The sequence below is a fragment of the Chroicocephalus ridibundus genome, chromosome 1 (assembly GCF_963924245.1).
Source record: "Chroicocephalus ridibundus chromosome 1, bChrRid1.1, whole genome shotgun sequence".
Classification (NCBI taxonomy): Eukaryota; Metazoa; Chordata; class Aves; order Charadriiformes; family Laridae; genus Chroicocephalus; species Chroicocephalus ridibundus.
The window spans coordinates 217,802,574-218,023,306 of NC_086284.1; the positions used below are offsets into that span (position 1 = coordinate 217,802,574).

Below are 220,733 nucleotides of genomic sequence, written 5' to 3' on the forward strand. Positions count from 1 at the left end.
GCGCGCACACACACACGCTCCGATTTGGCTGCATCAGGCTTTGGTGCTCAGTACAATTTTTCAATACCTCATCATTGGCCTGGGGTGGGGAAAAGTCTCCTGCTTCTGCCAGACTGGGAGCAGTCATGGCTGTCACAGGTTCTACCCAGGGAACCTTCTCCTATGGCATTCCTGTACCAGGCACCTCTTCTTGTATTACTGATACAGCAGCTGCTGAGGGCTGTTGAGAAATGTGCCCGGGCTGAATATGAAGCCTGGTTTATGCGCAATGGATGCAGAAGGCAACAGTGTCCCTAGCTCCCCTGTGGGTGGTGTTGGGTATGGATCTCCTAAGCTGAAAAAAAGGTCTGCAGGTGTTGTGGGACTTGTGATGGACACCATGCACCTTCTACCAAGGAAGACAGAACTGACAACATCTTCATTTTCTGGAGCAACAGGGTATTTTTTTAGATTGAAATACCCGCCTAAACCAGAAAGTTGTTGGGACCGAAAAAACCCCAGCATCTAATGAACACCAAGTGCTCCAGGTTCTCCCTGCCCAGCTTCCTTGTGAAGAGAGAAAAAAACCAAAACCAGCCTCATGGAAGAAAACTGCTGCATTCATCAAAGACCAGGTATCAGCAAGGAAGCTGAGGATGGGCTTGTTTGCCCAAAAAGTTCCCACCCCAGTAGCTGGTACTTCCAGCACATTATTAGAGGTACATTTAGCACAAACACCAATGCCCACCCTGCTTTTGTTCCATGTTTAATGGAGATGGGGACAAAGAGGCATCACAAGCTGCAGCAGCACAGAGAACTCAAGAGGGAAGAGATAAATCTCTCCGTGTTGAGGGTGCAAAGCACTTGTCCGAACACAGATGCGTTGCACCATCCACACACCCAAAGGAGCTCACCCGCCACCTTCCATGGGACACGAGCACTCCTGGACCCTGAGACAATGAGCTGTGCTCAGCAGTCAGCACAGTAAGTTTGTTTTAATGTCACGTTTTTACGCCTGTTTTGTCAGCCTGCGGTGAAGTCTTCCCAGCAGCAGATTTAGACCCACCACCGTCTGGCAGAAGCCCGGCCACAAGCCCGCGAAGGAGCAGCCACGTCGAAATGAAGATAAAGCACTTGGAGGTTTTGATAGACGACAGCCAGAGCTGCCTTTGGTCTGAGCCGCTCATACAATATACAAACGAAGACACAAATCAATGCAAAGTGTTTGAACTCCAGAAAGAAAGAAAAAATAACTCATCCATCACACTCAGACATATGTCCATTTGAGTCCAAACACTGGCAGCACTTTTTATCAATGGCAGCAGACAGATTAATACAAACTGGGACGTACATGTAACAGGACATGAGGTCCCTCTTCCTTCCCAAAGAGGCAAATACTTCCCAGCTGCCTTCAGCATCATCACCGGGACACACAAATTCTCCCAATGCACCTTAAAAGAAAGGATTTAGCCCCACTTTAAGGAAGGGACACTGAGGGGGTAAGCGTTACCCCATGGCTGAGCTTTGAGGAGGAAGATTAGTCAGGGTTAGACTCTTGAAGCAAACAGCTGAGCATTCCATTAAAAAAAATAAATATGGAAATGACACTACAGAAAAGATAAAACAGCAAAAGGTGAGACCAAAGTCTGCTTTGGTCTGTAGAATTTGTCTCTGTCTCTGCAACCTCTGCAGAGACACAATCTCTGCTACACGGGGTCTTGTCCCAGCATGTTCCCTGGGATCCAGTTCTGACAAAACTGGTCACACTGGAGCAGGAAATGGGACATTTCTGGGGCCATGATCGGTCAGGCACCCTCAGCTTCCAAAAATTCCCTTATGGATGGGGAAGGAGAGTGGGTACCAAGCCTGCCCGCAGAAAATCGTATACCCTCGCTTTCTTTCTAGCTCTGATGGAGTATGGAAGAGACTCCCAGGGACCTTCAGTCCATCTCTCTGTGTCGCTGCTTTACTAAGGAGGTGGACTGCGCTGAAGTGCATGCATGACTATTAAGGTGACAGTCTTAGGTCTGTTAAGCTCTGTTTATCATTGATTATTTTTCGAGTTGTGCTGTCCAGTAATTAGCATCATTTGGCGGTTTTTTTTGAGCGTACAAATTAAGCATTAGCTGGATTTGAGAGAGGTTGGTTGTTCAGTTTTACCTGATGCTGGGGAGTTCTGCAGTCCTGGAGGAGGCAGCTGTCTTCTCCCCAGCCTGGCTGTCTGAAACCCGAGGGCAGTTTACAGCCTGCTGGTTCGTCCAGGCTTAGCCATCCTCCTCTTGCTGCAAATTCATAAATAATCCAGCCTAAGAAACAACCGTTGCACCAGTTTATTAAGCTTATTAAGACCATAGCTACCAGACAGCTCTCAGAATTTCGAAGAGCCTAAGTACAAGGAATAAATTTATAAAAAATTCATTTAAGCAGGACATACTTCACCCTGCAAAACGTCTCCCTATGCATTGATGTGCGAGTCATCTAGTGAGACTTTCCCACCTTGCAGAAGGCATTTGACCTCTCAAAGAGGACTTGTTTCAGGCTGTCTGCAGACCTTGGTGGGTACTTTTTAATCGCTCATACTTTGTCACGGTTTCAACCTGTCATTGCCCAGAATAATGCAGAAGGGCACATTCGGATTTGGGTGATGCTGGAGAGACAGGAACCTGGACCAGCCTCCAGCTCCTAGTTCAGCTGCTCTGAATCTTAGCCAGAAACACTGATGCAGATCCACTGAAATCAGGAAGAAACAGGGTCCCAGGCATCCCTGAGACTCACCAGGGTCACACAAGGAGACCGGGAGAAGCTTAGACTTAAACTCAGATTTAAAACCACAAACTCATTTCTCATCCTGCATCACTTTCAGGTCATTCCCCAAGTTCATGAGGCACAGAGGGGCTGGAGCAGGAGCCTTCCAAATGCCTGTGAGAACTGGAGAAAGGAGAAAACTTGAAGTTAGCCCTATGGGCACTCCTGTGTTCCCTACAAGGACCAGGAGACACATTATGGGGAGCGCTGTCTCCTTGCTGCCACCATCTGCGGCTTGGACACGTCAGAGAATTTCAAGGCCTTGCTCTGTTTGCAGAAGACAGCACATATCGCAGCCAGGACCAGGTTATTTCAAGCCCTCCCTGCTCTTCTCCTCTGCTGTTGCGTAGGGAACCCATCATTAATCCGCCTTCAACTCCAAGCGACTGCAGGGTCCTGGACCTGTAGCAATCAAGCCACATCAAAGACAATATCAGTCGTTCCTTTCAGCAGGATGGCAGGTGTCAGGGAGAGCATCTGCAAACAGAAATAGGAGGATGGGCTGCCTCTCACTCACTCATCTGTCTATCCATCCAGGGTGCTCCGAGACCATCGATTAATACTTAGCACTTGTACAGCAGGTTACGGGTTCAAAGTGCTGCGCAAACATTAACTACTTAACGCCCTTGCCAGGCTGTGAGGAAGAGTGGTCATTTCCATGGTGCAGGTTGGTAACGGAGGCTGGGGGAATTCAAGGCACTGGTGGAGAGGAGGAGACAAGCCGGCTGGGGATCAAGGTGACACCTTGTGAGTCTTTTCCTGCTGATGTCTGTCCGTGCCCACAGAGCAGTTGTGTTCATTTCCCTTCCATTGCAAGCAGAAGGGATGAATCACGTCCTTCTCCTAAAAAGGGACAAGGACAGAAATGGAGTCTCCATCAGGGGCTGCAGCTTTTCTTCTGGACTTTTTCTCCAAGACTAGAGAGATCCATGTCCCGATGGGAGGCTGTCCGTGCTAAAATAAGTTCACCCACTTTCCCTTTACTTCTGATTGGTGGCAAGACATGAGGTGTTAGCGCAGGTTTTTTTAACTGAAGCTGATGTGAAAACAGAAGGTTTGGAAGATGGACTCATCAAGGACACTGGTAGGACTGTAAACTCTTGGACACAGGGAGCATCTTGTGTGCCAGACCATGTGGTGCTAACCACAAAAGCGTGACCAGAGATGCTTCGATGATCACAAATAATTCCCCTTTAATGGGCAAAAATCAGAGTTTGGGCGGTGGCCAAACATCTGTCAGGAAGGGGTGAGGTGGAGTTCATCCTGCCCCGGGAGGGAAAGAATGTGGTATCCCTTCTGGACCTGTCTGGAAGCACACAGGGTCTTCATCCAACATGTCCAAAGCCTTTTCTGTGACAGCTCCTGAAACCTCTCCCTCAGCAGCTTCCCAGGCCAAGGGGTCTCCATGACCAGCCTGGGCTGACAGTTCTTCTTCCTCCACAGAAAACGCACCCATGCCCCAAGTACTACAAATTAATGCCCAACAGCTCCGGGTGCAAAGAAAAGACTATTTTGTTGTTTTGCTGGACTGTTGGAAATTGCAGGAAGCATTGAAATATGTTAAATGGTGCTCTGAGTCCATGTCACTCTCACACAGACCTGCACCCAGAGCAGCATCTCTCCCCACCATGCCCAAGCTCATCTGCTAATATTCCCTTTCCACCGACACAGAGACAATTAGGAAGGAGATGAAAACCAGTGCACTCCAGCAGGCTCTGCTACCTCAGAGCTCTCCCTGAGCACCCCATACGGCCCACCCCACCTCAAAATCCGAGTCCTAATCTCCTCATCACAACCCCAGCCTTCCTTTGCTCTGCACCTTCATTACAGAAGACCCCAATGTCATGTTTTTATTTTTATCTTTACATCTTAAATCCTTTTCACCCCTCCAGAATACTCAGAAAATGGCTGGAATAAATGTTTGCCTTTTTAATAAGAGCACACATGAGGATTCACCACTGGGGAGAGCCCAGCAGCTGTGAACAGATGTGTCCTTAAGTCAATCCAAACCCTATTGTCATTCACCACCGCGACCCACGGCCGCCCTGACAGGAGCCGACGTACAAAGCTACATCTATTATAGCAAACTAGACAAGGTCAGGGCACAGGATCAAACTCCAGCACACAATTACGCATACTTCTAAGCTACTGGTGAACTATCTGTCACAGTCCCAGACCACGATGAGCAGCCTCCCAGACACTGGCCAGACCTTCGAGGTCTACATGGGACAAAGGTCCTTTCCCAGAACATAGACTGGGTTTGGTCCCTCTGTTTTGGAGAACAAGAAAATGTAAGCATGGGGACACAACTACGCCATGCTGTGTCTCTGGGCCAGTGAATGACCTCTGTCCCATGTTACTTAACAACAATGACACAGCCAAACAGCCCTGGCATCTTCTGCAACTTCTCCTTGGAAAATGCCACCTTGCTGTAGTGTTTGCCTTGCACCAGGGCATCACCAAGGGTGGAAGTTTTCCAACTGCATCTGTAACAAACAGAGAGGGGGGAGAGAGGGTTGAAGGAGAAATGCTGCCTTCTGTATGGAAAGCAGACACCCAGGCTGTTTACCGTGGGCTCTAGCAGCTGACAAGAGCTTGAGGGCCACCCTACTGCTCTGACCGGAGATCAGATGGTGGCTGTACAGCTCCCAGCTGAGGGCAAAGCCTTGCTCACCCACAAGACACTTTTGGAAGAGCTATAACAAATCCCCCTCACCTGCCCCGTGCATGCCAAACCAACACCTTGCCATCTTCAGTGCCTGATATGTTTTTACATACCATTTACAGTCTCTTTGCAAGTGCTGGGAAGAAAGAGGAGGTCCCTTCATGGACTGGAGTAGCAGAGGACATTGCTGCTGTGATGGCTCACATGGGATGTGGACACACCGGGGATGGAGAAAGGGAAAAGCACAGTGGGAAGAGCTCAGTGTGACACCATGTCTGTGGCTGGACCATCCTGCTGGACCGAAGGCACTGGGTGATCCAACGCACGGCCTCGTACCTGCTGCTGACAGCCACCTGCGTTACATCTTTGTCAACTGCTGAACTCAGAAATCCCCTGGGAGCTGCATTTGCCTGCGGGAGATGCACAACGCACAAAGGCATGAGCCGGAGCAATGGGGAGAGGAGGGATGGAGAGGAAGCAAGGGGCCCCATGTGCATGTTGCCCACAGCTGTGGGGTGGAGGAGACTGTGAACCAGGAGGGCTGTGTCCATAAGAAGGTGTGAGAGTGGTCTGGGGAGGGGGAGCTGGCACGTGGAAAGGAAAGCAGCAAACAGGCACGCAGGGGATTTTGGTGCAATGCTCTCCAGGGAAGCAGGGTGACAGGACCATGGGATATCCCTGGGGAAGAGAATTGTCTGGCAGCCCTCACAGTGGGGTGGATGGGGCAGATGTGATGACAAAGCACGCGTGTGGGGTGGCTGGGGGCATATCCTGGCTTTCGTATCTCCTCCTGCCATCCGAGCTGGCCAGACTGGGGAAAAAAGCCTGCTGAGAGATTTCCAATGTGCTGCCTGTCACCATGGAAACCCCTTCCCCAGCATCCCAGCTAGCCGGGGATGCTCACAGTTATGGGGTGGCCACAGAGCCCCAGGAGAGGACCAGTCCCTGGGAAGGGCATGGGGCAGGAGCAGCAGAGAAGGGATGGCCCTGGCCCTCGGGGCTCTGCAAACGGGACAGGATCAGGCTACGCACTCCTCAGCCATGGGGAATTGCGAGCCGATCCCTGTGTTAGCCCTGGCAGTAAGCGGGAAGGCTGGGTAGCCTCTGAGGAGCCTGCAAGGGCATCCCAGGAGACAGGAGGTGGAAGGTTGTCAGCCGGGGGTGCTGCCAGCTGATAAAAGGTGAGAAGAAGGTGAGTCATTCACTCTGGAGTTACCCATCGTGGAGTCTCTACTCCTGGAGACACACAACCGGGAGACCTGGTGGCTCAGGTCAGCCAGAGCAGGGGTGAAGGCAAGGCGAGCAGTGCAGTTAAAATATCCAGACAAAATATCCCACTTAGCATTGCATCATGCATCTCTGTATCAGCTGTCCTCATGCATCTGCCTAGCATGGTGCCCTTCTGAGGACAGCTGGTCTCTTCTGCCCACCCCATGCTCGAGCCGCCTGGGTACAGAAAAAAACCCCAAACCCCAAAGTTTGTTCAGAGGGAGCAGTACAAATTCCCATCGTCTGTCTTCCAGGAAGGTGGTGAAGGCAGGACGGAGCTGGCATCCAGATCCCTTGTTCACAGTCTCCCTCTCTTCCACCACCTCAAACAGCTGATAAAAGTCTTTGCAAGACCGGGTCTGCAGGGACAGGAGTCTTGGGGCCACGCTGTTGTCTCCTGGAGGTGCTGGACAAATGCTCGGAGGTGGTAAAACCCGCCTTAAACCACGCACGTGGTTTTCGGTTGCCATTCAGTGGGCCTCAAGGGAAACTGAGCCCACACTTGAGTAGGATTCACATTTTGTAGGTGTTCATCAGTCGTTTCAACATGTTTCAGTTTTTCTGTTTGTTTTGTTCCGCACAGTATTTATTGTGTGTTTGCTGCTGCGTTTCACCAAACTGCAAGAAATATGTAAACAGCAAATGATCAAAGCAATATATCTTTTATATCTAAAAGCAGGCGAGCCAGATGGAGTTAATTAATGAAGATGTTTAGCAAGACTAGAGTTTAGCTCCTATGCAAACAGGTTGTTCCCAGAAGCATCGATCTAATCCAATAAACAATTTGTGGGGGTGTAAGAAATGCTGATTTGTTCCTTCCTTTCCATTACAAAGAGCTGAGCAAAACTTTTGTTGTTGCTATTTAATCCTGGTGAGAGGTTTTGAATTAATGGAACCAAAATGTAATTCTGTGCCTGCACTGGAAACATTCTCGTCTGCCTGTCTTGATCCTGTTGCTTAAGGCAAAAGAGAAGTCGAGTATCCAAAAGCAAATTCAATGCTCCACCTCTTTTCTGAGACTGCCAACAAGGGAGCTAAGTACGGTCAATAGTAATGACGTGGACATCACTGCATACCAGACTGCATCCAGCCAAGAATCCTGATCTCTACCAGATGATAATTCAGGATGCTATGTCAGATTTTATTTTTATTCCACAAGATATTACCAGACATAAACCGTTATAATGCCCCAAGTGACACCCTGCTCAATCACTCTGCGCTGTGATCCACCCTATAACTCAGATTTACAGGCCAGCTTTATGCCACAGATTATTGATCAATTATCTGGCTGGGGTTGTAGCAGTCTGTGATGCCAACCCCTTCCTGGCCATCAAGGAAAGAGGAGCCAGCAGCCTCCTCCGGGACAGCACGGAGGTATGCGGAGCCATACACGGGCGTATGCAATTCCCAGGGGCCGCAATGATGGGGTCCCATCACCATCAGCATCTACTGGCAGAAAGACAAATGAGGTGCCTGAGCTGTCTGGGGAGGAAGGAGCAAAGCAGAGCAAGGAGATGGCTCCGTTTGCGTTTCAATCAATCTGCTGCGTAATGGGACACGGGAAAAACAGCGATTCAAGTCTTATGAAATGGGTCAAACTTGCCGTTTCTGCATTTGAAACAAAAAGAGGGGGAGAATGTCTCCCAGCTTCCTCCAGCTGGGGCAGGTCGCTGTTCCCAGGAGTCTCTGCCAGGCTGTGCCTGTCCCAGCAGCTGAGGATTAGAGGTGGTTGTCATGGGGAAGCTGTGGATTCGGTCCCCGGGATGCTCGCAGAAGTGACTAGAGCTCCAATGGTCACACATGGCAGCGGAAGAGGGCATCGGGACCTCACACCTCCCATTGGTGAGGAGCCCCAGCCCAGCTCTCGTGGCAATACAACCCTTCAGTTTGCACGGCTTTTACCTCCCCTTCTTTCCCCTGTCACACTGAACACAAAGGCTTTTGAAGTCTGCCTGTTGCATGGGGTGGAGAGATGGGATTTGGTTTTAGCCAAGCTTGGCTGAACAAATGCAGCTAGCAGCGCACACAGAAGAGCTCAGAAAGCTCCATCAAGTCAGCATCTTCTCCTGACCTCAGGAGCTACAGAGGCTCCCTTCATCTCAGTGGACCAGTGAGGTAAAGAGCTGGTTGCAGTCCTCACCAATCCCTTCCAGGCCGTGGTCAGAGGAGCTTCTTTGGAGATGGCAATACAAGGCTGCAACTGCAAAATACACACAAGCTCACAAAATTCTCCACTTCCTCCACTTTTTCTGTCAAAAAATGTGAGATGAAGATAAGAGACGCCACAGTCTAGCTACTGACCACTCCTGCTCCATCACCCTGCAGTCAGAAACTTTCCTGCTTCACGACCCATTGAACCTGGCCCTTGTGCAGCTGCTTACATGTGGCAGAGGATTCAGAGGACTTTTTATCCAGGAGAAAGGATCTTATTTGGTGTTTCTCCTTGCAATGGTTGTTATAAACCTGTTTGTTTTGAGGGAAGATTGCTCAGTAACCCCAAGGGTCCATCATCTGTCAGCTACTCTGGTCACACCAGGCTTTTGAACCACAGAATCACAGAATCACAGAACAATAGGGGTTGGAAGGGCCCTCTGGAGATCATCCTGTGCAACCCCCTGCCAGAGCAGGGTCACCCACAGCAGGTGGAACAGGAACGCGTCCAGGCAGGGTTGGAATGTCTCCAGAGACGGAGACTCCACCACCTCTCTGGGCAGCCTGTGCCAGGGCTCTGCTGCCCTCAAAGGAAAGAAGTTTTTCCTCATGTTGGGATGGAATTTCCCGTGTTCCAGCTTGTGCCCATTGCCTCTTGTCCTGTCACCAGGCCCCATGAGAAGAGTCTGGCCCCATCCTCTGGACACCCACCCTTTAGCTATTGATGAGCGTTGATGAGATCCCCTCTCAGTCTGCTCTTCTCCAGGCTGAACAGCCCCAGGGCTCTCAGCCTTTCCTCATCAGAGACGTGCTCCATCCCCTGATCATCTTCATAGCCCTCTGCTAGACTGTCTCTCTCTCTTTTGAGAGATGGTGGAGACAGAGACAAATCCAGGAAGAGAAAACATCGGGATAACTTTATTTTATGGTTGTACCACCCTCTCTTATCACCTACACGTGGGAGCCCTTGAGTCAATGCTGCTTCTTCCTCCAACTCCCCCTCCATCCCATCAAAAACACACTCTGAAGGAGTGTGAATACTCCTCTTCCAACCAGTGAGTCATTTATTTCCGCATCTCCCCAGACTCTGAGCTCAGAAAAAAATACCCAAAAAAACAGGTAAGGATGCACAGAAACAGATTTCAAACTCTCTCCGCATAAAAATAAAGAAATACGCCTTTTCCTTCAGCAAGGACCTGGTTTGTTTTTCCCTCATGGGATGGAGAAGGGCAAACAAGAAGGAGGAAGAGTTTAAGGAGAGATGGGTACACACGCATGTGCCCGTGCATGTGCGTTCCCTTGCTGAACAGCGACCGTAACTCCAGGAACAAACCAGCCGTCCCCAACTTTCAGATAACGTGAAGCTTCAGACCCAAAATGGCATGAGCTTTGCCCGTGTTATCCTCACGCTTACCATGCCTAGGAAAGGTCAAAACTGTTTTAAAACCCGCTTCTAGCCTGTCCGTGCCTCAGAGCAGACATCTCCTCAGCTTCCTCAAGCTGCAGCAAGCTTTCAAACCAAATGGATCAATAACAGCTTTTAAAAATTATCATCAAGAAATGAAAGGCTTGGCATTGCACATCCACTTAGGTAGCGGTAACTACAGCAAATTAACATGAAACTGAAGTCAGTCCCAAATGAAGGCAACTCTCTGAGACGCTGGAGCCAGAAATGGCCTTTATGATGTAAATTTATATTAAGTACCAGCAATCTTTTGTGTTTCCTTCTTTAGCATTTTACTTTCAGTTGGCTTCTTTCCGAGTCTATTTTAACGGGAGATTTCCTAGACGTGGGGACAAAGCCGCTGTCAGTCACATTTCTATTTACGCTTGCTGAGGATGCTGATGGTCATCTGAAACTACAGACTAGGTCTATTTAACGGAGGCGAGTGAGCTCAGGATTTGGGCTGGAAATCTCTCTGCTTTGACTCCCAAGGCTAGGGATCTGTTGGGATTTTGTGGCACAACCTAGATGGGGTCTGACGGGCTTTTTGGTTCCCAAACAGCCATTTCTTATGGCCTTGATAAAATGACACGCCCAACAGAAATGGGACATGGGGTTGGAGGAAGCACAAGGACTCCAGCCCCAGTTTCCCAGCCTTGCTCCATCCTGTTGTCACCCCCATGATAAGCCTTGTGTCCCCACACCTCTGGCAACTCCCTGAAAGGTAAGGTGGAGGAAACCACTGAAGACAGCCATCAATGAAAGACAGGTCTAAACACAGTTACAGGATAAGAAGGACATGGACCTCTTTGACCAGGTCCAGAGGAGGGCCACGAAGATGATCTGAGGGTTGGAGCATCTCTCCTATGAGGACAGGCCGAGAGATTTGGGGCTGTTCAGCCTGGAGAAGAGAAGGCTCCAGGGGAGACCTTAGAGCAGCCTTCCAGTACCTGAAGGGCACCTACAAGAAAGCTGGAGAGGGACTTTTTACAAGGGCATGTAATGATAGGACGAGGGGTAATGGCTTCAAACTGGAAGAGGGGAGATTTAGATGAGATATTGGGAAGAAATTTTTCACTCTGAGGGTGGTGAGCCCCTGGCCCTGGTTGCCCAGGGAAGCTGTGGCTGCCCCATCCCTAGAGGGGTTCAAGGCCAGGTTGGACGGGGCTTGGAGCAACCTGGGCTGGTGGGAGGTGTCCCTGCCCAGGGCAGGGGGGTTGAAACTAGATGGTCCTTAAAGTCCCTTCCAACTCTAACCAGCCTGTGATTCTATGATTAGCCAGACATCACACCAGACTTTAATTGTCCCTGGACCAAGACGCCCACAGAAGCAGTCACAGAGGTAACTCCTGACTCAGTACAGGGAGTGCAGGTGCTTTGTTTTCCAGCCCACGGCCACCAGCCCTGCCCCAAACCCCAGTGAAGTTTTCCAGCAGCAAAATGCTATCGGCAAGATCTTTGCCCTTTGCCAAACCTCTTCTCCTCCACCGCCCAGCTCTGCCCTGTCTGTTACAGCAAAACTCAAACACGCAAAAGGGTGAAGACCAGCCCCACTGAGTACTGCAAGAGCTGCAGACCTGTTACCAAATACACCCTTTACGTCAGAACAATAAAGAGCTTGGGTTTAATTTCATTACCAGGAGGAAGAACATCATGCTGTCCATGCAGAGGGCTATGGATTGGGATGCCTGGCTTGTGTTCTCGTTTCATGTGTTGCCACTGTGGAAGCACAAATAGCAAGATGCCCCTTAATTGCATCAGGAATCAGTCTGATCCCCATCCACAAAGGTAATGAGGCATCAAACTCCCACTGATTTCAGCGGCACAGAGGTACCCAGAGCATTTCTGAGTATCTGGGCCTGGCTGGGTCAGGATCTGTGCTCCTGTAAGAAGGGGATGACTGTGCTGACCGTGGGCTTTAGGGTCTGGGGGGCTTAGCTGCAGGCTGGAAAATGATCTGTGCTTTGACAACCCTCAGCCAAGAGAAGAGAGGCTGATCAGGAATGTGTGGGGGTTTTTTTTAAAAAAAAAAGTTATAAAAAATTAAAAAGTTATAAAATTACCTTCTGGGACCGGCAGTACTGCACTGAGAGTGGGTCTACCGCTCAACCTCCACCATCTGCGAACAGGGCGATGATCCCATTCTTTCAGGAATGGTCCAGCACAGGACAACTTACTTTGACGACTGCTGAGGTTCCTTCTGGCCCTTCTAGGACTGTGTTACTGCTTCTTCAGAAATAGCTTTTGCCGTCATGTGGGATTCACCTAACCTCAGCTCCCTGCATGAGAGAAGATTGTCCAGGATCCCTCTGAGATCAATGGGAAGAGGGAGCACATTCAGAGGCAGTTCATATAAATCCAATAGGTGGGTTGAAGCATCCTCGGGATAAAACACCCTCTTTCATCAAGGAGTGAAAGAAAGAAAGAGAAAAACTTCCTTGGACTAGAAGGTTGTAGATACGGGACTATTAGATACCCAGCATTTCCAAGATGAGCCCCCATCTTGGATAAGGACCTTGGATAAGGGATCACACCAGAAGGATTGCAGGTCTCCTCCAGCCTGACCAGTGGAGAAACAAAGGGAAAGGTTCTGTGGGTAGAACCACCTCCCCTTCCCTTCAGCGGAGGGAGAGCCGCAGGGGCTGCATGCACCCGTGCTACCTCCTACCTTCATGGTGCTGCAGAGCCCTCATCCCTGGTCCTGCACACTCTTCCTTTCACATAGCAAAAGCATGGCAAGGTGCAAAACCATCACGGTTTATAGTGTTTTTTGAAATTATGGAGGGAAAAAAAAAGGGACACAGGTCTAGGACGTGACCTTCTGCTCCTCCTGCCCACATCCTTCGTCCCACACAGGCACCGTTCTCTGCACACATTCTCTGCAGCGGCAAACCCAGCTTTTGCAAATGCCTCTAAAAGTGTCAGAAAACTTTGTACAAACGTCCTGGGCAACCGGGACAGAGGGCTGGGAGAGCCCTCGGACAGGGCGGCTGAGACCAGCAGAGCCTGTAATTGCGTACTTGGCTAATGAGCCTCCATCGCCCGAGTGTGTCAGAGTTGTCCCTTAGCAATGGCCCTAAAGGCAGAGCACAAAAATGGTATTTCCCCAGAAGGCTGGGAACAAAGAACTCTTTGCCCTCAAGAACTGCTCCTCTGATGCTTCCTGTGGTACCACCCGAGGACATTTTGGCGCTTCTTGCAGAATCACAAACAGGGATGGGGGACATTTTAGCACCCCAGGGGGAGCATCAGAGAGCTGGGCTGTGAGGTCCCCACGTCACCACATTCCTACTGCTTTCCCCAGGATGGGAACATTAAAAAAGAATTTTGATTTTGCTCCTTTTCCCTCCGCTGAGTCCCTCAGCAAAGAGAAGGGCATGAAATGCAAGCAGGTGCGAGAGAATTTCGCAAGCAATATTTCATGCCATCCCGAGTCCGTTCGTTCCTACTGAGTATTCCCAGCCTGAATATTGAGTAACCCGAGCTTCAAAACACACGTGGAGGTGATGGATTGCTGCTGAATGCAGGCTGAAGTTTTAAGCCAACAATTACTTTTCTCTAAAGACTTTTTCCCCACCAGAAACTGGGGAACAAAACACCTTTGAATTGTTTTTATGAACAATGCTGTCTTCTGCACGGTAACTGGAATCTTTAAAGGATGCTGGGTTATGAATAGCTCTCATTACTGGGGGAAAAAATGGCCAGTGCCACGTTGCTATTTTTTTTGTACATGCACCTACTGTATGTGCAGGGGATTAATCGCCACTTTTAAGGAGGATCAGAGCTGAAATTATTAACCTCTGAACAGAAACTTGATTTAAAATGAAGGAGCCCACTTAGAGCCTGCCTCGGAGCCCAGAGCCCCCTCCTTCCCCCTCCTCTCCTGCGGCGGGGAGGAACGAGCCCCCTCAGGGACAGGTGAGATGGACCTCGGCAAAATTAATGTCTCTGTAATCCCGTAAATCAAGTGGTGAGTAACTTCTGTCGGGGGGAAGGGATCGCTTAAGAACCAGAGGCAGAGGCAAGGGGTGAAATCCAGGAGAAGAGCACGGAGGGGCTGAAGGTACCTCCAGGGGCAGAGTATCCGTTTGGTGTTTCTGCTGTTTGTGTTCAAATTGTCAGATGTCAATTGTTGTTGCACATAACCCTCAAAAAAAAAAAAAAAAAGGGCAACCCCCCCCCCTTCCCCCGCAATTACAATAAACACATTTAATAAATGTTGGCTCTGCTTGATGGACATGAACTTCCCACAAGCAACTTTTGGGTCTCTCTGGGGGACCCCCTTGCTTGCCCTCAGCACCTTGCAGTCTTCAGTAGGTGCATTGCACTATTACAGGCTGACATCCAAGGAAACTGTAGGAGGTTTAAGAAGGCCAAGTGCCGGGTCCTGCATTTCGGCCACAACAACCCCAAGCAACGCTACAGGCTTGGGGAACAGTGGCTGGAAAGCTGCCCAGCAGAAAAGGACCTGGGGCTGCTGGTGGATGGCCAGCTTAACATGAGCCAGCAGTGTGCCCAGGTGGCCAAGAAGGCCAACAGCATTCTGGCTTGTATCAGGAATAGCGTGGCCAGCAGGAGCAGGGAAGTGATGGTGCCTCTGTACTGGGCACTGGTGAGGCCTCACCTCGAGTGCTGTGTTCAGTTCTGGGCCCCTCTGTACAGGAGGGACATTGAGGTGCTGGAGCGTGTCCAGAGGAGAGCGACCAGGCTGGTGAGGGCTCTGGAGACCAGGGCATATGAGGAGAGGCTGAGGGAGCTGGGCATGTTTAGCTTGGAGAAGAGGAGGCTGAGGGGAGACCTCATTGCCCTCTACAACTCCCTGAAAGGAGGGTGCAGAGAGGTGGGTGTTGGCCTCTTCTCCCAGGGGAATAATGACAGGACCAGAGGAAATGGGCTGAAGCTGCGGCAGGGGAGGTTTAGATTAGATATTAGGAAGAATTACTTTACTGACAGGGTGGTCAGGCACTGGAACAGCCTGCCCAGGGAGGTGGCTGAGTCACCATCCCTAGAGGTGTTTAAGAAACGTCTAGTTGTGGCACTTCAGGGCATGCTCTAGTGGCAGAGATTGTAGGTTGTTTGGTTGGACTCAATGATCTCAAAGGTCCTTTCCAACCATGAAGATTCTATGACTCTATGATTCTATGAAACCAAGCGAGTAGCCCATGGTCCCACAGTGCATCAGGGACAGCAATGACAACAGATAATTTTGTATTTTGGCATTTTTAAATCAAGTTGGGGACAGTGGCTATCCAGGCGCTGCTGTTTCACACCTGCTGAGCTCAGGGGCAGAGCTGCTGAGCTGCTTAACTTCAGTTTTCCAACAAACCACGGGTCTCCCAGGGAGGAGACAGTGACCACAGACGTTTTGCCTCCAGGGCAGATCAAACACAATTCCTTAGTTCAGCTTGTCTAAAGAAAAACTCAAAAAAAAATGGACGAGAGTAACAAACACACACACAGAGACCATTCTTGGTGGGTAGATTAAAAATTTCATGCCCACACATTCTCTCCTCCAATGCCCATAGAGCATTTTCCAGTCTAACACAGCTATTTCCACCAGGCTGTGGAAACAGAATCATAGAATGGTTTGGGTTGGAAGGGACCTTAAAGACCATCTAGTTCCATAGAATCATAGAATGTGTTGGGTTGGAAGGGACTTCCAAAGGTCATCTAGTCCAACCCCCCTGAAGCAAGCAGGGACATCTTCAACTAGATCAGGTTGCTCAGAGCCTCATCAAGCCTGGCCTTGAATGTCTCCAGGGATGGGCCCTCGAAAACCTCTCTGGGCAACCTGGGCCAGTGTTTCCTGTTCCCGCCCCCCTGCCCTGGGCAGGGACACCTCCCACCAGCCCAGGTTGCTCCAAGCCCCGTCCAACCTGGCCTTGAACCCCTCCAGGGATGGGACAGCCACAGCTTCCCTAGGTAACCTGGCCCAGGGGCTCACCACCCTCACAGCAAACAATTTCTTCCCAATATCTCATCTAAATCTCCCCTCTCCCAGTTTGAATAGAGGCATTAAAAAGCTGAACGATATACCCAGCAATACTCAAAATAGAAATCACATGCCCCGATGCCTCAGTGACCCCCATGGAGAGCTTGTCATCCTTCACATGGACCAAAATGGTTCCACTGGCCGGTTCAATTCACGTTCTCCAGGGGAAGCAAGGCGAGTGAGACCACCTTCAGTATTCCTTGCCTTGAGACGCACCATCGGAGCTCGTACACAGGGTCCCCTCAAACCTGTAGGACCCTCAAACCTAGCTGGGCGGCATAAGGAAGAAGACATGAAAGAGCACTAGCTCCAAAAGGCTGACCCCAGGCAGCAGGAGGTGCAATACAGCAGAAAGCACTGCTTCTCTGGGGAACCCTGAGTCACCGAGGTTTGATACACACGGGTTTATTATGCTATTTGGTTTCTTGGTAACAGCAGACCAAGCTGCAGCGGCAGCAATCAGCTTCGTTCTAAACCCCTTAAAGTGCCACGACGTCAGATTAAAAAGCTTCCATTTAAAGGAAAAAAAAAAACAAACAACAAGGCGAGACTTGATAGTGATTCATAATGACGCTGTTTTCCAGGCTCCCTAATGGGTGCACTCTCCATTCAAGGAAAACGCACGGTGCATTGAGTGAATGATTTTGCTGGACGCCGTGCCACAACGGCAGCGCGCTCGGGTCGATGGGCAGATCCCAGAACACGCTCCGCTTACCGTAACATTAGCGGCAGCCGCACATTACCCATTCCTGAGAGCCTGAAGTGGATTCACAACCATCTCTTGTTTTACCGGAGGCTATTTAATATTCTCGTGCTGCTGACACCCTGCCTCTCCCCCGCAGCTTTCCCCCAGACCTGCAAGAACAAATAACGCGGGCGCACGTTCGCTGTTCCTCCAAAACAGAAAACTGGGACCAAAGAACAGGAGCCGGGATATCTCCTTCCTATTTGGTGTTGAAGGGTACCGCCGACCACGCCAGTGTGTCACCATCACCTGCTCCGGCCCCAGCTCACGTCCCACACTCAGCATTTCTCCAGCACTTCTCATCAGTCCTAATAACAGCGACAGGATCAGCTTCGAAGGTGTAAAGCTGGGGTTGTTTAGCCTGGAGAAGAGGAGGCTGAGGGGAGACCTTATCACCCTCTACAACTACCTGAAAGGAGGTTGTAGAGAGATGGGGGCTGACCTCTTCTCCCTGGTGACAAGTGATAGGACGAGGGGAAACGGGTTCAAGTTACGTCAGGGGAGGTTTAGATTAGATATTAGGAGACATTTTTTCACTGAAAGGGTTATTAAACATTGGAATAGGCTGCCCAGGGAGGTGGTGGATTCACCATCTCTGGAGGTGTTTAAAAAAAGGGTAGATGGGGCACTGAGGGACATGGTTTAGAAGTGGCTCTTGTCAGGGTAGGCTAAAGGTTGGACTCGATGATCTTAAAGGTCCCTTCCAACCTCAACAATTCTAAAACGGGCTCTGTTCCTTTTGCCTTTTCTGTGCTCCCGCAGCTGTATCTGGATCCTGTTCACAAACGTCTCTCTGCAAAGCCCATTTTTTTTTTCGGGCCAAAGCAGCGATTTCCATTTGGCCGCCTGATTCCAGGAGCGGGAACCTTAAACAAAACCAAAGAGATCACGAGACCTTTCCCTGCCCATAAGCGCTCGTTATCCGTCACACCACACTCACCTCTGCAAATACCTCCTTTATACCATCAGGCTCCGTTATTTAAAAGTACTTATGGTGGAATACAAATTTCTCGTTTGCTTGTTGCTCGAAGAGTCAGATTAGAAGGCATTCGAGCTGACTATGACTTTTCAAAACAGCCCAAGTGTTAACAACATTAAAACTGAGAGGGGAAAAAAAATATCCTCACTATCTGACATAAGAAAGAGGGGAGAGATCCATTATAATCTCATGGGCAGTCTGGCAAAAATGGTTCCTGACCGTTAATGGGACCTCAGTACCTCATCATGCCCTCCCCTCCCCCGCTATATTTCATCCGTTAAACCCTTTGCAGAACTAAATCCCGATACCACAATCAAATAAACCTCTGGGCACCTTCGCAAGGCGAAGATGACCTGGTTTAAGGAACGTGAGAATTTCTTGATATCAGGTGTTACGGAATAGTGGACCCCAGCATTTGCCAAGTCTCTTCCAGCCCTGCTATTTCTATATAAGCAACAGATGAACGTGAAGAACTTCCTTAGCTTGCAGTTTACTTGGGAATTTGATCCGCTTCTTGCGGCTCCAATGCCACCTCCCAGATGAGCCCTTGCAGCTTGATCTGTGCAGTCAACCCTCACCTTGGGACAACGGGGACAGCTGCTCTGCCCCCGTCCACCCGCCGGACCTGCAAAAGGAAGGAGGGCCGGTTTTCCTGCGTAGGGTGGTCAGAAAATAACTGGTTTCATATGACAGCCCAACAGAAAAAACTCACCTCCTGTTGCTGACTTACTGGTAGAAATGCCTCCAAGGGATGTCCAGTATCTAAGAGAAGGAGCAGTGGAACAACCCTCATCTCCCAAGAGCATCAATGCTATGGAGACACTTGGGAATGGTTAGTCAAAAGGGTGCCCCCAGCAGTCTTCACGGTACGTAAGATCTTTGTCATAAATACCACCCCACCGCCGGGCTATCTGCTGCCTTAGGTCCTCTCCTGACCAGGGCACAAGAGCTTTTGGATGTCATTGGAAGGTGGCTTGCAAGTCTCCAGGCACAGACCTTTCGGGGTTATTTTCCCCCCGAACCATCCCGTTCTTCGCAATGTGTCCGATGCTCCTTCCCACACCGGAGGGAGAAGGGTTAACGTGGGGGGGTGTTGCTGCAGCACTGCAATTCAAGGTGCTCCCTCCAGCACAATGGCTGAGTGTTCTCTTCCCAGCAGTAACTGGCTTGAGAGAGAATCAAACTAATTACCTTAGTAATTACCAAACTAATTACCTCTCTAATTACCAAGCATCTTTGTTCACAGGGAGCTGACATTCTTGCAGAGGAGCCCTGGCTCAGCGCCCCACGCTCTCTGGGAACCTGCCTGGCTCTTTCACAATGACTTGAAGACCCAGGTCCTCTTCACACCACAGTTCTCCTCACACCAGGTTCAGGATGTCTCCCGCTTCCTCAGGGAAGGGTAGGTGTTGATCAAGCTCCTTGGCTGGTGAATGCATATTTGCATTGCAGTGACCGTTTTGCTGCCGGGCAGGCTATGGAAGGGCACGGTACCTTTGCTGCGCGTAGGTTTCTCTGGTGGGAATACCCTCAGCACGGCGCTGTGGGATGACCATTACACTGATGGTCAAACCAGAGACGCACTTGCCTCCAGGCCCTACTCGATACTGCTCCCCCCGATGAGAACAGCAGCTGAGGGCAAAGAGGAAGGTGACTTGAGATGACAGACGTTCCTCTCCAACACAGAGCTGAAACCAGCAGGGTGTTCACCCAGCAAAACCCAACAGGAACATCACTGGCAACTTAGTTCCCCTCCCCAAGCTTACCCCTTCTTCGTTTTCCAGATCTCTACTTGAATCTTGCCTTGGTCTCTCAAAAGCCGGGCTCTGGTAGTCACTTGCTGCTCTCCTGAGCTTCAGGTGACAGTGGGCGCTTAGCCCTGCAAACAGCCCCCAGCTCTTTAAGGAAGAATCACCGTTCTTAAAGCATGAACACAAATGGTTTCATTAATGCTGGCCATGACCTGTGGATGATTTTGTAGGAAGAGATGTTAGAGTCTGAACACAGAAAGGACTCTTGTGGCTGTAGCGTGGATGCCCACCTTGTGCACGACCTCTCTTGCTCTCTCCTCCACGGTTCCCTCTCTCGTGTCTTCAGCCGAAGACACAGTGTCAGCAGTTTGTGTTGACACAAACCTTTGCTAATTCTGAACAGACCAGCTTACACAATTCACTTCTGCAGCCATTTGCCTGCAGGTGAGAAGACACCAAAATCTAAATCCTTACCTGATTTTAAGTGGGCAGCACCCACCTCTTGATCAAATAGGATTTACTATGGGCAGGTGAGCTGCAACATGTTAACAACTGGCATGGGACAAATGCCTGATGATTTCTGGGTCACAGAATCATAGAATGGTTTGGGTTGGAAGGGACCTTAAAGATCATCCAGTTCCAACCCCCCTGCCCTGGGCAGGGACACCTCCCACCAGACCAGGTTGCTCCAAGCCCCGTCCAACCTGGCCTTGAACCCCTCCAGGGATGGGGCAGCCACAGCTTCTCTGGGCAACCTGGGCCAGGGGCTCACCACCCTCATAGTGAAGAATTTCTTCCTGTTATCCAATCTAAAACTCCCCTCTTTCAGTTTGAAACTGTTACCCCTCGTCCTATCATTACACTCCCTGATCAAGAGTCCCTCCCCATCCTTCCTGTAGGCCCCCTTCAGGTACTGGAAGGCCGCTCTAAGGTCTCCCCGGAGCCTCTTCTTCTCCTGGCTGAACCCCCCAGCTCTCTCAGCCTGTCCTCACAGCAGAGGGGCTCCAGCCCTTTGACCATCTTCGTGGCCTCCTCTGGACCGGCTCCAACAGGTCCATGTCCTTCTTGTGCTGAGGGCTCCAGAGCTGGATGCAGGACTCCAGGTGGGGTCTCAGGAGAGCAGAGTAGAGGGGGAGAATCACCTCCCTTGCCGTGCTGGCCACGCTTCTTTTGATGCAGCCCAGGATGCAGTTGGCTTTCTGGGCTGCGAGCGCACATTGCCAGCTCATGTCGAGCTTCTTGTCCACCAGCACCCCTGCGAACGAGATTTGGCACACTGGGAAAACGACTTACACCCTCCAGTTTCCTCTGTCCCCGCTATTTGGGAAGCAAGGCTGCCTCGCTCTGCCTCGGCGGTACCTACTGTGATGAACGGCTGGTTTTGGTTAGGGATCTCTAGGTGCTCATAGAATGGAAAGATGCACATAAAGAAAACACTAGAAATAATCAGTTTGCCTTGTCCAAATCTGATCAGCATTCACAGCTGGAGGGAAGAACTTGCAACAGTTTGCAGAGAAGAATATTGTCTACAATTTCTGTTGCTTCGGAAAGGAAAACCAAAAGGATAGAAAAGGGAAAGGCTCCCCTTCCTATTGCTTCTTCAGCTTGAGAGGTGACATGTAACTCCCTCAGACGGAGTCTACCTGAAACTGCATTCGCCTCTTCAGATTCTCTCAAAAAAGGCACAGGATCCAAAAGGGAACAAAGCAGTGGACATCTGAGCTGTAAAATTTATCCCAACCCGTAGCCACCTCCATATTAAAGCTACTTCCAAATATCTGCTTAAAACAGTAATGCGGGGATATCCTAACAGGTGAAAAAAACCCCACCAACTCTGCAAGGTTATGTGATCTGTCTCAGACGCACGCGACTCCTGAAAAAGGAAGTCTAGTATTTGAAAGAGTCTAACGCTGCTAAATTACATGAGAGTAGGATAGCAGTGATCATTTTGACACCATTGAAAGACTTGTGATTTGTTCCTCAGACACTGAGCAAAGAACAATGAAAAGCTTTGATTTAGCTGTTACAATACTGCTTTCCATTTAAAACCCTAGGTAAAATTGCCCTTTGGTTAGAGCTGATCAGAGCTTGAGAACGATCAACAAGAACATCTGACATTATTCTCTACTGTGGGCAGAGAGTGTCATGCTAACAGCTGGACTCGATGATCTCAAAGGTCTTTTCCAACCTAAATGATTCTATGATTCTATGCCTTCATCTGTCATCCCTGGAGAATATCAGCTCTATCATCCCTTCTGAGATCGGGATCCATTGAGCCGAATTCAAATTCTCAGTTTGGCAGCGAGCAATCTTAGAGAGATCTGGTTATTTCTGAGAAGGAGGGAGACCTCCCCACAGGTCTTCCACTCTAAAAAAAAAAAAAAAGTGCGAAACGTCAAAGATTTTAAATTTTGAAACGGAGCTACAAGGTAAGTCTTGGCTGGAAGAACATTGTCCAGAACAGACTAGACCCGTCATTTCTCCTCCTTTCCCCGAGGAACATGAACAGTAACCTGCAGACACACACTCCTCATGCTGCTTCAGATCCTGTGAACCTTGCTTTTTTTAATTTGTTTTTTTTAAACATCATTATTCCCATTTCAGGACAAAAGACAGCAAATGTCTCTATTTTAGGCAGACCTACTGCTTTCTTGTGCAGAAATGTCCAACATTGCCTCTCAACTCTGTTTTTGAAAGAACAGTGTTGTGCTTGACGTCTATACCAGCAAGCGGGGAGAAAGGAGGAAGATGAGATATTAGGAAGAAATTCTTTCCTGTCAGGGTGGTGAGGCACTGAGAGAGGTGGCCCGGAGAAGCTGTGGCTGCCCCATCCCTGGAGGGGTTCAAGGCCAGGTTGGACGGGGCTTGGAGCAACCTGGGCTGGTGGGAGGTGTCCCTGCCCAGGGCAGGGGGGTTGGAACTGGATGATCTTTAAGGTCCCTTCCAACCCAAACCATTCTATGATTCTATGACTAGGATGCAGGTACGCAGAGGGAGGGGTGGCAAAGGCAGCAGAGCAAACTGAAGCGCACTCCAGAAACATTCAGAACTGCTGCTCTAATTCGAAGGCAAAAGTTGTCCACAATGTGGACAGTTTTGAAGTCTACAACCTGTTGGCCGCAATCAGCATCCGCCAAGCTCAAGCAACACATGCTAGCGATGCCACTACTGGGTGATACAGAAGATGTTTAAAGAACACAACATCTCAAATGAAGCCCGAAACACAGTTGGAACAAAGCAAGCAAGACTGACTCCCATTGCTCAAGGCTGTCAGGACGGGAAACCAATAAACATTTGGCAATAACAGAGACCTTCCTTCCCGACATAGCTCTTCTCCTGGTTTTACAGAATCATCTGGCCTTAAAAACGTCTGCTTTTCCTCTATGCTGCATTTTGCTGCCAATTCTAAGTCTGGCAAGGATGGATCTGCCAACTTCTTGGCTCTCTGTTACAAAAGAGAACATTATAAAGGAGAATTTGTGAGTTAGCTGATTTGTAAACACTACAGCAAGTCACCATGTAAACATGTTGCCTATGTCCCTATTATTTCTCTCAAGCAGTGTACCTGGCACCTGATGCTGAACTCCAGGATCTTCCCTCTCCGACTGATACTACAGTTGCTTCACATGTTAAAAAGCCCAGCTTCTTTTTGTAGCATTAAAAAAAAAATAAATCCTTAATTAAACAGCACTCACAAAGCATCTTGATAATTAGAATAGGAGAGTCACTGGTAATACTGTGAATATAAATGAGATCCGCAGGTGCACTCGCAGTTGTACAGTAGGATGCAGTTCAAACGTAGCCAATTAGAGAAAGCGAACAGGTAAATAAATAGCAGAAGGCTCAAGACACAATGCTCATTTGACACTGTTACTATCACTATTGTGCAAAAAACTGATTTCTAAGATTGTTTGGTAAGATGAATGCGGCAGCCGTTATCTGAAGAAAAAACAATTAAATGAACCTGGGTACTTGCATAAAGACGGTTTGCAGTTTTGGGCACTGCGCGCCCTTTCATTCACAAGCACTTTCCAAGAAAGGAAGCTCTGGTGGTGCATGAATCACAGCTCACGATCACGTGGGATCCTTTTAGGTTGCTGTGATGGAAAACAGTTATACGTAAGTACCGTTCCTGAAACCAAGGTTGGTTATGCATAAAAATCTACGCTTTAAAGCTTCAGCAATAACATCTGCTGGAAAAACATGATTGACACAGCAGAGGCAACACCATCCGCCTCTGAGAAGTGGAAAGACAGACGGAAACATCAATCTTGTGCATAAAATATATTTATTGTTGGTACAGAGCGAGGCATATTCGTCAGTACTTGATAGGAGTGAGGAGCACAACAGAATCATTTCACGTAAATAAAGGCCATGTTACGTCTTAAGTGTTGGATCATTAACATCATTCCAGCAGAAGGCCTGGAGGGAGACTTCATTAAGTTACATAATTCGTGATATAAATTAAAGCACAATTTACGTCATTATACATCGTAAGGAAAATGTCAATATGAGCAACGAATACAGGCTGTACAGTGAGGAGCAACGGCTGACTGGCTCACAAAGTACCGCCACGTCCCGGCACACCAAGTGTTACCTACCCGTGCCTTTGACAGTGAGTTGTTTTTGAGGAGATTCTACAATGAAATAGCAGCATTTGAAGGATATTTCCCCTTTCTGAGGTCAGTGAAAGGTTCTTTTCTTTTCCTTCCTTCAATCACCAATAAGTGGATTTTACTAAGACCGAACAGTATCTTCGGATGTACGATTTCTGATGTAATAAGATACAGGTCTTGGCTTTTCAAATGGTCACACTGATTGAGCCGTGATGGCTGCTGCTCTTGAAATGGCTCTTCCAGTTCTTCTCTTTATTGGTCTGCCCCATAAATGGGCTGTCATATCATTCTTGGGAAAAAAATGCTCTTCTGCTGAAATTAGAGTTGATGGTCTTGTGCTTGATTTGGACGATGCCTTTATCCTCCTCTCCCAAGCATGCTCTGCTAAGAAAGGGGTTGGGGGGGAAAGGAAAGGAGAGAGAGAAACACACATTTCAATACCTCAGAGTCAGTCCAGAGAAGTCTGGCAACAATCCCTTCCTAGGAATTGCGATTTTTTTCAATTAAAATATAGAAAAAGAAACACTGTCAACACGCACATCATCACAGAGACAGGTCACAGAGGCAGAATGAACCTATTTGAGGAGTCAACACGCCAGCCATTTGGAGGCCTGAGGAGTTGCAGTGATGATTCCTTTTCATCCATCCTAACGCTATCATGGCTCTAGTCGTGCTAAGGCTACAAAGGAAATTAAAACATCTGACCTTACAATAAGATAAACCCCATTCCCAGCAATTCCATACTCAAGGAAATATATCATATTCATAAAATATGATAAAATAGATCATAAAATATTCATAAAATATATCATAGTCATAAAACACTAAGTATCTCCCCTACCTATCTCCTTCCTGTCTTATGAGTTATAATCAAAATCTCGATAGCCTGGACACATTGCCCTGACCTCGCGCTTCATTAATCACCTCCTGGCACAGCCAGGCCACCAAGAGCTACAAGTATAGATCTGTCAAGTAGTCCAAGAGTTATTCCTCCTGCCACACCAGAGAGCTCTGCCATCAAGGTCTTGACCCTTCAGAGAGGTCCTGGCCTCTACCATGAAAATGCAGATTTGCAAGGACAGTATGTAGGGCTCTAAGAACTTCCTACTGCCGTGATCTAGAAATAAAGGGCCTGCAGAAACGGGCGTATGTATGGATACTACTTGTCTAGACCAGTAAGGGGGAGAAAAAAGTGGGATCTGATAGGACACTGACAGGGTAGACGGGTAAAAGCATGCTGGAGGCCATCTATGTTGACTGGAGGGCTACGATGTTGACTACGATGTTGACTGGAGGGCTACTACTTGTCTAGACCAGCAAGGGGAACAGAAAAGAGGGACCTGATAGGACACTGACAGGGTAGGCGGTAAAAGCATGCTGGAGGCCATCTATGTTGACTGGAGGGCTACGATGTTGACCAAGGCAATCTACTGTTCTCGCCTTCAAATTTCAGAAAATAAGGAAGACGGTAATTGTGAGTGTCCTTGTAAGAAATGGCAGGAAGGGGTTTGATAATTTTTAGGGCTTACGTCAGGAGCAAGCCCAAATGTAAACCCTGAAATCTTACAGGAGACCTACTAAGAGCTGATTCAAGTATTTGAGCAGCATCTGGCCAGGCAGGGCACACGTGAGTCTGGACTGCATTGTCAGAGTCACAGAACCTAGGGCTCGGGAAAATTAAAAATAAAGGGAATGAAAAACCTGCCATCACGTGTGTCTTTAACCAAATTCTCATGGTATTTCTAAAACTAAGCCAATGAACCATTCAAGTAGATCAAGCAGTGTTTCTGCAAGGATTAAAAGCTGCACCAAGGAGCAGGACAGCGTGCACGTGAGAAGATGGTAAATATCCTTGTGATCGCAAACATTCCCCGGAGCCCGTGGTAGAGAAGTACAGGCTGACAAAATAAAAGGAGTCGGGTTTATGCTCCGTAGGCGCTATTATGAACAAAAGTAAGGTAAACTTTTATCAGTTAACAAAATCTCCCATCTCACTTGGACAGCATCCCCACGGAGATTTCTGCAAAACCCACGAAGGCTACTTTAGCTGGAAAACTCTTTTTGCAGTGGTATTACAGAAACTTGCTCGAAGCCATCGCTGGGCTGAATATTAACTTTACATAAATTTAACACTGCCGAAGTTAACACAGGAAATTCCCGAAAGATCTGAGAAAAAAATTGTGTTACTTTTCTTTTATTTAGTGTCCTAAGGAAAGAAATTGCAGGTATTTGTTCATCACACGCCTATTTCTGCCCACAAAATTTCATCTCCAGACAAATGGGAGTGTTCTAGGGCTTGCTACGGTTTTGTCTACATTTGAGGGGGGGTTTATTGGTCTTTACTGACTCTTGGCATTTAACATCGCCTACAATTTTACTTCATGTGTTTAAAATATTTTCCTTCTGTTTTTTCGTGACACCAGTGTAGGCGTGAAGGGAACCTGGTGTGACTCTTCCATAACACGCTCCCTTCTATCAAGGGAGTGTTACATGGTGGCCATAAAAGACAATACCTTTTTATTGCATTTCAGTTCAGTGTTTCCGGCTACACTAATTTTACATATTTTCCTGTTAGCTTAGAAGATGGCGTCTAGTAACAATACTGGAGGATGAGGCTAAAATAATGGTTTCATTCTGACTAGGACGCGTGATTAAGGACCACTCTATTCCACAAATTAAAATAATGGTTACCACAAGGCTGAAGAGGCTGAAGGATAACGTTTTGGAGCCAGGCTGTCAGCCACCAGCAGCTGTTGGTGTTTTTCTTTGAAGCACTTTCAAATCTAACCTGCCTGCAGAGACTTGCATCCCCGTGGAATTCAACAGCCTAATAGGAAACTACTGCACAGACTTCATTAAACCATAGTCTGGTTTTGTTTCCATACAGGAATTAGGACTCCCTGTAGCCCGGGGGAAAGGGAAAAAAACCCTAAACACAAAAAATGAGAAAAAAAAGGGTATTTTAACAACTACCTTGTCCATATCAGTGGATGGTAGGCTAGGATAAGTGATAAAAATGCCACTGGATGGCCCGTATTAGTGCGTGTCTTCAGCAGTGGGAGCACAAATACGTGCCACACACAATCCTAACGTCTTCCCCTTAATTGCTCCATTAAGCAGGTTTTTTCCTCTCCGTTACTATTACAATAAAATGCAAACATTAATAATAGAGTTTAATTTCTCTCACTAGCTTCTCATGACTTTGGGAAAAAATTTAAAGTGAATCTACAGCAACGTGTCAAACTCCTCTGAATTAACAGCTCTCTGGGCCTTTCTAACAAGGGGAGAAAAGGACAGATAGAGACATGAGATTACAGACAGGCTGAGAATAAGGAGCACACAGAAGAGAGGGTGAGATAATTATAAGCAAGATAGGAAAGAAAGAGGAGTCAATAAATTCAATTTATGAAAAGCACAGAGTGTGCTCAGCCCGAGCACAAGTGCCCAGACTCACCGCCAGGAAATCGGATTAGTTAACTTATTTGGTTTTCAATATCTTGGTCTATTCCCTCCAGCAAATTTTCTTCTCTGTTTGTTTCTTGTAGTCAGTGTCAGTTAACTTTTTCATTTCTGAACCCACTATTTATCCCACTCCTCTGCCTTCCAACCGAGCAATACATAGCAGGTAATCTCGGAGTATTTTATAACGGCGTTCGGCGGTTATTTCAAAGTAACTGTTTGTCTGGACTTCTGGGCAATCAGCGAGTAAAAATAATTACAATTACAGCTGCAACACATGGAGGATGAGCTACAGAGGCCCGATGTTCATTATGAAAAACAATTGTTCCTGCTTGCAAATATTTCCATCATGAAAGGCTTCTCTGTCTCTGTTATCATAAGAGAGAAACCTCTCTGAATTCTCATCTCGAAGCATGTGTGAAAGAGAGTAAGAAGCATTTAGGAAACACTTTTAACTACTTGACAGGCTTGGTTGAAGATCTTCAACAAAAAAGGTGCTTAAAAGGGTTCAAAAACCTAATGCTCATATTTATGCAATTTCCTTATCCTGCACCTTCTGAACATGAATTAATTCATCCTCATCATAGTCTTCTGAAGAAATTCCTATCAGATGCAAACTTTAGTTATAGCTTAAACATGTATAAGTAATCTTCTAAATTTTCTAGTTACTTTTAAAAATAATACAGAATTATAAATACAGGAAATCAGTGTTCCAGAAGATGCAAGCCAGGGTGAAAACCTAGTCCACTACGTAACAACCTAAAATTATTTAATGACATTTTTAATAAGATATCTCAGAAACATTCACGGTCCAGTAACTTCAAACTGGAGTTTGGAATACAAAAATCACGTTAAGGGAAAACTTAGAAAAAATATAGCACCAATTATCGTTAGTCATAGCAGGAATGAACTAAAAAACCCTGCAATTCCATTGAAAGAAAAAAAATCCAGTTCAAAAGGTCATAGGGAACGGTACAGCTTAGGGAAGAGGGGGATGAGCAAAATTTGCAGGTTGGAGCCATAGCAGCTCCTGTGCCCACGGAAGGCACTGGACAAAGCTAGTGGCAATTCTCACGCTTGGGCGTCTGAACACGGCTCAACCATCTTTCCTAAATTAATAAAGCGTCTGTAGCTTTATGAAAGAAAACCTCAGGCTAGGAGATCAGGAAAAACTTTCATGAGCAGGGAGATCTGGTAGGTTGTAGAGTTTTTAAGGAAATGAAGGAACTCAGGAGCTCGGTGCATTAACAAGTGGGCAGGAGAAACACTAAAGGATATACTGACAGAGGTGACTCCTGCCATCCAGAGGGACCTGGACACGCTGAAGAGGTGGGTCTGTGCCAAGCTTATGAAGTTCAACCAGGCCAAGTGCAAGGTCCTGCCCCTGGGTCGGGGCAATGCCAAGCACAGATCCAGGCTGGGCGGAGAATGGCTGGAGAGCAGCCCTGAGGAGAAGGACTTGGGGGTGTTGGTTGATAAGAAGCTCAACACGAGCCAGCAACAAGCGCTGGCAGCCCAGAAACCCCCCGCAGCCTGGGCTGCATCCCCAGCAGCGTGGGCAGCAGGGCGAGGGGGGGATTCTGCCCCTCTGCTCCGCTCGGGGAGACCCCCCTGCAGTGCTGCCTCCAGCGCTGGGGCCTCGGCACAGGAGAGACACGGAGCTGTTGGAGCGGGGCCAGAGGAGGCCCCGGAGGTGCTGGGAGGGCTGGAGCCCCTCTGCTGTGGGGACAGGCTGAGAGAGCTGGGGGGGTTCAGCCTGGAGAAGAGAAGGCTCCAGGGAGACCTTCCAGCCCCTTCCAGGCCCTAAAGGGGCTCCAGGAAAGCTGGGGAGGGACTCTGGAGCAGGGAGGGGAGCAGTAGAATGAGGGGAAGGGTTTTAAACTGAAAGAGGGGAGATTTAGGTGAGATCTCAGGAAGAAATTCTTTCCTGTGAGTGTGGTGAAACACAGGTTGCCCAGAGAAGCTGTGGCTGCCCCATCCCTGGAGGGGTTCAAGGCCAGGTTGGACGGGGCTTGGAGCAACCTGGGCTGGTGGGAGGTGTCCCTGCCCAGGGCAGGGGGTGGCACTGGATGATCTTTAAGGTCCCTTCTAACTCCAACCATTCTGTGATTCTGTGATTTTGAAAAGGACAGGGTGACCTCCTTGACTTTTATATTTTGTCACATGGATCCTCTTTAAAGTTTTCACTGATGATAACCACATTTAATATCACCAAGTGATTTCAGAGCTGCCTGGACAGCCACACAAATTGTCCTGCACTGTTGAGAGAACAACCACGCTACGGCTGTTCGCTGAGTTTGTCTTCCAGCACTGCCAATCCAGCCAGGCTGCCTGCGCAAGAAGAAGCAGACTAACTGTATAAATAAAGAATTAACAATAATAGCACCGCATAAATGTATTAAGTGCTGCGGACTGAGGAACAGCTTTAGCACTGCCACGCAACCGTTGTCTCCTATGAAGAATGACACAGCACTAGACCATGAGCAGGATCCTCAGTAACACCAGAGCAAGACTGCACCAGTGCAACTGCAAAAAGGTCACGATGAATGATTATAGTCACAGTCTTACTACTTTTCTGGACTGGCAGAATTAACTCGGGTGAAAATTATTATCATTATCAAATACTAGACGTGGTGCTGGGTCACTGCTAACACATTAGAGCACACATTTCCAGATGTTCCAAATATTAACTCATATATTTCAGCAGAAATAAACATCAAAAGACTTATGTAAGCACTTTTAACATACGCTACATATATGGCCTGTAAGCACGTTTGCAACTGGTTTCTTTAAGAACGCAATCAAGGTCAACGTATGCATCTCTATATTTGAAAGATGTAAGCTGTTGAAAAAGAATCATATTTAGAAATTTTAGCTTAACTGAAAAATGTGTATATTACTATCGTTTTCCTTTACGCTGCACTAATAAAGCATTGAAGATTATAATCTATAGGAAAAAAACCATACCCGAGGAAAGTGGACGAGAAGAGGGCAAGACGAGGTAAAGGGCGGTATTAGACTCTCCGAGTACATAACATAAAAGGAATCAAGACTTCCAAGTGGTGAGCAATCTAGGTGGAGACATCCATTCATTTCTTACTGAAAGTGGAGATATTTACGCCAAATAGCACCATGTAGTTTAATCCCCTTGTTTTACTGCTAAAACTGCAGAGAGAAGGGAACATCTGCCAACAGCGACAGCTACTGCGCTAACCAAGAGCTTCCCAAGGGAAGAGACGGAAACCTTGGCATTTGAATACATTGAAAGCGGACCTCACAGAGCTTGTGAGAACATACCTACTGGGAACAGTACTGCTTTAGCATGTAAGGACTGACTGGACAACCCCATACCATAGTCTTCCTCTCTTCTTCATTCCATCGTTAATCCCATGGCAATATTTCTCCACCCACCTGTTTGGCATGATTGACACAGTGCAGGTACTGGCTAGCCAGGGCAGAGCAGCTGAGGGTCTCCTGAGCGTGCTGCCGATAACATTGTAGAATTTTATCCTGCAGATCAGCGCAGATTGGGTGAGACTCATACCGCCTGCGGAAAGAGAAAAGATCGTTTTGGTTTCCTTCTTGAAAAGACTTCAGGAAAGATTGCAACTCTTTTTAAAAAATTTTTTTTAAAGAAGTAAACTGGATAATGGAAATGAAGGAAAACACTTTGAAGTTATAAACAAAGGCTGTTGCTAGAGCTATTTGGGCTATAAAGTGGGTAACATCAGACACAAACATCAACGTGAGCTGCAGAAATCTGGCCATTAGGACTGCAGGTGTCTCCTGATCCAGTACCCAGGTTCCAGCTGGCAGAGAAAATTAACATCCAATTTCCTATGAGGACACGTCTTTAACTGAAGATCCCAGCAATGACGAAGCACGTCTGATCTCACCTACCTTAGAAAAACAGAGAACCACAGGAGAGCTTCATCGCTGTACAGTCCTACGAACACATTAATTTGCTGTTTATTAAATACTGCTCCTGCATAAAAGTGAAATCACCCATTGGGTTGACCTCAAAAATATAAAAATCCTGCTACCATCAGCAAATTTCACAACCTACTTCTGCTGATCTGATGATAGCCTCTATTTTTGGCGCATCCTCCTTCCCATCACCTCAATTCTAATCCTGACGCCAGATGTGCAAGTTATTTAGGAATTTTGTCTGTTTTCTTCACCGTATGAATTCATTACACTTGCCATCTTTTTGGCTGATGCAATACGCTTTTTGCCTTCAACGGAAGCCAAAAGAATGGAAGGTTCTTTAGTCTGTCCTGTACAATCCAACCTCTTTTGGACAAAAATCTTGACATTTGCATTAATTATAAAATGTTACCCATACTGATAATGCCACAGAATTAAAATGGGACGACTACGTTTTCCTGTTTCAAAAGTAAGGGGGTTGGCGACGTGTTCCAGAGACAAAATGTCCACTGAAATTTTAAGCTAATTGGACAATTACTTTATAAATACTTTTTAAGGTCCTCATTTCTATAAGAGACAACCAAATCACAGTTTCACCCCTTTCACACCAAAGATAAAAAACATTTCGATGGTAGAAAAAAAACACAGGAAAATTTAGAAAAACACTTACAGTTCATATGCCTTGAAAACAACCATTCGCTTTACGCCTGTGAACTTTCTACTTAACGCACCTTCCCCTTTACCCTACCAGGAAAGCCCGACAGTGGCCGCTCTAACGTCCATCCCAGCCCATGTTATTTTTAGTTCAATAAGGTTGTGAAAAAAATGAGACCCATCAGCCACAGTATCCTCAGACAAATATTCTGTTCCTTCTTATTTTGCTGATTGGCCAAGGCAGCTCTTTATTCTACTACAGTAAGGAAGTGAAACGCGAAGCACAATGCCCTTCCTTCAGGGAATTGACTTCTTGGCAATCACTCAAGATGTAGTACCAAAAAAAAAAAAAAAGGAATGTTAAGTCGCCTTGATTTTACAGTATGTACCTATATAAAACATCCCTCTTACTCTTTTCATTCATTACCGTCCACCTGTGAAAGGCCTAAACCAGAATTTAAATGCAGTCCCAGGTGCTTACACACTTTGTGATCTGAAAGTTCGAACTTCTGTAGGCTCTTACGGATGAGGATTTTCCCTTAATCCCCCCTCTGCTGATATCAGCAAGCACTTCAAAAACGTGTTAGGCATCAAAATGTACCACCATAAACTGCCGCACGCCAACTGATTATGGCAAGGTCTGTATCAGGATGGACTACGAGAGGGAGCACCACGGACGCTCTTTGTAGACACAAGACTCGCAGTGGTGATGACTGCAGTCCAACTAAACCAGAGCTCGTTTTAAATGCCCGAAACCCTGGTCTGGGTTGATAAACCAATACAATAGACCATGAGTTAACAACAAATACAGACAGTAAACCCAGCTGTGCCTTTATTCACAAGCGATTTTTAAGTAACTTCTTATATAAAGGTGAAGAGCAAAGGAAACGGGCTGCCGTTCACTTGCTACACAAATTCTCTAAATGTATTTAAAGCCATTTCAGCGGGGGTACTCTAACCCACATTAAGCAGCTTTTTTGAATGCTTTTTTCCCTGAGCCATGCCATTAGTGACCGTTCGAAGTCCATGTATTATCCCTTATTTGAATGCTTCAATGGACTCTTCACGTTGCCGACAGTATCGGAGTCCTATAAGACACGTCATCTCCTGCCCCACAGTGACTTGTTTTCATACGATGACTTTTCACCGGTGATTTTTTAAAGCGCTGCCTGTCCTTCCAGGCACTGCAGACCCAAAGCAGCTCAATGCGAACGGGGCCGCTTCCTTCAAGTCAACCAGGTCCATTTTCTTGGATTAATCTGTTGAGGGAGAGCACCGTCTCCGTATTGATCTGCTGTGCTTGTTACGCTCCCCTAATGCACTATTTGCACTTTTGGGAAAATGTTAAATGAGATTACTGTCTAACATGAGATGGCCATAAACCACGTCCTGCAGGATCTCCCGGTCAGGAAAGAAGCTTACAATGTCCATTATGGTAACCCCCACCGAAGGGCTTGCGATTGATTTCTGTTTGGTGGTGGCTGACAGGACTCTCAGACGGATGGTCAGAAACAGCCAACAGCAAGGAAATGCCACAAAAAGGAAACGAAATATCTCCCTAACAGAGAACTTCTCTAAAGTTCCTATAAATAAGGGTCATTTTACAGAAGCATTTAAGGGGCTGTGGGGCTTGACTGAAGGAAAAGCTTGTAAGGAAAGGTAAACAGTGCAAAAGCAGTAATTATGTGCAATCTGTAGTGAAAACACGGAGGTTTTAAACACCTGAATGGACAAAGCAACCTGGTCCGGTCCCAGAGCTGACTCTGCATCGGGCAGGAGGTCCCTTCCCTGAACTACCCCATCTCCTGGCGTTTAGCGCTGGTTTCTGTCAGTGTTGGGTTGATGGTTGGACTCGATGATCTGAAAGGTCCCTTCCAACCGAGGCAGTTCATGATTCTATGATTCCTGAGAGAGATATTTTGGGACACGTGGCAGGGAAAGTGTTCCGTCATTTTATTTGTTCATTTATTTATTTAAGCACTTGGGAATGTCACAACTCAACTGAAGGAAGAAAACACAGATCATAGCAGTGAACCAGGACTGCCAGGGAACCCCGACAGCTCTCCATCTCCACTCAGCGCAACTCAATAACTCCTTTACAGAATCAACACACATGAAATCTAAAATGCCTTTCTTCCCAAAAGTCAATATGAACCGCAGCCTGATCTGCACCGCGCGCCACATGGCACGCCTAGGAACGACGTGGTTTTATTAAGTTTACAATTACTTGATCTGCTTTCGCTTTCCCAGCTGCTCCTCAAGCACCTCACATGCCAGCAGAATATTCCTGTGCGCTGGAAGAAGCCTCCGAGGGAGCCGCGCACCCACCTTTTCCATCAAGCCGATGCACCGCAATCTCATAAAGGTAATAGGATGAAGACACAAAAGAAAATGAGAGAGAGAGTTTTGAAAAGAAATATTCTATGCTAAAGCACGAAGAGAAAATTTAATGAAGGCAACTTTGTAGTCATCTAGCCTCTCTCAAAGAGCATAGCTTATTGTACTCCTGGGGGCACCGAGAAAGGAGCCCCTTCACGGCATTCAAACAAAATGTCTACTAAAGAGGAAATTTGAAATCGCCACGGTAAGCTTTACAAGTTTTGTGATAAAACTGACATTCTGACTGAAGGAATCTGAATCGCTGATGAGTTTCCAACTGTGCAGGTATCTGGCATAATCCCACCAGATCAGGACTTCAGGCAATTGTCATAAAATATGGGGAAAAAAATAGCAACAAAAAATCAGCATGCGTTACAAAAAATAGTGCCATTAGACGGCCAGAAGTATCCAGGGCTCGATTTTATTCCTCATTAAAATGCTGACACCTATCAAAAGCATCTGGTTTTATTTGTGTAACCCTTGGCATCTAAGGCTACCTCTGTACTACTAAATAAACCAGACCAGAGACGATCCTCTGGGCCGAGGGAAAACAGCACAAATACAGCACAACCTGCATCTCTGGCGTGTAAAATCCTGCCTTCCCCTCCAAAGGAGCAGCTCAGCACGTCCACGTCCACGTCCACATCCACGTCCACACCCACATCCACATCCACACCCACACCCACATCCACATCCACGTCCACACCCACACCCACGTCCACATCCACATCCATGTCCACACCCACACCCACATCCACACCCACACCCACATCCACGTCCACACCCACATCCACACCCACATCCACACCCACACCCACGTCCACATCCATATCCACACACATCCACGTCCACACCCACATCCACGTCCACACCCACATCCACACCCACATCCACACCCACACCCACATCCACACCCACATCCACACCCACATCCACACCCACACCCACGTCCACACCCACACCCACGTCCACACCCACACCCACACCCACGTCCACACCCACGTCCACACCCACGTCCACACCCACGTCCACACCCACACCCACACCCACATCCACGTCCACATCCACATCCACACCCACACCCACGTCCACATCCACACCCACATCCACACCCACACCCACATCCACATCCACGTCCACACCAACACCCACACCCACGTCCACGTCCACACCAACACCCACACCCACATCCACACCCACACCCACATCCACGTCCACGTCCACACCCACATCCACACCCACACCCACATCCACATCCACACCCACATCCACACCCACACCCACACCCACATCCACATCCACGTCCACACCAACACCCACGTCCACGTCCACACCAACACCCACACCCACATCCACACCCACACCCACATCCACACCCACACCCACATCCACGTCCACGTCCACACCCACATCCACACCCACACCCACACCCACATCCACACCCACACCCACACCCACACCCACGTCCACGTCCACACCCACACCCACGTCCACACCCACACCCAAACTGGGGAGAGTCCCCACGCGTGCTGTTCCCACGGTCATGCCTGGCCTTAGTTCTAAAAGAAAACCCTGTAAAAGAACATGCTACTAATTAGCCCCCATGCTCCAGCACGGGAGAGCGCTGGAGACAACGTCCTGCCCTCTTTTAGTTACTCCAACCGGCGTCGGAGAGGAGTCGTGCCGGGACCAGACCCCAGCTGCTCTAGAGAGCGCCCAGATTTTTTTTTAAAAAAAAAAAAAAAAAAAAAAGGATGATTTTTTTTTTCTCAGCATGCTTATAATGCACACAAAGATAAGAAACAACAAATTGAAACAAGGAAACTAAGGCAATCCGTACTCTCATGATAATATATATATATACTCTCATGATAACATATATGTTTTATATATATTATATAGATTACAAGAAATAGTGCCATTAGATGGCCAGAAGTATCCAGGGCTCAATTTTATTCCTCATTAAAATGCTGACACCTATCAAAAGCATCCGTTCTTATTTGTGTAACCCTTATATATATAAAAATATATATTTTATATATATTATATATGTATTATTGTGAGAGTACATATATATACAGACACACACATATATATACTCTCATAATAACATATATATACACACACACACGTAAGTGGTAGTTTTCAAGTGCTTTATGAGCAACCAAGAGGATTTTTGGAGGGATTTGTGGGAAGTTAATCAATTCCCGTTGTCTACGTCCAGCAGAAATTCCTCCTGAGAAACAAACAGCGGAACTTGGCGCTTGTTTGAAAAGCGGACGAGTGAGGGACGGAGGGTGGTGTCAGGAGTGGTCCGGAGAGAGAGTAAAGAGGGAATTGGAAAGAGCAGGGAAGCAGAAATGGGACACGCGGGGCTTCAAAAGCGAAGACGTGTGACTTGCAGGGGGTAACGTTGATGGGGAAGGCAGTGGCAGGATGAAAGGAGATGATGTGAATCCGGGGTAGGAAAATATCCGCAGCATCGCTTTCAACAGACACCATCAGGGCAAGATTTCACTTCTCACGGCCAGGGGGCAAACAACAACAACAATAATAATAACAATAACAATAACAACAATAATAATAATAATAATAATAATAATAATAATGATGATGATGATGATGATGATGTCGCCATAACTGGTAGCCTGAGTTGTGATGGATTTAGCTGAGCAGAGGGACCAGAAAGGCCACGTTTGAGATATTTTGCATAAAGAGTCGGCAAGAGCGAAACGTAAGCCTAGCTGGGAAGACCTGGAGAGAAGGTCAGCTCAAAGAGGAAGCGTAAGCGACAAGTCTGAAACAGCAGCAAGACAGGGGTATTTTCCATCGTGACACAAAAAGGTGGTGGCGAGGGGGGTTCTTCTTTTTTTTTTAAGATTACCTCATCCAAAAAAGAGCCACTTCCAGCAGCATCTCTGCTGAGTGAATTTGCGGGACTTGTTTACGGTATAGAAAATACTTGCAAAACAGACAACGGGGGGAAAGAGACAAAAGGGCATATGCTAATGCAAGTCCTTACTGCTGCACCACTATTTTTAGTTTTTAAATTAATTTACTCTTTACATTAAATTATTTTGAAAAATTGTCTTCGCCCATGAAGTAGGTGATGACTCGAAAGCGCATTATGAAACGCGTAGAGCACAAACCAAATGGTTGTGTTCTTCTAAAAATCATTTGGAAGTAATAGCGCAGCTCTGATTTCTGAATATCTACAGCTGAGGTTATGAAGCGGTCCATAATCCAACTCTGCCCACACAGAGCCCTCAGAACTACCGTGTGGGAAGTGCTGCCAGCAAAAGATCAAGTACTGTAGAGTCGATTCTGGCTTTTATTTACACTTGAGTACATGGTGTGACTTTTCCAAAAGGTGTAAAAGAAAAGAATTTGCTTAACGAATGATGAAACGCTGGAAGAGAATCACAGTCATTTTCTGCTCTACAGTTGAGAATGACAAATGTGTGCAGTAATACTAAAGAAATGACTTATGCAGAAGTCGAAATACAACTTACTCCGTCTGCCGACACATGTATTTTTTGCGCCACTTTGATCAGCTCGAGTGTTATTATCACCCGGGTTATTTTCAGACTCTTTGGCCTAAAATCCCGGCACTGACAAAACCACAGGCAAATGTTTGTCATCCTCTCATTTATCTCTCACCCAACCTTCTTAAAAGCAAATAAAAATCTATTTCAAACATTCTGACCTTTGAAATTTAGGGACAGAGATGAGACGAGGAGGCAAGACACATTCCAGCACATTCACACACACACACCCCCCCCGCTTGAAGACAGACTTTAATTATGTCTAGAGAGTACTAAGTCAAGCTCAATATGTTGACAAAAACCTGGTTTAACAACGAAGACTGGCAGATAGTACCACTGACCTTTAGAGATGCTTTTTTTTTTTTAATCTAGTGAAGGTTTCCCACCTGCTAAAACACCTGGTACGTTGGTAGGCTGTCGGTTCCGCTTTTAGCATGAGCAAACTGGAAACCATTCCTTGTACCGCAACAACTTATTTATTGCACCCAGGGAGGGAAGAGGATCTCTAAGATTAACAGAGCGAATTTACGATCTCAAATCTGGCAAAGCACACATAAATACGAGCAGAACTTCAAGAAGTGAGTAATTCCACATTTGCATGTGCAAAGTTATGCACATTCTTAAACCCCTTGTTGGGCCGGGACTTACAACGGGAAGAAATCAGGATGAGGATCAGAAAAGATTTCCTGGTTGTGAATCCTAATTAGACTGATGAATTAGTTGCCAAGGTAAGTCTTCACACTCTTAGGATGTTACACTAGGACTAGATCTCTTCAGCCTAGAGAAAGACAATTGCAAGTGAACTTGAGATGGATCTGTGAAATCCTCAATGGCATACGGATGAGAGGCAGCCGGTGAGGTTTTCTAGCAGTAGATTTACGATGAAAAAATAATTGAAGCCTCTTGCAAACAACACATAATGAAAAGCTGGTACTGCTACAGGATACTGCCCCTCTACTCCGTTCAGCTCTGGTGAGACCCCACCTGGAGTGCTGCAACCAGCTCTGGGACCTCCAACATAAGAATGACATGGACCTGTTGGAGAGGTTCCCCATGAAGAATATCCAAGGGCTGGAGCCCCTCTACTGTGAGGACAGGCTGAGAGAGTTGGGGGGGTTCAGCCTGGAGAAGAGAAGTTCATGCTACCTACTGGTACCAAGCTGTGTGGTGTGGTCGATGCGCTGGAGGGAAGGGATGCCAACCAGAGGGACCTTGACATGCTTGAGAGGTGGGCCCGTGCAAACCTCATGAAGTACAACCAGGCCAAGCGCAAAGTCCCGGACCTGCGCCATGGCAATGCCAGGCACAAATCCAGGTTGGGTGGAGAATGGCTTGAGAGCAGCCCGGAGGAGAAGGACTTGGGGGTGTTGGTGGATGAGAAGCTCAACATGAGCCGGCAATGTTTGCTGGCAGCCCAGAAAGCCCCCCGGATCCTGTGCTGCATCAAAAGAAATATGTCCAGCAGGTCGAGAGAGGTGGTTCTACCCCTCTACTCCACTCTGGTGAGATCCCACCTGGAGTCCTGCGTCCAGCTCTGGAGTCCTCAGCACAAGAAAGACATGGACCTGTTGGAACAGGTCCAGTGGAGGGCCATGAAGATGATCCGAGGGCTGGAGCTGCCCTGAGGACAGACTGAGAGAGCTGGGGGTGTTCAGCCTGGAGAAGAGAAGGCTCCAGGGAGACCTTCCAGCCCCTTCCAGTCCCTAAAGGGTCTCCAGGAAAGCTGGAGAAGGACTCTTGATCAGGGAAGGGAGCAATAGGACCAGGGGGAACAGTTTTAAACTGAAAGAGGGTAGATTTAGATTAGACATCAAGAAGAAATTCTTGGCTGTGAGGGTGGTGAGACACTGGCCCAGGTTGCCCAGAGAGGTGGTTAATGCCCCATCCCTGGAAATGTTCAAGGTCAGGATGGACATGGCTCGGAGCAAACTCATCCTGTTAAAGATGTCCCTGCTCATGGCAGGGGGCTTGGACTAGATGGCCTTTAAAGGTCCCTTCCAACCCAAACTATTCTATGATTCTATGATGATTCTATATTGGGGTTATCATAAGGAGAACTGGGTTCAAAAGATAATCATACAGTAACATCAGAGAAGTCCATCGAGAGATTATATGCAAAAATACCATGTTTGGCTCAGGAAAGCCCCACTCCACTACTTGTTTGAAGGTAAAATGATATCACTGCATATTTCCTCTATTTTTACAGTGTTCCTTAAATACCCACTCATAGGTGTTGCCCAAGGTAGGGGTACCGCTGATCTGACCTATTGTGACTGCTGATTCTCCAAACAGCTTGATGAGCAAGTCTTCAAAGGAACAGAAGACTCCCATCAACCCTGACAGACAAAATCATCTTGAAAACTTTTATTTAAATTGATGTCCATTGACTTTTATTATTGCAAATCACTATTCATTTATAAAATTCCCCTCTCCGAAAAAAGGACAAAACACTCCTTAAAATACAAAGTACACCAACATATTATTATACAAATGTACCTTACACACAGCTGGTCCTTGCAGCTGCAAAGGGAACCACATGTTGGAATTACCCAAATTTAGGATGCACATATTTTTTTTTTTAGCTTAAGGAACAGTTTTTATTGAATACCAGGATACTAAAATAAACAACCACGTGGATGACAATGATACAAATCTTAGACTTCTAACAGGGGTATGCACGCCTCTACGGCATAGAAAAGATAGAGTAGTAACTATGGTCTGTAATCAGAAGAAATTCTGGAAGGAGCATTTCTACCTACATGGAATATATTGTAGCCATGTAATGCACCTATGTGAGATATATATATATAGATATAGATATATATATATACTAAAAAAAGAACTTATTGGTCTTGCACCGATCCAAACCGGTTCCTATCTTTGCAAATTAAGAGAGGAAGAACAATCATCTCGGACATGTGTAAGTCTGTCCAACCACTCATCAGAACAAACCCCAAACTAATCCCACCGCAAGAGTCAAATCTGCTCAGTCCGAATTGAGTAAAAACCCCTCACTTTCCTGCAGACGTGATCAGCACATCAACGCTTGCATTTCAAGCCTCATAATGTAAATTCAGATCGCAAATTATTTTTAGAGTTCGCATGTGGCATCACTTGAGCTCTGTCTCATTACTCCGCCCAGAAAATTATTTAATGAAGACTGGCACGATTCCCCTCGCTCAGCTGTTTCTGAGCAGCCAAATCAAAGATCACCGCGGCAAACGAGACCAGGAGGTGCCATTTCTTACCATTAGGACTTTTTGGGGGGCTTTTTGGCGCTATGGAGGGTTTCGGCGGTGGCAAGCAGCAAGGGAATTACCGCCCTCTTCAGATCTAACCAGAGCTCATGATAAGGTAGATCCAGTCTTTGGGAAATTTAATTGATGCTTTGGCAGACATTTCTCACAGAAGTGGCTGACACCGGTGGTTTGGCACGTTGCTGTTGCAGGACCGCTTGGGTATATTAACTACCATTACGTACTTTGTAAAACCAAAAATGGAATATTTCTAATTTTTAAAGGAAAAATTGATTTTGCAGCAGTTTGAAACCTGCTTCTATACGAAGGTGGCAAAAATACGTAATTTTATCTACTTCCATTGATATTTTATCCATTCTGATTCTATTCCTATCCCTACGTTAAATTTCCCGCAGTAAAGTTACATCACTGTCTATAAAGCACACACACACACACAAAAGAATATAGACAGACCAAAAAAAAAGGTGAAAAACCCAAATGAGCAGCATAAACCAAATACACGGCAGCGATACCATGTTGTAGATTTATTTCTGCCACTTATTTCCCAAGAGCTATGCAACTCACTTCAGGCTTTGTAAACTCAGGAGTAACGCGACCATCCCAAAATCGCGGTAATAAAATCTTCACAGCACCTTCCACTGCTCCACTAAAAAACAGCTTTCCTTTTATATAGGTGCCATATTATGTGTTCTAATAAGGAGACACGCTTCTCATCGCAAGCAAAGGTCAACTACTGCACTCAGTGTAAGCACCACAAGACACTAACTTATGGCACATTATTATCCAAATATTACTCTCTAGAGCAATATACGTTTAACTATTTTCTTCAGCCCTAAGAGGCCCGAAAACCTGCTACTGGTCAAAAAAATAAATAGATATTACGAGTAGAAGTAGCGCACAGAAAAAGCAATCAACAGTTAAACACTTCAAGCATCGCTGCTCCCGTGGGTGATGATTACTTGAGGGAACTGAAGGTTGCAATCTTAAGAGATAGTAGAATAAATGCCAATTTTTCATGTGGGCATGAAGTTATTTAACAAAAAAAGGCTTGGATTCACTCTGATAAGTTATAAAGGTTATACGCACTTCCCCAGGTCTTGCACCGGGGCTGTGGCGAGCCACCCTTCCCATAAAATATAATCAGCTGGGCTGCGACAACAATAACGTGTTAGCAAACACGCACAAAGAGTAATAATCACCCTGCGAACACACTGATAACAAGCGGGTACTGGACCTTGCTATAATATATCGTAGTTTTAATGCGCTTGTACAATGTGTTATAGAAATATTAAAACACAATGCCCTCAACATCCCTTTTAGCATCCTGGTAGGGAAAATGCACCCCTGCCCGTGAGCAAACCATGAACTGAGCTTAGAGAGATGAGTTGGTGAAGCACAACATTCATGTTTTTTCATTATCTTTTTTATTTTTAAATTATTTTTCACTTCGTAGCTTTTCACTGCCTACTTGGGGGATGTTTCCCTGAGACACGACAGTACCTGGAAAGCAGTTTAACACCCGAAGGTAGAGGGTATCGCAGGGAAACGTCGCTGCCAGCTCACAAAGACCTTGCAAAGGTCTCTCCTTACACACTCGCCGTGTGCTGGCAGCATTAATTAGACACTGCATTATTTAATGGAACTTCAGTCTGATCCACAGAAGTGGTTCTGATGCTTTGTCTTTCACAGACTTACCACGTATGATTTTTAAGTTGCTATGTTTTTTCGCCAAGGTCTTCAGACAGTTTGGTAGGAGAATGCTTTTTAGTTCAAGTACCTCAAAAGTTTCACCAACTTTAGATGAACCACTAAAATTCTTCCCAGTTAGGTCATGCCCCTCGATTTCAACTGGTTCTCACTCAAGTTTTACTGCTAATTGCTGCTAACTGAGGAATCCAACTTGCTCCTGCAGCGGCACATCTCGTCACAAAGGATGGTACGAGGGTAAGCGAAAGAAAATAATTCTTGCCATGTACAGATGAAAACCGGTAATCTTTGCCATTACGCTGGGCTTTTTGGTTTTGTTTTTCCGGGGTCTAAATATAACAGAGTCTGAAATAACCCTTACAGGAGGACAGTAATAATTTTGGGCAAAATACCTCAGTGATGGAAATTGTAACAGAAACAGCAATTTTTTCTAAAGACCTTTCGTCCTCTTCCTCCTCATATCACTTCGGCAAGTAGGTAAAGTCTAAATGACCTCTTTCATTTCCCGGCACAAACAAAAAAGGTCTCTTTGGGGCTACTGCCCGTATAAACCAGCAGGATTTTATCATGCACATCCCATTTCGTGGGAAAGGCGAGTCCACTTTAAAGCTAATGTGGGAGCGAGTGCAAGCACCCTACCAAAGGTACCGAGAGCTGAGAGAGACAATAATGAACATAATTATAGTTAGTTATTGTTTGGTCTACTTACGGCCCTGTTTTATAACGCTACTGCCAGCAGAGCTATTTTATGTGATGTCTTTTTCATGCAGCAACCTTTTCATAAATCAAAGCAAAAGCAATACCAGGCAGTTTCTCCTCCAGCCTGTTTGACAATAAAAGTTAACACTGAACCCTGGCTGTTATCAATCTTCATAAACGTGTCCATGATATAGCAAGCCTGTTCCATATTACACCGAGTCTGTTACTAATGCATGCAGAGGAGCAACCCAGTGGCTTAATGGATCTCCTAAATGGCTGGAAACTGGGACCCATGTTAAGTGGCAAGGAAAGTTTTAAAGACATAACTGCTTTCCTCATTTCTTCTAATATACGATAAAATGAGAAATGTATATTGTACTACAACAGGCATTTTCACACACAAAATAGAGACCCCAGGAAAACGCGTATCACAGAATCATAGAATTGCCTCGGTTGGAAGGGACCTTTCAGATCATCGAGTCCAACCCTCAACCTAACTCCGACAAAGACCATCACTGAACCGCATCACTAAGCGCTACATCTGCCCGTCTTTTAAATAGCTCCAGGGATGACGATTCCACCACTTCCCTGGGCAGCCTGTTCCAATGCTTGATAACCCCTTCGGTGTAAAAATTTTCCCTAATATCTCAACTAAACATCCCCTGGCGCAACTTGAGGCCGTTTCCTCTCGTCAGATCACTTGTTACATGTTCAAGAAACTACAGCGAGAAGTGCAAATTATCAGTATTTCAGTAGCTCCTTTTAGCAGGGATCTATTCATAGAATCATAGAATAGTTTGGGTTGGAAGGGACCTTAAAAGGTCACCTGGTCCAACATCCCAGGACATCTTCAACTAGATCAGGTTGCTCAGAGCCCCGTCCAACCTGACCTGGAATGTTCCCAGGGATGGGGCAGCCACAGCTTCTCTGGGCAACCCGGGCCAGGGGCTCACCACCCTCAGAGTGAAAAATTTCTTCCTTATATCTAGTCTGAATCTTCCCTCTTTTAGTTTAAAGACGTTACCCACTTCACCTATTGCAACAGGCCCTGCCAGAAAGTTTGTCCCCAAGCACTGAACTCAAAGTCTGACAGAATTAACAAACATTTCAGCCGTACGTACATCCCATTAAGGAGAAGAAGGAGTAGTGCCTGATCATCTGTATTAATTTGGATATTATCTGAAAACAATTAGTTTACAGTGCGTACCCAGAACAAGAGGCTGATGGGGGCATTTGACCTTCACACATCCATATTTCAAGGATCCAAAAAGAAACAACAAGTTTATCTGCCTAAACCTGAGGTTTACCAGGTCTTGAGGAACTTGAGGACTAATTCTGCCCTGTGCAGTGTCACATTATGCAACCGGAGAGGAGTTACAAGTCTCCCGGTTAAAAATAAAGAGAACTGGGGATAGAGCCTTTACATAGATTAGATTTATCCTTAATCAATCCTCTTGAAAAACCACCAAAACCTCTTTTGTAGACTGTCCAGAAGAATATCTGCAACTTCTCTACCTAAAGCAGCCAAAATATTTACTAGAGAAGAGCTGGTGAACTGGATTCATCTGACACTGAATTCATCTATAACTTGTTTTTAAAATCTACATTGACTGCTTTGAGCGCCTCTTTTTTATTGAGAGGGTTAGAACAATTTTTTGGCCAAAGTAGCGTGTCTGGTCAAGGCGAAGGGAGAAGAATAGATGTGATGGAAGAAAAGGGACTGCATTTCATCAGCCCATGCAAGAGCAAGATTTCACTAACAGCAAAGCGGTGTAGACAGAGAGGCAGTCTATTACGCACAGATCTATAAAGCCTGTCTCACAAAACCTTTCGATCCTGATCTTCTTTTGCTTCCAGTAATGCATACGGCACAGCGCAGCATTTGCTACGGAATATTATCCGTCTTAACACACCCTTGACAGGGGAGTCCATCTTTATAAAGTTTATAGCCACAGACATGGCACTGGAGTGGTCTCCTTAAAGATACACATATTACTTTTATCTGTTTTGTTCAGTTCCTTTCCCCAGGCTTAAATGTGCACTTTAAATGTTTCAGGACTGTACTTTGATTTTCTATTGCAGGCAGATGAATGGCAAGGCAGAGGACAGTGAGACAGTGCATCTTTATGATTTCTTTTTTTTAAACATTGACAAGTTTTCCAATTTCGGTTATAGATCCTCTATAGAGGCACACAGCACTTGAATTGACAAACCCCACGAACACTTAACCGCTCCCTAAGCAGTAACGGGGAAAAATTGCTCCTCCTGAACGTCTTTATGTCTTCTTATGTTCTTTTAGGGTTAGGAGGCGGTGTGCTTTTCATGCTTCTAAGTGTGCAGCATGGAACATAAATATCAGGTCACATCTACACAAGCCAAAATGTTTTAAAAGGCCAAAGTAAACCAAAAATATTCAGGAAATCCCCTCTTCAAAAGCAGCAGGAAAAGAGCTGTGATTTGCTTAAGAATGAAGCTCACGTTCAAGAAAATCTGAAAATGCATTTATCAGATACTGTAAAAGCCTTTAAAAAATCAGTTAGGACATTTCATGACCAATATATGCATCTTCTCCCATAAATGTCAGGATTCATTCTTTAAAAATGCAGTGATAACCACGGAAAGAATGAAAAAGCACGCTCAGAAAATAATTTAGCATTTTGCCTTGAGGAGTACTGAGACTAACGGGGCAAAATTTTAAGAAAACACAGGCAGAACATCAGGAAAAAAAAAAATCCTGTAAAGGAAAAGCATTAAATAACAGCATAGTATTTCAAGGGAAATCAATAAAACTTGAATTTTCTGCTTGGGTGATAGACTTGTTGGACCTGAGTACTTCCAACTAACACGGCCAACTCTTAGCTCCATGGCCAACGTGGCACAGTAACACGCTATTACATGTCTAAAGGCAACGGGCTCATTTCCTACCAGCCATTAGATGTAAAACACTGTCACAATTAGGATTTTGCAGTCTATGAATCACCGCTTCGGTCTCCTACAAGAAGACAGGCCTAATACTCTGTGTAAAGTGTGTGCGCAGTGACACCAGTCGCTCTGTGAGTAGCTGCAGAGCTGCCTTTGAGCAATTAATTGACTTACACAGTTGTGTTTAGAGACGCCCATTGGGAAAGCTTGCGGGAAATTTCAGGCTAAAAAGCAACAGAAATTTTTTTCAAGGCTTGTATCTTCTGGGAAATAATATCAAAATGGTCATATTCACAAAAGGCAACTACTGTCTAAAATTCAGCAATCAAAATGACAAATTTTCCCCGATCAAAGGGACAATAATTGATAAACGATGTAAGTTTGGGGATAGAAAGAAGCAGTAATGCTCATGAGAGCAGGATTCATGGCGCTCCCCTGTTCAAAGCCATATGAAAATGTACATTCTGGTGCCTTGGTCAGCTCCTAGAGAATGGAACTGCTTAAGAAACAAAGTTATATTTTAAAAAAATGAATTTGTCTTATGCTGGAAGTGCTACTGACAGGATCCACAAAGAAAGACAAAATGTCACTGCTTGCTTCTAGTTAAGATGGAAACCAAAAGTTTGGGGACCATTATGATCTCTTACCTGTAAATGAGGCCCAAACCCATCACGTCACTGAAAAAATATATACTGTATTAGGAAGAACGGCCAATAAAGTTTGTGTAAAAAATGGCAGTCATTAACCACTTAATTCTAGACTCAGATTCGGCACCGCTGTATTACCCCGCTGACCTCAGTCAAGTCCCCTAACCTTAAAGGGGTAACTGTATGCACTTATGTCACATCTATACAGGTCCTTTCGTTATTTTCATTACAGTAGCACGTAGATGAACTAATTAAAGCTAAATTTACACTAGGCAGGCAATTTGTTAGGCATTCTAATACACAAAATGCACAAATCCTAGGCAGAGCTATAAAGGCTTCTCCACGATCCAACATCCACGTAGCACACGTGTTGCCAACTGCCGGCTGCACGATTTTGCTCTATTCAACAAAAAAAATTAGACTTAATCAAGTGCAACCTGGCACAATTTTATTTATTTGTTTGAGCAGGGCAGAACGACAGCAAAGAAATGAACTTCCTCCTTTATCAAAAGAGAGGAGCGACACCCCGGACACGATAATCGCGTGCCACCTCCCGGGTACCACCCTCCCAGATGCCACCAACTGGAGCAGCCCCTTCTCCGGACGTTGCCAGCTGCGGCTCTGCGCTCCGCCTTGCCAGTATCTGTAAGGGGTTGAGACACAAACACGTGAGACCAGCATTAAATAAATGGAATCCGGTTCTGGTACCAGCAGCATTTCTGCTCTTCTGATGTTTTTGAGTGGAAGGATTTGATTTTAAAAATGTAAATGGAAGAGCAACAGGTTGCTGGGTGAGTGTTGGAAGATACGGAGATGCTTGTCCAGGCCTGATGGACACATTGTGCTGAAACCCTGACTGGTAACTAAGGTCCAAATCTGATCGAAATTCATCTCAATTTGGATTGCCCTAAGCAAACAGGAAGATAAAAAGCAAAACTGGAAGACAAACTGCAGTTAAAAGTGGTGTTCTGCTCCGAGAAGGAGCTTTTAAAGCATACCTGCTCTCTGCATGGCTAATGTCTTACCAACTTCCCATAATAGAAAGAATAAATAAAATATTTTTTACACCGTTTAGCCTTTCAGAGCTACAGAGTAAGGCAGGTCTAATATACCCACCAGATGCCATAATTTTCAAGTCCAGTAATAATTTTTACTACCAGCAATTAAAGAAAAAAGTTTTACTTTAGAACTAATCTCATGTGAACTAGGAGGCAACAAGACAGCCTAACTACTTTCTGAGAGATCTTAATACTATTTTTATAAACCTTATTTTCTGAGCATGACAGCGCTTTGCAACAAAGCATATGATTTAATATTATTTCCCAAAATGATTAATGTATATTTTGGCTTTACAGCGGTGATTCCGCCTAGATGGAGTCTAAGCAGAACGACTGCCGTTCATTTTTTCCCCCTGTTTTAGCCCAACACTACTGAAGGGGAGGAGAAAAAAAAAAAAAAAAAAAAAAAAGGAAGAACTGGTTAATTACAAGTAGCAGCAAATGAGCTGTAATGGAGGTGTTATGAATGTAAATCAGTGACGCCTGATGCAGCAGCAGCAGCAGCAGCATCTGTGCGTGCAGCTTCCAAAGTAATGAGATCGCGCTGATGTCCTGGCATCCCGCTTTGATCACTTCATCTTGTTCAGGAGCTCTGATGGGAAAACAAAGGTCGATGGCACTGACCTCCCTTCCCGCAGCTTGCGCACGCACAAATATTAGCGACCGATCAAGGATTGCTGGTTTTCCACCCCGTGATTCCGGAACGGATGGTTACATAGTTGGGGGCCTTAACTAAACAGACAGCGCAAGCTCCTGCAATATGAAGTGTCATGTTCTAACATGTAGAGGTAATTGGCAATTCATTCTTCACCCTGTAACCAGAAACAGGTGTACGCTCCTTAAAAAACCCATACCATCAACTCTGCAAAACGCGCTCCCTTCCAGAGAGGCTTGCCGCTGTGTGCTGCAAAGTGGGGGCTGTGAGATTTGTAGGCTTTGATCCTACAGATGGCTTGGACTCATAAAAAAACATCCTTAGAAAAGGTATTTGTAAATCTCAGCAATAGAAGATTACAAAATACAGAACAAATTAATATTAAAAAGAAGAGACTGCGGGTTTTAACCTTCCTTGGTTTAATACTGTAATTGGGAAATCATTTACTCGTGTTTATACAAAATCCCAACAAAGGATGCTTAACGTATTAAACCGAGAGGCTTTAGTCCTTGAAAGGGAGCAGGAAGCCAGATGCACCGCTGCAGAGCGTTACATGCCAGCTACGGCGTGCAGAGCCCGTCCTCGCTGGTCGCGAGCGGCTCCCGAAACCGCAGCCAGCAGCAAGAACTGCCCTTAATGAGTGCATCCATCAATTTTCAGGGGACGTGGTTGATTACCAGGACACAAAACTAGGGAACACGCCAATTTAACTGTTGGCCACTGACGCGTGAAGGAAGAGTTTCACTCACTGGCTTTCGTAAGGAAGTCTATAAAATTACTGAACATGTCTATATAAGCAACTACAGGAACCCTGTGGTGTGCTGGAACACGAGCACGTGCTTTCCCCTTCAACCCATCAACCAGCCTCACCTCAAGAGGAAAAGGACATTCATATAAAGAGGACGATGCCCACATGGTTATCCTACTACAACTATAACTATACCCTACTCTAACTGCCCTACCTTCCAGAAAATCTTTTGTTATTTCAAGTACTCACTCCTAGCAAATAAAAAAAATCCTAGTCATGACTTTGTGTTTCACTAAAATGAATTTTAAGATGGCTTTCTCCATTCCAGACTGTTAAAGTACCTGAGTACCCTGAGAGGTGCTTTAATGAATGTACCCACAATTTCTAGAAAGGAAACAAAAGGGCGAGAAGGATTATGGCAAACATGGAAAGAATTGGTTTGCCCCTCTTAATCTTTGTGCTATGTAAATTTTGAATAATGGATTTAAAAAGTTAATATAACTCTCAAAAAAATACATTCAACGCTTCAAACCTATCTCCTGACCAAATAAGCACATTTAAAGTTCACGCCGCAGCTCAAATATTTCAATCAGAGCACACATCCCCATGCAGACTCACGATTCTGGGCTTCACAGAAAAACACACAGCTCTTACGCCAGGATCCCCTGCTCCCACTTCCTTCAGAACGAATCTGCATCTAGCTAAAAAGGGCACAATTAATATTTCATCCAGCTCTGTTGAGTACTCTCATTCCTAATGGACCGTATTGATCAAAGGAAGAAAGTTAGATATCGCTCTTGCCGTAGGGAGAACTGAAGTTGTCATTTAGGAAGCGATCATCATTTCATAGGTAAATGTACTGAATGAAGGGTTTATAGAATGTTGATATTCTAAAGCTGTTCAAAGCTCTTCTACATTTTTATAGGTTGGAGAGCAACCGAAACAGGGGTACCTACTGACCACCACAGCCCCTGCCTCAAGCCAAGCTGCTGAAGCAATAGGCAACTCAACCTGAAAGGCAGAAATAGGTAATTCCCGCGTCCTCACGCCGATTCAAAGGCATGCATAAGGCGTGCCTGGCGTAAGGGGTTTCTCTCACCAGCCGAGGGAATGCCGTACCAAAGCAAAATCACCTATAAAGAGTCGTAGTAGAAAGTCAAACACGTTGCTTGAATGAGCTGTGCCACGGCAGCCCTCGGGTAAGTCTACCAGGACCAAGCACTGGCTGTAAGGAACGAGCAAAGAAAACAGATTCTGTTTTATTCCTTTTGCATTCAAAAAGGAACAGGATTTTGGACGGACGAGATAAATAACAGAGATGGAAAAGATTTGTAGTCTCTTTATCAATTTCTCTTCCTACCTGAAGCAGCTCTACGCGCTCTGAATCCAAACTGGTTTAAATCTAAGAGAGGTGACAGTATCACATCTGCTCTGCAAAACACCATTTACACTTTGCGCGTTAAGTGTAATGCCGTTAGATATCAACAGCACTGGGTAAATCAACAACAGAAGCGATTCCCACCCTCTGCACGGTGTCAGCACAACTGTGCAGCTACGCAGCGACGCAGCCTTGGGGAGCAAAAAGGGGATGGGCTGGAAAAGTAGAAAGAAAGAGAAATAAGACCATTTCATTACCTCTACTGCTAAGAAAAGCTCCATGGTTCAAGCTGAGTTGGTGGTATTTAACCCTGTGCGCTCCTTCTGGCACGATGAAGTAGATGTGGTCTACCTTGACTTCAGCAAGGCGTTCGACACGGTCTCTCGCAGCATCCTCATTGGGAAGCTTAGGAAGAGTGGGCTAGATGAATGGACAGTAAGGTGGATAGATAACTGGTTGAAAGACAGAGCTCAGAGGGTCGTGATTAGGGGCACAGAGTCTAGTTGGAGGTCAGTGAGGAGTGGTGTTCCCCAGGGGTCAGTACTGGGTCCAGTCCTCTTCAGTATATTCATCAATGACCTGGATGAAGGGACAGCAAGTTTGCTGATGACACAAAGCTGGGGGGGGTGGCTGACACTCTGGAAGGCTGTGCCACCATACAGAGAGACCTGGACAGGCTGGAGAGTTGGGCAAAGAGGAACCTTATGAAATTCAATAAGGGCAAGTATAGGGTGCTGCACCTGGGGAGGAATAACCCCATGCACCAGGACAGGTTGGGGGTGACCTGCTGGAGAGCAGCTCTGTGGAAAGAGACCTGGGAGTCCTGGGGGACAACAGGATGACCATGAGCCAGCCATGTGCCCTCGTGGCCAAGGCAGCCAATGGCATCCTGGGGGGGCATCAAGAAGAGTGTGGCCAGCAGGTGGAGGGAGGTCATCCTCCCACCTCTGCTCTGCCCTGGGGAGGCCACACCTGGAGTGCTGTGTCCAGTTCTGGGCTCCCTGGTTCCAGAAGGACAGGGAACTGCTGGAGAGGGTGCAGCAAAGAGCTACCAAGATGACAAGGGGACTGGAACACCTCTCTGATGAAGAAAGGCTGAGGGATTTGGGTCTCTTCAGTCTGCAAAAAAGACGGCTGAGGGGGGACCAGCTTATAAATCCTTAAAGGGTGGGTGTCAGGAGGATGGGGCCAGGCTCTTTTCAGTGGTGCCCAGAGACAGGACAAGAGGGAACGGGCACAAACTTGAGCATTGGAAGTTCCATCTCAACATGAGGAGGAACTTCTTTGCTGTGAGGGTGGCAGAGCCCTGGCACAGGCTGCCCAGAGAGGTGGTGGAGTCTCCGTCTCTGGAGACATTCCAACCCCGCCTGGACGCGTTCCTGTGCCACCTGCTCTGGGTGACCCTGCTCTGGCAGGGGGTTGGACTAGATGATCTCCAGAGGTCCCTTCCAACCCTATGATTCTATGACTTGCAAACATCCCGGTCCTACGCTCCTCAGCGGGATGTTGTGGATAACTCGGGACCAGCGTCTCAAGCCATAACACGTGAAAAAAGAATTCAAGAATGCTACCAGCAACAGGATCATCAGGGCAAACAATACGGATACAACTGTTTCATGACAAAGCACTACACATACATGCTATATTTGTAAGAGCAAAGATTAATTCAGGATGTTTCTATTTAGAGCCCACGGCCTTTGGCTGAGCAAAGGGAGCTCAACGAGAAGGCAGCAAGTCTGCAAGGCTCACCCCAAGGATTTCTGAATAGCCTCCTATTTTCTGTTATCGGAAAAATACCGTGTAGTAGTTCACAAATAATGCATAATCTGTACTTCTAACTTTAGTTTTTAAAAGCAACTAAGACTAATTAAGGTAGCAAAAGGAACTGCTAGAGAACTGAAAGTTTCTCACCAGTGGGCCTGCACCAAGCAGAGACAAAGCAGAAACTATTTGCCTGGGTATCTCCAACACGGATTTCGACGTTACAGTAGCATGTGAGTACAATGTGATAGTTACTGAAGATATTTGCATTAAGGAACTATCAATATTGCTAATTTACAGCATGTGCAGAAGAGCCCCCTTAAAAGCCACCATATGTGCCCAACATCGGAAGGGTAACGAGAACAGTGAAATAAACCCTCACCTCCCTGGTCTCCGTTTAATGCTGTCATTAAAAAGCTTAATTTCTCTCTATACTGCATTTGCTTTCAATGTCCGGAAAATTGGCATCGCTGCTTTGTGAGACAATTGTATTGGAAGATCGAAGTGTCGCTGTTACTCATTTAACGTGGCTTCGTTACAAACTTTCCCAGCTCCACTTCCCGGTTCAAAAGAATATTCGCTGGAACACAACTTAAAGGAAGAACTCTTCACGTTTCTATGTACCTACAGATAACCATCAAACACAACCGTGCTTTAAATTTTATTTTCCGTAAACATTAATAAACCAAGCCTCGTGATGCAGGAGTCACCGATTAAAGGAGGACATGATATCGATGGTTTGTCATTTATTCCCACTGACTCTATCCCAAATCAAACCCCCCGCTGAACATATTTTCAAGGCTGTAATAGCCCGTTGCCTGGCTATCGCCGAGCCCCCGCTTCCATCAGCGATCAGAGCAATGGAAACGATCGGGGATCCCGTGAAATGTATTGATTTGGTTTGTAAAACTGTTTTTAAAACCTCTCAAACGTGTGAAGATTGTAGCATGTGAAGCAGCCTGAGCAAATCCCAAACCTTTCTGTGTTTAATCAAACCAGCTCCTCCGGCTCCCGAGAGGCATTCCTCCTGCTGGCCAGGGTCAGGATCAAAAGTCTCACAGTAAGGGAATAAAGCCATCAAAATCTGCAATTCAGAATAAACACCCAAGCTTCCAGATGAGGCAAAGAATCCTCCGTGATTAAAACTGTTAGCGCTGGATAATTTCATCCACGAGTCTATCGACATACACACGCAGATGAACTCTGCGCAGTGACGCATCAGATCCAGAATTTGGCTTCGTTGCAGACACAGGAGTTGAGAGGTGACACCGAAGTGACACACTGAGATACCGGGGGAAACCTCACCCTTGCTTTGCTTGAAAAAAACCCCCAAAACCCCAAATGGCCCCGGATTTCCTCCCAGTCTCTCTGGCTGGGGACGACGTTTTTGCCACGAAACCAGCAGGAAGAAGCAACTCCAAGTTGTCCACGCGAGAGCGGGGGAGCAGGAGAGGAATGGCAAAATATTTTGGAAAAAGCACCACTGCACAGCTATAAAGTCTGTTATCTACCACAAGGAATCAAAACCCACAGAAGATACAGTAAAAACATTTATTTTAGGCGGAATCTGCCCTATCTCTATTCCTAAATTAATAATCAAGATGTTACTGGCTCTAGACACCACGGGGGAATAAAATGTCACCACCGCAGCTGCCAAATTTCCCGCTACCAGCCCTTCAAATTAAGGAAAAAACCCACACAATACAAATGTACAATTTGATTAGTTAAAGTTCAAATCTTTGCCCAAAGCCCGGCTCTTCCTGTAATATCGCATTCTTTTCTTCTTGTGTAAACTTCTCATTATAACAGAGACATCTTCATAATATAATAATTCTGGTTATAATGTAACTGCGGGTAACATAACTCCTACATTAGAAAAGGCAGCATGCTCGAGTAATGTTGTTTTAATGTAATTTGTGTACTGCAGGAACTGCCCGAACCTGGTCATTTAGGATTTGATCAATGCGAATTAGTGTCTTAAAGAGATGAACCATTTGATAATTCGGAATTTGATCAATGTGAATCAGGACCTCACGGAGATAAAACATTTATCATGAACATTTGGAATATCAGTCTAATCCGGGCAGCGCTGGAGAAGGTAATAAACAGGCATCAATAAGGACTGCAGACAAAGTACAGAAGACCTGCCAGTTCCCCGATACAAGTCCATGTGGGATATTTGGCTTTTTCCCTTTTAATGGGGCGAATTATCCCTACAGACAGACGAAGCCACAGCTGATGTAATTTCAGGGACTAAATGGAGGAAGGGAAAGGAAAATCCAGGAAATATTTAAGTAATTATCCACTTCTCTTTGCTCTTCAAAGAGATGTAGCTAAAAAAGGTAAAGAAGTGCAAGTTCTCTCAATAAAACTTAGTAACTAATTCTAGACGTGTTTAAAATAAAGAGAGACCATTTCGTAATAACACCACAATTAGATCTATTAATCTCGCACTTAGAATCTGAAATCGCACTGACACGCAGCACATCGGTTTATGCATTAACAAAATTTAGCAGTTCAACCTTATTTAATTCTTCTTTTACAGCCAATTAAACAAGCTCTTTAAACACCATTGCTTGAAACCCTGTCCTCAATCCTCACATGCAATTAAACTGAACATGAGAAGTGCCTGGTGACACCAAAAGAGCATCATCTTTAGCTTTCACTAAATCATTCATAATTTATCCATCAAGTTACATACAAAAAGGCAGCGATAAAATAACATCTGCTGAGTTTAAACCTTCAACAAAAAGACGCGGCATTTAAAAGGATTTTATATAAGGAAAACTTCTAAATTATAAAGTACTATTGATATTTCATGCACTTTATCAAATCTACCGCAATTTATGTGCATACTTCAGACACCTTTTTCTTTTCATAATGTTTTCCTATTGTTTCTTCAGGCAATGGACCAAAACTAATCAAAAAGCTCCAAATAATTTTTTGGGAACTTTGGCTTGAAGTGCAAAGAAAGCACAGTAATTTCAGTAGTGGCATTACAGAGGAGACTAGTCAAATAGGGGATTTCTCTTTATACCTTTAGTCTCTAGAAAATTAAGAAAAGACCAATCTCATCAAGTGTGAGGAATCTCTGATTCCTTCTCCAAATCCCTCTTCATTAAATACTCTTCGGCTTATGCAGAAAGACTGAAACATCCTTCAAAATGGTTTTCTTGAAATTCTTAGATATTGCCTGATGCTAAGGACCGGCCCCCACTGTACCTACCAGCTCCATTTGGGCAAAAAAGAACCCAAAAACACTTGATCATTTATATGTTAGGAGGAAAAACCCCAAACCCAAAGCCATTTCCCATTTCTGGCCACAACAACCACCTAGGGCCATCAACTGGGTCTTCAAACCACAAGAAAATCTTGTTTTGGAATAATGAAAGTCAGATCAGGCGATAATTACATTTTGAAACCTGAAAATACCCCCCTGTAACAGAAGGAGAGACACCCCCTCGACAGGAATCTCATTGCAGAATGGCTAACGACACACCAGGCTTCCCGTACGTAATGGGAAACCCTCCAAATTACGCGTACATCAGACCTTGAGTCAATGGTCACTTTGTCCCTCTTCTTTAAGGGACGGATGAATTCAGCCCTCAATACACTCTGCACCATTGACTGGTACAAAGACCTCACACATCCACTAGAGAATATTTAACAATTTGTGCTATTAAGAGATAAAATGATTCCTATCTTACAATTAAGAACTTTATTTATATCATTATCAGCTCGAAAAGGCCTTTTCTCTTCTTGCTCATCAAAAACCAAACCAAACCAAACAACCAAACAAAAGAAAATCCCTCCACAAACCTAAAAATCGTCACAGAATAATTCATTCCACGCAGCATTTCTTGGTTACTGCTGAGACTAAAAGGTTGTAAAAAGTTCTCTCTGTGTCCTTACTAAAATGATAAATGGAACCTTCTGGGTAATGGATGAAGCAGCAGAAAGGGAAGAGTCCAAGGCTAAGGGTCAGAGTCACTTTGATCCATCAATTACTATATCTTCATTTAACCATCCTCAGGACTAATCAAAATTATTTAATTTGACCTTCACTGTTAAGGGCAAAGTGAAGTTGCTAATTTAAATCCTTTCACATCCTGCAAGCACAGGATGAATACCATTGTAATGCAAAGTTGGAACTACCTTTTCAGTGCTCCATTAGAGAAAAAATGTTAAGGAACATATTTTTAGAATATTTCACACACCTTATCAAGTATAAATTAATTAGTACATTACTAACTGTGCACCCAATTTCTATGCAGCTTATGGTTCCTATACACTGGCTTCCAAATTCCTCCAAATTCTCTCATTTCAATAATCAGCACAGACTGATAGGATCTAGGATAGGGGGAAGGGGAACTATTGCGAATTTTAACGTGGGTAAGAACCCTGCCAGCTGCCAGGCTCAAAAACAACAGTAGAAAAGACTTACTTGAACCGAGCTGACACTTCATCGGCAGCTTTTTGGTATTGCTCCGTGGTAACTTTGTAGAACTGGGCACTCTGGAAAGTTAAAAAAAATAAATACAGATTTCATAGAATATCATTTATATACCTGCTGATATCAAGTAAACAATGCTAATTTGGACATTTTAACCATTTAAGTTGCTCCAAAACCCACCAAAACCTAACCCTCAAATCAGGTACGCTACAAAGTTTCAGTGATGACTTTTCTTTGGGTGTTTTTTTAAATAAGCGCGTCCTCTTGGTTCCGGAAGGTTCTGCAAAAGAGATGGCTCAGGGAGGAAACCGTAAAGAGACATGGGGTAAGAATCACACATTCAGCAGCTGCTGCTGCTGGAGCCTTTTGAAGCTTCTCCATTAGAACAAATACAAATAAAATCGAAATACCGAATCCTTACTTCTTCGCGTGCCCCTGTTTGTGTTACATGTACGTCCCCATCTAGTTTGCAGGTGACACTCGAGTCAAACTTCAAAGTTGCACAATAAATTAATTATGGCTTGACTTTCTCTTTTGCTCTTTGCCTCGATAATGCCTCTCACAGTGAGTTATTGTCATATTCCAAACTTCCAGGTCATTTCAATCGGTTGCTAATTTTAATTTTTCAAATCAGGCAGCTTCGGAACATATTTTCATCTCTCCTAAAGCCAGGAATGACTTTCGCTCAGTGCCACCAAATCATTAATTTCCAAAACGCAGGCAAGACAAGACTGAATCATCGAGCAATAGAACTTCCCTATACTTAAAAATGGCAAAGTTTCTCAGTGGGACGCAGGATATTCAAAGACAAATCACTATAATGTTGTGATGCTTCATGTCTAGATAATATATACTTGGTATTTTTAAGGAGGTTTTTATAGCCTTAGCACAGTTGGACTTAAGATGTAATAGCTAAGGCACCTGGCTTCACAGTTGGAGGAATAAAGAAAAGTTAAAGCAGTTCAAAAGTTCTCTAAAACCATTTTTCTCTGAATGGTGGGGCAAACCGGTCGCGGAGACGTAGAAAGGTTTTGTCGGCACTTGCAAGAACTCTTCCGTAGCTCTGCAGCTCTTGAGTCATCCAGCATCCTGGGGAGTCACGTTAACATGGCAACAAGGCTCTTACAATCACACACTGCGTCATTACATAAACCCCATTCCGAATCCTGATTTTAACAATCTACCTATTTATACCACGGTTTAAAGCTCGTCGTGCCACAACACTGATTTTGCATCTTAAAAACATTTAACATACATGGTTGGCACAATGCAGTCCATGGAAAGCATCATTCCGATTTTATTTTGGGTGAAGTAAGCATATAAGAACAATGTAGTAATATTTAAGACACTGATGTATGAAAAAGCAATGTGCCTAAAACATTGTTAGGGAGAAAAAACAAATTACAAACCCCTGTAACTGGAGAGATCACTCTTTTGTAAAACTCAAAGATGACATGGTCTCCTTGATCACTGGGTTAGTAAACATGTCTCGAGCAATATTTATCTGTGCCAAATTATGTTATGAGGAATTCAGGCAAGATAGCCCACTACGGCGAAAACACTTGATGGGAACTCCGAAAGAAGCAGCACGATCTACAAAAATACAAGGAAAAAACCAATTTTCCTTTCCATTTGAGGATCTCATCTTCTGAGGTTATTCCTTGTGAATGATAATCCTGTAATGTACAGAAATCACTGAAAAGAACACCAACTCCAGACGCGGGTAAAATTGTATTGCAAGTCTAATATTTTACCACAAATTATAACAAATTGTGTAACATCCACTGCAGTCAAAGGTCACGCACAGATCACAAAGAGCACGGTGGTCTACTGCGCTCCTGCTTCTGAGATTCAGACCTAATAATTCATTTGTACTGGAATCAAGGCTTCCACGCACGTGACTTGGGGTCATTTATTTTTTCATAAATCATTGTTGGCCGGTAAGAAAATGAAAATGAAATCCTCCTCACACCAGTGACCCCCTTGCATTTAGCAATCTCAGCTGCCCAGTGAGAGTCCCATCCAGGTTGCTGGGACGCAGATGAAATCAATGGGGATGCGATTAGACAGCAGACGGACTGCGGTGGGAGTGCGGACAGGTCACCATTTGAGATGATGAATAGCTCTCTATCATCCTACAGTCCCCTACGATGCTAACATTTACTATAATCTTATTTGGGCTGCGATTTATCTTTCTTTCGCCTGATCAATAAAGATGAACACAACAGTTGTAAGGATCGATTGCAATTTTTTATCATTTTCAAGCATGAAGGAGCATTTCTGACACAAAAACAATATTCTGAGTGTGCTTGTTCTACTTTTTAATTGCAGTTCAAGTGATCAACTGAGCTGCTATATATGCCAAGAAGTTTTAATCCCACAGTAGACTCAAGCTATCAAGAAATGATTTGTTATCTTAGATAAAGTGTGCCGTGCTTCTTGGATCGGATCTTCCTTTGAAATTCACTCAGGTTCTCTTTCAGAGATATATTCTCTATAATCCAGAGATGAAGTTTCGTGTTAGAAGTCCCCCCTAATCCCCAAGATAAGAATGCAGTGGTCATTTCTCTAAGCACAGGAAAAAATGGTGCTATAATATAGCACTGCTAACATAAATAATTTCCTCAAGTCTCCCGATAAAGTTACATATCTGTATTTACATTGTCTATATGATGTACATGTTCATGTGCTGTTCAACTCAAAGTGGAGCAAAAAAGCTATGGTCCAATTCTCAGTTAGCAGTGGTGGCAAACTGTCAGAGTAGCTCTGGATCAGGCCTGTGGACCTTCACGAGTTCCAGCAGATATTCCAAATACAGCTGTTTTCTCCCCAAAGTGTACACGGACAGGGAGGAGGGAGGAAAGGGAACAGAACTGCAACACCACTTACCATTCTGCATCAAGCATTGTGTGCGTGAACATACAAACCTCGGCTATTTTTATTACATTCCATATATATACTCTCTCTATATATTCCTAGGATTCTTTTAACTAAGCAAGCCACTAAAATAGTAGCAAATACAACAACCAAGTTCCCTTGTATCTCTGACTTGAGTCCCTCAGGCATTATAAAACAGTAGAGTTACACAGCATCTTCCCCTCTTTAAAGCTTTCTCTGTTGCTGTATAACAAAAGGATGGTTTTCTGTAGACCTTTACAGTCTCCTTTGTTGCCAGAAGCACGAAAGTGCAGGAAGCGTGTTACAAAAGACGCTAGGAACTTCCAAGAGGGAACAGACGCGTCAGGGTTATGGCATTTAATCATCATCCCAGATTATGTAGAAGGCGCTATTTCTGTATCTGTTACGGAGTCCTTGCACGGTGTGGGCATGATGCTTGGCTTCAGCATCAAAATAATGTGGTAAATTTGGTTCTTGATGACTAAACCTTAGCTTCTTCAAAGTCAAGTATCTAGTCTAAACCGATCACTGGGGTGTGCTCCAGAATCACAGAGGTTGCCGGCTAGGAGATCCCACCCGCCTCACAGAGCGTTCAGAATGACAGGAATTACTCTATCGCTGCCGACTCAATGGGGGCCTGAATAACTAACTCAAAATAGGTGATTAATTTTAAAGCCGCTACAGTTGGGGAAAATTAACTCACTTGTATAGGTTCCTCATTTGCCATCTGCTTGACTGAAGAAACACTGCCCACCTTTGCAATAAAAATTGATGTACCGGACCAGAGCAAATGCTCATCCAGCTCAGGACTTGGGCAAGTATTAACAGCCCACATGTAGGATGAAGAGCAGAAGAGGCTCTGGTGATGCTGGGTGATGCTCCAGCACATACAATGACTAAAATCTAGTCCTAAAGGTATGCCCCAAACTGCACCGTGACTGTCAGGAGGGACAAACCCAGCCATGCGAGATGTGAACAGCTGAACAACCGTAACCAGTAGGTAAGAGTCCTGTTTCCAACACATAAAATGCCAGAAGCAGCTACGGATTCCAAGACATTGTGCCTTCCCTACCTCTTACCGAGCACAAAAAATACCTGTGATCATTAGTCACCATGCTTTATCCATAGCCTTAACTATCATCTTCCACAGGAATTAGGGAACTTATTTCCATTTCTTCAATATTATGGCAATGGTAACCCAGAAAGGCCTATGAGTAACTAGTAATTTTTCAAAGTTTGAATGTTGTGAAATAAGTAACAGATGTCATACACACTGAGCTGCATATTGAGTAAGTAGAGTCGTATGGGGGAACCTCAACAATTACATGAGCAGGTATGGGGACACATAAGAGGTTCACATCAACTGAAGAAGCCCCCTGCCTTCTATGCCGACTTCGTTCAATTTGAGTTTAGCGCTTGGTTATTCTTTCAGCAGAGAAAGCTTAAAAAAGAAAAAAAATCACAATGAAGAGCAAGCTGAAGGAAGAGAAAAAAGAAATCCACCAAATGCTAGAAATGCCGTGATGTAAAATCACAACACCGAGTTTGCATCATTTGGAAATTATGATGTTTAAGATCCCCAATGTAGTACTCTTCTACCTGAATTAAAAAAGCATAGAATCATAGAATGGTTCGGGTTAGAAGGGACCTTAAAGATCACCCAGTTCCAACCCCACCGCCACGGCAGGGACACCTCCCACTAAGCCAGGTTGCTCCAAGCCCCATCCAACCTGGCCTTGAAACCCTCCAGGGATGGGGCAGCCACAGCTTCTCTGGGCAACCTGGGCCAGGGGCTCACCACCCTCACAGCCAAGAATTTCTTCCTAATATCTCACCTAAATTTTCCCTTTTTCACTTTAAAACCGTTCCCCTTGCCCTGTTGCTCCCCTCCCTGATCCGGAGTCCCTCCCCAGCTTTCCTGGAGACCCTTTAGGGACTGGAAGGGGCTGGAAGGTCTCCCTGGTGGAGCCTTCTCTTCTACAGGTTGAACCACCCCAATCCTCTCAGTCTGTCCTCATAGGACAGGGGCTCCAGCCCTCGGATCATCTTCATGGCCCTCCGCTGGACCCGTTCCAACAGGTCCATGTCTTTCTTGTGCTGAGGACTCCAGAGCTGTAGGAAGTACTCCAGGTGGGGTCTCACCAGAGTGGAGTAGAGGGGTAGAACCACCTCTCTCGACCTGCTGGACATACTTCTTTTGATGCAGCACAGGATCCGGGGGGCTTTCTGGGCTGCCAGCAAACATTGCCGGCTCATGTTGAGCTTCTCATCCACCAACACCCCCAAGTCCTTCTCCTCCGGGCTGCTCTCAAGCCATTCTCCACCCAACCTGGATTTGTGCCTGGGATTGCCATGGCGCAGGTCTGGGACTTTGCGCTTGGCCTGGTTGTACTTCATGAGGTTTGCGCGGGCCCACCTCTCAAGCATGTCCAGCTCCCTCTGGTTGGTATCCCTTCCCTCCAGCGCGTCGACCACACCACACAGCTTGGTACCAGTAGGTAGCATGAACTTTTGCTGGCCAAGCTCTCTTACAGGGGAGAGAGATTCCCAACCGCTATCAACCTCTCTGCTCTGTTCTCTGAGTCCAGACAACTTATTCTTCCATTACTCTACTGTATTTCCTACCCTGTATCTCCACACGAGGAGACTCTTCTGTCAACTGACTCCCGCCTTCTCACAGCCTCTTTAAGTTTCTTCCACATGTGACTTTGATCTAATTGACCTGAATAGGACCACGACATGTTAAGTTATTTAAGTGCTTATGGCTCAAAGATAACACATAGGATGCGACCAAAGCGAGTGACAAGTAGTATCTTCTATGCCTTTCACCTAGTACCCTTTTTTGAAAAGAAAGACTGGGATTTGTCGTTCTTGGGGAAGAAGTGCTTTTTTAAGAGCTACCGTCAAAAAAGGGAACAGAGAGAAGCGTAGGCTGGCATTGTGGAAGAGAAGCTAAAGAAAAGAGGACATGAATTTTAATTTTAAATCCATCCAATTTCCCCTGATACATACACAGAGCCATAGCAAGTATAAATAATACTATAATTCAGGTAGAGAAAAATGAGATCTAACCACGGACAAAAGTATTTTCATCCTGTTTGCCCCTGAAATAATCTTCCCCAAACAAAAGTAAGAGCAGAAGCTTCTTAAAGAACATTGTGGAGGAATAGGAAAAGAATTATTTTGCTAGACAGATCTGATCTCAAAGGCCTGTGTGAGAAAATAAATTCCTACAGAACCTCAGAAGGTCAGCTGTTTTGTCTGCATGTGGGACCTCAAAGTACAAGTGCATGTTTTAGTCTCTGCTGAAAATCTTCAGATTCTCAGCCAGATAAAGTTCTGAAAGATCTCGTGTCATCCAAGATGATAAAAGGTTATCTAAAGAACCAGGAGAACTTGAGAGCCCTGATTTAATTTCACTAAAGACACATCACCTATATGCACCGTTTTATTACAAATGTGCTGAAACTGTTTTTACTGCAGACATACCATGACTTCTTTTTGCCATTGAATTTTTTCTTTTAAGCCCCTTGGCTCTTAAAGCCCTGAACAGATTCAATATGAGAGTAACATTCATGCAACCTATTTAAGATTTATTTTTTTTTTAATTTAATAGTTATGTAGTTAACAGTTTATTTGACAAAGAAAAAGACGTGTGACTTCCATACAAAAGAGACAAATCTGGCCTTTGCTTCACGGTAGTGCTGTGAAAGACAAAAATGAGCACAGCTTGACTTCAGAGCAGCTCAGCACCTGCTCCACCCACCAAAGGAACGAAGAGCTTGGGCTGTTTGGCACCTTTGAGAATCAGGGGAGAATTTTTAATTTAAAGACTTCTTTTTCCTTGTCATCCTCCCCCACGGAAGGACTCAAAGCATCGGCAGGCAGAGATTATCATGTTCCCTGAATGGCAAATTTGAAAGTTTTCTTTGCCTCTTTTTAATCCATTTCTGCTGAAGTTCAGCTTTCTTTTATCCCTTAATTGAACTTCTGGCCATTTTATCTCAGTATCTTTTAGAAACCCATTTGTGGATAATACGAAGCATTTTGGTTTATTCATCCTGTTGACACGCAGCCTGAGATCTATACGGCCTTAAAAGAGAAGATGTCCAAAGCCAGAAGGAAGGAATGGCTCTTAAGCCTATAGAGTTGCTTCACAGACGTGAATCCAGCCTCAAGACTTCCACTGCCTGTTCAAGGCCAGGTTGTACGGGACTTTGAGCACCCAGGTCTAGTGGGAGGTGTCCCGTAGCAGGGGGGTGGAACTGGATGATCTTTAAGGTGCCTTCCAACTCTAACCATTCTGTGATTCTATGGTGCCGCAAAGTCGGGACAAAATGCCAGCCACGGCCACCGCTGTCCAAAGAGACCTACCACAGCACTTGTGCGAAGGAAACCCATGCAGGAGTGTGTTATGGGTACTGGAGGGGGACCACAACCTGTTGGAGTGAGTCCAGAGGAGGCCATGAAGATGATCATCAGAGGGCTGGAGCCCCTCTGCTGTGAGGACGCGCTGAGAAAGTTGAGGGGGTTCAGCCTGGAGAAGAGAAGGCTGCGGGGAGACCTTCCAGCCCCTTCCAGTCCCTAAAGGGGGCCTACAGGAAAGATGGGGAGGGACTCTGGCTCAGGGAGTGTAGCAATAAGATGAGGGGTAACAGTTTTAAACTGAAAGAGGGGAGATTTAGGTGAGATATTAGGAAGAAATTCTTTCCAGTGAGTGTGGTGAAACACAGGTTGCCCAGAGAAGCTGTGGCTGCCCCATCCCTGGAGGGATTCAAGGCCAGGTTGGACGGGGCTTTGAGCAGCCTGGGCTGGTGGGAGGTGTCCCTGCCCAGGGCAGGGGGCTCAGAACTAGATGATCTTTAAGGTCTCTTCCAACCCAAACCATTCTATGATTCTATGAAAGGTGTACGATCACTAGATCATGCCTCAGTGTTACGCCAACTATGAAGTAGACCATGTGGATTATAAAGAAAAAGGCCAGATTAACTCTTCGAAGAAATAGCGTTAAGCCAGCCAGCCGTGCCTCATCTGTGAAGCTGCCAGTGAAAGCAACAAGTGAGCAAAAAGAGGAGGAACTGGGGAAGGGCAAATAAAAAGAGAACAAGACTACCTACCATGGTATGCATACATTCCAGTTCCAAATTATATTAAATGACAGCTTTATACATCTATGACAATTTTTATGGCATCTTTATTTGAATTAAAAACCTCTATTTGTCTCTGAATTGATTTTAATAAGCTGTGGGAAAACCAAGCATATAACATCATGCAGATTCCGAAGTACTACTGCATCTTTATTCTACCTCAAATGCTATTAAAATGATATATGAATGAAGTAATTTCTCCTGAAATTTCATCAGATCAGGCTTTTGCTTGAATTTTTAGATAAGTTATTTTTTATAGAAGGTATGACTTCTCTCATTTGGTCCAGCTGCACTACTCAGCCATTTGTTGCATTTTTCGACTCCAGAGATGAAACGAAGGATGTCCAACTCCGCATTCAGGGAACGGACGTAATGCTTATGACTTCTGCTCTTGTTGGGGTTTTTACACGCTCTTATGAGCTCCTTTCTGAACGAGGGGACTGACTGCCTTTGGGATTGTTTTGCCTTTGTCAGAACGCACTGGATGGACCAGGAAGTTTTCTGTACCTGTCAGAGGGCTGAAAATAATAATAAGGCATGTAGCTTTTATGAAAATCTATTCAAATGAAGCATCTTTCCATAAAAGAATGGTTGCTGCCCAAAGCAAACCAGATTTTCAATTCTGAACTGCAGCACAAAAGCAACTTTCAGAGAAGCACCCAACAGATGCCTTGATGGGAGACTTCAACTGCGTAACGAGGATGTCCAGGACAACTCAGAAACAGTCAGACTGAACATGCACGGAGAGATCAGGGGACGTGCTTTCACAGCAGAGGAGAACTTCTTATGTGCAAGAAGTGGGAAAAGAAGCTGCAAGGCAGTGAAAGAGAAGACAAGCTGAAAGAGACGCCCCAGAATTTTAAGATAACGATCTGGGATCCTGGACTGAGCCTACAGAGGCCATCCGGATGGTAAGGAAGTTAAGGCTAAGACCGATTTTCAGGATTTTGGTGGAGTTTGCCTAAAGCTACGTATTTCCTGTGTTGGCTCAAATTCAAGTGCAGTTCCCTCTCTTCTGCCCTCTACTCCCAAGCCTTTATAAAACCTCATCTCCCCGTTATGTCCTGGCTCTGGCCCAGAGTGACCCTCTGACAGAAGAGATGCCTGAACCATAAGGGATTGAAGGGAGGGCCTTGGACCCCTGTGCCACCACGTTCCTGTTTCTGCAGAGGGATAAAAAAGCAAACAGGTATCCAAAACACTGCTGAAGATGCCAGAGAAAGAGACAGTCCTATGACCTACTCAAACAAAGGAAACACAGGAGAAAAACATGCTGCATCTTGGCAAAATGTTCTGCCAGAAGCCAATTCACTTCCCAACATCATTTGGTTTCATGACGTGCGTTTGTTGAAGAGTATACATTCAGTATGCAGTAAGTGGGGCGAAGCACTTAACTCAGTTATGAGCAGAAAATGGGGAAACCAGCTTTTTCTTTGACCTTTTCTTTTGAATTTCCAATCCTGTTTTTCAGGCAACACTAAGTAATACCTTTAACTGCAACTATTAACGTCTCTAAAGTTTCTCCCAAGATATGCTTCACTTCACTTTTCTGCCCTAGCAGAACATTGATCTCTAATTTGTTAACACTCAGAGCTGCCAAAGAAAATGAAAACCTTTGTGGAAAGGACAAATCTATTCAAAGTTCTTACAGCTATTCAGCCAAGCATCTAATCTGCATGTAATTGTAGTACCGTCTTTAATACAAATGTTCTCAATCTTAGAGATGCACGTGTAAATGCACAACTATATTTACGTCTCCCGCTGATGACAAGATGCCTTATCTAAATGATTTTCAAATTTCCTTCTGTGTCTTACCCCTTTCACTGTTACACATTATAAATTACCAACTCCCGAAGGTACCAACGGATATTATTTCTCCATGTCCTAAAGCAGACTTTCCCCCCCAAAATGGCACAGGAACTTGGCAAGTTGCCAGGTGTCCTTGAGGCACACAGGAATGGGTATTGCTGCTGCCAGGGGGGATGCCCAAGAACTGTAAATTGAGGAATCCTTTCTCTCCGTGGCATCAGAGAGATGGAATAACTCATAAAGGATTTAAAATCCCCATTGTTGGTTGCTTTAATAGAATCAATTTTTAAATACTGGTCCAACGGGTCACTTATAGAATCACAGAATAGTTTGGGTTGGGAGGGACGTTTAAAGACCATCTTATCCAACCCCCTGCCATGAGCAGGGGCATCTTCACCTAGATCAGGTTGCTCAGAGCCCCGTCCAACCTGACCTGGAATGTTCCCAGGGATGGGGCATCTCCCACCTCTCTGGGCAACCCGGGCCAGTGTCTCACCGCCCTCAGCGTAAAAAATTTCTTCCTTATATCTAGTCTGAACCTTCCCTCTTTTAGTTTAAAGCCATTACCCCTGGTCCTATCATATGCTTGTCCTGTCACCTCCTAATATGCGTAGCAAAAGCCACACCACAGGGAACTGCATCAGCTCACAAGCAAGCTAGGATCAGCATCTGTCTTGAATGACTGGGGGTTACGAGGACACCCCAATATTTTATTTCAATATATGATATTTCATTGAAATATATATCATATAGTCATATAGACATAGGCATAGACATATATCATATGTCTATGGTATAGACGTAATGTACACAGATGAACATTATGTCTATATCATTAAAAAAATACACATTTTTGATACGGCAGCACAAAGTCAGCTTAGCTTAAGTCTTCTGTTACATTCACGCATAGCTGCAGCTCGTCTGCTGCACGAATACCTCTTACAAAGCCTAGTGGTGTTAAGAGTCTCAAGGGAAGACAATTTGAGCTCACTCACAAAGCTGCTGTTGCAAACTTGTAAGAGAGACATCTCTGAGTTCAAGGCAGCTCTTCTATGGACTACAGCAGCCATAATTTTAAGATCATGTTGCTCATCCTCTGCAGTCAGAGGAATGATCTGGGAAAATCACTTTAAATGCCACCTGTTTCAAACTCATTTTGGTCAGCTGTCAGAGGCAGGCAGATATCCCATTAAAGTGGCCGAAAGAACAAGAGAAAATCGCTTCTGTGAATTATGGGTGAAAATTTGGCTGGATCGTCGGGCTCTACCTGGAGGCCAGCTACACGTAGAGCCCCGCAGGGGTCTATACCGCAGCCATCCCTGTTTAACATCTTTACCAGTGACCCAGAGATGGAGTGGATGCTCACCAAGTTTGCAGGTGACAAGAAACTGGGGGCACACACCCTACAAGGAGAAGCCAAGGGAACATGACTTGTTTAGTCCAGAGGAGAGGAAGATCTGGGGGGACCTAACAGCAGCTTTAAAAGCCCTAAGAGAAGGTTATCAACAAGAGGGAGACCAGCTGTTTATTGATGCGCAGTGGGAGGTGGGAGAACAAGAGATAATGGTTGAAAATCAAAACAATAGAGGTTCCAAATGGATAAAAGGAAAAATATTTCCCTCCAAGGATAACTAAGCAGGGGGACAGGGATCCGAAGATGTTGTGGCATCTCCAGCCTTGGAGGTCGTCAAAGATCCAGCAGGACAAAGCCCTCAACAACCTCACCCGTCTCGGTATTGATCCTGCTTTGAGCAGGAGGTTGGACCTCCCCAGGTCCCTTCCAGTCGGAATAATTCTACGAATATGTATACTTACCGTCAGTGATATATCTGATATCAGAATGAAAATCTCTTTTGGCTTGTAGATGTGCAATCTGCTCTGCAGCTGTATGTGAAATTCATCTTGTGGCAGAAGCCCAACATAAAGAATCACAGATTAGCTATATCTTCCTTCAAATAAATGGAAAGTAGCTGGGTTTAGCTTTGTTTATTAGATCTACCACTATCACTGCTCAGTGAGATTGGTTGCCTAAGGGCATAATGAGTGCGAGATTACCATTTTTTGAAAAGCAAAATGCTGTCACAAATAACACTTATGCGCCAACCCTCAAGAGATCAAGAATAAAGTTCTTGAAAGAAATTCCAAAATATTCCGTCTCTCTCAATCCAACAGCCCTGGCAACAGCGTCATCCCACAGGCTTGTTCCTGTCCCTATGTCACAGCGTCAAAAAGTTTTGTCTTTTTTCTTCTGAGCTGGTATAGGGTTGTGGTAACTTTCTCAGGTAACTGTCTCAGCACAGCCAACACCGATACGACGTTGAGACTCAAGAACAAGTTTGATCGATACCGCCAGAGCCCTCATACCGTGGAATTACAGGCTGCAGTAACCAAGTAGGAAAAGCTTATTATTTAGGACTTTAATATTTGCATTTGGTGAGACCATCAAACTTTTTCCACTGTTGGGGGAAAAGCTTTTGACGACGTCAGGATCAGCAAGTCAGTAAAGAAGAGGTGAATATGGAGAGACCATCTTTCACTGTGCCAAGTTCACGATCTGCGTCAAACCACCTACAAGATATCAAGGTAGAAAGTCTTTCGGTCGCAAAATATCAACTGCCTGACAGCTGATGCTGTACCACAAGAGCTAAGCAAAACTGTAAAGAACTACATATCAGTAACAGTTTTTGGCGATTATGAAGTGACTAAAGCACTTCAAGGACGGTCGGTTGCGGCTGTTTTGAACACCACATGTGCGCAGTGAGGAAATATCAGGACTGGTACAACAAGAATGCTAAGGATATAAAAAAATTCCTTGGTGAAAAACATTGTATGTATTTGTTTAGATGACTGGTTAAGTACCTGTATCCAAGAAAACTACATTTTACACTTAGTCTAGATTGAGAACTATGCTCATACTTAGTGAAGCAAGAAACGAAACGAGCTCCGAGCACGTTTAAATCAAACTAATGTGAGAATTTTTCAATGCTCTTACAACAGTGTATCCCCGCAGACCCATTCTGTTTGGAAACAGCCTTTCTGAAAGAAATGCGGCCAAAACTAAGGCAGGTGGCCTTCTCACTCAAAAACCTGCTAAATAAAAACTCCAGGACCTATGAAAAAGAAACCGATTAAGTGTCTCAGCATGCCACAGTGCAATCATTAGCACCAAATACATTGCTTCGGAAGCTAAAAACGTGGTTCTATTGCTCTCAAGTAATAAGGCAACATGTCACAAAATTCCTACAGCTGGACGATACGCTAAGCCAAATAATTCAAATGCAGACCTCTAGAAACATTCATCATTTATAACTACGTTTTCTGACCTCTAAAGATTATTCCCACTATTTACTGGGCTTCTTTTTCCTGCATTCTTCGCAGGTTCTGTTTATTCCTGCTATCCGTTTCAACTCTCCCTCCCGCAGCGCTCAGGGCGTCTTTCAAGCCAGAGCCATTATTCTGCCTTTCAACTTTCCTGCAGGTATTTAGTGTATGTTCTGTCCTACATATGTATATTCTCCCACTGGTGTCATTTATTTTTCCTTTCCATTCAAAGTTATCACTTGTGTTATTCACCTGTATTTCTCCAGACATCCTCAGCCTTTCGCAGACACCTGTTCGCAGACACCCCTTCCTCGTTAGTCTGAACAGATTTTTAGTTTATGGAGAATGCAGCCTGCGTTACACACGTAGTCCCCCCACACCACGTCCATTTATTTTGGCTAACATGGGGAACTCAACATTTGCCTGTGCAGGTCAGTGCGGTTGTTACGAAGCAAGTCTGTCAATCCCTCTACCCGTGCTGGCAATGGTCTACGGCATTTGTCGCTTAGGATGGGACTCATCACACCTAACCTCATCAGCTACCTAGAGACAGGTGCTTAAACTTACGCTTCCTCAATAATCAACAGCCACATAGATGGGATGGGTTGATCAACCTTCATCAGCGTCTGTCTCTCACCAGCAACTACTGAGTGAACCCGGATATCCAATGCAGACCAGATGTTTCCACTTCAAGCGAAGTCAGAGAAAAGGCAGCAGTGCCACAGAATCTCACCAAGGAGCATATGAAAAGTGACGGTAATTGAGACCAACTTTTCTCTGCGGCAAATATTCCGTTATACACTTGTACTGTGCCAATATAACAGGAAAATAATACGTAACAACTGAGGGAGAGTTACGCATAGTAGTTCTTTTCAAAACACCAGAAACCCAACCACAATCATTTATAATTCTTCTTCATTCCACACAGCAGGGGGTCTAGCTCGACAAATTACACGTCTATATTGATTAACACAGTTGCCTGAGAAATGTATGGAAGTATTTTCAAGTTTTGATTTCTGCAGTGTATTCTACGTAACACATTATATGTATATAAAAAACAGGAGAATTCAGAATACACTTGATATAGTCAATATTTTTTCTCCTCTTTTTCCCTCCACAGTACCAGAGCTACTCAACAAAAGCCTCTGATTTGGTCAGCTATCTTAAACCCACCATGGGAAACACATCCATTTTGCTATTACAAGATCTGGAAATACCTTGTAGGATCTACATCACTGTAAGCTTACTGAATACTAGAGCAGCTCTTTGCAATGCTGCATGTGTTACTGCAATTATTTATTCACTCTCCAGACGTAACAAGGGGTAAAGTAAATTCTCTGAATCGGAACGCTTCATTTTATAGTGCCAACTCATAGAACAATTTAGGAGGCACCTTCAGAGATCATCTTTTCCAACTGCATGACCCAAGTTGCTCAGGACCTTGTCCAGTTGAGTCCTGAACACCTCCAAGGATGATTCCTTGTTTGTATTAGATCTGCATCCTATGGACCATGCCACAAGGAACTGGATTTACTCTACCTGCACACCGAGGCTTTCTACTTACTCCACTTTCATATCATTTCTTAAAACCTGAACAAGAAGGGAAGTAAAACACTGCCGGTAAACTCAGAGCCACATGAAAATAGGTTCATGTGTCTGAAAACTTGCTTTAATTACTTCAACTAGTCAAATAAAAAGACATTATATGGCCCTCAAATATTGTCCATAAATCTTTTGTTCTGTTAACCACTGGTAAAAATCTCACTTCAAAAATATTCCACACGTTGTATGGCACAATCACACACAGTATTTTACACTTGATTTTCCAATATAGAAACACAGACCTTGTAAGGATTTTTCTTTTTTTTTTTTTTATGAAGTTCTTTCAATTTTACAGGTATCTGAAATCACCTCTTGTCAGTTCACGGCAACAATTCAAAGAAAAAAAAATCATTGAAGTTTTCTGAATCTGAAAGGGTCATTTTCAGAAAAACTTCTTCATATTTTCTAACAAAAGGAAGTCCAACCTCCACAGTTATCCAAGAATTCATCTTACCTATACACAGCAACATTTTGGTTTGCTCAGTTGAAAGCCTACTGAAATACTACTGCCTGCTCAGCAGCAAGAGATTCTCAAGTCATCAGCATTCTGCACGTTATTTTAAACATATAATTAAAGAAAGTTTCAAAAAATTAAGTGACAGGAGCAGCGGTAAATTCTTAAGAAGGAAGGAACATCATGAAAGCTGTTTGAAATGTGTAATGAATAGAGTATGGTCTGTATTCATTTCAAGGGGCGTGTTACGCTGGCAGTGCATTATTTGGTGGCATTAAGTAAAAAAAAAGTCTACCTCTTCGCTTGGTATTAAAGGGGACAAGACAGTGAACATATCACAGAATATCTCAAGTTGGAAGGGACCCATAATGATCCTCGAGTCCAACTCCCTGTTCCTCACAGAACTATCTAAAACTAAACCGTATGACTAAGAGCGTTGTCCAGATGCTCCTTGGTGCCATGGGATCCACCTGGGGAGCATGTTCCAGTGGCCGGTCACCCACTCAGTGAAGAACCTTTTCCTCATGCCCAACCTGAACTTCCCCCGATGCAGCTTCATTCCATCTCTTCGTGTCCTATTGCCGGTCACCAGAGATCAGCACCTTCCCCCTCTGCTGCCCGCCTTGAAGAAGGCTGTGATGAGGTCACCCTTCAGCAATGAGGTCACCCCTCAGCCGTCCCTTCTCCAAGTTGAACACACCAAGTGACCTCAGCCGCTCCTTGTAAGTTTTGCCCTCAAGGTCCTTCACCATTTTGCTCACCCTCCTCTGGACACACTCTAATAATTTGGTGTCCTTCATATATTGAGGTGCCCCAAACTGCACACAGAGCTAGAGGTGGGGCTACACCAGTGCAGTGTCACGTGGGACAATCACCTCCCTCGACTAGCTAGCAATGCTGGGCTTGATGAGCCCCAGGACACGGTTGGCCCTTTTGGCTGCCACCATCGACTCATATTCAACTTGCCATCAACCCAACCCCCAAGATCTCTCTGCAGGGTTGTTCTCCAGCCTCTCATGCCCCAATTTGTTCATATAACCAGGATTATCCCACCCGAGGTGGAGAATCCGACACTTGCTCTTGTTAAATTTCATATGGTTGGTGATTGCCCGGCTCTCAAGCCTATCCAGATCCCTCTGTAAGGTCTCTCTACCCTTGAGGGAGGCCACAGCTCCTCCTAGTTTAGTACCATCAGCAAACTTAATGTACATTCAACTCAGAAGTCCAGAACAGTTCAAGAGTTTTGCTTTTAAATACCCCAAAATTGAACAGCTTCAACTAAACTGAAAGAGGGGAGATTTAGATTGGATATCAGGAAGAAATTCTTTACTGTGAGGGTGGTGAGGCACTGGAAGAGGTTGCCCAGGGTAGCTGTCAATGCCCCATCCCTGGAGGTGTCCAAGACCAGGCTGGATGAGGCTTTGAGCAGCCTGGTCTACCCTGCCCAGGGCAGGGGGGTTGGAACTGGATGATCTTTAAGGTCCCTTCCAACCTGAACCATTCTGTGATTCGGTGAACTACAGGAAACTATATCAAGGTGTCTTGTGTACAGAGAGACCGAGCTCCTGAGTGCCCGGCACCCTCTGAAAAAGGGGCTTCTGGAGGCCTCATTTAAGACTGTGGCTCTTCTCTTATTCCAAACCAGCTTTTCTTTGCTCTTTATGCTTTACCGAACAATACACAGCTTGTAAAAAAGATCATTTTGGCATGTTGTGTTCACTTCCAACATTACCTGCTGAATACAAAGCTTGCGCAACCGAAACCCAGTGGGAGGTAGGGATAAGAAAAAAGCAAAAATCTCCGTATTAGTATTGTAATCACAAAAGCCCTGCATACATCCAGCACCTAACTCTACTGTAAATCCCACAAAGTCGGGTTTGCTGAAAAATAATGCAGGAGATAACATTCACTACAATCTAGAACAGTCTTTAATACATACTTTTGTAACTTGCATTATGCTGTTTCAATGCACTAAACAGCAAAACACATGCAACGCTATAACCACCTCACAGGAAAAATAACAATTTGCTATCTTAAAAATGAAATCTGCGCAAAAACGCTTTAAAAGCCTGTTAGACAACCTAAGCAAGAAATGAACAAGGAGTAACTTAAAATCATGCCTTCAAATTTCTAGCCGTTTTGCTGAATACAATGGTTAACACAAAAGATTGCATATTTTAATTCGCTTCCTTCTCTAGACAATAAATTGTGCAATATCTCCTTCCATAGATTTTATCTGAAAATTCACTCTCCATACGATATTTCGATGATTTCGTTGTTATTCCCTTGCTTGGAGAAACTGAGGCAACGAAAAAATGGTGATTTTTTTCCAAGGTATGTAACAGAAATAGGATCATCAAACAGACTTTCTGCCCAAACATCTACTTGTTACTCAAAGGCAAAATTGCCATTTATTCAAAAAATAGAGGCGTTTTCCATAACATGGGTCAAAATGCAAGTGTTTATACCTGGAGAAAGCGGTAATTATAGTTTATAGCACGTTAACAACTGCCAAGCACTACTATGCTTCTACTTTTGAAAAGTGTAGGCTAGTGAGGATTGACTACTGAAATCAGTGGCAAGCTTGGCACAAAAAGGCATTTGAGCTGGCACGCAGCAACAATTATCTGCAATGCTTTTAAAAAATACATATGGTATCAAACACCAAAAGATATTCTCCATTAATGTCGCAGTCTATTGGGAACAAGGAACATCTTCTTTGGGCTTTACGTCTGATAAATATATAGACAAATAAGGAATAAATTCTGCTGCAGGAAAAAACCTCTAACGGGATTACAGTGGTCCCCGATATGGAAAACACTGAAATGTTATTAAGGCAAGATATTTTAAAAAATTATAATTCTTCTCTGAGAATTAGACATATGTTTGAACTCCTCTGCTATGGTTCATTTGAATTTGCTTCCTAATTACCGCAGCTATGTTTTTGTGTTTTAGTGTGCGTAAATACATATTCCTACGTGATTATAGCCCGCAGTCACGCAAACGGTTAAACTCTCTGACATGGGGAAAAAATAAAGATTTCAAAAGTGGCAGGAGAGTATCTACTCATTTCAAACACATGATTATCTTTCCATATTTCAAAAGGAAAGGCCTTTTGAGGCATGGAAATATGCATGTGAATAGAAACATATTGAAAAGTCTCAGCTTTCAGGTATAATGCTTTTCAGTTAGAAAGGCATAAGATGGGGGAACTTTCAATTCTCTCTGACACGCTTAAAGAGAGCCGAGCACGGCGCCAGCCTGGCATTATCATCTCTGTCCCCTCTGCCAGCTACTGAGGGCTCACCATCACTTTTCCTACGCCGTCCAGATATCCCAATTAAAAACTAGGAGAGCAACAACGAGCCCCTCCGCAGCTGAACTGGACCCATCTACCTCATAACGAGCTGCTCATCAGACGCAGAACCCATAAACAGCCTGAAAAACAGTTCGAACAGAATACAAGAAGAGAAAAGAAACCTTCAACTTGGACAGACCAGTGTAAAATGACACATTATTTTTCCAGGAAGGATCTCAGAAATACAGAAACTCAACGCCATCTATTTCTCCCCTTTTAAAGGAATGGGGAGTCAGGGATTTTAAAGGAATCTGGGTAATGCCTGAGACAAATTGGTTTTGCTCTCTTCAAAGCAAAAACTTGGCTGAAAAGAAGTCGTCACTAGGCTTGGCACCAAGTCCATTATTCTGATTTTCTCCCCTTCAATTTTGCCCAGTTTTCTTCCTTCAGCCCTCCTGGTCATCTTGAATTTGAGTTCCTTCTGCCACCTTAAAAGCTAGTATTTTAGTTTCTATGGAGTTCCACAGAATACAGAAAAATACGGAATTTTGAATTTCTGTATTTAATTCTCCACACAGAAAAGATTTTACTTAACCTTTCACTCCTTCTGTGGCAAATCCTGGCCAAAGCTGAGAGCTGGGCAACAATTAATCTTATACAAAACCCAGTACATCTGTCTTACCTGCTCTGTTCGCAGTGGCTGCATCCTAAGATGCTTGCTCAGCTCTTAACAGTGGCCGGACTCTCCCTGACGTTAAGTACATCATCTCTAGGCACCATAGCTCCTGGGCAGGACTCGATATCTTGCACAATAAAACGAGATAAGGAAGACAATATGCCTATACCAGGAGCAGGACACAATACATAGCACTGATTTCCTCAAGTACATTGTGAACCGTGTCCTTCACATAAAGCACTCCCAAAAAACAGCATTCTCTGTGCTCACCCTATAGAAACAGAATCACAGATTGGTAGGGTTGGAAGGGACCTCTGCAGATCATCTAGTCCAACCCCCTGCCAGAGCAGGGTCACCCAGAGCAGGTGGCACAGGAACGCGTCCAGGCGGGTTTGGAACGTCTCCAGAGACGGAGACTCCCCCACCTCTCTGGGCAGCCTGTGCCAGGGCTCTGCCACCCTCACAGCAAAGAAGTTCCTCCTCATGTTGAGATGGAACTTCCCGTGTTCCAGTTTGTGCCCGTTGCCCCTTGTCATGTCACCGGGCACCAGCGAGAAAAGTCTGGGCCCATCCTCCTGACACCTGCCCTTTAGCTATTGATGAGATCCCCTCTCAGTCTGCTCTTCTCCAGGCTGAACAGCCCCAGGACTCTCAGCCTTTCCTCAGCACAGAGATGCTCCAGTCCCTTGATCATCTTCGTAGCCCTTTGCTGTCCCCTCTCCAGCAGTTCCCTGTCCTTCTTGAACTGGACACAGTGCTCCAGCTGTGGCCTCCCCAGGGCAGAGCAGAGAGGGAGGATGACCTCCCTCCACCTGCTGGCCACACTCTCTTTTTATTGCACCCCAGGAGACCATTGGCCTTCTTGGCTACGAGGGCACATTGCTGCCTCATGGGCAACTTGTTGTCCACCAGGACTCCCAGGTCCCTCTCTGCAGAGCTGCTCTCCAGCAGGTCAGCCCCCAACCTGTACTGCTGCATGGGGTTATTCCTGCCGAGGTGCAGGACCCTCCAGCTTGCCCTTGCTGAACTTCATGAGGTTCCTCTCCATCCAACTCTCCAGCTTGTCGAGGCTGACGAGGATTAAATCCGCTCTCCCTTTTCCCCATGTGCACAAATGGTGAACCATCAAAACCTCACGTGAAAAAGGCTGTCTCTGAATGGCACTTACTGTTCAGCGAAGCCAAATCAGCCTCCCAAAATCCATCAGGTCTTAGATGAAAACGGCCCGTCTCTGGCGCTGAGCTCCTCTGGGCTGAGCAGAGCCCTCCCTCCACCGACGGCCAAGTTATTAAGAAATTGTTTGTCGACTTAGATTGGATTGATCATTTATTTCCCAAATTCCTTTTCCCATCATTTACTCATTATACGCCTCCTCCTGATGTAAGAGGACATTTATTAGCTTCTGCATTTATTGTGCTGGCAAATAGAAACATTCTGCGGCATTTCCTGGGGATTCTCTCATTTATCTATCGGTTATGGGACTGAAGTATTTTTAGGGGCAGAAAAAATTAAAATATCACTCAGAGTGACAGCAGCGAAAATGCAACCGGTATGTTCTTGGGAAGGCTATTTCAGCCTTTAGGTTTAACAAGACTATTTACCAAAAAAAAGCATGGCAACATTTCACATAAACATTATTGCTTTATAATGGGAAAAATTACTAACTACTGCTTAGGCAGAAAAGGGACCGTTCTAAAGAGAAAGGGCGCTCTGAGAATGTTTTAATGCACATAATGTCGTTGATATTTGTTTAAATGGAAAGTATGCTCTAAATTAGGTACTTGGTTTTAAATGCACAAAGGACAGAGAACAGAAAACAAGTGAAAACAGGGACTGGTCTGTATTCCAGTTATTTACATCCAATGCTCAGCTTGCCCCAAAGTAAAATTACTGAGCAATTAAAAAAAAAAAAAAGCATGGCTATATTAAAAAGATAAATATGTTTAAGGGAAAATATTCCTGTCAGATTCCCAGGAAACTAAAGGATTATTCCTGTGGAATTATTCCAAATGTCATGTAAGCAGTAAAATATCTAGAAGGTATATGAAAAAAAAAAAATCAATATTTTACTTGTCAACTGGTTCAATCTAGAGTTGCGGAATTTTCTGAATTCGTTACCTCGATGAAGAAATCCAAGCAAACTATCTCTCTGAGTGTTGTTTTAATACACTGTTAGAATAGCATTTGTTCCCAAACTTCAACTTCTGCAAAGGAAAGAGGGTGGGAGGAGGGAACAGACCTGGGCGAAATGAAAGCTGCTTATTCATTAACTCCCCATATGTTAAAACATTTTGCCATATCCTATGAAACGCGATAAACACTGCCTTTTAACATTCAAATGACAAATTTCTTCGGTTTGTTCCATTTTGCCTATTAAAAAAAATAAAAAATAATACTCTCTCTCATGATACTTCTCTTCGCTCCTCGAGAAGGGGAAGGGGAAAAGCGCAGCTGAAACTAGAAACGCAAACAGATGCAGGCACAATCACCGGGGGTGACTTAGGCCACGCCGACATCTCTATGTTTCACCGTACGCTCATTTGTATTCAGAAAAGCGAGCGGTGCTGGATGAAGAACCTGCTTAGGCTCATTAGGAGCCGGCACGTGCTTTTGGGGGACAGCGGTCCCTCGGGAGAGAAGCGCTTGCTCCCACGTCCCTCGCCACGATTTCCAGTCCTTCCATCAGGCACGGCCAGCAACGGCAGAGGAAAGGCGTTATCCAGCTCTCCGGAAAACATCATTTCGGACACAGGAATAAAGAAGAGGGTGAGCAGAGCTGCCCAACACGCTGCTTTTCCACTGCATATCGCCCCATATATTCCCATTCCCACCACAGTTTATCCTCATCTGTATTTTTTATTCACGGGAAGATATCCTCCTCTATATTTTTGAGTCGTAGGAACAACACGTCGGTGTGTTCAGACTTCACAAGCGCCAAGATTCAAGTGACTTGAATCCCCAGTTATCACGGGACCATCAATAAATTCTTATTCTTAGAGGAGGAAGTCAGTAAACGCCGAGATCCAGAGCAGTGATAATTGTATAACGGAGGAAAAGTTAGGAAAAAAAACAATTGCAATTCAAGCAGCGAGGACTGAAAAGCTGCAAGAACGGAAATGGGTTTATGAAAGAAATCATCTTTACAAAGCCACGTCAGGTGGATAAACACAAACACCATATAAATAGCCAATTCCTGAAAAATATTCTTTGCCCGTTTCTTGGGTTAGTGTATCCCCTATTTACTATCAAAATCTCTGAGAGCTTGAATTTTAGATGTTTGGAGAATCCACATTTCCAACCAAAGTCCATCCCACCGCTCCCATCTCTGCATAACACGCACAGTGCAACCTCAAAAAAACACCTTCGCCCAGACCTGGGGAAATGTCAGTGCCAAAAATTCTATAGGAAACGACACCGGGGCATCCTATAGGCTAAGAAAGAGACTCCAGGAGGAGTTTAAAACAGCATTTTAGGCCAAAAAGCGGAATGAAATAGAGCAGGAAGAGTGGAGGGAAAATAGCAGAGTCGGTTCTGGCCACCGATGCAAGAAAAATGTAGTAAACCAGAAGTTACTCAGGAAAACAAAGTTGTAAGAACGATGATGGGTTAGAGAGATATACTAATGGAGGTAAAATAGAGGGGAAAAAAGCCCATAACTGTGTTACAAAAAGCACAGCGCACTTGAAAGGTCTTGAGAGATCACATAAATACCTCCCTGCTGCTCTAAGTTATTAGCTCGCATCCCGTATACCATTACCCCGAGGTCTTCTGCAAATTCTTACAAAATGAAAACCTGGAATTATCCATCTTTTGCCCCAAACCGAAACTACCAAAAAATCAAAAACCATCCCCAACCACGGTTTTGCGCGTATTGGCTAAGTAAAAAAAGGGTCTGCAAACAGCCTCTATGAAACTAGTGGTTACATGTTAAAAGTTATCAAGCATCTTACACCGCGCAGGGAAAAAGGCCTGGAATATTAGTGATCGCGCTTTTCTTTTTTGTCTCCGTTTCTATAAAGACACACATGCGGAATGGAAAAATAATCTATAAACAAAACATTTAGAGAAACATCAATACCTACTGTTCAGCGTGGAACAACTCCTTATTTTGTTATTAAGCAGCATTCCAGCATTGCTATTGATCGGATATGTGATAGTGAAAGATGAGACCGAAGCAGGTATTTTTAATGGGAAAATGTCTCGCAAGAAAATGCCCTGCATTTTTGGTGGGCTTAGGGAAAAAATATATGGGTGAGGTGGGTATTTAATAACTGGCATATTATCTATTTATTTTGAAACCAGTAAATAAAAGATAATGAGCAGAAAAAAAAAAATAAAAAAAAAAAGAAAATCAAGGCTTAAAAACAATTGCTCGGAATAATCATTGTGGCTCCGCAAGACACGGAGGTGGCGCATTAATGCAGCGCTGCAGTCGGAAGGCTACAGCTCCGTCTGTCTTTGTCAATCAGGCGGAGGTTTCAGATATTGTAATTGGTAGCAAGTTTCCTAATCTCAACCTGCCAGGCAAGAAACGTTCAACAAAAGCCCTATCCCCCAAAATATAATGAAATTTGAAGAGAGAAATTTTCTAATATCGGCGACGCGAAGCAAGATCACAGGTTGGGTTGACAGCTTTATTATGCTAAACTGACAAAAACATTAGGCTCTGGTCAGTACTAAAAAGGGTGGTTTTCACGAGCAATATGGGAACACAAAGCACTGGGAAACTCTGATGAACTCCTACTTTTATCTGGTCGATGCAGCAGATGAGCTCAGACACGGAAAAGTCTCCTGGCCCAAATAGAAAACGAGAAATTAATATATCTCGATTTTATACTCGGGTCTCCAGCGGCACCGATTTGGGGAAAACTGCAAGAAGCCCCTGTCGCTGCTGAGCATCCATTAAAAAAAAGAAGGCACCAATAACTTCCCAGTGGTAAGACAAATCATTAATAATTATGTGATCCGATATACAGTGGTATTCTTTAAATGGAACCCATAATATATTTTACTGCTTCTACCTGAAAAGTGTTTGGGAATAGGGTTATGTATTGATATGCGACTTTTATATACATATATATATTTGATATGGGGAGGGGGAGAGACAGAAATAGGTAGACAAACAGATAGAAACAAGAGAAAAACACTGAGAATATCTCATAAAAATGGAAGAGGGGTAAAAAGAACGGAACTGTTTTTTTCAAAGCACAAACTGCTGCTACACTGACTGGTTAAAAGCAAAAATTCTTGTTAAGTAATACAACATAGGTATATCCACTTAGAACGTAAAGAGAAGGAAGGTCTACGAACCGCCTTTCAGCAAGTCTTTTCTGAAAGATGGGAGTTTGGTCAGGTCAAAGAAAACACAGGCATTACTGGAAGCATCAGTTTAAATCTCACAGCAGAAGAAAGAAAAAGATCACGCATTTTTAGCTGTAGCGCGTTTACCAAATTCATCCCTCTGGACAGAGGGCTATGAAGCACCTCCATAGAGGCAAACTGGAGACACTCTGAAAGCTGGGGAAGTTGTAAGAGTTTCAGTGTTTCCTCTGCTGTGGGGACAGGCTGAGAGAGCTGGGGGGGTTCAGCCTGGAGAAGAGAAGGCGCCGGGGAGACCTTCCAGCCCCTTCCAGTCCCTAAAGGGGCTCCAGGAAGGATGAGGACAAACTTTTTAGCAGGGCCTGTTGCAATAGGACCAGGGGTAATGGTTTTAAACTAAAAGAGGGAAGATTCAGACTAGAAATAAGCAAGAAATTTTTTACGCTGAGGGTGGTGAGACACTGGCCCAGGTTGCCCAGAGAGGGGCTGGAGGCCCCATCCCTGGAGACATTCCAGGTCAGGTTGGACGGGGCTCTGAGCAACCTGATCTAGTTGAAGATGTCCCTGCCCACGGCAGGGGGGCTGGACTAGATGACCTTTAAAGGTCCCTTCCAACCCAACACATTCTATGATTCTATTCCTTTACGGAACGTGTTCTCAAAAAAGATGTTGGCACTGTACATTAAAGCTGCTTCCGAAAGGTTGCTTCACTCATCTCTGGTAAGAAAGATGCAAAATATAAAGCAAATATAGAACACGGTGATTATTCCTGTTGCTATACATTAGGCTCAGAACAGAAATCTGTTTGAGTGGTATTTTGTACTGCAGAGGACAATTTGGAAAAACCTACAATTTGGAAAAATTACTTGTGTCCAGGAAGGAAAGCACCCATTGCACTTAATCAACAAGTAAAACTTAGCAAGTCTGTCAGCTCCCTGCTAGACCTAATTCCATTTCTTGATGGGAAGAAGGACAAAAGGTTGGTGTGCTTTCCCTGTGTCTCGCCTTAAGTGCTCCGTACATGGTACCATCAGCCAAAATCATTTCCTACTTTGCTGGATCCAGCCTGAAGTCTTAAAGCGCTGTACCTGCATCGCTGCGATTTGATTTTGAAAGACACGAAAGAATGCCGTACAAATGCACAGAGAGTAAACATGTTTGCTCTAGCGAATACAAACTTCTGAACACAAGAGGTGAGAGCAGACTCATCCTCTGCTTATGAAATTCTTGCTGATGGAGTCATGCAAGATCGCGGAAAGTAAACAGACTGAGAACTTAAAACAAACAGAAACAAAAACGTTTAAACTGCTAAAACACGGTGTAGGGAATAAAAATGTTTGTAGCTATTACAGTGCTTTATAATAGTCCCCCTCTGTTATCTACATCTTGCAAACTACAGTTTACAAAAGACACAGTAAACAGATTCTGATTATTTAGTTGTTGAGATCTGAAAAGGTAAACAAGCCTCTGAAGCATCTGAACAAATGTGGAACTCGCATTGTTGGCATCTTAGCACTTATGTTCATTATAAACACCTACAAAAAGCCAATACTTGGCTGCGGAGCCGCACCGTATATCATCTCCTTTCCTGAGCACTGGGGCTATCACTGCAAAGCATGTTGGTCCGTTCTAAGCCTTGAACAGAAAAAAGGAAGAGATCATTAAATTATAATTTCCCCACACAATTGGTAGAAGCGTTTCCTACCAACAGGATTAGCAGGGACGCAAGATCCCAGAATAAAGCTGCTCAGCAGTGAGGATGGCAGTTTAGTGTCTAGTAAATTTGATTTCTCTGAAAATCCTGACACATCATAATAGCGAAATCCTATTTACTGTAGCAAGCAGGATGGATAATACTATTTAACACCTGGTATAGTATGTGCCATCAGCTCACAGCTTTGTGCTCTGGGTGCTCATCTTACCTTAAGGTTAATGCTCCTTGACAGCCTACATGGTAAGTAGAATCCCCAAATTAAGTGCCGAACCTACGATTTGCAAATCCTTCCTCAAAATTTAAGTCAGGAAAAAATGGATGCAGATAAGAGGATCACATTCCCAGAACTTACGTCTATATTCTCAGGCTCTGATCTGGCAGTAAGCCCTGTACGGTGCAGGAATCCCACTGCGCAAAGGCCACTGAAGTCAGCAAGGACAGGCACAGAAATTACGGAATGGGCAAGGAAGAACTCTCAGGGCAGTAACTTGTTGACTGCTAAATCTGTAGCATATCTAATGTAATGCCGAAACCTCCAAATGCTAACAGAATGATTTTATTACCTTACTCGTATGCATATTCACATGCGTACTACTCAATACTTACTGAAAGTATTTCTAGGAAGCTCAACAAGCATAAAAGCTTAGCTCAAGCAAGAAATGTCCTGATTAATATTGGGATACACATCTTGCTCATTCACAGTGATAAACTAAGTAGTTGTGTCATACAGCAGCATATTAATTTCCTTCTGCTCCTACGACTAGGGGCATGATTCTCGTAATGATGCGTAATAGCATTATAAAGCGGTGTAACATGAAAAGAGATGGATTTGCTGAAGAAAATTTGAACTGGGGAGAGACACATCATTCTGGAAGCGATAGAAGGACACGGAGACACACCTCGTCGTGAATGTCTGCACGACACCAAAACTACAGGCATAAGAGGAAGCAAAAATACTGAAAGGCAAAAGCAACGGGGTGAAGGAACGACGAGGCACCAGCTGCTCCGCAGACAAAATTAACGCAACTCTTGATGTTGACCGGAACCTACGTCTCACGGCAACATTAGAGATGCATAAGATGGTTACGAAGTCTAAGCCACCAGGGCTTGGAATTGACATTGAAACCAGTGACGCAACGGAAGGACGATGGATGTGGAGGAGCTGAACAGAACAATGACGAATAGGAGAGGACAGAAAAGTGTGAGCGTGTGTGGGGATACGCACGCGAGACTAAAGTAGAGGAAGAGGCAGTAGGATTGATCTCCCATGTAGGATGCTGCTCAATCTGCCCGAGATGGTAGTTTTCCTTTTTTCTTGCTCTGCTATTTTAAAAGAAAAATCAAATGGTTTCAAATACCACTAACGCCACCTTATTATAGTAAATAATTAAGACAGTGTAGGGTACACATATGTCAGTGATTTGAATACTGCTATCTCTGGGGTTTTCTGCTGTAGTCAAGAAGCACCATTAGCCTGTCAGCAGACAATGAAAAACGCCGACAAATTTTTCTCAAAGCTTAACGTGCGAACCCTTAAATAACAGCTTCGCATCCTAGTCAGATATACAGTATGAGAAGGTTATTCTTTAACTCCTTTGTTAAACTACCCCATTTGGCTTTGCTGCTGTGGAGCATGTAATAACTCACGGCTTATGTGCTATCTTTGACCTAGAAACACTGGCAGCTGTTAGGGGAATCGCTGGGTTTTTGGAAAGTATCAAAAGGTTTTTAGCACAGAAACCAAATTTATGAACAGATATTGCCCCGGAGAATAGAATTGTTTATGTTTTAGTATCACAGCTGTCACTGGTGCACAGTTATTTTGTCCTGTATTAATCCTCTGAAAAGGTTGAGCATCTTCACTCAGTCACTGAAATATTTTATAATTGACAGACTTCATCTGGCACTGAATATGTATAGTAATTTTCTCCATAAGGAGCACACTGTGCTGACACTAATCTGTTCTGTTGTCATCTCCCTTTATTATCAATGTCTGCATTGTTTTTTCAGCAGCACTGAAGAACACAAATATCAAGCTTCTAATTGAAAAAGCTAAGTAATCAAAAAGGCAATTAATCATACAGATGAGCTCTGACACTCAATGATGCAACAGACAGAAATACCACATACGCATAACTGAAGTATTTTTAAAGTGTGCTCATTTGATGTAAGAATGATCTGAGAATGTAATTAGCATTCTTTGTCACAGGTGACAGACTCACATTGCACATTTCTTCGTGCTGCCATTTCTTCGCTGAGCTCCACTCGCTCTGCTCCCACCTTACCTCCCGTTCCGATCTTTTCCCTGCGGAACGGCCCACACTCCGACACTGGGTACCTCTCACTGAAAGCGGGACCAGTTTAGGAACAAATAAGCAGCCTATCATTGCGCTCTGTAATTTCCAAAACATTAGGCCTTTGCAGACCTTCCTTTTTTCTTAAAGCTCTATTTCCATCCCAATGCTCAAAAATCCCCAATCCAGACTCTCACAAATGACCTTAATGACGGTTGCAGGCACCAGCCGCAGCGAAGCTGGGATTGCAGGAGACATGACCTCTCTGCTTTTGCAGGTTCTCATTCTATAATCTTCACATCTCGGAAGAAGTTCAAAGCCAGATTGGGAGCGCAAGAGTTCACCTCCTTTCAGAGCTCGAACAACTCTTTTTTTGTGCAGAAGAGATGTGCACGTGTACTTTGAAAACAACCCGGATGACAACTCGGCACAGCAGAGGTTCCTTAGCTTACAAATAAAGAAGTTGGAATGAAAAGACAAGCCTTAATACCACGAGAACCCCACTCTGAAGAGAGAGCAAACATCACGCCTGGCATAAGGCACTCAATTCAGAACCGCCTGCTGTAGCCCTGGAGACTTCCAAGTCCAAGAAGAGAAAGCAGGAGATGGCAGAGTTTGCCTGTTTCACATCCCTGGGGGGACAACACTTCACTAGCACTCAAATATAGTTATTTAAAGTTCGTTATCTCACTCGCACACAACAATGGCATATTCGCACGCGCGTTTACATGTGGTTCCACCCTGGAAGTCTTCACTTAACAGGAGCAAGCGAAGGCGCTCCATCAGCGACCTAATTTAACATTAAAAATAGCTAAGAATAAAATTTTATTTGTCGCACGGCATCTTCAAAAGGCAAAGCAAAACCTTTCAAACGAAGAATCCCGGTTTACCACACATCCTTTGCCATTAATTACTCCAGCACTACTTGCACCGTGACGACAGAACGGAAGGCTAAGTAGGAGCAGAGGTACAACCACCCCACAAGAAGCCAGGGTGGATGAGATACTGCAGACGCCTTTTCCTCTAACAGCAGCCAGTTATCTGAGAATAAGAAAGGTATTCTGTAGGGTGGTTTGTTTTTTTAAGGATCTTAATTTTTAACCGTTTAAATAATGCAGGTTTAGAATCATTAAAGTAATTTACCCTCATCCTTTCAAACTATTTTTCATCGCCAAGAACATGACTTCATTAATGTCATCTTCAAAAAGGTAGGACAAAACACGGAGACAGTATCTGATATGCCCTCTGTTTAAAATATTCATTAAGACCAATTATACACACTGATAATTCATGCAACATGTTCTTCTTCCTAATCCATAAAAACAAGGGGTTTTCTTCTATCCTGCTAAGCTGCATAAATGAATATGTATCTTGTTAATGTTGTTTTCAAAACTAACTGAAAGAAAAAAATCCCAATTAATCAACAATAAGCAGGCTCAGGAAGAAGGCAGAGCGGAAAAGGAGGCAACTGTGCTCACGCTGAAGTTTACAACCAACCTGGGATGTAGAAAATGATGACAGCAGTAATTATTTGAAAATTCGCATCCTATAAAATAATACCCTATAAAGAATAGGAATTTAACAGCAATATGTTAAAACATTGTAAGCACTTCACACAGCTCACCAAACTGTTCCGTACAGTTTAGTTTCAAGTCTACTGTGAAAAAAAGACACAGAACTGCTTTTGAAACGTGGCATAAACAACTTGCAATTAACATTAAACTCTTCATATACTGGTGGCTTTTAGAGCAACCACTAACTCCACCCAACGAAAGCAAGCGTGGACTGCAATGAAAGCAGAAATGCAGTATATATCTTCACGTTTCATGTGCAATTTTAAGATTACTTGGTGATATTCACTTACACTGGCTCTTCATCAATGCTGGTATAAAAGTAACCTCGTTAGTGTTATTTCTCTGTACGCAATTACTGCGACACGAAATCTCATTGCGAATGTGAGAACTTAGTAAAGAAAATAATATTCTCATCATTAAAGCCTCCGTGCTGTCAATATTAAGACAGAAAGCATTGCAGTTAATACCAAAAAAACCCCTCTGGCCACAGTTTTAATCTTTATCTCCTTCGAAAAGGCATCTTGTTTAAGGGTAAAACATAAGGAGAAAGTCAGCAGCAGAAACGAAGAGCGAACTCTTCGTTAAAAGGCAAAGGCGACTTACCCTTTCCTCCAGTCGAGCCAGCTGCTCTTTGTAGTAGGCATCATGCTTCTTCAGCTCCCTGTCCTTCTCTTCCAGCTGCTTGGCCTAAAAAAAGACACAGAGAGATAAAACTGGATCAAGAGCGAGCATCACTTGCAAAGCAAAACATTACTATAAATTGTACCAGCAAGGAATAGACAGCGATTGAGAACGGCAGTCTATTAGTTTTCCCCCAACAGTACATTAATAAGCTGATGATTGCGGCATTGAAAATGTAGAGATTGTCTATTGTACTGGGTTTTTTCCTTCCCTCCTCAACAGCTGTGCCGTCGTTTGTCCAAATGTATCTGGGAACGTCACGAAGATGGAACCCAGCACACCCTGCTGAGATGAATTTTTTTATTTATTTTTTTTTTTTTAAATCAACTTTGCAGATCACTTCTGAACTTGGGGAAACTTGCTTAAGCTACCGAACGAAATACGTGCAGAGCCTGAATATTTATTCGTTAACTGTTACTAAGTGGACATTTTGACATGAGAAAAGCTGAACCGGCACCACCCGTTTGCAGGCAGGGGTAAAAAGAATTCTTTCGAAGTAGCTGTTTTTTCTCTACCACCCCAGTTCAGGAATGCATTTAGCACGTGCTTAATTCCAAACACATGAATGTTTGGAAAGAACCAAACGCTTAACCTATTTCCAAAAGCGGATCTAAAAAGTACATCTAAAACTCTGCTCTCCTCTTTAATTAGTAATTATTCCTCTGGAAACTCCTAGATGGGTTGAAGTATCCAACTAAGTAAGCTGAAACCCTTCACTGTAGGATCACTCCCATGTCCAGTACCTTAAAATAATACAGAAGAATTTTGAACATCTATCTTTTGAATACTAATACAACTCGAGTAATTCATTTAGGAGATGCTGCTTCCACCGCTACTGAGCACGTTGACATTTTTTTGGCTTTTCATCTGTAGTACGTTCTAACATGTAGTATTAAGGGGACTCATTAAGAATTCTAAAATACATTAAAAAAGGCACACAAGCACACATAATGCATACAAAGCTACAAGTCCTCCAGAGGAAATACTTAGACAAGTGATTTTTAACAAGCTATGGAGGATTTAATGCCTAAATTATCAGCGCAGATTCATTCCAGGCTCATAACGTCTTATTAATAAAATAACTTTAGTGACTAATCATTAACTACCAGTGGTCATTACCACAACTGCCATTTCAACATCAGTCATTTACTTCTAACAAGTTATTTCCACCCAGGTAACTGATACTACAAAGCCAACTGCAAAAAGTTTCTATTTTAGCAGCATCCCATTAAAGGGTAAACTTTTGTACTCTCACTACTTAAGATGGTGCCTCCAGCTCAGGCTCAGAGAAGCGTCTCAGACAACTTCCACCATACGTCGCGCTATACTTGTTCTATACATACAGGATGCATTTCTCTTTGTCGAGATTTGCACTTTTTTTTGCAGACAGACAAAAAATAAAATGAAATAACAACTTTGGGTTTTTCGTTGTTCCTTACTGAACTACTTACCTTTTTTTCTATATCCTGAAGCATGTAAAAAAAAAATAATAAAAAAGTCAAAATTTATTATAGAAAGAATGCATGTCAGGCACATCTGTAATTTAAAACAATGGAGGAAACTACTTGAAGTAGTTCTTGGGGCAGTGTGGCTGGAGAGCTGCCTGGCAGAAAAGGACCTGGGGGTTCTAATTGACAAGGGGCTGAACACGAGCCAGCAGTGTGCCCAGGTGGCCAAGAGGGCCAATGCCATCCTGGCTTGTATTAGAAATAGTGTGACCAGCAGAAGGAGGGAGGTGACTGTCCCCCTGTACTCAGCACTGGTGAGGCCACACCTTGAGTATTGTGTCCAGTTTTGGGCACCTCAACACGAGAGAGATCTCGAGGTGCTGGAGCGAGTGCAGAGGGGGGCAACGAAGCTGGTGAAGGGCCTGGAGAATAAATCTTATGAGGAGCGACTGAAGGAGCTGGGACTGTTTAGCTTGAGGAAGAGGAGGCTGAGGGGAGACCTCATCACTCTCTGCAACTACTTGAAAGGACACTGTAGAGAGGTTGGTGCTGGTCTCTTCTCACAGGTAATTAGTGATAGGACAAGAGGGAATGGCTTCAAGCTGCAACAGGGGAGGTTTAGGCTGGACATTAGGAAAAAATTCTTCACAGAAAGAGTGGTCAGACACTGGAATAGGCTGCCCAGGGAGGTGGTGGAGTCACCATCCCTGGATGTGTTTAAGACTTGTTTAGATGTGGTGTTGGGGGATATGGTGTAGGGGAGAACTCTGTAGAGTGGGGTTGATGGTTGGACTCGATGATCCCAAGGGTCTTTTCCAACCGAAATGATTCTATGATTCTATGAAAGTTGTGCGGGTTTTTTAATGAAACTTCACCAAAAATATCCCTGCTGTACCAAAAGCACACAGCCAAATTTTAATTCTACTTGGACGAAGCAACACATGCCCTCTGCCAACCACCTCATCTTCAGTATGGTGCCGTGGAGCACGTTCTACAGCTCTGTCCACCCCCATTTAAATTACCCTTTATTCACTACAGAAAACTAATTACAGGTTTTTCCAAAGCTGATTACACTAAATATTCTAAAGCCTAAGTACCATGCTTTGTATTGATCGTGGGCTTGCTTTTTCTAGATAAGCCCTGTGTCACCACCCAAACCCAACCCTTGCTGTGGTTATAGAAACAGCTGAAAATTCTTTGCAGATTGTGCCTCCTCAAACCATCCTCTTCCAAATATCTGATACAACACTTTAATGCACTATCACAGATACCCATACACAAATATTTTACGTCTAACCACCTCATGATCCCTGAAATATTTGCAAACTCAAGAACATTCCTTTCGTGCAAGTGGCGTTAAATAGGCCAGCGACAAAGAAAATGTAAAATTAATGTTCTGTAATGCTCACGGGAACTCAGTTCAGTTTTAGTTCTTACAACTCAGTAGTGTTTTACACGATTCTATCGATGACCTGAAACCAAGCAGCAAATCTGACTTTGGAAAGCCAGTAAGATATAACAAAACCCATGCGAGAGCATCAGGACTTAATTCTCTCGCCCTGTTTCTGACAATTCACAAGGGCAGAAATTTTCAGGGTGTAAAAACACAACAGGTCAACAGCAGACTAAGGATGGAGGAGATGAAACCCAGCATCTCCTCCAGGTCGAGCAGATCACTTCCCATCAATTCTCTCCACCTCAGAGAAAAAACCATTAGCAGGAGATTACCTGATCCTTCCTCTCTTAGGGAAAAACGAGGAGTGAAAGGAGAGGCAATCTGCACAACTGCCACAAACCATTTTAGGAAGATGACAAATCCCCTGAGGTCCAACCCAAAAACCCCTTGCCAAACTTCTCATACAATAGAAACCCACCTTTTTGTTTAACACGGTGCACAGTTGAAAACTGCACCACGCCAGAGCTGTATTTCCAATTCATAGAAAAGCTTGCTGCTCTTCTGCACTGTTTTTGTATCTTTTATAAACACAAAATTATGTTTTATCCATATTACATGGCTATAGAATCATAGAATGGTTTGGGTTGGAAGGGACCTTAAAGATAATCCAGTTCCACCCCCTGCCCTGGGCAGGGACACCTCCCACCAGCCCAGGTTGCTCCAAGCCCCGTCCAACCTGGCCTTGAACCCCTCCAGGGATGGAACTTCTCTGGGCAACCTGGGCCAGGGGCTCACCACCCTCACAGTAAAGAACAGTGATCTGTGTGGCTATTACTATGGCCACAGATACAGCTACGTTACTATTTTCAACTCGATTTCTAATATTCTGCACATTACGGTGCTGAGGGATTTAAGACTCATCCATCATGAGAATTTATATCACATTGGCTCCATCCACATTAACCACAGTTTAATGGTCAAATACCGTTGTTGCTACTACTGCTTTTCACTTCAAAAATTGACCAGCACCTATTCACATCTAGTCTATATAAAATAAAAATAAATAACATGTGGACATCTGGCTTTTTTTAATTATTTTTTTTAATTAGAAGTCCTTAGAGGTCAATTAGAGCTGGCTTAGATGTGAGCTCTAAAACTGTTTGGAAACTTTCAATATATTTTAACTGGATCAAGATAAACTCTCAGAGACCAATGTCAAGGAAAACAACAACATTCCTAGAAAAATGCCCCCAAAAAACCTTAGTAGGACATCACAAGTTGCCCAGAATTTTTTCACGAAACAGAAATATAGATCATGGAAGACATAAAAGCTGAATAAAAAGAAGTAACTACAAGCTTGCAGATCACCCATTTTATCGTTCAGAATATCTCTATAACAGCAAAAATATTAAAATAAATAAATGACAACTTCAAAACTTCTAGAATGTGGATTTTTACTAAATCACCCCAAGATACTCTTGGTATTTAAATATGCTTCAGCTCTCACACTACGGACTACAGCGAAACTACATCTCATTATTTGGATCATTTAAGACACCGCAGCCGCATACGCCCAGGACCATCCTGTTACACGGGTCAGCAGAAAGAAAGCAAGAAGTGCTAAAATCAAGGATTAAATTGAATTAGTGTCACGCAACATTGATACTTCTACAAAAATTTGGGCCACAGATAGGTAAAAAACTATAATTTAGTCAGAAAATACTGCTTTCGAGACATACATTTACTAATCTGCAATTGTATCTCACACAGACACAATTAATCCTGAGACAGTTTTGCACTGACAAAACTTTCCAGATGTGCACGTCCCTCTGAGCTTCAACTCTTCTCATCTCTGCCACGCTTGCTGACCAAATACCATTCAAGAGAGAGAAACGGATTTGTTTAATGGCATCTGATCACTGAATTTATATAGATGAAAGACAATTTGAGCAGGGGAACGCAAACTACATTTCTTCCAAAGATATCCATCCGAATGCAATTTTTTTGCCCTGGAAAGTTGGTTAGTTTTTTGGATTGTTTTTTGGGTTTGGTTTCCTGCCCACCTAGATAATTAGCGATCAAACCAGATGGATTTTACTGCACTCAAGATACGGGGGCCAAGCAGTGAACTATAGTCACACTGCTTATTGCCTTGATCCTATCAATATTATCAATTATATCACCGATCAAATAGAAATATTAGATTATAAGAAGACTACATAATAAATTTACCCAAGGGTTTGGTTCCCCGTATTGTGAAAGTAAAGACTTGATAGGCCAGTAAGAAACTCAGGAAAAAAGTTTCTTCCATACAGCCACCACCCCTGGCATTTGTACAGCAACGCAGACACGGCAAAGTTAAAAAAGAAATAATATTCATTCATACAGGAGACAATATAAATATGCCAACAGAAGAGAATTCACTGCAGAAATAAAAACCTGTAAGGTAATATTATATTTATGGGGCCGCAGCAACATGATCCCAGTGAATATCAATTAGCCGTAACAAAATAATTAACAGTAGCCATGTATTCAATTAGCTGAATGCTGCACTTTAGTTGTAAATGAGATATTGGAACAGGTTCATTGCTTCTTCACAAAGTAACTCTAATAAACAAAGCATTTGCTAGGGCGTTATTTAGAAAACAGCTCCAGAAGGTCACCTTTGAGAGGCAGCCCGTCTTCCCAAGACTACCCAAAATTAAAATCTAAAAATAGATCGCTAATATTAAATATGGGTCCTTCGGAGCCGCGAGGAAGTTGGACCAAGATTTAAAGGCCAACCTGGGTTTCAGTTTCAAAACTAGCGCCTGGATTTAGCCCAGCGCTGGTGTGAGTTTCCATCACCGGAGAAAGGGATGTCTCCAAAAAACGCCCACGCACGGCCTCCTACACGGCTGCGGGGACACTTGCAGTGCAGTCCCATGATCAGGTCAAAGCCTTCTCATGCTGGATATAACAGACACACACTGATTTTGTCCTTTGTAAGGTAAACCAGAGCAAATAAGAAGCCAATTGAAAATACATGTTTCATAATTATCTTTAGAAAAATAAATAACGGAATACAGTTAGCTGGACACAGCAAGGTTCGAGGTGCGTGAAGTCTATAATTGCTATTCTTTAAGGACTTGCTGGGGATAAACCATTATCAGGTAGTTTAGGAGAATCTTAGAATGGTTTAGGTTGGAAGGGGCGTTAAAAATCATCTCGTTCCACGCCCTGCCCTGGGCAGGGACACCACCCACCAGCCCAGGTTGCCCCAAGCCCCGTCCAACCTGGCCTTGAACCCCTCCAGGGATGGGGCAGCCACAGCTTTTCTCTGGGCAACCTGGGCCAGGGGCTCACCACCCTCACAGCCAAGAATTTCTTCCTCAGATCTCATCTCAGTCTCCCCTCTTTCAGTGTAAAACCCTTCTCCCTTGTCCTATGGCTCCACTCCCCGATCAAAAGTCCCTCCCCACCTTTCCTGGAACCCCTTTAGGGACTGGAAGAGGTTCTTCCAGTCCCTAAGGAGCCTTCTCTTCTCCAGGCTGAACAGCCCCAGCTCTCTCAGTCTGTCCTCATAGGAGAGGTGCTCCAGCCCTCTGATCATCTTCATGGCCATCTTCTGGATTCACTCCAGAAGTTTGTAGACAGATACCAAAATCAGCTGTTGAAGCTCCCAGCAGTCCCGGGTTTACAGCTGCCTCTTGGTGCAGACTCTGAGCTCCAAATTCATTAACATCCACCCAGTTTACAGAAGAACACCCCTGCGACACCTTCAGCTTGCATTTTTCTGGCAGAGAATAATCTGTTTCAAAATAAGAGTCCGGTTCTACACTAAATTTATAAAACATCGTCAACCATCTGACAGTGCTCTGCCTAGGTCTTGCCAAGGTGCTTCACAGCCATTTCCTCACCACCCACCAGGAGGATGGAGTAAGTGGACAATCAAGGGACCCTGATCTCCCAAGGTTCAAGGCTGTGAGTTAGACCAGGCATCAGGTCCGGGGGCTGGAAGAGCACCCTGTCACAATGGGTTTACAAGACTAAGAGGATTTGCCCGACAAAATGCTAACTACAGCAATGAGGGCTTTTCTCATGGGAAAGGTCACATGAAATATCTACGGGCCTTCAGGCGGGCCCATGTGCTTTGACGAAAATGTTAACCGATTAACAAGCAAAAGAAAGCGGCGGCGGAGGGCTGGCCTTCAGCAGCTCCAGAAGCATGAGCATCTCCCAGGAGAACTGCTGGCAGGTCAGGATGAACGTGATGTACCAGTGCTACAAGAGAGCAGATGTCGAAAAAGGATCTTTCAGCATTGCATTGCTGGGGATTTTCCCTTTGTTTTGCAACTTCAGGTTTGCTGGATGAGCGCATCTGTAGATGTGAATTCACGAGCTCGTTGATGCTAACATCACTCACGGACAAACTATGACTGTCACATTGTAAAACAGTTATTCGGCTTCTGACGTTCACTAAATTGCTCTGCCCAGAAACCCTTTTGCAGTGGGCAACATTCACCCATCACGTATAGCCCCATGCGTTCACATTTGCATGTCGATAAAATCTAAGATGAGAAAGGTTTGTAACTCATGTATATTATTATGGTCAGCAAAACTATCTTCGTTCACTGAACATAGCGTCCCAATAAAAACAATTCTCCGTTTCCACCTTCAATATATGTTGGATTACAACAGTGTTCAATTTTAACCTTCAGTTTCAACATAGATACACACACCATTCTGAGTGGGCAACAAAAGTAACTTACAGATATTCTGAAGAACGTATACTTCTCCCTTCCCCTCCAAATAATATCCTTGAAGCTATCACTATTCACAAAATCACTCCTCACCACAAAAAACGATCCAGACACATCACTTAAAACAGCCGGTTAATTTCCACTTGTAAAGGTAGAGAATAGCTATGAATTAGAAACAGCAGCAACAATGATGCATCATAAAACACATTCTTTGACAACTGTAATTAAAACAAGCTTTTGTAATTACCAGTAAATGTGCTACAGTACATTTTCTAAAAATAATGAAGTCCTAAAAGAATGAGTAGTGCAGATAAAAAAGATCACATTGAGAGGAGGCTAATGGAGAAAATTAAAAAATTGAATTTACGAACAAGTTAGGGTCTAGTCTATACAGAACATGTGACATTAACTTCATTTATTAAATCTAGTTACAGACCAAAGGAGAAGAAAACAAATGTACGCTGTGTCAAACAAAATAGTTACGTATTTCCATTTCTAATGTAAGCCACAGGAACAGACAACCGAAATCCAGAGGCAAGTTGCTCTCCGTTAAACAGAAGTTTGTTACTGTTCTTGTCCCAACAAGAAGAGCTTCTATCCCCACATTAGAAGTAAAAAGCTGAACAAAGAAAACGTGGGACACCTGCTGAAGGAGGTGCATGATTTAGAGAGAGTAAACACCTATAGAATCGTAGATGCCTAGAATATAGTTGAGGTACTCAAAGGGACCTCAGCAGGTCATGTAGCTCCTGCTCGAAACACGGCCAACTAAGAGGCAAGACCCGGTACCGGGTGTATCCAGTTGGGTTTTGAAAACCTCCAAGCACAGAGACTAAACAACCTCTACTGTGCCTTCTACAAGGTCTCCCAGGCTCTGTGTGTAGAGAACAGGTTCAAGGAGAAGTTACTACAGCAGTAGATAAGTAATTGCCTCACTTGGGAGGACTCTGGGTTCTTTCCAGCCTGAACTATTTCACCTGAAGCTGGTGAGGGGTCTGGAGCACAAGTCTTGTGAGGAGCGGCTGAGGGAGCTGGGGGTGTTCAGCCTGGAGAAGAGGAGGCTGAGGGGAGACCTTCTCGCCCTCTGCAACTCCCTGAAAGGAGGGGGTAGCCAGGGGGGGTCGGTCTCTTCTCCCAAGGAACAGGCAATAGGACAGGAGGAAATGGCCTCAAGTTGCACCAGGGGAGGTTTAGATTGGATATTAGGAAAAATTTCTTCACCATTGGAACAGGCTGCCCAGGGAAGTGGTGGAACCCCCATCCCTGGAGATATTTAAAAGATGGGCAGACGTGGTGCTGAGGGACATGGTTTAGTGGTGGACTTGGCAGTGCTGGGTTAACGGTTGGACTCAATGATCTTAAAGTCTTTTCCAACTGAAATGATTCTGGTTTATGATCTTACCCACAAAACCAAGGGCAGATTGATCACACAGTTGTACCGAGCTACTACGAAACAAGCAATATGAGTACTAAAGAAAAGCTGCACTTATCACCCAACTCTGGTTTGTTCAGTTTGAAATCAACTGATTTTGAAGATTTTATTTTCTTGACAGTAAAAATTAAAATACATTCCTGACTATTGTATTCATTAGCAATAGGCAGAAAAGCCCCATGTTTCCCTCCAATCATAGTTCAAAGAAAAAAAGAGATACCAAACAAATCCGTATTACACACATGCATGTCAACGGGAATAAAAGAAAGGAATGACTTTTTTCTGAAACTTTATACATGCTTTTCATTTAACTAACGCAGTCCAAAAAAGACCAAACATTTTAAAGACTATCTGTACTGCTGCCAGGTATTTCTAACAATTCAAATAATGTCTATAACCATTTCTGACAGCTTCTGATGTTTCAGTCGTATGTCAAATATGTACAGTTTTCCACTAATCTTCAAGAAGCAGTCATAGACTGCTCCGTACGAGCCAAAGTGGATTTCTCCATATAAAAATGGAGCAAGGGAACTATTATCTTGTAAAATTCAGGAAAAACAACTGTCAGTAAACAGAATTAGGGCTATGCTTACTTCCAGCTTCGTTGCTATACCCCTATTGTAGTAAGTCATAAATATTTGCGTCCTTTTTTACTGTGTTCAGAATTGATCTACTGATAATTTTGCAGAAGTACTTTGAAATTCCTGGATGACATGAACAACGGAAAGATAAAGAGAAGGTATTAGTAAGCACTGTGAGCCAATATTTGATGTACTTTAAAAGCAATACAGCACATGAAACAAAAGAAAACATAAAGAACTGCCACCCTTCCAGAAGGTGGTCTCAGTAAGAGAAAACTTGCACCTCAGCTGCCTAATACCTAAATATTCACACTAGAGAAAATTTTGAAATCTTCTAAGCTTTCCATCTGGAAACCTTTATTCTTGCTTCAGGAATCCAGCATCCTTTGTGCACGCTTCGTTATTACATCATTATATTTTTAAAAAGCCACAACTTATTTCTTTTGCCTTGAAAACTGAAGATTCAGTAGACCGAAGGTAAGCAGTGAAATAATTCTTATAGATGCTGCACTAATATACGCAATGAAAACTCAACACCTCATTGAAGCCCACTTCAAAGTCAATCTCATCTGAAATCCCATAGAAAACTTACTGTCCTCTGTTTATTAGAGGCCGAGCAGCCTCAGGGACCGCACGTTCTCCAATGTTATTTTCCACGCGCGAATATCTTACTCCTTGTATCAAATGATCAAAACTACACATGAATTGATATAATTTCCTTCCAACAGAAGTTGCATCTTTGGAGCAGGCTGCTCAATCTGTTATCCTGGTAAGCAATTTACACTAAAGGCAAAAAATAATGATGCCCAAGTAAGTAAATCCACTTTTGAATACAAAATAAGAGTACATTTATTTCTTCTCAGCTATTCAAGTTATTGATTTCTGCTTAAGACACAAAATGGAATAACTTGTAACTACATCAGGTGTTTCTCAATTTGAAAGATACAATATAAGCAGAACCTTCATTTCTGGCTGTTCAAGAAGGCACTAAAAAATATCTTTAAGACAATAGATTGTCTGTATTTTTTTGGAAATCAAATCTTGTTCAATTGAACTCTTCTCTTTCGGAAAAAACAAAACATCACAACTCATTTGAGGGAGAGTCAATAATGCGGCCATACTGTTTACCATTATTCCAAACCAGAGAGATTTTCCTAATCAGCTTGGTAATAAAAGAACTGCAAACAGTAGATAATTTAAGACAGAAGTTGTAACTCTGAAATAAGCTGATCTTTTCTATGGGGTGTATGACTTACCAGTGAAATATTTAGGTATTTAACCTCAGCATTGCCAAGGGAGTATCATTTGGGTCAGTTTTGGGAACGCTACTACCGCTTTCACAAAAGACCTTCTCCCATCAAAACACACAAAAAATTCACATGGTAAAGAAAATATTTATAGCTAATTAGTATGCCGTGTACATCAAGGCTATAAAAAAATCTATCCCAATAAGTCATTGCTTTTTAGCTCTTCTGTTTCGTTCTTTGCAGCACTTTGAAAACTCAATTCAAGCAAATAACAGTTTGCTTGACACTTACATAGTTCTTTTCATGATATCTCTAAAGCATTTGACTAAGTGTGAAAATTCCGTGTAAGAAAAAAAATTACTACACCTGTTTAAATAACTGAATACAAACTAATATCCAGCAAAACTAGAACTTAAGGCCTTGGGAAAGCGGGGGGAAATGGCAGGCAGCCCGCGCGAGGATACAGCAAGATTTAATGCTCTTTGTATTTTAATTAGCAAACTACAATGCTGGTCTTTTAGAATTTTCCTTAAAGTTTTAGCAATTTATTCTGAAAGAAACCCACAAGAGAATTACTGCCTTGAGCAGAGTACCTCTGAAACGAGCGGGCATTGATTTACGTATTGATTATTGGTGAGCATCTTCCTTTTGTATAATCCTATAACACGTGTCATTGAATTTCTGTGTCCAACTCCCATTCATTGCACTTTTATTTCTCTTCTCATTTGATTGCAGAGTCTCTAGGGCAGAGCCTGGAACCCACTACACATCTGTGCAATGTTTAACATAATTATACTTCAAGCTCTGCTGGCGTTTGTATTATTCTAGCAGAAATAAATAATACTCTTAGCACAGAAAATATATAAAAATACATAAAATTGATGGAAAAAGCAGACTTAATACAAGACAGTAAGGGAGACAAACACTTGATTTTTGTAAAGACCATGCAGGAAAAAAGCAAATGAAAATAATTTAAAAGGTGTTTTTAAAGCCCTGCCCAGTTCAGATGGTATGTGAGTGTGCCAGTTGTTTGGTACCGAGCAACTAAAAACCCCTTAACTTAAAAATATCAATTAATAATTGCAGTCAGGAAATATATTTAAGAGAGGGTCTGACGCTAACATTTCTATTCCTTACTCTTGACAATCCTGTCTTGTAAATTTGATGACAGAACATTTAGAGTGACGAACATAGCAGGGCAGAGACTAGCTGTTACAAAAACATGATTCTACATTTCACTATGAATTTTTCTCGCAATGGGAAAGAATAAAACAGTTGTCTAATGGGATATTCAATAATAATTCAAAAATGCATTACGCAAAGAATAATGAAAAGCAAATAATCATAAAAGCCAATGAAATGCTCAAAGGTTTAATAAAAATTACTGGATAGAAATGGCCAAAAAGATCAAGCCAGAGAAGATTATGTGGTCACAGAATCACAGACAGGTAGGGTTGGAAGGGACCTCTGGAGATCATCTAGTCCAACCCCCCTGCCAGAGCAGGGTCACCCAGAGCAGGTGGCACAGGAACGCGTCCAGGCGGGTTTGGAATGTCTCCAGAGATGGAGACTCCCCCACCTCTCTGGGCAGCCTGTGCCAGGGCTCTGCCACCCTCACAGCAAAGAAGTTCCTCCTCATGTTTAGGTGGACCTTCCCATGCTCAAGTTTGTGCCCGTTACCTCTTGTCCTGTCCCCAGGCACCACTGACAAGAGCCTCGCCCCATCCTCCTGACACCCACCCTTTATAAGCGTTGATAAGATCCCCCCTCAGTCATCCTTTTTCTGGACTAAAAAGACCCAAGTCCCTCAGCCTTTCTTCATAAGAGAGACGTTCCAGTCCTCTAATGATCGTGGTGGCCCTTAGTGGGCTTAATGGTAGCCCTTAATGCAACTTGGTCAATATCCCCTGTTTCAGTTTACACTTTAGATTACTTCAATCATCTAAAAAAAGGAATACGTTGAGATGACGGCAACTGGAGATCATCTAAGTTCATGAAGACCATGTAGAAGATCTGAAGAAGCTATTTAAGGTACATGGATCAGGCCGCCTGAGGACAGGCAGGATCTGGTGAGGACGAGTGGAAAATGCTACAAGTTGGAAGCAAAAGCCTGCGCCAGCCACGTGAAGCATTTTTATTCTGATTGTAAAACCCCGAAGAAAGACTTTATATTCCTGTACCCAAGTCAATAAAAACTTGTCCCATGTGTTAAAAGAGCTGAAGAAAACCCGAAAGATTTATGATGAAAGGGGGGAGGAGGAGACAGCACCACACCATGACTGCATTATTTGACAGAGACTGAAAAAACCCACCAGATCCTCCCAGAGCTCTGGTCACTGCAGCCAAAAGCTTCCGAGAAGAAGCTGGAGATAAAGCCCAAAACCTTCAGAAGTTCTTTGTGCATACAGAAGGGTACACGACAGAGGTACACAAAATAATTAAATGTTCAGAGAAGGTGAGTCAGGCTCTCTTATTTACTCCTTCTCATAATACAAGACCGAGGAGATATTCAGTGAACAGTGAAATTGAAAAGCAACAAATTTGAAACCAATTAAATGCATAATTAACCTGCAGAACTCATTGCCACAAGTTATCAGTGAAGCCAATCGCTTAGCAAAATCCAAAAAAAGTTTAGATGTTTGTATTAACTCTGAAAACATCCGCGGTTATACCTGTAACGTAGCTGGGGCTCTGCATTCCTCTGAGGGCTGTAAACCTCATCCTTTTGACAACAAGTAAAAATAATGAATTATAAGAGATTAGAAGGAAATTCTTTGTCTTTTTTGTATCACCTGTATGCTACAAAGTAGCTCCAGAGAACTACTCTGTTTCTTACGGTGCATGACAAAAAAGCCATTATTTAAGTCAAAAATTTCAGCCACTTTCAGTCAGCTGCTGTGATGCTGTATTTACATAATCAAGAAATTTAAAAAGGCATAAATAAACCTTGCCAGCTTTTTTCTTTCACAATCGAGATGACAATTTATATGGGGATTACACAGATCCACACGGAAAGCTTCCAGAAGTCTTCTTGCACAATTGCCTCTCATCTGTGTGTTGGTAACAGCTGACAGTGTAAGGAACCGATGTTAAATGAAACTCAAGGTATAAAACAAAACAAAATACCAAATCAGCAGGGAAAAAAAAAAACAAACAAAAACCAAAAACAAAACAGAGAACAAGTAAATTTAAATACTGCTGAGACAGAAACCAGAATGCCAAACTGGTTCAAATGATTTCTGCAGAAAGAAAGACTGCAGAGTTTCTCTGCTCAGCGAATTTCCTACCATTAGCCGTATTGTTCTTAAGACAGAGAAATCCATGCAGCAAAAAGCACAATTTTCCAGCCTGAAAACGAGAAAAAGTGCTGAGAAGCAGAGTGAAGACGAGGACAGTGAACCTGTGCTCTGAGTTTATCAAAGCAAACCAAAAGCGATGGCTGCTCCAGCCTCCTCCTTCCTCCTTCTGCTCTCCCTCTTCTCCTCTTCACCTTCCCAAACATGCGTGAAACCCCCAAAATTGTCCCAGCTATTACTTACGCTCTGCTTCGAACTGCAGCTGCTTAAATAACTATCACGGGTGAGTATAAATTAGGACTGTAATTTCAATCTAAATAATAAGAAGTCAATCACTTGAAAAATCAAATATTACCACTCTAAGGGCCAGGTAGAAATGGATGCGAATGTCCCACTAGGATCCACCACTAGAGAAACTATTAATTACTGTGTTGGTTTTTCTTATTGTTTATTGCTGTGTCACAAACAGAGCAGCTCAACCTTAGACATCGATTAGGATTCAGCTCTGTTCAGCGCTGCACAAATGCAATACAGACAATTAGCAGGTGGAAGAATATATTCAAGTATATATTCAAGACATAAGAAGGTAAGAAAGAGATCACAGCCAACAATGAACATCCAATAAGCCATATTTCAGGAATTTTTCCATTCCCCTGTCAACGAAGTCCAACACAGTGCCCATACTGCCCCTTCTGAGGTTCAACAGGGGCGAGTGCCAGGTCCTGCACTTGGGTCACACCAACCCCATGAATGCTACAGGCGTGGGGCAGAGTGGCTGGAAAGCTGCCCAGCGGAAAAGGACGTGGGGGTGTTGGTCAACAGCCAGCTGAATATGAGCCAGCAGTGTGCCCAGTGTGCCCAGGTGGCCAAGGCAGCCAACAGCATCCTGGCCTGTATCAGGAACAGTGTGGCCAGCAGGACCAGGGCAGTGGTCGTCCCCCTGTACTGGGCACTGGTGAGGCCCCACCTCAAATACTATGTCCAGTTTTGGGCCCCTCACCACAAAAAAAGACATCGAGGGGCTGGAGCATGTCCAGAGAAGGGCAATGGAGCTGGTGAGGGGTCTGGAGCACAAGTCTTGTGAGGAGCGGCTGAGGGAGCTGGGGGTGTTCAGCCTGGAGAAGAGGAGGCTGAGGGGAGACTTTCTCGCTCTCTACAGCTCGCCGAAAGGAGGGGGTAGCCAGGGGGGGGTCTGTCTCTTGTCCCAAGGAACAGGCAATAGGACAAGAGGAAATGGCCTCAAGTTGCTCAGGTGGAGGTTTAGGATGGATATTAGGAAAAATTTCTTCACCGAAAGGGTTATCAAACATTGGAACAGGCTGCCCAGGGAAGTGGTGGAACCCCCATCCCTGGAGGTATTTAAAAGATGGGCAGACATGGTGCTGAGGGACATGGTTTGGTGGTGGGTTTGGAAGTGTTAGGTTAATGGTTGGACTTGATCTTTAAAGGTCCCTTCCAACCAAAACAATTCTCCGATTCTAAAATGGAGTACATCTGGTCCTGGGCTGCAGGAGGACAAGTTGTGTCCTCCGTTCAAGCGCTTGTGCAACCTCAGGAAAGACTCTTTTCCTTCTCTTTTGCAGGCTGCTGGTGACGTTTGCGAGGAGGCTGAGTGCTGTCTGTACAGCGCTTGGAGAATCTACAATCCATATATTTTATAAAGGAATACTATTATTTTAACACGACCGTTTTATGTTGTGGGTGAGCAAGTCTGCAAGTGAAAGCAAGCACTTAAAAGTGCTTTATAGAAAAGTGGTTTCATCCCAGTCAATAGAATGCTTCAGGAAAATACAAGCTGCCAAGTACTTTTATAATAATGGGGAAAAAACCCACCCTCTTACAGTTTGGGAGTTGCTAAAACATGTCAATTTTACACAATCTTTTGTGTACTGCCCAACATTTTGAGTGCTAGAAAGCAAAGCTTTTCTCCAAATTTGTGAAGTGGTGGGGTTTTTTTTACTGCATGCTTAAACCTTATTTGCCATGCAATACAGACTGTTCTAGCCCACAGTGAGAATTAGCGCTTAATTTTCTAAACGTGGAGAGCCATACCAACTACCTGCAGAAGTAATGTCCCTGGTATTTGCATGAAATTGAGAATAGCAAAGAATTGTGAAAATTAGATTCATTCAGAAATGGTAGAAAAGTAATGACTTTTCCCCTGGCCTTAAAGACGAAGGAAAAAAAACTAATAATTCTGCAGAACAAAACATGACCGATCATAAATAGGCAGAAAGACCCAATAAAATGTTTATTCATCCCTCATAATACAGAGTACATGACGCCCTGTTGAGGTTTCAGGTTATGGCTCTGCGATGAAACGAGAAGAAAACCTGCGCTAGGGATTGAAGGACTTTCCCTTGTCTTCCAAGCGCCCTGGTCTGGCGTCAGAGAAATACAGGAGTCACGGCGACACCATCAAGGCAGATTGACTGGAACATTGACCAAAAATGTCAGAAAAGGGATGAACTCCTGTTTTATCCACTTTTTCCCCTGCCCTCATACTGTCTTGTGAATTGTAAGGCAAGCCAGATTTCAGAGACAAACAGCAGAAAAGAAATTTATAATTGACTTCCTATGCGCTCTTCTCGGAATATTTTTTTAATTCTTCTTCAGTCATGAGTGCAAGCATCTAAAGCCACTCTAAAGAGATTCTCCTTTTTTATAATTTTAGGTCTAGAAGAGTAACAAATGCAATACAGGTGAAGAGATTTCAGAGGAAATTTGAAAAGAAGAAAAAGATTATTGCACTGCAGCAAACAAGAAATAATATACATATCATATATTTTTATATATACATAATTACATTTAATTATCTTGCTACTATGTGCAAGTTATCACATCAATCTGCAAGATAACACAACTATTCAAGCTTACCTGATATTCTACCTTTATTTAACACTGATACACATGCACAGGGATGGAGAGTTTAAAGAGCTGAATTTCCAACACAAATCACGTTTTTCTTATAACAGACCTCATTGTGTGGCCATCTCTGACCACTCAAAATTACAAAAAAACCTTATTTATATGTGAGAAAATACTCACAGACATCTTCTGGCACATTTATCACAACGCAGTATGATCCTGCTAAACTTCAACGAGAAAATTTCAAATTTCTAGTGAGACAGCACAGCAAAGTCCACGTTGACCACTGCAGCAACTGGTATGGTTTAGTTTAAGTTAGTATTGAATCAGTACTTCAACAAGGTGCTAAGGAAATGCAAGAATGTTTTCAAATGGGACATAACACCTGTGTCCTAACCACCTCTCAGTAAAATGTCCTGTAAAAATTGGGTTCCTCCATTCATAGAATGGTTAGAGTTGAAAAGAACCTTAAAGATCATCCAGTTCCACCCCCCTGCCCTGGGCAGGGACACCTCCCACCAGCCCAGGTTGCTCCAAGCCCCGTCCAACCTGGCCTTGAACCCCTCCAGGGATGGGGCAGCCACAGCTTCTCTGGGCAACCTGGGCCAGGGGCTCACCCCCCTCACAGCAAAGGATTTCTTCCCGAGATCTCACCTCAATGTCCCTCTTTCAGTTTAAAACCCTTCCCCCTCGTCCCGTGGCTCCCCTCCCTGCTCCAGAGTCCCTCCCCAGCTTTCCTGGAGCCCCTTTAGGGACTGGCAGGGGCTGGAAGGTCTCCCCGCAGCCTTCTCTTCTCCAGGCTGAACCCCCCCAGCTCTCTCAGCCTGTCCCCACAGCAGAGGGGCTCCAGCCCTCCCAGCATCTCCGGGGCCTCCTCTGGCCCCGCTCCAACAGCTCCGTGTCCTTCTTGTGCTTCCCCTAACCCAGTGTCAGCTTTGTTACCTGTAATCTACCTTTCCAAACTCAACAGGCAGCCTCGGGCAATGACTATTTTTCAGTTCTTTCTTTACGCTATTGAGCACTATCAGACATCTGCCACATTCTACTTTCACCGCCTCAATTTATAGGTGGAGGAAGCAATAGATTTACATGCAGAAGTTAAAATGTATTCGGGCACCAAAATGACGACAAGGTAACTGTGGTAGAAGCCCAAGTGTTATTACCGCTGGCGACATACAGTCGGAGCCCAGATCGGACATACCCAAAGGAGAGACAGAAACATAAATCTACATTATGCGGAAATATCACCACAGATGCATAAATTCAGGTCCTATAAACTAAAATTAAAGAGAGTCTACTTTGCTTTTACGAAACCTTAATCTGTAACACATAGCGAGCAGTACTTTTTTTAATGATAGGGAAATAGCCTCCTATCTCCTCTAACTTAACTGGAGTCAACAAAAAAAAAGGCCAAAGCAGTTTCAGTTTTCCCAGAAATTTAAGTTGTAAGAGTTTGTTATGGTAGAATATAATAATTTTAAGACAAAACTAGATATTTTTTTAAAATCTGTAACAAAAAGACGCAAATACATATGGTTCACGGCCCAGAGCTGGCTTCATCTATCAAGACCTTAAAAAAAAACAAAAAAAAACCCAAAACTGAGATAAAATAGAGTAGTTATCAGATTGGAATCTGCCTATTCAAACCAGTCAGATGACCTCTGGATTCAATACTTCTAATTTTTTTTCACTTAAGCTGCAGGTTCGTCCTAGCTTCAAGCAGTTCTGCCGATAGTCTTGTCTTCTGCACTTGTGGTCACCGTTCCTCCTTCTCCCTCACACTGACTCCCAAACGGCTGGCATGCCATGGGCACCAGGATGGGAATGGGACCAGCACCTGGTTAGATGGTCTCCTCCAGCCTGGCCTCCCATGGAATCCCCAGCGTCCGAGCAGTAATTATCCACGCCCCTGACAGGCAGCTCAGTAGAGGCAGAACAGGCTGAATGACATCTTTCCAACGGCCCCATAAAAAAGTGTTTCTTCCTGAACGGCAGCTTTGGTCCTGACTACAGAACTCGGAAAAAGTCCTCAAAAGTGGCTGCTCACTCCAAATTCTGGAGTTGCCCATGCGAACAGGTCTCACCCTTTAGGAGCTTAACTGCTGCCAAAGGCTATCTTGCTCTAAGAACAAGAGAAATAGTCTAGACAACAGATTTCTACTCCAAAATAAATATTCTAGTAGCAAGTAAATTTCCAGGGTATGTTGGAAGTATTTAACGTTCCGAATGTCCAAATTAAAGTAGAGTTAATAGCGTAGCTGTGGCTGAGTGACATAAGAAATGCAGGCAGGGATTTGGTCTTCTTAATTACATCACAAGCTACAGCTGGAAAGCAAATATACCTCCTTTAGGCACACAGGGGTTTTTTTTTCCCCACCTCAAGTATATTACTTCACACATATTTGCGTGTGTGTATCTGCATATTTACACATTTTTATGTATGTATATAAATAAAAAAAAACCTTCTCCTTCATACCTTGATCTCAAAAACTACAATAAACAGTGAAGAACTTACACGTTCATTCTCAAAAGGTAAAGTATTAAAAGGTTTCTACAAAATGTTGTGAAAATTTGTAATTGACGCTTTCTTAAATAGCGGTTTCTTTTTCAAGCCTAAAACTTTTCTCTGTTTTTATCCATGTGATACCATTTTCCAAACGGCACCAGGACTGTACCTGCACTGAAATACAGAAAGAGCACCGGCAGGAAGGGAACAGTGTGCGTAAAGAACAGGGGACAAATGTTTCAAAAGGATCAGCATTTTTGTGAAAATACTTTAACACAAATCTACCAGGGAACTTAGTGGGACCAAGACGAGACCTAGATACTTCTGCAGGGGTTTTTTTTTCTGTTTGTTTTTAATATAACAGGGAGTATCAAAGACACTGAATATTTGACTAATCTTCTCTTTGTTCAGCTCCCAACAAAATTTCAAAGCCTTAACACAAGCATTTCCAAACTGTTAAAAAGTGGCAGCAGTATCTATTTTAAATGGAAATGTTTTCGCGCAACAGCAAACAAAATCAGAAGACGGAAGGGAAAGATCTACCCAGAGTTACAGGCTTAAAAGGATACTGCACGTAGAAATGAGGGAGTGTAAGCACAGGTACACTCGGGGTCTTTTGAGTGACATAAGAGCAATAGCTTTTCTCATCTTATTCCCTGAATATAACTTAGTTTTTCTGTCTAATATTTATGGGAGGAATAATTCTGACAATTATTTTATTCCTCTGTATGCTCGTAGACATACACGGGCTTCACACGCAAAAATCCATTCATCTAAGGCTGCGTACCAGAGCTGGCTTGGGAAAAGCTGCAGTCACATCTAATCTCCTGCTCCAGGCTACCTGAACCTCCTCAGATGTTATTCTCAGATCAAGATTGTGATAAATTATGAAGACACAAAAAAGCAGGAAATATGGAAGTATTTATTAAGGGCAAAATGGGAAAAACCAGAAGGATCCTGCAGCAGAATGTGTAGGGCTGACATAATCCTCCCCCTGAAGGCTACAAAAGATCTAAAAGTTTCATGATATGGCTGGGACTGTGGGTGAGGAGGTAGAAGACAGATTCCTCCAAAAGGAATTATAGAATCATAGCACAGTTAGAGTTTGGAAGGGACCTTTTAAGACCATCTTGTTCCAACCCCCCTGCCCTGGGCAGGGACACCTCCCACCAGCCCAGGTTGCTCCAAGCCCCGTCCAACCTGGCCTTGAACCCCTCCAGGGATGGGGCAGCCACAGCTTCTCTGGGCAACCTGGGCCAGGGGCTCACCACCCTCACAGCAAAGGATTTCTTCCTAATATCTCACCTAAATCTCCCCTCTTGCAGTTTAAAACCGTTACCCCTTGTCCTATCGCTGGGGCTGGAAGGGGCTCTAATGTCTCCCCGGAGCCTTCTCTTCTCCAGGCTGAACCCCCCCGAGTCTCTCAGCCTGTCCTCACAGCAGAGGGGCTCCAGCCCTCCCAGCATCTTCATGGCTTCTTCTGGACTTGCTCCAACAGGTCCATGTCCTTCTGATGTTGGGGGCTCCAGAGCTGGATGCAGAGAAAGAACTGAGGCCCGTGTCCAACTACTGCTGGCCACAACTGCTGGGGGAACTGAAACTTGTGCTAGAGACGAGGAAGATAATTTTCTCTCCATTTCCATAAACATGAAAACCAGGCCCTACCTCACCCGTACACCAAGTACCACGCAAGAAAGAGCACAAAGCATCAGCTCTGCAGCATGATAGGATCTGACACATTGTTGCAAGACACTTCATAGACCCATAGAATCATAGAACCATAGGTTTGGAAGGGACCTCTGTAGATCATCTCGTCCAACCCCCTGCCAGAGCAGGGTCACCCAGAGCAGGTGGCACAGGAACGCGTCCAGGCAGGTTTGGAATGTCTCCAGAGACGGAGACTCCACCACCTCTCTGGGCAGCCTGTGCCAGGGCTCTGCCACCCTCACAGGAAAGAAGTTCCTCCTCATGTTGAGATGGAACTTCCTATGCTCAAGTTTGTGCCCGTTCCCTCTTGTCCTGTCTCTGGGCACCACTGACAAGAGCCTGGCCCCATCCTCCTGACACCCACCCTTTAAGGATTTATAAGTGTTGATAAGGTCCCCCCTCAGTCGTCCTTTTTCCAGACTGAAGAGACCCAAATCCCTCAGCCTTTCCTCATCACAGAGGTGTTCCAGTCCCCTCATCATCTTGGTAGCCCTTTCCTGTCCCCTCTCCAGCAGTTCCCTGTCCTTCTGGAACTGGGGAGCCCAGAACTGACTGGCTTAGCTTGGCTAAATACTCACATTTGAAAATAAGCATGGCAAATGGAAAGAAGCCGGACATCTTTATAAATTATGAATGATAATGTGGCTCACGAACTGGACAAATAAGTTATGAATGATAATGTGGCTCACGAACTGGACAAGGTAAGTAGGTGGGCCAGAAGACCACCTCTTCCACTTTTTCCACCAGCAACTAACCCCCTTTAAGGACTAAATATGTGAGATGAGAAAAACTTTTTCAGCCTGCATAAGATCTACAGCTGAGATTTACGATACAGCGTTAGGCAAAACTACCAAAAAGGAGCAAATCAAGCAGAGATGACGATAGTGCCAGCAGAAAAGTTTCATCTGAGGGTTTGACGGTGGCTGGCAGCGCTAGATGAGGCTGGACGCTGCCAAAGGACATTGGTAACAAAATACCAAACTATGGTTTGAGACTCCGATTTATCGAAGCACACTTCTGAATCGCAACTGGAGTAGTGCCTCTTAGGAGTTTTCTTGTTTCCTGGTGGATTTTTTTTTTTTTGGTAAGATATTGATGGATTTTCTTAAATTAAGATGCACCCGCAGCAGGAAGAAATGAAAGATACAATCATGCTGCTATTTTCCTCGTGATGTCTGAAGTAAAATTATTTCTAATATTTTCAGAGCTAGGAAAAAAAGATATGAAATGTTCAGAAATTCATAATTACTCTTGTAAGCAATTTAAAGATTGCCTTGGTATTAAAAAAAAAAAACCTCTGGATAAAAAGGAATAAAAACATCTAAGAAACTAAGTTAAATGGAATAGGTTAATAATTTGTATTATCTTATCACTAAGGTTTATACAGTCATAAAACCATAATGGCGAGGAAATTTAGATTTAAAAGAGAAATTACGTCTACAACCTTACCCACTGTTCTAAATATTAAGTTTAAAAAAAAAAAATGATCTGCTTATTAACAATATCATATCAGAAACACAGTGGAGACTGAGGCTATCTCCCCATTTATTTTTAAACTATTCCCACTACTAGTACTCGCGGCTTAATGCAAGCACCCTTCGCAATAACAAATTACAGAGGTGAATCAATAAAACTCATTATCATAAAACCCGGCTCCTCTCTGCCCTACTACTTTCTCCCCAAAACGCTAATCTATTTATAAACCCACAAGAAAAATCATCGCCGTGCCACCATCGCCTACGTGTGGAACAGGAGACCTCAGACATTGCCGCAGGCTGGGGCTTAAGGGACAAAGTTGTGCAGGTGTCCTCCTTTCTCAAATCATCGGCGGTGGACCCAAAACTCCTTAAATGCTTGATGAAAAAAAAAAAATTATGTCAAAGAACTGAGTTACAAACAGCCCTTATTTAATATTTTTGAGTGATTCTTGTTAATGTAGCTTTTTTTTACGCTTTCAACAAATAACAAATATATTTTTTTTAGAACTATGGAGTATATTTTTATTTATAAATAACAAAAGAAAATAAAAAAGGCAAAGCACTCAGCATGCAATAATAACCAAGCGTCCAAGTGTCACATGCCTTGAGAGAGATCTGACAGGAACAAATTAACTTAATCCTATTACTTTAAGGTCCAGGACTGAAAAGAGCTGCAGAACACTCGTGGTGAACCTGTGTCACTTTGATCTTCATTGTAACAGAAAAAGCAAAATGACATGCTCAAATGAAAATCAGTTATAATAGATGAAAGCAGGGCTGAGCACTCCATGGATTAAATGTGTTTAGGAGAGTCAGAGGGTGAAAAATAAATAAAATTACCATTTTCTCTTCCCCCATCTCAGATCCTTTTCTCAAATGCAAACCAAAACTACTTTTAATCGCTCCATGTATGAAAACCACAGTGAAAATAAGAACTCACATTGAAGTATAGGTTGTACCTAATAGGTCATTCCGCAGCTGACTCAAATCCAACTGGGATTAAATAAATAAATCAAACCAGAAGCAGAAGCATGAACTCTTATGCTGTAAAATTAAAAACTGGAAGGACAAGAGTTTTACTTTGCCCCCCATTAGTACTGCGGGGTGAACTTAAATTCATTCCTCCACATTTCAGTCTCTATTTCTAGAAAGACAAAATGACAAAAGAGTATTTGGCAGGCTGCTGCGGGAGGATGCTCTGAATGCAAAGCAACGCTCGCTCTTATATACAACCGAGGCAATATGACATACATTAAAATTAAAATATGTTGATAATTTGACCTCGGGGTACCCTACAGAGCTTGTGTTTTCAGAACCCATTTTCACTCAGTTGTATGGGCTCCAAGTCGTATCCTAGTGACGATCACGTTAAGATCTCCATCAGAAGCCAATGAAAATATCGCAATTCAAAATATAGTATTTTTTTCAGGACTAAGCTTTTGATGGTTTTAATTTTCTTATAAATATTGCTAAAAATAAATTTTGAGAAAAGTAAGCAACCTGCTGTAGTTGACTCAATCAGGTTCAGACGTCCCACCCAACCTCAGTTATTCTGTGATTCCATGAAAATATTTTTTTGTTTTCTTTCTGAGTAACTATTAACAGCTAAAAGTTGGCAGTCCTGCCACTCGCAATTTATTCATTTCTGGCGGATTTGACGTCGGTATATACAGGACTGCGCTGTATATACCGCTTTGTTAACCACAGACCCTTCGGAAATACCAGCACAGCTTTGGGTACGGAGACTGTTTCTGCAGAAGAGCAGTTTATCGGCTGCTTCTCTAACAGGAGAGAGTTTTAAAACTCGCAGGCGCTACAGTCAAACCGCAGATAATAATTTCATTCTTAATATTTGCACATACCAAGACCTGTTTAAATTACATCACAAAATCTTTGCGGAATTCTTGGTTCTTCTAGTTGCTCCGGTAGCATTTAGGAGGATGCCGCCTGCATCAAGCTGTGCTAAACACCCTGAACCTCAAGTTCATGGCTCATTTATTGAGAAACAAAGTAATTGGTAATTTGGGGTTATCTGCTTCAGCAGCCATCCCTGGAAAAGCATCCCTCTTCAAAAATTATTCACTCTGAGCAGTCAAGAAGCTGAGGCACTTAAATCACCATCTGTTTCTCCACGCGCACCAAAATGCAATGTAAGCATTTGGGTTGAGTCCTACAAGTATAAAAGAAACCCCAAATCACAAGCGGAACCCAAAACACTGTGAGAAATGACCTCTACTCAGGGCTGGTAAAAATTAACATCTTCAAGAGGAGCTGAAGATCTTTTAGCTTTTATAAGTCGAGCTTTGATTTTTAAACATTTACGGAAGCCTACATCTTCGTCTGGAACTCACCACTATTGCCCAGTTCTGGAACACCTTTCTTCTGCAGCAGAAAACGTCACAAGTGAGCTCAAACAAGTTAACAAATGAGCTAGTAAAACAAACTTAGGCAGCAAACCATAGCTGACCACCGAACAATAGCATTTAGTCCATAATAGCAGTTTGGCAGGTTCCTAATACATAGTCTTCCTTTATCTCCGCTATCAAAATTTACTTTGATATACCAAGAGCCCAAAAACAACCAAAAGGAGAACAAAATACATATTACTTGAAATACATATTTACTTATATCATAACACAGCTTTTCTTCATCTATAATATTAGAAAATTCTAAAATATGCTGCAGACAGGAGACACTAATTTGGTGGTTTCCCTACAAAACATTTCACCAGGCTTTTTAATTACCTTCTGCGAGCAGAATTCTGCTATCCATTAAAGACCACGTCATTTCTAAAAAGGAGAAGCATCCCTGTCACCTGCTCAACCTTAACTCACTGATGGCTGGAGGTACCGGGAGACGCCAAGGGCATCACCTGCACGAGGGAACTAAGAAGCTGCTTCAGCAACACCATTTCGTGAAGAGTTTTTACTGACCGTGCCAACGATGCCTACATTTGGGAGGGCAAGACTAGCTTTGCCGCCAGCAGAAGTTTGCCACTTGCTCAAGAAACCCTCTGAACGCTTTTGATTGCTCTCTGAATGAAAAGAAATATTGATGAAACCTTCCTACCTCTCAACTACATTTGCCATTCTGTCTATGAAAGCACCGTGGACCTGGTTTAGAACAAGTCTGTGAGAAGTCCAATATATCTGTAATGTGGTAATTTATCTCTTTTTCTTCCAAAATACAGGAGTTGGTGTTAGATGATTATCTACCACATGGACGATGTTATACAGATGACACTCAAACGATAAGGGAAGGTCGTGTAAACGGAAATTAAATACAGGAGACGTGATTATGGGAGGAAGGCTCCGTTTGCTGAAGCTTAGTCTCTGAAATTACTCCCTATCTGAGCTCTCATCTGCACTCATCAGTTTAAGGGTACAGTCGCGTTTCCTCAAAGAAATTTTTATTATTAAGTGGCGCCCTTAATATTAATTTTGCTGAGCTAATAAACAAGATGGGAAAACAGCTGATCAAACCAAAACTATCTTATAAAATTAAACTGCCGTGACATGTAAAAGGGAAAAAGAGAGAAGTTCTGCGTATAAAACATCGTCCCCAAGCACTGAGTCAAAAAGCCTGAAAAAAGTCAGTTCCAGATAATTCTGCACATTTCTGTATTGTATGAGAAGAACTGTGAGAAAGGAAACCTCCAGGCTCCCAAAATAAACCCGCATGCATGCAGAGTCCTTCATGGGCAAATTCCAAAATAAAACAAAAATAAAATCCCTGTGCTAGGGATGCCAGTGAATCTAGAGAGGTATTTGTGCAGGACTGAGATTGCCAGGCTGGGTGGCATGAATGTGCCTTAATGTGCTAGACAAAAGTTCTTTTTATTGTTAAAAAAATACTTTTTTTCTTTTGAAGTACAAGGTATTATTAGTCTAAATAAGTTTCACTGTTTTTATTACATCCCAACTCAAATTTCCAAAGGGAAAAAATAATATTTTAAACAATAAAAAATAGCTAGAATACTTCTAATTGTAAATAATTATTATAGATAAATACAGGGGTGTTGTACTTTGCATATAATCGCACCCTCCAGCTTTAAAATAATTTCCTGCCCTAAGCAGAAAAAGAAATAAAACCCAACTACTAGCAGTAAAAAAAGACAAAACATTCTCTATTTCCTTTCCGAAATATTTTTCTCTCAAAGTAAAGCCTGGCAGTTTATATCCTCTCAATCCTTTCTCATTGCCATTTCTGACAAAACACATTCATGACGAATTCTGAAAATTAAAGGAGTGAGGCTGCTGCACTGCAGGGAATTGCCACATGGGGGATTCCAAACCGATGGGAATTGCACAGAAAGTCAGGGGGAAGAAAGCCAGATCACGACATGGAAAAGGCAGAAATTAGTTTTTAATTTTTAAAACAACAGTTCAACCTATTTGCATTTATACAGATGTCTTACGTACCGCTCACTAACTTCCCGCTCTAGTACATTGGTTTTCCCCCCTGAAACGAGACCTATACTTCTATATTGCTTCTAGCAGTAAAAAATGATAAAAATCAATAATTTTATCTAATTTCAGCATTCGAATCTTCTCTATTTTGCACAGATGTCAACTGGAAAAAAAAAACGTATATACGTGTAAATATACCCCCCACACACAAATACATGCATGCCCATATTCCAAATCTGTATCTCAGACTCGGTGTTTTCAGCATTACTCCAAGAATTCACGTTTATTCACACCTAGCATTAAGTCTGAGGTCTGAAATAAACTACGTTTGAGAAATCCCACTCTTGAAGCAAATGAAATTTTGGCTTGCTACGCTGCTAGGGACCGTGGGGGCGGGAAGGAAAAACAGGTGGGTTTTTTCCGTAACTGCCATTAGTGCTAATAATTTGGGTACTAATTTATACTTTTTGTACTCCCGATTCCTTTAACTTCCATCACCGCTTTAGCAGTGCTCAGCATGCAGGTGTCAGCTTCTCACAAAGGCAAAAAAAGACCATCTAATAAATGAAAAGGCAATGTTCAAAAACATTTATTGTACAAGGTAAGCGACAGAAGACTGATAAAACCACTGGGGTTTTCGCCTTTATATATCAATGGCCATTTATTTTACTATATTACTAATTTGGAAGTAGATCTTTTGGAAGGCCGTTATTTGATAAAAAATGCGCTTCTGTAAGTGTTATTTTAAACAGGATTTTAGATCCGAGCCCGAGCGTAATACAATAAATTATCTGTAGTAACAACCTGGCACTTGGGTATGCAGCGTAAGAACGACCTCCTGTTTTTAGAAAGTGATTTCATCCAGCACGACACAGTTCACCCAGTAAAGAGAAATCTGTATTTCGCCCCAGTCAGCGTGCTTAGGTGGTGCATCAATGATGACCAAGTGAGAAGCTCAGATATAGACACTCACACACGCCACCTTCAACCACGTTCAGACAGTGCAAAACAAGACTCCTACGGAGCGAGTAGGTGTCGCGAGAAAAGAAACCCATTTCGTGGAGTCACGACAACCACCGGCTGAAGGGTTGAAGAGCACAAAAATCCTTGAGCTGCAGGAAAAAAAACAGCTTTAAGATTAGAAATAATTCCTGAGAAAATTGGCTCAGTGTAGAAATACACAATGCCTTCAATTTTCTTTCGAACAGACCTTTGCTCCTCAGGCGGAGGTTTCCAAGAAAAATAGCTTTGGCATCAACCAACCGCATTTCTCCTGTAGCGTTTGCTGCCCACCAAGAAACCTCCTGCTGCCAGACCGGGACTGTCCCCATCAAGCGCTAGAGCAGCACGTGGGGAGGAGGAGGGACAGGAAGCAGACAAAGGTGACATCAGTTGTGAGGTCACTTCTGTTATAGCAGCCTGATTGGCCGGCAGGCAGGCAGGCATCATGAGGTCGTCAAATATATCACAAAGCCAAGACTTCGTAAGACAGGACTGACAGGTCCTAGTAAGGCTGGGAGATGGGCAGGGGCCATCACTTCTGGTCTTCCCCACGGAATCTGGCAAACCCAGGATGGACAAAAGAGGGAAAAGCCACTGACACATGAGAACAAAGAGGGACCACAGAAAAAGAACCAAATTGGTCTATTCAAATAACTGTTATTACTTTCAACAAAAAAAAATTGCTTGTATAGGGCTACTAAAGACAATCCTTTTTTTTTTTTAATTATTAATTATGATTACTTATTGCATGGACTAAAAATTAAAAAAAATGCATCTTAGTGAGCTTCTACACCATATTACCCATTTGCCCATTAGGGCAACGGAGCTGGTGAGGGGTCTGGAGCAGGAGTCTGGTGAGGAGCGGCTGAGGGAGCTGGGGGTGTTCAGCCTGGAGAGAAGGAGGCTGAGGGGAGACCTTCTCGCTCTCTGCAGCTCCCTGAAAGGAGGGGGTAGGGAGACGGGGATCGGTCTCTTCTCCCAAGGAACAGGCCATAGGACAAGAGGAAACAGCCTCAAGTTGCACCAGGGGAGGATTAGGATGGATATTAGGAAAAAAATTTACACCAAAAGGGTTATGAAGCATTGGAACAGGCTGCCCAGGGCAGTGGTTGAGGCACCATCCCTGCAGGTATTTAAAAGACGGGTAGACATAACGCTTAGAGATATGGTTTAATGATGGTTTCTGTGGGAGTTGGTTGGACTCAATGATCTGAAAGGTCCCTTCCAACCAAGGCAAGTCTATGATTCTGTGATTTGCACATCAGCCCTGAAGAACCCTAACTTTTTTGACCATTTCAAGCCAGAGCAGAGTGTTTTTGGGGGGCCTTCACTCTTCAGTTCCTCTGATGCAACCTCAGTTCACTGACAGAAGCAGCCCCAGTTTCCATTTCATCCATTCCATCGTGCTGCTGTTTCCACAAACTCAAAGTTAAGCATTTTGTGGCTACACAACAACTCCGCTCAGCACAGAGCTCCTACACAAAGCTGATCCCAAATAAATATGGACTGCTAAACCAGAACAGACGTAACACGAAAATACGGCTATCCACTGCAGCATTATCTTAAAAAGCAATAGGCTTGTAATTACTGCTTCTGGAGACAGTTAAGTCCCTGCCTAGAAGTCATTAAAGCGCCACACAAAATGGATGTTAATTCAGCGTCCTCTATTCTGAAAGCAATTCTTGCCCTGCCTGGCTAAGCTCGTGCTGCTCATTCATTTTAGGCTGAGCTTATACTGGGCTTCCTCTTCCTGTCATCTCGGTACGCTGAATTTCAACAATACTACTACTGTATTTTTCTCATTTCACAGCACAATTTCACATAGTAGATCTTCACACCGTAAATTGCTACTGTGTTCTACCACAGGAAAAAAAAAATATTTCTGTGAATAGTGGGAGATAATATACTTAATTATATATTTAACTTGTAAAAGCCCTTTGAGAGCCCCCAAGACAGAATTCATTCTATGGAAGCTCTCTTTTATTAATAAAAGTACTTATAGCAATTACTTTGAACTCCTATAGACAGTGCCTTATTTCAAACTATTTTAATCAACCCTCACAAAATCTCTTGGCAACAGCGTACAGGAAGTACACAGAGGCAAGGGAGTCGTGGTGCTTCAATCAAGCTACCAATTCTTTATGTTTATTATTCATCCTTACCATGCTTTTTAATTAATCAAACAAAATAAAAGCAATGTGGTTTGCCAGCCTCAAAGTTCTCCTTTATTAAAAAAGTGATTACATCCAGTAATCTGGAGTTAATATTAAAAAGGCTCATAGAATTTTCCAGTCCCTACTACTAACAAAGTAACTAATCATTCAAAGAGATTTAAATTAATTTGGGTCAGATGAGACTCAACATCATCTTCCAGGTGCAGCTGCTCCCACTGAAAAGGTTACTGATCCCACTGCCGTGCCTACGGAGGAGCTGTTCATGTGAATCTTCGTGGCGAGGGAATCAGTTCAGCTCACACCATTCATTTAAACTATTTCAGTAAATAGATTTTGCCCAGAGCAAATTAGGGAAGCGCTCGTGTGAATTTCTACTAGGCCAGTTGGTGAGGGACGCTCACCTCTAGCAAGGAGAAATGATGAAGAGCTGCTGAAACCTGCAACTTTCTCCACCGAGATTATCGCATCTAGAAGACACTCACCAAAGAGACCGGAGTCTGTCCAAGCAGTAATGATAGGGATGAGACGTCTACTGACTTCCCTTTTCAGCTTCAGCCCTGTGATGCCCTGTTTGCAAGGGCATGTAGCGATAGGACGAGGGGCAATGGCTTTAAACTAGAGCAGGGCAGGGTTAGATCAGACATTAGGAAGAAGTTCTTTCCAATGAGGGTGGTGAGACACTGGCCCAGGTTGCCCAGAGAGGTGGGGGAGGCCCCAGCCCTGGAGACATTCAAGGCCAGGCTGGATGAGGCTCTGAGCAACCTGACCTAGTTGAAGATGTCCCTGCTCGCTGCAGGGGGGTTGGACTAGGTGATCTTTAGAGGTCCCTTCCAACCCAACACAGTCTATGACTCTATGTTCTGGCTGACAACTGAAATTACGTGCAATGATATAAAGAATCATAGAATGGTTCGGATTGGAAGGGTCCTTAAAGACCATCCAGTTCCAACCCCCCTGCCATGGGCAGGGACACCTCCAACTAGACCATGTTCCTCAAAGCCCCGTCCATATGATTTTCCTCAAAGCCCCGTCCATATGATTTATATTCTACGGGATTATCAATATATTTGACACAAAAAATTACAGATGTTTTAAAAGCATGAAGTCATTTCTTCAAGAGAAGTTGAATTATTGCATATCATAAAAATAAAAAAATAAAAAAGCTTTTATTTTACAAGCACTAATTTTATCATCTGCGGAGCTACAGTGAACCTTGCCACAGAAGTATGGGTTACTAGGAATTCTGTATTTCATCTTTGGACCAAAATACATGCTTGAAGATAACGTACACTACCTGTTTCTTTCAAACTGACAGTTTCTGTAAAGCTAAACACAGTTTGGTGGCCGTTATCAAGAAAACTGGAATTGCTCAGGCATAGCTGCAGTTACTGGTGTTCTTGTTTGGGAGCTTTGTGATTTAGTGAAATCACCAGCAATTGTTTAGCAGGTAATTAAACCATAAAGCCGAGACCTGTGATTTTCAGTCTTTTGAAAGCAGTAATCATCAGAATTCCCAGCGCCATTCAAATGATTCCTGTCTAGGATCATCGGCATCATTTGTGTTATCATTCATTCCCTTCACACGGCTGTATTAGTGGCTTTATCCAAATTACACAAATTACACACTACTGGCTGCTATTTTACTGAATATTCACTATAATTGTCCACCTCTCAACAGATCTGGATTCATTTCCTAGCCGTGATAGAGGTGTAAAATTTTAGCATTTCTCTTTATTCATTCTGAGCGAGACTTTCATTAGCATACAAAAAAATATTTGAAGCCAAATAAAACTTGAAAGGCTGGACGATTGTTTTCTTCACATTTTTCAAACCAGAGACTGCATTATATAAACTCCACGATTCCCCTAAGTGCCTTTAAAATTACAAGCAATTTAGACCATGATTCACTTTCATGCAGACTCTGACTGCATGCGATTCCCCCCCCCCATCTCAATTATATCTTAATATTATGGGGGCTGAAATGCATTAAATAAATCATATTTCATAGTAAAGCAATAATACTTACATGCATTTTAGAAGAAATTGTCCTGCATTATAAATGTATTTATAATGTCATTACCTTATTTTCCACATTGACTGAAATATTAGGCAGCAGCGACTGCTCCAAGCTACGGATGGAAGCTTTTAGCAAACCTTATGTTTATTCTGCTGCTGGTAATTAGCTGTTTTAGTTAATATAATACAACATTTACAAACAGCAATTTATCCAATATATAAACCCGCTCCTGTAATTAGCGAAACATTGTTATTGATTAAGATTTAATATGGCGGTTGCTGTTTCTGCAATGTACTACATAAAGGGAACGATCACTGATTTGTCAGAGGACAGTTCCTCGTCAAAGTAATCTCCTGGCAGAGTACCATGAATTTAATTCTCTATAAACTATTTTCTGCAATATTTTATCCAATCTGCAAAGTTTAAAATGTTTAAAGGAGCAGGTAATAACAAAAAGAAAAGTAAGAGAGAGCTAAAGACTCGTTCTCTCTCAGAGAGATCAAAACCACTTGATTATTCTTTTATCGCAAAACAAGTTTAAGGTGATACTTAATATTACTAAGACCCACTAATCCTACTCAAAAATATTTTGAGGAATACACACATCCACAAAAAATCCATGCCATCGTTTGAAATTCAACAGTAAATACACTAAAATGGTATTACACAGAAGTATCAATTGTTCTATCAGTAGTATCGGTGAAGTATCGGGCATCGTATTTTGCATAGGCCTATAAATAAGAAAAATTGTCAGAGAGAAGATTCTTTCTGAAAATATTTCAGTTCCTCACAGAAAAAATGAAGAAAAAGTTTACAGAATTTCAATCATAAACAAAAGGATGAACTCACGCTATCAAAACTTGAACCTGAACCCTAATTTCTACTACCAGCACCCTCTGGGTTCACGCTTTAATCCAGCGCTGTTACTAAAATACGAGTCCTAGACCCTTCTACTGGCTGTTACCTGTTCACAACATCACATTTTATACTTTCATTATCAAAAGCAAATGAGGCAACTCTAAGTGAAGTCCAATTTCAGCTATTTAGATTTTCAGAACATGTAGCCCATTTCAGTAAAATACACAAGTTACGTGCTCAGAAGCACCGAACACTCTACAGAACAAATGCAAATGCCTGAATATAGAGCTCGTTATCTGTAATTCTCAAAATCTGAGTCAAACCTAACTTTAAAATTCCATATTTTAAAAATGCTGTAGTTCAAAAGACATTCTCTCTTTTTTTTTTTTTTTTTTTTTTAATTTCCAAGCAATTTCAGTCTTTGCAATGGTGTTTTATTTGGATTTTTTTAAAGCAATGAAAAAGTAAGAAATTTTCACTGACAAAGCAAAGGACATATTTACAAACACAAAACACTCAGTCCAAAAACCTCTCTGTAAATTTGACTGAGAAAATTTATGCTTTATCTAAAAGTTTATATTAAACTGGAAAAACTGTGAATATTCCAGTCTGGGAATACAGATATCCTCATAATATTACATGAGGTGCTTACGCGCTTTTGGTAATGACAGAAATAACCAATATAAATTTATTTTACTAAGTAAAGTGAAAAAACCTACATATATTTTCGATCCATTCCTAGATACCTGTGGAATTCATAGAGTATGACTCAAGGATTCACTTTTAAATGTATTCTTATAATTTAACCCAGTTACATACATATAATGACCAGGGGAATACTGGAAGAACAGGGTTTCTGTTACAGAGAAAGTCAGGAAAACTATTATATTCATTAAAATGCTCCTAAAATGACTAGTTTATCATCTTTGCTACAGAACAGAGCAAGCTGAGCATAAATTATTTATGATGTGTAACAGTTTAATGGAGTATAAAATAGCTTTTTTTCTTCTCACTAGTAGTACAAGTTCTAATTTTTTTTGTTGTCAGCTCCCCACTCAGCAATGTCCTCTACCCATTTACAACTATGACAGATGCAACAATTTTAAAAATTGTTCTATATAAACTCTAACTTAAAGGAATTACTTATACCACCGATTTATTATTTTGTTAAAATGCTATCATAGTATCCTGCTGAGAACACACTGTTGAACTGCATGAATTTCCAGTAAATCACAGGACTGTTGTCAGTTCCTCCAGAAATTTAGGGAATACCTTGTATGAAGCCTGATGCTGTAACATCATAGAATCATAGAATGGTTCGGGTTGGAAGGGACCTTGAAGACCATCTAGTTCCAACCCCCCTGCCCTGGGCAGGGACACCTCCCACCAGCCCAGGTTGCTCCAAGCCCCGTCCAACCTGGCCTTGAACCCCTCCAGGGATGGGGCAGCCACAGCTTCTCTGGGCAATCTGGGCCAGGGGCTCACCACCCTCATCATATAAAATTTACTCCTTTTGTCCAAACTACATCTATCCTCTTTCATTTTAAAACCATTGCTCCTTGTCCTGTCACTACGGGTCTTGGTGAAAAGTCTCTCTCTGACTTTCTTATAAGCCTCTTTCTATACTGAAAGGCCACAACAACGTCTCCCCGGAGCCTTCTCTTTGAGCTGAACAACCCCAACTCTCTATACGTTTGCTTTAGGCAAACACTTCTAAGAAAAAAAAAAACTAAGGAAGACCCTTCATAACAAAACACACATGGTGGGAACAGTTTTCATTATGACTTATTTTCTAATTTATTATCAGTATATTTTGTGAGACATGGATGTGGGTACTATTGTATTATTTATCTGTTTTGGGTGCAAATCAACTTAATTCAATAAGATGTCTACACCATACGACAACCATATTTCAGCCAGAGCCCCTCAAGCCCAGACAGTCACATACAAAGAAACGGACACTTCTACAAGAGAATGCGCTTCATCATAAAGTTGACATCTGAAACAGGTCAGAATCACATCCTAAAAGCACCTATTTCTCTTCAATTATAAAGAGATCCGAGGGTGAAAAGTTCTAGCACAGCTGATTAGACCTGTAACTAGCTGCAAATGTAGGCAGAGAAAAACGTAACTCTGTTTGCAAATGAACTGTGCAGCTATACTTTGGATAAAAGCTTCCAGCAAGAGCAGTACACAGTAGACAATCTAAACACTAAGCTTTTAAGGCATCATAGACCGGTAATTCCCCTACTTAGATTTGTTCATCCTCTGCGTAATTAACCATCGCACACTTGAAAGTAAATCCGAACTGATAGTAAAACTTATTTTGTGAGTAATTGTGAATGAACGTCTGCATTTTTCCTCCAATTTATTGATCAGACTCCCACTGAAAGCTATCGGGAAAAGAAATAGCTGTCTCCTTACTGCTCCACCATCTGTACAAAAGCCTTGTGTCATCCTCTCCACAAAATAAAATGACTTTCCATTCATTTTCCACTCCACGGAGCCTCCATGACCTGGTTGCTATTACTGAAACTTGGTGGGATGAATCCTATGACTCGAGTGTGGCTATCGATGGCTGCAGGCCGTTCAGAAGGGACAGGAGAGGAAGGAGAGGCGGTGGCAACTCAAGTTGCGCCAGGGGAGCTTTAGATTGGATATTAGGAAAAATTTCTTCACCAAAAGGGTTGCCAAGCATTGGAACAGGCTGCCTAGGAAAGTGGTGGAGTCGCCATCCCTGGGGGTATTCAAAAGACGTGTAGGCGTGGTGCTGAGGAACACGGTTCAGTGGTGGACTTGGCAGTATTGGGTTAACAGTTGGACTTGATGATCTTAAAGGTCTTTTACAACCTAAATGATTCTATGATTCAAGCTACAGAGTGTCAGAAGCAAGAGAAAGAAAGAGTTAAAGATGACACAGATGTTTCATCTCCAAGTCTTCTGAGGGCCTAAGCCAACTTCATTTAATCCATATAAAAAAAAAGAGAAAAACCTCCACTAACAGTAAATAAAATTTATTTTTGTTCTGCTGAAAAGTTTGAGCATTCACATAGTTTCCAAGGAATCTGATATCTGCCAGGAGAACGGTGCCCATAACATCAGTTTCAGGAAAACTCCTCCTTCTACCTCAAATAAAGTCAAATTAAACTTAAGCCATGTTCATAAGCCCCTGGAAAAATTAAAAAAAAAAAAAATTAAAAAAAAACCAAACAGAGATCAGATTCCATAAAATTTTGTCAGAGCCTGGCAAATAGTGTTCTGCATTAATTTCATCTGCCATACACACGCCCCATTGCTGAGAGCTCGCACGGGCCAATTCGCACAGCCCAGTGACCTCCAGAGCTTCGCAGAACACGCATCCTCCCAGCACGGCAGTGACTAGAGGGGTTTCCTTCTGCAATTATTCCTTCCACCACCTCCAAGGCACTGTAGCATCAGGCAACAGAACCAGAGAGGACAATTAGCTCCCAGGCATCTTTTAGAAAAGAAGCAGTAGTTTGTCTTGAAGGTATGAACAGAAGGACTCGGTGGTTCTTTTGCGCAGAGAGAAAAAATGGAGAGAGAAAGAGTTGAAAGTAGGAGAAGAAGAAAACGAAAAGAAGGACATAAAACTGAAAAACGGGGTGACTAAGAGCAGGAGGGAGCTACAGGGTTTGGCAGAGGTGGAAAGAAGCAGAAGACCTGAGAAAGAAATGGGGCACTGGGGTAAGTTTAGACAGAAACAGATGTCTAAGAAAACAATTTAAGAACAGAATTTGGGAAAGAAATGCCCACATTTAAAAAAAGAAAATAATTAAAAGCTAAATATGATCATACACATGGAGAAGAGGAGGCTGAGGGGAGACCTCATTGCCCTCTACAGCTACCTGAAAGGAGGGTGGAGAGAGGTGGGGGGTGGCCTCTTCTCCCAGGTGAATAATGACAGGACCAGAGGAAATGGGCTGAAGCTGCGGCAGGGGAGGTTTAGATTAGATATTAGGAAGAATTACTTTACTGACAGAGTGGTCAGGCACTGGAACAGCCTGCCCAGGGAGGTGGCTGAGTCACCATCCCTAGAGGTATTTAAGAAACGTCTAGATTTGGCACTTCAGGGCATGCTCTAGTGGCAGAGATTGTAGGGTTTTTTTTGTGTGTGTGTATGGTTGGACTCGATGATCTCAAAGGTCCTTTCCAACCATGAAGATTCTATGATTCTATGATTCTACACTTAATAGAGGTTAACTCAGAATTCCCAACTACCAAGACTACTTTTTGTTTCCAGGACAATTTGCAAAGCTTACAGAAGGCGCGACAAGATGAATGTCCTGGGTTTCTCCAGTAGTTCACACGGAATAATAGTTGTATCGCTCTCTGAACTTAAACACCTTTCGTTTCATGGGACATGGGAAAGATGAAATGGAGATGGAAGAAGATTTGTTTTTTAAAATAGAAAAAATTACAGTCAAGTAAGCTCCATCAAAACAATAGTAACATAGCAAAATCATAATTTCAGAAGTTATTTTATCTGGTATTTCGTATCTGTTGAACTTCAGCTCTGAATTCTGTGTTTATGCAATCTTCAAATCTAACATATTTATCACCTTTACACTTTCTCGGGCACCACACTGTCAGCACTCCCTGGTAATTACACACAGTCTTTTCCATTATGTTCCACATCCAAAGGATGCTACAGGCCTCTAAAATAAAATGTACCAACCCAAATGGAATACTGAACGAAAAAGAAAATTACAGTGCTTTCAGATAAGTTAATGCTTCATATCACATCCCTACAAAGCGCGTTTAGAGTACAGAAATGAAGACCGACACAATCAAATTGGTTCACCGGATCTGGGTACCCAAAAAAAGTCACTGGAGACTAATTTTTCATGATACCTATGTAATTTATATGTTTTTTCCACTCTCCAAAAGTAACACTAACCACCTCTAGGAGATTTTGCAATCTTAATACTCATAACAGACTGACAGATTTACATGTTGAGGCAGCCAAAAGTTCTGTCACGCACACAAAAATGTACCGTGCAATAATACTGCAAAATTGAAGTGGTCAAGAGTTATCAAGTGGCTGAGCACGAGCAAGTCGCAAATTTTCAGACTGGGCAATAACAAGAAGACAGAAATTGATAACATCCACTCTAACAACTATTTAGCCACTGTTCATAAAAGGCACTGAAGTTTTTTTTTCAGAATCTGCTTTGTCCAATAAAACATTAATGTTGATGAGCATTAGCACACGATCAGTCTGTATTGCCACAGATTTCGGTCTCATCAGGATACTTCCTGCTCATCTTCCAGCAGAATATCTCTTACTCCTCAAGGCTACATGGATCTGCTCCCCTAATATACCAGGACTGACCATCAAAAAAAAAACAACAAAAAAAGAACAAAAAAAGAAAAAACAAAAAAAACCCAAAACAAACCCCCAAGCCCCCCAAGAAAATAAGGACGTCAAGCATTTGACAGATTTTGAAAGATCCTTCAAGGGTTGTGAGCTCTCTCTCACTTTAAGGCCAGCGCACACCCCTGCCATAGTGACTCACGGCGACTATGCGGTCACCCTCTTTTCTTGCTACTACTACTACTTACCTGCATTTATACTTGATGGATCTTGACCACCATTTTTCTACTGCTCTTCTGCAGGAAGACAAAGTTACTCTTCCAAAAACGACAGCTTAATTTTTCCATAAGCCTCCAAAGCTTGCCTTAATATCCCCTTTTTTTACCTTAAGGTCAAGTCCATTCATATAAAAATTTAAAATTAATTTTTAAGACATGCCGAACTGCAAGAGAAAACGATAGGCACTATTCTTCTGCTGTACAATAGCTGCCTTGCAGGTAGCATGTTCAAAGAATGATTTTGTCGAGTTCGGTATCTTCTTCCAACATCATTACTTTCAAAAGAAATAACTATGATTTTTTTTTTTCTCCACGCTTCAAACAGGCAGATAAAAGTGAGAAGGACAATTAAAATATTACATGAGTTACTACGATGTAAAACAAAGATCCAACTAACCTACTTATCCGAGTACTTCTTAGAAGGTCTCCCATTACTAAGGCAGAAACAACACCCACTCATTATCCTTCCTTCCAACATCCCTCTTGCCTACTTTCAGAAGCATTAAAAGAAAATCTGATAGATATTCTACAGAAGTCTTTTTTCTCTTGCACCAAAATAGCAGGTACGTTGAGCCATCGCTGTGAGTCTGCTGTCATGACTTGAATATTTGGTAGCCCTTCAGCTGTCTTACCTGCTAGAAATGCCTCTGCTATCGCTGTTGCATACGGTAATTCTCTTCCCTCAGAGTTTTTCTGGGCTCTAAATGCAAGAGCCACCCAACAAAAAGGTGCAGAAGGCTCTTTGTTGGGTTATTCACAAGCTTAAACACAGACACGTGGTCACAAACGGACTTTGAAAGTCAACCTGTATTTACCTCCTTCAATAATTTTCAACTCAAGCTCACACCCTTCATGCCTACATACGCCAACTTCGCACTCGGCCAAAAACGTTCACCTACACCTAAAACTCCTTTTTCAAGGTGATGGCTTTTTTTAACTTCTGCATGCTAAATGCCCTAGTAGAAAGTATTTTGAAATGCAACCATTAAAGGTATGCTAATGACTATGAATTGTGACAGCTGCTGCAGGAACAAGCCTGTTGGCTCAGGCACAGCACCATTAACTATCTATCATAAAGTCCTCTGGACTTGCTCATTTATTACCGCTGCATAGCCCAAGGGGGGAAAAGGGGGAACAGCAAGACTTTCTTTCTCCGAGGCAAAATCATAAGCCACTTACTTATCCTAATGTTACGATCCCCACTGTTTATCTGCATGATAATTAGGAAAATGAGAAGTAATGAATTTCTATTTATTTATTTATTTACAAACGTGATTGGAATTCAACCTTCTATGACAAAAAGACAATGCAGTATCTCACCATGCTAATAGACAGGTGGATCTTCCAAGCTCACAACATTATAAGTATCAGCCATATTAACCAAGAAGTAAAGTGACAAGCAAGTATTATCATCATCTTGTGCCACGGCTTCCCAAAAATGAACGTTGACCAACTTCTCCCATATCCTTCCTATGACATTTTTTAAACAGCAGACTTGACAGCTGAAACTAGTTTCTGCTTTCGCAATTCATCAGAAAGAAAAACAAATAATTTGTAGGCTACATGTTGAAATCAGCATAGCTTCAAGTGGAAGGTATCTCCCAAAAAGAAAAGGGGTTGTCTTCAATTCTCTACAGTACTTGTATAAATCAAAGTTTGATTTTTCTTTTTTTTTTTATTGGGAGCAACACAGCCATATGTCAGATTCCCCAAATACACCATCTCAGAGAAAGAGTGACTAACACACGCACAACTGTACATACAAAGGCTATCAGCGCTGCACGTCTTGGAAGGAGACTGGATTTCCAGCTGCAAACCCCACTGCACTTTGCAGGCCAGAGATGACATACTGTGCGACTGGGAACAGGGAAATTAAACAGCCCTCAGTCTTCAGAGGATTGATCTATCAAGAGAATCATTTTTATTACCGAAGTGAAATGGTGTATTAACATTCCTGATTTATTAACCCTTATACTTTAAACTCTTCCCTCCTTTAGAAACAAAGGAGGCAGGCTGCTTTTTCCTTCACGCATATAGCGGCACACCTACAGTAGAATACATCATACAATTAATAGGTGATAGGAATGAAAACTTTCTTAACATCTACATAATAAAAAAACCCAAAACAACAAAAAAAATCCACAGACTTAACTATGGCATTCCATTTTCATAGAATCATAGAATGATTAGAGTTGAAAGAGACCTTAAAAGCCATCTAGTCCCACCCCCTGCCCTGGGCAGGGACACCTCCCACCAGCCCAGGTTGCTCCAAGCCCCGTCCAACCTGGCCTTGAACCCCTCCAGGGATGGGGCAGCCACAGCTTCTCTGGGCAACCTGGGCCAGGGGCTCACCACCCTCACAATAAAGAATTTCTTCCAAAGGTCTAATTCTAAGTCTCCCCTCTTTCAGTTTAAAACTGCTACCCCTCGTCCTACATTTTCTTTCCTCACCATCTCTCCAAAACATCCTTTTAAACCGCATTTGTATATACCTACATCGGCACCTGTTGCTACATCACTCAAGTATCTCAAGATATTCCAGACATGGAAACTTAAAATCACATCAAAACTTGAGATTTAAAAAAAAAATAAAAAAATAAAAATTGTCACCTCTCTCTTTTTTGCCCCGAAATACTATTCCGTGTCAGTATTCCTTTTCTAGAATTCACATTATCATCAACTCTACCAGGACAAGTAGCTTACGTCAAGTATCTTAAACCATCCAGCATATCTTGTGACACTGTGTAAGTGAAGTGAATCTATGGCAACGATTATGAGAACACTAACAGTAATTGTTCAAGATGGCGCTTTTTCATCACATTTCATTGTAACTTGTGACACAAGTTCTCAAGAACTGTTATCCTAGGTGAAGGTTAAATCATTTCTTCCTGATGAAGACCGTTACACTATCTGTTATGTCTTTGTACGCTCTTTGCTAACCAAACGTGGTAACTAAGACTGAGACCTGACAGACAAGGAGGGGCAACAGAACTTTTCAAATCTTAAAATCTGCATTTCAACTAAGGGCGGGGGGGGGAACCAAAAAGGCATGCAGCAGTATTTCACAGTCATCATTTAGTTCTCCTATGGAGACGCTGAAGTTTTGCTACTTCAATAACTCACTGCAGAAACACAAGTCATCCAGTTTTATACTAATAAATAAAGAATATGTCAAAGTGCACAAAGAGCAGAAAAAGTATTTAAAACCAAAACCAATAAAACTGTCTCAGGCATCACTTACATTTGTGTTTTGGTTAAGGAAGAATATGACATCATTGTTGCAAATGCTGATAATGTAGATGGTTCTTTCACTTGCTTTGGCCTTAGCAACATTCAAGTCAAAGTGCTTTTTTGTTTGTTCGCAGATATTTAACAGAGCTTTCCTAAAGTATATTTTCTCCCTGTCTCGTACAAACACAGCACCAGACTTAAGCTTTCAGAAACAGATAAGGAAAAATACTTTGTTAACACTGCCCTGGTGGAACTAAGGCTGGAAGGTCACTTCCATGCCTTATAGCACTCAAGGTAGAGGAAACCAGTGCAGGGTCCATTCCCCCTAACTAACAGTACTACAAAATAAGCACTCAATGGAAAAAAAAAAAAAAAAAATCTTTTGCCCTTATGGAAAAGAAGATAATTTTCTAAGTGGGAAAGACTCCTGAACGGCAAAGAGCTTCAAGTAGTCGATCAAAGATGAAAATGGACATCCACGTCTTTGAGTTCTCCACGAACACCAAGAGTCAGCTCCTCCCAAATGAGGCAGTGTAAGTGTAATTAACCATTTACCTACCAACGTGGGTTTAAAAGCCAATGTTTGGCACAGTTGTGAATATAAAAGTTGGTGTGGCACGGTCTATTCATAAGGAAATTCAAGATTTCTTCCTCCTCTCCTCCTCCTCCCTCCACTCTCCCCATTCCCAAGAAATACTATTGCCACAAAACTGCCTGGAAAACAGAGACAACATGTCTCCCAGGGGAAAGAAATTTTCCATTATTCCAGGATTTCCGAGATGTAAGAAGCACATATCCCACTCACTGCTCAACAGCCTCTTGTCCATAAGACTCAGTATCCAGATTCTCAACTGCTCGTAATAAAAGGAGACGTATACAAAACCAAGGGGAGTTACGGAAAACTAAAAGGGTTGTCTACAAAATAAAATTATCAAATTAAGCCGTACGGAACACAATATGTACCACTTTGTCATCTTACTGCTACTCACAACAAATCCTCATGTTGTTTTCCAGCGCAATGTTTCAAAAGGAAGGGCCCATGTCTCAGAACTTGCTTGCAACGTAACAGGCAGAGTCCTGTTTATAGCAAATACTACAACAGCACACAGAGTGAATATCATAAAATAGCAACATCAAGACCACGAATCAATATAGTGACCTTTTTTTAATATATCGGGGGCTAGATCTTTTCCAAACCGTCCTCTTCCAATGGCTTGGTCCCCTTCTTGCAGCTGGTGTTTCTGAAGAAAATACCCACGTTACACAGTGAAGAGCCCTCAGATAAGTTACAGATATCATTAAATAAGGACTTTCATTAATTGTTCAGGTGGTCTTTAGTAAAACAAATTGCTCTTAATTTTCACCCTCCTTTCCCCTCAAACAACCTTTCTTCTCGTAAGTCTTCTAATTCAACCCAAAGGAAGAAAGATAACTAGAGTCCTCTAAAGGAGAGACAAGGGACTATTTGCCAAGCCAAAATTAACCTAACCTGAGAGTAAACAAATATTAAATCACAGAATCACAGAATGGTTCAGGTTGGAAGGGACCTTAAAGATCATCCAGTTCCAACGCCCCCCACCATGGGCAGGTACACCTCCCACCAGCCCAGGTTGCTCCAAGCCCCGTCCAACCCAGCCTTGAACCCCTCCAGGGATGGGGCAGCCACAGCTTCCCTGGGCAATCTGGGCCAGGTCTCACCACACTCAGAATAAAGAGTTTCTTCCTAATATCTCAACTAAATTTCCCCCAAGGGAATTTAATCTCATTTTCCCCTAAGTGAGAACGAGAGTCTGAGGACCCAGCAAACTCTTTTGTTGAAATGGAGGAGACTGCCCGTATTATGTTTCAAGAATTCTGTCGAATGAACATGTTTTAATCCATTGCATGTACTTGTACCATGTCATGTAGAAGGACAAGTCTTGACAATTCTTTGATTTGGCCTTTGTTGTGTCATACAACTGGCAGGGCGTACATGCTCCAAAGGCCCAGAAGTAATCAAAAGGAGTCTGGATAGGAATACATATATATATATATATATACACACACACAAGCATTGTGCTCAAAGCTTCACAAGAATGTTATTTAAAACATTCCTTTCATGATATCTTGAGGGCAGAAAGGGGTCTTCTCTCTGGAAGAAGGGAAGGTATATGTAAAAAGGATTAATATGCTTACTTTTTGCCCATGCATGACAAGGAATGATGATATTCATTTGAAAAGATAGCATGGCAATTTCGTTAGCCATTCGATAAAAAGGGAGTAGCGAGAACAAATTGGTTAATGAATGAGGGAGGAGAGAGCAGAGTATTATGCAGTGGATCTATAAAAATGAACTCAATTTGAATCCAACCAAAAGAACAAATTGATGGAGCAGCAGGCTTTGTAAAGCACTAGATCTTCATCTGGATGCTGAGATAACACAGTGATTAATTTTGCTTCTGTCAAATATCTTGGGTTTTGCTATATAAGAACTCAAAAAAAAAAAAAGCATGCTTTTAAATGCTGTTTGACTATCAAAACACATTCCTCTCACCCTTCAAAAAGGAATATTTAAAGAGAATAAATGCTCACTGTAGGCACCTTACTTGACTTCAAAATTTTCTATTTTTACTGTGTTTTTCCTATCTGTCAAACTTTGACACAGAGAAAAAAAAAACTAATTAACAATTACATATAAAAAATTTAAAAAAAGTCTATAACATGTTGCCAAGTGAAAAAGTGAAGGAAGGAGAAAATTATTTGTATTGTTCCACTGAAATAAATATTTTAAGTGTCAGAACGGACATTGCAAAGGGACAGAAGAGAGACACAGGTAAGCAACTTCTTATTCTAGTTCCCAGGCACTTAATGGCAGTTTCAGGGATGGAATAAAACACTTGCTTAACAGTTCACGTGACAGAGACCGTACTGGGATTACACCCTACAGCACCTGTCACCCCCAGGCTATTTTAAATTATTTTTACTGTTTAACTATATCAAAGGTAGTGGTGGTGGTGGGGGGGAATTGTTCACTCTTATCAATAAAGTACTTTTAGATACACAAATGGGTCTTTACCATTTCTTCACGGCACACATATTTGTCCAGATAAGAAAACCATTCTTGATTTGCAAATATTTGGTAGGAAGTCCTATTTCTTGCATTGCTGGAAAAAGCATTGTTGGTCTCTATTTGCACAGCAACAGCTTCTTTTTCGTGCTGTAGATTTTCACATCATCAATTTCACATCCCAGAAAAGACAGCAAGCCAGATTCCCACCCCAAACACCTTCCTGCTGCAGCAGAAATGCCAGAGAGGGAGGGAGGGAGCGTCAGTGAGAGAAGAAATGTGTGCCAGGAGAGACATAAGCCATATCCGTGATATTATGTTTATTCAAATGAAGATGAACACATACAGCGCAATGGAGTTTAATATTTTCAAAATGCAAATGACTTCTTCATTGTATCCCACTTCCTTCTCTAAAAGGCTACCAAACGCCTCTCCCCCAAAGCAAAACCAAACAAAACCAAGATCAATCACATCCTCAACACTCAAAATTAACTTCTTTCCATTCTTGTCTTTTCACCCTGTTTTCTACAACGTGAAGAAAGCCAAACAGATTTCTTCTGCCCATCACAAAGTACTAATGCAAAAAAGTCTGTTTGCTGCAACAAAATTCCTATTTCTAAATAGCAGTAACAACAATGCACGGCAAAGAAAGAACCACGTACATATACCCAAACGAAACCTTATGAGTAAATCTCTAAAAATCTCTGGTTTCAAGGAGATTTCAAAGAAATTTCTACTTTCTAAATTATAAAACTGAAGAACAAGAGACAAAACAACTGTCATTACATTTCATTTTGTACCACGTGGTTTCCAAACCTTAAGTCGAATTTTCAAATATGAGTCTTTAATATTTTTACTATCATAAATTGTTAAGTTCTAGTCACCAATCATACCGTACTTTTCAGAAACAGCTTGGCCTTCCCTACAGTAAGCAATCATGTTTTGCCTCAGGCTGTGTAGTTTACCTCAAATTATTTCAGAATCATCTAAAAAGATTCATTTTTCTATTAAAATGATGAATGAGGTAAATGAGGTATGTAATAAATACTGCAGGTTTGTAAACAGACTTCTTTTCTCTTGAGAACTAATGCCTTAACTCATTTAGTAATTCTTCCCCCCTGGTATTTTCTAGTGAAGTCATCCTTAAAATACGGTTAGCGCAGGACTCTTTGGAAAGAGCAGGAAGGGTCAGAATATAATCTGCTTATGGAAAACAGGGGACCTCCTCTTGACAAAGCTAATGAATTGAGGACAGGAAAAATGAATGCAACGCTGAAGCAAAGGTCATTGTCTACCACACGCAGGTAGTGACGAGGACCAGCCACCCAGGGATGACAGGGAAAACATCTAAGCACTTGAGACATAGAAGAGTGAAACGCTCTATTTTAACAATACATATTTAATTACGACAACAGGTCAAATTCACTCCTAACATAACTCAACACGCTTCAGCTCTAATATATCGAGGAAAGTATTTTGTCTATTGATTTCGGCGCTCGGAAAAGTAAAAGAAGAATCATACGTTTCAAACGTGATTTTGCTAGGAAAAAATATCCAATAATCTGATTAGCACATTCACCTAAGGTGCAAAAAGTGCTTTTTAATATAAGGATACTTCTAGCAAATTGATTTTTTGAACACAGAATTTATGAATAGCCCTTTTTGTGTAGAAAATAATTTACAAAACTAAAAAAATACCTCAGCAACGACAGATTTCGTTCCCTAACAGGTACTTCAATGAAAGCCTGGAACAATACGTGGGGAAATATATATAATTGTATTAGTATGGATAGAGATTTCTAATGATAGCAATAATCAAATTCTAATGTTATGGTTACAGCAAATGAACAGAACAATATTTCTGTGCCTCTTCAAAGGGAAATGAGACTTTAATGTCATTGGCAGCTCAATAAAACCATTTTCTAACATATAGGGTCTTAATGATGGCTCGTTTCAGTCCAGACAGTGAAGAAAATACGTTAACAGTAAACTCCAAGTCATTATAAGGAGATGGAAATACAACAGGTCCTCTGCACTTTGGATAACTATTGATTTTTTTTACTCCATATTCTCTACGTCTCACCCTGACTCACATAATGACTCAAGTGATGGAACGTCAATAAGCTATTTATGGCAAAGCTACCACATTTAAAGCCACTCAACAAGACTATGCCCAACTCAACTAACCACAATTTTGAGATGTGCAGCCAAGATCTCCAATAATAAATACTGCAAAGGAGGATAGGTCTGCTGCCTACACGAGTAAAACGTAATACAAGTATTCTTGGAGAGCTCAGAACGATGGGGCCTTCAACCACACCAGTCTTTGCTAAAGAGGACCACACCAGTACCGAAATTCTTTATGGCTAGACTGAAATAACAGTCCTCCTTGAAGGTCCTCCTTCAAGAAGGATGGGCAGAAAAAATAATATATACATGCTAAAGGTATAGAAGAATGAGATACATATTTTTTTTAATCAGCTGCACGGCTACAGGCAGTTCTCATGTACGACTTCAAGCCTACAGTGCACTTTGTCCTTCGGTGAACACGCTCAGAGATACATTGCAAATATCACGTCTCAAAACTGACTGTAGATAAAGCTAAAGGTAGAAAATCACTCTCTCTGGTGGTAAGGCCAGTTCAAGAAGTTTTAATTTTCTTCCCCCAATGACTTGCCCTCCATACACAGTTTGCAATTTCCCCAATTCAGCTATTTTTGCAGTCAAGCTCTAAAGCAGATCATGGGCACATCTACATTTGAAAAAGGGCTCCAGGATGGATTTGTAATACATTTGCTTTAGTCCACAACATCCGCACTGACACTACAGAACAGGAGGTGAACTGCACTGCAGAGATGAAAATAAGTAGAAAAAGAGGTGAAGAAATTCTTCATCAGCAGGGCATCCCTTACATCTAGCACTGATGTACATCAGACCCTTCAAAATAAGCTAATCCACATAAATTGCCAGACAGGAAAGAAAAAAAAATAAATAAGAGAGAGGAGAGAATGAAAATCTTCCGAGTCAGCTCATTTCAGCATCAACTATCAGCCCCGCTGCAATGGAGATGGTAGGATCCCACAGAGAGAGGTGGGTGAGAAGCCAAAGGAGATGCCAGACCTCACCAGCCCTTCAGCACACCGAGTCTCGCTGGCGGCGCTACTTAAAGCCCAGACACAAATGCTGCGGAATAAGGAAAGTTAGGCCATGCCTGAAATACTCCTCAAAGTCAATGACATCTGAAGCTTTACTAAAGGAATCAACAGCAGCTGCATTTATTTCTGCTGAATTAAGCATCAACAGTTGCAGAAATCCTCACGCTGACTCCACAAGGGATTTCTAGGGCTTTAGTCAGGGTCTGGAAATTCCACTCTAAAGCGTACCGTGGTTGGTACAAACATCAGAATTACTGGTTTGTAAACCTCTGGATATGTCCCCAAATTGTTTCTGAAGAAGTTGACATCCCATCAGCCGCTTTCCAGTCCACTTGTAGTGAGGGAGCTTTCCCTACCAGCTTACGCAGCACATGTAGCAGCACAGCTGTCGTCAGCTCATCTATCCGCTCCGAGTTCCTTTCAGAGCTTTTACGACCATCATCCAGGCTTCAAGAGCTCTTATTGGTAAAACTCTCGATTTCCCTTAACGTTTTCTACAGCAACTTCACATCTCAGACCTTGTTGGAGGAGATCCCTGCAAAGTTTTGGCATGGGAACTTTCAGAAGTTCCCCCGCTCTGAAGAAAGGTGTGAAAAAAATTAATTGAGGGTGTTTTGCTGCTATGGCCTCATCTCTTCCGCGTGATGCTCGGACTCCCCCATCTGCTCCTGGCTCTGTGGGCTCTGGTAGGATCCCTGTTCCACGGTGGATTCACCCAGGTTGGCTGGGTGTGAGTGTGTGTCCATGTGTGCGTGGCTGTGTTACCTTTTGTACCTTTTATTAATTGCCCTTTAAAATCCTTTTTCTCATACTTTATGGGGTTTTGGGATTGCTTTTTTAACATTTAGCCTAACAAGCGTCATAATCCTCCTCATGCTGCTCACTGAAAAATTATTCCAGATGGTTTTTTTAAGGATGCCACCCTTCTTTGCCCTACCTTGCCGTCCACGCTCTGATGACTTCTTTTAGGTTTCTTCTTTGCTTAAAAAAAGACAAATAATGTCTTTCCATAGTTCTTGGCACCTGCAGAGCTTTTAGTCTTTTAGCTGTTCATTTTAGCTTCATTTTATCAAGTTTTTTTGTTTGTATGAAGCATTAATGCAAACTCTGGGGTTGTTAACACTTAAAAGTTTCTTCTCTCTGAAACTCTAAGCAGCAGCTGGTGTTAAAATTGTTTAAGAATGGGAAATATTACTTCAATCTAACAATTTTGTGCCTATTTATTAAAACTGAATTAGCAGCCTTTATAAAGGAAAAATAAAATTCTTCCTTTCTAACCATACTTTCTTTTCCTGTGCACTGCTTAAATAATTTAGCAGCAGCAAAGGAATTTTGTAGATAATGCTACCGACATTTCAGAAACACACTTTTATTCCTCCAAAAAGATCAAATCCAGGCTACATAAAAATAAAAACCCACCGTAGCTGTTCACTAGAACACGGAATTACTCATTCTGCCTGACGATGGTACACACAGACACATCCCCTCACGTTACCGAGTTTATAAATTCGGCTTGGATACATGAAACAGATGAAGTGGCAGCAGAACCAATGGAGCCAAGGGAATAAAAACTGACCAGTTACAGGAAAATAAAGGTGGCAACTTATAGAAGAACTTGCACGGAAGGTGAGAATTACTCAACGTTTTAACTTTTAGACTCATTTTAAGGAAACAAACACACAAAGGCTACTTGTTACTTTCTTATCTCATAGTACGCTTCCAAGAATGAACAAACTATAGCGGGAATGACAAATTTGCAGAAACAGCAAACATGCGTAGTGATTTTCACCAAAGAACCTCAAGATATTTTAAAATTTCACAGATTGCAACGGTAAGATGATCAAAACCGAGATGACTACACCAGGATACCTAAGTCACCAGCGGCGCTCAGATACCTTGTTCTCTTCCCACGTGGAGTATCTCTGCCCTGACATGCCTACGCTGCCACAACAGCACGTTTTCGGTAGCCAGCTCTAAAACGCCAGGCAGCGATGCCGTCACCATGGAAAGGCAGCGAGTCACGCTGTCCTCCACGTGCGGGGACACCCTGTAGGATTTTGAGGTGTTTCCTTCCTTTCATTAGCACCACTTGCATGTTCTTCTTCCAGCTCAACGTACAGCAGCACCGCACACCGCGAAACACCGCTCCCCCGGCTGGTAACGTTCAAAATTAGTTAACAGCAATTCCCCGATTGCTTCACAGAGGTAGCGCCATCTTAAATATTCTAGAGTAAGTAAAAATTAAGAACAAAATTGACACAATGGATAAAAAACCCAGTTTGATATCAGTAATAACAAATCTCCCAAGCATTTGGCTGATGAAAAGGGCATCGTGTGCTTCTCAAAAGCACAGCGCTAACTACAGTAGTAAGTGAAGGACGCAAACCCCCAGTAATGATGCAAATAATTTTCCTCATTATGAATCTTCAGCTCGTCATTAGGTTGAGGCCACAATACTCTTATGTCTCCTGCACAATATTAAGAATCCAAGAGTTGAAGGTTTAAGACTAAGGCTGTACCTTGGTCAGAATTCCTCTCTGTTTTCTTTTGTTCCCATATTTTAAAAAAGACAAAATATTAAACATTTGTTTGCTATGCTGTAATTATTCTTCAACAATAACATTACCATAGAGGTGAAATAGCATTGGGAAACATCTGCAAAAGATACTAATACTCAGGTGTACTTAGGGGAAACTTGCTTGGGTTTAAACTGTGATTTGGAAAAATAACATGGGCAATAGATTTTTACTCAAACAACATAAATAAAGCTATTCCTTACTGAAGTGATTGGTTTACTACGTTACCAACAAATAAACGGTAGAAAGCTTTGATTTTGTTTCAGATACAGAGAGCCAAACAAATACTTATAGAGATGCTGGCATAAATAACATTTATTTTGATAGGAACGCTCACGTAAGTATCTTAAACTTTTCTTCTTGAAAATACCAATTTGTTTACTATTTATACTCAAGTTACTTGGAAAAAAGGCACATTCATACTTCAGAGAATAAAGATTATTGCTACAAAGACGAGTCAATACAGACTCGACATAGCAAAGAACTGCTATATACAAGAAGTTCTAAATCTGCTGGACGTTTGCAATGGACTGAAATATATAATGTCAGTTTTGAGAGGAAAACCGCCAGCCATATTTTACAACTTCCCTGTCAGGAAGTTTTCATACATCAGCTCTAATGAAATACGATTCTTTGATACAGAATTTTCCACTAAACTGGTTCCAAGGTTTGAGACAATGGTCAAAAGTCAGAATTTTTCTTGTTTTCCAGCACATAAGAGACTTCAAAACTAATACTTTTTGAATTCTTGCCGTTAGCCAGACTTCTTGCCCAGAAATATTATGGATTTCCTTTAAATACGAAGTAATTAATTTCTAGAAAAGTTCTCTTGTATTCTGTAGCTTCTTAACACAGAATAACTAAATTTAGTAAAAATAACCAAATTTAGCCTCTGAAAAGAAGACATTTAACATTACACGCACACAGGTATTATAAGCGTATTATAAGGCATATTGTATTTGCAGCCTTCAGGAAGGTGAGGCTCTTTCTAACCAGCTATTCTTAAGACAGGGATATTTGACCTCAAAAAAAAAAAAAAAGAATAAAATAAAATTACATAAAAGAATAAAATAAAATTACATACTATAAACTAGGAATAAATTAAAAAAAAAAAGTGACAAAACCTCTGCTTTCCTCTTCTACGTATAGTTTGAAACATGCCTGAAGACACGGTTCCTTGAAAAATCTGAGCCATCTAATAGAAGTCTGGGAACTTACAAAACGCTGCGCCTTCTGACGCTCCTCTTCCGTCGTGGCTCTCTCGCGAAGAATGGCTCGGGTCAAATGTTCATTCGAAGAAATCCTTTCTCGTTCCAGAAGTCTGCCAAACTCATCCCGTACGTACATTTGCTCTTGTTTCAATCTGCAGAGAGTGGGGGGAAATTTAGACCAAAGGTTCATTTTCCAAACGTAGTTTTAAGAGGACGTAGGCACAGTTACTTTAAAAGCAGTCACTGTAATACATTACACTTCTTAAGACATCAAAATATGAATATTCGCTAAAAATTCCAGAAGCTGATTTCAGATTGAAGTGTCAAAATCAGAATACATAAAAGCTACAAGCCTTAGTCTCACTATTCATTAAATCATACAAAATACAACTAATTCAGGAGCTTTATACACAAGTAATTCAAAAGCTTTACTAAAATATATCTTTCAGTAACATGAACATGCACGAGCTCTGTTTGTTGGTTGGTTTTGTTCTGTTTTTAAGGAACCCTTTTTTCAGGAAAATCCTTCTCCCCACCAGCCGGCGGGCACCCTATTTCCAGGTAAAAGCTCCATCTTTTCTGCAATAGGATAATGCTTTCCTATCTCTGGACATACCATAAACCTAAATACTGCATCTATTTACCAAGCTGTGCAAAAAGATCGAACAACCATAATAAACCTTTCCCAGCGATTTGGGAGGATGAGATGAAAACAAGCTATTGAACTTGTTGCAACGGAGTTAATAAAGGCAACTCCAGTCCCAGAAAATTCTCAACATTTATATGTCATAAACCATAAACGTATTTGAAGTCTTGACTACAGTACGTGACATAAGCACACCATACCTAATTTTCATGAAAATACATAGCTATAAATGGTTTAGCTCATCAAACTTATCTGTTGCATGTGTGTTGTGACACTGAACACGGAGTCAGCATTAGGGAACTCCGAATAGTAATGGCAGGATCAAACACGGGTTTTCAAATAGATTTTTGAAAGAGTGATGGAGAGGAAGCTTGAGTATTCTCAGTGCATTTATACGTCGTCAAGGGAGCTCCCGAGAACAAATCATAATGCGTGGGGTCACTTTGTAAAAGGTACTAGCATTACAGTGCATTAGATTCCTCCCCGGGGAAAATACTTAAGTGAGGTGGGGAGGGAAAAAAGACAATTACAAGATGTATTACTTCTGTGCTCAGACACAACCCTCTGAAACGCAGCAACCAACTGGGAATCTTTATAAAAAGTTTATTAAGCAGCATCTTCAATTACTCCAGCAAAAAAGTCAGATTATGCAGACATGGACCAAATTCCATTAAGTGATTTCCCAAGGTCCCCCAAATTATTCCAGCAGCATTGATATAACAAATCCTTCACACAATCAATGGTGCAGTCAAAACACGCTGGTTGTCTTTTCGATTGGAAAAATCGTGTTTTGTCTAAAAAGAAAAAAAAAAGTGTCAAAATAGAAGTGTCAGAAGCTTTTTCTTGCCAGAGACGGCAAAGACAGCATTTAGCGTTTCCAGAGACTGAAGTAAGCTCTTCCCTCGCCCTTTCTGGATTTTACTTCCCACAAGGGGTTTTCCCCTAAAAACGTCTCTTCTTTATGCATAAGTCCTTAGCGGAGCAATTAAAGTATATGAAATCAGATGATAGCTGAAAAAGGCTGCCAGAGGTTTCCACATTACAAACTCTCTGCAATTAAAAAACACTTAGATATTTACATTTAATTCTTGGCAAATTATTCCCGTATTTGACGCGAGCTCAGTCTTGTTGAGTCTTCTCCTTCTTGTCCCTGGAATGGCGAACCTCCGCGAGGTTTCCTCTCAACCTCTCTCGCAAAAAGACGGAAGTGAGTTTTCCTAACGCTTAAAAATAATGGGCTCCTAATGTCAAGATAAAGCCTTTGATGGCTTAACCTGACTGCTGTTACATTCTGCTTCCCTGCCAAGTACACTACAGAGGGACGCGATCTTCTTTTCTACTTTCGCCAAAACTCCGCATGTCCTTTGCTGCAAACTTGCTGCAAGACGATGACCCAGAATCTCGTCTACATACAGGAGTCAGATGACTCCCCCACCCTACTGCGAGCCGTTAAAAAGCTTTTCATCAGACGCTCTGACATCCCCCGGAATTAGCAGACAATGACACAGCCGTGGGGACGGCCACACCAGCGACAGAAGCGATGGCAATATAATGCTGCTTTCCCACAAGCAGAGAACTCAGGGCAAGATTTGCTATTTCAACTTTAACCAACCCATTTAAAATTACTCCAGGTGTCTTGATGCTACCTTGATACTACCAACTACCTTATTCTCTTCTTGGCCATGAACAGCTATATCCTACCATAGCGAGAGAGGAAAGGATGGGGATAGAGGAAAAGATGGGGACACCCAAAATTAGCACACGGAAAATTCCTGCCTAAGTTATATAGCCCCATACCCGATCCTATAAGTTACTGGTTTCCAAGCACACCATGTGATAAAAATCCAAGGAAAAGGATTGTGTGCCACCCTTTGCTGGCAATTGCATCCCACTGTCGTTGCCAGACCAAATCCAGGAACTTCCATGACAACAGGGTAACTGATGGGAGCACAGGGAGAGACCCTCCCTGCCAACGCCCACCTTTGATAATAAAGCATTACATGTTTTTTAAAAAAAAAAAATTATCTCCGCCCATCTCCTTTTTTCCCCACTCCATGTGTAAATGGTATTACTAAACAGATAGAATGACGTGTTCTTTCTCAATATCTGAAGGGGACAAACGATATTTAATACTAGCTTGCTCATTGACACCAATAATGATAACATGAAATATCTACATCAAAACTGGAAAGATCTTATCTATGTTGCTCGTAAGAGCTCATCCAAATGCAGCTTTCTTCCTTAAAGTGTGATTTCTTGATGTCTTCAAAAATACACTTATCATGGTGTAAAATCCAGTGTAAATATCCAAACACAGAACTAAGTGAACAGCTTTGCAGATAGCAGTTAACGCCTTGCATAAGTTGATCAACTTCATCCAAAACAACCATAAAAAAACCCACCAACCCCAAAACCACCACTACAATCCGCCTCACAAAGAAAATAAACGAATAAATAAATCTCCAAACTTTACCATTGCCCCTATTCTATGTGCAAGGCTGTGGCACAATTTCAGCTTCTGGAGATTTAGGAACGTTCTTGTAATCACCGAACTCAATTCATACTTCCCCATTTAAACACATTCACCACCCTGGAGATAAAGATCATTTAAGACAACGGCCTTGTCCGCTGTTCCATCTTCCGTTTTTCATGCAGACAAAATCCCCTCTTTCAGCCTTCTATAAGGAACGTTGTTTCCCCAATCAACCCATCGGCTCTTCCCTGCAGCTGTTGCAGAACTACTCGCTCCATTTCCAGAGGATTTCATTTTGGTGATTAACTAATGCTTCCCAGGTTTTTTTATTCCCTGCTATTTCTAGATAGATTTACAATGCTAAAACACTCATTAGTTTATCAGCAAAAGCGCCTTCCGCTTTCATACCACTTACCAGTTAGTAGGAGTCAGTCATTTATCTCCTCTTATATGACACCTTAACCTTTCGTTTGCAATGGTATCACTAATTTTGTACCAAACGCATCTTCCAGAAATAAAAATATTATTAACATTAGTTCCAAGACCACTTGCCGAGAAATCCCATTACCAACCACCTTCCCAGACTAATAATCTCCATTTATCATTCGTGACGAATCTCCACCTTCTCCAGTTTAACCAGTAATTATCTGAAGATGCCAAGTGTTTTAGTAGCCATTGAGGACATCAGGCTACTGTGCGTCTGTTGTTTTAAAGTAGGTACGTTCTTATGTTGGAGGAATCAAATTACTTATTCCCTGCTGCTATTTCCCTTTAGTAAATGTGTATTTTGTCTCTTATTTTCCATTCCCTTCTACAGCAGTAACAGATCTTCTTTTCACCGTTTGTTACATCAATGCCACTGATTTTACTTCAACAGTTACAGAGCTGTCTGGATTACCTTCTAACTCCCCCAAAAATATCCTTTTGTAAGTGAAAAAAAACCACACAAAACCCATATATTTAGTTTAAAACATATCGGACTACAGAAAAATAAAACTTCTGCTTCTCATTTTGACTTCTTGGCTTCCTTTGGCTCCATGACTTTTAGCATAAAGCTTTTTTTTGCTGATCCGTGTGTCTGCATATCCATCTGTCCTGAGGACCTTTTGATCAACTGCAACAGTTTTTGAAGACAGTCATTCAACCAACAACATAGGAGCTCTTTGCCACGTGACTTTTCTTCTTCTTCTTGAAATACTAGAGAGTTTACACAGCTTTGTCTTTTCAGTTCTTTGAATTTCCAACTCTCCTCTACACGAAGAGTTTACCAGCTCTTCATTTCAATTGGCTTAACTAGATGCCTCCCTTCCTCACGACGTGCTTGCTGATGGACTTTTGTTTATTTTAATGAAAACCGAATGGCTTGCCCCATACCGGGTAGAAAGGTCTCTGTCCTAATCCGTACACACAGGTCTTCCAAACCTTACCCAGGAACTCTTACTAACAAAGCAGTTCTACAAATTATGTGCTCACCTCCAGAAGCAAAAGCGTACTCCTTCACCAGAGGCTAGCTGCAAGCCGAAGAAGTTCCTTGCCTTCCTGCGTCTATAATCACAGACACAGAATCATCTAGGTGGGAACGGACCTTTCAGATCATCAAGTCCAACCATCAACCTAACGCTGACAAAACCCACCACTAAACCACGTCCCTCAGCACCACATCTACATGTCTTTTAAATGCCTCCAGGGATGGTGACTCCACCACTGCCCTGGGCAGCCTCTTCCAATGCTTTACCCTTTTGGTAAAGAAATGTTTACCTATAATCCAATCTAAACCTCCCCTGGTGCAACTTGAGGCCGTTTCCTCTTGTCCTATCACCTGTTACCTGGGAGAAGAGACCGGTCCCCCCTGGCTACCCCCTCCTTTCAGGGAGTTGCAGAAGGCGAGAAGGTCCCCCCTCAGCCTCCTTCTCTCCAGGCTGAACACCCCCAGCTCCCTCAGCCGCTCCTCACCAGACTCGTGCTCCAGACCCCTCACCAGCTCTGTTGCCCTTCTCTGGACACGCTCCAGTCCCTCAGTGTCTTTCTTGTGGTGAGGGGCCCAAAACTGGACACAGCGCTCGAGGTGGGGCCTCACCAGTGCCCAGTACAGGGGGAAAATAAGCTCAAAGGCTTGGCGACGTCTGTGTATGCAGCTTTGCCACTGTGTTTAAGAATAGTTTTATTAAACTTCTGGATCAAGACACTAAGGTCATCTCAGGCAAAGAACGCAGCACAGCAAACATGTTACTGATTTTTTTTCTCCGTCCTTGTGCAGCATTCTACCACAAAAGAAATTCATACTATTTCGTGATCAAATTTTATACACTTTAGGCCAAAACGTTACATGGTTTCTGTTCAAAAACATCCAAGACCGCCTTGCTGAAGTCATCCCTATCTACTCTAATCCTCATTTGTGTGATCAGGAACACAACTCATCACACCTACAGAGAAAAATACAATTAGTTAACTTCCTGAAGCACCCACTAGACTTCTTCACTTAGGGCAACTTTTATTCCCAAAGAAGTCCCCACCCCGCCCACCTCAACTGATCTAAATTCACCAGAGTTTTAACAAAAGGAGGAGGATTTTGAAGTAATTTTCATTTATTTGAGTTACATAATTGGGTGGCTTGTAGCAGCTTAATGAAACAAACACAAGGCAGATACGTGCTGATCTCAAACATTTGCTTGCATCAACTTACAGGAGTTTTCTTTTTGACGCTACAAATTCATTTTACTGGCGTTCAGCATGTACTGCTGCTGAATAAAGGCAAACATCAGCTAAATCTACAGTAATAAATTATATTATTATCCAGCCAAAAGTAAAAAAAACCCAACAGATAGATAGATGCCCAACTGCAATTTATAAGGAGTTAAATAGCACAACTTGTCGGTACAGTCCACTACTCCAAGAATTCCACATAAATAGACCACTTAAAATGACATTTTTAATTACAACAAATATAAAAGCTCAATGTAATGGTTCTCACGTTTAAGCACAAAGCTCTAGTTAACAGACACGAGACATTATGCGTTACACTGCTCATTTATACAGGAAGAAAGAAAGCACTTTAAAAAAGGTGCTGTTTCAGCAAACTGAAAACATGCTGGCTATACATTTTTCTACACAGTTGATAGCTTGAATAAAATACTTCTAAATAATTATGAAATACTGTTTCAAGAAGTGTACAGCTATTTAGCTACAGTCGCTGATTTAATGAAACCAAGTATACGATGCCATCGCTTTTCCATAGCGCTATCTGAAAATACACATAAAGCATTAACAAGAACCTCTACGTACTAAAGTCTGGATTAACACTTCACAGTATTTCATGCTCTCCACCGTTTTATAGCGTACAGTCATATACAGAAAGCAACAACTCCTGCCCTTCTACAGCAGTGTCTTTCAGGACACCAACACTCCGAGTTAAGGCTATGAGGAAAATTTATTCTTGCATGACGCTTGGGCTTTTTGCAATTTAGTAAACAAACACCCAATGATTAAGTCACTTATCTTTTTATTACCCCTAAAGCTTCTGGCACTCTTAAATTCTACTTCATAACTCCTTTCACCTATCCCTGAAATGGCTGACGACTGCCTCTTTATTAAGTAGAAAGCGCAGTCCACAGCTCTCAGATTCACACAGTTCTTTAGGCTGGAAGGGACCTCGTGTGATCATCTGGTTCAAACCCCCTGCTCAAGCAGGGACAGGCAGAGCAGGCTGCCCAGGACCGTGCCCAGTTGGGTTTTGAATATCTCCACAGATGGAGACTTCACTATTAAGGCAACCTGATCCAGTGTTTGACCACCTTCACAGTGTTTTCCTGTGTTCAGGTGGAATTTCATGTGTTTCAGTTTGCGTCTGTTGCTTCTTGTCCTAATCCCCAGATCTCCCTTCTTGTAGATGGGAATGACATTTGCTTTCTAACCATCTTCAGGAACCTATTTTGATCACCACAATCTTTCAAAGACAATCAAGAGTGGCCACGCGATGACATGAGCAAGGGCCCTCAGCGCTCATGCGGTACAACTCCTCAGTCTCCATGGAACTTCTCTATGTCCAATTTAAGCGTTCCGGATCCTCCTTCACTATGGGTTTAGTTGTCTGTACTTCAGAACAACCCTCTGGTCTCAGGATCCTGGGATTCCTGAAAGCTGGTGTTAACAGTAAAGACAGAGGAAGAGAAGCTAAAGGTGGCTTTAGAGTATCTCCACCTTCTCTGCTTCCATTGTCACCCCCAGGGGCTCTGCTCTATTTACCAGTGGGTCCACATTTACTCCAGTCTTCCTTTTGCTATCGATTTTAACACTATATTCTGGTATTCATATCTAAACAGACAGACATCTCCATCTCCCATCTATCCGTAGATTTATCTGCTGATAGATAACTAAAAGTATTCAAATTAAGTAAAGGAACAGCAAAAATAACAAACAATACCTTTAATTTTGCTATTTATATGAACAAAAAGTTTACAGACTGAAGACAGGAAAACGCATGCGTACCTTCCTGAAATTTTTCTCTGAACAATCAAGTACACACAAAGTTCAATTTTTAGCTTGTTCAGTGGTACTTCAACCTAGTTTTATTTTGGAAGCAAGAGTCCAGCCTTGCAGTCAATGACTGACATCATCAACGTACTGGGCACCCTTCTTGTAACTATGATACTTCAAAACAACATACTCGTATCAGGTCCCATCCTGCTTCTGGAACTCCATTCTCAGTCCAACCCAAACTTGTGAATATTAAAACTGAAAAACGTTATCAGTGAATACCTAGAAAACTTGCTGGGCTTTTGTGACAAGATGCAGAGATCCATTTTTTATATATGTTTTAATAAAAGCATGCTTTCCGAGTAGAAAATTGGTCATCTCCTGAATACAGATATTATAAATACAGACAATATTTGGGCATTAAACACGGAGGGGGGGAAAGGCTTTTTTCAGAAGAATATAAGTTGTACTGGCTAAAACTGTACCTTTGTACCGACAACCTTCACAGCATCCTCCTTACCACAGAATCACAGAATCTTCAGAGTTGGAAGGGACCTCTAGAGATCATCTAGTCCAACTCCCCTGCTAAAGCAGGATTGCCCAGAGCACATTACTCAGGACTGCATCCAGGCGGGTCTTGAAAATCTCCAGAGAAGGGGACTCCACACCCTCCCTGGGCAGCCTGTTCCAGTGCTCTGTCACCCTCACCGTAAAGAAGTTTTTCCATGTATTTGAATGGAACTTCCTGTGTTCTAACTTGTGCCCGTTGCCCCTCGTCCTGTCACTGGGAACTGATTAAAAGAGTCTGGCACCATCCTCCTTCAACCCACCCTTTAGATACTTGTATGCCATAATAAGGTCTCCCCTCCAGACTTCTCTTCTCCAGGCTAAAGAGTCCCAGCTCTCTCAGCCTTTCCTCATCAGGGAGATGCTCCAGTCCCTCAATCATCTTAGTTGCCCTACGCTGGACTCGCTCCAGTAGTTCCCTGTCCCTCTTGAACTGGGGAGCCCAAAACTGGACACAGTATTCCAGTTGTGGCCTCACCAGTGCAGAGTAGAGGGGGAGAATGACCTCCTTCGACCTACTGGCCACACTCTTCCCTATGCAGCCCAGGATTCCATTGGCCTTTTTGGCAACAAGGGCACATTGTTGGCTCATGGATAATTTACTGTCTACCAGGACCCCCAGATCCTTCTCCTCAGAACTACTTCCCAGCAGGTCCACCCCTAACCTATACTGGTGCTTAGCATTCTTCCTCCCCAGGTGGAGGACCTTGCACTTGCTTTTGTTGAACCTCATTAGGTTCTTCTCTGCCCAGCTCTCCAGCCTGTCCAGGTCACACTGGACAGCAGCACGGCCCTCTGGAATGTCAGCCACCCCTCCCAGTTTGGTATCATCAGCGAACTTGCTGAGGATACACTCTATCCCATCATCCAGGTCATTAATGAATATACTGAACAAAATTGGACCAAGTATTGACCCCTGGGGGACACCACTGGTTACAGGCCTCCAACTAGACTCTATGCCGCTGATCACAACCCTCTGAGTTCTGTCACTCAGCCAGCTCTCGATCCACCTCACTGTCACCTCATCTAGCCCATAATTCCTCAGCTTCCTAATGAGGATGTTATGGGAGACAGTGTCAAAAGCCTTGCTAAGGTCAAGGTAGATGACATCTATGGCTCTCCCCTCATCCAGCCAACCAGTTATAACATCATAGAAAGCTATCAGATTGGTCAGGCATGATTTGCCCTTGGTAAATCCATGTTGACCACTTCCAATAACCTCCTGTTCCTCAACGTGTTTGGAGATAACATCCAGAATGAGTCGCTCCATTACCTTCCCAGGGACAGAGGTGAGACTAACCGGTCTGTAGTTCCCTGGGTCCTCCTTCTTGCCTTTTTTGAAGATTGGAGTGATGTCAGCCTATTTCAAAACAGAGAATGAAAACACTCTGCCTGCAGCTCTTACTGCCATTAAAGACTGGACTTAAGAGCTTAGCTAGAGGAGAAAAAAAAAAAAAATTCATTTCCTTTGTAAATGAATACTGTGACAGTTATGAAGCTTCCCTATCCAAATTAAAAACTCGACTCCAGATTCCTCTCAAGAAAATTCCTAGATTCAAGTAATTCCCGTCTTATTGGAGACAACAACCCCTTGGCGTCACTCAGAGCAGACCACCATCGCATGCATTAAAATTACTGAACACAAGAGGCAGACCTAAATATAAGAAGTTTGGATTTTCCTCAAAAAAAACCCCAATCAGAAGTATGATTGAACACCACTGTCACCGAGGGGAAAAAAAAAATCCTTGAGGAAACTGCAAGAGGCTACATAAATCCCCATACACCAACCACCAAAGACTTATGGTTCTCAGAACAAACAGAGGCATAATAAGAATTTGGATGTGTTTTGTTATCATATTATCATATTTAGGTTCCTCTAGAAGACAAGTTTTGGACCATTTTATTCCTGAAGTCACTTTCATCAAAATAATCAGATTCTGTTAAAACTGCCCACAAACCCTACCACATTATTCTCCAGCAGCAATCCCGCACCAGCAGACGGATGAAAAGAATTCTGAAAGACGCTCTCTCATATATAAGCCAACTTGTTCTTAGCTCTAGATTTGTTGAGGGATGGGCAGAAAGGACAGAGGCAAAATCAAAATAAGTTATGCATGTGATCAAAACATCTGTCCCAACCATCTCCTGAAGCAAATCGTCAGAGCTAAGCCAAAGGGGAAATACCTGATTTCAGCAGAATAACATTTTTGCTTCTCTATTCTTCTATTATTATTTTTTTTCTGTAAAGGCAGCAACTGCAAGACCCTAGGTGGCATTTGTTATTATATAGTTTCTGAACCAGCTATGAGCATACTCCACGCAAGTTGAAGTGAAAGAGAATCTGCGTGTGAATCCACAAAACATTTCAGAGCATTATCTAAGACAGCCCAAAATTCTTACCCCGCACCTCTGGCAGGAAAACCTCTTTCTTTGCAGCTCGGAAGAGCCCAAATTAATTCAGTTATGGCATTTCCCAAGTTAGTGGTACTGATTTAGCCCTGACTTGGATGAAGAACGGCTGGAATTTATCATGGCAGTGACGCTGTCCCATACATTGTCACCAAAGAAACAGGCTACAGGTGAGAGCACCCAGCCACAGCACACACCGGACTCATCAGTTATGGCTGACCACCACAAGCACCATGAAAAAAAATAAATACAATAATAATCTCAATTGCTTAGTTCACCTTCGTCATTTACTGCAGTTGACAACAGAGGAAAAGCAAATTAGCCTAACTAATCCACCTACATTTAAAAACTTAGATGGAAAGGTTTTCAGAATTTTACATTTTCGGTATATATCAGTTTAAAGTCATTATTTCTATTCAAATGAAAGCAGTATTAAACAATGATGACAACATAAAAATAATACAAAACTATAACAAGAAAAATAATCCCTCAGTTATGTTATGACTTAAAATTAATAACTGGCAACTATCGTATAGGGTCCAACAAAACAAGTGAAGTCAAAACGCACAGCCAGCTCCTCGCTCCAATTACTGCGCAGAAGAATTAGAAATTTAAGAAACAAACAAGAAACCATCCCTGATGGGACAAATTTCCTGTTTTCTGTATCTCTTCTTAATTTAAACTTAAAAAAAAAAATGCATGATAAAACTTCACTGCACTCTGAAGGAAAAAAAAAAATTCCATCCTTTTCAGATCCATTTTTAAATGAGATCAAGAGAAGAAAATTGTTAATTTTACCCCATGACATGGTACTGTAATCTTGCACAGCACGAAACACGTTAGCCACACTAACAAGATGAATAATTTAATTCTCAGTCCAGAAGAATTCACTCCATTGTTTACTTCAAAATATCCATTTCTGCCATTCTTGAAAAAGACCGGCAGATATTAAAGATTATCACTAAGGAAAAAGCACCTTTTAAGTCATAGACAACAGCAACACACTGAGAACTTTTAAAAAAAATAATAGTTGTGTGCTTTGATGGCCACTACACACTTTATTCTACATTAATCCAGAATCCACAGGAAATCTAAAATTGGTAAACAATACCATATTAAAAGCAAATATAGCGATATATCATTTTCAGCCCTTATTACAGCTACTGAAAATTTATTACGCTATCAAAGATTAAATATTTTCTTTTCCTTACTTTTCAGGGAAATGATTACTTGCCAGTTGTTATATCTTTATTAGAGTCTCCAAGCTACACAATCTGATGGATCTGCGGCGATCCAAGATAAACTCATTCAAGTCCAAAGCATGAACTGTGTCATTTTTCATTACTTCCAACCAACTAAAATCAAAATATTTCCTGCTTCCAAGTCCACTATCAGGAAAATCATCCTCCCCTCTTCTCTATAAAATGCAGAAAAAGCTCAAGAGGTATTAGTTGTTAAAGGTGGAAATGATCCTTAAATATGAATTCCATGTAAGAAGGCATAAAACATTTCCGTATGAAAACAAAACTGTATGCTTTCTTACCATGATTTTCTTTTTTTTAAATTAAGATTACTTTTATCCAGCTTTCTTCATCCTTCATCTCTGAACACTTCCATTTCTATACGATGCCCCCTCAACTCAAAAAGCTTACATCGCCTAAAACTAAGAGTCCAACGTGTTTACCGTGGAAACCGTTCATCAGGTTTTTCTGCTTAGTTTGACACAAGCAAGTTTGTTAATGCATTCTGACAGACCTGCGTAACATCCCAAAATGTTGTGAACAATGCAGTTTAGGCCACCATGCAATATTAATGCCTGAATAATGTTTCTGAGTACTGAGTTTCAATATTTAATGAGTGCACGCTGAACGTGCCATAGAGAGCGGCGGTTGAAAAAAATCAGTGTAGCTGACAGGGGATTTGAAAAGATGCGAGAAAACACCAGGAAAACAACTTTAACCCGAACTGAGGTCTGAGAGGTGTGGAAACGGATATTTCTCCTACTCAATTTCTACTAACCGATTATTCACCTGACTGCGAAATCAGATACATTATCGAAGCTCTTCTGCCTCCACAAAACATAGTTAAGGACTGAGATATACAAATAAATTATCTGAAAGGCAATGTCTTTTTCTTCATAAAAGCCTCAGAACAAGTCAAACAAGTTCTTCTAAATTAAAGTGATTTCCTAGCGCTATTTACACATTAAAAAAAATTATTCTCTATTCACATAAAACTTTGCATACTACAGGTGAAGGGAGCTATTCCTAACGTTAATAGCAACCAAATTCTTTAAAAATCTGCCCTAAAATTTTATTTCTAAACTCAGTATTTCATTATCAATTATCAGAAAATATCACTTTTCTGCACCGTAAAGCCATGATGTAAAAAGGACACATTTTGTCTTCAACTTTTCTGCACTCGTATTGCCCACAAGTCTCAAATAGGCAAAATATATAATGTATTTTTTTTCTCTAATTTACTTTGCTCTTTTGGCAGATTTTTATGTGAATTGTATTTTAAATGACGCATGGCCCTGGGTGAGGTCTGGAGGGAGAACCCAAAACATTACTGAAAACTGTCTACGCAAAAGGCAGAAAACTCCTCTAAATTGAAGACTGGAATATACCTTTCCTCAACTTAGGTTCTACCCAGGTGGTTTTTTGAGACATCTACGTACTGGACAAATCTCTAAGTACAAGAGAATTAGGACTGGTAAAACAGAAAAGAAGTAAGGCAAACCAAAAATGCTAAAGCTTTAAAATGTGGAAATACAAAGTCAAAAAAGGAACATGCAGGTCATCAAACCCAGACTTGCAATCATTTCATGAGTGCTTACTCCAAAACCGTTCAAACATCACCACAGGGGTCCAAATTGCTACCCACTGCATAGACCACAATGTGCACCATCAAAATTCTTTGACAAAGTCACTACAAACGATCACAAGCCATAACCATTACGCTGCAGGAAAAGAGAAGAGATCAAAGGTACCAATAACCCTTCCAATCACTGTCCCATCAAACGCTTCTGAGCAACACAACTTGTCCTATACACCAGTAGAGCCCTCCAAGTCTAACCTGATGTTCTCCAGCCCTAGGGCCTGCCTTCCCCCCTTACTGCATAAGTAAAGCCGAACCCAACACTTGCCAGTACCACCGCAATCAGCCCAGTTGACTTGTCACAGCTGCACCATGGAAGGCAGACACCCTCCAACAGCTCGGAATGAAGTTAAGGAAACAAATGAAAAAAAGGAAGAGAAAGAGAGAAGCCAGGTTACACACTCAAGATATGGGTTGGGAAGGTCTCCTTGTCCTCTGATGAGAGCTAGCTGCAGCTCTGGAACTTGCAGATTAACATCACCAAAGAAAAAATAAAAAAAGTCAGTTCCATGTATCTTTTATTCTTTCTGGCACATCTACCTTGAAATGCATACAGTAATCTGAGTGAGATTTTCCTACGGTTTTATTCTATATTACTGGTACTTTCCTATGCTTGCACTTCATACTATTAAATTTAATGAGAACTCCACTACTTTATTCCATGCCCACTTCCTCATGGTGACCTGTTCCTCCTTAATGCTGGCCATACACATATATAAATTAGAGCTTCATTCATTATAAATATTACTGATCACATAGAAGTGATAGTGGTTCCACAATTGATCCATAAACAGCAAGTAGCTTTTCACATAATGTTAACTGCTCCCTCCAATATGTCCCATTAGACTTTTATCTTTGGTGAGTCCCAAATAGTCTTACAATTCTTCCATTGGTTTTGGACACGTCTAGTGGCAATAACAAGGAGGGCAAGGTATCGAGTGCTTTGATTTACTCTTTCCTTAGGCTGAAGTCTGTTACCCAACCCAAGAAAACACTGAACTTAATACAAAATATCTTCATTAAGAATATGTTCCACCTTGCCCCACTTAACCATTTCCTTCCATTCTCAACTACCCCCCACTTCAAATGCTATATTTCTCAAATCACCCATAATAATGAGTCCGAGTAATAACATTCGGTTGAACATATTCATTCGTTTCCTTTTTCCAGCTGCCTTCCAGCCTCAGCATAACATCTGTCAATTGAAAAAATCTTTGCTAATGGCCATGTTATTTTATGTGCCAGTCCTTGATCAAAAGATCAAAGACACTAATTTCAAAACTCATAATTACATACAGCTCTTCAATTTATCAACAATGCCTCCACGGACAGCTTGTTAATAGGCATTGCAATATGGACACTGACTCTTGTCAGTCTGATGGCTGTTCGTAGCCTATAGAGGACGGTTGAGTTGACTTTATTAAGATACTTGGGTTGGGGGGGGCGGGCGTTGAGAGGAGGGAGGGTGAGTAGGAGGGAGGGAAGGTTGTTTGAGGGGATTTTGTAATTATACTTCATAAAGCCACTGTTTTTAAAATATGTGCATATAGATCAGCGTTACAGAAAGACAGAATAATGAACAAATGTCTACCTTTATGCCAGAGGCATGCAGAGAACCTAAGTCAGAATAGTAAAACTGTTTTACATAATTTGTATATGTATTTAGCTAAGACTTTTCCCGATATCCACATAACTCCACTTGAAATTACTTTCGAACTTAATATCACTCCTCTTGGGATCTGCAAAGGCAGCCATGAAATTACGACAACATTAATTATCCGTTACAATGAAGTGACAGTTACAAAATTTTATTATTATTTTTATTTTTAAGTGTTTCTCTGCCATGTCTACTCATTTGCTACTTTTCAAAATGAAAGAGCTCAGCAGTTTGAAAGCAAAGGTTTGTTTAAAATTGCCGGGGGGCAAATAGTTTCCCTCCTCCCTCCTTGAATCTAAAACTATGAAACAGTATTATTTTTGTTGATGCTCGCTCCAAATAAACTCACTGGCTTCAAGTCATTTTTCCATCTCTCCTAGAAATAAACTTATCAAGATGAAGCTTGGTATACAAGTTGTCAGTTGAGATGCCGAGTTTTAAAATCGAAGTGAAAAATAACCCCCTTGAAAATTGGGGTTTATAAAGGTAGGAGTGAATTATGGCGCTGCTTTCTCCAATTTCCACGTCCTGTCTCCGAGATTCACCTCCGTATATCTGAGAACTAGACAAAATGGTATTAACGGAGAGTCGGACCAATAACAGAAATCTTGGAGGGTAACTCTACCACTACCAAATAATGTTTATTTATTCCCAGAAAACAATAAGGAAAGGAAAGCAGGTTTCTCTGACAGTTTGATATTTGCAAACCCTCAACCTCATAAGCAGCGCGGCTGCATTTTTATCCTTCCTTGGCATTTTGCAGGTAAGATCGTGCGCTAAACTCTTATGCTTTTAAAAAGGGTACAACACAAGCCCATCCAGAAGGTGACTTGAGCGTCCATAATAGAATTATCTTCTCAACAGATGGCTCTCCAAAGAGGCATCCGTTACAGCAGCTCACCTGATCAGAGTACTTGATTTATCTGCTCGAACCCAAAATGTCTTCACGCTTAATCTTGGCTCCTTCCCTTGCCTGTAAAGAAACAGCCTTGACCCAGCCTGACCCTCCTCATTCCCTCAGTAACATTAGAGCTGTTGAAGAATAAATTCAACTTCTAAACCTTTTGCTGGGTGTCAGAGCAGATGAGGGAACCTTCTGCTGTGAGAGAGGAAAAAACGTTTGGGATGGCATGACTAGCAGGAACTCAACCTGGGGAAGGGATGCCAAAACTTGCTGCTGTCTCCGTGCGTGTTTCCCAGCCCTGGGGCTGAAGTGGCCTCTTGGACACTCACCGAAAGAAATAGCTGTTGTTTTTTTTTTTATTTTTATAAAATCAGTTATGCATACTAAACTTGAATATTTTGTTTCGGTAAACAAATAGCCCTCATCACCGCCCAACGTTATCTGATTTTTACACTCCAGAAAAGCCTACTCCGCAATCTCACCCAATGACTATTTTAAGTCCTCTCTCTACCAACTACACACCTTCAGATACGGAAGGAGAGAGGCGTGCAGACGTACATGTCACAGTCAGAAACAGGAGGCCCTTATCACATGTCACGTTAGCCTTTCTTTCCAGTTTATATGCAATTTATGGCTTATCTCCCAAAACCCTACCACTATATCTTATCACTATTTTAAAACAATACAATATCCAAGTTTTGCTCTCTCAAATCAACAGCCAGGGGTTCTTCTGATACACTGAATGTTATACTAAAAAAAGATTAAGCTTCCTGGTTCCAGAGGGACAGGGAACTGCTGGAGAGGGTGCAGCAAAGAGCTACCAAGATGATGAGGGGACTGGAACACCTCTCCGATGAAGAAAGGCTGAGGGATTTGGGTCTCTTCAGTCTAGAAAAAAGACGACTGAGGGGGGATATAATCAACACTTATAAATCCTTAAAGGGTGGGTGTCAGGAGGATGGGGCCAGGCTCTTTTCCATGGTGCCCAGCGACAGGACAAGAGGTAACGGGCACAAACTCAAACATAGGAAGTTCCACCTAAACATGAGGAGGAACTTCTTTACCCTGAGGGTGGCAGAGCCCTGGCACAGGCTGCCCAGAGAGGTGGGGGAGTCTCCATCTCTGGAGACATTCCAAACCTGCCTGGACGCGTTCCTGTGCCACCTGCTCTGGGTGACCCTGCTCTGGCAGGGGGTTGGACGAGATGATCTACAGAGGTCCCTTCCAAACCTATGATTCCCCACGTTTGTGGAAGACATATATAAGACATGTATAAGGGTGTATGAACAAAGACAGAATAATTATCCACACGTTGCATAAATGTGGCTGTACTCACAACACAGCCTTACTTCTAAAGTATACCTTTTCACACCAGAGTGTTTTCTTTTCCAGAAATAACAACAGTAATGCAGAAACTTCCCTCTAAAAACAGTTTCTCTCAATCATATTTTTAAATTTGCTTGAATCCCACTCCACAAGACTTACTTCATGGAAACCTTGTCAGAGAAAGGAAGACCAGAGGAGGTAAGCTTTGGTGAAAGTCTGTTGTGCCACTTCCTGCATTCCTAAATGTGATTATCAACTGGGTAATATCTTTTTCAAAACAGTATGGTCACTCATGCCAGAAGATATTAAACTCTTATTCTTGACCTATCAGAAGTCAAAATAATTATAATCACTTTTACTGCTTCATGGAAGTATTTCCAGCTTTCTACCCTACTGTCAGCGGTAGAAGAAGATAAAATTTCCCTGACTGTTTTCACATTTAACCTGAACACTAGCAAGAGGTCCCTGTGGCAGAAGACTAGATTACAACTATTTTTTAAAAAAAAGAAAAAAAGAAACTACTTCTCCCCTGTGAGAAGGCGGCTGCAAGAAAGAGCCAGTCTCCCAATTTAACGTGGTTAATTACCTGGGAAAATATAATCATTTAGGAAGAAAATAAGTCTACTTCAAAAAAGTTTTCCCCCCAGTGCGCTACCCATGTGAACTGAAGATAGATTAATATGCTTTTCATAAATTTACCTCAGTAAAATATAGAATGAATATTGTAAATAAATCAATCATTTTATTACTTACGTTCTCCAGACCTACGCCAGTAAACTAGAATAAACATGTTATTAAAACAGAAATCAATAGTAAGCTTTAAATTATACGGTAGCCCAAAAAGGTCAAGCTCCAGTATTGATTTTAATATAACATTTTTGGTGTGTAGTTTCCCAAAGGGTTCTTCTCTAATATTGTTCTTCATTCTTCTTTCGCTTTACATTTTCGCTGGTGAATTTGTTGTTCTTTTCTGCCAAAGCCATCTACTCCGAGAAGTTTACTAAGAGCTTGTCATAGATGCAGTGTACTGCTGAGACATGACAAAACAAGATCGGGGGGAAGCACTCAGAGGCATCAGAGTATGAATTAAATCCTAAAGTGAATTGCAGTTATATAGGGACCCTCCCCCAAGCACAACAACAAAAAAATATAAAGAAGGTAATGGCTGCAATCTAATAACCTACCACCGAGAGCCACCTTCGTGCACCAGTGTGTACATATTTTTAAAAGCTGATTTAGGGTTTAGAAAGATTTTCTTTAAACAGATGAGAATGTTTAGAAATAGAGAGGTTGCAATAAGTTATCCAGCTAATGACAGATAAAATGCCACACCATATGGAGCCTGGCTAGCCAAGTAGAACAGACTCCAGCAATTCATTACCAGGGAATGTTTGAAAAATCTATCATCTGCATTACTCAAGAAAAGCATTTTTCATGTGGCGTTCAAGACAAAAGTTACCAAAGATATCTTAGGAGACTAGAGAGTCAAAACATAGCTAAACCTAAGAGTTATCAAAAGCCATCACAGGATTGCAGAATGGGTTGGGGTAGAAGGGACCCTGAAGACCATCTAGTCCCACCCCTTGCCCTGGGCAAGGACACCTCCCACCAGCCCAGGTTGCTCCAAGCCCCCTCCAACCTGGCCTTGAACCCCTCCAGGGGTTCAGCTGGAAGGTTGAACAGGGGTCCAGCAGAAGCCCCAGCTTCTCGGGGCAACCTGGGCCAGGGGCTCACCACCCTCACAGCAAAGAATTTCTTCCTGAGATCTCATCTCAATCTCCCCTCTTTCAGTTTGAAGCCATTACCCCTTGTCCTATCACTACAGGCCCTTGTAAAATGTCCTTCTCCAGCTTTCTTGTAGGCCCCCTTTAGGGACTGGAAAGCTGCTCTAAGGTCTCCCTGGAGCCTTCTCTTCTCCAGGCTGAACACTCCCAACTCTCTCAGTCTGTCCTCACAGCAGAGGTGCTCCGGCCCTCTGACCAGTTTTGGGGGCCTCCTCTTGGGCCCACTACAACAGGTCCATGTCTTCCTTGTTCTGCTAATTGGCTTTTTGGTGACCATACTGGAAAATAAACAGAAGCCAATACAGGGAAGGGATAACAGGGATGCCAGTAGGCAACCACCAGAAGGCCCAGAAAGCTGGACAAGGACTGAATAAGACTACAAAAGCAAACGCAGGATTGTCCCCACAGTACAAGGTAGTTAGAGACACTGAGACACTTGTGAGGCTGCAGCAATAGTTCTCTTCTGGATCTGCTGGCTAAAATCATTAACCTCCAGATACCCACCATTTCCCCTCCACCGACAGTTACCACCTATTCAATTCCCTTCACAAGGGATCCCAGGAATGGGTCCCATTCAGCTTCATCTGAAGTCACGTGGAGAAGTTCAAGTGTGTCCCTCAAATCAAGTTAATCCATGTCCAGGATATTAAACTAAACAGAAGTAACCTTGCAGGGTTGCAACTGTCTAAACAGAAATTTAAATAAAAGATTTAAGATACGCCATGTAACTTCTACACGCATTAGAACATTTTTAACAAGATTTTGAGCAACAGTTGCACAACGCTCCTACATGCCTTAAACAATTTTAGAGTAGACCTAATAACAGAGTTACTGAAGGGCCACTAAACCAAACAAAAGGCTGTTTTTAAGCCTTTCCCTGCCTTAAAACTCCTACTTACGGTAGTACTTTTCATCTAAGAAACAAAAGCTGGAATCTTTTGGATGTAGGAGAATCCAAGTACAACTAAGCATAGGGAAAACAATCATCTGGGTCTCTTGGGGCAGTCGTACATCAGCAAACTGCACAGGGATGTCTGTTTGTCATGCTAAGAAAATTAAATGCATGCATACAGTGAATATTGGAACAAAATAAACTTTCTGCAATATTGAAGGGACTGTCACACACAGCATTTTGCAAAACCACCTCATTCTGCATATAATTAATATTTGCCATGTGCCAAATCATATAAGAAGAGTGGAAGCTAGGAAACACTTGCCAAGCCAAAAAGACTGAAAACCCACAAATATAATTAGCCTGAGTTAAATGATCAGCAAAATAAATAAGACTGATTCTCAAGGGAAAAAGAGGTAAGTAATCATTCATGAGCATTCAATTTCTATGGAAAATCACATCCTTCATTTGCCTCTTTCATTTAAGTATTATTTTGCGTATGTTTTAGTGGAGAAACCCAGTTGTCTGATGAGGTTGGCAGCACCTAAAATTTTATCATTATGCTGATGATAAAAGTTGTTGCTCAATTTTGGTTTTTCAAAATAACTTTTTCTTCTGTGTATACCTTTCATGAGCACTGGCACTTCCAGGAACGTTTCTCCATCAGTTGGACTGCAAAACCAGTAAGTGAGATGAGGCGGTCTCCTGGGCCAGGAGAGTCAAACATGAGGGAATTCAGCCATTGGTAAAATTCAAATTTCCATCCACAGACCAGAAGCCACACGCATTCCCACAAAAGTGGTTAATCTTTGCAACAGCTTCCTATGCTTCCACAACCTCCCTATGGACTTCCAAATTCTGGAGGAAGAAAATCCTGAAAAGGTTCATCATTATTTGCAGGGAAATTTAAGTTTCCGAGGAGCCTCTTGGCTTTCATCCTACTCTCATACAGCCAAAACTCTAGGCAACCTTCATATTCTCAGCCAGTGGACAACCAGGGGATCAGGCCTAGTCAGCATGGGTTTATGAAAGGCATTGGTCAATGGTATGTGACACGAAATTAAAAATCTTCTATTATGAAAGGCAGATCCTGCCTGACGAACCTGATTTCCTTCTATGACAAGATGACCAGATTATTGGATAAGGGAAAGGCTGTGGACATTGTCTACCTAGACTCTCGAAACACATTTGACACTGTCCCCCATAGAATTCTCATGGAAAAACTGTCTGCTCATGGCCTGGATGAGCACACGATCTGCTGGATCAAGCACTGGCTGGATGGGCGGTCCCAAAGAGTGGTGGTCAATGGAGTTAAATCCAGCTGGCGGCCGGTCACAAGTGGTGTCCCTCAGGGCTCAGTGTTGGGACCATTTCTCTTAACATCTTTATTGATGACCTTGATAAGGACATAGAGTGTATCATCAGCAAGTTTGCAGATGACACCGAGGTAAGCGGGAGTGTTGATCTGCATGAGGATAGGGAGGCTCTACAGAGAGACTTGGATAGATTGGACCGATGGGCCAATGCTAACGGCATGAGCTTCAACAAGGCCAAGTGCCGGGTCCTGCACTTGGGCCACAACAACCCCATGCATCGCTACAGGCTTGGGGCAGTGTGGCTGGAGAGCTGCCTGGCAGAAAAGGACCTGGGGGTTCTAATTGACAAGCGGCTGAACATGAGCCAGCAGTGTGCCCAGGTGGCCAAGAAAGTCAATGCCATCCTGGCTTGTATTAGAAATAGTGTGACCAGCAGAAGGAGAGAGGTGACTGTCCCCCTGTACTCAGCACTGGTGAGGCCACACCTTGAGTACTGCATCCAGTTTTGGGCACCTCAATACGAGAGAGATCTCGAGGTGCTGGAGCGAGTGCAGAGGGGGGCAACGAAGCTGGTGAAGGGCCTGGAGAATAAATCTTATGAGGAACGATTGAAGGAGCTGGGACTGTTTAGTTTGAGGAAGAGGAGGCTGAGGGGAGACCTCATCACTCTCTGCAACTACTTGGAAGGACACTGTAGAGAGGTTGGTGCTGGTCTCTTCTCACAGGTAATTAGTGATAGAACAAGAGGGAATGGCTTCAAGCTGCAACAGGGGAGGTTTAGACTGGACATTAGGGAAAAATTCTTCACAGAGAGAGTGGTCAGACACTGGAATAGGCTGCCCAGGGAGGTGGTGGAGTCACCATCCCTGGATGTGTTTAAGACTCATTTAGATGTGGTGTTAAGGGATATGGTGTAAGGAAGAACTTTGTAGAGTGGGGTTGATGGTTGGACTCGATGATCCCAAGGGTCTTTTCCAACCTAAATGATTCTATGATTCTAAAAGACGGTCAAAGACAAGTAGTGGATTATCAAACTAAACAGATCAGAAATGGAAAGTCAAGTAGTTCTTAATACTAGGATACCAGATAAATCCACTAATGATGAGCTTATGGCCCTACCATACCTCTTAAAATAAATAAATAAATAAATTAATAAAAATAGTAGAAGTCCAGCACTTCGACTTGTTTTTCCTAGATAAAAGTTGCAATTCTTGTGTTCAGGGTGTCAGACCTCATTATACTCACTTCCCTATCAAAGAGCCTGACACTGGAGTGGAAAGAGCCAGTGAGTCTGAGCTCTGCGCGTTGCTGTTCTGAGACACGAGACACCGTCACGCTTCAGCCTAACTGGCCTTGCACAGCACCAGTGCATTTCTATACTGCATCCCTCCACCTAAGTTATGAAACCTGCATTACATTCATTTTTTCTGGTGCAGCTATTGACATATGAATACTATGAACTGTTCTCTTGTTAACAGTTTCCTTCCATTACACATTTTAAGCACAGTATAGCTGGGAACTCAGGTTTTGCTCTGTTTTCCCACACTGCATCAATGTGTTCGTATCTTTATTACGAATAACCACAGTTGAGGGTAATCCTTTCCTTTTCCTGTTTTTATTATCTAGAACTCTCTGCACTGGACAGACAGGCAAGATATAAAATACTTTATCTGAACAATGTGCATCTAGCTCTTAAGTACGTACGTGCTTGAAAACTGAAAGTAAAGATGAAAAATTACACATATGCTGAAAACACGCATATGCTGAACCTGAACAACATCAATCCGTTCTTAAAGCAATCAACAGAAAATCGCTCACTGCGTTCTCAGAAGAACGGGATTCGCAGGAGAACAGCTCCACATTTGCTACGGCACTTCTTAAGTGGTTTTAAAACAAAAACCTCAACCAGAATTCAGTCCGTAAAAGCCTCAAGTAATAGCAAAGTAAACATCTGCATCAACATGAAAAGAGATTCTGCAATCTGACTAAAATATATCTGTACACTGTGTAGAAAGCATAATGTGAAATCCTTGCTTATTGCTAAAAAAAAAAAAATCAAAACTAGGAAAGAATTAAAGCTGCTAACAAGACTTGATGTTTCTCATTTTATTGTTTATATTTTTATTTTAATTTATTTTTATAGTTTACATTTCAAAAGCACAGATTCTCCAACCTAGTTCTGAGACACCAAAAAGGTTTTACAGGATCCTTTTAATATGTAGCATCTTCCTCACTAATCCTTAACCAAATAAAGGGAAGGCTGCCATCATTATTCCCTACAAAATATAAAATCAGGTATACGACAAGCCAATCTGCTCCCTACCTTTCACAGATCAATGCACAACCCGTGAAAACTGAATTACGGAACACCTAATGAAAATTACCGAAAAGCGTCAAATGACAAAATACTGAAGTTACAAAACAAATATTTCCACAGTGTAATCACGTTCAGCTGAACTCTTGAGCAGTCAACATTAAGCTCAAATGTAATGCAAGTTTTCCTGTCAAAGTGCAGTTCAAAAGAGGAGAGGTTTCACTGTAACATATTGATTTCCTTTATTGCTGATGCAAAAAAAAAAAGCCTGATTTTTTTTTTTTTCCCCTGGGACATTTATATAGTCCTATCTAATTATATACTCCATCAACCTAACTCAATTAAATAATAATATAATGATGTGTAGGAAACAACTGATATATATGCAGACAGTTTAAGTAGTACTAATTAAATTCTAATTTTTTTAATTCATCATAATGAGCTTTTCTTCCCATTCTCAGAATGGAGGACAATGTGTAGGTTATATATATATATACAGGAATTTATTTAATTGCTAATAATCCCACAGTAGCAGACTAAACATTGCAGAGCATAATTTAAAAACGCTGCATCCCAAGTCCGCCGCTGCATTCTGTGTGACCCTCCCCAGTCTTTCACAGTAACTACAATCCCTGAAAAATATGTTTCAATAAACAAAAAGGATATCAAAATGGTTTTCTACTAGTAAACTGTTTTAATGCAGTACTTTAGCACCGTCTAAGGAACCTGAAGGTGCACAAGTCCACGGGACCTGCTCAAATACGTCTGCAGGTCCTGAGGGAACTGGTGGATGAAGTTGCCAAGTCACTAGCCATCGTATTTGAAAAGTTGTGTCAGTGAAGTTCCCGCTGATGGGAACAGGTGAAACAACCCCCATTTTTAAAAAGGTAAAAAAGGAAGACCTGGGAACTACAGGACGGTCAGTCTCACCTCTGTGCCTGGCAAGATCATGGAGCAGATCCTCCTGGAAACAATGCTAAGACACATGGAAAACAAGGAGGTCATCGGTGACAGCCAACATGGCTTCACTAAGGGCAAATCATGCCTGACAAACTCAGTGGCCTTCTACGACGGCATTACAGCACTGGTGGATAAGGGAACAGAACTGACGTTGGGAGCAGGGTTGGAACTAGATGATCTCTAAGGTCCCTTCTAACCCGAACCATTCAATGATTCTATGATTCTATGACATCATCTACTGAAACTTCTGCAACGCATTTGACACTGTCCCACACAACATCCTGGTCTCTAAATTGGAGAGACATGGATTTGACGGATGAGTCAGTGGATAAGAAATTGTCTGGATGGCCAAACTCAAAGGGTTGCTCGATGTCCAAGTGGCGATGAGTGGCATTCCTCAGGGGTCATCTTTGTGGGCGACATGGACAGTGGGACTGAGTGCACCCTCAGCAAGTTTGCCGACAACACCAAGCTGAGGAGCAGTCAACACGCTGGAGGGAAGGGATGCCATCCAGAGGGACCTGGACACGCTGGAGAGGTGGGTCTGTGCAAACCTCATGAAGTTCAACAAGGCCAAGTGCAAGGTCCTGCACCTGGATCAGGGCAATGCCAAGCACAAATCCAGGCTGGGCAGAGAATGGCTTGAGAACAGCCCTGAGGAGAAGGACTTGGGGGTGCTGGTGGATGAGAAGCTCAACACGAGCCAGTAATGAGTGTTGGCAGCCCAGAACCCCCCCGCAGCCTGGGCTGCATCCCCAGCAGCGTGGGCAGCAGGGCGAGGGGGGGATTCTGCCCCTCTGCTCCGCTCGGGGAGACCCCCCTGCAGTGCTGCCTCCAGCGCTGGGGCCTCAGCACAGGAGAGACACGGAGCTGTTGGAGCGGGGCCAGAGGAGGCCCCGGAGATGCTGGGAGGGCTGGAGCCCCTCTGCTGTGGGGACAGGCTGAGAGAGCTGGGGGGGTTCAGCCTGGAGAAGAGAAGGCGCTGGGGAGACCTTCCAGCCCCTTCCAGTCCCTAAAGGGGCTCCAGGAAAGCTGGGGAGGGACTCTGGAGCAGGGAGGGGAGTGATAGGATGAGGAGTGATGGCTTCAAACTGGAAGAGGGGAGATTGAGATGAGATCTCAGGAAGAAATTCTTTGCTGTGAGGGGGGTGAGCCCCTGGCCCAGGTTGCCCAGAGAAGCTGTGGCTGCCCCATCCCTGGAGGGGTTCAAGGCCAGGTTGGACGGGGCTTGGAGCAACCTGGGCTGGTGGGAGGTGTCCCTGCCCAGGGCAGGGGGTGGCACTGGGTGGTCTTTAAGGTCCCTTCCAACCCAAACCACCCTATGATTCTACTTTGTACTACTATTAAATCAGTTCTAAACATATTGAAACTCACAGAAACATCTATAATTCACAGAAATAACAAGAATTACCATTTCTACTTCTGTTAAAATTTACTTTTTGATCAAATAGAGGGGTTTTAAATAACCCACCTCCACATTGCTCTCAAACTATTTCTGTCTCTACACGGCAAAGTGAATATTTGGACTCAGGAGAAATCAATGATGATTGAGTTTAAAAGACTGCAAAAAACAAAAAAAAGTCAGGCTTATAAGATCAAAAGGGATTTAGATCAACATTTTATATGAGCTCTTTTAAGGACATTGCAGTTAATTTGTTGTTTTAACATGTATTTAATATCAAAACTTGCTGTATCACCCAAAGGTCTTACCTACCATTTTGTCCTGGGGCACAAAATCAAACTTTTATAGTAAGTAGATAAATAACAATAATAAAATCATTAAGTACATGTTTGTTTTAAATATTGTTATTAACAAACCAACCTTCTCTTTTGAGCTTCAGAGTCTCTCCTGGCTCGTTCTAATGCCAGTTCTTCAGCTATTCTTTTCTTTAGTTCTTCATCATTAACTACAATTAAAAGAAAATTAAATTAAATGTTAACAGAAGACAATATATTCCTAATTACAGAAACACCTGCAAAATACAGTGCCCTATTTTATTTTTTTTTCTATAAAGCAGTTGGAGTGCTTTCCTGTGGTTTAGCCACCTTTCAAATTTTAGCATACAAACACTAGAGAGCTTTTAAAAATTACTCTTATTAAACAACTTTTCAATTAGTGGAATCTTTTGAAAATTAAAAACCACACAGTATATGTTAAATTAAATACATTTTTTTTCTTTATAAAGGCATATTTCTTAAGAAAAAAAAAGGCGGGGGGGGGGGGGAGGGGGGCGGGGAGGAGATGGGACTGAAACCTAAACAGAAAAGTCATAAAAAGCTGCTTCTTATTCATACGGAAACAAGGGAAACATCCTCCAGTGTAATGAACCGTGTATTTGTAGATGAGTATTTTACCCAACAAAGCGTTTACAACATCCTAGATATCCATACTTCTACTTTCTAATGTTCGAAAGTGATTTTGCCTCAAATTCTCCCCATTTTGTTTAAAGAAGCAGCCACAGAATGAATATTTTCTTCATTTAGATTACATCAGATAAATTAATTAGAAGTCTGGTTGAGAACTAAAAAAACAGGGACACAACTTCAAGTCTGTGAATAAACTTTTCCATACAAAGGTATAAAAGCATAAGAGCCACTAATCCTAGAAGCTTGAATGACACCTATATACGGACACGACATATATACACACATATATACGACACACCTATATATTGAACGACACCTATATATATGTGTATACACCAAAATCCCTTCAATAAGGTTTTGAAACACAGAACAGGTCCATTCTCAACTCTCTCTGATATTCAAGGGCGCAGTCATGCAAGCGAGAACACTGATACCGTTCAGTATTAACCATGTCTCCATCTATAGCCAACTGCACGCTTCCGAAAAAATCTGACCCAAGGAGATCAGAAATAGTTTGTTGTTACTTCCTTCGATAGAAGATGTAGCAATAAAACATGTTTCAAGAGAATTCAATAAGAAATCACACTGAAAAAGTTGTTTCAGCCTAAAAAAAAAAAAAAACCAAAAAATCCCCACTCAAAACAAACACACAAAAAAAAAACCTACCCAACTTTGGAGATGGTTTTATCCCTATCCAAATACAACTTGACACACAGCACAGCAGGAATTAGAAATAACATAAAATTAGAATACCCGGTCATCTAGTAAGAACAAACATTTTCCACTTGGGAAAATGTAGTAGGTTGGTAACCAAAAGTTATGCCAACTTCAGTATAACAGCTGTTAACTTTGCATAAAATATTGATTTGTAGCTATCAAGAAAAGTGAATTTTCCAATAGGCAGAAAAGAAAACAACTGTACAGTATGGCTGCGGGAAGAGATTAAAAATTAAGTAATTATTTTCAGGTTCATGCAAATATAAATCCTGATCTAGAGCCGTCTGTCTGGGGAGGGGCTGTTTGCAAGGGCATGTAGCGATAGGATGAGGGGCAATGGCTTTAAACTAGAGCAGGGCAGGGTTAGATGGGACATTAGGAAGAAGTTCTTTCCGATGAGGGTGGCGAGACACTGGCACAGGTTGCCCAGAGAGGTGGGGGAGGCCCCATCCCTGGAGACAGTCAAGGCCAGGCTGGATGAGGCTCTGAGCAACCTGATCTAGTTGAAGATGTCCCTGCTCGCTGCAGGGGGGTTGGACTAGATGACCTTTGGAGGTCCCTTCCAACCCAACACAGTCTACGATTCTATGAATAAAGGTACACCCACACTAGCTGAGCTGTACCTCTAACTCTGCAATACTCCACTATTCCAGCACAAGCCTACCAATAATTCTCTTATTTTGAAGCATCTGGCTCAAATTCCACTCCATGGAACCACAGAGCTAAAAGACGTGTAATCTCACTCTAAAATGCCTATCGGTCAAGCGTAGTATCCAAGAAGGTGATAAACACTTGCTTAGGTAGCTAAAAACCAGAGAACTACTTTTTCAGGCAATATAAGACACAAGCAATCACGAGATAACAAGCAGCCTCCTTCGAGGTTGCATTAAGTATTTATGTATACAGACAACAACTCATCGGTTCACAGGCGGAAATTTGTGGAGATACTGGGGCAGAGGAGGAAAAGCCATCAGCCTTTTCTTTCACAGCAAGCTAATAGTTAAAGCATTTGCCCAGAAATCAGAATATCTGGACTTTAGATCCTCCTAAGACAGACAGGTTTGAGTCCACATATTGTATAAACTCCAATATGTATATTTTATTTTTATTTTTACAAATAAAGCTAAAGAAAAAGTGCCTGAAAGGGTGCCTAGTGATTAGAAGACAAAACTGGGACAGCCTCCAATTCCAGTACCCTTTGTGGAACCAGTTATTTGTTTTACATTATTTTTTAAAATCTGATTGCTGCCTAAAGAGATACACATAAAAAAAGCCAGTGACAAATAGCCACGTATCTTGGTGACCTCGTCTCCAGGAGTTGGCTTTATCTGCAAACATTATCCAACATCATTAGCCCACATTCTCATTATGGTTAATAATAGAGTCCAGTGTGCAATTCTTCTCATCCTTAAGTAGACTTTTAAAACAGTGAATTTTATGAATGAATGAAGCAGTTTCATTGACTGGATGGGAGTCTTGGCCAACTAATTCAGTTATAACCATCTTAAGTAAAGCAGAATGAATCGATATCCATCCTGCCAGGGGCAGGAAATGCTTAGATGGCAGAAATGGAGTTGCGCTGGGGGGAAGTGGGGGGACACTTGTGAATGGCCAGTCAGACCCCAGCCTAAAAATATATTAACATGTGAAAATCCAGAGGTAAACATGAATCTTGAGAGATGACCGTCACAAACCATGGATGAAAAGGCAGGACCCCATTATATTGGGAGAATCTCCACTGACGGTTGGCACCGCTCCACTATTTTCCCCTCTGAGGTGACACAAGGCTACTCGCCGTTTGAGAAGGCACTGAGTTGTTATAGCACACCCGTACGTTTCCAAACCAAGACCACCTAACCACAGCGAACTGTATTGCCAGAAGAGAAAAAAAGTTTAGCAAAATATCAGGCAATCGCCAGGATCCCGCTTCTGTACTGCGGCGCCCATTAATCTCCCCCACACCTCAGTAAGCATCACAAGCCAAAATGAGAGCAGTTAAGGTTCGGCATTTGTACACTTCGAAATGATTAAGCTGTCATAAAAGCAAAGAATTTATTTCACATTGCAGCTACCTTATTCACAGAACAATCTGAACACCCATGATCAAGTGTTTCCTACTGCAGTTCTGCTCAATCCAGATACTTCAATATTTCACGTCCTTTTAATACTACACCTGAGAATACACAAAACGTTGCACGTCTATTGTTCACCAGCGTCATGAAGTTGATTGTTCTGGGGTGCATATATGAGTACAAGAACTCTAAGAGACCATAGAAGGGTTGGTTTGGTTTTTTTTAAGTCATAATGAGAAAAGATTCAGGCATCAGCTAATAAAGACATTTGACCTTAACAATCAATTAGCTTACCCATCGATCAGCCAAATACTAATAGGGAATAAAAGCGGAGCTATAGATCATTCAATAGAATTATTGTAAGATATAATTGGGTAGCTCCCAAGTGGGAACTTTATGATGTTTCAGTAAAAAAAATTGCAGTTCTACAAGTAGGAGGGATTTGTTCTGGGGGAAGAAGCATTTAAAACGAGAAAAGTTAATTTATTAGAAAGAGGATCAGAAAAAAAAAAAAAAGGAACTGTTTCTAGATAAAAGCATTTCTCTCAGATGGCAATCTCTGCTCGGATGATGGGGCATTAAAAACAGACAGCTGGGCATTAAACTATTGGAGAATATTAGAACTTGGTGGGTGCAAGACTGCTAAAATAAGCGTGATCCGGAGACAAGAAGTATACAGCAGTTGCCAAAAATTCTGTAGCCGTTCCCACTGCCACCCCCCTGAGATTTTAAGTTCTTCAGGCTACTGAAATCAGCATCAACTTCATAGTAAGTGCATCACAGATCAGACAAAAAAATCGGAAGATTTTCAGGTAAGTACATTTAGGAAGGTCACACTTGCATCCCTCCGCTTTCTTATGCTCCGACAAGAGCGTAAAATGAATGCAGCTCCCCCATTTCCCCAGGCTGAATGTGCTAATGCACAGCTCGCATCGCAAGACAATTTAGATGGATGGTCAGTAATGGGAACTATACTCAAAAAGCCATAGTGCTGCAGCCAGAAATAACTCTTCTCTGTCCTCTTCGCATGTGAAGGGTGGATGCTGACAGGTGTCTGATAAGCGGTATTCTCTTCGGGATAATGGGAATGGAGTACCACCAGCTGCACTGCCAATGGGCTCATTACCATGCTCGGATCTAGCAGCAGGTTGCACAACGCTTAGAAGAGTGACCAAACCGCTCCATGTAACATCGCAGACGCAGCATACCGGTAGATGATAAAAAACACAAAGCCCTTGCCTGCACCTTGGCCAACCAAGCAGGGACTGTCAACGGACAAGGACATTTTGGCATCTTGATGGCCTCCGGGATGCAGTTACCTGACCTTTCTTGTTTGTCCACCTACTCTTTTGGAGAAGTTTGAAAGACACGGTCATTTACACCTAATGTTATAGCACAAACGCATGACGTATTTCCTCCCCTTTATGCAGAGATACTAACTTTTTTTAAAAAGTACATATAAATTAACCCCTATAAATTAACCAATTATTTAAACCATTTTCGCATACTGCAAGCACAAGATAACATACATATTTGCTTCATTTAACTTCCCCTTCCCATACACACGCACAAAAAAAGGCAAATTCAGCTCTCTCACATTCAAAACAAAGCTTTAAGAGCACAGAAGAAAGAGCACAAGACAGTCAAAGGTGAGATCTGAAGAAACTACAAATTACATCCAATACACATCTATTGGCCCAAATCTGTGATCATGCCCAACAAATAGAAGAGAGGCAATTTCCAGAATAGAAGTTATAGCACATTTCCTCAAGTTTTCTACCAAAATTGCTCTCGTTGGCTTTATGCCTTCAGACGGATGTGCGGAGTGAAAGGGTGTAAGGGCACCTCGCACCAGGACAGGGTTTTGTTTTGAAAATAACGCAGGCTGGCAGTTATGGAAGAGTAAGAGCATTCCACGCATGGCCGTGTTTCAACGCTTTTCTGTTCAGCTTTTTCTCCATCCAACACCCTTCTGCAAACCTGAAAGAGGTTTATTCTGCCACCTTTTTAAAAGGCCACAAACCCTATGAAAATGGTTTTGGGAGCCACTCAGAGACAAATACTCTTTTCTGTAGTCCCGGCAAAGCCTAACCCGATTGTTGTTTAAAAAAAAAAAAACAAACCAAAACCAAAAACAACAACAAAAAACAGACAAACAGACAAACACACTGTGCAAAGCCATTTGCTTAACCCTTATAACTGATTCTCCACTTGTGCTTCTAAATCAAATGAATACAAAAGCATACACCGCGTGTGTTTTCCAGGGTCCAAAACACTTTGAGTAATTACAGGGACAATTGATGAGGACAGAGGAGCAAAGGGTGCTGAAGAGCTTATGCACTTACCAACAGTTACTGAGGTTTCAGCTATATAATACGCACTTAATCTTGGAACTTCAAAGGGCATCCACTTGCAGTATTGGAGCAAAGCCAAGAGCTTCACATGACGAAAACAATTCTTGAGAAACAATCGGCAATTTTATCTCCCAGGTCTACTATAGGTTGGTGCATAAGGGTACGTGCAACTCAGCTACTCTCACATTATTTTTCTCCAACTCCCCTGCCCTCGTTAGTCAGAAGATCTAAATCCATTATCTTTTTCCTCTCACTCTGAAGCAGTTGCTTTCTAGAAAAAACGTTCAGCATGGTATCAAGGTTACAGCAATGTGGCAGCACCCAAAGCTGCAAACAACACGCATTAGGTAAAGCAGACACCTGCAGCCTCAAAAAGGTTAGCCTGAGAAACCAGGAATACAACATGGACAAATTAATCAAATAGCTCTAGCCTGCAGAGCTAGGAATCTGCCCATTAGTCTTGCATTTCAAAAAAGTCATTAATGGAAACAGCATTTATTATCAGGCACCTTAACTAAACTCTCCTGAAAGGGCAGGTGCATTAAGTTATTAATGAAGTGACACTTAGGTTTGATAGAATCAAACATCTTTTAGAAAATACTTAGCTAAATAATATTCAGAGAATGAATTTACAAAGAAAAAAAAAGGAAAATAAATCAGTTCTACTTTCCCTTTTCATTCAGCCTTGCTAATAAATAAATAAAAAAAAAATGATATGTCCAGTGAACAGATTTCCTTCAGACAGGAACTTCTCAAAGAGCACAGCACAACCATATAATCATACAGATGTTCTCCAGGCCATTTGGCCATCTTCCTTAAAGAGATAAAAATATGCCTTTACAAAAAACATCTCCAAGGCTGGATACAGCACAGCCCCTCTGGACAACGTATTCAAGGCCTGTCTGACCCGATGGTGAAACAGCTTCTCCTTACAGGTCTAAAGCGCTCTTGTTTCAACACATGCCTCTTCTTTCTCGTCTTCCTGCCGTGCACCACCATGAAAACACTGGTTCTGTCTTCTCAGTAACTTCCTTGTTGGAAGGGTACTTCCAAGCCTAACAAGTCCAGGTCCCTTGGCATCTCCTCTCAAGTTTCAGGCCACCATTCCTTCACCCAGGGAGCTCAGCAATGCATTTGGGGCTACAATGGCTACTTCTGTCATCAAATAAACAAGTCACAAGGAAGGACAACCCACGCTTCAAGTACACGGCTTAGCTGCAATCCAGAGGACTAACGCAAGGGTAAGATACACAAAACCAGAACGCACAATCTTCAAATTAGTGTCTGAATGCATCAACAAGACAGCAAACAAGAAGCTACATACACAACTGGGTTCATCTTTTACATTGGCACTCAGTAGAGGCTGTTAAGAAAGTGTAGTTATAAAATGAGCAGTAAATTACTGTCATGGATTAGCCACAGGCTAAGGCAGAACAGAGGACAGAAAGCACTAGCAATGGGAAAGCTAAACAGAAACTTTAAACTCTGCACATGAATAGTCTAAATCATTTTAATCAAGACTTTGTAAGACTGGAAAACTTTAAAAGGGAGAAAATAAGGCCAAGCAAGCTGAGCAGCACAATGGTATACAAATTCAGTTCAGAAAAATGAATAGTCACACACACTGGAAAGCATAATGTGATTTTATCTCACATTTTACTTGGTTTTTAAAAATCAACCATAATCACATGTAAGTCCCAAGCATTGCACAAAGAAAACGTGTTACACGGCCAGCTGAGCATGAGAGGAATGAAGGTAGAAGGGGAAGAGAAGGTCCAATGTAAGTATAGAATATATAAAGAATGAAAGAGGAAGAATATGAAAAATAGATATAAGACGATGCACTTCCACACTTCCTCCAGCACAGTGTTTTATCAGTCTTTCCACACAACAGCTAGAGCCAAGGATAAGCTTTGCTGAGATCTATTTCAGTTCCACTGAAGTTGATGGTCTTAACAGAATAATCACTTTGAAAAGTTCTCCAACCTATTTTGTCCAATAGCTCATGTATCATTTTCTTTCTTTTAAGGGGAAACATTAGAAAATGTTTCAAAGCATAGAAAGTAAAGCATAGAAAAAGCGTAGAAAAACTAAGAAGCGTTTGTTTAGGTTTTTTTGGCATCAGAAGCACTCACATAGACCATTTTCTCACAGATCCGCATTGCGGGTTTCTCTGCACCTTCATGTTAAGTCAAGCCGATCTCTCTTGTCCCTGTGACATCCTCTTCCCGGTCTCTATGACATCGTCTTCCTTGAGCCCTTCTCCAGTGTCCAAACTTCAGCTCTCTCTCCCATCTCCCAGCTCGGCTTGGCAATGCACAGCACAGGCTGCAGTTGCTTTTGCGGAACATGGGTCAATCTGCCAACCATTGCGTACGTGTGGAGTGGTAAACCTTCGGCAAAACAGCCCAGGCAGCTGAAGACCTTCTCTCCATAGAGGCATTTGTCTTATTGGCTCTTTTCTACCTAGCCCTTAATTTATCAAAACCTAGAGAAATATCAGGACCTTGAGTCTTTCAGCCCCCCTTAATTAGATTTGGCTGAAACAGATTAATAAATTCAGAAGTTATCAGAAGACAATGGTATGGCACTACCACACAACCATTTTCCTTTGGGAAAGCACACAGAAATAATGGAAAGAGAACCCAAGACGGCTCAACACAGAAGGCATAGAAAGTAATAATGTAAAATAGGCAGCTTTGGGCTTCATACTTCCAACACACATTGCTAAAAAGGCTCACAACAAAGTGGACAGTGCAGCATTTAAAAGATTTTTATTTTTGTAATATTTGAAATGCACAGTGGACAATATATTGCCAATTCTTTTTGCTGAAGCCAAAAACAAGTAAAATCAAGGGCAGGGCGGGGAATAAAACTAAAGAACACCAACAGCCTACATAACATATAAAGTGGAGTTGGAGAACGCTGCTTCAAGGTATGTACCAATCATTGCCAGAAACAGGAATAGTTCATTTTTTTGCTGGAAAAACTATTTCACAATTACTTTCTGCAGAATTTCTTGCATTCACCTCTGTAGCATCCAGTATTGACAACAGAGCATCAGGGCATTCAAGCCATCGATCTGATCCACCAAGGCAGTTCTCACGTCCCCGTGCACATTAAGTATGAACATTAACCAGCTCACTTGGGACAACGTACCTTAGGGCTGCCTTCAACCCCATCATCTGTCTCAGTAGCTGGCAGGGCAACGGCAGCTTTGTAGACATTAAAGTTAATGAAGATGTCACAAGGAAAATTTCTAACGGCGCGCTAACAGTCATAAATATTGACTCGGAAAGCATAAATTGGCAACCTGGTACCTTCACAGCATCAATCTATGGGCTTATAAACACACTACGGGTCTTCCACAGTTAAAACACCTTTCCCACCCACATGCCAATTTAAGATGCATAATAAGTAAATATTATAATATGCAAATACCCTCAATTTATTCTTAATAAACACTCCGGTTTGGTCCATATCTAAATTCCATACTTTTAAAAAAAATATATTAAAAAAATCAGTATCAACAGTAGCCATGCAAGTTGAAGAGCAGAGAAAATACAAAATATCAAATCCATAACTCTTAATTTAGCAAAAGTAGCCAACTATATAAATGACAGGCACTCAAGTAGCATACAAGAATTTCCACTAGACATGGAAAAAAATGTGTATTGTTTATTTCTTATTAATTAAAGAAGAAGAAACTAGTGTTACCTTTCCCAACATTCTCAAAGTTGTCTCAAGCGGCTCACCATGGGAAAAAAAAAACAACAAAAAAACCAAAAAACACAACTTTGTCTCACCCCTGAAAAAGGTTACTTGAGGCGCAGGTTAAAGTAACTGGTAAATCAATGCAAGACAGTCCATCTGCACCTACCCGTGCTACGTGCTGTCTGTGCACACGTAGAAGCTTCAGCTCATCAGAGCTGTCAATCAGGTAACTCTTATGAGCATAAAATTCACTGGAAGAATTACATACTTTAGTTTGCTTTGGACATCACTAACACTGTCAAGGAACTCTGGTCTGGGACTCCTGAAAACATAAGTTTTTAAGAAAGCCATATAAATAGTCATTGCACACTAAAGAAAATAGGTAGACTTCCAGTTTTGAAATCAAACTGTATGATTTTAATGTCGATTAAAGCCATAGCAAATATATTTAGTGTGCTTAAATTAGGTGGTAAGTCAATGACTCCATTAAATATACTCTTCCTTCTTTATGTATTATTTTTGAAACAGTCTGGATTTGCTGGTAACAGCATACAGGAGGAAACAAGGAAGTGTTGTAACGGTTAGTACATCACTATTCCCGGCATACAAGTTTTAAAAAGATTTAATGGTTTTCAAACACTGTTGTACCCGTGTCAAACCCTATAAATAGTCCAAATTAGCCTTATGCTCAATGGAAAAAATAACGAACCGTCCCTTCAGTCCACCAGCACTGAAGAAAAAAAATCCAGTAATAAGTTATTTGCTTTACCGACCAAAGTATCTGGTTTTTTCTCCCTATTTTTTTTTTCCAACAGTAAAGGAATCCCTTAGAGACCATCGGGAAGTTTCCTGGTATATGTACAATGAACCATCAGAAACAAGTATCTACATGTGCCAGAACAGTCGCCTTCATGAGTGACCTTATTACACATTTCCCAATTTCTTTATTATGAGCTATGGATCAGGCATGGTCAGTATTTAAACAGGTTTGAGGTTTTGGTTTTTGTTTTTTTTGTTTTTTTTTTTTTAATTTAATTATTATTTTGAAAGAACAGCATTCTTAAGAATAAATTCTGTTTTCAGACTCATACAAATTTAACAACCAACACATACGGCAACTCTTCCATTTAAATTCAGAATTACAGACACTTCCTACAATCACGGATTCACTACAAACATGAAGTGCGCCTCCAAGGACAGAAATTTGTATTAACTGTTAAATATCGGTAATGTGCAGCAATACTTAAACAAGCTCATAGGATAATTAAATATGAAAACAATGCAATTAAGTGTGCATAATTTAAAAATATTTAATATTTTAGTTTCCAAAGGCGCTCCTGTATATATTGCATTATCTATTTTACAATGTAAATGTGGATATCAATCAATTTATACTAATTTAAATTAGAAACAAGATGGTACGTGATCTAGAAATAATAAAGCAAAATTAGTTCGTATTATATTTGGAACATCTTCTTTTCAGTATAATATTATTGTTGGAACTTTAGCAGTAAATCCCAACAATGAATTTACTAGAGAGGCTGGAAAAAAACAGGGGAGAGGAGGATTACAAGGCTTTCCCCTGCGATTCTTTGAATTGGGTTCTATTTGTCTGTGCTTAATGGATCTATTTAATAAGAATAATTCATTTCTGAGATTCACACCTAAACAAGAAAAGCAGAGAACTTTCATTAGTCCCTACCACGTCCAAGGTTATGTTCTAATAAGCTAACAGAAAAATCAAGTAAACAGAAATGGATGTATACAATCCACAGAAAAGACGGAAAATTGAAAAATATAAAATCCTGAGGCTAAACTTACAATTAGTTCTTTTAACCAACACAGAAAGTAGAAATGGAGCACAGGAGAACGAAGGGGCAGGAGTCAAGAAGCAAGGCCACAGGAACAAAGCTCCATGCAGGACACGGCCATCCCGCAGCCCTTCCAGTCACCGACAGCTGAACCATGAACGCGTGAGCTCTCCCGCTACAAATCCCTCGTGCAACACCCACTCTGGGTTTTCCCCACTGCCCAGCAAACGCATCCGCCTCTGCCCCACTCATGCCAAGCTCAGACTGTCAGCACTAACTTGAGTTGTATCTAACAAGTGACAGACACAGGAAAGCACCACAAGAGAAGAAACTTGAAATACGGGCAGTACGCCTTGAAACATGGGACACTAATAAAACACAGTCCTTTAGCACTAATAAGTGGATTGAGTTAAAGGATCCAGTTAACATAAAAATGGACCTAATTTTTAGTTTCTCTAAGAATTCCTGCTGTGCCAGCTACGTGACTACAAGAAATTTTATTGTAACTTTTTAAATTGTTCTCAATGCCCTTACAAGGTTGTTCAACTGAAACTTCTTAATAACGCCTCCTTCTCACCCACCTCCGGCATGTAATTGTATATATACGAAATAACTTATTTCAGCAGCTATTCAGCCATAAGTCATGTTGCTGTCCTGTTCATTGTAAGTAATTTTAAAAAACAATAATAACGAAAACAGAAGCATCACATACCTTTTCAAGACTACCAGTGGCAGAACACCCTTAGATTGAAAACAACGGTTGAGAGATTTGCTAGTTCAGCTCTCTGTGCATACACTGTAAAGCTTCTCTTGCTGAATACAACGGATAAAAGCATCAGGATTCCACAATCCAACATTTAAAAAATAATCATATTGTAAGCAATGATGGGAAGGATTTTATGATTCTGCTTTCAACAGGATTAAGCATTCTTTCAGGACATTTTAAGTTGTCCAGTTTTTGATCTTTATGGTTCATAACTTTATTGTAAAGTTATTTAATCTGGCAGCATGGGTAAATCCCATAGTGGTATCCCTTTTATTTTCTTGGAAAAAATCATTTCTAAATTCTTTCACCACATGGATTTCAATGAAAGTCGTCTGCCACTACAGATGACAGTGCAACAATCATGTATTTCTACACATGATACCTAGGTAAAAGGGCTTATAAACCAAAGCATCTCTAGTTTTACATTTAGAAGTTACCACTAATTGCAAAGAATTACTAATTGCTGTTGCACAGGCCAGCCCTCCCACATGGGACTCTCCATACTGTCAAGGCTACATAAATAGCAAATTTTGCTATTCAGTTCATCTACTACCATCACCTTTAAAGAGGATTCTCCAGCTGTGATTGCACACTATCAGTGGCACTGAAAAGTCAATTTTACCCAATTACAGCTCTGGATTGCAATTGCTTTGGACAGGAACAAGGCGATTCACAAAGCTGCTCATCACGCTGAGTCAGAAAGCCCTCTCTTGAGGATACTTTCACGTACTTTTCCATTGGTGGGAATACAAGCTCGGAGTGGCTCTAGGCATTGAATTTTATTGTCAAATGTCCATGTGCCAACTGTTTGTGGGGCAGGGGGCCCTGCTTTTACATAAATGTGGTTCAAAGCATAGGGAACGGGCCTTGCCCAAAGAAGGTAAGTGAAGACTTCCAATGAGTAAATGAAAGGGATGAGTTAGCATGAATAGGTAACGCAATAAAGAATAATGTTATTTCCTGATATTGTGCATTCTGTACACATAGGGCAAATGACTGTACAGACTTATAAGGAACAATCCCTCCCCTCTTTTTTTATAAATAAATGTTTGCAAAATATAAATTGCTATTCACTTAACTTTTCAACCTAAACTGAAATTTTGTGTTCCATTCATACTCAGACGTTGGTAACTTTAAATGATCTTATCATGCCCGATGATAGAGCCTGTCCTTTCACAGCAAACCAATCCAAACAATCCATGAGGAGAGAGCAGGCAAGGCAAATAAACATAAAGGAAGATAACCAAAGACTGGTATTTGCGGGAGGACACAGCTTCATGACAATGATGTTTCATCAGCCTTCTGACATTCAACCCCTTCACTATTGCTTACGCTATTTCCAAAGCCAGCCGCACACTCACTGTTCCAAATGCCAAAGGAAATTCTCTCTCTGCTTTGTGAAACTAAAAAACAATGGTATTTTCCTTCCAATGAGCAACTAAATTAATGACAACCGGGCTTCTCATAGATTTTGGTTCTATTCCTCTTATATACACAATAACCCTACCTTCTCTCATGTCATGGTAATATTTGAACAAAGAAGGTGAGTTTTATGGCTGACCCAGAGTTCCACGCACAGTGACTGCCCACTTGTATTGACTGATCAGTAGCACAACACACTCCCGGAGAGTTTTCCCTACCTGTCCTGTAGCAGGGTGGAATTCACAGGTCTCCCAGTCTCCTGAGGGGTCACGCAGTAGGGAATGCGGTAAAACTATGGTTCTGAATCACCATCCTGTACTGATATCAACACACACCAATACCAGCAACAATCACTAACTTGTAACTACTCTGCTACTTAAAGCTACCATAAGGCATGTCACATTTAAGAAGTTATATTTTAATTCTACTGAAGAATGGTGCAATTGCTTGTTTGTCCTACCCCACTATTGCTCTCAAAGAACGGCATCTTTCTGCAGCCAGTTCCTTCCCTTCAGCTGCTAAATTTCAAATGCACGTGACAGCCAAGCACCAGAAAGCATGCCAACAGCAGCAGCACAACCACCAGCTCCAGGGCCTTCCAAAGTCTCGTCTGGCCTATTTGCATGCATTGCCGCAGGGATCTCCGCACCTTATATTGGCCCAAGCTCTCCCAAATCCCCCAGGCTCATTGATGCATAGGCTTTTCTGCAGTCTTGGCACTCCCCAGGATTCCCCAGGCTCTGCCTTTCTGCAGTTGGACTTGATGATCTTCAGCGTCTTTTCCAACAGGAATGAATCTATACGCATCAGGTACAGCTGCAGAAGCTCTTGCTGCAAGTCTCCACATATCATTATCTCCTCCAAGCTCAACCCTATCATCAGACCATCTTCCCTGTCTCGCCAGCAATGCTCTGAATTTTTTTGCAGACAGGGATATAGCAGGAGGTACCATTCCCTTTCCGGCCAAGGAGACCAGCCCTTTTGAAGGGAAGGAATCGAGTAAGAAGGAGGATGGAAAGAATAATACAGAAATTTTGAAGAACTGATATGGTAGAAAGAGAAGGATATGGGATTCAGAAACGCAAATCTACAATTAAACTAGGAATCACACAGAATGACAGGGGTTGGAAGGGACCTCTGGAGATCATCTCGTCCAACCCCCTGCCGGAGCAGGGTCACCCAGGGCAAGTGGCACAGGAACGCGCCCAGGCGGGTTTGGAATGTCTCCAGAGACGGAGCCTCCACCACCTCTCTGGGCAGCCTCTTCTAGTGGTCTGGCACCCTCAGAGGAAAGAAGTTTTTCCTCATGTCCAGATGGAATTTCCTGTGTTCCAGTTTATGCCCATTGCCCCTTGTCCTGTTGCTGGGCACCACCGAAAAGAGTCTGGCGGAGACAATAGTGATGGAAAAAGAATATGGACAATAAAGACGGAAAAGGAACGGGTGCTTGCTGGAAAGAGAGACCTTTGTTACTATTCTGCAGCATACCCACACTCAGTAAGGAGCTTCCCCCATCCGTTCTGAACAGATCCTTTTCAGGAAATTTCTAGGAGACCAACAAAAGGCTTAATGTTCAAAGTGAGTTGCAAGACACATTGCAGGGTACAGGAGTAGTTCTTTTTGCTTTGCAAATCAGTTCAACAGTATGAAGATAATCTATGATATATAACGTTGGTCAATAATCGTATCAGGAAACACTGCAATAGTACCATTGTCACCAATCCATTTGCAAATTATTAGAAAATGCGTAAATAAATTAATTATCCTTGAGAAATCTACCTCTCTGACTAGTTTGGATAGAACCAGTTAACAACTTTGAGAGTTATTCTGGGAAAGAGGGAGATAAAAACAAATTATATAAGAGGCCATCATGCAATGATACTGTGAAAAATACAAGCAAAACAAGCAGTGAAACTGTCTTTACAGGTAAAGGTTAATGAAAGAAAAGAAAAAAAAAAAACTGTTTCACACAAGGATAACACTCATCAATACATCTGCTGATCCCATTAACCGGATTTCTCAGTGGTTAGAGTTGCATTGAAAGATAAATCAAGATGCCAAAATTTTTATTTGTGCATTTAAAGCAATCTAACAACTTAGCGTTAAATTTTAAAGGGAGCAAAAATTTTCCAGTAGAAGCTGACTATTCAGAAAAAAAAAAAAGTAACCATCTCCTTATCAAGTTATGATTTTATTTATCGATGACATGGGCACTGAAACTGTGCACAAAATCTGAAAGCAATCACTTCACCCAAAATTAGGTACAAAGAAGCCTGCAGTGATAAATAAGTGGATCTTTAACAGCTGTTGTGGCACGCTCAAATCTAATCTCCTGTTCATTCATTCAAGTTATAACAACAGGCTGATACATGGATGTTCTGTATCAGTGCAGAGAAAACAGTAATTCCGGAATTTGTTTCTTCAGCTCAGATGCAAACCACAGCACATTCGGTCTCATTGCTGCCGACTCGAGAAGGATACAAGGAAAAGAATTTAAACAGCATTGGTAACAAGGTCCTGTAAATGAGAATCGCTGACTTACAAAGGGAGCTGCAGGAGAATCTGCAAGTACTTTCTGATGTCTTGAGGTTAGCGTCTCTCATTTCCCACATCCCGTACAGCAGCATGTTTGGTTTAGAGAATAATCCGAAAGTCAAGCTTTAGTAACAAAGTGACAGAACACTTATTTCATGTAATATTTATGGTAGGACACAAGAGGCAGGTCAGAAATAGCCAACGTACGCATTTCAAATCTAGGCATCACAAAAGCATCAAGGGCAAAAGGATCTGGTTCTGTTGAGGAAAGCAGAGGTGACTTCCAAAGCATCATAACGTGTCTTCCTTCAATTGCAGCAAAACTGACTTTATATTTAATTGTCAGCAGAGAGCTACAGTATTGTCAACTCTGAAACGTGGTAACTGAAGTATTTTCCAACCAACATTTAGCACTGTATTACTGCTTGCAATACAAGCTGAAAAATGGTTGTAAACAGTATGAAACTATGACGTTTATGCCTATCTTCATTATTCAGAAAGTATATAAAAATAAAATACAAATGCTGAAATGCTTAAAATTCTCCCAACAATAATCTAACCTACATTTTTAATAACGGGTAATGAGATCTACTAAAAAAAAAAACGAAAAACTTTTTCAAATGACTGGTCTCTAAACTGATGTAATACTTACAACACTAAAAAGCTATCAGTGGTGGAAATGGTGTAAGCTGTTCACAGTAAGAAAAACAAGATACTCCAGAAGGATGTAGCAAGTAGCAGTATTGTGAGAGAAAAAAAAAAAAAAAAAAAAGGAGATTGCATTCCATTCTAGGAACAAACTGCCTTGAGTAGTCACCAAGTAGCAAGTTAACCCAGCATGAATGAGCAAATGCAAGAGTGAGTATCATCTCAAATACCAGAACGCAAATTCAGGAATTTAATTTAATAAAAGGTGCAGGGAAAAAGAAAGAGGCTGTTCAAGTGGGCAAGAGGTCAGATATGAAAAGTCTAAGGAGAAAGAGTAATTTGATGTCAGCAAAGAAGCTTCCAGTTAATTCAGAAATATACGAGGTTCACTTTGAGTGAAACATTCTCTCCTCTGCAAAGGAGAGAGCAGATTGAAAAAGAGCCAGGGTGCTCAGCAATCTCCTCAACAGACAGACTGGCACAGCAACAGATGACTGGTCCTCAGTCAAAACTTCATCAACAACGTCATGGGATGTGATATCCAGTGCTGCTTCCCAAAAATTACAGTTTCCTTAGGTTGCTCGTTAGCATTAAAGTCACTCTTCTATATAACCACTGCCTTTATTAATTCCTTCTACGAATTTCTGCAGATACTACTTTTTCTACTTAAATTTCAGAATATTCAGTGCCATCCCCCCCTGCCCCCGTTGAGAAATGTCACTTAGTATCATCAGGGATTATTGTGAGAGAAAGGACTCAATTAGCTGCCTCCTTCTCACCAAGAAAGAGAGAGAAGGGGGTGGGGGAAAGGAACTACGAAAAAAGTAGAGTACCTTGGATGAACTACTCATCTCAACTCTTTCTGTATAGAGCTTCAGAGATTAAGGAGCAATAGAAGCCTTTCAGAGGATGGGATGAACCACCACATCTCACCCCTAGGCTAAATTACTAGCTTAGATTAGATGTGTATTTTTCAGGTGATTAACATCAGGTGACCTCAAACACGGTTAATGAAGCTAAAAATGCGAATCAGATAAACTGGCTTCACAAAGCATTGTCAGAGGTGCACAACCAACCTTGCAAGCAAAGGGAAGAAAGAATGTCCTCCTCCTATTTTTTAGATTTAGATTTCAAAAAACAGGTAGCAATATCTGAAAAATGCAATTTTCAGTCTGGTGTTTCCCAAAACTTTAGTTATATATCTCAACATGAGATCATAGAAAATCTGGGAGTTCAGTACACATGCAAACCAGTCTTGGAAAAAAAAAAAATTGCAGCAGTAGAGGAAACTGCATACTGTTCCCCTGGGGCAGAAGAAAATAAGTCTCTAAGTGGTTACCTCCTGTTTAACTAAAAAACAACAAGCTTTCAAGAAGCAGCACTATATAATACACTTAACCTGCCTCATCTGACAAGTGATGAAGAGTTTTAGTAACACTTTGCTGCAGCCTGAAGATGAAAGAATAAAACAAAGCTTTTCTTTTCACCTTAATGCAATAAATCATACATTTAAAGTATCCTTTAATAGCACACTGAAGATTCTCTAACTGGTAAACAAACTGTGAGGGAAAGAAAAGTAGCGTTTACTATTAAAACCGCAAGATTTTATTACTTGGAGATCTCCTTGTCCTGCACAACCACCTCTTACCCGTTCATTGGAGACTTGGTTTAGAAATATTTTGATATATTCTCCCCTTATAGCCGTCCCTCTGTTCTTTTCATTTTATTGACAGTTGTAGTAACTGGAGAGATGATTTGGATAAGATTATATTTTACCATAAAACCAGAGAGGATGCTATATAGCAGAATGACAATTTCCTTGCATAGTACTATCAAGACTAATACTGGTGAAAGCAAACAGTTGTAATTTAGTCATTGGTTTTCTTTCATTAAAGTTATCAATATTTTTCATTTTGTTCTTTAAGATAGCAAAACACTGCTCCAAATGACTTCTAGCCTAACAATCCTTTAAATTACATACCCTTTTATCTTAGCCAGCTATCTGGTCTTTTTGACCTATAATCCCAGGAAGGTCTCTGAAGGACAAATAGCTGGCTTTTACTCTGGTGCTCAGACTCAGCATGGACTAGACAAGTCAAAGGCTGCATTTTCGGAAGAAATATTAAACAGTTCAATGCATACTACTGGCAATCTTCAGCACATATAACTCTCAATATGAACCAAGAACTTGAACATATGTGAACTTCAATTTCAGAACGAAGGGGGAAAGAACGAAGGGGGAAAGAACGAAAGAAAGCCACCTTAAAAAAATCCCACACTGTCTTTCCATGAGTCTGCCTCAAACATTTAGAATCACAGAATTGGCTAGACTGGAAGGGACCTTTCAGATCACCTAGTCAAACCATCAACATAACACTGACAAAAACCACCACTAAACCATATCTCTAAGCACTATGTCTACCCGTCTTTTAAATACCTGCAGGGATGGTGACTCCGCCACTTCCCTGGGCAGCCTGTTTCAATGCTTCATAACCCTTTTGGTGAAGAAATTGTTCCTAATATCCATCCTAAACCTCCCCTGGTACAACTTGAGGCCGTTTCCTCCTGTCCTATTGCCTGTTCCTTGGGAGAAGAGACCGATCCCCATCTCCCTACCCCTTCCTTTCAGGCAGTTGCAGAGAGCAAGAAGGTCTCCCCTCAGCCTCCTTCTCTCCAGGCTGAACACCCCCAGCCGCTCCTCATAAGACTTGTGCTCCAGACCCCTCACCAGCTCCATTGCCCTTCTCTGGACAAGCTCCAGCACCTCGATGTCTTTCTTGTGGTGAGGGGCCCAAAACGACACAGCATTTGAGGCGAGGCCTCACCAGTGCCCAGTACAGGGGGACAACCACTGCCCTGGTCCTGCTGGCCACACTGTTCCTGATACAGGCCAGGATGCTGTTGGCCACCTTGGCACACTGGTGGCTCATATTCAGCTGGCTGTTGACCCACACCCCCAGGTCCTTTTCTGCCAGGCAGCTCTCCAGCCACTCTGCCACAAGCTTGTAACGCTGCATGGGGTTGTGATCCAAGTACAGGACCTGGCACTTGGCCTTGTTGAACCTCACACCGTTGGCCTCGGCCCATCTTTTCAGCCTGTCCAGATCCCTCTGCAACGCCTTTCTACTCTCAAGCAGATCGATGCTCCCACCCAACTCGGTGTCGTCTGCAACCTCTGGCTGCATTTTCAAAACGTTCAGCCTAAGGCTCCAACTGTCTACGCTCAAAGGTCTAAAACTTTGCCAGGATTTAACTACAAAACAATTCAGTACTCGCAACTAGTAAAAGGCAGTGGCACCAATTCCACGCATAAAAGCATAACCATTTAGCCCTTAAAACTCGTTATTACATGCTGTTTTTCAAAGGGCTCCATGAACTGTGCACAATCTCTTTTTCCCAGGTTAATTTTTTTCCTCTGTGCTTCTAGAGACAGTTTCTCTGGCTTTCTTAATTAAGCTTACTGCAGCACTAGAAATTAATACAAGAATCACATGCCAGCCACAAAACAGTTGCTTTTCAACACGATTTTCTGCTATCTACTGGAAGATTATGTTTTAGCATGCACAAATCTTGTGCTTCCACATCAAAAAGCAGGTGGCTCTAACGTTTAACTTGCAAGCCATTTCTAAGCAAATACTTTGGATATGCTTGTTAGACTAGCTACGACAAAAATTGCTTTATATGTGTACCACACAACTACTCCGAAAGATTTTTAGAGCAAACGTCTGCACTCAGTAAACCCTAATAGAGCACACGCAGCCTTAAGCAGAATAGCATGAAATTTAATTTCGACAAATCCACTAGAGACCGAAAAGCACACAGTATGTGGTACATAAGAATCACCTGTTTCTAAGAATATATAGAAACAAAAATGACACTTCTAAATGAATGCCCATTGAAAGATAAATTCTGCCTATCTGCAAAGAGCCACACACATAGAAAATCATTTCTTAAAAAAAAAAAAAAATCTATAAAAGAAGCTGACTATCATCACAATGAATCTACTGCGGCCTGAGACCAAGTTACTTATACATACGAGTAGGACAGGACCTGACACACCGAGTGTTCTTTCTTTAAATTTCATTTGGAATATCAAAAGTTCTCTATCAGTTGTAAAACAAGATTCCCCGAATAAACCAACCAAATGTCCCCTTCATATTTGACAACATTCATGGGATATATTGGCTTTCTGCCTGATGCTCATGGAGGGGGAAGCCACAAAAACAAAAAACACAACTCAATTCCACGAACTCTCAAAAACCTAATTCCTCCATTTGCAGAACCCTTGCAAACCTCAGAATTCATTTCTTTAGCTCCCCTTACAACACTGAATAACAACAAATAAAGCAATAGCAGGAGCAGAAGGAGAGAGGGAGGATGGGAATCAATTACTGCAATTCCAGCCTTAAATGCCTCCCACACAGACCACATTTTTATACAAAGTTGAACATGGTCATTTCATTACATCAAAAGAAACAGAGGGAGAAAGGAAGGGAGAGATGGTGAGACCTCTTCTATTTCTTCTACCTTCTCTACTTCTACCTCTTCCCATCCTTCCAACTGCACAATCAAACTTAAGCCAAATCTATATCATGCCAAACTCCGGGTTAACATTAACACAAATGTCATTTAAGCATATGTATTTCAGGCAGTATTCAAGTGTATGTATTTCATGCAGTCCACTGCCAAACTGAGAGATAAATAAGATTTCAGGTGGCCGGTAGGTCAGCTTTTTTTAATTGTTATTACTAATTTACCTGTAAAAGTTCTTTTTTGTTTAGGGGGAAAAAAATTAGTCTTTCCTTGAACAGCATAAAATATCATTTCAGTATTAGGGGAAAAAAAAATAATATATATCTAGTCTATGAAAGCTTGAGGATTGTTTCACCTCACAACACTCCCCTGCTGAAGATACAGTCCAGACCGCTTGAGCCATGCCTGTGCTCTCCAGCTCCATTAATTAAGGATGATTGGATTTACTCCCTTCCACCAGAGCTGGCACTTTGATGCCCAGTGGTGAAGTTGCTCAAGCAGATGATTCAGGGAATAAAAACTTACGTTTGACGTAATCCGCAAAGCTGTTCCAAAAGGTGGTCATCACTAAAACAGAAAAGTGATGCTATTGCTCCTGTGTGTGCTCCTGCTTCCCTTCCCTAAATACACAAAGGTTCAACCAAGGGAGCTAAACTGGTACAAAACTCTTCTTGTAGAGCATTGCTGGATGGTTTAGATCACTGGGCACCACATTATTACGGGAGCAGACATGAAAGCATTAGATGAGATTAGTTGTAACATCAGACTATAGCCTCAAATACATGACATTGGCATGAGAAGTTCCAACACCTTTTGTCATTTGTTCTTGTTCTACCTTTGGACACGTGTTTAAAATGTCTGTTGTTCCACAGGACGCATCAGCACTGGAAATGCAATTAAAGTGGGCAGCGCAAATATGCAGTCTTGATGGCATCTCTAAGACAGTATTTCAGTGAAGAGTCAAAACACTACTTTTGAATCAGACAAACATTGGGAATATCAGGAATATAGTACCACACAGTACAGCAGGCAGATCCAGGCTTTTTCATTCACACCTAAAAAATTTCTGTTCATAAGCGAGACTAGTATTTGTAAGCTTCTAGATGTTCCTCTTATACAGTTATGTACTTTTTCCATATTCATGGAATCACAGAATCATAGAATTGTTAGGGTTGGAAGGGACCTTAAAGACCATCTTGTTCCAACCCCCCTGCCATGGGCAGGGACACCTCCCACTAGACCAGGTTGCTCAGAGCCTCATCCAGCCTGGCCTTAAAAACTTCCAGGGATGGGGCTTCCACCACCTCTCTGGGCAACCTGTTCCAGTGTCTCACCACCCTCATGGTGAAGAACTTCTTCCTAACGTCCAGTCTGAATCGTTTTTAAACAATTAAATTAGGGCTTTTTGCCTACTCTAACATTCTCATCATGCCTACCCAGCCCTCCATTAATTATGCACCATCTTTTTGATGGGGTTAATACAGTACTTTGAGGACATGGAGTGAACTAAGCCCTTCTACAGCCCTGAACTTCAAATTACTATGAACTAAAAGAAAAAGACCCAGATGTACAAGCTGCATTACTTGCTAGTTTTTCCTTCTAATTTCAGTACCATTTTACAAGGACATACCCATCCACCTGAAAGCATTCACAGAACACCTTGCATGTCACACTGACAGTGAGAACTTTAATTTTTGTAGTACTTGCTTCATCTCCCAGGCATAATTCTATCTTCCCTATACTCCTGCAATCCAGCGACATGAATGTCAGACGCAACTAAAGATTTGCTGTTACAGTGGCAGCATTAAAAGTTTGGCATCTTTAGCAGTCTAGTGAGTTACAAGACATTTCACCTTGTGATAATAAAATAGTTCCATCAATAGTGAACCTTTAACCCAAAGAATATCAATATACATCACTGAAAATAAAGTTATCTCCAAGAAACCCAGTGACAAATAAGTGGCCATATAGCAAGCCTGAGGACAGCCAGAGTGAGCACTGCAGCATCACATATGCAGTGATGGCTAGCTCAAATTTTGATCATGCATCAAAAAATATACACGCTAAGTAGGCTATTGCCTGGGTGCCAGAAGCTTCCGATGAAGCTGCCCTTCCCCTACAAGCCAATGCATTACACCATACATCTACCTCCTTCAAAAAGAACAGTAGGATGAACCTTACCCAACAAAACTGCCAAATATTCTTTGGAATGTATTCTTGCCATGACAGCTACATTAGAGGCATCCAAGAATTTCAGACCAAAAGCCTATCACGAGTCATTGGTATTTCTCACAAATATCTCTGCATTCCTTTGAAAAACTATTTTGTTTTCCCTCCTAGAAGTCGGAGGGAAATCAAAGCAAAATAACAAGCATTCTATTAAAAACAAACCAAATATTCTATAAAATGCAAATCATGGCCTTCCAGGCTACCAGTGGTCCACAGACCAGCTCAGTTTGTTGACTGGGGTTTCCGACTTGAATTATTTCACAAAGGGTTTTGGTACCCGTTAAGTTTAAAACCTCCTTCTAAAGAGTACACACAACAGCACCTAGAGGAGGGCAAATTAAGCATTACCAGATGGAGAGACCAAGCTCTCCTGGTTGCTACTACAGGAAGAAAGGTTGCAAATCCATGTCAGTGGCCGAAAGGAACTGCCTGAGACTTACGGTGTCTCACAGCAAGATAAACAGCAGGGAAACCCATGCACCAAAATGTCTTGTTAAACCTCTGGTGTTTTCCTTTTCTGAAAATAAGGGGAATTTTGCAAAATAAAAACAACAGAAACATCATTTGTACTTCACCTTTCAGTTTATGCAGAGAAAGCGCTGTTGCAACAAAAAGGTAGATGAAAACAATTAACACGTTAAAGGGCACAGAACTAACAGGATTTATCTGCAGAGGATTCTTGTTTAACTGGCATAAACATACCCAAACTCTGTAAACTTCCACATACTCATAAAAAGTGAAAATACAAAACAATTCAAAGTTAGAAGCAATAAAGCAGAGCCTGCCACAACACTTATCATGAGGTATTCCAATTTTACTTTTTTTTTCATGTAACATCTGACTATCCACAATTACTAATACCATCAGTACATGCTGTAATTCTTTAAAAAAAAAAAAAAAAAAAAAAAAGGTCTGTCTCTGCTTCCACCTCCCGCTGACCTCATTTTTACCCTGAAGGACTATCATGAGCTTCCTGTTTAACCAGACCAGCCTCCCGATAATATCTATCAATTTTCCTGAATGCTGGAATGGAACCTTATAGCACTAGGAGGAGGTTGTCCTTAAGGACCTCACAGCTTTCCTGAGCTTATACCTCAGAGCTGCCTCCCACGGGATCCCACCACCTAGCTCTCTTCACAAGCTGAAGTTCGCTCTCCTAAAGTTGAGTTAAATCCTGGTTGCATCTCCAACTACAACCAAATTCTTCAAACACTCATTTCTGTACATCTCAACAATGCTTCCTTATGTGTTTCTGATTGACCCAAGATACCCTGGGCCACTGAAACTCCACCAAAAGACACAGATGCCAACACAACAGAGTACACAATTAAAAGGTATCATTTCACACGAATAACCAAGGCTAAAAATACATTTTTCTCCATTGGAAACTTGCCAGGTCTAACCCAATTTCCAATTTCTAAGGAGGCATCAGCAGTGCGCACTTGATTACACACCTACACAATACATAGTACTTTATGACATGGGTCCGTTACTGCTTTGTTTTCACAAGGACAGTAGAGTAACAATAACAAATAATACAATGTAAAAAAAAAAAAAAAAAAAAGAGAAAAATCTTCAGTATCCTCAGTGTAATCTGTTTCTGTGAAGGGAAAAAAATGGCTGTCTGAGATGCAGAGACTCTCGATAATTTAAGCATTTGGTTTTTTTTTTTTTTGTTTTTGTTTTTTTTTCCATAATAGACTACTAGCTTTTCAGATATCCACTAAGCTAAAACTAATTAAACCATTCCCTTTGTCTGTTATGACTAAAGCTTTAGGTATAACACACACTCAGAAGAAAAGAAAAAGTATTCGTTGTCTGACTAAATTACTTTTCATCAATATTGCTTTAGGAATTACAGACATACTTTAAAGATTTTACACTTGTTAAATATTTTAGTGCATTTAATATTACTCAGAAGTCAGAAAACGATCCAAGCAAGCTAGGATGCTTTAAGACATAGTATTCAGATGTCAGATTTCTTTGTAAGTGTATGTAATTTCATTTTCAGACCCCAAACTGAAGTCAATAAATTCATCATATATTGGCAAGCAACAAGATACACATTCTTTCATGTAATCTAATCCATTATTCCTCCACCAAAAGCTATCAAAGACTTGACTTAAAGAAAGGGCTTTTTTTAATAGCTCTAATGTTTCTCCCTCTAGGCATCTTTTTTATTTTTGTAGGAGAGTGTTATTTGTCTAGAATTTATAAAGATATAAATTCAGGCTAACAAAGTGTCAAGTTCGAAAGTTGCCCAGCTGGTAATCCAAAAGCTAGAGGCAGCCTCCAAACACCACCATCCCTGGAAAACTCTCTTCAGAAGCAGTGAGGGATCCACTCTGTCAGAAAAACAACTCGCTATCACCAGATTGACAAACACGAGGGGAGGAGCTGCCTGGACAGAGGTATCTCATTAACAGTGCAGGAGGTTTTACCAAGACACCAAGGCCCAGCACTGCTGCATCACAGAAGGAAGATCCCCAGATTTGGGATCCAGCACCCACAGCCTCCAGCAGACAGTAGTTCGATATTAAGTGATTGGAGCACTGGCTTTGAAGCCTTCCTGTAACAGGACCTTATCAGACATACGCAGACTCTGACAGGTTAGATGTAGCTACAAAATAAAAAAATAGGTTGACTGTTCTTACAGCATCAAAGAAGTTCAATAGTTTGTAATTCTTCATCAAAACACATTCAATGAAAGAGGAATGGGGCTATGGTAACATGCATTTAAGTATAATTTAATTCTCTTAAATACAAATCATTATAGCAACTGAGGTATAACACCAGTTATACTTTCCTGGGGAAACACAAGCACTTCACCCAAATCACTCGTTCTTAACGCAAAAATACACATAAGGTTTGCCAACCTTGCAAACGGTCAAGTGATTCATTATGCCTTTCAACAAAAAAAAATTAAAAAATTAAAAAGCGCTATTTCCAAGACCCAAAGAGAAACAAAATAAAGGACCAAGATACGTACATACTGCGAATTAGCAAAGCATGACTGCGGTATTACAGCCTTCACCTACAGCCACCACATCCCAAAAATCACAGATGCTTATTCACAGGACGACTTCCATAACCCAGGTTTAAGGATGAAAAAGCAACAAGCACTGCCATGAAAGTAGGTAGGATGCACAAGTATTATTTCATACAAATCCTTTACCTAGAATAACTTCTTCACGACAGTAAAATACATGTAGCATTATGAGAAGGCTACTATTTGAAAAGAAAAAGAGACAGACAATCTGGCAGCCCCCCCATGAAACTACCCCCTACTCCATTCAAACCTTACTTAAGCAAGCGTTACTTCTAAGCAATTTTATTGGGCAAACTACATTTCACAAGTCAACTGACAGTTTAAGTAATTTTTAGCACTGGCATTTTCCTTGCCCTCCCTATGCCACAGTCTTCCTATTCATAAAGTGGAAAAACAAACCCCTAAAACAGCATCATTTGGGAGCCCTGATATTTGTAAAACATCCTGTGTTGGATTTGCTTGACATCCTTAGATGCTTACATCTGACCTCTTCACCCCGGTGTTCCTACAGGACAATTCATCTCATCCTGAACTAGAATTCTCAAATAAGCCAGATAAATGTCCCCCAAAACATCTTTTTCTTTCTACTGATTACAGAGGGATCCCAGCTCGGATATAGACAGCTACACCACAGACACCTTCAATTAAGCAACAGGAAACCAATTTTCCATGCTTCAGATGAAAGAAAGATGCTATGTTCTGATCATTCAAGTCTTGCTGCAAGGCCCACTGCTGTCACAGGGCTTGTTTTCAATCAGGGTGTTGAGTTTTGGTGGGATTTTCTTTAAGTATCAAGGCAAAACACGCCTAGGGAATACTGACATTAGTATTTCTGGAGCACTGATAAGAAGTCTTACTCGAACCTCACACGTTTCACAGAGTCAACAAACATAAATCACATGCTCCAATCTCTGCCATTCATTTTCACTCCTCAGTAGCTACATCGTGTTCACTGTGCTGAAGTATTTTAAATTAGCAAACAGGCTGCCTGGCACGAAGCCTGTTTGATGCATTTGAACAGGCCTCAATAATGAAATATAATATGTTAAGAAAGCCATCGTTTTGAGCCATCGATCTGTATAAACTGTATGTGACTTATTTCCATGAGAGGAAAATAACGTATTATTCTTTTAATGTTTGCTTAAGTATACTTCAACAGAGGCTCACTATACTAAAATTTGGTGTTAAGTAGACAAGAATTTTCACTTCACAACTCAATGCATACTTGTACTGAATATCTGCCTTTTTTTTTCTTTTTTTTTTAAAAAAAAAGGACTTTAACAATGGATCATACCTTAGAAAACCACATCTACTAAACAGTTGTGTTTTATGTTTAAATGTCAGTCAGACGAAAAAAGAGTAATGTAACTCCTCTAAAAGCCTACAAACTACTTCCTTCTTCAATAGGAGACAAGCAAAAAAGTTAATGTCAAAAAATCATCCGTACAAAATGGCAATGAGTTCATTACAATGCTCTGAAGGGCACATTTGATTTGCTTCCTCACATTAGAAAACAGAAAAACATGGGCATACCTCCACCAGATGCTGATCGGTGCTGCGATCTTCCACTGGGTGAAGAAGGTTCCTTCATACGATCAATGACACTGTCAGAAAGCTGAAAAATATAACCCCAACCCACAGTCAGAATGCATCTCCTTCATTATCCCCATTACCCCTCTCTTTCCCCCAAAAATGAAGTAAAACTTTTAAAAAAAGAGCACAGAGCCCCAAAATAAGCTATGAAAGCGGCTAAATTTCTATCCACAATGCAAAATTAACTTTCTATTTCCCCCTTATTTGTGGGGTGAGTGCTCATCTCTGAACAAGATCATTTTGGCTCTCACAGAACACAAGAAAATGATATAAGAAAATACAGGATACAGGGAAGGGTAAAGGAAACAACACCCTTCGACACGTTGCTTGTAATTAATCAGCCTTTTTGCCTTTCGCAGTTATTTGGATGACAGTCAAATACCACACAGCACTTAACCCAGGAGGAACTTCATCCTGACAAAGCCCTCAAAATACTTGTGCAACACACACAAAAATACTGTCAGAAATTATGCAGAACCAAACTGAGAATAGGAGTAATTTCCAGTTTTAGATCTATTGTAGCCCATGGAAAAAAGTAACAAAAGTTAAAGAATGAATAACATGAAAGCTTTTGTTTTCCAACTAATAACTTTCTACTGGTTTCCTCAAACATCAATTCTTATCAAAATGCTGTTTTAACTCCTCATGAGAATTAATTTTAATTAGCAAATTCTTTACTAAACCTACAGCATGACATCTCTCACTGGCAGAAATGTGCGTTACAAAGGTTTTTGCAAAAACTTGTAATCTAAAACACAACTGAAAGAGTAAAATTCCTTCCTTCAGCGTAAGATTTCTTAACCCAGTCCTAAAACTCTCAACTTAACTTCACAGGTAGTTTCACATATGTAAAGAGATCCACTTTTGAACGTCCTATTGACTAACATAATTTATTTAGTGAAGTGGTGGATCTTCTTATTACATGTAATATTATTCAGTTTTTATCCACAATATACTTTAGTATCAGGATACTTTAGAGAAATTCCAATAGCCCTTCCCAGTATTTAAGCACGTTTCAGAGCGGATGAACACTGCTGTGAACACTAACGTTACTGTCACCTACTTGCCTGAGAGCATTAAATGACCAGAACTGAAAAATATTAGTATGCTGAAACAGGCAGCGGCTATCATCACACTTACATTCTGCAACACTTCTCCCTATGAGCAGTAATAAGACACCTTATTACCATAACTGGTATGAAATATAGTGTCTTACATAAAAAAAAATTCTAAACTGGGAGATTTCTCAAAGTGTCTTGTGTCACACACACTACCTTCTGGATTACTACAGGAAACAGCATGCCATAAACAGGCAAAGAATGGGAACGCTTCTGCAGGTACAGAGGAAGCGGGATACGGCGCACGTAAGAGAGCAGAATATGGGAAAGGGAGGAGCTCTCACATGTAGAGGTCAGGGAAAGACAAACCAAGCCCTGATAGTTCCACATCTCTCCTACAACTGTTCTGCGCCCCGTCTTTGGGAACCAGGCTGGGGACAAGGTTCCCCCAGGACAAGTTCCTGTGCACAGCGTGGTTCTTGCCACCACGGACACCTCTAGACCGCACCGGAGCACCACGGCTCTCGGTCCCCTACAAAACCCAGCTGAAAAGCAGGGAAGGGGTGGAGGTCACCGCGGGTGCGGGGATGGAAACGGAGGAGAGCACCCTCCAAGGCGGGAGGGGACGGAGCTGCAGGGACAGGAGCCAGCAGCGCAGGGGGACCGGGCCGAGCTCGGAGCAGGCCGGGGAGAGCCAGGCCCCGAGGTGTCCCTGCGGGTCCCGGCGAGAACCGCGCCCGGCCCGGGGGGGGTGAGCCCCGGGGGAGCCCCGCTCTCACCCGCACGCCCTTCACCACCGTGATGTTCTCATTCTCGTCCGCCTCGAAGGTGACGCGCCGGGTGCTGCTCCCGCCACCGCCCATCTTCGCCCGGCGCCACCAGGCCGCGGCCAGGGACGGCCCCAAGGAGACTCGCCGGCCCCGCTGCCAGCTCGCCCCGCAACAAACCCGCCCCTCATTGGTCCGCCGCTCGCCCCACCCCGCCCCCCGCGCGTAGAACCCCGCTCTCCATTGGTTGCCGGGCCGTAGCCATGGAAACCGTCGAGGTACCCGGAAAGCGTGCGGAAACTTTTTCGGGGGAAACTTGACGGGGTTCGGACTACAAGTCCCGTGATGCTTTGCGCAAGGAGGCGGGCGGCCGGGAGCTGCGCGCCCTCGCGGTGCACGCTGGGTAGTGTAGTTCTCACCAGCCTCGGTGACTGCTGGACCGCACTGCGGGCGGGAAAGTGTCGTCCCTCATGGCCCCCGGGGCTCTCCCGGGGCACGGCCCCGCTCTGAGGGGACTTTGGGGACACACACACCCACACCCGCTCTGCTCCTCCCGCTGGGGCTAAGCGTGCGGGGGGCGGGGGAGGGGAATGCTTCTGCCCCTTTGGTGAGGCCATATGGTGCCTCATATGTTGTGTTCAGTTTTGGGCCCCTCATGACAGGAAAGACATTGAGGGGCTGGAGCGTGTCCAGAGAAGGACAACGGAGCTGGTGAGGGGTCTGGAGCACAAGTCTGATGAGGAGCGGCTGAGGGAGCTGGGGGTGTTCAGCCTGGAGAGAAGGAGGCTGAGGGGAGACCTTCTCGCTCTCTGCAGCTCCCTGAAAGGACCGGGTAGGGAGATGGGGATCGGTCTCTTCTCCCAAGGAACAGGTGATAGGACAAGAGGAAATGGCCTCAAGTTCTACCAGAGGAGGTTTAGGATGGATACTGGGAAAAATTTCTTCACTGAAAGATTTGTCAAGCCTTGGAACAGGCTGCCCAGGGCAGTGGTGGAGTCACCATCCCTGAAGGCGTTTAAAAGACGTGTAGCCGTGGTGCTGAGGAACATGGTTTAGTGGCAGTGTTAGACTGATGGTTGGACTAGATGATCTGAAAGGTCCCTTCCAACCTAGACGGTTCTATGATTCTATGATTCAGGGCAGACCTGGTTTGAGGTGGGTGCTTCTGGCTCCTGCTGGAGCTCTGGGCCTGAGCTGATGCCTCATCCCATTTTCCACATCATACCAGCATAAAATTACCATTAGTATAGTCCCTTTGGGCATGTAATTTTCTTTCCAAGAGATGAATAATGTTAATAATGCATAATACATTTTCTTTTCAGCCTGCAATGTAAACTGCATCTGGATCTGGCTGTTCTGCCACGTAAAATCCGCCCTGTAGATCCAGTGGCCTACCTTGACGGCAGAATCACAGAGGTGTGTGCTGGGGAGACTGCTGAAAGGAGGAGAAAGGTGTTCTGTAGTGTATGATAGCAGGAAAAGTATTGCATTCTGGATGCCAACAGTGTCAGACACATCGTTGAATTTCTCTAGAGTAAGTATGAGGCAAGAAGTAACTTTACATAGCTGGACTATATGAATATACATTGTTTCGTCTCTCCTGCCATCTGGTCTCTTCACTTGTTTTACCCAATGAAGCCCTAATCTTCTGCCGGGACTTCTTGAAGCTGGCAACATACAAATCATGATAACCATGATATTTGGGAAATTTTATCCTCTCTTTTCCCCCTTTCCAAGGCCTTCATCTCCTTGGCTGAAGGAAGGATAGCCTATTTGTACCAAAGTGACACCAAAGCCTTCAACTCCCCTTGCAAGAAGTTTGTCCCAAAGTGTTTACACAATGATCACAACGGATTATTGCAGCCTGTGTCATCTGACTCATTTCATTTCTCTGAATCGATGCAAACATCATGTTGGTTGCATCAACAGAGCTGCTCACATGTCCTTGATATATTTTCAAGCAATTTTTATTTGGTAGTAAAGTGGCTGTCAGCCAATGCTTCAGCAATATCTTAAGCCCCAAGGAAGGCAGATACTGCTGAAATGTTGGCTGATAGACACTTTACATCCAAATAAAAATTGCTTGAAAATATATCAAGGACATATGAGCCATTCTCTTGAGGTATGTGACGTGATGTTTATGCCTGTTTTTATAGATGTTAAACCAGTTTCTATGAGGGGGCACTATTATGAATTCAACACCCTGGTAACGGTATGTTTTTAAGGGAATAAATGGACTGTGCATCTATCTATCTGTGTCGATACGGTGCGAGCACCAACAAACTGAAGGTAGTGAATTTTTCTTCTTTTCTGAACCAGGAATGTTTTTAGGGGGTCGAACTTTATTTATTCAGTTAGTGATGTAACTGTTGTGGAAACGCCCATCTCCAAATCAGAATATATTTCTGAATCTTCTAATATATTTGTCCTCTGTTGGGAGAGTTCTGAGGAAACACTCTTGTCTTGCTGAACAGAAAGATTTATATTTAGGAATTAAGGTTTTAACAACAGCTGTTTTCTACCAGGGTGTTTATGATTGTTTTGTATGGTTTGAAATTACAGAAGACTCTAACATATGCAGAGATTCCAAGAGGGGGAAGAAGAAGAAATGGGCAGAATTACATCTCCAAATTGCTTTGTGTCGTTTTGATGTGTCCATGGGGTTCACTCACTGTAGAAAGAGCAGGACTGAGGTACCCCAGAATTTATGGCTCCCCTGTAATAGGTGGAAATGAAAGACCGGTTGCTGCAGGCCAGAGCTATCTGTATGTCAGCATCTTTTCTCTGTGGACTGTCAAACATATTTGAGAGTTCTTTCAGGGACATGGCTAGAAGAAAAAGCTGTTAGAAATTAATGTGAGAAAAGGCTACAACAAATTTGCAGTCCAAAAATCATTCGTTAACGATTGGCAAATAAACTCATGTCTAGTTCACAACTCTCACAAGCAATTTGCAAATAGAAAAAGATTTTGTTCTGTGTATAACTGAAAACAATTTATGTGTTCTCATAAATCATGCGCTTGTTTTAAGAGTAGTGTCTATCAATGTGGTAAACATTTGCCTGCTATGTGGCATAGAAAAACACAACCTAGTTTAAACTAACTAGTGCAGGCAGCAGCAGTAATCAAAACATCAAAACAGAGCTCAGCATAGAATAATTTGTTGCTACTTAGTAGTGTTAATCAGTCTACAGGAGTGCTGTACAGCCAAGCCAGGCACTTCTGACATGTGTGTTACCTCAAATACCTGCGTCCCACCTCCAGACAGACTAAAAACTAAGATACAGATGATGAAGTGACATGCCCAAGGTCATTCAGTGCCAAAGCAGCAGGACATTGGTCTTCTGGGTCAGTTCTCTTCAGTGGTTACTAGAGAGTACATTTCTACCAAGAAAAAAGGTGATGCAAGAGCAGAACGACAAATAAAAATGTAGCGATCCATACAAACCCATTAACTGCTTCTGATTCTTGTTTGATCTTAACGCATTTCGGAATTGTGTAAGCAGAAAATCCATCTCAAACTGGTGAACTTCAGGTATTTCGCTGTGTATCTGAAAAACAGGGTGTATCTTCCCAGGCTAAAAACATTCACTTCGTGTGGTGCTGTGTCTTTACCACATACCCCGCATGTTTTTGTGGCCAGATTGTAACTGCTTGATCCTTTGTTAAAAAGCAATGCCGTTGTCCAGTCTTGATTTGTCCTTGCCTGGACATATTCCTTTGTGGTAGAAATATTTCTTGTGCCACTTAATACTCAAATTGTTCGTTATAAAGTATAGCCAAAGAGAAGTGAAGGACGGCATTGCCAGACATTCACAAACAAATAAATCCTAATGAGCCCAGGAACAAGTTACTATTAAATTTCAGACTCTTGTCTCGAGACTTAAAAAATGCCGTGAAAACCCTCGATAGCTGAGGTGACATATAAAGGCTCATTGCACACCTGCTGTGAGTTTTTATTCTGCGGAGGATCGTCTTGCTCGGTCACTGCCACGGTGAGCGTGTTGTACCACGTGGCTTTACCTGGTTATCCCTTGAGGGTCATCTGTTCTTTCCAAATGTTCAGCACGGAAGGGCTTTGATAGTGCCTAGCTTCCTCCTTACCAGCAGTGAGCATTTAGCAAAGTCTGCAAGTTCTCAAAATCCGGAAATTACCCTTTCCTGTTGGATGCAACTATCTGCAGTGCCTCCTGCCGTAAGGTGAGATTTCGTGAGTAAATAATGTATCTGCGGTACGTTCCTGGTGTGCCAAATCCTGCTTCTGTTGGTGCTCTTGGCACAACTTTCAGTACCGTTGTAACTGCAGGGCAAATTAAGCTAAACCATCAAATTCCTCTGGATGAGCTTTTCAAAGATCTTTGAAGGCCTGGTTATATGAAAGGCAGAAGACCTTCCCTTTCAATCCCAATACAGCTCCTGCAGAGGCTTGAATGTTTATGGCTCACCTCAGAATCGATGCTTCAATCACTGCTTCACTTTTCTCAGTCTGTGTTTATTCTCGTTAGTTCAAGACAAGAGCGTGCTTGAATTTTGCTGCCTGCCCAGTAGCACCTTATCAGCGGCAGTTGCCAGTTGATACCACACAGAGACTCGTACCTGCATGATTTAGTTTCCTGAGGCATCACGGTTAACAACATGATCTATGAATAATGACGAATTATTATTCTTTTTCTGTGAAATAATAAAAAACAAAAGAAGTGAGTTCAACTCATGATACGCATTGCAGGAGCGAGGCTGGATTTCGAGTCGGTGTCTGAGAGGGCTCCATGTGAGGTGTGCTATCTGCAGACCACCACCGCTTCCTCGAGATCGTTTCTCAACTACTTGTGATACTTCATTAGTTTTTATTTCTCTGTTGGCTGCTATGCACTGTATATTGGATTATGACTACACGTACCACCCCGGAGATCCCTGCGCCTTCCGCAGAGGGCAGCCTGGATTCCATGCCTTGCAGCATCATCCACGGGAAGCTGTTGCAAATCTTACTTAGTTAATGCGCATCACGCACTTCAGGACCCTCAGGTTTGCCTATGGACTTCAAAGCGTAATATATTAATATTATGTCATATTAATATGTGATTATTTATGTTGATATACTTTTATCTGACTGGTGTGGTTCACGTCAGCAGCAAGTGAGCTGCAGAATTTGTAGCCAGCCTGGCTGTCATCTCCGAGACGGGATTTGATTCATGGTCTCATTTCCTGGTTTTCCTCCCACTGCTCACAGCCCCCTTTTTTTTTTTTTTTTTTCCTTCTCCACGGTCCATTTATTAAATGTATACTTAGAAACACAATTAGAATTTACTCAAGTCTATAATGCCTGAATACTAACTCTTTGGAACAATAAAAATTCTTTCCCAAACCTGCCTTATCTGGGCTGCCTGTTCAGCTGATGAACTCAGCCTTCGTTACTGACTGAATGGATAAAAGAAGCAGCCCCTGATTTGATCCATTCCAAGCAATGACTGCGTGAATAATTCTGAAATTCCCAAACACAAAGGTACAGCAAAAATATTTTCTTGGCGTGCTGTATACGTGGATGTATGAAGCGGAAAACCAGAAGTGACATGGTGCTAAGCACCAACACACCAAAAGAAAAAGGTAAAAGTCCCAAACAGAGGAGGGGACGCAGCCTCCCGTGAGCAGTGGAAAGGGTTCATCTTAAATCCGTGCCAGGAAAAGTGGTTCCAGTAGGGGTTTTACCTTGAAAACATTTACGCATGTAAAGACTATCATTGAATACGTGCAAGAATTCAGGCTTGGTTTTCAAATGTGCCGAACGTGTACCACACGCATCCCTTGGCCTGCACCACCCAAGGAGTTTCTGAGGTGGAATCTGCCTAAGAGCAAGAGCAGGAGCCAACAGAGACATACGCTAAGAATATTGCCCTGCCTTCCCCTGCTCCGTAGCGCGTCACAGGTGTACCACATTCTGGCAAAAAAAAAAAAATTAAAAAATTATCATTCATAGAACTGATTAATAGAACATTTAGTATGGGGGAACATTTGCACTCCAGACACAGCTGGGTGTATCGTAGCGGGAGCTGAACTCACACTTCAAGAGTACGGTAGTTAGTCTATGGTTTGCTTTTGGGCTGCTCTCTGCGTTCGTTCTTTCCACTGGGGCTGGTCAGATGAGTCACATGGAAGGGTTTCTATACCCGGGTTATATCCTCAGTTTTATAGGCCATGTAAATATCTTTTGCAATTGGAGAGCATCTGAGAACATTTTGAAGTGTCTGGTATATCTTGTACGAATGGGTTTTTCAAGTTATTTCAACAGAGGCACACAGTACAAAGCCTGCGGTCCCTCTCTTAAGTGCTTCATCCGGTTTATGACAACAACCTACTGCTGCTTTCGGCTAACAGAATTACTCCTCTAGCCAAGCGCGAGGTGTCTCTGGTACAGAAGACAGAAGAATGCTGGTGCTCAGACTCCGCAGGAGATCAGTGTATGGGAGCATTACAAACGTCGCGCTATAACCGGCTGGAGGCTCCGTGTTTTGAATGATGTTTCTGTTACAGAGACGTCGTGGTCTGAGCACAGCTCTCATCTCCCTCTAGAGGATGGTCCTCTGGTCTTAAACTCAAATTAAGCTTCATTCAGACACCCAAAACCTGAACTACCTGTAAAGATGACTCGTCATCAATTAGAGAGGCAACCCCAGGGGAACTGCATTGCTGAAGAAGACATCTCAGTTATGTGCCTAAATTAAGTGGTCTAACAGCCTTCCACTGCTGGTGGAGTTAGTCAAGCAAGTGTCTGTGCTGAAGAAATCAGCTCAGTCCCTCCCGAGAGCTCAGGTACTTCAGCAATGCCCTCAGCAAGCCTGCGTTCATGGTACTTTCTATGAAGACAACTTTGAGGAAAAGCCTCATCACCCGGCAGTGGTACCGACAGGCTCCGGATGCCGGTACGCTGAAAGTCACGTTATGGGCAATAGCAGAACACACCTCAAGGGCAGAACTGACAATAGTTAGCCCAGATAACATTGCAACAGTCTAGTAGTCCAAACTGATTAATGTTTTTAAAGCCTCACCAGTAATGCAATTTAACTTTTTATACAAAAAAACCTTCCTAAACTCTACCCCTTATCTCTGGTGTGATGCTCACCCTGATGGTGTCCCTCTGCACCCCAGGGGGTGACGGGGACAGTCTCCCTCAGCCACAATCGGGGAGAGGGTTACACGTCCCCACCATCCGCAGGTCTTCCCTGGCAGGAGTGTGATGGCCATGTCCGTGGTGGGGTTTCTTCCTCCTCACTTGTAAGACCACCTGGGGATATCTTTTTCTGCCTCTCCCCACCATCTGCTCCCTTCTCCCCGGTCCCCAGCCCCACTGGCAGAGCTGCCCAGCGCCCAGCCCGGCCACACAAAGGGCTGGTGTTTGCTGGGCAGTGCCTGCCCGAGGCGGCAGCCCTTGGCCATGCGGGGTGTCCCCAGCGCTGAGCTCAGGCAGGTCGGGCACGAGCTCTTGGCCCCGGGACACTTGTGATCAGAGGGACACCCAGCTCAGGGCACGGCAAGCCCAGAGACATCCTGAGACCCTGCGGTGTTGGGTCAATGCAGTGCCCACGGTCTTCTGCTACTGATGGCCAAAATCATGTTTACTAGGTTACAGTATAAATGTGACAAGGTCAGAGGATGAAAAATTCGCCTAGCAAAAATACATGGAAGAAACAAACGTGTTTGGACATACAGAGCAGTCTTCAAATCTGGCACAGCACAGGACAGAACCTCACTTCAATTTCTAAAAGCCTGTGGAAAACAAAGAATGAAAATTCAGTTTTATCTGGTTTTAACAAATCGAGATGCTTCTGGTAATACAGAGCAAAGAAGGAAGCTTTTTGTTTCCACTTTGTGTATTGAGGTTTTTTCCAGAACTTGTCTCTTTAATACACAGAAAGGTGTAAGAGACAGCAAAAGTGAATTGCTTAGTAGAGGTTTACAGCAGAGTGTCGCCAGATTGTACTGGATGCCACAAAGAGATCCACGGATTCAGGTGATCACTGAAGCCGGGGGGTTGCCTGTCAGAGGTGGTCTTCTGTGCCTGGCTTCATTGCAGTTGCCTTCGTAAATACACGAGTGGCAGGGACTGCAGCACATAGCTGGGTTCCAGCTGCTTCAGTACAAAAGCAAAAGGATTTAGTATTTAACATCAATGTCAGCAGAAATGTTTCATGACCTTCAACAGGCCTGTGCCCCCTGTGGAGTTATTCATCAGAAAACTTGGCTGGGCCGTAGCGTCGTCTTGGACACATTCAAGTGCCTCCTGCAGAGAGCATCAAGGACTCGGGGACTTAGCATTGATAGTCTCTCTGGCCTCGCTCCACTGGTGCCTGAGTCACAAGGGCCGGGAGCCGCATTTTCAGAAGACGTTTTTTGATCATTATCTATCCTTTCTGCTCTGTCTGAAGAGAGAGAGAGAGAGATTTGAAGTAATCTCCGTTAATATTCACCACTTCTTCTCCGCATCATTAAACACCTCCCTCCTTCCCTCTCTGGAAAACCATTATCTGATATTTCTGTTTATTTTTGTGCTTCCTCAGCACCTAGGAGGACCAGTCACGGTCTGCACAGTGGTCAGAGTGGGCAAATGGGGAACAGCAGCACGGTTGTGGTGAGCTTGAGAGAAACATGCAAGAGTCTAGACTTGGAGGGACAGGCTGTCCATGGGGACCTGAAGTGCTGCTCTGGACACCTGTAAGGCTGCACCTCGCGTGACATGGAAACCCTTTATTGCCGAGGAGCTCAGCCTCAGCCGAGATGTGGTCTGGCCAGCAGGAAAAAGGCACAAGTGAGGAAGAAGAGAGAGAAAAGATTAGGAGAGAAACTACTTTTCTACTGTGCAAGCTGGGGTCTCCTTGAGGAAGCACGTAGGAAAAAACTCAAGAGGTCATACGGGATGGGGCAGTCTTTTACTGTCCCCCAGCAAGATAGCAAAGGGGGCAGAAAAAATTCAGCGTGCTGGGAGACCAATACTAACAGTCTTCACCCTCTATAATGGAAGTTTTACTGTGCCCCGTCTCTTTACATATTACTAAGATGGGCAGATCTTTCTACTTCCACACTGTTAAGTCCTGAATGCCACCCCCAGTCCCTCCAGAAGACATGAGAGGAGTCATCATGCGTTGGGACGTCCCCTCCACTGTTACTTAAAGGGACTTTTTTTCTTCGTGTAATACAGCTTGTCCAGCGTGTCCGACATGTTGTCCAACACAGTGTGAAACAGTATTCTCGTAAACTAAGTAGGAAACCTAAAAATGGTGTAGGACGCAACTTAAAAATGGTGTAGGATGCACACAAAGCTCTTCGGAGCTGTGAGGTCGTTATTGGTAACTTGCTATTCAAAAGAAAAAGCAATACATAGCAACCCTGGATATTGACCTAATGGAAACCCTTCTTATGGTCATTTCCACAAGGAAATTCATGCCAAGCCTGAATTTTACGGCTGATCTTTGGGAGAAAGGTAAACCTTCAGTTAAATCCAATGGCCTAAGCTTTATTGGAGGCAAAAGGACCAACATCACTTTGCTACAAATTGCCTAAAGCAAGGAATATCTTAATCTTCAAGAGGACTTAATTTCACGTATCCAAACCCAAAATGGAGTAGCAGTCAGATTGTTTCTTTACGCTGTTTTCTGGAAGAGTTTTCCCGAAGGAGAGCATAGTTCTTTAATTGAAATGTGCTTGTATTTCTTTTATGTCATTATAGTAGCCTTAAACAAGACATAGTCTGTGGGAATCAATGGGGAAAAGTCCTCTATTTGCCATCCAGGGTATTCCATTTGCACTGTTTGCTTTTCCAACAGTAAATTTTCAAAGAGGCTGTCAGCTAAGTTGCTAAGGAGCCATAATAATTAAACAGGAGATTAAACGATTCAGAAGAATAGCAACTAATTTAAGGAGGTGAATTTACCTCTGGATACGGCGTGAGTGACAGCAGTAATGGCATTGTGCCCCAAAAATGTGAAAGTATTCTAGAGGTAGATGCAGTGCAGATAAGAGCCCAGGAAACGATTCAGTGGTTAAAATAAAGCGTGACAGTGAGTCAGGGAGTTCAGTGTCTCTGTCTTGACAAAAAGACGACTGATGGGTTATTTGATTATAGTGCTTAAGCACTTTCACAAAGAGAAAATATCGGAGCTTTTCAATCTAATAGAAAAAGGCGTCACAGGGGATGGGTGTTAAAAGAAGAGAAATTCAATTGACAAGACAGATCAGGAAGGCATTGGGACAAACCCAAAGGAACAGGTAAATCCTCTGTCTCCGGCCTGGGTGCCTGCTGCAGGGTCGGCTTCAGAGAGGCAGAAGTTATTGGTAAGTGAATGAAACGTCCTGGCAGGAGGTCAAAGTAGGTAATCTAATGACTACCATTGGTGGTAAAAAAGCTCTACCCGTCACTGCTGAGGACTTCATAATCATCAACTAATCTGCATATCATGGGCACGTGGAAGATCAAGACAAGGAACAGTCTCTTGTACTGCTTTGGAAAGTCGGGTATCTGCTCAGATAGGACCGGGGGCATCCTATGGAAACAACAGGGTGCAATAGGGGGAGCTGTGCTGTCTTCTTGCTCGCGTTAAACACCCCAGCCAGTCTACGCTGAAACTGTGATTCCCAGAAATGCAGGCTGGCTGAGCCTCCGATGCCTCAAAGCAGCCTGTCACACCAATTTCTGTCAAGTATTATTCCTTCCACCGGAGGCCAGAGCGTGAGCTGTTGCCAGTCCCGTATCTCTGGTCCGTTGCTGTGTTGGACTCAATCTAACAGAGAGGGAACAGTGGTCACATATTCCACGAGGATGGTAAAATAGGAAAAGCACATAAAAAAAAGATTATGGGAATGAAAGCGGAAAAGGACTTTGATAGTCGCTTTCTTTGGCACAACTTTGTAAAGGACCACTTGCGTTTGCTGGTCATGCTACATCACCAGATCTAGCCACATGCTTAAAGCTAAGCATATGCCTAAATTATTTCCCTAGTCAGGTTCTTACTGAGATACAATAAACGAGCTTAAAATGAGTGCTTCTGTACATAGTCGCTGTTTTGGCCATGTACTGGGGAATGCTTGATCATACCGTGTTTCTGCAGGTGTTTGATCCCTTTGGGAACCGTTTTTCTCTCTAACATACCACTCAGACACCCCGGTGTTCTCACGTTTGTGCGGCGAGGTCTCCAGCTTCTCCTGAGAGTCATTCTTCTTAAATTTGCTCTTTTCCTTTCTGGAAGAAAGCACACAGTCAGCTGCTTGCATGTGCACCAGAGACAATCATAGCAAAATACAGAGTGCCGTGTTATTTGCCAGGATGGACAAGAATGGTTGAGTCCTCTGTGAAACAGCAGATTGATTAATTATACATGACCCAAGCAGATTATTTACTCAGTGAGAGACTAACACAGGATCTTTTGTCTTGTTTTGAGTCTTGCTTGCTAATCTGTTTGATTTGGCAGTTTGTAAATAACTAGTTAATAAAATTTGGGAATATTAAACCTGAGTGGTGAGTAAAGGGCAGCCAATGCTTACATAAAAGGGCAGTGAAAGAGCAAGATTTTTTTAAATCAATTGAAATGGGGAAGAGGTAAAAAAGCAAGGGGAGAGAAACAAATATGGCCATCCACAATGCAGGTTATATTTTGAAAAAGCTTTAATTAACATTGAGAAATACATCTATAGAACATACCGAGCTGAAATATCCTTCTGCCCATTGCTCACAAAGACATTTGAAAAGTTAAGCACCATTATCCCTGTTTTACAGATAAAAAAGTGAGGCACGGAGCAGTAGAGTGTCTTGCTCAAGATCACGCCACACACTCGTGGCAGAGCTGAGAGGTCCCCAAGGCCAGGCTGGATGAGGCTTTGAGCAACCTGCTCTAGCGGGAGGTGTCCCTGCCCAGGGCAGGGGGGTTGGAACTGGATGATCTTTAAGGTCCCTTCCAACCCGAACCATTCTGTGATTCTGTGATTTATGCTATGGGGAGATGCACTTTGTGGAGCATCCTGGACATCTAGCCTGAGGCACACCCTCATCCTGTCCCTACTCCGTACTTCTGTTCCCAGCTCCATTGTGGGCTCCACAAGATCTCCTGCCCTAGAGGGGACCACAGCTGGAGGCCTGTAACAGAGCTCATCTGCCTCACGGGGAAGACACGGCTGGCAAGGACCCAGATCTCCAGGCTCTTACGCCTGTGTTCTGTAGTCTGAGCAGTGCCCTCCTTCCGCTGTAAAGGAGGACCCTGGGCCTGGAACAAAGTAGTACGACCTGTGTCGTATCTTCCGTCAATTCACTTCTTTTCTAGGAAGAACAAACGCCAAGTTTTCATTCAAACACAGTCACATAAAAGAAGGACGTTACATAGTCAAGCACTCAAGAGTTCAGCCATGTTGGCGAGCTCCCAAGTCATTTGCTGTGCATATGCATGATGGTAGAATGTTAATTACATGATTCCGTACTGTTTCTTTCTGCAGGACACCTACCTGCAGCGTGCAGGATAATGGTGTTCATCTAATGAGCAGCTATGTGATGTTTTGTTTTCACATCGTGGGTCCGTGCATGGCCCCGTGCTTTATTTTCTGCACTCTATTCAAACCCAGCTCTCAAGGCAGTGATTAATGCTCTCAAGGACTTCTCCATGGCAACAATCAATCTGGCATTCCCTAATTTTCGAGTGCTTTACTTTGCAACATTAACAGTGTTTTCTGTTAAAAAAGATGTGTTGCGCCCTATATTTTTAATGCAGGGTTTTAGTCCTGGCTGGAAAGCTTGAATTTATCTATCTCCTTTGATTTCAAAGATTGCTAAGGCAGTAGTGGCAGGGTACTTTCCACTCCGTATGATGCGGTTGCCTGTGATATTTTCTGTCCTGTATTTCTCTTTAAGATCAGTAAATAAATGATTACGTGTTACAGAGATGCAGCAGCTGACAAGAGTACTGTTTGATGCTGCAGAAGCAGCAGCCGGGAGGTCCGTACAGAAATGAACGGGGACAGTAAGAAGCAGTTGTCCCGTCAATCCTGCGTCTATGCCCAGCACCGTGCCCTCAGCCAGCGTCCTGGAGCTGCTCCGCAGCCAACCAGTATGTAAATTTGGTTTCTATTTTCATTGCTTAGAGGTAACCATCAACAGATGGTGTTTTGAAACACTCATAATTTTGGCTAATAGAGTTACGGTTGCCAACTGTCCTGTCCTCCAAGTAGCGATTAGATACATTATTATTAATAAATAATACCTAATAATGATACAAACAATCCAAACCCTGAAGTCCTTAGTCCTAAGCAACTCCCACACTCCTCAGTACTTTGTGCTAATATCTTTGGATGACTAAGTGTGGTACTGCACCGAGCCAAGTCCTTCTTTCTGATCTGCATTACCAATCACTAGGGGGTTTTTAATACAGATCCTATTGGCATCCTCCAGATGAGCTCTCACCAACGGGAATTCCATATGGCCATTAGAAACAGAACTTGCTCATGCGGGACTCGGCCACAGAAACTTTAATCAAAACTTTCACTAAATTCCCAGAGCAGAGGAGCCAAAAACTCTTGCCGACTTTACGTGCTTGTATCCAGATGGCCCCTTACGATTCCACAGAATTCAAAGGAAAAAAGAAATCCCATCTTTTATGGTTATTGCGATAACCTTCTGGGCATGGCTGGAAGGTGAGCCAATGGCTTCTACCTGAGCAAATCTGTGCGGTATAAAGCAAATCGCTCCCAACAAATGAATTTCTTGTACTACTGACTGTTTGGAAACAGTACACAGTACGTTGAGAAAGCAGCAGAAGGTGGGAGAGAATCCAACTTAAGGCCAGTCTTCAAAAAAGGAAGGAGGATCAACCTGAAAGTCACTATTCTGTAAAAGCAACGCCTACGCTCGGTGAAATTAAGGGGAAGGATACGATGAGAAAAAAATGCTCTCAGTGTTTTCCTGGAGGATCAGGGAACAGCCAAGCAAAGGGGAACTACGTGAGACTGGAGTGACAGGTGCGGTACGAGAGTATAATTAAACAAATCGTATTTTGAGACTCAGTATTCTGTTATTCCAAGTGGAGAGTCTGAGCTAAAGAAGGGCGCAAATGACTTGCAAGGCTGCGAAGCTCGTAACAGATCGCGAAGCTCCCCACAAGCAGCCGCGCGGTGCAGCCGGGAAATATTGTCCCTCTCTCAATGAAAACAGCATCCTTTCAATTTTATCATATTTAGCATATGCAACGTTTTTAGGCAACTGCGTAAATAAATAACGGCTTGCTATTAAATTCCTGGATTACTCGTAGTGACCAGGTGGAACGTAGTGCCATTTCCTATAGCGGTGCTTCGACTTATATCCAGGCTTTGGTCGTACGGACCGATTTCAGCGGCAGTTTTGCCAGAGGAAGGACTGATGATTTAAAAACTTGGCCCGAAACTTCAGAGCAGAAGTGGCAGTAAACATTAGTCACTGTAGCAAACTAATTTGTTTTCCATATGGCATTTTCAATGGAGTGTGGAAGATTCACAAGTGAAATAATAATTACAAATGAGGAATACTTTGAAAAAAAAATGTGTTTTTCTCCCTATGCATCACTTAAAAGGATTTCTAATTAAGTCAACACTTGATTATTCTGGAGATGACATTGGCAGCCAAATTATAGTTTGTGGGGTGTTGTTCTCAGGGAAAGATTGTTCCCAGGGGCAGGAAAATTCCTGCATCTATTCAGCCCGGGGTGCTGCTCAGATGTGAGAGGGGTGGGAGAGGTGTTTAATTCCCTTTGGAAAATCAGGTGGTGAACATTTGCTTAATAACATTGTGGCTTGTAGTAGAAAATTTTGCTCAGCAAGATGAGGGGCTGATATTACTGATTAAGCCAAATCAAAGACAGATGCTTTAAGATATCCTTGGATCTGAACCTGGCTAAATTCAAAGCCAACTCGGAGCTGGAAATTATCCTCCAAGGCAGAATGGAAGTAGCTTCATGAGATCTCAACCCTAAGATAACAAAAACCCAGGGTACCTTATTGTCCTTCCAAACTATTGTTATGGGGGTAAGAAAAAGAAACATACAATAATAATGGAGCCAAGAATTTCTTCGTCCAATTAGTATTTGGAAAGTCTAATATCGTAAAATTCCTAGTTAATATTTTTAAAGCCTCACCAGTAATGCAATTTAATTTTTTATACAAAAAAACCTTCCTAAACTCTACCCCTTATCTCTGGTGTGATGCTCACCCTGATGGTGTCCCTCTGCACCCCAGGGGGTGACGGGGACAGTCTCCCTCAGCCACAATCGGGGAGAGGGTTACACGTCCCCACCATACGCAGGTCTTCCCTGGCAGGAGTGTGATGGCCATGTCCATGGTGGGGTTTCTTCCTCCTCACTCTTGGGTTCCCCCAGGGGTATCTTCCTCCCCTCTCTCCCCACCCCCTGCTCCCTTCTCCCCGGTCCCCAGCCCCACTGGCAGAGCTGCCCAGTGTGGGCACACAAAGGGCTGGTGTTTGCTGGGCAGTGTCTGCCCGGGGCGGCAGCCCTTGGCCATGCGGGGTGTCCCCAGCGCTGAGCTCAGGCAGGTCGGGCACGAGCTCTTGGCCCTGGGACACTTGTGATCAGAGGGACACCCAGCTCAGGGCACGGCAAGCCCAGAGACATACTGAGACCCTGCGGTGTTGGGTCGGTGCAAAGCCCATGGCCTTCTGCTAGTGGTGGCCAAAATCCCATTTACCAGGTTACAGTTTCAGCCCAGACTCTAGAGCACTGGGAGGTTTGGATCTGGAGACTCAGTTTTAAAATATAAAACGCAAACTCTGAGGAAAGTCGAGGGCCTGGCTCAGGTCTCAGTTCTCTTTGCAGTCCAGGACGTTTTTTCTGCGGTGAGTTATGCAGAGATTTTCTACGTGTAAATGGGAAGAAACATAAGAGCGATTTGTTCACACTCCCTTGTAACCGAGGTATTTGCCAACTTGTGCTCAAACATTCATTTTCTGTCTCACAAAGCAGCCTGAGGACAGTCCTCCTCTCTGATTCTCCCTGCCAGTCAGTCACAGGCAACTTGCAGAAGCGAACGGTGCTCCAGCCACAGACGACTGAGCCTGTGGAAAGAGTTAGACCCCATGACTGTATTTTGGTTGGTAGGACAAATGGTGGATGTACTTTTATTTCTTTCATGCAACTTGGATCCTGTCTATTCAGATCTTTACACAAATTCGGATTACAGTTCTTATCTTTTAATGGTTGTGTAGCATATGCATCGAGCAGCCGTGTCAGAGCCCTGTCCTGAATGCAGAACATCCTGCCGTTAGCAGAACAGGGCGGAATTCATTAGATGACTCTTGCTGAAAGACAGCAAAGGCCTGAAGCATCAGATCCCGTGGGGAAGTGTCCAATTCTATCACATTTGCTGTTCAGGGACCTCGAAACACTTAAGGCTTCTCAAAAGAGCCTGCAGAGAATATAATTCTTCCTTCCCCCACTCAACTCCTTTTGGGAGGTGCACAAATCGGATGCAATTTTTTGTCAAGGTTATCCCAGAATAGGCCACAGGCCATGTTTTACTACAGTTGAACATGGAGGAACGTTTTCTTTTTACGGATGTGTCCACTCAGTAGGAGGCATCACCAGAAGAGATGGTCAAGTATTTTTGAAGATTTCCTGAATTTATTTATATATTTAATCCTCTGCCTGGATAAGTTCAGTTTACAGTACCTGTAGGCATTGATTGACCAGCAGAGACCCAAGAAGGATGCCAAGAAGATGTGATACTGCTTCACCTTTGAAGTGCTCTCTCTCACCCTGGTGCAGTTGGCTGTAAAGGGCTGCTTGGGGGTGCTGGTTTGGGATCTGAAGAGGCACATCAGACCCATAGCTGACCTCCCAGAAGTTCACCTCACAATTAGTGATTCGTATCTGAATCGCTGAGAGCCACCGAGACTGTAACTAAGACAATTTTTAGCAGCAATGCTCACAGCCAGGTGAAGTCCACACCTTTTCATGATGACCTGCTCTGAGGATGGAGGTGAAAGTACTCTTTAGTCTCAGCCGGTTTGCTAAACAGCATCACAAAGTGGTTCCTTTTGATGCTTCGCATCATATCTCTAATCTGATTTCAGAGGTTTAGGTATTCCTGGGGTGAGGATGATGATGTTCTTCCATTTCTTCCTTGGCACTATTAATACTGACCACTAATGGCTCCAAGTTAACTTCCCCTCTTCTAGTGTTGCTCCTCAGTGTGTGGTGAGATCCAGAACAGAACGGCTACACCGATATCTTTCTTTGAGGACAGTGAATTTGGCTGGTTTAAAAATGCCATAAATCAGTCACAGTCAAACACATACCGTCACCAAGTCATTGCTTCACTGAAGTGTCTTAACAGAAAATTGAAGGGAAAAGGCTGAACAAGATTATGGGGCTTTCCACACAAATGTGGCCAATAAAACTAAGGCAGGAATGACTCCTAATGATTTTGTCTGGCTTATAGGGTCACGCAGCAGAGACAGAGCTTGGCCACTGGCAGAGGTTCTGTTCTGAAACAGAAGACAGATGGGTTATCTTTGCTCAGATAATGAAAAAGACATGCAGAAATGGATTGACCGTTGGATCGCCATGTTCCACCACAAAGACAACAGAGGAAATAGACGCTTGCACAGAGAGACTCATCTAACACGTTGTAGACATCTGTTTTTAAGACGTGATACGCTCTCCTCTGAACAGGCCCCTTGCTTTCCACTGATGATAAGAGGAACGTGGGGTGACTAGCTTAGATGTTGACGTCTAACATTTGGGTACCTACGTCAGGGCAGCTCGATCCCACCACAGTGCGCTCATTAGCCTTGGCCGCCTTGTATCGTATGTTAGCACCAAAGCAGAACACGGCAACATACAGGGCATTGACCGGGGCCGGAGATGCTGGGGCACCTTCCCTCTAGTCACCATCTGCCCATTTGTATTTTGGGATGCTCTGTCCATTCTGTGTGTCGGTAGGTAGCTGGCACGCTGAAGCCTTGATCTCTTACAGCAGTTTTAAATGTTTGGGGAATATAAATACCGGGCTGAGCTGGTGCCAAGCGGTACTGGTTCACAGAAGGGGTATTAATTGCATTTTCCCTTGATAAAGCGATCGCGTGTGGTACAAGGCATTGGAGATGTAAGCACACCGTATCCTTTTCCAGCATGGAACTGATAAACATGCACAGAGTTTCCTCCCGTCTGCGCAATTCAGTCCGTGGCCCGAGCATCTAAGCCAAAACAACTCTAATATTAAAGTGATAAATTAGAACTATTAAATATTTAATGATGGGAGGAAGAAGGCTGCTAAAAACATAAAATATCTACGGGGTAATCTCAATTGTATCAGACAGAAATGTTACATTAGCAGAGATGATTCTGAGTTTTAATACCTTATTTGAGGCTATTTCATTTTTGAGAACATGCAGTGCTATTGCCATATAAATTTATGAACTAACTCCTGAGGCCACATTTGTTTTCTACTTATTGTTTTTCCTTGACTTTCATGACACTTTGGGATTGCCAGTGCTGGAGGATAAGTGATTTTGAGTTTTATCTTCTGATGTTGAATCCTCGCCATTTCCCACCTGTGGGGCGGGTTTTTTTAAGGTTGATGGAATTCCAGGACTTCATGAAACTTGTAAAACTCACAGCATAGACTTCCAACGTCACTATCGGAGATATTGTCAATGAGTCATTTTAATCTGCCCTCTCCCCGTTCTCCCTCACCAGGATTATGCTGCACATGACGGATTTGGTCCAGAAAATGCCTGAAGTGCAGGATGCTGCAGGGAGAAGGAGGAGAGACGATTAGCCCACATCAAAATACACGACTGTGAGCCGCGGAAAAAACCTTGCCCTCAGGACCCCTGCAGAAACAGGCATAATAAAATTAATTTACATGTCAAGATCCTCACTTAAAACACAAAAAGACTCCCATCAGATTTAAAAGATGTCATAAGAGGATTCAATTGTATCATTGTGCAATTGAAGTCCTTAAAGAACTTTGCCAATACTGTTAAGACTCTCTACATCCTTGAATGTTAATTAAGTGAGATAATACCGGCAGCATTACGGAAACGGTTAGGTTGTAGCATTTGAAAAGGTCCCTGTCAGCTGCTGAAGCCTCTGCCTAAATATTGCTTTGGGCATGGGATTTTTCGCAAGGTTTGTCTTCAGATTGGGGGCAACACGTTGGGGGCGGAAGAAGATGCCATGGCATTATTTTTGGGGGCGTGTGGAAGGACCCACCTATGAAACGCTGTCACCTTCGAGCCAACCGCGAGGCTGTCTAACATTCTGCATCAACGGGCTCCCGGTAACGATGGAGCGCGGGAAGCGAAGGGGACTGCGTCACACACGGAACGGTGGCGGGGAAGGGGGATTTGAGACGGAGATTACTCGAGCTGGAATCCGGCCAGGTCACCGGGGTTAACCCCCTTGCTGTTGCGAAATGCCGTGGGATCTTTAATGGACGTAAGTGTTGAGGAGCTTGTCTTTCACATCTCATCCGATGGCAGGAGAGCAGGGAATTAGTTTATTCCCCTTAACACTGGCCTTCTGTACGGCAAGTGTCACAAAGGATATTTCTTTGCAGGCAGATGTCGGCTGCCAGTGGGAAGCTGAGAAATGCCAGTTTTAATTAAAAGCTTTATTTTCAAATACAATTCAGAGATTATAAGCGGTAAGAAGGACTTCTCCGCTGGGAGGCTTCAATGTGCGGCCCTGAGCAAAACAGCAGTAATTGAAAGACAAGGCCTAATTCCCCTTCTCCCAGCTGGGTCTAACCACGAGGCAGGGACTTCAATCCAGCCCTTGAAGGAGGGCTGGCAGCATCTCGGATTTGTCATTGCCTCTATTGTCGGAGGGAAAGAAGCCCAAGCAAGGCTTTTAGATCTTCCTGTCCCTTTTCTCTAAAGTTGGCTTATGAAGAGAAAACAAAAGAGAGTGGAAAAGCTGTTGGAGGAGAAGGCTGAAAGGCACCTATCTGACATGTCTCCGTTGCCTGCACAGATTCCCAGTTTAATATCATGTTTTCACATCATTTGGGTGCACACGCGCCCAATCCCAGGCGCTTGCACCCACCTTCATCTACCCCAATATGGTTCTGGGTCACAGGAAGGCTCTTCTGGATGCACCTTGCTATGGCAGCCTCACCCGTTTTCCACCTCAAGCGAAGGCGTAGCTGAAAATGGGACACCAGGAATGAGGGCTCTGTGCTGCCTTTACCCAGGCAGCATGTATAAAAGTCTCCAGGGCTTTTATTGCCCATTTTTAAAAAATTCACTGCCTTTAAACAAAAAATCAGCTCATATGAACAATTCCATCTGTTCTACAAATCCCACCCTCTGTTTTTAGAGATTTTTTTGTGGTGCCTCCACATCAGCTTCTAATCTCTTGCTGAGTCTGTTTCAGTACTCCTCACACTTAATGAAAGTAAAAATAATAACTACAGAATCAATTATCTCCTTTTTGGCTGTAATATAATTCCTACTTTCAGTTACCTACACGTGATCCTTTTGTACAGGGACAAGTTTACCACCAATGACCAAAGTAAGTTTTCTTTGCAGTTTAGCATCGTCCCATGCAATGCCTGCTCACACACCAGTAAATGTCGGTTGCCACCATTTTACTCCCCATCTCCGTTACTCAAGTCGGAGCAGAGTGATACCAAGTGTGTCATCGAATCATCGAATGTTTCGGGTTAGAAAGGACCTTAAAGATCATCCAGTCCCAGCCCCCTGCCCTGGGCAGGGACACCTCTCACTGCTCCAAGCCCCGTCCAACCTGGCCTTGAACCCCTCCAGGGATGGGGCAGCCACAGCTTCTCTGGGCAACCTGGGCCGGAGGCTCACCACCCTCACAGCAAACAATTTCTTCCTAATATCTTACTTAAATCTCCCCTCTTTCAGTTTGAAACCCTTCCCCCTTGTCCTATCACTCCCCTCCCTGATCAAGAGTCCCTCCCCAGCTTTTCTGTTGGCCCCCTTTAGGAACTGGAAGGCCACTATAAGGTCTCCCCGCAGCCTTCTCTTCTCCAGGCTAAACACCCCCAACTCTTTCAGCCTGTCCTCATAGCACAGGTGCTCCAGCCCTCTGATCATCTTTGTGGCCTCCTCCGGCCCCGCTCCAACAGATCCATATCCTTCTTATGGTGAGGACTCCAGAGCTGCATGCAGTACTCCAGGTGGGGTCTCACCAGAGCAGAGTAGAGGTCACAGAATCATAGAATCATAGAATCTTCATGGTTGGAAAGGACCTTTGAGATCATCGAGTCCAACCATCCAAGTCCACCAAGTAGAAATGGAGTTTTTGCCATCCTCTTAACAGGAGCAACTGTGTCTTAGCTGCGCACGTCATCTTGTAGAGCTGCTGATTCATAGAACCATTCATGCTGGAAGGGGCTTCAGGAGGTCTGTACCCCAACCTCCTGCTCCAGGCAGGGTCACCCTTGAGATCAGACCGAGTTGCTGAGAGGTTTTTCCACCCACACCTTGAAAACCTCCATGGATGGAGTCTGCACAGCCTCGCTGGGAAACCTCTTCCAATGTCTGACTGGTCTCACCAAGACAAATTTTTTCTTTATTTCCACTCTGAACCTCCCCTGCTTCAGTGTCCACTGTCTCCTGGCCTCCTACACTACAACACCATGAAGAGCCTGGTTAAATTGGTCAGGGATGATTTATGCGTGGTAAGTCCATGCTAACCCTTCCTGATTACTTCATTCTCCTTCCTGGCCCCAGAAATACGTTACAGGAATCACAGCGGGATTTTCCCAGGGACCAAAGTGAGTCCGGCCATCCTGTACATCCCCAGATCATCCTTTTGGCCTTTTATATGCTTTTGTCAGCCTAATCTTTGTGGAAATTCAGGTCATCTTATCTATCAATTTCCATTTAAATATGAGAACAGATCTTAGTAACAACAAAAGCAAGATAACGACGCACGTTTTATTAGACTGATAAAAAACATGGATTTGCTTTTAAAGCCCTTGTGTTTGGGCCAAAACAGCAGGGACATCAAGAGTTGAAAGCATGAACTGCAAGGATTTTTGTAAGACTTAAGGATCCTTAGATGAGGCTGTAAGAGGGTCAGACGTGCCACGGATTTCTGGGTCTGTACATCCCCAGGTCGTGCTTGCACCACGTTGTACACGAGATGCGTGTGACCCTTTTGCCTAAGACCCGGTTCTTAGTTTCTAACGGTGCGAATTTGGAAAAGCCGAATTAGGGCAGGTCTGCAGGGCTTACCCCAATATATCAACGTGTTATCCGCTTTTCCTCCTTTTTCTCCGCCTTCCCAGCCATTTTTCCTTGCCTCTTTCAAGCCCCGCTGCTGTTGTACTATATCAAGTTCTGTACATATATTTAAATGTAATAAGATAGATTACAAGCATTGATTTTCCCCAGGGTCAGGTCGATAAGACTGTATAAGCAGGGAATATACAATGGTTCAGAAAGGGCTGGCTGTAGTAGATTAATTAATGATATGCAGTATAGAAACATCCAAGTAACCGTAGCTCTTCTCAGCTCACCTGAGCTATTAGCAGAATCTCTTGCGGGACCGAGCGGCTTGCTGCCAACCTAACAATATACAAATTTCTCTCGGAGTAATCACAGCAGTGCCAGAGCTTTTGAAGATCCAAAGGTTACTTTGCCTTTACTCTTTCAAGGAGAAATCACAGCGTGAAGTAAATAAACTTTTGAACAGCACAGCACTGACCTACCTAATCTTTATTGCAACCGACCAGGGAAAATAAAATACCTGCTATAAATTCTTACTCACTTTTTATTTCCCATAGTTATTCAGCTTTTGGAAACAACAGAAAAAAAGGAAAAAAAAAAAAGAGATGCTGCTTTCTGTCAGTATTGGAAAAAATATATTGGATCATCTGTATGAACTAATATATTTTTATTAAAGTGGTCCGTTGGTTAGAAGAGGATTAGGAGATGAGTCCCGTGTTCCCTTCCCCGCTCTAGCAGACACACGGTTTACAGCTGGAATCCAGAGGGAGGAGAGGAAGGCGGGGTACCTGCTGCATCTCCCTTACTAAATTTCAGCTCCACATGCTCAAAACCAAACGTGGATGTTGCAGACCTAAATCTCTGTGAACGCACTAAGGCCAGGTGTCTTAAGGGGTTTGGGGGTCTGACCCAGATCTTCTACCTTCAATGCAACAGCCTGAATAAATGTAGTGTTGAGCCTTCAAAAAAGTTTAGACTAGATTGATTCCATCAGAAAATGTTTCGTGTGACTTGGCTGTTTTCCCAAATTGTGCTTTTGGGAAAATATAAAATGAAAATAAAAATAATTTAAAAAATTTACAATAAAATTTACAATTAAATACGTTCTTGCTGCAATAAAACCCAGAAGTACAGTTTCCCAGTTTTAGTGTGTGGGCACTTCTGGATCTTTTTGCCTTTAGTTCTGCTTTTAAACACACAGTGGAAGATTTTTAAGGATTGGGGTTCAGCTTCTTACTTTACTTAAGACAGTTCAAACCCAAACATGTTAAAGGCCTTCTGCGAGATCTAATAAATCTCATTTATTGGAAAGCCTTGTCCAACAGTGAGCTGCACGGCTAATAAAGGCTTGGGGATGTAATTATCACAATAGCTCCAGAAACTGTGAGATTGGATGGAAGAGAGGGATGAGGAGATAAACGGTGATGAGAGGAGGTTTTGGAGACCAATAATGAATAACTGCTGGTTGTGTGGGAGCCAAACTGGGACAACCACGGACCTCCTGGAGAAATCTGACCTTTGGGGATCCCGCTTAGCTCCTACGAGCTTGGCTCCCAATTCCATATTTTTTAATCTGGCTTTTTTTAAAACCTACTCTTAAAATGCTACTTTCAATGGGAAAATGCAGAAATCAACAAAACCTGATCTCTCCTGTTTAAATTTTAAGCCAACATTTTCCCAAAGGTTTTAATTTTATTTTGGGGGGCCAATTCTACTGTCGCTTTTTTCCTTTCTTGGCTGTTTTTTCTTTCCCCAATAAAATATTTGTTTCAAAAGTTTCTGAGACATCTCCCATAAGAGGAGAAGATGTTTAAAAAACTTGTTTAAAGAGCAAAGCATTCTTTTGGGGGACAC

At 42.8% G+C, this 220,733-nt stretch overlaps 1 protein-coding gene across 4 annotated transcripts; it reads right to left on the minus strand.

Annotated features, from left to right (window-relative positions):
- Window positions 1-24,049: 24,049 nt before the first annotated feature.
- CHCHD3 (coiled-coil-helix-coiled-coil-helix domain containing 3) lies at window positions 24,050-196,841 on the minus strand. Of its 4 annotated transcripts, none has more exons than XM_063323704.1 (9): window positions 196,674-196,841; window positions 194,777-194,858; window positions 166,849-166,933; window positions 140,433-140,577; window positions 89,884-89,898; window positions 88,355-88,438; window positions 57,637-57,707; window positions 31,267-31,402; window positions 24,050-24,777 (listed from the first exon to the last, which is right to left on the minus strand). In XM_063323704.1, the coding sequence occupies exons 1-9, from the start codon at window positions 196,755-196,757 to the stop codon at window positions 24,754-24,756; spliced, it is 726 nt and encodes a 241-aa protein (XP_063179774.1). In that variant the 5' UTR covers window positions 196,758-196,841; the 3' UTR covers window positions 24,050-24,753. The 4 variants fall into 4 exon arrangements, with proteins under 4 accessions (XP_063179774.1, XP_063179773.1, XP_063179777.1 ...); XM_063323703.1 differs by having other exon boundaries at window positions 24,050-24,780; XM_063323707.1 differs by lacking the exon at window positions 89,884-89,898.
- Window positions 196,842-220,733: the final 23,892 nt, after the last annotated feature.

Coding starts and splice junctions, on each gene's coding strand:
- CHCHD3 (XM_063323703.1), bottom strand. CDS start 196,757: ATGGGCGGTGGCGGGAGCAGCACCCGGCGCGTCACCTTCGAGGCGGAC. Junction 57,708..88,354: donor TGGCTCGACTGGAGGAAAGG/GTAAGTCGCCTT, acceptor TTAACTTTCCAG/AGTGCCCAGTTCTACAAAGT. Junction 31,403..57,636: donor GAAGTGTCAGCTCGGTTCAA/GTAAGTCTTTTC, acceptor CTCTTTCCGCAG/GCGGTATGAGTCTCACCCAA.